Raw genomic sequence first — 288358 nt, 5'->3', positions numbered from 1 at the left:
CGGTCCTCGATGTGCATTTTAGGAATTGAGATGTCCTTCAAGATGGCGTGCTGAGATCGATTTCCGGGTCACACCCTTGAGGATCGAGAATCGAGGTGTCGAGGAGGCGGAAATTTGGGAAATGAGAAAGGCCCTCTGTTGTGAGATTAAGTTGCTGCTGGAAGAGGTGTTGGTGGGCCAGTAGGGGGCAGTCTCCCCTCTGGTCATGATGGGGACGCTGTGCTGTCGGAGCTGCCGTCCTTCGGATGAGACGTTAAACCGAGGTCCTGACTGACTGTGGTCATTAAAGATCCCATGGCACTTCTCGCAAAGAGTAGGGGGTTCCCCAGTGTCCTGGCAAAATTCCCAACCTGGCTTTCACCATCTGGCCATCTAATAATTGGCTCAATGTTTCCCTCCCTCTCTGCCTCTAGCTGACGTGTGGTGAGCATTCTGGTGCTAAATGGCTGCCGTGCATCACCCAGGTGGGTGCTACACATTGGTGGTGGTTGAGGTGGTTCACTTCACTGTGAAGCGCTTTGAGTTTCAATGATAAAGCGCTATATAAATGTAATGAATACATTTAGCGGACGCTTTTATCCAAAGCGACTTACAATTGCTATACATGTCAGAGGTCGCGCGCCTCTCGAGCAACTAGGGGTTAAGTGTCTTGCTCGGGGACACAATGGTGGATGGGTCACAGTGGGGGATTGAACCTGGGTTTCTCACACCAAACCCATGTGTCTAATCCATTGCACCATCACCACCTCTGCATGATGATGATGATGATGATGATGATGATGATGATGATGATTAAAAATAATAAATTAAGAAAAACATTACACGTATTTAAGTAAAGACCTATGTCTCCAACATACTTTAACCCAAACCACAATCTTTTCCTTAAACATTACAAGCCAAGAGGCCTTTGGGTTGGGAGTGGAAATTCTGAGTGGCTGCCAGTGTTAGTATCAAAAAAGGAATGGTGGCTCACAACAATACATGCTGTAGCCTAAACAAAGCAAATTTTAGATACAGTGCAGTTAAATATAAAGTCAATTGAAAGACATAATTGAATGGTAATAGATGTGAAATGGGACAAAGATCTGTCCATGCAAGTTGAAAATGACTCGGCTTAAGCGAAAAATGTGCACTTATCCAAAGGCTTTGAGTCCCTCAGCTTTTCAGCACCACCTTTGCGTTTTGTCACGTTTTTTATCAATGATTTATTAAGCACAAATAACCAGGCTTGGGGTTAAGTCTGCGTCTCAACTGTTTCATTATGTTATTACAAATGCTTGACACAGGAGCTGAGCAGATTCTGTTAAGATTTAATAATAAAAAGCGAGCACACTTACAGAGAGAGAAAGTTGCTGAGTCCAAATCCAAATGCTGTGACAAACAATAAAAAGTTCAAAAGAAACCAAAATCCAAAACACAAGCTAAAAGGCAACGGATATCCAGGCAAGGGACTTCTGTTTATGGCGGTGGAGTGATCGGTCACATGGCATTTGCTCCCGGATACTTTGTCGTTTTATAATTTCTACACTCAGAACTTTGTCATTGTTTCTTATTTTTTCAAACCATAAAAAGTCACACTGCAACTCTGTCGGAGATGAGAAAATCTCACAGCAGCTCTCACAGAAGCTAGCGCCCAGCCATTAACGTTTGCCATGCAAGTCGGTGAACTGGAGAAACTTCGCAAAGGAGTAACAGGTGAACTACACCGACTCCTTGAACACCGCCCTGGTCCCTATCCAAGCATCTCTGCAGAAGATCGCCGACACTGTAGCATCACACACTGCCACCATCTCTGGAATGGAAGGGACCCTTAATACCCACTCAGACAGAATCACCAGCTTGGAGTATGATGTAGAAAAGCTGAAATCTAGGTTGGAGACAGCTACCCAGATGAAGGAGAAACTGCAGCTTGCCATGGAAGACCTTGTTTCCAGCTCCAAACGACAGAACCTCTGTGTAGTCGGCATCCCAGAGGGGACGGAGGGGAATGACCCCCAACTCTTTATGACCACACTGTTAAAGGAGGTGGTTGGAGACACACTTCTGGATGCCTCAAGGATCCTGATCATTCATCGTCCGTTTCCACAAATATACTGAGAAGGAGTTTATTCTGCAGTGGGCCAAGAAAAACCGGGATATTTCATACAATGGGCAACCCATCAGGTTTTTTGAATACTTCAGTGCCACACTCGACAAGAAACAGGCCTCCCACAACAAAGTGAAGATTTTGCTCTACAAAGACAGTATACGTTTTGGCCTAATTTATCCGGCCCGCCTGCATATTACTATTAATGGACAGACTCACATATTTGAATGCGCAGAAGAGTGTTTCTACCAAAGTGTCAAAAGTAAGTGATTCATATGGACTCTGTATGATTGCGTCCTAATTTTGCTGAGGTTGTCTGTTGATAATGGAGTGGACGCTATAGACGGACTTGATTGCTTCTGCTAAGCATTGTCATACAACATTATCTGGTAAAATCATTGTAAGTATTTCCTGCTTGATCATCCAGGTTTTAAGATGAGTCTAGGACAAGTATGTCAGATCTGAAAATGTCAGTTCAGACATTGGTTTTAATTCAGACTTTTCTCATTTATTTATTGTTCTTTTCCTTTCTTCCTTTCTGCATGGGCAGACCCCTTTTCCCCCCCTGAGTTTCTGTACATTATTACTATGTTTACTCTGCAGTTACCTTGCTCTGTTACTCATTACACATGGTTGGCCATGGGTCATCATATACTTCCAGAAGCCGATATCTTGGATCTACACTAAATGGCTTATGTTGAACGGAGAAATAAGATAGGATCTGTTCGATTCGTGACCTGGAATGTGAGGGGACTTGGAGGGCCTATCAAAAGAACAAGAGTCTCACATCTGAAGAGTGCAGAAACGTCTATTTGCGGTGTTCCTGGAGATTTTAACAGCGTCACTCTTAGGGAGAGAAATATTATAGTTTCTCTTGTAACTCGTAGGCGCATTTTGCTTCATTGGAAGGATCGTAAACCTCCACCTTCTGACTCCTGGCTTAGTGACTTAATGTCCTTTGTATACCTTGAGAAAATAAAATACAGTATTAGGGGCTGCTCTGATAACTTTAATAAGATGTGGGGTCCTCTTCTTTCCTTTGTAAATTCTATTTCTTCTCTGGAAGAGAAGTAGGATTTATTTAGCCAGTCACTTCACAAAGCAGGCAGATATTCCCCTTCTTTAATTAATTAATTAATTAATTTTTTTGTTTGTTTGTTTTCTCATTCTATATTTCTTCTGAGATCTCCTGATTCACACGTTTTGTCTATATGCAAACCTGGTTCTTAAGCTGGGAAGTTGGGGATTGATTTGTTCACTGTGTTCCTGTATGTCTTACCAGTGTTAAAATGGGATAAAGGGATATCCAGGCAAGGTTTCAGGCAGTCATAACTGACACAGGAGACAGAGCACAACAAGCTACACACATACAGGCAAACAGGTGACACTAATCAGGGGGTGAACAGGTAGGCAATGACAAACTTCACAACAAGCTCACAAACAAAAACTAAAGAGAGATATGGACACAAATAAACCAATAAACAGACCCCAATCAAACAAGACACTGAAACAGGCTGAAACCAGGATCACCAAAACAGGAGGAGGTAACAAACTAATACAGGGCAGACAGGCAGAATTGCAACATTGTGTAAAAGTCCACCCTTGTTGTTGAGTATTTTTAACTAAAACTAACATCTATACAGTTGATTCATTGAGTATCTGGAGCAAATGAACACAGACTGTAAAAAGAAATTCTTGCAAGTAAGATGAAGGAAAACAATTTGCTTTGTTTCACTTCACTTTCTACCTCCACAAGGTAGGTAAAACTGAAAGCAAGAGTTTACAGTACACGCACCCACAACAGTGCTTTCTGTCATGATTGGCTATTCCATTCTCTCAGCTCCCAGTTCGTCTGTTTCCCCTTTTCTTGTGTTTCTCATCTGTCTCCTTTCTGTCGTGTGTGTGTGTGTGTGTGTGTGTGTTGTCTGCGCATGGTGCTTCAGTCTTTTCTCCTGGCTGGCCAATCACTTACTCAGCTGTGGCTCACCATAGATTCATCCAGCAATCGAAGACCAGCAGCATTTAAAGTCTAGCTCTTCACTTCAGAAACTTGTGCAATACAACTTAAATGTATGGCGCGGACTGTATGACACATGTGATTGTGAAGTCCATATGCGTTACTGTTTTCATTGCAGCCTGTGTGGCACTGATGCGCAAGACAAATTTCCCTTAGGGGACAATAAAGTTGATCTTGATATTAATCTATTCTTTGCCAGACTGTCTGTTCACTTTAGTGATACTCACACCATGACCAACTCAAGTATCTTGTCCAATGTTGTAGCCTGATGTTTTTGACTGACTTTTTTTCTTGCTCGTGCAAGTTCTCCACCTACACTGAAATGTCTTCCCTCTGTTTTTCCCGTACATTACAGCCATCATCCAGTTGCTGTGTAACGTTTCAGCAGGTTAAACCTCCATTTAGACACCTCCTGTTTTCTGAACCCACAATTGGGTTGTTATCATTGACACTAACTTGCAGTTTCAATTGTCAGGAAATTTAACAATTATAAAACAAGTGATCTGATTAAAATTCTTTAATATTTGAACAAATCCCTTCACTGTGGCACTAAGACCATTCATCACACCATTGTTTAAATCTAATGAAGTCTGACAACTGACAACATAATCTGACAACGTAAAAAATATTTGTCTACCTTCATTAAAAATGAATGATCACAGAGTTGAAGGTAACAAACAGTGCAAGTGTGCACTGTGTGAAAGATCACGGCCGCAGGGCGTAGAAAAAGGTTGAGTGTCAGGTAAAAGACATATCTTGAGCACAGTCGTCACTACCTATACAGTTCATTTGCCAGTTAAACATAGCTATTTTTCTGATGAAAAGTGAGACATAATTATTCATCTTACTTTAATGGTATTCCACTACAGCAGTACACCATTTGTGTAGAAAATGCACCTGAGCCGAGTGTATGCTATTATTGTTTTAGAGCTATTTGTTATTTGATCCTACTCTGCACAACAGCAATTACCACCAGTGAATCTTTAAAGAACTGAGCAAGTGTGATCCTGTAGTGGCCCGGAGGCTCTGCTGAATATATTTATAAGGGCACCAGGGTGCTTGATTTGTTGAAACGTAAATTTAAATACTTGCTTTTGTTTGTTTTCCCTTTCATCTCCTAAGAAAAGAGTCAGTGGAGATTGAAACCAGAGGTGGTCACCCATTTTAAATACGTGAATTATTTATTAACAATTAACTGAACTGAGTGCTGATGAAAGTTCCGTTACGCAGAGTGTGTGTTTGTGTGTGGGTGGGGGAGTCGCGCAGTGAGAGAGTAAACAGAGACAATAAATATGAAGAAATAAATGTGAGGGAGACAGAGTGGGTGTGAAGACAGAGAAAGAGCAACAGAAGTAAAGAGAGCTGAGATGGGGTTTCAATATTAAATTAAACAAATATGTGTATAGCTTTATTATGTTGCTTTTCCATTTGCACAGGGGAAAACAACTGAATATTTAATGAGAATCTAATGTGAGGGGGCTTTCAATTCATATTCTCTCTCATTTTTTAGATATTTCATCTGAAGTAAAAGGTGCGTGGCATTATTACAGAGCTAACTGAACATCAAACTGAATTTTCAAAGCAAAGTTCTACTTAGCTCACAAGAGACATGACAAAAACTCAATTAACAAAGTCAGTAGAAGAGGTGATATGTATGTGTCTATTGACGATTTACTTGCCAGCGTGTGTGTCTGGGGTTCAGTGTGTCACTGTAGAATTTCATTATTATGTGACTTCATTCACACAGACTGACAGGACTGGCTGGGAACCAGTGACACTGTATGTGAGAAATGATTGGTAATGGGCTATTACTGCATGAGAGCAGTCTGCCTCTGGGATCTTCACCACCACTGGAGGGAATACAAAACAGAGAGAGAGAAAGTGGCAGAAAGAGGTAAATATGTCAGGAGGAAATCAAAGGTGGTCAAAAAGCGAGTAAAAGAGTGATTAGATGATAGAGAGTCAGACAAACACTTCACCTTTATAAAAGGAAGACTGCAGAGGAAATAAATCTTTGGTCAGCAAATGTAATTTTTGTATGATATGTGTTTTAAAGGCACAATTCTCAATCCAAACATAAACAAAATTGTAGCCCAACAACCAAATTTCAAACCAGGAGATTAGAGTCTGCTGCCACTTCCAAATAATTCACAAGAGTAATTGTTTTGTGCCCTTAAACCTAACAATTCAGTCAATACGGGTAATTAAATCCAGTACACAATGTAATTCAATTGCTTACATCTGTGTTCTGTTTGCAAGGAAACAGAAGAAATGATAATATACTTACTGTCTACATAAGACAAGCTAAGGATATAACAGCCTGGGGTCAGAAAGATAGGTCTGGTTTAGCCTGCACAAAAGCTTATGTCCTTAGGGGGGGAAAAGCAGCTTATCTTGATGTAAATCAGTTAAGGGAATTCAGAAAACCTTTTCTTTCTTCATTCACCTTTCTTCTTTCTTCATTCAACGACAGCTGAATTGGAGCAGCAAGTTAAAGAATACGAAGCAGAAGTTGGCAACTCACTGAAGAGAGTGATTTACTAGATTTCTACCCTCTGCACTCTTCATGATGTCTTAACGACGACATAAACATCATAGACCTCATGGACCTCTGATCAGTGGCTATGAAAGACGGTTTGTTGGGCCAATAAGACTGTATTAGAGTTCAGTTTTTGATGATGTGTTTTTTTTAAAGTTACGTCGTAACTTTGCTCACACAGTAAATGTCTCAGTGGGGCCTTCTGCTGTGTGTATGTAACTGATTAATTCACTTTGCTGGAGAAGCCTGCTGAACCAACTATTCTCCCCTCAATTTTCCATAGCTCTCATGGGTGACCTTATAAGACCTATAAAGGACTGAATCAGTTAATTTTAGAAATGTAACCGTCCCTTATGTGTACAAATCACATTTTTGGCACTCAAGATTGCAAGACAATGGGAAAAGAGACTGTTATGGGGCATACTGTTAGAATCACAAAGACAAAACAATCTAGTCTTAACCTCAGGGCGTTACATCGGTGCATCCCAGACATTCTAACAATTGGCTAGTACCATTTTACTACACTACAAAAGATTAAATGACTGCTCACTTTCAGTCCTGATCCCCACCAGCTCTTGGCCTGAGCCATTATTGGGCTGATGTTGTTCAGTCTGAAGGGTAAACACTTTCCTTAAGTGGTTAACTGTCATTTGAATGAAGGTGGTTCACATTTCACAAGGTTCACAAAGATCAAACAGTGTATGAAAGCAAACGTTGCCTTTACTTTTTAGAAAATTTCAGTCAGTGCAGGTTACTGTGGAACCGCATTTGCTCTCAAGGGCAACATACTGTAATAAAAGGTTTATATAACAGCAGCACTTTGCCGGAGCACCTTAACTGCATGTGGAATTAGAAAGCTGTGAAATGGAACAGGCAGGGCAGGACATTGAGGCCGTCTGCTTATGTAAGTTAAATGAGGACCAAAGAATGAGCAAAAGAGAGCAATGCTTTGGTAGCATGTTTAAAAAATAAAGCACATTTTGAGTGTAAATATTTTACTGTGTAGCTGTTTTTCGAAGTAACGCCGACTTGTTTTGACGTATTTTATGTTTATGCAGTGTTTGAGTTTTATCTGGCATTCATGTCTTCCTCGGGATGAATTGCAATAATTTGGTGAACCCTTAACTTGTCCTCTAGTGCTGTTATCAGGTCAAAATTAAATCAAACCAGAGACCTTATATTTACATGGTGTGTGTTTTAGACCATCAGCCTAGCAGGGCAGTCAGAAACAAATTTGCTGTGTGAAAATGTGTAAACAAATAGTTTTCAATCAATTTTACTTCGACTTATTCTGAGCCACTGTGAAAGTCAATCCATTTTCAATTGGTTTAGAAAGTAATTCATTTTCTTAGAAAGCCAACTATTGTTGTATTGTATTGTACATGACAAGGGCAAGTAACCAGTGTGCCTGATAAAACAGTAACAGATGGGCCACTCCATCACCACCTCATTTTTCTTGTCATTTATTGGATGTAATACTTCCTTGATGGAGTGTCACTCTCATTTTCCAGCCTAGGCTAACCTGGGAGGTGCAAGCACACTTCTCTTTTCATTATCCATCTCATGTCAGTTTTATTGGAGCAATTGGTGGTCCTTTGTTGTGTTCAGTTTTTTGCACCATATTTGGGTTATTATTCCACAAGCAACTCAAGATGAAGAGACAGGGATGAAAAAGTTCTGTAAAATTAAGTTTTCCTGAAGGGCAAAATTACCATGGTGGTTTGCTTTTGGAACACTGTTTAAACAGACCAGTGATTAAATGTAGCTAAGTAACCCTAACCCTAATGCCTGCCCGAAATGACTGAATTATGCAGTGCATATTATGTGATAAAATAAGAAGACTAAGGACTTGTTAGATGCTAAGGCTACCATGCAACATACGCATAATGACAACAATCCTAACATGCAGATGTTTAGCAGGTATTATGTTGTAACCTTGTTCACCGTCTTATTTTAGTGTATCAGCAGGCTAACCTTTGCTAAATGGCACTAAACAGGAAGAATAGTAAGTATTGCAATGCCAATATTTGACATCATGGTGGCGCTAGATGAAAATGGGATCAGCAAAGTTGTTACACCTCATCCCGAGGAAGACATGCATGTCTATACCAAATTTTATGGTAATCCATCCAATAGTTGTTAAGATAGTCTCAGTCTCAGTCTGGATTGACAGACTGACATTCAGGTTACTACAGCCACACCAACGTGGCTAAACGCCAAATAATAGTTTCAATAATCTAAGACCTTGTGGTTTGAGCTAACCACTCTTTTAAAATATCATCTGCTTCAAAAACTGTAGAGCAGGAACAGAGTTTAAATGCAGTGTTCACACCTTATGCAATACCTTAAAGAACATAATGGAAAATATATTTGGAAAAATGCCATTACCACAATGATAAAAATTACTTGCTGTTTGACGCATGAATATTTCAGCCGTCGTGCTTTAAACATGGAGACAAGTTTCAGTTTTCTTAGGTGCTACTTGAAATGGATGTTCAGAAATTGACCCAGAAGAGGTTGCATCAGCGTGACAGATGCACTAGTCTGTATACGTGTCAAATAAAAATGTTAATGGTGTGAGGAAGGAGAAGGATCGAAAGTTACATCAACATAACATAGCAAGGCAGCATCCAGGGAAGTTATGATGCTGAAATGTGACAAATTTCTCCAACCTTAACACTTCAATATAGACACTTACTGCAAGATATAGCAAAGCCTCATCTTCAAAGCTCATAGAAAGCAGATATTAATTAAAATGAGGTATTGCTTTTTATCAAAAATGTACAGGAAAGCTCAAGTTTTGGTTGAGAGTAAACACTGAAACATTGATGTATGGAGCTGCCTGACATCAGTTGCTCATCTGACATTTCGAAAGACAGTCTCATAATGTCAGTGACAGACTATAACTTATAAACTTCATTGTAACTCTAACAAAGTACCTCATATCACATTAACTTTTTTTTCCTGAAATCGAACCGAAGGGGACAGAAATTGAGGTCCAGGCGAAGGGGTAGAGACTGATTTTTGAGGGTTAAGACTTACTAGGATTCGGGTAAGGGTTATGCATGTAGTTGTGATGGTTCAGGTTACAGCAAGGGGCTAGGGAATGCATTATGTCAATGAGATGTCCCCACAGGGATAGAGAAACAACTGTGTGTGTGTGTGTGTGTGTGTGTGTGTGTGTGGCAGTGGGAATAATTTAGGGGTGCTTATGGTACTGCAGAGTTATAACTGATGTTAATTTTGATGCATTATGTGCACTGGGTCTTTAAGCGTGCCCAGATCCTGACTCCCATGCTAACCAGGGTTCTAAATTTGCCTATAATTTACTTGGTTAGACAGCAGCAAAGACTCCAGGAGTCGCACAAGAGGAGGGGCTGTGGAAATCATCAAGGACACCTCCACAGGAAGAGGGAGGAGGATGCGATGAAGATGAAAGAGGAAAAGGAAGAGGCAGCCATGGAATATGAAGGAGGTGTCGATTTTACAAGTACACAGAACAAGGTCTACTGCAGTAAATAAACATCTTTTCAGACATGCAATAAGACTGAAAGACCTGTAAGGCAACCCCATAATATATAGGAAATGTCAGCGATTGAAGCCTCCTGAGAAATATTAATCCTCAGTGCTTCGCAAAGCTTTTCAGCACACACAAAAAGAGCAATAACGAAGACACAAGTCTGTTTACAGATTCCTGAAGAAGATAATTGACTAAATTTGCTTATCCATACTGTCAATATTTAAATATTTTAACAAGTTGATCCACATGCAATATTGGCTTCAACCATCCGTCATTGCTTGCAAGTCGAGTATCAAAAAAGTAGCACAGCAACAGGAGGTAGGAGGGAGGTTTATATTAGGGGGACTTTGAACTTTATTTTTAGTGTGAGTGAATTTTACAATGAATTGTCAAACGTCACAGCTATGCATTTCCGTATGAAGTGCACAGGAAGATCATAGCAATGAGTTTTCTCAGAGAAAGAGTTTTATTTTCTCCAGAAAGTCTAAGCCCTGTGCACCGCATCATATTGTAATCTTTGTTTTTGTCATAATAACAATCAGAACAACGATGACTTTATGTGAATATATTTAATAGTGCTTTACATGATTAGCTAATAAGTAATATATGTAATATAAGTTAAATGTAATCCCAGCTCCAAATCAATAACAGGTGTGTAATTTCAATTCCATAAGTGTGTTTTAAGAAGAGCTTTCTTAATTATTTATTGAGGGTAATCAGGAAGCTTCTGTCTGAGTTTAAAGCAAGCTTATGTAACTTTTATTTAATAATGACTACTGTGGCCACAAGAGGCAACTATAGGATAAAAATACCATTGTCGTAAAGTACAGATGAGTCATAAAGTCAGTAAAGTGACTCAGTGATGTAAGGTAAACAGTTAATATATCTATCCAACAGCAAAAACTATTGTAAGCAGTAGAAGCAAAATCCTCGGCTTGAGGGTACTGAATTGAGCTATTGCATATACTGTACATAAGCATTTTATTTCTTATGTATGTCATTTTGACCTTTACAAGTTTCATGGTGTCGCTTTCAATAACAAAAATAACTAAGAACCAGTTAATTAACAAAATTAAAATGGCTGTCCCAATTTGTAGCTGCCATTGGACAGTAGAATCCACCAAAAGCGTGGATGACCTTTTCTAGATGTGAGGAGGATAAATAAAAATGTCTTATTTTTAGCTGTATCCGCAAAGAGATACATCTAACCTTTAGGTAGCAAAGGATGAATAATTAAAAAAAACTTGATTTTAGATATTTACCAAAGACTCTTTACTCTCTCTACTTGTCAGTCGTCCTTGTAAATCACTGCTGGATTATAGCCTCTGTGTTGCGCTAAAAGACACACCTGATTGTTGGAGGAACATTTCATATCTGCTTTCAGCTCCAGCATAAAAAAAATGGATGTTTTAATGGACGTTATGCATGTTATTTATATCTTGTGGAAGGAAATGTATGAGCTGAAATGGGTTAAAATTCTGTATTTTATGGGTTTCCTGCATGGGCTTTGCGAAATGGCTCGCTAGCGCCTCCTAAAGAGCAGCCCCCGGACAAAGTTTCATCTACGTGCACAAAATATCTGTGGTACTTCATCATGTCCAGATGCACAAAAAAAGCCTCTTAGAGCGATGGCCGACACCCAACAGGAAATCGGCCATTTTGGATTAAATGGTCGTTTTTGGCAAGTTACACACTCCTCCACTTCCTCCTAGGGAATTAGTCCGATCGACTTCAAATTTCTGCTGGGCAGTCTAAACCCACTGACGATTAAAAGTTGTACGAAAGATTATCTGTCGACCAGCATGCCCGCGGCATGTCGTCAAATATCGATGATTCACTGTGAAACAGGAAGTTGTTAGAACTTCAGTTCTTACATGTAATATTACCACTGAGTAGTATAGGCTTAAAGCCTTTCTAAATAATCATACACTCATTTGATTGATTTTCCTTGAAGTGCGCTAAAAAACAACAAGAACCATGACTGAGGATAATAAAGACAAACCGAGATATCTGTTTCTGCAAAAGAACACCTCAAATATGTTGGACAGTTTAATCAGGAATCATATTAATTAATAGGCCTACTTGCATGGATTGCAATTTATTCTCATAAATAAGGTGAACAGGAGGACAAATTATATTTAAATTGATGCCGTTTTCGATGTGTCAGTTGAGCAAATACGAGAGCAGAATTTCATGTATTGTTATCACATGTTCATTTCCTTATCGAGCCAATGTGTGGATGTGATGCGCTGCTTGTAAAAACACATTATGGAAAAATAACACTATTTTATTGTCATTTACAACAAGTCACAGGCTATTTCTTTTAACTCATCGCCTCGTTAGTGAGTGGGCTGTAAATAAATGTTTAAACACAGGTGTAATGCGTTTGGTTTACTCTCTTTTCAAACGGGGGGATCCAAATTAGTACCTGGGTCATCCCGTCTTGCGTGTGTGTGTGTCCCTCCGGTCAGTGACGTCACTACTCAGGAGAGATGCCCATTCCTGCAGATCAGTTATAAAGGGGTGGAGCTCCGGTGCCCCCGTTCCTCTGGTGCACAATCCTTGCGTGAACGTGTATTTTTCACCCACCAAATAACATGCTTCAGCTTCACCAAAAGGAACGTCAGTATCACACTGAGTTAAATCTTGTTTTGTAGCTTCTCTGTTAGAATTTGCCTCTTTTTCTTCATGCAGTCAGGACGTATTAATATTAATGAGGGGCGTTTCACTGACCATTTATAGGCAACTATGGGGGTCGGACATGGCGCTCCTTCACATGCGCCACATTTGAAGTTGATTGTGATTTATAAAGGGAACTTGCTTACAAGTGTGCATACGCATGGTTTTATAAGTCTGAATATTTTTTGGCGTACGCCATTTTTGGCTTTTGAGCGCACGTACACTTTTAGTGTGAATTCTACGCACAGTTTATAAATGAGACCCCTGGTCTCTATGTGCAAGGACCAAACATTTAAACAATAGCTCTGGGGGATGACAATGATACTTTTCTGCAGTGATTTAATTTACAAAGACCACCGATATGGATCGTAAAATACCATGTAATTTAGTTTTATTATTGTATATAATCATTTTTGTTGGGTAAATGTACCCTTGCTTCATTACATAGGCATAAGTTTCTGCATTCTGACTGGAATCATGACTCACTTTATTCACGAAGTGTAAATATTTCAGAGCTGCCACTGAAACTAATTTAAGTACGTGCACTGAATTGGATGTTGCATTCTTACACTTCAGTGTATCATAATTTGCTGATAACTATTTTTTGCCACCAAATGCCAATCAAGTGTTATGGATAAAAACATCCGTACTCTTGCAACAAATTGTAAAATTAACGGCAAGTACCACACTCGCAGTGTTAGACCCAGAATGCAAATAAATCCACTTGTAATTCATATTCGGAGTTTTGCTGATGGCTCATACATTTTGCAGGTGAAGTCTAAAGATACTCTTGATGATTAGCCTGAAAATACAAAATGGATGATTGCGTTTAAAACAACTCATCAATGACAATGAGACTGGGGAACATGAAATAGCTCTGCTCATGCCTTATGCAAGGAAACAAATCTCAAAGTCAGATGACATTTGAATGTACAAAATCCAATGCATGCGTTTGCAAGAATGTCAATTTACAAAATTAGTATATGTCAGTATATGAAACAAGTTTGAAGTTTTAAAAAAAGATCTTTTAAATATATTAGATTGCCTAGTAATAACATATCATAATGGTATCCTCATCAAGACATTTTGATTTCCATTTGTGATGAAAGCAGAGAGAACAAGAGAGAAAAAAGTAATAGAAAGGGGATTATTGAAAGAAGCATTCTCTGGATGCTGTTTCGTGACTACTGAAAGGTAATGCTTATCAAATTGGCAACTCTGTATTTGGCCACACTTTTCATTTAAAAAAAACAAAAACAAGAGCCCTTGTGAATCTCTTAGCCATTGCATTATTTTCTATTTATTTACAGAAGAAATCCCACTACTGCTGCCAGCAGACTTTGGGGAACACCCTGCAGTCTGCTGCATTGTGGCGAGGGAGCTCCATGCATCCTGGCGCATCCTTGCTCTTCCTGGTTGTCCAAACGAATACATGGAAATTTTCAGTGTTGTGCACCTATATTGGGCTCTCATTGATAAAGAGGCTGGACAAGTTTAAAGACCATGTCAGGTGGTGAAGCTTGTAAGAACTGAATAAACAAAGAAATGGAAACTTGATCTGGTAAACAAGAAAATAAGTCAAGGTCGAAAACATTCTCTTGATCTCTGGAGTAAACAAATTCATCAAACCTATCTGGATGTATAACTCCCTCACTCAATTTCATCGAGCACTAGCATCGTCATCAACAACACTAAACCCCAGCTGATGTTATGGTGCAACAAGGCAGTAAAACGTTGCTGACTGTTCCTTTAAATACTATCCTTTAATGTACTGTATGTGTCAGATATAATTTTCTTAATATAACACAGTAGGAAGTCAGTAGAGGGAAGGCTTGCCTGCCTGTATATTTAAATATCTTAGTAAAAAAGCTAAATTTAAAGTCGCCCTTTTTTATCTAAAGAGTAAAGAGATAAAGGACTTATCTCTTTGTATTTCATGATAATAATATCTGATAATAATCACTAATGTATTCAGACAGCCTACAGGGCATAGCTCGGGAACTCTCTTAAATATGACAACCTGAAAAAAAAAACCTCGTCAAAATAAATATTCCATCACTGCTGCTGATTCTGAGATATCAGAATCATTTTTTATTTTGCATTAATTTTGCACACATTTTCTAAGGCAATGACATGCATATTCTTTGGAGAATGTGAAAATAAAAGAAAAAGATTTCAATCTATGTTGATCCACCATGATTTAGTGTGTGACCGATTAAAAAAAGACTCACAGCATTCTCCATAACCTGTTAGCGGGAAGACAACTGGCACCCAGAAAGAAAAGGTACTCTCTTTAATAAGCTTATTTCTCCACCAAGACACCTGGGAACAGTGTCAGCACACACTCTAGGGCAAGTCTCCATGGCAGTTGGGCGCAGAATCTGGACCCCTCTACCCCCCCCAAAAAGTTTCAGTGTCTAAAGGGAAAAGCTTTGAATTTACCCCCAAAAGAAAAAGAGACGGTAATCAGGATTTGGCAGGCTGCTGTCTGTTGGCTTGAAAGACACATTATCATCTCCTGTCATCTCTCCTATTCCTCCCATCCACTCAGTTTTCTAGCATGTTATTGATGATGATGTTGCCACCATGAATGATAAAATAGATGGATTTTTACCCCCCAGCAAGCTACAGTATAGTTATGAACTAAATTTAGGCCACACAGGACAAATGAAGACACGGCGACTCCTCTACCAATGATATGTGTGGACAGAGTTTGCCGTGTTGTTTTGTTTGTCTACAAATTCTAATTATATTCTGGCATTGGGACCACTTCCACTTGGAAAAAATGTGTCTTAATTAAAGCAATTTAATATTAATAAACATAATATTTAAAATGGCAACATACATACTTTATACTGTAGCTCCTTCAGACGCATCCTCACTTTCTCCACTCTCCATTAACTCCACTCTCCATTAACTCCATAAACTAAATGAATTAGTTTCAACCATAAGTCCTTCTGAATTTTTGCCAAACATGAGAAGACAAAAACTCTCAAAAGCTTAGCAATTACACGTACTATATATTTGAAATTAGAAACAAAGACCTAGCGTCTTAACCCAGTTTAATGGTGAGAGACAGGGATGCAGGAAGCAGCTCTGTTTTAGTTCTCTTTAGAACATCAACAAAAATGTATCACAGTTCTCACAGTACCGGACACAAACATGTAATCAAATGTATGACGATTATTGTTGATGAGTGTTATTGTCTACACATTTTCCATTCTATCTGTGTCAGGGTTTCACCACTAAATATCCACAGTGCTGACAGATGCAGATCTGCCAAGCGGTGTTCATTTTGCCACCACAGAGGCAACTGGACAACATTTCACTTCCCACAATATGTTGTTGCTTTGAAAAAGTGAAGAAAATATACCCTGAGTTTATCAATGTATTTTTCTACATAAGGAAAAACTTCTTTCCTACTTAATGTAGTGAGACGAATTAATTAGCAAGCTTAGCAGCATAATGAGTTAAAAGTTGTTACTCATATGGTAGAAACACTGAATGAATTACATTACACAACTGATCTCTTCTGGAGTGAATATAATTCATTTCCCCAGCTTTGGTAATGTATGTATCAGACCATTAACACATCCATTGAATTAAACTGAAAATGAGAGGGGAAGCAGTAGATCCAATGCAAACACAGTGCTTAAAAATACTCTAAATTACTTGATGGCAAACAGGATGCAAAAATCCCATTAATTTCCACTATGAGCATTCAAAATAGACCTGTATAGGCTTGAAAACTCCTGAGATTGTGCAATGGAAGGTGCAATATGCAACAGTACTTTTGAGAAAGGGAATCCTGACACCGACGAGTACATGACATCCTCTCAGACAAAACACACAGAAATTCTTTCTGCTCAAAAGCTACGCCATGATCTATTTTGAGGCCTTCATTCGCACTGATGTCATGTAGTGATGAATGAGCAGCCCAATTGAAAATCTGAAAAAAAAAGTTTTGCATCCTACAGTGTGTGATGACAACAGACATGGCAGGAGATGCAGTCATTATATAGTTATTCTAGTCTTAAACTGCTTCAGTGCCGCAAAATTAATATGTACAATACATTATCTGATTTAAAGGTGTTTTATTATTAATAATAATAATAATAATAATAATAATAATAATAATAATAATAATAATAATAATAATAATAATAATGATCATTATAATGATGATGATTATAATAATACAATATTTTATTTAATGGCACCTTTTATGGCACTCAAGGTCCCCTTACATGATATAAGATCAGTAATGAAAAAACATACAATCAACATAAAATAATCAACAAGCAAGTAAGAGTCTCACTAAACAAACAGATGAAAAATTATTATGCAGACAGCTTGAAAGCGCAATTTTGTGTCTCTTTCAGTGGTTCCATCCGAGGTGGAAAGAGCACCCAACTTTTTTACTCATGTCTAGACTCAATCAGAGTCTAGGTCTTTGGGTTAAATGTGGACTCAACTCGGAATGAGAACAGGTATCTTCAATATTAGTCAGAAATACAGTTAGTAAATTCAAGTGCTCAAAATCTTTCACTTTCATTATGATAGTCACATGGGCTGCTGCAAGATTTTTTTTTATCTGTAACCCTGTAACAGCACGGCAACCTGCCCACTTCTTTCTATTTTCCACCACACCACTGAAAATGTCCTGATAACTGGGCTGCCGGGAGGATATCAGCCATGCGATCCAGTGAATTCATGAGAGCGAGAGAGAGGACATAAAGTGAAAATAAAAGGAGCACAGGAATGTGGAGATGACAGACAAGAGTCTATGAAAGGGAGGTGCAGAGAGGTCTTTAGCACTGTTCATACAGAAACTGACATGACTGAGGCAGACTCTTCTAGTGTCGGATTTCAGTGCAACAGATCTTCTCTGATCCCATAGGAGTTATGTGAGGGGGAAATTTTACTCCCACAAGTCCTGTTCAGAAAGTTATAACATTTTATTTTGCTGATTTAAGAGGTCTTTGCCATGAGCAGAAACCAACCGGTTATTATTTTCCCATCTTCCTGTGGTAGTACATTTTTAGTAGAAAATGAAAGTCCATAAGTCTATATGTAAGAGTACAAATCCACATGAAACAAGAATGAATCCAAACAACTCTGGAAAACATAAGATCTGACAAGAGACACTGATAGAGACTATGAACTGGAAGGACCAAGCCACTGAAATACGCAAGTGAGGGGAAGACAATGAGGCACAGGTACAACCAGAAAAACAAGGACAGGAAGTAAAACAAGACAAAAACACTAGAGGCACACAAAACTACAAAGTAAAACAGGATAGACTGAAACACACAACCTCTACACCGTCACAAGTAGATAACTTTTCCCAGAGGTATTAGCAAGCAGCTGTTGCCCCAGGATTAAACCCCAGAGCTAATTTAAACACAGCAATATAAACCCTACATTGTTATTATAGTATGCTCTGTTCCTTTAAGGGGACGGTGTTTTCATAGTTTGTTTAGAATGTACATCGCTCAACACAAGGGGCTTTTACTATTTTTGCAATGACGCATGCTCCGTATTTTCCCCAGAAGAATGCACGTTGATAGTGTGAGGATATGAGGAGTTTAAAGACACATTAACGGTTCAATCTAACACCGTTGCGGCCGACAAAGGCAGGGAGGCTTGTTAGCATCGCATGGAGTAAATTTGTAATTATCTTCACAGTGTTCTTATTGTAGGCTAATTCTATATTAGCCTAGATTTTATGGACTCTTCATTTATATGTAATATGATTAAGATGTAAAGATACAACTGCACATTATGTCCATTGTAATAAAAAAAAATTGGAACCAGGGGAGAGGGGAAAAGAATTTTGAATATAGCTGTGGTAGATTTACGAGGAACTAATAATCACAAATCTACAAGTTAAAAACTTGAATATATTCTCTGACAATGTATTCATACATTTATGAGAGAAACTCTGCAAAATAGTGTTGTTTTTTCCGCCGTGTATTATGCATACAGTGGAAAATTATATTAGACTTCACAATCGGATTTAGCAGTGAGAAATAGGTGAGTTTAGCCCACAATCACTTCTATCATGCACCTTAGAGACTTTGACTTGGATTGGGTGTATTCAGAAGAAAACACAAAAAAAATTGATTTTTTGTGACTTTAATTTCAGGGAATTTCAGATTGTTGTTCTTGTAAATTAGATTAGGATAATTCAATTACAGCCTACAGATAGGCTACATCTAAGAAACTGCCTTGTCATTTAATTAAGATCTCCTCCCAAAAATCACAGAGTCTGCAGGGCTCGCTGTATGAACGTAATGCTGTTGTGTTAAGAATAACATAATTTCAGCTGCAACCGCAGTGGAACAAGTCAGGATGAAATCTAAACATATTTTATCAAGTAGTGTGTATTAATATCCTGCTTCTCATCATTAACACTGAGTACAGATGTGGTGTGTAATACACGTCTACAGGGTAACCTGATGTTAACCACGAACATAACCTGCTCAGAGAAGTTTAGAGATGCAGCGTAAATTGCCATGCAACAGACCTCAGGTAACACATATCCACCTTTCATAGTACAGGTTAATCGGGAAGTTACACCCGACGTCACAAAGTTACTCCTAAAGTTACCTGGATAAGCCAGTTACCTCGCTTCATAGTAAAGGCCACAGATAGCGCCCCATGTGACCAGAAAAACATGGGTGCACCCATCTTGGTGCACCTCTGGCTCTGAGGGAGACAAGCTGTCTTCTTCATCATCATCGTCATCACTGGGACTGAGTTAGGAGTTTTCTCATCTTCATCATCATTACTGGGACTGAGAGTAGACTGTTTGAACTGTTCACCATTGGTGAGTAACACACTAGTAAGCTGCATTCAGGCCTGCAAGGGGGGTTGTTTATTCTAACTTACATGCCGACTTTTACTTTTTTACTCTAACTGGGGCCCGTTAGAGTAACTGAGTAGATTGCTGTGGCTATTGATAAATGCTAACTGTGTTATCTGAAGTTATCTGAGGTACTTGCTGCTAAGTTTTCATTTGTAGTTTGAATGTGAAAAAATATTATTTGCTAAGTTACCCTCTGATTTTTGTGTTCATGCAGAGGAATTTTAAGGTTCCATCAGTAGTCTTAAAGGTACAGCCTGACATATCAGTTTTACAGTTTCTGTGGAAACAAGTGTAGTTTAAAGTTTAAAGTTTTGGTTTGTTAATGTAACTCATAAATTAGAACCCTAAAGGTGACTTCATTTCATTTTATAATTTTTTATCTGTATTTTAAAAACTTTGTTAAAAGGGGCATTATGGAGTTTCCAGCAGCCACTAGCGGTGCGGTTCTAAGATTGCAACCAGGTGTGTGCTCGTACGCGTGCTCGCTGGAACTCGAGCGAGCATAATCTGAAACACAACCACTTTCATACAGAAATACCACAATAAACAGGAACACTAGCATGCAGGCTCTGTCACTTTGATGTTCCCGTCTCAGAGGCAGATCAACACCGGCGCCATACCTTTAATTCAGCGCAGCAAGTCGCATATTGGCTCAATACTCCCGAAAAAATTTAGAGTGACAGCAGCTAAAAACTCAGGTAAACTCCCACTGCAACGTTACAGTAATAGTTTTATCAACAGTAGGTTGAACTAATCCATGCTCGTTACATGATAACATTACATTTACTGCATTTAGCCAATGTGCTAGCGTTAGCTCGCCTGCTGCTTTTCAGTAACGTTAACCATCTTTACTGTGTGAATCTAGCTACATATCAGCTACATACTGTATATTAGATCATAATGAAACGGTTAGTGAGCTAGAATGGATATTATAATGAGATTGTGTCATACTTTATAACAGTTATTATTACATTATAACAGTTTATATCAGGTAACCGCAGTGAGTATCTTTACTGTAACTAGTGATAGTGGATGGCTCTTCCTCTGTGTTGTTGTGACCGTTTTGTTGCAGTGTTTTATGTTATGGGGGTCACGTTAGTTATAGCGACGGAGAGGTGGAGAAGCTGTGTACCTGAGTATCGGTAAAACCACAATAAACACAAACTGAACGTTAGAAGCAAACAGAGGCAGGTCCGAGCTACTGTAGCGTTAGCTGGCTGCTCCTGGCTGCATCACTATAGGCTAATGTTAGTAAACAAATCGCTCCACATTTGCTTTTTGCCGTTACATCCCTTCTTGCAGGCTAAATCAACAGTGGTACACAGGACAGCAACATGGGTGGCGTTAGTTGGTGAATTAATGTGGAAAGCGATATAACTTTGCACCGGATAACATTAGCAACTGCTCGGCGTTAGCCGGCAAGCTAGTGTTACTTTCTCTGTGTTTCTCCAGCTTTACTAATGCTCACTTTGTTCTTACTCAGCATCATCTGAACCTGTTTGGTCTGATGGGTTTCAGCACATAAACCTTTATTGTTGTTTTGTATCCTTACCTGGAGCCTGTGTTTTGCTGTGAGACGGTTGTTTTATGGTGTTAGTGGACTGCATGTCGTTAGCTGCCGTGTTGGTGCTGTAGTCTGAGAGAGGCTCGGGAGCGCACAGGGCTGAATCCGACCCAGAGGCCTCACATTAAAAGCAGAATAGTGTCTGATACAAGCAACAGAGAAAACAGGTGTGTGCTTCATTTCTGAGTGAGTTTTGAGCCCATTGACAATAAGGCAATGAAAATTTGATTTATTAAAATCAAAAACTTACATATAGCCCCTTTAAATAAAATACTGCCATTTCACAAGATTGTCAGTGTTATAAATACACACAATTTGAAGCAGAGGATTTTAGGATGAGTGTTTTGATTAAGTGTTCCTAAAGTGTAAAACAGTTATAAGCAGCACAACCGATTAGAGTGCAGATTATTGGAAAGAACCTAGGGTGCTGTTTCTCATGCTAGCTGATACTGAGAAAGCGCTACACAGCCAACTTCAATAGCAAATCTAGTTATACATCTGTTTTTCACATGCACTACCGTGCTTTTCTTTTGATATTACCAGTGTTTGATTTGGACCTCTGTAATTTAGAACACAACTTGATGGGGAGATAGGGAGAGGGCATGTGTATGTGGTTGTGGTACACATCAGTCAGGGAAAAGCTACAGAGTGAAGTAGGCAACAGTACTGACCAAAGCCACTCTTTTGGTCTCTTTTGAGCTTATTCATCAATTAAAAGATCCGTCATTAAGTCTGACAAAGTTACTGCAGAGTTCGGTAACGAGCGAATTTTGAATCTACAGACGAATTTCCCCAGGGAGTTCTGACAGCGGACTGAAGATGGAAAAATTAGCACTAACAGAGTCACAACGACAAAGCAGATTTTTTTTTTTTTTTTTTTAAATCAAACAGTACTTGTGAAGCAGCATGCCACAAAATAGAATGAATGGACTGGCCATTGTATCTATTGAGAGCCTGGGGCGTAGATAGAAAGGAAATTGGTGGGGATTTTGTACAATGCTGAGCTCTGTGCCGACTGTTTTTGATAAGACCTGAGCAAAGCTGCTGCACAACAGCAACATTACTATGAGCATACAATACAATATTTACTGTGGTTCAAAATCGTGTACCTGTGTGCAGCTTTGCGTCTGAAGGCATATCTGTTAATAACACATTAGACTCACTCACTTCACATAAACATAGTTTTAATAGTTTGGATTTATTCAGTGATAAATAAGCCATCACCTTATCTGTAAAAATAATTTAAAATCTGGCCCATCACAGCTGCCACAACTAATTAGTAAAAAGTAAAAATCCTTTCAGAAAACTAAGCACAAAGTATTTAACACATAAGTACATACATGGATGTAAACATTTTTTTCTCTGCCAACCACCACTCATTACTACTTATATTTGAACATTTTTCTCTTTTCGCATTTCACTCTGTCCTTGGACACTAATTGGACAGGCGATAAACACCAACATTTTGAGCTAGTTTGGGCAGATAATTGGTCACAAGTTTACAGTCTGTGCCCAATACTGTATTTGACTATAAAAGGAAATATGAACGAAAGTTAAAGCAATGGCACAAAAATGAAAAATGAGAAACAGAGAGGACAGCATGAGATTCAGGGTGTGATGTTAGGAAGTATTTTGCAATAGAAATGGAGTGCAAAAGCTTTTTTCATGTTTCCTCTGCCTTTCTTGGGAGATTGCTTCAGGCCAGTGAATTATCTCTGGTCTGTTCTCTGATTGGGGTTTTCACAAACGTACACACAGAGATTTGGTTTGATCAGAGCCAAGTGATACATCCAGACCAAAGAGAGACAGCTTCTTCAGCCATCAATGGCGCCCATTCTTTCTATCACCATATGTGCTGCATTATTGCTCTCAGTCAAGGACGAGTCTGGCCACAGTCCTCTTGGCACAGCTAAGTCCTGTTGCTGCCTGCCAGGTACACAATTGGACAACAAGAGATGGCAAATGGCCACTGACAAATGATAGTCTCTGACACATGCTATGTGGGATGGGTGGTTTTCAGTCCCTGGAAATTCTATTTAAGTTATTCCACTACAAATCCTATTGATAAATCAACTGTATTTTAAAAGTAAACTTTTTAAAATAACACTATTTATACTTTAGTAATAAGTGACCTGAAAGCAGAAAGTGTCACACTCTGCCTGTCTGCCATGCGGTGTTTTGCACTTTTGTGTTTAGTTAGCGTTTTTTTGGTCTGTTGGGTTTTGGGGGTCTGTCTTGTCTTTCGTCTAGTATTCGGTAACCCTTGTCATGTCTGTTACCCCAGTGATCCCTCTGCATGTCTGTCTCTGTTTTCCCCTGCTCTCTCTCTCTCTCTCTCCCTACCTGTGCCTCGTTAGCCTCATGTCTTTCACCTGTGTTGCTCCTGCCCTGCTCGTTAGTCCCTGTGTATATATACCTGGTGTTTCTGTCTTGTCTTTGTTGGGTCATTGTTTATTGTCACCCAGTGTTGCAGTTTGTTCTTGTGTCGCCAGCCTTACTTACCGTGTCTCCCTGTTACCCTGCTCAGTTTTGGATTCTGGTTTTCACCCCTTTTGGATTTCTGTTGGACAGCCTTTGTTTTTGGACTCTGTCATCAGCCACCAAGTTTGTAAGTGTGCTGGCCTTTGTTTGTTAAAACCCCTTGAACTGTACCTCCTTTGCCTTGCGTCCTGCATTTGGGTCCTCCAACCTGCTCAACCCTACCTTCACCACCAAACCGTGACAGAAAGCCTTTTATTTGCGAGCCAACACAGTCCACGCTAATCAGACAGATGTGGGTGGATGTCCTGTCAGACCCATAGTTTGTCCTTAAGCTAATTACAGTCATGGACGACACGTCTTCGTCCATCTTCCTATTTTGTTAACTGTATGGCAATATGACTCATTTGTCCTATCATTTACTTTTCATTTAGCATTCAGTCTTTCTCTACTCTTAGTTGTGTCTTTTATTTTTCATTATATTGTGTATATGTACTCAAAGGTACCTTTTTTGGCAAATGGTTTTTGGTAGATTGTCCTTGTCCTCTCCTGAATAAATTAATTGAGCCCTCCCTAATGTAAATATCGAGTCCACATTTTTTAGATAGCAAAAGCAAGAAAACAAATTTAGTGCAATGTAAATAATTTAATAATCAGTGAGGATGACATCCAACCACTTAACAATGAGAGTGAATTTCAGAAGCTCCAAATGCTTTTTCTCAGCGGGGGCTGTGTCTGTGTAGTTGAACGAGACAGACATGTGAAGACCTAAAATGTCACTGCAAGGAAGGGAGAAAATGAGCCCATTAGAGACTACCTGCCTAAAGGACTATGACCTCCAATCAAATAGTAGTTTAAAGGTTATTAAAAGTTCAGAAGAACAAGGCCCTGGAGGTGAAAAAAAATGTCTGACTTGCTAGTGGTCTCTAGTGCCCCGTGCTTGTTAGCTATGGGGTGAAATAGCTTTTTGAGACTGATATGGGATCTGCTTTGCTGCTGTTTTTACCTATGAGTGTCGAATCTGTACAACAGACACCAGATCAGGCTCACCCAACTCTATGTTCATTATCCAGTCAGCACTACCTTTCAGACTGGGTCAAGTCACATGCATAAATATAGCCAGATTTAATGTGAGTTGGCAGAGATGCTTTAAAGTTTGTCAAGTAAAATTTGGCTCTGCGTCCTTACAGTGACTTTGAAAGAGTTTGACATTTATGTTACAAGTATTTGCATCATTTGATAATCTAAATTGTGGTGTTGTACAAAGTTAATCAGATCTGCTAATTGTCTGAATGTATTTATGGCAGTCTGTATGTGCAGCCTGAATAACACTAAATGGGATTAGAAATAAACAGCAACTGATTCTGAGATATTTAAGGCAGAAAACTGTGGTCCAAACTGATTCCCTTTTGTAAAATTTTGATTCACTAGCAGGTACTGCAATGCGTCTTACATGTGACACAGCATTTGGCTGTTGCACAGATTATTTACATTTAAATTACTCTTAAAAATACATTAAATGTATAGATGCCATGTAGGTTTAATATCTTATTTTATATTAATGTTTGACACTAAAATATTAAATATAATTACCCCATATGACTTATTCTCAGAGTGAAAGAAAAAAAATGAGAAATGAGAGAATAAAATGTATTTTGTTAATCAGACAACACTTGAGTTAGAGGTAAGTTGGATTTAAAATGGTAATGGCTGGTAATGCCCATCAGCATTAAAACTTTACCAGTTTAGTAAACACTGAAAATAATCAAAATACTAAAATGACCCAAAGTCTTATCTAATGTGACTAACACAAATGTGTAATGTTCATTACACCATAAATGGAATGAAAAAAAATGCAAGGTAACTGAGATCTAATCACTCTCACATAATTGAAAGTGTACATTCAGCCAAAGCCAACAAATTAAAAAGTGACTATTTAAACTACCATGTGAGGTCTGAGATGCTTTATGGCTGCAACGTTGCCAATTGTTTTTGTAAACGATATAAATCATTCTGAGCAAAGATGAGGAAAAACTCATTGTCAGGCTATAGGAAGAAACACCTACCGGTTGGGTATGAATGAGACTCTCAAGTGCAAATGACACCTGAAGTTCATTGTCAATGTGGACAGACAGTCCTGTCCAAGCCAAGCTAATACGCATACTGTGAATTAAAATGGAATTGAGCAAACTAATTCCTACCCAGCTTTTGAAGATTCGGGTTTAGTCATAATTGTCAATTTAGTATCTTGACACTTTGCCAAAAATTCCTTGTTTAGACACATTTAAAATGTACTGACGTCAGAGCATAAATGCATATAATTACATTTATTCTGTCAATTTATTTGAGTTCTGTTTGGAGGAGTTTTCTTGTTTCTTATAACCTTCAGTTATTTCACCGAAAATGAAATATTTTGTGCGTCAAGTCAGCCTTCTGCTGACTTTTAAAAAAGTTATGATGACTAAAGTTCTGCAATAACTTTCAGAATCATATCAAAATGTTCTTACATTTTTGGAGACTATATTGTTTGTCACTGTTCACTTCGGTCCAGTGAACAAACCAAGATTATTGGCTTATAGTTATTAAAAACACTGTGTGTAAATGGCAAAAGAGTTAAGCTACTGAATAACTGGAAACTGAAGGCTTTTTTCATTTAAGGTAATTGACTTGTTATTGATGTATCTGTAATTGATTTGACTTATTGTGTGTGATGTACTGTATATTGCAGTGTTATGTCCTGTATGAACACATTTATACAGAGCCTGGCCAGGTCTAGAATGAATGCAATAGGATAAACCATTCAGTTTGATTGCGATAAAAAAAGCAGGTTTTTGGGTTAGGTTTGAATTATGTTCTCTCATGCCCCCTTATACTCATTCTCAAAGAGTTTTTTATCAGTCATACACAGATGATTTGGGGTTGGACGTCTATCCTACAGTCTACTGTATGCTAATTTCATTCATCTTATACCCATACAGGGGGAAACGGAGCGAAGGGCGAAGGAAAAGTGGATCCAATGCATCAACCTCCTCACACTCAATTTTGTTCAACCACTTCCACCTCCGATCCTTCATTCCCTCTTCGAGCAAGCATTTCATTAGGAGGAGAACTCCAGTTTTTTTAGGTGACTCTCCGCTTAGGACTGATTTCTTATTCTTGACTGCTGATTGTCTGCTGCTCCACACTTAATAATTCATGAATTGCAGAAGTTAGAAACAAAGTGGAATTGTTTCTTTATCTCCATGTTGTTTGTACCACACAAGTGTTGAAAATGTGAAAGTAATGTATTTTGATAATGAGCTTCACTGTGATCAGGTGCAGTTACAGGTTTGTCTGTGACCTTAACTCAGACATATACACACAAACAAAAAAACTGTATGCAGCACAAATGACACCAATCTATCTTTGAGTAATTTCCCATCAGCATTCAGTAGTTGATAAATAAACAGTCACAGCGATCTTTGTTGCATAACGTATGGTTTCAGATGCATTCTGGATATTTTACATAAAACATGAATATGTTGCAGACACTCAGTAGAGATAGAAGTGTGCTTCACTGAATAAAAGTCTTTGATAAGTGCTAAAACAAAAATAAGAATCTTATAAGAGGAAGGCAGCAGACTTAAAAAAAAAAAACAAAATAGAAAAATAGTACTTACTTGACACTGGACAAAAGGAAATGCTTTAACCTTTATCAGAGTAAAAAATTCCTTACAAGGCCAGGTGAGGTGATCTCAGCAGGTGAATATAATGATGATAATTAATGGATGACTTGTCCTTGTAGACCTTTAACACAGCAGATATTGTGACTTGTCATAGCAGGAAGAGACAAATGCAACTAATGACATTAATGACAACTCATTCCCATATATGCCTGGCAGTAAGTCATGCCTGTGAGCCAGTATGCACAAAGCCCCTAACCAACCAGGGGTACTTTAGGGGTGCATCTGCAGCAGGGGGAACATGGTAAGTACAACTAATTAAAGGAATTTTAAACCTGGGCCTGTGTCAAAATTATTCTAGTTACAACTGTGTTCAAGTCCAAATATTGTCTGTGAGGAAGGTCTTTTCAGTAGGCAACATTGTATTTTCTCTAAGGTAAATCTCATTTGTCTTCTGTCCTCGCTTGACCCAGAAATCGATCACATCCCCCATCGTTAAGGAGGTAATTTATCTAATGCTGTTCAGTGGAATGATAAAAAGATGGAAGAGCAGGCTAATAAGAGAAATGGATGGACCTAAAGACTTTCTGAGTTTAAGGTGTGCAACCTAGGTTCAGTGAGGCAGTGATCATTATTCTTAATATATACATTTTGTTTTACTACCCTTCTCAAGGAATACACATTAAGAAATATTACAATTTGCATTTGATGTGTGATAAGGCGGAAAAAATACTATGATTTTGCAGGATATAAGCCATGGCAATTTCCTCATACTGAAAAAAAGTAATACCATATTCTACTTGTGGAAAAAAGCTCATTTTTAATGTCAAGCAGCGAGGGAAAAATACTTTCCAGAGATATGAAAGGAGCTGCTTAGCATGCGTTAGCGATTCTTATAATGGTTTGAGGTTTATTGACAGCCCTGTGGCAGCAGGACAAATCAAGATGGAAGCTTGTGTAATACTGCACCTAAGTCATGCTTTTCCCACTGGACTAGTCTTTTCAGACTAGCCAGCCTGATTACCACTACTTCTGTTTTTGTCGCTCTCATCTATCCATCTGTCTTGTCTTACAGTTTGCCCTTGGACCTGTTTCCTTTAAAGTTGTTTTGTAATGAGCTGTGGAGGAGATGGTAAAGCAAAACATGATGCATTATTGATTCCCGCCATGCAGCTCTGAAGTTGTTAATGGCTAGGATGCTCCACGAGACATTTAAGTTTTAGATTATAGTCTAAGAGGCAGTGAAGGAGCGTTTAGGGCCTTGTCAAAAGTAAAACTGGCAGATGGGAGTTTATGATTCAACATTATTGCAAAGCATCATCACCACATAAAAGCATTATCTGTAAGCTTGGCAGACATTTACATCTGGATTGAATTCAACAAACTTTGATGTTAACAATACAGTATGTTGTTTCCAGAGTGGGCTAAAACCTCGAAAATCATCTGCTAATCTTGTTTATAATGTTGACACTGTTTACATGATTTGTTTTGGCCTGAATATCTCTTTGTGGTGTACAGTAACCTTACTGCTTCAATGTGACATAAAAGACTATGTTTCTTAAAATGATGGGATGATGTGATTAAACATTTATTCATCTGCTGCCATTGCCAAGTGTGTTATTTCTTCCACTTCATAGAGTAATACAACTTCTCCTGCGTTTTCCAAAACTGCCACTACTGCCCTTAGAGAAAAAATATTCATTCTTATTTGGTGAGGGGCTTTGCACACTAATCAAGTGATGTACGTTGCTAAACTTCCGACCATTCATAGAAATGGCTAGTTACCCTGAAATCACAACATCATTATGTTTCTGCAACTGTTCTGGTCAGTTAGTTTAAAAATTATTTTGCACCCAAATTTCTTATTTATCATTCAGATAATAAGTAGTGCTTTAGCTCAGCAAAGGACAAGATCAGTGGTTTTTGGTCACTTTTTTCAGGGGCAGCTCTGGCCTAGAGAGTCCTTCAGCAAGATACTGAAGCCCAAATTGCTTCTAAAAGGCTGTGCCTTCAGTGTGTGAGTCTGTGTGAAAGATTATTCTTTATGTGTGTGTGAATGATTAGTTCAAGTGATGAGCAGTTGGCACCTTGCATGTTAGCCTCTGCGATCAGTGTATAGATGTGTGTAAATGTGGTGAATGTGACATGTAGTGAAGCGCTTTGAGTGGTAGAAAGGTGCTGTGCAAGTACAGTCCTTTTAAGTCAAAGTTATAATCATATATATTAGTTTGAAGCAAGTGGGAAATCATTAGCACACTTATTCTAAGTCACTGGCTGGCAATAGTAAGTTGTTTAGCATAAGTAGTGTATATAAACATTTAATACATGGGTTACACACCATAATGTATTTGTAAGCAGATGTAAGTTTTTTAATCTATTTGTCAAATCCTCCAGTGGGCAAGTATAGGCTGGCATGTAAACAGATGATGAATGGCAAATATAGTAAAACACAGTTTTAATTTAAAATGTCTTCACAGGAGAAGTGTTGACACATAGTTTACATTAATAAGTACTTAATGTCCTAATATGAGTTTATAATAAGTGTGTATAAACCATTTATTAAATGCTTGTGTACTACTTACACATACTAAATACGGGAACTTAAATTAAAGTATTGCCACATATTGTAAGGAAAGACTCATTTGTTGCAATGTCGCACAGGATTTGACAAAATCATTTACTGTTATTTGGTATTTATTTAATAGCACCAAGTACAGAGCTACAGTACAGCTACCCTACAGTACATCGCTATTCCATTGTTTTCTTTGACTGTGAATGTTATTGATATCCAATAGTCTGAGCAGTGAGCAGCCACCATCAATAGCTCAACAAATTAAAATTCTCTCAACCTCACCAAGCTAGGAAGGAGAAAGGTAAACAAACAAACTTCTTGGAGAAATTGCCACAGGTCAAATGCCAGTCTGAATTTATGAGTCCTACTGATGAAAGATGTGGGTGTTTGGGTGAGTAATCGACCTAGACACAGAATATATGTTGTCAGCATGCAACAGAAAACTGTACATTCAGTAGTTATGCAGTAGCATGTAGTTAAATATTTTCCCTGTTATTGAAGTGATAATTTATTCAGTTTTGTCAAGATGTTTTTTCTTTTACCTTTAAAAAAAAACAGATCAGTAATCTCATATTTTTTGTTTTGCTAAAGTCTTTTAGCTGTGAAGGATATTTTTAAATTTATTTTTACTTTTTTTATTCATCAGAGCGAATTGCTGATTGCTTCCAATTTGGTATGTTTTGATGAAAGCTAATAACAGTGATAACTACTTAATGTTAATAATTAGTGAACTAGTAGAGAGAAGAGAAAGAGCAACATATTATGGTTTTCTTTTTTTTTTGGTTTATTATGCAAATGCCCCCCATTTTAGGTTGTTTTTTCAAACATGAAGTGAGATTTTCTATTGGATGAAAGATGAAAAAGTTTGGCCAATACATTGCTAACACATTGTACAACCAAAAACAGCTTTCAACACCAGAAGTTAAAAGTGTCTTCAAAGAGCGATTCAGACAAGCAGTGAGCAACACTTCAAAAAACATGAAAGGCATTCACTGCAATCCACATCTATTCAGTTGTGCGTATTAGTGTGAATATGTACACTGTTGAATGAACATGTATAAACCTCTGACAATACATTTGGTAGAACGTAAAGTAGACCAACAGCAGTGCTGGAGAACCGAAAAACCCTCTCTGAGGTGCTGGTGTTGCTGAAACCAATCCAGTGGGAGTCAGAAATTATAGATACTTACCTGGTTACATCTGGGGATTGTTAGGGCCTTTGCCTCTGCCTCTGCTCACTCTATTGATTTATGTCCCTGTCATAATGCCATGTATTCATAGTGAATGGATCAAAAATCCAGAAAATGTAACTTTAGACCTGCAGGTGCATTATTATTTTGCCGAATTACTTGCCAAAAACCCCAACTCCTTTGGCGTTGTATATATGGACAGAACACAGCACAGCAATTCAAACTTTAAACGACTGCAAATGGCCTCAGCAGGGACTGAGCCCAATGACCAGTAAGGTCATCCTACTACTGAAATCAATACGATCAGCACTCAGGTGTAATGGATGTTCTGTGGGTCCTTAAATAACTCAGCAACTGATTTACTATACTATATTCACATGTGCAAAATGGTAACAAAGCCAAGGCAAGAATTTGTGTTGTTAAATAAATGGGAAAGTTTACGACTTTTCTGTAAGTAGGAAATGCCACCAGTTGCATTTTTTTGACTAGAGGTTTGGGTTGCGGAATAGCTGATCAGATTTTATGGGATACATGAAACTGCCTGAGTTTTGATGAAGACAAAACCGAAATACCATGAACAATCTGGATGGCTCAAAGTTCAGCCTGTGTGTTGCCAGTGACTCACACTAGCTAGTCCTGTTGTAGCATGTTGATGAATCGTTTGGTGGCTTGATATTGATTTTTGGAAAGAGCATGATACTGCTCTTGGAAGTTGAGGATATTAAGATTTAAACTTTGCTGCCTGCAACCTTTCCATGAACGTGATCCAACGTCTGTATGGCAGTTGGAATTCTTTCCTCTGCAAGATAGATCACACAGTGGGAAAGATGTATGAAGCTTGGCACTAAACATATGGATCTACAAACCTTTGTCAGAATCCAAACCAAAAAACAAATACAGCAATGTTTCAACACCTCTAACATGGCTGAAATGTAAAAGATAACTAAAGTATAATTCTTAATGATTAAATGTGCCAAAAAGTGAAGCGGCAATGTTGAATTTAGTAATTTCTCTGTCAAAACTGTCTCCACATAGATAAAACAGTCTACCTTAACTTATATACCATTTCAGTACCATCAAAGTAAAGTACACATTGAATGATTAAAAGTGTGTAAACTTCAATGAGCTATGACATTTTTGTTTGCTGGGGAAAATTGTTTCCTCTTACAATTTTTTGTACATGTTCTTTTGTTATTATTATTAGTAGTAGTATTATTGTTAATGTTGTGTGTAGTATGTGTGTGTGTGTGTGTGTATATATATATATATATATATATATATATATATACATGTATATATATACATGTATATATATATATATATATATATATATATATACATGTATATATATACATGTATATATGTATACACACAGTAGCTAACATCACAACAACAGCATATCTTGGCAAACTGGAAAGTAAGCTAAATGTCCATGGTCAAGTAGTCACTTTGTTTGTTTCCTATTTACAGAGCCAAGGCTGTGTACAAACACTGGATTTTTTCAGCACATACACAGAATAGACAGCTAGCTGACTGTAATATTCGCTGACAAGATATTCGTTGAATTTAACAAAAAGACGTGTATTAGATTAGAATCACATACCCCACCTTTAACACCAAGTGAATTACCTTTGTGTGAGGCAAGTGAAATGCACATATTAAGGAATCATATTTCAGTGTTTGGCTTTTAATCAGTGGTTGGCATTTTTAAACTCAGAGTTCAGACATTCTTAAAAAAGCACATGTAATTAAAAAAAAGGGCCAAGTGTTTGAAAGGGTGGCACTGTATTTCGATGAAGAGCACTCTAAGACAGTAAATGTGAGGATGTTGATTGTGCAGCAAAGCTTTTAGGTGTTGATGGCCACATATGATGGACTGAACTGACAACCTTCAGATTGACCTCCAATACATGCACCCAGCTTTCATCTCATACGAGTGATTGGAAAGAGAAGCTGCTGTTGTATCTTAAAGACTTCCAATATTTGTGTTATTGAAAGGGGCACAACTGATAGGGATCTTTACCTCTATTGCCCATTTCCAGGCCCTGGGAAACAACTGGTATCTGACTGGACAGACGGGAAGTAAACACAGAGCACAGAGCAACAACCATGTGCTTGGTCAGTCTCCCCTGTTTACCAACCATCGGAACAACCTTGACTCCAAAATCAATCAAAGTGGCAGAAAGGTAGTGCATCTCTTTTGGGCCATATATCTGTATAATGAATGCTAGGTTATGAGTAGACTCTTTAGGAAAATTCACATACACCTCAGCACATGGTTCTAATGTAATACACTATGCAATCACTGACATGGACCCCTCTGTGCATTCACTGTCAGACAGCAATCCCCCTTTCAAGCCACAACCACATAAATGTGATCTTTAAACTTTCACTTCAATTGAATAACACAAAAGAGGCAAGGGAACCCAGTACAGTAATATTTTTATCAGCTTGACGTTGAACTAATCCATGCTTGTTGCATGATAACGCTACATTGACTGCATTTAGCCGACAGCTTTTCAATAACTATTTGTGTATCTGTCATTGGAAAAGCTCAGCAGTGTTAGCATAGCAACATTTCTTGTATGATAACAAAAATGGGTTGTCAACTACACTAAACATTATAAATGAGATTGTTTTCATACTTTATTAACAGTTAGGCCATAGTACGTAACATTACTGTACTGAATGGGTCTTCCACTGTGGTGCACCTTTATGTTGCATAATTGTATATTATGTGGGGCACATAAGTTACCATCCCATTCTCACTCCCAACTCATCACATATGGACGCATGGTCAAGGCCCATCGGAGTGAGTTTGTAACGCACTGGGGATCCTGTAGCGTCAACGCACTGGGGGAAGCCCTGTAGTGTAGTGGATCAGCCTAATTGCTGTTTTGGGCAGTTCGATCGTAACACTTGCCACCTTTAGTGCAGCCGAGATAAGACTCGGTGACAAAGGCTAACACTAACCAGAAAATAACTTTCCCCTGAACAGCCTATCAGAACTCTTTTAGGAGGGAGGGCAGGAAACCCTAGACTACCCCTCCACACACGTAACCATAGCAACTGACCTTCCTCTTTGTTTAATTACCTCACATCAAAGGATATTCTCCTCTTCACACCCAGATGTGAATTGGTAAGAAACTCCGGAGAGAGTTGGCGGAGAAAGGACACAGTCCACACTCCTTTATGTGGACAAAGGAATACTGTCTCCTCAAAAACTTGCATTACCTTGTTTAATTAAACAATTTTTGTTAAGTTACTAAACAGGTATCTCCACTCCATTAGAGTAGTTATATTACTGTGTTGTTGCTATTGAAAAGAATAATCTAATTTCACAGTGTTTTAATTTTCAGCAATGATTCCTGACATTCGTTTAAGTGATGTTTTTAACTAATGCTTTATTTCCAGCTCCTTCTGACTTCTTATACTTAGAAATGATATATAACTGAAATGTTATCCTGTGTTAAATAATTAATTTCCCCAGCTCCTGAGCAAATGATTGTTTAAATAAATAATCATTTGCTATCTTCAGTCTCCTCATGGAACCAGAGTTCCCCCAAGAGGACAAAATAAGTATTACATGCCATCGTTCTGAAATGCCGTTTATGACGTATAATTGTCACTCTGTATTTATCCGTTCGTAATCTGATGCCATGTTCGTGTAACTTGCTTATATTCTACAAGTAAGAATGTGTAAAAGCCAATATTATCCAGGAAGCTAGTTGAGTTCCTTTCATCTGATGTGATTCCTATGAAATGCAAACCATTTTAATGTTTAACTACTGACAATAACTTAAAAGTTTCCTTCTTATCAAATGCTTAAAACCAAGAACGGTATAACCGTTTGACATTAAAGGTTTGATTGTGGGAAGATACTTGATTAAAATACGCACAAATAGACTTTTAAAATAGACATACATTTATACAGTTAAAGGAAACAAGCCCTCAGGGGAACAAAGCCAAGCCCCCTGGGGACACGCCCCAAGGGGCCAGACAAACAAAACAGCGGAGCAATTTGTTGCTCTCTCTCTTTGCTCTTCTCATCACTTCCGTTAGACTTCGTCTCCCAGCAACGCCCTAAGAAGTCCGGCCGCGAAGATTCCTTTGTTCTTTTCAAGCCACACACGTGAAGCGCCGCGACCTTGGCTTTTCCCTCGTTTCCAGCAACTTACTTGCTTTTTTTTATTTTCTTTTGTTTTGTTTGTTAAAAGTTATCAGAGTGTTAAGTCACGCAATTTTAAATCAAGAATGACCAAGTTCTTTTAAGCTTTATTCTGTCGAGTTATCTTAAACAGCTCCCACCGAAGGTTACTGTCTTGCAAGCAGTAACCCTAGCAGAAAGCCAGGAATCGGGCAGCTAGCGTAGGGACCCGTGCAACCGGCTTAAGGCAGGCCAACAAGTAAGCCGAAACCAAGGCATTCTGTGACCAGTGATGTCCATTAGTCTGTAAATCCATTATCTTTAATCCTTAAAACTCATAGCCAAATTTATTAGTTATTATCATAGCTTGCGTTTATTAGTTGCCCTTATGAATCAAATTCTCCCCACAAGAGAACCCAATTTACACTGAACTCATTACACTCATTGTTTGCCTCATGTGTGTTTAGCCATTGTTTATTCCTTTGATGAATATTTAACCGCATTTATATCCACCTTTAGTTAGTTAATAAATTTCACCTAAATTACGGGAACTTTGTTTGTGTATTGTTTAACTCCAAGTCCCTGTCACGAAGGATTTACGCCCTTTCGATATGAGATTGATTATTTAAGTTACGCAAATAACATTGCCTAACTTACGTGTTAACTATGGGTTTGACGAGACACTTAACGCACGAGATTCGAGATTGGGTTCACGAGATCGAGACGAGATTTTCACACTATTTTTAGGAATTTTTTTGCAGTAATCTCTGCAGTATCTAGGTTCATTTAAAAATGCTCTTATTATTCACCTTACAACAGACTGCTCCTGTTAATTATCCTTAATTATTGTTACTTAATGTTATACTGTACTGTTTTACTATTATTGTTGGAGTCTAGATTTTGTGGCATGTGCATGGTACGTGAGTGAGTGTGTTTTATTTTGTATTCTTAAAATGTTTACTATTTTAAGTGTGTTTGTTGTTTGCTGTATACTGTGTGGTCATATTATTGTATGTTTTTGGTCAGGACCCCTTCGAAAACAAGATGGTACATCTCAAGGGGTTTTTATCCTGGAAATAAATTTGACCATTACGTTAATGATGCGCTGGAAGTAATGCTATCCCTTTCAGACCGTTTGATCGACACAGTTTGGGACTGCGTGTGAAACCGAAAATAAATGAAACACTTTTGATCAGGCAGAAATCTCACCACAAATCCACACACGTTAACTTCGGCAGCTCAGATAAAGTGAAGCTCACAGTTCCAAATAGAGCAAGGTTGCGCTTCAGTTTTTAGATGTTTATTTTGCAAAACTCTACCATCACAGCTGTCTGGACCATAACGCGAGCTGATGTTGCATCAGTTATACTACATTTGTATTTCACTGAAAATTAATGTGTGGCTTGACAGCGTGTGAAAAATGTAATTTGCATGAGTCTCGCGAGACAGCTTTTTACCTGACGAGAAATATCGTCAACAATTCAATCTTTATCTCGTGGCACGAGATCTCGTTACACCCCTAGTGTTAACTGATGTACGTAGTTATTTGAACCCAAACCATGATGTTTTCCTAACCCTAACCAAGTAGGTTTGTTGTCTAAACCTAACCAAATTGCAACATTTCACAACTTTTAACAACGTTCTGTTTCAAAATGGCGATGTTTCGCAACGCTAGTTTTAGTTTGAAAGTGTAACCGGACGTTGCATATTTTTTGTTGCTAAGCATTGCTAACTTGACCGCAGAGCCCTAAATGTCTAAAAATGATGCTAAAGGGGTACCCAGGGCGTTCAAAAGCGATGCCAAAGGGATTTGAACAGGCATCAATATGTGACAAGTCGGGAGTGAGAATGTGTTGAAGTTACAGCAAGCAAGACAGACGAAGAAGCTGTTTACCCGAGTACTGGTAATTGGTAAACCATGGTAATCTAGCTGACTGCCCCTGCCTTGCATCACTATTGGTTTTAGAAATAAATCATTTGACATATGCTTTGTACCGTAACATCATATCTTGCAGGCTAAATTCAATATAGTACCAGTGTTACTTGGTGAATTAATGTTGCACACCTTACAACTATAGTATTTTGCAACGGATAACGCAACTAGTTGGCGAAAGCCGGCAAGCTAGCGTTTTATAACTTGAGCCAACTAAAACACAAAATCACACGATATTTCACATGCTTTGCAGTAATGTTAGTTTACCTGTTCAATACAGTCAAAGCCAACTGTGTTTTTTATATCCAAAACAAATGCCTTTCTGATGTTTTCGCTCAATGTCGATCTGCTTCTTCAATTGGTTAGCTGCAGTATTGGCAAGAGGCTCCAACCAATTTCTTTTCATAGGAAGCAGCATAGTGGCTGTTCCAGGTGACAGAGAAAAAGCAGGCGTAGCCTATTGTTCATTTTAATGTGAGATTACAACCCGTTCACAAATGAAATGAAAATGCTCTATTACAGATTCCTACACTGTGGTTTATGGGGGAAAATCTATTATCTGGTTAAATCATTGTATTTGGAAAATAGGGTGTGCTGGTAAATTTGTAGACAAACAAACTGATGCAATTTAAGTTTGACTAATGTATATATAAATAAACTCGCTGTTCAGTTGGATGTGCTGCCCTCGGCCTCTCCCTCCTAGACAGAGAGGTGAACTCTCTGTTTTATGCTGATAACCTTGTTCTGCTGACTCCTACTAAACAAGGACTACAGCAACAGCTGGACATAGAAATGTCAGAGAAATGTCAGAACTAGAACATGCCCCAGCAGTGAATATGTAGAAATTTAATGCCATGATTTCAGGAGAACAAATACCAGCTTGCCATAAATAATTATATCATTGAACATAGTTGGTATAACCATAACCATATATGGGAGTTTCAACAACTAGAAAAACCTGAAATAAAGCGTCTAAATGCAATTTATATTAGAATTTCCAAATAAAATCAGGGTTAAAATATTTGATAGCATCATCCAGCCCATTGAACTATATGGTAGTGAAGTATGGACTCCACTCAGCTATACACTTTGGGTCAAACAAAAAAACATCGACAAGTGCGTGTAGAGCAGGTCGAGACAGATCTCCACTGATATTTAACATTCAGAGGAGAACACTCACAAAGCCTTCTAAGCCCAAGAGCTGAGTCTAACTGACCAGTCTCAGAGCAACATGGCTTTCCTAACACTAATGAGAGTAATCAAAATAATAAGACAATGTAAAGAAACCTATTTGGAACATTGGACAGAAGAACCTAAAAGCTAAAGTAGATTGGAATTTTATCTGGCCCTAAAAATAGATTATGAATTGGCAGAATATCTCTCTACCTAACCAAGTACACACTCAGTGACATACATTTGATGATTTAAGGAACATTTACTTTAACAAGTTCAAGTTATCTCAGTTTTCAAAAAGCTAAAAGTACTCCTGGGAGAAGGAGACAGAGTATATCAGAGTATCAGAGTAACACACATCACACAGATTTACAGGTATTACCAGTCAACCAGTTTGCCCGTGGCGTGTCATCGAAAATCGATCATTTGCCATGAAACAGGAAGTTGTTATAACTTCATTATACATGCTCCCATCTGCGCCAATTTTGAAATGTATAATAAGAATCCCGCCAATAGTCACTCAAAGTCGTAGCACCACAAGCTGGCAACAGGAAATGAAATTGTTTTCCGCTGTAATTTACTACTCCTAGCAGGTTAGACATATGAACTTCAAAACTGTCCCAGAAAACCCATAATACATTGATGAAGTCATGTTGTAAAACTTGCGAGTTTGCAGTTAATGGTGTGGCGGTGGCGTGGCAGCAAAGTTCCACACTTCGCCATGAATCAGGAAGTTGTGACTCTACACGCTCATATCTGTACGAAATTTTACACATTAGCCCATAGTAATAGCACCATCTGCTGGCAACAGGAAGTGACCTTCAATGAAGCAGCCCCTGCGGCACGTTACCTACATGTATGAAGTTTCTGTGGCATGTCCAGACGTACCAAAAAGCCTCTTGGAGCAATGCCCTAAACCACAGAAACAGAAAGTCTGACATTTTGAATTTTATGGTCATTTTTGGATGATTTACACACTACATACTTTAACGAACTCATCCTAGAGAATTAGTTTTGACCGACTTCAGATTTTCGCTGTCTGATCCCACTGATGATTAAAAAATGTGCAAACGAGGCATCCAATACCGATGATTCGCCATGAAAGAGGAAGTTGTTGTAACTTCAGTGTACATGCTCACATCTGCACCAAACTTTACAGTCACGCCCCAAACACACCTACACGCCACTATTCAGTTATAGTCGTAGCGCCAAGTGCTATGTAGCGACACAAAGGGGACACAGGAAGTGATGATTGAAACCTTTGTGCAGCGTCCGAATTGCATGGCAAATTCACAGCCACACTGGCAGAGCTCCAGAATCTCCAACATAGAGACCTCACACCTCGACGTGCTACACATGCGAGGGCCGCCCAACGCTGCTTGCGGCTTTAATTAATTCTTATTCTTCTTGGGCGTTTTATAGGGGTTGTCATTACAGCCACCTACTGGATTAAAAAGTGCAAAATATTCCACAGTAATCCAACCAAAGTGATACCATTCACAACTATATTCCATCTAGTTATTTCAAAGTTATTTTTCTATTTTTGTGTCTATAATAGCATTCTCGCGACCCCCATGGGACCAAATCATGACCCCCAGGTTACGAACCACTGATGTAACTTAAGACCATTTTCAATGTCAGTCTTCAACCTTGTTTTTTTTTTGTTTGATTAAAAAAAAGCTACATGTCAAGTTTGTCACTTGGCACAGCAAGTATCCTTGGCAGTACCTTGAACTTTTCCAAGTTATTCAGAAAGGAAAGGAGACAGAATTATCAGAATTCATCATTATCTACCATTTGCATACATACTATGACCACAGTTACTAAACTGTTTGTGCTGGTCAATAAAGTGTACCCCACTCATACACAGTCAGGCACAGTACGTCTGACTGATGCATTCCTCCATTATGTGCATTCCTCAGGATGTACTAACCTTCACACAGTATAGAAGAGCCAGTTTTTCATGGACATTTCCCTCTAGCTAATGAGAAGGTAAAAATAGCATAGGTGTAGTAAAAGGAAGTCTGTAGTGAAGAAGGAAAGTTATATTAACTTGTATTTTGCAGACTCTCAATGACAGCAGTCTGACTGCAATGTGCTCGACATATTAAGTCAGACAGGACAAAGAAAGACACTTTGAGAAAGAATAATAGAAAAAAAATAGAGAGCAATGGAGAACCATGGATTGCATAAGCTATAGAGAGCACAAAAGTTCTAGATGCACAGCTATATTGCTGTCCACAGTTTTAAGGGTTCCGCACTTTAACTTGTTTCCCCAATATTTTTGCAAGGGAAATAATTAGGCAGCTAGAATGAGAATAATTAGGGTGGGATTTGGGATCGAGCTTGGAGTGTAATGCAGTTGGAATAATTTACATGATTTCCACAAAGTCCTTTCATTGTGTAGCATAAAAGTGTAGAATAACTGATTGCTGAAGTGCCAGGCACAGTCATTACACTAAATAAGGGATGCCTGCATTGCAATTAAAAGGGCAGAGTTGTATACAGGATTTCCATAATAATTCATGCTTTTCTCCATTTACTGCGATCACGATGCCACGTCAGTAGAACTTAACATAAAGAATGTAAACCTGGTCATTTCAAAGCAAAAAGTGTCTTTTTCAAATAAAATAAATCCATTTATCTAATTAAGATCCAGAAGTATGCATATACAAATACATTTACAGAGACAGGGGCCATGTCCTTGCCGGCCTCCATCACAAATATAACGTTCCTTTTAACCAAACTTTAAAGTCTGAAGTTGAAAATCTGTAATCAGCACCTCCTGCCTTAAACTGGGCACTTTCTGATTTGCTACCCTCCAGTTTGTTGTTATTATTATGGTTGATGTAGTGCAGCTTCACTCAATTCCATCCCCATCCTTGTAGAAACTACTTGTGGATCTTTATGACATTCAAAACCTCTTTGACAAAACAATCAACAATTTGGCTAATTAGGATAGAAAGAGACTCTGAAAGATGGTGTCAGCTTGCTTTCTACTGCTTTCTGGTTGCCAAAATCTTAGATCCTAACTGCCACTCATGTTGCATTGGCCTGACACGGGGTGGCTGCCAAATTAGCAAACGAGGTGTGTGACCAGACCAGACTGCGCCTGGCAATTCTGGCACTGAAATCAAGTTTGAACTTTTTTCCTCTGATCACAGTACTCTCAGAAAGGCAGCATTCCCCTTTAATGAAAAGTTACACAATACAGACCCAAAGCTTATTGGACAGAAAGAATAAGGAGAGAAGAACATATTCACATGTAGTTTGTGATGAGAGCATACTGTTCAATGTAAACAAATAAAGAAAGGAATACAAATAAATGAATGCAGCTGTATCCCAGTCTGCATTGCCCACATTAAGCTGGTGAAAAGTCATCGGCCATATATAGATAGAACTCCATCTCCTATGTTATTGCTTTTCTTGTTTTCCTTCAGGCGAAAGATAAACTTTTAGATTTACAGTTCACTGACTTACAATATCTCACTCCTCTTTCTTCTGACATTCAAGGTATTTAAATACGAAGGTAGTCATCAGAACGCTTTACAATTGCAAAGGAGAGTTGCACAATATCATATGTCCTTGTGGAAGGTGTAGTGATAATGAGGTACACATTACTTGATAGGAATGTCAGTCATCACGGTCAGAGATATTAAAAAGGCACTCACTATATTCTGTTTAACATGCTGTGTCTAGAAGTGGCTATCATGAAATTACTCAATTATAATGAACATGACATATTTCTGTTATACAGAGCTTATACCTGCTAAAAACACACAGACACACACACACACACACACACATTTCTATGCATATGTTTACCACCATAATCCTAACCTTAACACTGAAACTGAAGGTGCCAGTCCTCAAACAGTCCTTGAAAATTTTTTACTGATAGAAAACTTACCACTTTAAAAAACTCTGAAGGTTTAAAACACAAATTGGTTTTCATTTTTCACAAAGAGAGGTAGAGGCGGACAGAAACACACATTCACACTGGGATTGCCTTAATTGCTGAATTAAATAATGTACTCTAATTATCTGCTATTAGTATCAAGCAATATTTTTCAAGTGCTGTTTACACAAAGAACATTTATTAGTGGCTCTGTAAGGACAGGAATCTGGGATATGTCAATGGTGGCGGAGTACTACGAATAATCAATATCTTTTTACTGTATAAGTGTGTGTACTACATGTATAGCTGTATCATGACAGAGTAAGGATTGTGTCATTTTTATTGTTTTTAAAGCTTAACAAAGACAACAGTTTTAAAGTCAGGACTGCTATCTATTGGTGTGAATCAAGCTGGTCAGCCAGTGAGCCTGCACATCCTGTAGGGATTGAAGCCAACACCATGATTTTGTTGATCAGAAACTGTCATTTCCTCAGTCTCAAACTCCCAATTTCATTTTGTTTTTTGAATATTGAAGCGTTCCCCTGCAACACTTGAAAAACGGTGACTAAAAAATGCAATATTTTTCCTTAACAAACAGGCCTCCAGCTAAGAACTTCATCACTAGTTTCCCAAACAGATCTGACTGGCTGTCAGCAGTTAGATTGCATAATCATAAAGGTATAATTATAAAGGTTAACCAGGACAAAAATAGCAAAGAATTTATGTAATTTGAATAGTGCATTTCAGGACATTTACTAACATTACTGTATGTGAAAGAGAGAGTGGCAAGCTCAGCAACACTTCGCTGGTCAGACAAAGATTAAATAGGATTACATACACATGAAAGTGAACAACAGGGAATGTGGCATGCACAAATCTGAAAGCTTTCCATGGTCATTCCTGCTTTTAGCTGATTGACTGGAACTGAGAAAAGCAAGCTCTCTCTAAATCATTGTTCCATCACAGATGTGGCTCAGTGTAAAGGCTCTTAAAATGCAACGGACATCTCATCATGCCCCCTTTCCTCACTTGCCGGGAATCATTTCAATAATTGCTATAGCCTATACTCCTCTTTTTAATTTCTTCAAGTGCATCCACTGGACTCCCACTTGCTCATGGCACATCTCCCACGGATCATTCCACCTAGCCCCAAGCTTGAAAACCATCTTAATCAAGCATCCTATATCAATATGGTTGTGTAAATCTGAGCAAGCCAGCACTCTCATCAGTCACAGGCATTACCCTTACAGGGCCAGTGCAACCCTGAAGATTAGAAAGCCAATATCTTAAGCAAGGCATTTTACCGGTCTCAAACGATTTTGGGTAGTTACATTATTGAGTGGATGTTTTCACTTAGCAGTCTGTCCTTCAGGGGAATTTGATGGATTTTCTTGTTCTTTGTTGTTCAATACGAAATAATTTATTTTGTGATTATCTAAGACCATAACTGATGTTTTGGGCATTTTTGTTTTACTTTGTTTTGTTTTTTTCCCGTTGTGCTGAAAGACATCCTTGCATGATGCCAGAGAGAATTTGTTGCAAGTATTGATAGGTTTGTTAGAGGGGCATTAAAATCATATTTGTCTCCACCATCTTGAGTGTTTAGCTCAGGGTTGTTGTACACAAAGAAACCAACATTCCCTCATCTCTGCAGATGATGAACTTGTTGTTCTGAAAAACAATCCTGGTTCATTATCTCTAAATGTATAAACTCCTCATCCTGTTTTGCTGTGTTGAAAACATTTTCCATTAATCAAGGATGTCCTTGCCATTCAGTGAATTTTTGGTGAAGGTGCCAACAAGGAGTGCAGTGCCATCTCTATCTAGCTTTACTGAAACAATTGATTGAATTGTTCTAATCTCATAAAAAAACACGTTGTATAGTCTCAGTGATTAAATTCACTCCAATGATACACCAGCTACTGTGTGTGGGAAGATTTCCAGCAGCCTAAAGAACAAAATAAATAAAGTCATAACGTTGATACAGATCAACTGTTCTTTTATGTGTTGTTATTGTCAGTACCTTCTCATTTGTTTACCTTCCATTTATTTTTCATTAAAGAAGCATCAGGCCTGTGATTGGAGCTCCATTTAGGAGAACACAACTCCTCTCTGGGGGAAAGAAATGACATTAAGAAGAAAGAGTGCAAAATGCCTTTTAATGGTTTGTAATAAGGCTGGGAAGCCAGAAGCTATGCAATATCTATTTCTGCCTAAACCTGTCTGCCCCCTGATCCATGACCAATCTGATCAGTGCAGCTTTCAAAATGCAAAATGTAATAATCTGTTAAAGCGGCTCTTTGGCTCTCACACTGGAAACAGAGCAGCGCCTTAAAAAATGGCGGGGAAGAAGCTGAGAGATAGAGCTTCAGATCTATTTAACAGAGCCTCTAGCCCAGAGGGACTTTTTATCTTGTATGAGTCATAAAAATATGTAAAAAAGAAAAAAAAAAAAACGCTACTTGCCCTCTTGGCTCTTGGTTTTTCTATCCTTACTGGGCATTTGTGTTCTGTCAAACTCATTCTGCTGCATCTAACATCAGTTCATGCTCACTGGTTACCCCCTCTGTCTGTGGCCCAGTTTCTTAGTTTTTCCCACTCTCTCTGTCTCTTTCTGTTGCACACACACAGGCGGAGAAAGAAAGAGAGAAAAAATAGATGTTTTTGTATGCATACATATTTTCAGGTAGAAATAATTTAATAAATGAGGATGAAAGTGAAGACAGTGAGATTTTACTGAAATTATAAAACGCAATGCATCATAGTTTGATTCATCATTTAGTACAAGTTGAGCAGTTAAGTTACATGCTGTGTGTTCATTTCACACAGTCAAATCATTGGCTTACCTCAAATAATATCATACATACATTGCAACAAACAAAGTAGTTCTGAATATGCTGTCATATAGATATCTGAGAAGAATCAAGCATTGGAAGTACACTAATTATTTTTCTGTTGATGCTTAAAAAATGCTTTTTGTATCTTTAAAGGCTTTGGTTGACTGGGTCTGTGTTCTGCTAGTAATTTTCGTCTAACAAGCAACTGAATTGCGGGACTGCCAGAGCTAAGGTCAGTGCATCAATATCCCTACTGGCAAATGGCTCACACATCTCTTCAATTGAACCTAAGAGAAAACTAAGTACCAGCACTTGTTTTGTGACTTCTGTTGTAAAAGCTACCTGATACTGTCAGACCTCCCTTTGCTAGGGTTTTTGCACTTCTTTTGTTACATTTTTTGCTGTTTGTTGTTGGGGCTTAGTTAAAGGAATAGTTCTACGTTTTGGAAAATATGCTTATTATCAGTCTTGTTCGATAATAAGATCATCATCCGATATGGACATATTTCTTAGGGATACTGGGGTGTTTTATCACTGTAAGTTGGCCTACTTCAGTTCAAATTAACACGTGTCTCCACCATGACAAATTGTTTCAGACTTTATACAAAGTGTGTCATGTTCTGAAACTAATGTGTATTATTTGTAAGTAGTACATTAGCCACCTTCTACACTACTTACTGAAGAATGCTGAATCTAGCCATGGCAAATTGAACAATGGCCATTACACAGACCTTATTTTGGTCTCTTTTTAACTGTGCTCGAAAAAACTGATCCAGCACTGCTCCACTGAATCCTCCCATGTTATGGATTAACTTTGCTCTGCGTCCAGGGTTCATATTGAAAATCATTAGTTTTCTCATTGTATTGTTGTTGATGGTAAAGTGTACATGAGACACTATAAGCAAAATTAAGAGGTCATCTATAATTAAAGGCAGAGCGAACATTTATGATTGTCTGTCTCATTTCTTAAAACACATTTTAATTTTATCTTTAAATTTCAACATGTATCAATGAGATATCTTTGTTTCTGATTTAGAACATATACAGCATATATAATTACTTTCTGTAAAGTGAAACCTTTAGTACTACACTGCTGTACCTGTAGGACGTTGTTTGTAAAATTGAAATTTCCATCAGATATCATAGTGTGGAAGCTGTCAACAAGGGCTATTACTCCAGTAAGAGCTTTCAGTACCTTTACCGTGCTGTCTGCAGAGGGACAGTAGGCATTTGGCAGGTTAAGACATTGAAGTCAAGCGTGAGAAAGGGGGGTGGGAGAGGCTGAGGAGAAAAAGACAAGGAAACAAAGAGCCAAGTGAAGCAATGTGAAGTGAGAATTAGGATCAGGCTGAAAGGGAGGGCAGAACAAAATGAGGGAGTAAAGGAGATGATGACAATCCATCACCGTAGATACTCCCAGTGCATTACGGGGTGACATGAGTAATTATGGAGCGTGTCTGAACGCTGTAGACTAGACCCTCATATCCCCTCTGACTGCTCCAGTCATGAATGATGGTTGTTGCCTGGCTACTCTGGGATCTACACAGGCCTCAGAGATGGCGATGGATAAGCCTGACCTGCCTCTAGGTGTTAAGTTCTACATCACCAATCCATCAGCTCAAGTGAGATGAGGCATCTAGGTACTCCATGCCTGAGAGATAAAGACATGTGTTCCTCATGAGTAACTCCAATTAATATATTCATCATCTGGTTTTTATAATGACCAGTATCCAGACAGTGTGTAATTATGCTCACTTTATAAGCCTGAAGAGAGGGCGGTGGGAGGAATGGGGAGAAAAGTTTTCCAGAAATAGTCAGTTTCTTTGGCACTGAGCGCTGGACAGGCCATGTTTGTTTGATTTATTTATTTTTTCCTCAGAAAACATGTAAGTAGATTTATTAAATGTAATTTATAATAAGAATGTGAGAACCAAAGTGTTTATTTGACCCTCAATAACCTGCTGTTTTTCGTAATGAAATGTTTGAAAATGTCATTTGTGTTTGTGAGACATAAAATAAGATGAAATCTGTGTTTAAATCAATGCAACGCAATGATTTTCTTTTTCATTTGTTGTTAATCTGCTAAATTCAATAGACCTCATTTCAGCACCAGGCACTGTCCATATTATGACCTATTAGATGGACCATCCAAGTAATTTAATGGGCTTTACATTTATATTGTTAGATCTACATTAGATTTCTGAACATGCTTTAAAGTTTTATGTTATCCACTAAAGGGCAATTTCAGATTTAAAATAATTGGGTAGGGGGATCAGCAGTAGAGGATAATCAAGAATTTTGCAGCATATGCAAAGTGGACTACTCAATCACACATATGGTGTTATCCAACTGATGTCAATTTTTTCAGCATACTGAAACATGTTGATCTCACAAGGAAGTTGCTCTTTATCCTACAAGTGTTGCTGAAGTTTTGATCTCTGCACATTAAGATATCCCTATTGCACACATGAAATGTGCATGCAGATTATGTGTGTCACAAAGGGCTACAGAAAATACATTCATTATTAGAGTTTCCTATGTAATGATGGAGATCCCTATTTATGTTGTTGTTTTACTTCTGAGCTCCCTGGGTAATTCATAATGTAGCCTGTGGAACTGCCATGGATAAATGCTGGGGTCTCCAAGCTGGGGTGATTAGTACCCATTTATTGAAACAGAGCTGAGGAAGAGTGGTGAGATGTATCAAACTGGAACAATGCAGCCAGATGAGAGGAAACATCTCACCTAGGGGTAAATATGGCAAGAGTTTGGAATGAATTTATAATCAGAGTTTAGACCCTGGTACTAGTGTGTGCAAATGGTGTCTATTCAAATGCAATGTGATATTCACTCCACACTGCCACACCAGAATGCAGGAGCAAATTAGGTGCCTGTCATGTTCATGTGCCAACACTCTTCTCACATACTGCTGCTGTGAGCCCTGCAGTGGCAGTCACAGAAGTGCTAGATAAGGAATGATGAAGAAGAGATACAGTATGGAGTCGGGTGGTACCTTGGATATCGGCTTTTCCAATGTAAGACCAAATTTAGTAGCCAAATGCCATTTGATTACGTCTCTGTGTCCAAGGAGAAAATCAGGCAGAAACATTTTGGAGTATTGCTTCGCCTTCCTTTCTTGCCCTCCTGCCTGCTATGCTCAGCGCAACACAAACACACATTATCGCTTTTTGACGCTTGAGCACTTGCAGCATGAATGTTCTCTTCAGGTCCCTCCACAGGGCAAAAAAAGAAATGGATTGCAAACAAGCAGTGCTGGAAGTGGCCAGAATCTCCTGGCTTAAAATGTTTTCGCCTGCCCTGTGTGCTGCCGCTCATTTTTGTCTTGTCATGTCCTGACAAGCCTCAGGCTCAGTGGACACCAGAAGTGCTGCACAAAAAAAATGCCCCAGCCGAATATCGGCCTTTGGTCTGCGGGAGGTAGCTATTTCTTTGTGCCTGGTCTCTCCCCGGATTACCACTTTACTGTAGCACTGTGGTGTGCTTGTCCACTCAGCTCTGTTTGCCAATGTGTACCTACTGACACATGGCCATCAAACTTACAACCACCGGACACCACTGAGGTTGGCACCCAATAACAAACTTTCCATGCCCAGGAGAGAGGAGGACCATCTAAACTCATGTTGTGCTGCCAATCGTTTGGAGCTGACCATGCAAAAAGCTGTGGAGTTGACTTCCAGAGAGGCCTTTTGGATTCCTGTGGAGTCCACAATTTCCAGCAACTTTAAATGAGGCAAGACCATCTGTTCAAACACAAAAGCCAAACAATGCATGTTCTTCACACAACAAAGCAAGAACCTATTTTAACACGACATTCACTGCTGAGTAGAGTGATGAGGCATTCTCATGGAAAGCTGGACTGAGCACTGAAAACATTTTTTTGTTGTTGTAAACAGAAGGTTGCTGGTTGCTGGTTTTTACGAGAAGTCCAGTGCATTGTCTGCACCACTGAGTGTATAACCTACTGTCAGCGGCCTCCTGAAATTAAATGCTTTTAGACTAAAGGAAAGAAGACAGCTAAGGGGACTTGGATTTATCCTGCCAACCCGTTCTCCTCCCAGGACGTCACATATGGACGCTTTGTCAAGACCCCATGGCGTCGCTTTTTACCACCCCGGGTAACTTTTAGTGTCGTGTTTGTATGTGCAGGTCTCCGTGGTCAAGTTATCAGGAATCTATGCAACGTCCGGCCAAGTTAGCAGGAATAAAAATGCAACGTCTGGTTAGACTTTCGTAGTAATCAATGTTGACTTTTTGTTTAACACAGGAAACAAACTCCTGTTTTTGTTTCATTCTTCCACCCCAGCCATCTCCTTACTCAGACTTTTCTTTTATTTATGGTAATAATTTTAGTGTTGAACAATGGCGCTAAATGGCTCCCCCCAGTGCGTTGAATTGTGACGCGAAAGAGTGCCATGTGCGTTGGTACCATACACTGAAATACCTGACAAAGTATAGCTATTTGATAATCTGGAATCACACAGAAGACCAGCTTCTTGCAAATGTGCAATTATGCTATTTAACCAGAACTGCCGGATGTCTACGATCTGACTGTCCCTTGTTTGCCCCATTTTCCTCTTTCTATGTTTGAACCTTGTAATGCAATCCTACAGAACCCTGTAGGTGTCAAGAGCAATTTATGTGTTTACGTCATGCACATGAACCTTTAGAACTGGAGGGTCTAAATTAGTGTCAGGTTACTGTGAAAGCAGTAAAGTTTGCTCTCTGGTCATTTAGAGAGAAAGACCAGAGTGTTACATTTTGCCATCAAGGTGCTTATCAGTACTGAAATTCAATGCTAATGCAATGCTAAATATGTGGAGTACTCCTTTGGCTCTAGCTTCATATCATTTAATTCTTGGCATGAAAGCAAATAAGTGTATTGGCCCAAAATGTAAATAATATGTTAAATGTGCTGTAGAATACTGATTTTCAGGCTCTTACTTGTATTTAGAATTTCTTCTAGAAAATGTTTAAATGTTTTAATGTTCAAAAAAACACAGTATTTTCCTCACATTGCTTCAGCACCTCTTTTCACCCTCTTTCTGAACACTATGTTTTAGCTCTTGCCTCTTTAAGACCCCATCGCTGGCGTCACTGATTACTTTACAAAAACACAACTTATAACTGCTTTGCCTCCACTTCTGGTGATTTACAGAGTTTACATGTAACCAGTTACTGTAGCCGCCAATTACTGCTATCAGCAGCTGCTGCTAGCTAACAGCCTATTGCTGATTCTGCCTGGGCTTGAAGCTTGCTGTTCCTGGGAGGTGTTGGTGTTTACACCTTCAACATTCAGGGTTGGGGAGTAACGGATTACATGTAACGGCATTACGTAATCAGGATACAAAAAAAATGTAACTGTATTCCGTTACAGTGCAGAAAAAATAGACGTAATCAGATTACTCATAGGGATTACTTTAAGCAGAAAGTTTCCATGAAACAGAAAACGCAGTGTTATTTGCCTCCATATATGTTTTTATATACAGTCTTTGGTAAAAACCCAAAGCTATGGAGGGACATGTCGCAGGTATTGATTGGCGTTTACAGTCGGCAGTAGCGGCAAATGTGTGTTTACACCCCCATGCAGACTCTGTGCGGACTGGTTCCAGCTCCCAGTGAGTGAACATGGCAGCTGGACCAGTACGAGCACAGCCTCCAAGACCGACAGAGGCCAGTTTGACCACTGGGGATACATTATGAATGTGGTTTACTTGCAACGTTTGGCTCTTGGCAACCCGGGGCTGAGTGAGTATATAGGACCGCTAGCAGCATATTTCTCTAAAAATACACTGAGCAGAAAACACATCATTGATACTTCTCTTGTCTTCATTTGCCTATTTGGCATTGAAGTAATCCAAAACTAAGGGTTTACATTACTTTTATTTTGTGGTACTTGGACTGTTACTGATTACATTTTTAAACAAGTAATTAGTAACTGAACCGGATTACATTTTTAAAGTAACCCTCCCAACTCTGTCAACATTAGCACAGAAGCTTCGGGCCACTGGTTCAGAACCAGCTGATAACAACAGCTACTGTATAAGCAGCTACTGTTAGCAGCTGCTAGCAGTTACTGTAGTGTTAGCAACAAGTAAAGCAATGTGTTCATCAGGAAACTTCATAAATCAGAGAGTTAAGGCAGAGCAGCCAGAGAATATCAGAGGGAAAACTTGAAAATATTTACTGTTCCTTCATATCTGTAAAATAATTTTTTGTGTGACAGCCTCTAGCTCCATGGTATATGTAAAATTTGGGGGCGTGAACATATTATATGTTATGTCACTAGTGCTTGTTGGCATTTGGCCATTTTTCCAGGGTCTTTTTCGTGCGCAAGATTTACAGATGAAGGAGGAAACAATGGTGATTGAGGCTCATGGTATGTCAGTTCCATGTACTGAACTCTTTTTATTTAACTGTGCCAAGGTAAACAGTTTTCCTTTCTACAGCACCTTTAACGTAGCACACAAGTTAATGTGAAAGCATAAATCACTTGTTTGTGCATTAGCTGTGCACACTTGTGAAACCAGGGGGTAATTATTGACACTATGTTAGAGAAGTCAATAGTTTCTGGTCTTGTATAGATTGCATACAGTGTATTGTAAGATGGATATTTTTGCTACACTATATAGAGGATGTAAATTATGTGGACAAGACTTGAAACATTTAACACAGTCCAATACAACACAAACTACAAGGGACAGACTACAATGCCCTATGGCAAAGTATTGAGTCAAGTCAAACTTGAAACTAGTTTCAAGAAAAGCTAGTAATTTAGTTTATTGCAGGTTATTGCATTGCATTACGTCACACAGGTGTTTCTGTTGTCCTGGTCATTCTTGAAATTCTTTTAATGAAGTTGGAGCAACATAGGCTGCTTTATGTAACTCACAGGCTCTTGATATGATAGTGTGAAGAAAGAGATTCTGTTCTCCATTTTCTTTCTATATTTTACCAAAAAACACCAGCACCAGCACACACTGCCATATGCTCTCATGATTCATTGCCATTGGATTATATTTTTATTTTTATTCAAAACAAACCACTTATATTGACTTTATTATTTCTTAATTTGGTTTTAGTTTTTTCATATCATCCACTGAACAGGCTTTAAGCTCAACAACACACGACGTAGAGAGACCGGCAGTGATCCGATACGAATTAGTTCTAACCAGCCTGAACCTTATTAAAATGTCAACATTTAAATGACACAAAATGTATAAATTCATAGGTATTAAAGGAAATTTAAGAGCAAACATTGCATTTAATTTTTCTTAAACGTTTGTATGTAGTTTGGCTAGACATCAACTTGCCCTGGATCTTAAATGTAGAAAAAATTATGAATGGACATTGTTTAGAAATGTTGTTATTAAGTTTACTATGTATTCTTTCAAATATGTAACTTGTTTTTTTAATTGAACACGAGACAACACGGAGGTGAGATTTCTTTGGAGTTAGCAACAATCCTCCCTCTATTCAGTCTGCATTCCAGTGTGATTTTCATCCCTTCTATTCCTTCTTTTTCTCCTCCTTTATATCCCCATCAAGTAGGCCAGTTGATGTGGGACAGCAAAACAACTCCCTCCCCTTTTTACACGCCTCTCTGTGGAATGGGTAGTGAGCTCAGAACAGAGTGCCAGGAGTTCAGGAATCATCTTATCCAAGTCTTAAACTTAAACAGTTTGTGCAGTGCCATTTGCCTTGGGGAACATAATTTGAATATGTTTAACAATGCACCAGTTTTGCAGCATCAGTATAATGTTGAAAGGATGGGTTTTAAAGTGAGTAGACTTATCATTAGAATTTCATCTTAATTGCACTATGGCTACTGGAATGGCCTTAAACTACATTAAAGTGATACAGTTGCGATTTAACAAGGCTGGAGATGAAGCACAGATATTCAAATTGTTAAGTCTTTTTGGATTATTTGAAAGACATATTAAAGCTAATACGTTACGCAATGGAATTACTTGATGAATATGTGATTTTGTAATAGCTTCATCTGTGACATTAAAGTGCTTTAATCTGATTTGCAACACCGGCAGGGGGACAGAAAAACAATAGAATTTGTTTCCCTCCGGTGTACAGTTTTTTATGTGTGTCACAGACTTAGGGAACAAGCCTGTCTCCTACAAAATACGTTGTTTTAAGAGAAACATATTACCACCAGAGTTACGTTTTCTATCAACTTATGTGAGAGCACTTTTAAAGAATGAGGCATGTTGATGTCCTTATCTTGAAAATGTTCACTGACTATATATTTAATTTGTTTTCCCTACAAATATTCGCTTATAGTAACTAAAACATGATTAAATGTTTTTATGGTTGCATGCTGCTTGTTCATTAATTAAACGGCCACATCAAGAAATGAAGTGCTACATGATGTCTCATACTCTGAAATACTATATTTTACAACTTGGGAGGGTTGGCTCATCTGGACTAACATACCAAAGTAAATGATGAACATCTCAATAACTATCACATCTAGTGCTTCAAGTATGACCACTGACAGATAACAGGACAATGTAATCTCACTGTTTCGGCACCACAGTCCATTATAAACCACATAATACATGAAGTTTACAAAAGCATTGTCAGGTGAGGATCGAGGCTCTTCTCACTTTGCTTAATTAGATAAGAATGCAAATATTACCAAAATGTCTTTTTAAATTTTTTTTAAATACAACAGAAACACAAAGTACTGACAGCAATAATTTCAGCTTGTCGTAAAACGTAAAACGTGCAACATTTTTAACGTGCATTTAGCATGTGAAAGTACAAATTACACATTTGTGTGCACAGTGGGGAAGCAATATCCAAAAAAACAAGTTTTTTTCTTTTTATTTATTATTGGTCACTTGATAGGCACACGGTCACGTAAAAACGTAAAAAGAAATACATGTTTACCACCAGGGCAGTAAAATGTGATGTTTAGCTGCTGATCTGAGCTTCCCTGTTGTTACCGTTTTATTGCCAATAATATTCATCATCTGTTTGTCTCAGGAAGGTAAGGGCACATTTCTGTTCATGTAACAAAGCCTTAACAGAGCACTGGAGAATAACTACGTACATGGAATTACAATCCAACTGCATATTTTTTCTACCAGCACAGTAAAGGTTTAGCTGGCTGATCTGAGCTTTGATGCTGGAAGCTGCCATTTTATTGCCAATTACTGATCAGCTGATTGTCTCAGGAAGGTAACAAAACCACAACAGAGCGCTGGAGAGAGAGATAAACCACATAAAACTAATCCAACAACATATTTTTTCTACCAGCGCAGTAAAGGTTTAGCTGTCTGATTTGAGGCTGCCGTTTTATTGCCAATTAGTGATCAGCTGATTGAGGAACATAACCGAACACGCCAAAACAGAGTGCTGGAGAGAGTGTAACTACATGAAATTAATCCAACTACCCTACATATTTTACACCACAAGCCAAAGCCTGCGCTGGAGAATAAACCAGTGCAACTAACCGTACATGATTTTTCTACCAGGGCAGTAAAAGTTTGGCTGGCTGATGCTTCCATGCTTTAAGCTAATGTTACAGTTTTATTGCCAAATAACGTTACTGATCAACTGATTGTCTCACTAACGTAACCGGCAAAGCCAACCCACAGGCTGGAGAATAAGTAGGCGACATGAAATTGATGCAACTGAATACACACAGGGGAAACACCTCACATCTCTCTGTGATTATGGGCAGCTTCTAGCTAAAGCTATCAAACAACAGCTTTCATTTGCATCGCCAAAGTCTGACAAACTTAATTACCTGTCCAGCAGAAAACAGACAACTTCAGCACCCCTTTGAAAACATCTGTCCCACATTAGAGCCTTCCATCTGGGAAAATCCACAACATCTGTGATTTCTGTTGTCAGCTGTTTGTATCTGTCCGGACTCCTCTGGCTTCATGATATAAAGATCCACAGGCTCTCGTGCTAAATAACGTGTGTGCTTGTTAATTTGTCCAAATGTCACTTCTCTTCTTACTTCTAATAAACCAGAAGACTATTCAGAGACTGTATATTATTATTATTATTATTATTCCCTCTTCTTCTATATACGTATTTAATGTAGTGACAGGCGTCTACACTGCCTGAATTAAAGAAGAAGAACGCCGTGATGACGAAACGCGCTCTAAAGCGTTGTCGGCTGGTAGAAATATGACAACAAAATATAGCGACCTCCATAGGAGGGGGTGCCCGCACTTATGTAGATAAAATGGCTCATTCTAAGGTAATAAAAACATAATGGTTCATTATGTAAGGTCAAGGTTATACACCACTGAAAACATTGTTATGGATCTTATATTGCATTTATGTCTATAGATACTCAGAAATATTACACACTGAACCTTTAAAGCGCTTGGTTAAAGCAACGTTATGTAAGATGTGTAAGACGATTCGGTGCCCCTAATGTTTGTAATCCGCTGCTGTTTGTTATAATTACATTACTTATGATCACAAACTAGCAAGTCGACAACTTTGCTAACACAGCTAAACATTCAGCAAGCGCGACAACACAAGACATAGCACTATTACTTACTTGTCCAACAGAAAGAATGCCAGCTTGTCATCTGTCTTGTAGCCTTTTATTTCATGAACCTTTCACAAATATCCAGGAGCCTCTTGCTTTGTCAGTCTGTTTTCTCTTCTTAGCATGAAACTTGGGCAACAGTAAGAAGGCCAGCTTGGTGTCTGTCTTGCATCCTTTCAGCTCTTTTAACTCACTGGCAACAAAAGCCAGTCCAAAATTTGGTCTCTTGCTCATCACACTCTCTCCTCGCTTCCTCCGACAACCTCTCTTAGCGGCCTCTGCCACGATGACATTACTAAGAACTCCAAGCTAGCTTCTTTCAAAGAACTTACATTGTATGTTATATACTTACGTAATTCTACGCCCCCCCGGGCTGAAGTGGCAATGACAGAAATGCCATTCTCCCTATTACAGTTCAGTATACCATTCAGATGATTTTGAGACTGTTATTTTGAGATATAAATATTACAGTTGAAGGAAAAACTATGTGAACCCTTTGAAATTACCTGGATTTGTGCATTAATTGGTCATAAAATGTGATCTGATCTTCATTTAAGTCACAACATTAGACAAACACAATGTGCTTAAACTAATAGCACACAAACAATTAATGTTTTTATATGTAAGCTCATATAAATATGTAAACGGAAAAAGTATTTAAACTCGAACAATGGTCAGGAGGAATTTTGGACTATTCCTCTTTACAAAACTGTTTCAGTTCAGCAATTTTCTTGGGATGTCTGATGTGAGGTCAGGACTGGGCTGATGCTATTCTGTTGTTCATTTTCTTCTGTACTTTGGGTCATTGTCCTGTTGCATCACCCATCTTCTGTTGAGCTTCAATAGGTGGACAGATGGCCATTTCCTGCATTTTCCTGCAAAATTTCTTGATCATTTTTAGAATTAATTTTTCCATTGATGACAACAACCCTTCCAGGCCACAAACCATGATTCCCCCTCCACCATACTTCACAGTTGGGATGAGGTTTTGATGTTGGTGTGCTGCAACTCAACTGTTTAATCTGTCCACAAAATATTTTGCTTTTCCTTGAACATCAAGGCTTTTAGTAATACTTTTGTAACCCTTTCCAGCTTCATGCAAGTCAACAATTCTTAATCTTCAGGCAATGCTTCATGAGAATAGCAAAATTTGTTTTTTATAGGGCCGGGCAGCTCTAACACCTCCGATCTCATCTCATTGACTGGACTCCAGGTCAGCTAACTCCTTACTCCCATTAGCTTTGGTAGAAGTCATTCGCCCAGGAGTTCACATTTCCACACTGCACTATGAATGTTTACCTGGTGTGTTTATTAAAAACATGAAAACATGTAATTGTTTGCGTGGTATTAGTTTAGGCAGACTGTGTTTGCCAATTATTGTGATTTAGATGAAGATAAGATCACATTTTATGTCCAATTTATGCAGAAATCTAGTTAATTCCAAAGGCTTCAAATACTTTTTCCGGCGACTGTACATACTGTTGCTTTAAGGTTAAGGAAAGATTATCATTTCATGGTTAGGGGTGGGGTTCATGTTAGGCTTTTAATATTTAACTGAAACCATAGTCTTGTGTTACTACACTACTAGTTAGTGGTACTGCGATGCACACCCCATCTTCCAGTGTCAGTTCTGCATTTTGTATGCCCACTATCCACCCAGACAACTTGTGTGTAGTTTTGAAAAGAAGTAAGATTTATTTCTCTACCAGTACTCCAAGGGAGTTAGTAGAGAGCAGCTTTGCTGTATAATAGATACATTTAATTTTTTCTCCTATGAGCACATTTTATTGCATACCACCACTTCTTATTTCCTCCTGGTACTCATAATATTTGTGCTCCCTTGAGCTCTTTGTTCTCACTTATACAAACACAGTGGTAGAGTGTGGTAGTGGTCTTGCTTTTAACCCTACTCTTTAGCCCCACGTTCCTCATTTCTCCTTCTCAAGTCATGGCTGGATCTTCCATTGGGGTGTCCTGTTGTGCACTCAGTATGCCTTTGGGCTGAAAGTCCAGTTACTAAGTGAGCAAACCTCCAATATGTGCCCTCAGTAATATACACAACTCAGCCCACTAACAAACGAAATTTATACACAACATTAATTAGGACAGAAGTGGTAAATTTGCAGAAAATAACGCTGATGCACCTCCACATCAACTTCCAGTGAGCTCAGCTGTACTTCTCAACCACAGCATCCCGAAAAGAGATTACTACTCTCCTTCTCTTATTCATGCATGACTGGTATGTCTGGTAAAATAGACGAAAAAAGGGAAATAAATATCAGGTAATAACCATGAAAGAACAGAACATAATATTGAATCAAACTGTTACCCAAATGAATCATGTCTTCTCAAAACCTCCACATGAACTGAATTTATTTCTTTGTAAATTTCTACGTGATCTTCAAATTATAAAACAAATGACTGATTTAGTAACTATTTTGATTTACTTTTGTCCTTCAGTAAGCCTTTGGGACATTTAATTTATGTTACATCATTCCCTGGTAATTAACAATGATTCGGCATCCTTCTTACAGCATCACTTGGGAGACAAGTTCACAATCTCCATGCACTTCGACTCAAGCAAGCCTTGATAAAGCAGTTATAATTATAAAATTTGTTTGTGTAGTTTCTTCTTAAGCCCATTGACATTTTCATCATATTAGGAACATGTTATTTATTTATTAATACGGTTTTAATGTTATTCATAGGGACACAAACCATTGCAGGAAAAAGTACAAAACAAAAACACCTTACCCATGTCATGTTTCTGCTTCAAGACTACAATTACAATCTGTGGTATTTCCATTTGATTTTGTTTCATTGCTGGAAGAATAGATTTGCCAGCTTTAAATCTGTAATGTTTTTACAAAAGGGGTGGCTGTAGCTCCGGAGGTAGAGCAGGTTCCCCGTTAATCAGAAGTTCAATCCCCAGCTCCTCCAGGTTGCATGTCAAAATATCCTTGGGCAAGAATACTGAATACTGAATTGCCTCTGGTGGCTGTTCCGCCAGTGTATGAATGTGTGTGAATGTTAGTTTCTGTTTGAGCACTTAGGCTCAGTGAATGAATGTGTGTGAATGGTTAATGCAGATGTAGTGTAAAAGCGATTTGAGTGGTTGAAGAGACTAGAAAGGTAAGGGGCTATACAAATACAGAGCATTTACATTTACAAAGGACCACTGGACATGGTGACTGATTTTATCCTTTAGAGAGAAGATTATATGGGTACAACCTTTCAATTTACATATTTAACAATGACAATGCCAACAAACTCTATTAAAAAAGAGATAGCAAGTATAGTACATATTATATGTACTACATGTACATATAGTACATGTAGTACATGTTACACTATGGGGGTTTAGTACCATCAGTGTGGTACTAAACCCCATAGTGTATGTACATCAAGAGTTCAGTAAACTGTTCTGTAATGCAGTGTCTGATTGATGATAACCATGAATAATTTTATTTGTCTCCCCAGTGATAACTGACAAGACTATGGGGCATACACATAGATTTTTTTTTATTTATTTTTTTTCCCATTACAGATTGAGATAACATAGGTGCGGATGATAATCAGAGGCATGCTGACTAAAAAAACTGAGCCATGGTTTCAGCAAACACATCCAGCAAATTTAGTCAGATTTTAGTAATATCTGATGAAATCAAAGTTATTACTTATCAACTTATCAACAGACATAATAGCATAATAGCTGATGAAAATGTTCAGTAACGGGTTAACTGTATATGACAAAAATAGTTGAAAGACATTTCCTTTTTTCAGAAAGTGAGTGAATCCAGTATTTTCTTTCATTAGATAGGTGGAATATAGATGACAATTGTGACTACGTAACAAGATGCAACATTGGTTGGTTTAAATTCAAGTGAAAGCACACACTGGCATTTTCGGCCCACCAAAATCAGTCAGACACCCCTCACCAATATACCATCCATCCATTGTCAACCGCTTATCCTGCGTACAGGGTTGCGGGGAGCCAATCCCAGCTGACATCGGGCACAAGGCGGGGTACACCCAGGACAGGTTGCCAGTCCATCGCAGGGCCACACATAGATGAACAACCACTCACGCTCACACCTAAGGACAATTTAGGGTCACCAATCAACCTAGCCTGCATGTTTTTGGACGGTGGAAGCCGGAACACCCGGAGAGAACCCACGCGGGGGAGAACATGCAAACTCCACACAGAAAGGCCAGGGTTTGAACCCACGACCTTCTTGCTGTGAGGCGCCAGTGCTAACCACAGCACCACCGTGCCGCCAATATACCATGCTTCCATATCTAACATGTGTACCTACTGTAATATTCCTCCAAACCAGCTGAGTGGTATGTGCCACGGATAAGTGTACCAGTGCAAGTGAATCAGTGTACTCATTCGCACTCATTTACTGAGTCCATGGTGATCAGAGGTGGCCATGGAGTACACAACTTATACTCAAGTACAAGTAGCCTACAAGTCATGTTCACAGCAGTGTGGGATTAGCCAACGTGATGCTGAAAAGACAAGAAGATATTTTAATACTATTTAGAAAAAATCTAGGATTGGGGATATGGGGGTTTCTGCCCCAGAAGATTTTGAGCATTAAACACTTAATTTCCTGCATTCTGCACCAATTTATGGTGGAAATGACTATCATATCATATCATATAGCTGCCTTTACCGTCATAAACTGACTGCGTTGACCTATGACGTTATCGAGATCCCCAGTGCGTTACAAACCTACACTGATGGGCCAATGCGTCCGTATGTGACGAGTTAGGGAGTGAGAACTGGTTGTAGGGATACAACACCCGTCAAAGAGAACAAAATGCAGCTCCTTTGTTTTCAGTTATGGGTTTAAAACAGACAAACAAAACAGATGTCTGTTTTTTTGTTTACCATTTTTCCATTTTTCCGATTTGGTTTTGAAACGAAGTAATGAAAGAACTGGTGGTCACACCAGATACTGACTGGTTTCCGGACCCCCCAGACCCCAACAATACAGTGAAACTGCACATTTTCGAGTGGCCTTTTATTGTGGCAAGCCTAAGGCACATGTCAATATTTGACAGAAACAGGTATTTTGTGTACATAGAGAAAGTCTTAGATATGTGAGTTCAGCTCATGATGAATGGAGGCAAAAACCAAAAGTGTTGTGTTTGTAATTTTGTTAAATTTATAAACTTTATAGTATTGTATTGTGTACCAAGTTGCTTTTTAACCTTGTGTTTAAGGAAGACATTAACAATGGTCAAGTCACAAGACAATAGGAGTCCTATTACAGAGTCATACATTATAAAAGGAACAGGCAATGGGTCCTCCAGGATAATTGTTGTAAACTGCTGTTTTATGAATATACAAAGCCATCAAAATGAATACATACTTGCCTGGGTCATGTCGAACTGCACCTGTGCTGATTTTTATATTTAACAACCATTGGTGCATTAAAATGTTTGTGTTTGAAATCCGCATTACATTTTTTCCAGTAGATGACAGCTTTTTTGTTTGAGCTTTTTCTTTTCATTACATCTTATTAATTAGACTCTAGTTTACTGTTCTCTGTACTACAGCAACTTCAGCATCAGTACCCTTTTACACCTTCACAATTACTCTTATACAGTACATATGGACACAAAAAGAGGACATGGGCAGTGCTGGTAATAACTATTTTTGAGGTAAAATTAGAATGTGTACGGGCTGAAGCACAGGTGTTCATAATTAAATTAATGATGGCTGAAGTCCATTTAGCTGCTTCCGTCTCAGTGTCATATGCGCAATCGTTAATTTTATTAGTAACACCTGTGCTTTGCCTGTTATGACAAGTAACAATGTTTGCTGTGAAAAAAGCCAATTAGAAATGCCAAAGCACACTACCTATACACAGATGGTAATGAAATCTTGCACGTTTTTGCTTTACATTACCGCCACCTTGAGTCTGGAAATTTTGCCACAGACATTATCACCCGCTGAATGGCGAGCCAATCAAAGTGGAATAAAAGCCAGGGTCACATTTCTCCCAAATTATGACAGGTGTTCACAACTTTCTGTTCTTTTCATTACGGTTTCTGGCACTGTACAACACAACTGCCTCTCTCTCTCTCTCTCTCCCTCTTCCCACTGTTTCCACTTGGATCAGCTGCATGCATGTTACTCAGAAGAGAGCTCGCGATCTGGTGGATTTCAGGTGTAAGAAAGGGAATCTGGGAGCAGACAGTAGCAATGGCTTTTTGTGGAGCTTTTTCGTTCACCACAGCTCCGTCTACCGCAGAACAGTGTCAACAGCTGCTCTGGAGTGACGTCAAAGTCGCATCAATTCTGACCTGAGTGTCCAGACTCAGGTTGCATTTAAAAAGATCTGATCCGTATCGGATTTCGACCACATATGGAAGTGGCCCAAATCAGAACTGGAAAAGATCAGATTCCATGACACTTTGCCTGTTCACACTGGTATAAATAGATCAGATCTGAGTCACATATGAGCAAAAAAATCGGATTTGGGTCACATTGGCCTGCAGTCTGAACGTAGCCAAAATCATGTGTAAAATCAATTACAGGGAACCCGCATTAATGTTACTAGCTTCAGCTATGTATTTTCTACTATGACAAATCCAAATGTCTGCTGCATCAAGTGTTTGCCCTCAGATTACTGTCCAGGAGCTTTACAGTTTGTTCAGGCAAACATGAAACTTTACTGCTCTGAATTAATATGTTAAGTTGCAATGAAGGTTTATAATATCAGTATCTTGTTTGGCTAGGATGTGGACATTCGACATAGCTCATTATTTTTAATTAGCCTTACCTTCTTAGTCTGTTACAGCTGGCTTTAGATAATGATGCTTTGTGTGAACAACCAATAACCAATAACATTTAGCACTACCTCCAAAAAAACAACAGTAGATCAAAGGGAGACAAGAAAACTGTCCATATAGATATATTGTGACACGGTCACCAAACCTCCCCAGCCTGCCACAGCTGGACAGCAGAGAAAACACACCTGCAACATGATTAAGGAGAACCAAGTCTGTAGTATACAGCATGCAGACAGATAAACACACCTCATTAATCCTCAGTCACAAACTAGTGTGATGCTGAGAAGCAATGCCCTCACAAACGGGTATGCAACCACGCTCACAGACACACGCGCAAGGCTGTATGTTCTCCCATACAGTCATGGTATCTTTCTCCCACATTAATTTGGACGTAAACATATTTACACCCACATGGTGAGAATGAGAGGCAGTTAGATTCTGAGATTGCCTATTAAACCCCGCTAGAAAGACAACTGCAGAACAGGTTGTGCAGACTGACGTTCTGTTAGGTGAGGAATCCGCCCGCACACTCAGTGAAAATTACCATACAACCCCACTTAAAAGAAAACGTGACCAGCATTTGTAACATCAGCAAAGAATTATATCCATCACAGAGTAAATGACGGAAGCACATTATACAGTCTTCACTTTCAGAACAATGCCTGTGGTGGAGCTGCTTAAGAACACTCATCCATAATGATGATATATCTTCAAACAGAGACTGTTTACAGTAAAGTTAGATCTAGATGTTAGCATTTGGTGATAGATCTCACAAGCTACAACTTAATTAAGGCAGTGGCCCAAAATAATGAGGGAGGTTGTTTAATATAGACTGGGGCTAATAGGTGGTAAGGAAAGCTACCTGCCCCAAAGAAAAACGAACCACATTTGCATGCTTCCCCCAGCTCCTTCTCAGTACTTTTCATTTTTAGAAAGTCAACTTGGATTTTCTTTCTACTTTAGGCTCGGAGGCATTTGTTTTCCCTTTTTAACACGCTCACCTTCCTGTTAGCAATTAATCTAAACATTTTTTTGTCAGCATTGCTGATGTCGTTTTAGTGTTTGCTGATTCAACTATTGAAAATGTATAACACTTTTATTCTTGTGTTTCTTTCAGGAAATATGCATCTGCTCTGAACTTTTGGGGATACAGATTGCAAAAGATTTGAACAAGAACCTATGTGACCAATCCTTTCCCGTGTTTTGCATGTATGTAAAGACGAATGTCACCACCCATCTATCTCACTTCCTGGCTGATTGCCTGAAGAACCTGATCGGAGAGGCATTCAGTCCAGCGCTCCAATCCAGAGGATATAATTTCGTCAGATAGGCTACTGTATATATTCTCAACCAAGTTATTAGTTGCTGTGGCTGTGATTTGATGTGAGCAGCACGCCACTGGGTCTCTAGATCTGTCTATATTCGATATTAAACACTTGCATAATTTAGTCTGTTTAGTTTTTCAGTGAAAATAAGTAGAACCACTATATTTACGTACGGTACGCTGGAGCAACTAGGGGTAAAGTGTCTTGCTCAGGGACACATTGGTGGAAGTGTCACAGTGGAAATTGAACCTGGGTCTCCCACACCAAAGGCATTATTAACTGCCCCATTGGCACCACAAAAAGCTGCTTCAAATGTTTTGGCTATGTAAGATTAGGGCAGGTCAGGTGATTGAGGTTTTATTTTATTTTTTTGTTTCATATATTTAGAGTCAGGTAGACCATGTTAAAACTCTGAGTTAGGAGTCCTCTTTAGGTTGTATTTATTTATTTGATTTAAGTAGCACCCTCAGGCCCTTTTTCCTTTGAAGTTTGCCTTTTATTTTTGTAAATCTAAGTTACCTACGACCAAACCATGTAATAAATAACTTTACTTTGCCAAATCCATTTGGTTTTATGTTTCTTCCCTTCCCCTTAGAGAGCTGGATTGTAACACATGATAGAGCACATAATTGCAAGGGCGGTGGTGTGTGGGCTACTGTCTTTTGCATGCGGGTGAGAGATATGAAAGCCTGAATATATGAATAATTTTGTGCATGTGTTAACTTTCGATAAGAAGAGAATATTTTGTGAGAAAAAGAGCTAGTTTGTATGTTGGAATTTGCATGAAAAATAAACTGCTTACAGTTAGTGACTCAACAGTGTTTCAAAACATTCAGCAGACTCATGCAGCTTCAGTCCCAAATGATTCAACTTTGTGCAGTGGGTATCAACTAATTTTGGAAAAAATAAAGTTCAATCTCATATGCCATTGTTTTATTTTTAAAGTTAAAAAAAATGTAGAATCCCTGATACAGTGATATTATTATTTCATTTTGAGGTCATTTACTAGGCAAGGGTGGTTAGATTGGATAATGGACAAGTGATTCTTTTCTCTACATGATTTGCTATGCATGGTTTCATTAATACGCAATTTAAGGGGTAAAAGGCCCATACTGGTTGGATTTTCTAATTATAAACTTTGGGATTGTATTTATTTTCATGTTCTTTTTTTCCATTAAAAAAGCTGAATATAAGTTTTTCAGGAGCTTTTGGTTCCATTTGTTTTTTTTGTCCAAAGTGGATTGTCGACCCAGCATGAAGAGAAAACAGCATGCGTGTTCCATTAGGAGCCCAATGACGAAGTTGCTGGAAATCCCAGAGGTATGTACGAACAACCACCCTGTTTGAAGGCACATACAAAAAAAATATATCATCCAAATCATACACTCAGCATTATCTGTGAATATGATGTTGTTGCTTGTCAGTGGGCACACAGTGACACAAATTTCCCCACAACCCCAACTGCACACTACAGGCTACCTCTCGTTGTCTCTCTCTCTCACTCTCTTCCTTCCTCTGCCTCTGCTCATACCCACACAACAGAGAAAAGATGGTGTAGCAAGACAGAGCGATACAGGGAATAGCATATTTATTCTCACCCTGCTTCCTCCCTCTCTTCCCTGTTTAAACACTCAGCTGGAACCCAGCTTCTATTTCTCTGTATTTTTTCACTTTTGCTCTCTCCCATAGCTGCCAAGGAAAGATTATCTTTGTTGTTTATCCTCCCACCTCCTGCTACCAACTGTGGGTATTATTTGCCTCTTCAAACTGTTTCCCATTCTCTCTGGACTCTCACTTTCATGCCCTTCAACTGTCTGTTTCCAGCCCCGTCTTTTATTCTTTGATGCTTCTCTCTAAACCACTTTCTCAGCGCTCATTTTCTGATCGATACATAACATAATGGTCTCTTAACCAATCATTTAATCCCTCAATGGGCAGAATTAGAGTTGTATATTTTATACGCAAAGAAGAGAATGAAAATGAGTTTCAGGTTCATTCTGATGCATTCATGCAAATGCAGCTTTGTTCATGCATATGGGACCATATGGGAGCAAACATCCCGAATTCAAAAAGGAAAATAATCCCCATTTTTGGTATAAATTCTACACATCAAACCTGAGTTATTCAGGCTACAAGGAGGAGCAGGTTAGAACTGCAGCTAGAGAGAGTGTTGACTGACTTCAGAGCAGGACAGATGAACTCTGTGTTACAGTTTGCCTGTGGTCTCCCTTGTCTTTGGAAAGTTAAAGCAATAAAAGCAGAGCAGGCCAGCTGTGCATCCATAGGCACTGTGAATAATTCAGTGTGTGGGACGCTTGGACAAATGGTATGTTGAATACAGAAGTAATAGCGGCAACACAACGGGAATGTTGCTGTGGATGCACCATAGAAAATAAAGCATGCTGGGACAGGAAGAACACATATACAAAACACATACCACATCCAGCTCACAGAACAGATTTGATTGTTTACTGGATATTTTTATTAATTTCTGAAAATAAATAGTTAAGAGTACTGCTAAAATAGTAGTTAAGGAAAACCCTGAATAAATTAAGACAAATAAGCAGATGCCTCCATACAGGGGCACAGGGGTTCACTGATTTGATCAGTATAAAAAAGATGTCAATCATATGCTCTGACATTTGCATTCAGCAGATCTGGTCCCTGTAAGGTTTGTTCAGTTTTCCCCTGCAGCCAATGGGAGTCAGATCCTCGACTGCTGCTTTGGCTGGGGAAGCTGCCAACTCCTGCTGTCTTCTTGCTAACAGCAAAAACATTTTGAAAAGTGGACAAAGGAATACTTGGTTGTCCGTGTGTTTTACTTTGCATTGCAACTTTTTCAGAGATGAAGAATAAACAGATCAAGATGATGGTAAATGATTATGCTTCTGCTGTGACATGTAGTAATGTAATTTCTATGCAACTTTGGTTTACGTACTTCTACATGTTTGCAGAACCAGCATTTCCCCCAGTGGCACATCTGCATTGATTCATGCAAGCAGTAGGGCTGCATTTTTTTTTAAACCAAGGATTTGTCAGTATCCCTTTCAGATGTTAAAACTAGACGAAGAGGCTGTGGCACAGCATGCTAACACGCTCCCAATTACAATGCTAACAAAGGCTACTGATGCTAAGTAGGTATAATGTTAACATTTACTAATTAGCCCTAAACACAAAGTACAGCTGAGGCAGAGGTATAACTCAGATTTAATCAAATAAATCTATTTAAAAAATAGTAATTGGGGCTCGGTTTAGCTCACCTGGTAGAGTACAAGGTTAATGTTACCTGCACCCAATGTACAAGGCTGAGTCCTTACTGCAGCGATACAGGTTTGAATCTGACCTGCAGGTCTTTGCTGTATGTCTCCTCCAATCTCTCTCTAAATAGCTTGAAAAAATAGCAATAGATACAATAAATAAAAGTTAAATACTATTTAAAGTGTAAACACTGAGCTTCAACCATTTATGGTCTTTAATTATTATTACTTTGAAAGACAGAAACCGATAGATAGGTCAGGAGGGGAATGAGTAAGTCAAGGTCAGTGATAGATGGGCGACATCATATTCTTACACGCTTCACTGCTCAGTAATTGAGCATGATTAAATGCTGTGGTCCGGCAGGGACTTAAGCTGAGTGGACCTGATTTGAGTTGGAAATGAAAAGTGTGATTTAATTTGACGTGAATATGTGTGATCTGCAGGTGTAAGAAACTCTAAGCAGTTTCCATTTTAGCAGTCAGATAGGTATTAAATCCTGTGCAGTACTTGAGTCAAGCCACATCAATAATACATTGGCTGTGTAATAGCGCTGAAAGATTAATATCAGTGATAAGAGTGGATTTAATTGATATGACATCACTTCCTTCACCTGTCACAGCTGGGGAGGCTACTCCGTGCTACAGTGGGTTGATTATTTAACGCGATATTTGAAGTTGTAAGATCACTGAGGTTTATTTTTCAGCAAGTGGCACAGCTCTAGGGATGGTAATGTCAGTCTGTCTGTCAGTCTACCACTTTAATCCAGACTGAAATATCGAAAACAACTATTAGCTGAACTTTTGTACAGACATTCGTATTTGTGTTGTACTATGTAGTTTTGTCTGACCCTAGTGTATCCTTGTGTTTCTGGGTTGATTTCTTGCACCTGCCCTAATGTGTATCACTCGTGCCTTGTTGTCTTCACCTCACTTGTGTGTATTAAAGACGATGTCTGTTGTCTCTCATTGTGGTTTCATTGTTCATGTATGTCTCACTAGTGTTCTATGGAGGTCTTGTTTGCCAAGCCTCATCTCTTGTGTTTCTAGTGTTTAGAGGACACTTTATTTTGTAGATTGATTGTCTGTTTTGCAGATTTATATACTTAACACGTGATTCGTTACGTGATACAATGTGAAATGAAAAATGATTGCATATTGTGTTTAAATCAAGTGAAAATATTTTTAATGTTTAAAATATACATTATTACAAATACACTATTTTGAAAGGTTAATCTCTGGACATGTACTTCTTGATCAGCTTATTTAATAGCTCATTTATTTAATAAGACTAGTGTAAGGGCAAAAACACAACAAGGTCCAGTTCAAGGTGAGAGTTTTATGCCAAGGTTGGTGTAGGAGCCAATTTCATAGTTTATAATTATTTCTGTTTGTAAATGTGTATATTTAGATATTTTTGCGTGATTTGTTCATGTTCATGTCCTTGCTCAGGTCCAAAAGGCATAAAGGACTGTGCTGCAGCCTAGTGGCACGGCTGACTGAAGGAGCACACAGTTTTTAGACCTTGCGTGGCTTGTATCGTTGCCTGTAATACCTCAATTAATGTTTAGTTAATGTTTCTTGGCAGATGGCACCCTGACACTCATTGCTTCCCCCTAACTTCTGAAACCTACAAACTTGGTTTATACTGTGGACTCTATAGAGGAGCTTTCTTGAATGTTCTAATATACCAGTGTCTTGAAATTCATAACATTATAGTATTTGTCTTGTTAATGTTTTTTCAGAGTACCTGTAATATTGTGACAAGAATCAGTCAACCCATCAAGCCACTAATAGAGTGACCAGTTTTCTAATCACTTGATTAACGAGGCTCAGGGAGTAGATGGAAGCAAACTCAGAGCCCCATCCTCACACAGCACCATACCATTTTTTATTTTACTTTACCTGTTTCTTTTATTTCTCTACTTCAAATGTGTCTTCATGTCTTTTTAGATTCTTGTGATTTCACATTAATTTTATCTGTTTCTCCCATTTAAAAAAACAACAACTCTCCAATACCTGGTGTTTATCTTCAAATTTGTGTTCACATGAGTTATGTTTGTGTGTGCTTTCAAAAATGTATGTGAGTGTGTATTACGGTGTGTACATGAAAGAGTGCATGTCTTTGCAAGTGAGATTATGTTAACTGTCTCTGTTGTGACACCTAACCTAGGGTTTGTTGTGCACAGAAACTGAGAGATGGGAGGTGAGTGTTTGTTAGTGATTTAAGCCTTCTGATGTCAGATCCGCATGCACACAATTTGCCAAGTGAAGGATTTACACATCTCATTTTCAGAGGTCTCTGACTTGGTTAAAAGTTCTGCTGTGGGATGGAGCTGGACATATCTTTGCCACGATGCTGGAGTTGCTATGCTGTATGAGCTGGCTGTACTGAATTTTTCCATCCTGTATATACCACACCAATGTCATAAGCATGTTGCACTTTCCCATTAATATTAGCAAATTAGCAGCCATTTGGGATTAAACTCAGCAAACAAACTGGCAACTCTGGAAAGAATGTGCAGTAAAATTGCAAGTTGTAACTTGTTGTAACTTGACCCATTAATTTGATTTTCCAACGCTTTGCCCTAATGAGGCTTTATCCATGATCGAACTAGATGTTAAACAATTGAAAATAAAGGGATGGATAAGACAAAACTTTCCTTCATTTGCTAAAAAACTATTGTTCCACAGTATATTCATCATTGAAAACACACAGCTGGAACACCTCAGTGTAGCAAATGTACACAAGCAGAGCTAAGGAAAGTTGCGTTAACCACTAAAACCTGCAAAAAGAAAAAGAAATTACAATTGTGTAACATCTTTCAGCTGTTGCTGCAACACCCAAACTGTTTTTATTTTCTATTTTTATTCATGTTTTTTTTTTTTGTCAAAATAACGTCATTAATTTCACATGTTTTGGCAAAGGCAATTCATCTTCAAAAACGAGTTTTAAATTATCATTATTACAAGGATTTTAAAAATAGTTTAGTTTAGTGCAAGAAAAAGTTAATCTCTAAAATACCTTCAAGAAATCAGTGAATCTATGATGGAACTGAGCTAAAATAAAATGAGTTACCTGAACATATGGGAACATAGAAAACTTTATATCTATGGGTATTTTGCTAATGTATCTAATTAATATTGCTTTATCAAATCACTGCAACCTAAATGAATTACTTGTGGTTATATTTATGTACACTGAAACTATTTAACAACGCTCTCACTAATTCTAAGTATTGTGGAGGCCTTAATTGAATTATGGCAACACATCAGCTACCACCCTATTCTCTTCATCACAAAGTTTTGTTTGATGACACATGATTATTTCCCTCTTCAAATTGCAGCCTATTTTTAAAAATGCATTATCACAATCCCCAGCGACTACTCTCTTTTCATCCTTTCAGCCCAGCATTTTAAAGATTTATCAAGCAGTGACTAAGGCATTGTCCACTCTATACATTTGAAAGTGGCTTTTATGTGTCAAAAGCTTTCAGTCCACACTTATGAGGACTGAAAGTCCACATATAACACATACTGTATGTATAACACAGTAGTTTGATTGAGGATTGTAATTGCTACCTGTCAACTAAGACCAGTCATCTCTGGCCTATTAGTGTTGAAACCCTTAATCATAAAACTTTTCTTTGCAAATGTATTGTGTGAAGTAGCTATGGTGACATACATAAAACAATAACTTTAACCTGTTTTTGCTGTGTACCTCTCTTGGAAAACCATGCATTCAAATGTGGTGGTTACAGGTGGTATGAGTGGGTGGGAGTATAAAATAAAAAGCATGGAGCTCAAAACTGAACCTGTTGGAAAAAACTACATGCCAAGAAAACAGTATAATTAAAAGTAGCACTAGAATGCTAAATAGCTCCTAAAATTAAATCATCACTTTTTTCTTTTTGTGCCATCTTTGTAGTACTTTGCCATCAATCCAGACTGAAACTGCTCAAAATGTTGTGCATTGTTGATGAAAATGTTATCTCCATCACATACATAAAGGTAACTGAATTCATAGACGTATTAGCAGTTCTTTATATGAAACAGTCCATGTTTACCCAACTGGTGACCGATTTCTCTAAAGCAATTACACTGGCAATGTCCTGCATTTGGAATTCACTGAAATCTCATTTATCCATTCTTGTTCTGAGCAGGGTTGCGGGGGTTGGAGTCCCTCCCAATACACCCTAGTCCGGCTGCCAGTCTAACACAGGGACACACACATAATCCCACTCCTTCAGGCAAGTTAGTGGATAGTTTCCACTTCACCTTACCTGCACTGTACTATATGATGAAACAAGAGTGCCCGGAGGAAACTGACACCAGCACAGGGGAAAACATGCAAATTGCAAATCTGATCAAGACTCACACGGCCAACGGGTTTGAAAATTATATACTAACCACAGAGCCACACCACAACCGGCAGTTTGTACCATCTTGACACTGCAGTCTGCATCATCATTAAGAACAGCCTTAACTGGTATCCTGCTGGCGCTGGCTGCTTTACTATACATTAGACTCAAAGGACGAGCTCCTCAGGAAGCCTACTTTCAAGTCAAGTTGTGAAGGTAGGTACTCTGTCTTAGATTTTCAGTTCAGTCAAGTTTGCTCCAGTTAATGAAGCAACTGCCATTAAAACCAATGAACCCTTAATGACAGGATTAAAACACTGCAGAGTCAAGAAAACAAGAATGGACAGGTACAAATTGGTCTGGAGTCTTAAATGCCATTAAAAACCAGAGCTTTTGGGTCACACACATCTCTATTGTCAACAGTGCTTAAAAGAGACAGAATTCAGGCTGCATTTCTTGAGATATGTAGGCGCACATCATTTATATGTCACAGAAGAGAATTCTAGTCTGACTTCGTTCCACCTGTGTATAATTACATCAAGCATCAAATTGTTTCCTTTGATTTTTTGTTTTCTATGCAATATGCTGCTCTATTGTTGCTTTTGCTGGCAACAGCACAGCCGCATATAAACACATCAAATATCTTTGTCTGAGACACATTATGTTGTTTTTGGGAGTGGAGGTGAGATATTGCATTTGAGCTTGCATCTGTCCTGGGACATAAACAATGATGGATCCACCCCCAGGACAGATGACAGATGGACATAAATGTGCTCATACACACTCAAGCACACAATCACGCACGCACACACATACACACACCTGTATCCCTGTTTACCCACTGAGCATTTTAACAAACAGAGAGGGCGCTATCTACGCTAAAAAAAAACAGCAAAAAAGGCATTCGGAACATTTGAACATAAATTCCCCTCTTCTCTGCACAGAACTAGACAAAACGCCAGTAACTGAAAGAGATCTAGGTAAGTAGCTTGCTCATTAACAGATATCTGTCTCAATGACTGTTTTTGTTTTTGCTGGCATCAACCACGGCACCAAAGGCTGTAGTAAACACAAATAACAAGTGGGCAGTGGTGCAATCTAATTTAAGAGAAAGCAAAGGATAGCTTTACCCGCTGCAGGGCAAAGCTCTCTTTAAACTTTTCTGGATATCACAAAGTCAGCTTTAATAAGCGTCCCTGAAAGTTAAGTAAAGCTGTAAATTATCTGAATCTGCAGATGGTCACATTTCTTTAATGATAGGCCCTGGGTAACAGCTGTATTTAATGTAGCTATTGCAGTAAAAGCAAGAGGATTGCTGTTATGATTTAACATGGATTTCTACTTCTGTGTCAGGGCGTTGCAGAGGCTCCATTGCTCCACAGGAGGCACCTTTTGTTTTCTCCTACATCATTCCAGTGCTAAATTTTGTTGACAGGGAAAACAATATGGCAAAAGTTAAAGAAAGGATTGGTTTTTCTATTATGCCAGTAACAAAAACAATACATTGTCAGTATATTTTGTGATCAAGCAAACAAGATTACTTTGAGCATATAATCATTCCACTGTTTATCAGTCATTTCCTTTGCATTTGCTAGGGGAAATAGGTATTTTGTCACACACATTTTAAGTGCAAACATCCTGTGCATTGACAACTAAGTGAATGACAGAAAGTAAACACAATTACATCTGGTGTATAATAAATAAATGCATGACATGGCCTGACAACATGTGAGACATTTAGTGATGATGGTATTAAGAGGCTAAATCTAAAAAATAGTAGAAGAAATTAACCTTTTATCATCAGGTTTTTGCTACTATGGGTTTTGCATCATGGCAGCATGGCATGCAGAGTAGCTTCAAACTTTTAATTCCCTTTCATTGTTGCTCAAAGAAGAAATCTCATTCTGTGGTTACCATAGGTGAAGGACTGATGAAAGAATAAAATCAAAACTTTTGCTTTGTGACCAAAATGGCCTAATTTAACGCTGGATTCACAGTAATACAACATTTGCACCTAAATAGCAGTTTATCTCAGGATACATTTAATCCACACATGTGAGTAAGACCATAGGTACTTACACGCTTCCACTTGTGGACGTGTCACATAACATTTGCAGAACCACTCAAGATTTCAAGGTGCTCATCTTCTCCCAAATGTATCACACTATCAAGGTCACGGTTCAATCAGGCTAGAAGTGCAGCATCATAATTTGCAAAAAGGCAAAATGCCACCCTCGTATCATTGAGCTATACACTCTCCAGATATTGGAGATCATTTTTGGAATCCAGCACTCACTTTGAATTTCACTCTGTGCCAGAATGTGAACTGTACTCATTATGAGTCTAAAGCGGCCATATGGCTCGCAGCAGTAGCAATGGAACCCTTGTACCTCCCAAACAATACCGTCGAGGTTTGCAGTCATTGTCATGGAGATCTGATTAATTATCTTAATGATGTCTGATGATGAATTATGGTACCTCAGAGTTGGAAAACAGCAAGTTGTTCAAACACATGAAAAAAAATAGTTCCTCCTGATTCTGAACTTCAATTCATTTGACTGGAAGTGATTTCACACATACATTTTCATGCATGTATTAAATAAATGCATGTGCAAGTTTGTTGACAGTTACACCACTCACCAATCAGCCCCCCAGCAGCTAAACTACTTTCATTAATCAACTCAGAATATACCCTGAAAGACTTACAACCCCTCCCAGTGATACATTCAATTTTTCCTGGAGCATAAGTAATTGATCTCTTGCAATGAAGACATAACTCTCCCTTATGGATGTTCTGTCTAAAATTTACTTCATCTTCAGTGTTCACAGGGTGCCTTTTAAGTACACACCGAGAAGCAAATCATCACAGTAGTACCTTTCATATTGCTAATGCCTTAGCACAGCAGTGAGAGAACTCAAAGCGAAATGTGAATTTATCATGTCTTCAGACTGCAGAGCACAAAAAAGAATGTGAACCTGAGGAAATCTCTTCCACCATATTACCGTTTTGTCAACCACTCACTTATAATAAGTGGCATGCATAGCATTTGTGGCACTATATCAAAAGATAAATATGAGCTACTGGACCAGGTTTAAGTGGTTGAACTAAATAAAATAGACCATAGACTAGAGCCTTTAAATGAACAAGCCAGTGGCTTACTGACAATTAAAAAAACATACACTTACAGTACACATACCAAATATTCACAGCAGGTGTAAAGTAGGTTCATTAACTTAAACCGCTTTTTAAAATTCCTTGGTTATAAGTTATTTTAGTTTGTTTAAATAATCATTTCAATGTATTTTCTAGATATTGTCTTTAAAGTTATGACCAATGTATGTTCTTTGGTTAAAGGCTTTTTTTTTTTTTTTTTTTACATTGTTGCCCCTTTTGAACCTTTTACAGGACAAACACAATCAAGATTTATTATTCAACTCAAACATCAGTACAGTACAACATTAGCAATTGCTAAATGCAAAGTCATACTCAAGCATGATATTTCCTTAAATCTACAATCCTAACGCAACAGCAGTGGAGCAGTATTTCAATAGGTCAACTATATGCAGGTGATCGAGTAGCTGGGACGTCTTTTCAGTCATTGTAGGTACGAATCCCTTGGGTGAGGCTCGCCATCTGGTGTCCTGTCTATGTGTGATGTCTTGGAGAATTGGGGTGTGTGAGGGAAAAAACCTGGCCATAAAGAAAGCAGTCATTATAAAACTTCAGAATTAACAAAGGAAATATACTGTTTCACTCTGTTTTACTCCTGGAAAGTTCACTTAAAATGGTGGTGAGGGATCTTTTTTCTTTCTTTTTTAAATAGAAAAATATAACCACACACCTTCTGAATTGAAGTTTCTCTCTTTTACTGAGCTGTGACGAGCTTAATTACCTTGTTAGCACATTGGCAAAACACAGTTCAGTCAAATTCAAAAATATCCTGGCTCTGCACAGTATAAAAGGGATATCAAACCTTTTAATTATCTCACTTAAAACTAGCATGAAACCAACAGAATGTGTTTTTAAGAAATATTATTTATTGCCATAAATTATTTTTTTCAATCTATCTGTTTGTTGTTATTTCAATCATTATTAATGACTTATGACTTAGTGATCTGTTTGTAACCTGTGTTACACAAGCTAAAATATATTTTGTTCATTCATTACTTTTTAGATGAACAGGTGACACTTGACCATAATTTCTACAGGTCTTGCTTTTCAAGAAAACCATCAACCACGTCAGAAGAGAAACACTTTGTACTCTATTGAAGGTTTCTCCCATAGGGAGTAGAGTTGAACTGGAGCCACTAACTGTCATTGCAGTAATAATTGCACTCATGTTCCCATGAAGAAGAAGAAAGGCCACAGTTTCTCTTCTATTTATTCATGTTCATCGGGGGCCTCATTATTCATAGGTAGTCAGACAGAAGTAGCAAAACAGCAAGTTTCTTGATGCTTTTGCGGAAAGTGACTTGATTTGATGATAAATAAATACATCAATTTAAGAATTTCTTCCTGGCAAAGTTCTGTTCCCACAATTTTTAATTATCTCACTAATCACTAAGCATCTATTAGGATCTGGCACAAACAACACATTATTCACCAACATTAAAGTCATCTATCAAAGCCTAGGTCAGGGAAACAGTAGGAGATTACTTCTTAATCTTAATTAATTAATCTTTTATTAACCTATATAGGAGAGATATAAACACCTACAACATTATCCAGTACAATTTTTTGATTGTGTTTAAATGACAATTTACTGTTCAGTTCTATTTTTTGTTTATTTAAAAAATACAAAAATATTGTGTTTAGTGGTAATTAGCTAAGGTTAGCATGATAACATGCTAAACATTACACCAGCTAAACATCAGCATGTTATCATTGTCATTGTGACAGTCCATCCTCACCAGAAACACAGCTGTTTAGGTAGATTGTGCAGCTGCTCATTATGGATGGATGGATGGATGGATGGATGGATGGATGGATGGATGGATGGATGGATGGATGGATGGATGGATGGATGGATGGATGGATGGATGGATGGATGGATGGGTCAAACAAATATAGGACTTTGGGCGACTGAGGTTTGAGTCCCGTGTGAAACAAAGAAAATGTTGACTTATTTGAAGTTTGACATTATTACTAATAATGTTACGTAGGTAACAAGTATTGTACTTATACTTATTTTGCTTTTGTTACATCACTTACGTAAGGTACTTATTTTAACCCAAACCAGTCTTTTCCTAAACCTAACCAAGTAGTTTAGTTGCCTAAACCTAATTAAGTAGTTTTATCGCCTAAACCTAACCAAACTGCGACTGTTAACCAAGTGTCACCAACTATTCCAACTGTCAAATATGACTGTGGTCATATGTATTATTATATGTAGTATTATTAAGATTTTGTATAAGATGTTGATTTCATAAATGTATATACACGAGAAAAAATTTATAGAAAAAACGGAATGTACTGGTCATATGACCTACACAGTGTCTATTTAGCACACCTGTGAGTGTCTTTGTAATTTCACTGTGTGAGCCTGAAGACATGATGGGCAAAATGCGTTGCTCACAATAAATGCAGTAAATTCAGATCAGTGTGCGGTAGTTTGTTTTTTGACTTTTCATAGCCTCATCCTGCTATCTACCAGCACCTGGTTGTTGTTGCTGTGCTCAGGGAATTTCTTGTTTTATAGTCATATATGTAGTTTGGGACAGTCTACCTATTTTGTCACTTAGGTATGAGGACGTGTTGGACAGGCAGTCAGTTGGACCACCACTTTGAGCTAGACTGAAATATAATTGTTGGATTGAATATCAAGAATGAACTTTGACACTGTATCACAGTATTCTCCCAGCGCTGAATGTCTCCCTGTTCTTGTTCCATGCCTGAAGATATAGATTATTTTCTTCATGTATGTTAGACTGTGGTCTTAATTTGTGAACTTTGATATATGTTTTATTGTATTTCTTGCCATCTGTTCTGTTTCCTGTCCGTTTCTTATGTAAATAGGTCTGTGCTATTACATCAGTGTGATTGGTAGATTATGTCTCTTGTCGGTGGGGGATTGGTGGCAGAACTGTGGCAGAACTGTGGTGGCAGCCAATCATCTGCTGGTGGCAGATGATTGGCTGTTCCCCGAAGGCTTGCTATTTAAGCGGAGAAGATTTCAGCTGCAGGTGTGCAGGAGCATCTTGGCATCTTCCTCTTCTTGCAACAGGCCACAGCTTGATTTTTTTAATTAGGGGTGGGCCGCCACTTTTGTTTCACTTGTTTTTCTCCTGTTTACTTTAGTAAGGGAGGTCAGTTGTTTGTGGTTGGTTTTCATTTGTTTGTTTGACAAGTTAGCGCAGATTTCTAGTTAGAGCTGTTTTGTTTGTTATGTTGGCCTTGGCTCACCCTGAAGTGCAATTTAGCTTATCACTATTTGTTTCACTCTGTTATGAATAAATTCTCTATTCATTATTTTACAATAGTCTAAATTGTGTTGATGTGGCTCTCATGTGTCCTTTGCAAGACTGGTGTTGGCCCACCTGAAGGACCCCCTGCAGTTTGCCTACAGGGCTAACAGGTCAGTGGATGATGCAGTCAAATTGGGACTGCATTACATCCTGCAACACCTCGACTCTTCAGGGATTTATGCAAGGATCCTGTCTGTGGACTTCAGCTCAGCATTCAACACCATCATCCCGGACATCCTCAGCACCAAACTCACCCAGCTGACTGTGCCAGTGTTGTGAACAAGCCAGTGTGGATTTGTTCATTTTATATCAAATATATTTGGAGACTCCAAACTCCTTCTCTCTCCCTGAGAGAAAGAAAAGGAGGAGGTTTGAGATATCAACCCTCAACAGACAGCTGAAGCACAAAAAGGAGGAGGTGAAAGGTTTGCTTTCCCTAAGTGCTGTTTGTGGGCAGTTCGATAGTAAAACTTGCCGCCTCTGGTGAAGCTGGAGATGAGATTCGGTGCCTGACTGTTAAAATGACAAAAAAAAACACATGTTGTTGTTGAAAAGAAGAATCTAAATAAGTTAATATTGCAGTGCTTTAATTTTCAGCAAGGATCCCTGACATTTCTTCATTTTATGTTGTAACCAATGCTTTGTTCCCAACACTTTCTGACACTTCCTTTAGAAATGATATGATAAAGAAATGTTATCCTATACTACTTGATTAATTTTCCAGCTCGAATTTAATGTTAAATAACTAAATTCCCCAGCTCCTGAGCAAAGGATTGTTTAAAGAATAATCAAAGCTATCGTCATGGAACCAGAGCTCCCCCAAGTGGACAAAATAAGTATTACATGCCATCGTTCTGAAATGCTGTTTAATGTATAAATGTCACTCTGTATTTACCTTTTCATAATCTGATGCCATTCGTGTATCATGCTTATATTCTCTAAGTAAGAATGTGTAACAACCAATATTATCCAGGAAGCTAGTTAAGTTCCTCTCATCTGATTGATTGATTGTGGGAAGATATTTGATTACAACACGCGCAAATAGGTTTTAGAATATACATATTAAAAGTTAAAAAGACAGTCTCTCAGGAAACTGGAACAAGCCCTCAGGGGGAACAAAGCCAAGCCCCTCTGGGGAACCACGCCCCAACAAACAAAAGCAGCGAGACGCACTCGCTCGCTCTCTTGGCTCCTCTTCGCTCTTCCTCTGCACTTCGGCAGGCGCTCAGCGTGCTCCGTCTCCCAGAAACGCCCTAAGAAGTTCGAAGAAGTTTGTTCTTTTCAAGCCACACACGCAAAGCACCACGACCTTGGCTTTTCCCTCGTTTCCAGCAACTTACTTGCTTTTTATTTTCTTTTGGTTTTGTTTGTTTAAAGTTATCAGACCATTAAGTTACACAATTTTAATTCAAGAAGGACCAAGTTCTTTAAGCTTTATTCGTCGAGCTAACTTGCTAACACTGCTCCCACCGAAGCCCGGACCTGGCCACGTGGGCCTGCCAGCAGTAACAAAGGACAATCAAACCTTTAACCCGAGCCAGGGTTGGAAAGGCCTCCCACTGCAAGTTTTCTTCAATAAGCTGACCAAGACGGACCTCCGGAGCAATTCCCTGGCAGAGAACGCATCCGGCCAACAGCTTTAAGCGTCCTAACCGAGAACGCACGGAACTCCGCCAGCGTGAGGCCACCAACCAGCAACCCGGCTGGGAGAAACAACAAGCAGTAAGACTAAAACCCTGCATTCTGTGATCAGTGATGTCCAATAGTTTGTTAATCAATTATCTTTAACCCTTAAAACTCATAGCCAAATTTAACTGACTTATTATCATAGCTTGCGTTTATTAGCTGCCCGTATGAATCAAATTCTCCCCACATGAGAACCCAGTTTACAATAGAACTCAACATTCTTGCTGTTTACATCATGTTTGTTCAGCCACTGCTTATTTCTTTGATGTGTATTTAACTGTATTTATTTCACCTTAGTTAACTAATAAATTTCACCGTAATCACAGGAACTGTGTGTGTGTGTGTGTGTGTTGTCTAACTCCAAGTCCCTGTCACGGAGGACTTACTCCTTCGATATGAGATTCACTGATTGATTTAAGATAATTGAGCGATTATTAACTAACTGATCACTAGTGAATAATTGTATAATTATTAAAAATTTACCCAGAGGTCCAGAGACTCTGGGCGAATTGAATCTCCGGTGGTGCCCTTTTTTTCAAGGTATGAGTTAATATTTCTGAAATATTAATTTTCATAAGTTTATTAAAAATCATACGTAGACCTGCTACACCAGCCTCCGCCTGTCAGTGGAATACAAACTTCCAGACTGACAGGAGTCAGCAGGTAAGCCTGGGGAAAATCACATCCAGCACCCGGACTACTAGCTCTGGCGCCCCCCAGGGGTGTGTGCTCTCCCCTCCTGCTCTTCTCCTTCTACACCAACGACTGCACCTCAGGAGACCCATCTGTTAAACTCCCGAAGTTCGCTGACACAGTCATCGGCCTCATCTGTGGCGGTGATGAGTCGGCCAACAGACGGGAGGTTGATCAGCTGGCTCTCTGGTGTGGCCAGAACAACCTGGAGCTTAACACACTCAAAACTGTGGAGATGATCGTGGACTTCAGGAGGAGCCACACTACTCTGCCCCCCATCATCATACTCAACAGTCCTGTGTCTGCTGTGGAATCCTTCAGGTTTCTGGGTTCCAGTATATCCCTGCACCTAAAGTGGGAGCCCAACACGGACACCATCATCAAGAAGGCCCAGCAGAGGATGTACTTCCTGCGCCAGCTCAGGAACCTCAACCTGCCTGCTGATCCACAGCCATCATCCAGTCTGTCTTCTGCACATCCATCACTGTCTGGTTTGGATCTGCCACCAAAAAGGACAGGAGCAGACTACAATAGACAGTCAAGACAGCAGAAAAAAATCATCGGTGCCAACCTGCCCTCCATTCCGGAGTCAGGAAACGGGCAGGAAACATCACTGCAGATCCATCTCACCCCAGACACAACCTGTTCCAGCTTCTCCCCTCTGGTAGGAGGCACTGTACGCCAAAACCAACAGACAGTTTCTTCCTACAAGCCATCACTCTGATGAACAGCTGATTTCGCGTAAAAGTGTATCACCAGCTCACTGCGTGAAAAGAGCTGTAATTGGGCATGTAAAACTCCTGAGTACTCCTGTGTACTACACAGATAAACGTGTGTGTATGGGAGTTTGCTGTCCCGTCACACAATCCCGAATACTCCTGGATATGTACCGGTGGGGGTCCACGCAAGGGAATATTAGCATCACATCTTTGGGCCACAAGGCAGTGGCCTCCATCAATTGGTCAGAGGTCTTACATAGGATTGGTTACTCAATTCCTTTTCCCTCCTCTAAACCCCCACACTATTGGTCCAGTTTATGGCCTCATTTGGGTTTATTATTACTCATTATTAATATTTATTATCATTGGTGTTCATGGTTATAATGTAAAAACAATCAGATAGACAAAGTTGAGTTTGTTATTTTTATTATTTGTAAATGACACTGGGCACATGACATATATATATATATATATACATACATACATACATACATACATACATACATAGTCAAAATTCTATAAATCAAAATATATTAGCACAGAATACACTATACTATTAGTCATACAATATATAACCCCATATAATATATAAGGCCTGTGTATAATATATAGAAAACAATATAATATACAAATACTATAGAATAAATAATACAATATATAGATAATATGGAATGATATAGAATATATAAATACAGTATATATAGATAATATAGAATATATAAATAAAACAATATATAGAAAACTATATAGAATTATAGATAATACAATATATAAATAATACTATGTATAAAAAAAAACGAATAAGCTCTCCCAGACTGTGTCTTTTATTGAGATTTATATTTATTTATACTTACTCTTCTTTTTCTTTATCTCATGTGCGCAGTGATCCTGCTGTCCTCCATCTTGTCTTTGTTTTCATCTTGGGCCATCCTGTAACCCCTTCTAACAGTTTCAAAATACGTCTTGCAGGATGCTAGAGAGAGGGGGAGATAGTGAGGGGGGAGAATGTGTTTATTTATAACTAACTAATCTATACAGTTAAATAGTAGCCTTGGGACATTCTCTTGAGACTTACCTTTAACAACAGCAGGATCTACATCCGGTACAGCCATGGAGACGCCATTAAAAAGAGGTTGTGACCTTGAGGTTGTGGGGGGAGGATAGACTGTGGAGCAGTAATTAAAGAAGGTTGATTAACAATATAATTTAGAAGAAAGGACTGTTATGATACAATAGTTTTAAAGATATACCTTATCTGTGGGTCATATTTGTGTATGTTGTTTTCCCCATTGTGCAATCTACGTACGGCTTCCTGTAAAAATCCAACACAGTATGAGGGCTCAATTCAAATACATTAATAAATAAAGCACACAAAGTTATGCGGACACAACCGAATGTTTGTGATGGTCAGAAAATAACTTACTGCAACAGAATTGTTCCCAGCTATCTTTAATTCTCCTCCTTCGCCTCTTTGAGCTCATTGATGTCAGCCTCCATCTTATCCAACCTCTAGTCTATCTATCTTGTCTCCAGCTTTTCAAATATCCTCTTCAAACTTGCATTTACCATATACACCAGTCTGTTTTCGTTCGGACTCGGAGTTTGAATAGCCACATTGTCCCGACGTAAAGGCGTAACGTCTCTACTCTGCTCTCCATAAAACTGCAGCGATCTTTTGCAAGCCATCTTCTCATTGTAAGCAGGTTACGACGTACCTTTACTAACCTGTATATTTTAGTTATCCTTTAACGTCCTTTTGTTTTATATACACAGGTAACACCCATCCACAAACACAATGTTGCGCCGCTACAGTTACAGCTAATGCTATTGGTTACTTTCACTCGACACAAATTCCATTGGTTGGAACTGGATGACGTCATTGTAGTTATCATCCAATTGCAAGCTTGGAAAGCAGAAATACGAAAATAAAGCGCTGTAGCGAAATAAATACAGGTTAAATTCAGTCACTCCTCAGTTTATCAGAAAAATCGTAAACTAAAAGATCGATAAACGCTTAACAGTGTCTGCACTGATGGAAATTTAAAAGAAGAAGAAGAAGAACGGACCGGAACGCTAACCCCTACTTATTACAGAAGCAAATCGGAAAAAATATTTGCTTTCAAGCTATGGAGGGAACAAGGAAACAGAAGACACAGTTTTGTGGTCATTGAAACGATTTTGTTTCACACTTTTTTATTCGCACAAGAAAACATATTTTTGAAATGGAGTTTGGATAAAAGATGCTACCGATATGCCTACTCTGCGAATTTCAGAAAATTTGTTTAGCACGCAACCAGAGGACAACGAACATGGACAACAACCAGAAAATTATGTGGACGACACTCTGCAATGTATGACTGTCTATTTAGTAACTGTAATTACGCCCTGTTCATTTCAGGCCAGGCTGCACCGTGCACAATATTTTCATCTGTAGCTGCTAATGTTAGTGCTGTTTGAAAGCTATACTACCATGCTGTAGTTTCAGTCATTATTTTGCTCTGAACAAACTCAAAAGGGGGGCGTGGAGGCGTAAATGCGTAAGGTAACCAAGCAACGTTAGCAGACTTGGGACCAGCTGACCACCTACCTCTTAACAAATCATGAATGCATAAATGAGTAACATTACAAGTAATTATTTTTCACTAAAAATCTACTCAAGTAAAAATACAAATATGATGCATTCAAACTTACTAAGTTACTTGTGGGATACCACAAATGTTTGACTAAAGTCTGACTGGAGAGCATTTTTTTATTTGTTACATTTTGTGGGAAATACTGTGTGAGTAAAATGGCTCTTGTTTTTCTGTTATAAATAACTCAATCTCAAGCTTCCCCTGGGTGCCAGTGACTCTTCAGATACTGCCAATGCTCCACAGTTGCCATCAACAGTGTTTTGTATGCAACAAGGGGACAAACAGACTCATATACAAGACCAAGAACTGTATGAGGACTGTACTTTGCAAGGTAAGATTGTGCGCCTAATAATGTCAAAAGCCTGTAGCTTACAAACTACGAAAATTCTTTGGAGACTGTCACTGTGCTAAAGCACCCAGAGAAATCTGTGCTACTTCTTTTGTATTTACAGTAGTTTGAATGTATAATTACTCTGCATTGTCCTGACCTGTCCTCCTTGGTGATGGTTGTGTGTCTGTGGTTTTAAAATGGGTGTTGTGTTTGGGTTACAGATGACAATGATGATCAAGACTTCGAGCTTTTCCTGAGTGCCAGTGACACAGAGTCTCCAGATGAAGATGGCTACTATGATCAAGTGGAGAGTTTCATGGAAGAGGATCAGCTTGAAGATACTGACATTTTTGGAGAGGAATATACGGATGTAGATGGGGTCAGGGTCACAGAGGACAGCCCTGAACATTTGATGTTGAAAGTGCTTGCATTTATGCTTTTGGCATGGCAAGCTGTTCTATTTCGTATAGGCTTCGCCCTCTAAGAGCTGTCGCTATTGGGTTCATCCCCGCGCGCATGCGCAGTCCTGAAGATTTCTTTCGCGCCCATGTGCCGTGCACGGGCCTCTCTCAGGTCCGCAATTTAGGTATATAATACCGGCGAGACCAGAGATCTGCTCCCCTTTTTTCTTCAGCGCTGCATAGCAGTCATTTCGGAGAGCAGAGTAGCATCTAAAGAGCAATTTTCCTGACTAAAGAGCTTTTCCTATGGCTACTCACCGCTCTACCGTTGAGGTCCGCCGCTCGGAAGGAGTCCGCCTCTGCCCGTCCTGCCACGCCGGCTACATCATGGGGTTTGATCTCCACGCCCGCTGCGAGACCTGCCTCGGTCCCCAGCACGCTGGCCTGGCTCTGACTCCCCGGGCCTCGTGCCCCTACTGCGCACAGCTGCCCGTGGAGGAGAAGCGACGGCGGGTCGACGCCTTCGCGGCCCTGCAGGAGGAGGAGGACGACGAAGCTAGCTGGGCTAAGCCAGTTAGCTTCACGGCGGACCTCGCCGGCGGGACTGCTGGCGATGCAGGGCTCGAGTCCTCTGACTCTGCTCCCTCCATTGCTGGCTCCCCGCCAGGCTCTCCCCTCTTCCCGCTGGAAGATCTGGAGTTTGACTTGGATAAGAAGGCGGCGTCGCTGGCTCCTGCTCCACTTCCGCCTTCCAGCTTGCCGTCCTGCGGGGCTCTCCTCCGGGATCTCCCCGACATAATCAAGACGGCTGCTGAGCGCAAGGGCGTGCCGATGCCGGCTGAGCCTCCTGCACCTGCCCTAGCGCCATGCTCGGCGACATCTACCAGCCAGAGCAAGCCTCCAAACAGGTTCCTGTGTGGCCCCTTTTTCCACCGCTTCAGCCTTTTCTCTCCGAAGCGGGGGCCGAGCCTGGGAAGCTGAAGGCGCCGGTGGCGAGGTACGTCAACTTCACGAAGGTCGAGGGCCTCACTGACCGTGGTTTTCCCTCTGTCCCACCTCTGGAGCCCAGCCTGGCAGCCATCCTGCTGCCTAAAGCCACCTTTTTCGGCAGGAGGAAGCCGACTCCGCCCTCCGCCCGCGACCAGGTGACGGCTCGAGTCACCGACCGCTCCCACCAGTGTGCCGCCCAGGTAACAGCCGCCATCAACAACATATCGCTGCTGGCCTCGTCCATGTCATCTGTCGCTGCTCAGCCCGACGTCCTTTCCCCCGAGCTCGCCAGCGAGTTTGGGAAAGCCGCGGCCGCCATTTTGACGCTCGCCACAGCGGCGGCGGTCGGCCAGTCCCGGATTATGGCGTGGATGACAGTGCTGCAACGCAACATGTGGCTGCACATGTCCGATCTGCCGGAGCAGATCAGGAAGGAGTTGCTGGACGGCCCCATCAGCCCCGATGGGCTGTTTGGGCCGCTCCTCCAGGATGCAATCACACACATGCAGCAAGCTTCGGACGAGGCGGACAAGGTGAAGCGGCACACAGCGTGGAGCAGAGCGCCACCTCAACACCCACGGCGCTCACAGGGCTCCCGGCGTGATCGCCGCGACTCCCGCCCCAGGCCGAGGCGCCCCGCGGCCACTGCTGCGGCTGCGCCTCCGCCGGCTCCAGCCGAGGCCCCCCGGGCTCCTCCGGCGGCCGCTGCTCCCTCTTCACAGCGCCGCCCTGCAGTCAAGAACAGGCGAGCGGCTTGCTCCTGGTCCAACCCCCCCGCCGAGCCTCCCCGCAAACAGCGGAGGTATTGACGGGACGCGGGGGACGTGTGTTTTCTTCCCGGAACAGCCGGACACAACGGCTCTTTTCAGAGCCAACCAAATGTCCATAAAGAGCATGTTCCTAACAGTCAGCCTGCCCCTCTCTCCCCTGAGCTTCCTGCAGATGATGAAACACACGTCTCCCACACACAAGCAAGCTCCGCTGCGCACGCACACGCTGCGTCAGTTGTTGAGCCGCTGTTGTCCCTCTCTCATATTATCATGAGTGAAAAACATTCACATCAGATAAACACAACAGCCCACCCGCACTCCCTGCCTCTCTGCGGCCTCCCCACCTCTCACCCTTCAGTGTGTGTTAGTGGAGGTTTTTCACCGTGGCACGAGTCTGACACTGAGAATGAGCGGCCCGAGTGTTTCACACTATCGCCGCCGCAGCCCTTTCACCTCAGCCCTCCCATGGGCCGTGTCGAGCGGCTCTGCAGCTCACACGGCGGCGGAGAGGGCTCTTCTCTGGCTGTCAGAAATGTCCACAGAGGCCCCCCAGATTTTTGCTCGCCCGCTTTCAGAGCGTTGCTGCGCGTGGCAAAATCTGCCCATGAACGAGTGGATGGCGAGATTAATAAAGAAGGTTACACTCTCCAATTCGCCAGCCCCCCTCCTCCTTTCAGCGGGGTGCTGGAGACCGTCATGTCATCGCAGTCAGAGACATCTGCTCTGATGGCAGAAATAACAGAGCTCCTGAGCAAAGGAGCGATTTCAAAAGTCCCGCGGGGCGAGGAGAACGAGGGCTTTTACTCCCGTTACTTCCTGGTGCCCAAGAAAACGGGCGGAATGAGGCCGATCCTGGATCTCTCCTCCTTCAACAAATGCATAATGAGGAGGCCGTTCCACATGCTCTCAGTCAGGCACGTATTGGAATGTGTACGTTCCGGGGATTGGTTCGCGTCCATCGACCTAAAGGACGCTTATTTCCATGTCCCCATCATCCCCAGACACAGGAAATTCCTGCGTTTCTCTTTCAGAGGAGCCCAGTTTCAATACAACTGCCTGCCTTTCGGCTATTCTCTGGCCCCGCGCACGTTCTCCAAATGTGTGGAGACAGCGCTGGAGCCGCTGCGCAGGTCGGGCGTCAGAGTGTTGTTTTACCTGGACGACTTGATTGTCATGGCATCGTCCAGGGAGAGCTGTGCGCTACACACGATGAAGCTCGTGAAACACCTGTCCCGCCTGGGTTTTGCCATAAACTGGCAGAAGAGCTCTCCTCTCCCCTCCCAGTCAATAATCTATCTGGGAGTGCATCTGGACTCAGCCCGCATGAGAGCCAAATTATCTCCAGCCAGGCTGGAAGCTCTCCGCTCTCTGCTTTCACGCATCGCTCCGCACAAAGTGGTAACGGCTTTGTCTGTGATGCGTCTACTGGGCATGATGTCGGCCAGTCACGTGGTGGTCCCTCTGGGTCTCCTCCACATGAGGAAAATCCAGAGATGGTTCGGCCGTCTCCGCCTCGATCCCATAAAGCACAAAAGACGCCTGCTGTCCGTTCCCCCCTCAGTACAGTCAGACCTGACGTACTGGAAATCCCCTCACGTGCTTTCAGCGGGGTCCCCCTCGGGAAAGTGACGTCACATGTCACAGTGTACACGGACGCGTCTCTCATTGGCTGGGGCGGGATGTGCCATTCTCACGTGGTGGGAGGGAAATGGCCACAGCCTCCATCTCTCCACATAAACTGCCTGGAGCTGTCCACAGTGCTGAAAGTGCTGAAACACTTTGCTCCACTCCTGAGAGACAAACATGTGCTGGTGAGAACAGACAACATGACAGCCGCGGCTTACATAAACCGTCAGGGCGGCGTCCGCTCGGCTCGGCTACTAGAGATAGCCAGGAGCCTGCTGCTGTGGGCCCACGCGAACCTGCGCTCTATCAGAGCCCTCCACATTCCCGGTGTTCAGAACCGAGCCGCGGACCTCATGTCACGCGGCGGTCCGTCTCAGAACGAGTGGAGACTGAATTCCACTCTTACTCAGGAACTGTGGGACAGATTCGGGGAGTCAGAGATAGATCTGTTCGCCTCACGAGAAAACGCACAGTGCGCACTGTGGTTCTCACTGAACGCACGGGACGAGCCGCCACTGGGCGTGGACGCCTTCTCACACAGCCCGTGGCCCAGAACGCTCCTTTATGCTTTCCCCCCGGTTCCTCTGATTCCCCGCCTCCTGGCGCGCATTCAGGAGGAGCTCCTAACAGTGATTCTGGTGGCACCAGAACGCACGAGCGCATCATGGTTTCCAGTGATGATTCAGCTGCTGTCGGGGAAACCGTGGCAGCTGCCGTGGCGCAGAGACGCGCTCTCACAGCTGGACGGAGCCATCCTACACTTCCCAGTGATAGGTCAGCGTTTGTGGGCTTGGCCCCTGAACGGGAGCGCCTTGAAAGATTAGGATTGCCCCCTAATGTGGTGCGCACCATCCAAGGCGCTAGGGCTCCCTCCACTACTGCTTCTTATAGAGCAAAGTGGTCCGCTTTTCAGCACTGGTGTGTGGAAAGAGACACGGACCCCGTCTCGTGTCCCTTATCTCTTGTTCTGTCCTTCCTCCAGCTGCTGGTGGACAGAAATCTGGCTTTATCCACAGTCAAATCGTACGTGGCGGCCATCTCTTCCTGCCACGAGGGCTTTGGAGAGAGATCGGTTTTTGCGCATCCGCTGGTTAAGCGTTTTTTAAGAGGAGTGAGAAGGCAGCGGCCTGTCACGCGCCCCTTGGCGCCACAGTGGGATTTACCGCTTGTGCTGCGCGCTCTGAGCAATCCCCCCTTTGAGCCACTGCCGCAAACTTCTCTCAGACTGCTGTCTCTGAAGACAGCCCTCCTTTTGGCACTGACCTCTGCTAAGAGGGTGAGCGATCTGTGCGCTCTCTCAGTCGCTCCATCCTGCCTCGCTATCAGAGCTGACGGGAGCTCCGCCACCTTGAGGCCGAACCCAGCGTTCATGCCCAAGGTTATAACTAGCTCCTTCAGGTCACGGATTATTTCCCTGGAAGGTTTTTTCCCTCCTCCTCATCGAAACGAGGCGGAGGAAGCATCTCATCGTCTCTGCCCGGTGCGCGCGTTGTCTCATTATGTAGAGCGCACGGCTGCCCTCAGAAAAACTCAACAGCTGTTTGTTCACTACAGAGAGCATTCACGAGGCAAGTCTCTGTCAAAACAACGGTTGGCTCATTGGCTGTGTGAGGCCATCACACAGGCGTACGTTACGGCTGGGGAGGACCCCCCACCCGGCATCCGTGCGCACTCGACAAGAGCCGTGTCCTCCTCCACAGCGCTGTTCAGCGGGATGGCTGTGGAGGATATTTGCACAGCGGCATCATGGGCTTCACCCTGCCCCTTTATCCGCTTCTATTTACGCGATGCATCGGGGTTTTCTCTAACGCACTCGGTACTGAATGTTCTGGAGACCAGGCGCGACGCTGCTGGCTCGGGACACGTTACGCACACATAGGCTTCCCTGTAAGGAGCCGGTAAGGCTCCTCTTGCCACGGGCTGTTGGGGCTCCTTCTGTCTTAGTTGCGCTCCAGTTGGACTGCCACAATGCGTAACAACCGTCCTTACTGTTCCCTCAACATAAGCCGCAGTGTGCGTCTGTGTGTGCCTGTACTCTGGGCGTTCTCGTGCGCACACACACCCCCGTTGCCGGGATGCGTGTGTGTTGTCCCATCCTCCCGCCTGCTCTGCTCGTTGTTGGGACTGGTTACAATGCGTAACTGTCGTTCCAATTTCCTCACAGCAGCAGGTGGGAGGCAGGGAGTGATGCGTTCAGCCATCCTGTTATCTGGTCTAATGCGGATGGCCGCGTATCTCAGTTTCCGTGGCGTAATGGATCAGACGCTCGCCTTCTATGCCGAAGGTACCTGGTTCGAGACCAGACGGAAACACTGACCTACATTTTGGTCTCTATCATGCATTGTGTGATTAGGGTACTGTGAGCTGGTGTGTTAATGCTTATGACCGCTGGGGGTCCAGTGGGCATTGACTACATCTGGCTTCGCCCTTATCCCAATAGCGACAGCTCTTAGAGGGCGAAGCCTATACGAAATAGAACGTTGGTTACGTATTGTAACCCCAGATTCTATGAGTATAGGCGTAGCCCTCTAAGCTGCGGGCCCGACTGGTCCCACCAGCGTCGGCTGAAGAAAAAAAGCTGACCTCTTGGGAGCAGATCTCTGGTCTCGCCGGTATTATATACCTAAATTGCGGACCTGAGAGAGGCCCGTGCACGGCACATGGGCGCGAAAGAAATCTTCAGGACTGCGCATGCGCGCGGGGATGAACCCAATAGCGACAGCTCTTAGAGGGCTACGCCTATACTCATAGAATCTGGGGTTACAATACGTAACCAACGTTTTCAAAATATCAGACCGTGCAATTTTTGCAGTGCATAAGACGATTCATTTGGCTCATGGGACATATTCTGTGTGTGAACACACACTGTGGGCTGGCTGGAAAGATCCCTAAGACTTTATATTCACTCAGGAAATGGACTAACATCTGCAGAGAGCTTTAGCCAGTTTGTGGTATGCCCAAAGTGTATGGCAACATACACAATTGAGGAATCATACACCACTACTAGATCGGGTGCAAAAATCATCAACACTTGTGCTTATAGACCTTTCCACAAACACCCACAAAATAAATTAAGAAGCAAATGTGGGACTCCTTTGATGAGGAAGCGTATTAGCTTAAGTGGTAAAGAATACCTGTATCCCATTCGTGTCTACTGTTACAAAAAGGTCAGTCAGTCTTTGGAGACTTTGGTGAGAAGGTCTGGATTTTTGGAGAAATGTGAGCAATGGAGACACCGCAGCATGCCTGACTCTGTCATGGGGGGTGTATATGATGAGAAAATCTGGCAGGACTTTCAATATGTAAATGGTCAACCATTTCTATCAGAACCTAATCATTTTGCACTGATGATGAATGTTGACTGGAATCTTGACAGCCCTTGGTTGATGACCTCCGAGAATTGTGGGAAGGACTTGTTCTAATGGACTCTTCACCCTTGGGATGCCAGGTTTACAGAGCAGCTTTACTCTGCCTCTCATCTGATATATATATATATATAAGTGTGGTGGTTTTGTTGGCCATGGAGCACTAAGAGGTAAATTCTTATTTATTAATATCACTATTGTTCAGTTTTTTCCTATTGTGTGCAATATATCCAATATTAAAACAATTATTGTCTTTTCAGGATGTAACAAGTGTCTGAAGAAATTCACGAAAACATATTTTGGCGGGGGGAAACGGACTTCTCCGGATTTGACAGATCAACTTGGACTCTCAGAATTGCATCAGGTGTCACGGTTTTGTGGTGAAGGCAGGGTTGAGCAGGTTGGAGGACCCAAACGCAGGACACGAAGGCTAGCAGGTGCAGTTCAGTGAAGGGTTTTAATATAACAAAAGGCGAGCACACTTACAAACAGAGTGGCTGAATGACTGAGTCCAAAAACAAAGGCTGTCCAACAGAAATCCAAAAGGGTGAAAACCAGAATCCAAAACTGAGCAGGGTAAAAGGGAGACACAAGAACAAACTGCAACACTGGGTGACAATAAACAATGACCCAACAAAGACAAGACAGAAACACCAGGTATATATACACAGGGACTAACGAGCAGGGTGGGAGAAACACAGGTGAAAGACATGAGGCTAACGAGGCACAGGTAGGGAGAGAGAGAGAGAGCAGGGGAAAACAGAGACAGACATGCAGAGGGATCACTGGGGTAACAGACATGACAAGGGTTACCGAACACTAGACGAAAGACAAGACAGACCCCCAAAACCCAACAGACCAAAATAACGCTAACTAAACACAAAAGTGCAAAACACCGCATGGCAGACAGGCAGAGTGTGACATCAGGGTTTAGTGGGTTTACACCAGTGGAAAAACTGGACAACCATCTATTCATTATAGTTTTGTTTAAAAGGCTTGATTGAGGATCCAGATTATGATATGTGGTTTGATTTTGTGCAAGCCCGCATTATTATGTGTTCAAGGATCATCTCACATGATAGGCTTGAAGTAGCTGTTACTTGCAAATATTTTTGTCGAAGTTTGTTGAACTGTATGGATCTCTTCATTGCACACCTAACATGCACTTACATTTACATTTAAAAGATTGCCTGTTAGATTATGGCCCCATCTATGCCTTTTGGTGTTTCTCATTTGAGTGGTTAAATGGTATGTTGGGACAGTATCATAACAACAACAGAAATATTGAGGTTCAGGTCATGAGGAATTTCCCACGTCAACAGCTCCAGATGCCTATGCAACTGAATTCATCAACATCCTGTCTAGAAAAGATGTGGGTTCCTTGTCAATCCATGACACCACTGATGTAATGTACATAAACAGTATTCATGTATGTCATATGCAACTGTTGTTTTTCCAGATGTGGAGATGGTTAAAGCATTACCCTCATTTAAGAATGTAGTATTAACAGATTGTTTGAGTTCATTTTAAACTAAATAAATGTGCATAATCCTAATGAGTATTTCTCCTTTGTTATGAAGACACCAGAGGACACACTAATGAGGGGGGCAGGGGTATAGGGGCAATCTTGAGCTGCCAGTTCCAAAAAAGATTAGCATCTACAAAGCCAAGCCATCAACTAACAGCATGTGGTCAGACAAGTTCCTGTTTTCGGGACATTGCGGGCATTTACAGCATAACAAAGTTCCAAAGATCCCTACCAAACAGCACATTTAGTGGGCGTATTCATTGTCTGAATTCTCCTGTATACACCCCTTTTCACAAAGTGGCTGTTGTTGAGAATCGCGAGTGTTTCTATTGCCGTGAGCCAGGTCATCTGATGGCTGTCTGTCCAGTTCTCAAGAGAAGTGGACAGCTTAAAACTTCGAAGGGTCCTTTTGGTGTGGGGTTAAAAACTGCTAAAACTCTCTAAACCTGTGTGTGTGTGTGTGTGTGTGTGTGTATATATATATATATATATATATATATATATATATATATACCGTTTGTTTTTTGGGATGAGGAAAAGGATAAGGTGCCGGTAACAATCTTAAGAGATCCAGCTGCCTACCTGTTTTCGAACGAGACCTCCTGTAATTCTGATGTGTTAGTGTGGGGGATTAAAATGATTGCACTTAAAGCCCCGCTACACAAGGAGGAAATGTGTTTCCTCCACCAGAAACTGTCGATGTGCCCATTGTTGCCGCGCCCCTGTCTGTGCTCCCCCGCCTTGTCTGTCCCAAATGTGTTTCCTGCGTGCGCAATTACCCGCGCCCAGGTTTGTAAACTCGGGGAGGTGGTAGATTTGTCTGAATCGTTTATGGGTATGTTAGATGAGAAAGAGCCCTCCTCACCAGTTTTACCCATCGGGAGGAGAGTAAGAACATGAACAAGAAGAACATGTATGTAATTGTTCATTACTGCCACACTTACAACAACCTTGCTCACTTTCACCGTCACTTTCAGCTGTTCACTCTCTCACATTTGGTCATACGCACACAACACTGCCATTAAAAGACCTAACTTCGCTGCTCTTATAACAGCACCTGTCATGCAGATGTCCTTGAATGAATGAGAAGAGGAAGCGAGCAAAGTGTTGAGTGTTACACAAGATTAATGCACATTGATATTAATTGATCATATGAAATATTAGTAGCGGCACACATTCAGTGAGCAGTGGCGATATGCCAAATTTAGGGGGAATACATCTGTTGTGTGTACGTCAACATTATCTTATCAATTAACATTTAGATAATCGGTTTTTGACATCTGTGAGTCTAAAAAAACACCCCACCTAATAGTTGAGTCAGTGGACTAGGAGGGCAAAAAAACGTGGTAATCACAATCGTGGTAAAATGTTCACTTAATCGGGATTTTGATTTTAGGTCAAATCTTCCAGCCCTAGTCCCCTTTAAAATTACTAATCTTTCCGATTTTATGTAATTTGTGATTCCCATTATCAGCTGAGTAATCACCCATTCATTATTGTAGGGGATTTTAATATTCACGTGGACGTTGAGAATGACAGCTTCAGTACTGCGTTTTTCTCTCTGTTAGATTCCATTGGCTTCTCTCAGAGTGTTCATGAACCGACTCACTGTTTTAACCACACCCTCGACCTTGTTTTGGTGTATGGTATTGAAATTGAAAATTTAGTGGTGTTCCCACAGAATCCCTCTTTGTCCGACCACTGTTTGATAACTTTTGAGTTTGTATTGCTGAACTACACGCCATCGGGCAAAAATTTCTATACAAGATGTCTGTGCTGTAGCTAAATTTAAGGATGCGATTCCATTAGCTCTAAATTCATTATCAAGTCACAAAGTAACAGAGGACTCCTATGCTAGTTTCAGTCCCTCCCAAATCGATCATCTTGTTGATAGTGCTGCAGGCTCGCTTCGAATGACACTCGACTCTGTAGCCCCTCTAAAAAAGAAAATAATAAAACAAAGACGGTTAGATCCATGGTATAATACTAAAACTCGCAAATTAAAGCAAATATCGCAGAAACTTGAGAGGAATTGGCGTTCCACCAAACTGGAAAATTCTCGTTTAATTTGGCAAGATAGTCTTAAAACTTTGGAGGAAGGTCCTCCGTAATGCCAGAGCAGAGTACTAGTCGTCATTAATAGAGGAAAATAGGAACAACCCCAGGTTTCTTTTCAGCACTGTAGCCAGGCTGACAGAGAGTCACAGCTCTATTGAGCCAAGTATTCCCATAGCTCTCAGTAGTTACGACTTCCTGAGCTTCTTTAATGATAAAATTCTAGCTATTAGAGACAAAATTCACCAAGACCTGCCCTCAACTGGCACCAACTTATCTCTAAACTCAGGAACCTTAGAAACAGCTGTAGAACCAGATATATGTTTAGACTGTTTTGCTTCCCTCAATCTTTACCAACTAACTTCAATAATTTCTTCATCTAAACCATCAACCTGCCTCTTAGACACCATCCCGACTAGGTTGCTTAAAGATGTTTTACCCTTAGTCAGCACTTCTATGCTAGTTATAATCAATCTATCTTTATCAACAGGCTATGTACCACAGTACTTTAAAGTAGCTGTAATTAAACCTCTTCTGAAAAAGCCCAAACTTGATCCGGATGTTTTAGCCAACTATAGACCTATATCTAACCTTCCCTTTCTCTCTAAGGTTCTGGAGAAAGCAGTTGCTAAACAGCTGTGTGACTTTCTACAGAGCAATAGTTTATTTGAGGATTTTCAGTTAGGATTTAGAGCTCATCATAGCACAGAGACAGCACTGGTGAAAATTACTAACGACCTCCTTATTGCATCAGACAAAGGACTTGTCTCTGTACTGGTTTTATTAGATCTTAGTGCTGCATTTGATACCATTGACCATCAGATCCTATTGCAGAGACTGGAACATTTCATTGGCATTAAAGGAACCGCTCTAAGCTGGTTTAAGTCCTATTTATCAGATCGATTTCAGTTTGTACATGTTAACGATGAGTCCTCCATGCATGCCAAAGTTAGTCATTGAGTTCCACAAGGATCTGTCCTCGGACCAATCCTCTTCACTTTATATATGCTTCCTCTAGGCAATATTATCAGGAAATATTCCATAAACATTCATTGTTATGCAGATGATACTCAGTTATATCTATCGAGCAAACCAGATGAAACTCATCAGTTAGCTAAACTTCATATGTGCCTTCAGGATGTTAAAATCTGGATGACCTGTAATTTTCTGATGTTAAACTCAGATAAAACTGAAGTTATTGTTCTGGGGCCTAAGCACCTCCGTGACGCATTATCTAAAAATATAGTTTCCCTTGATGGCATCGGCTATCAAGCTCCTCTCCTGTGGAACCAGGTTCCAGTTTGGGTCCAGGAGGCAGACACCATCTCCACATTTAAGAGTAGGCTTAAGACTTTCCTCTTTGATAAAGCTTATAGTTAGGGCTGGCTCAGGTTAGTCCTGAACCATCCCTTAGTTATGCTACTATAGGCCTAGACTGCTGGGGGATTTCCTATGATGCACTGAGCTCCTCTCTCCTCTAATTTCTCTCCCTCTGTATGCAACCTCATCCCATTATTGCATGTTACTAACACAACTTCTCCCCTTTCCGGTAGTCTTGTGCTTTCTCGTCCCTCTCCTCTCTCCTCTTATCACTTCCTGCAGGTTTTTCTGGCTCTGGAGCTGTGGAGTCTGGATCTGTGGCTGCGGGTCACCTGCTGCCCCCGCGTTCCTGCTCGGCACCCTCTACTGCAACAACTATTGTTACTAGTCCTATTGTTATTATTGTTATTATAATCATTAACATTACGATTGTTATTATTAACACTACTATAAATATCTGTACCATTTTTCATTTAGTCTATAGCAACATCACCTTTGCTGTCTGTACCTCTGTGTGTGTATATTGTGTAGGCTGCCTCCCTCCCCTCTCTCTACTTCCATCCCTCTCTTTTTCTCTCTGTTCCTCTCCTGCCCTCTCTCTCTCTCGCTCTCTCTCTCCCTCTCTCTCATTCACCCCAACCGGTCGAGGCAGATGGCCGCTCACCCTGAGCCATGGTTCTGCTCGAGGTTTCTGCCTCTTAAAAGAAAGTTTTTCCTTGCCTCTGTCGCCTAGTGCTTGCTCTTGGTGGGAACTGTTGGGCTTCTGTAAATATCATCATAGAGTACGGTCTAGACCTGCTCTTTTATGAAAAGCGCTGTGAGATTACTGTTGTTGTGATTTGGCCCTATATAAATAAAATTGAATTGAATTGAATTCTTTTATCCTTTGCAGAAATGAAAGCATCGGCCATGTTTCACATGATTCACATGATAGTTGATGATAGTTGGAGTTGGATATTGTATTTTGGCTATAAAATCTTTGTTATTTATACCATGGTCATGGAAACTGGTTAAAATCTAAATATCTGGCAGTAATCATCTATCAAGACAAACTTACCGCACTTCTGGTCGCTAATTAAAATGTTACCATTAAAAATGTTACCACAAGACCAGTCAGTTATTAGAAACAAAAATCAACAGATTAATTGAGAATGAAAGTAACTGTTAGTTGCAGACTTCCATCCTAAAATTTAACAGTTCATGGGCATTAGCTCCTGCCATAAGTTCTGTGGTATCCCAGTAACCCTTTGGCTTCTCAGACAGAAATGTTATACCTTCACTGATATCTAATAGTAGGACCCATACCACTTGCTGAAACATGCACAACATCTGATGGCAAAAATTTTAACTATCCCTTAAACTGAAAAGAAAATCCATATTTATTTTGTTTTGTGGGTATACACTCACCTAAAGGATTATTAGGAACACCTGTTCAATTTCTCATTAATGCAATTATCTAATCAACCATTCACATGGCAGTTGCTTCAATGCATTTAGGGGTGTGGTCCTGGTCAAGACAATCTCCTGAACTCCAAACTGAATGTCAGAATGGGAAAGAAAGGTGATTTAAGCAATTTTGAGCGTGGCATGGTTGTTGGTGCCAGACGGGCCAGTCTGAGTATTCCACAATCTGCTCAGTTACTGGGATTTTCACGCACAAACATTTCTAGGGTTTACAAAGAATGGTGTGAAAAGGGAAAAACATCCAGTATGCGGCAGTCCTGTGGGCGAAAATGCCTTGTTGATGCTAGAGGTCAGAGTAGAATGGGCCTACTGATTCAAGCTGATAGAAGAGCAACTTTGACTGAAATAACCACTCGTTACAACAGAGGTATGCAGCAAAGCATTTGTGAAGCCACAACACGCACAACCTTGAGGAGGATGGGCTACAACAGCAGAAGACCCCACCGGGTACCACTCATCTCCACTACAAATAGGAAAAAGAGGCTACAATTTGCAAGAGCTCACCAAAATTGGACAGTTGATCTGGTCTGATGAGTCTCGATTTCTGTTGAGACATTCAGATGGTAGAGTCAGAATTTGGCGTAAACAGAATGAGAACATGGATCCATCATGCCTTGTTACCACTGTGCAGGGTGGTGGTGGTGGTGTAATGGTGTGGGGGATGTTTTCTTGGCACACTTTAGGCCCCTTAGTGACAATTGGGCATCGTTTAAATGCCACGGCCTACCTGAGCATTGTTTCTGACCATGTCCATCCATTTATGGCCACCATGTACCCATCCTCTGATGGCTACTTCCAGCATGATAATGCACCATGTGACAATGCTCGAATCATTTCAAATTGGTTTCTTGAACATGACAATGAGTTCACTGTACTAAAATGGCCCCCACAGTCACCAGATCTCAACCCAATAGAGCATCTTTGGGATATGGTGGAACGGGAGCTTCGTGCCCTGGATGTGCATCCCACAAATCTCCATCAACTGCAAGATGCTATCCTATCAATATGGGCCAACATTTCTAAAGAATGCTTTCAGCACCTTGTTGAATCAATGCCACGTAGAATTAAGGCAGTTCTGAAGGCGAAAGGGGGTCAAACACAGTATTAGTATGGTGTTCCTAATAATCCTTTAGGTGAGTGTAGATCAAGGTTATGACAGAGGCCAGAGGTGGTGTGAATCCAGGCCAGAACTAATAAATGGAGCTGGCCCAGTGCCAGTCCAGATGTGAAAACCGGATTCTCAACAGTATCTTGGAGACTCGGGGCCAGATCCAGTATGGACCTGGTCCAGATCTGGCCCACCTTTGGGCCCAATGACTACAAAATAATTCTCATCCATTCTGGAGCTGGACCAGTGCCGGTCCAAATGTGAAAACCGGACCCGCACCGGCATTGGCCCATTGTGCTAAAGGACACCGGCCCGGGTCAGTTTTACAGATCCAGAACTTATGAAGGATCTGGGCCAGATCTGGGCCGCATTGTTATTTGCTATCTGGGTATTGTTAGACTGTGTGTTTATTAAAACATAGTAGTCATGCAACAGCTGCTACACGGTACCCAGAGGCCATCCTGTTACGTACCTTAAGCCTATTGTTCATTAAGTTCTTTTACATCTTTGGCTTACCTAAAACAGTGCAAACTGACCAAGGCACAAATTTTATGCCCAAAATATTTGCTCAGGTTATGACGATGACGATGATGAGTTAAAGATCAAACACCTAAAGTCAAGTCCTTACCATCCCAGGGTGCGCTGTAATGGTTTACCCAGACTCTTAATCCATGTTGTGAAAGTTCTGCTGAGTCCAACAGAGAATGGGATGAGGGTCTTCCTTTGTTTTTTATTTGCAATGAGAGAAACTCCTCGGGAATCTTTAGGTTTCAGTCCCTGTGACCTTGCATTTGGTCACACAGTGAGCGGTCCTCCCGGCTCCTCAAAGAAAAGTGGTTGGCAGAGTCACCAAAAGTTGAGTTTAATGTTTTGGATTATGTCTGCTCTTTTCCGTGAGGGTCTTCATTGTGCATGCCAACTGGCACATGAAAATCTAGCAAATTGTAAAACTAAAATGAAACGGTGCTATGACAAAGGATCGGTGTTCAGAGTTTTTCACCCAATTGAAAAGGTTCTGGTGTTACTCACATTACCAGGATCCAGTCTACAGTCCCAGTTTTCAGGTCCATATCTAGTGGAAAGAAAACTTAGTGATACCGACTATATGATTCAAACCCCCAATAGGAAAAGAAAATCTACATTATGTCATGTTAACATGCTTAAGAGTTATACTTCCAGGAAGAGTGTTCCTCCGCCACCTCTTGCTGTACCTGCTGTTTCCGTGGGTCTGGCTCTTTCACGTTACGATCCTGGTGATGACGGGTTCGGAGAAAAAAGTGGTGCAATCCCCATTGCACGGTTGGGAAATTCAGAGGTACTGAGTGATCTGGAGTCTTTTTTGGCTTATCTGTCTGACTCAGCTCGTGCTGACATTATAACTTCAAGATAATATTTTGCTTTTCTCTGATCATCCCACTCAAACCTCTGTTTTGTGTCATGAAATAAATGTAGAAGGTCATTAAGCTATTAAACAGCATGCTTGTGTAGTGTGAACTAGGCTTAAGCTTGCCCTGTTGCTTGCCTTGCAGTACTTTGAGGTACATCAGGTGTACTTCACATGTATTCATATTAGGTATTCGTTAGTGTTTCTTTCCCAGATGCACAACTCCAACCAATGACTTATGTGCTGGTATCTTCATCTGCAGGATTTTAACCTGCAGATTTGTCACAAAAAGGCATAATGTAATTGTTGACTCACTGTCCAGAAGTTCTTAAACTTCACATGAATTAAACATTGTAGGGGAATGTTTGATTCTTGGGAAGGGGGGTGTTACGACTGTGGTTGTAATTTGTAAACCTTGATATATATTCAGTGTTTCTTGCCATCTGTTCCGTTTCCTGTCGTGTTTCTTATGTAAATAGGTCTGTGCCATAACATCAGTGTAATTGGTGGATTATGTCTCTGCTCAGCGGGGGATTGGTGGCTGCGGTTCCAGCTGGTGGCAGATGACTGGCTGCTCCCTGAAGGCTTGCTATTTAAGTAGAGAAGACTGTGGAGATGGGCACTAGGAGCATCTTGGCATCTTCCTCCTCTCCCAACAGGCCACAGCTTGATTTTGTTTAAGTAGGGGTGGGCCGCCAGTTTTGTTTCTCTTCTTTTTCTCCTGTTTACTTTAGTAAGGGAGGTCAGTTGTTTGTGGTTGGTTTTCATTTGTTTGTTTGATAGGTTAGCGCTGATTTCTAGTTAGAGGTGTTTTGTTTGTTATGTTGGCCTTGGCTCACCCTGAAGTGCAATTTAGCTTATCACTATTTGTTTCACTCTGTTATAAATAAATTCATTATTTTACAATAGTCTAAGTTGTGTTCATGTGGCTCCTTGGGACTTGGGGAAGATGGGGTAGTTCCATGTTATGTCTGGGCCCCTAGACAGGGCGTAACAGTGTATGTCATATTGAGAGGCCAATGAACCAAAACAAATTCTTAGTTCTTTATTGTAACTGATTTATTGAAATTCTGCTCTGAGTGTAAATATTATTTTTGAATAATACTTTTTGAAAACTCTGTGAGCACATACAATCGAAAGGAACAATACAAGAAACAATTTAATTACACAAAGGAGCATTCACAGGTCAATAAAACTTCACAGCAAAAAATGCTGCACATTACACCTCCATGGCAACAACATCAGTAAATCAAAAGTCTACTAGGGACTGAGGGGGTGGCGAATAACCTGAAACAAGAAAAGGCAATTATAACCTTACCAGACACAGTGTCCTTATACACCGTTACTACAAGTAGAGGCTGCAAGCAGACAGCTAAGATCCCCAGGAAAAATAAGACGAGAAAAAGAAAACAGGAGAGGACCAGAATAACAACATGGCATGATCTTAAGTAATGGATTTCATTACCCACACTACACTGGGGGACACGTCATTGTTTGAATGTGTTAATTGAGATCTCTGTGTGTTCAGGGGAGCTGTGTGATGAGGTGGGCGGGATGTGAGGAGGGGTCATGATCTGGGGTGACTGATTTGGATCTCTAGAGACAACCTCAACGTAAAACAGACCAGTGACAGTGATGAAGCGATTGTTAAAGCTGCATATGGAAGTAGATTCAAATTTATTTGCATCTTAGTGGCTTGATAAAAGGGTCTTGTGGATGGATAGCCGTCACCCCACCCATGTGTACTGTTGTATCTTTTAGCTTATAGCACAGGTTTCTCTCTTGATTACATGTCTCACTCTTGTGGACATGCATCCTCAATATACACAATTGTATTTATTTTAATCAGGTGGATTTTAGGCTGTGTCCTAAATTACTCCCTTGTTCACTCATACCCTACTGTCTATATAATGGACAATCAGTATTTTTGGATAAAAGCATCAGCTAAATGAATAAATGTAATGTAATCTCAACCCAGTTGAACACCCATGATCCACCATCATCACCATAAGACCAAATAATAAACTTTCATCTTCAAATCTATTTGGCGATGTCTATGGCAGAGATGCTCTCAAGTCTTTGAGCCAGAGTCCAAGTCAAGTCTCAAATCTTTGAGCTAGACTCCAAGTCAAGTCTCTCGTGGTTATAATGAATGTTGCTGCGTTCAATCCAGGCTGCTTATAACACTGCATAGCTATAAGGAATTCTGTAACTGTAACCTGTTTTTCACTTACAGAGCACAACCACGTAATGTGCAATGCAATTAATGACAGCTTATTAACTACTGTAAGTCACCACACTCTGCAGACTCTCAAACCAGTGTAAAGTTAACTAAATAAAACTGTAATGTTACATGATCAACAATAAACCTGTAACCTGTTTTTCACAGAGCACAACCATGTAGCCCAATGTACAATGCATCTACAACTAGCTTATAACTGTAAGTCAACACACACCCCAGACTGTCAAACCAGTGTAACATTATAATAAAATAAAACTGTAACGTTGCGTGATTAACAATAAACCTGTAACCAGTTTGAAGCCAACGGTAATAATTAACGTGATGGCAGCCAGCAGGATGTAAATGATTACGTTAATCGACCACCACAAGTCTGGCAAGTAAATGAACGCTCATTCATCTTTTCATAACGAACGACAGTTGGAGTTAACCTCCAGTAGGTTGTAGCTAAAGCAAGAAGCAAGCTAACGTTAAGATAGACAATGCTGAGCTAAACATGTTCACTAACCTCAGATTACTAACCTTTCTTGCGTTCAGCACTTCTTTGTTTGGGCCTTGATGTATGAAGTTTTAAAGCCAAAGTTTATGATGAACAGCGCAGCAGCTGCTGGTGTTTGTTGTCCTCTCTCACGTGTGGCCGCGTGCAGCTGATACTAGGTAGGTAACGTTTAGTTATAGGTAACGGAGGGAGGGGAATAACAGCAAGCTCATCAGACGTTTCCTAAACATAAACATTGTTTCACGAGTCCCGCACCTCGAGTCCGAGTCAAGTCTAAAGTCTTTTGATGTTGAGTCTCAAACTCGAGTCCTTAATCATATGTCGAAAGGTAGGCTATACTCCCTTTAGCAATGAAAACATGATTAGATGTATTATAATAGATTATAAACAACTTAATAAATTTGGGCAACCTAACACTGACATTTCTGACCTCTTTTTCCATGTGTATTTCTCATCACTTTTTGCTGTCTGCAAAAGTTCTGGCCGTCCCTCAATGAATGCTTTCTAAGCACGATAATTTAAAGTTCTGCTTTGACCACAGACATCCTGGTCCTTTTGCTGGACCGGACATCCTCCATATGGCTAAATACACACTCAGCGTAAGCATTACTGATGGGGACAGAAAAAACAAAGAATACCACTTTGAGCTATTCAGTAGCAGCTTTCTCCTTCTTGAAAAAAATGCCTATTTCTTTTCTGTTGCCAGCTCTTCTGGGATGCTTTCAAATACATCGTTCAGTACAGTATAGTCCTGATACAGTTTGTCTTTGTCAATGCCCAGAGCTAATTTGTCGACCAGTCGCTTGAGTGCATCCCATTCCATTGAACCGCTCAGTCGCAGACAGCTAGTGTTAGACATAACTGGATCATCAAAGTCAAAGTTAGCCTCTAGATATAAAACAGGCTTTTCAAAGAAGGTGTCAGCCAGTGTTGCAAACTCTGTTTGTAGTCGTGCACTTAGTTTTTGAAATGCTTGCTTCGTTTTACTTCCATAAAATCTGTCTGCACAACACGAGATTAATTAGCTGCGCAATCAGCTAATTACTCAGTGAACAACCAGATTCTTGCATTACCTTATGCATGAGTAACAAGAAACATTCAGACACTGTCGCATCATCTCCATCACTGCTGTCGGCAGTGTTAGCACCACATCTGTATATAACTTTCTAGATAATGTCAGGACAATCCTTCTTTCCCAGTGACAAACAATAACACTTCAGGGCAGGCCAGCAATCCAAGATCTGCTGAATTGCAAGCATTAGAGATAACCAATGGGTTGGTAGATACCCCAGTATCTCTTTGTACTGTACTGAAGTAAACTTGCAAAACTTCTTTTATGGCTGAGTATGAGAATCACTGTAGATTTTTAGGACACGGGATTCGGCACATAAGCAGAGGTAGTGTGGGTGCATGGCTGCGGCCAACCCAGGACCCACACTGGCAGGGGACCCACTATGTGGCTGTGAAGTTTAGCTTAGCTGATTATAGTGGACACAAACAAACAACGGTATATGACGATACACATTGCTGGGAGAATTCAGCAGCTCTTATGAAAGGAAACAGACCCTTTACTCATGGTTTCAATGGTAAACCACCACAACAACGACAATTGCCAACAAACACACTAGATTCTAAGGAGACACGTTTTAGTAAACATAAATCATGATGTAACATTTGTATTTCAAACAAATGGCAAACTTATTAGCGCATTTTAACAAAACTCCCTTCACCCTCGTGCATCATGGGGATTCTGAGGGAGGGCTGTAGGCTGCGTGCGCAGCGGTTTATTTACGGTGTCAACTTCCACTGGAAGCCTCTCAGAAGCATTTCTGCAGCGAAGCATGTAGCCTGTCCCAGGTTAATGACTTGTTTTTAATTGTTATTTTTGTGCTTCTACTACATTCTTCAAAGCTCTCGTTTCTCGTCTTGACGGGTGCATCTAGCAACTACCACAGGGAGCATTTCAGAATAAGAGCGTTTTACCTGCTGGACTTTGCCGACATGTTTAGATTTTGTTCATTTGGTGATTAGTGCTTGCTTTTTGTGCTTCTACAATGATTAAGTAGGCTATGTAGTAAAAATATTTCCTTATTGTCTGATTTAACTGTGTTTATTGTTGATATATACGATCGGAAGTCTGTAACAGTATTTTATTTTGGAAATTGACCGTCTGACTTCCTGCCTGGTTCATCTGCGCTGTGCTGCTTGGTGCTGGGACGCTTCCGCACTCAGTATATGGACACACTGCAGTGCTTCTGGTGTAAGCACAAACATTTAGTAGAAAGGCTGCTCCGGCAGCAGCAAAGCAGACAGACTCTGTGGACTTTTGGAGTGAGTCCGGGGCGTCATGTAAACTTGGTTAATATGTCTTTGTAGCAGATGGGCCACAATGAAGCTCCGCCCCCACTGAGGTGACAGTCTAGCTCCGCTCTCGATTCAACATCATAACCTGCAGCAATGAGAATTCTATTCTCATTTTTCAGTGGGTTTTTCAAGTGACATTAGCAGTTGCCCTTTACAATGTATGGACTGTCTTTTTTTATGTTTCTGAAAAACATAATTATGCTTGCCAAAATTTACAGATGCATTGTCAGAACCATATGTACTGATCTGGCTAACACACAGGCCAGTTGTTTCTGTGATATCCACAATTATCCAACTCTGCTGGTTTCATGGGGCTCTTCCCCATGAAACCAATAGCCCATATTTAACACCCTCATCTGCATGGAAATATTGGAGTGTGTAGGGATATAGTTTGGTGTTGCCAGAGTTTGATGCATCACAGCGGACAGAAAAATATAGTTTATGTTTCAGTTCTGCAGCTAAACGCTCCTGGCTGTAAGGTGCTCGGGCGTTTTGAACTAAAGCTTCACCTTTTGTTCTTCCACATGACATTTTTGTGGCAATATGATGAAAGATTTTTGCACTTTATTGCCACAATCAAGGTTGGGGAGTAACGGATTACTGATTTGTTGTATCAGGATACAAAAAAAGGGTAACTGTATATCGTTACAGTACAGGAAAAAAAAGATGTAATCATCAAAAGATGTATGTAATCATTACAGGTAAATTTTTTAAAAACAGGGATTACACATAGGGATTACTTTAAGCACAAAGTTTCCATGAAACGGAAAGCAGAGTGCTATTTGCTCTTTGGTTAAAACCTAAACCTAGGGAGGGATCTGTCGCAGATATTGACTGGCGTGTAGCCAGTGGTTGAATGTGGTTACGCCCCTACCCCGTCATGCAGACTCTGTGCAGACTAATTTCAGCTCCCAGTGAGTGAACACGGTTGCCGGACATGGGACAGAGCACAGCCTCCAAGACCAACGATCACTTTGACCACTGGGAATATAGTACCAGGGTGGTTTTCTTGCCGGTTTGGCTCCCTGGGACTGAGTCAGCTATGAGGCTGTGTTCGGTCACGTTCACTGGAATGCTGCTGAGCACTGTTTCGTTGCCACTCGCCCAGCGCTGCTCCTCGCCATCATTCCCCACCAGGTCCCCTTGCCCTGGCCTGAAAAACTATAGCACTTAAACACGCACTCCGGTGCTTTGAGATCCCAGTACGGGCAGAGTGAGCTAATTTGACCAGTAGTTGCAGGCTAACTGAGCTAATTAGATAATGGCCACTAGTTAGCAGCAATAAGTAAAGCTATGTGTCCATCAGGGAACTCGTAAATCACAGAGTTGTAGCAGAGCAGCCAGGAATACCAGAGAGAAAACCTGAAAATATTTTCTCCATCAAATATGATCATGAATAAAGTTGTGCTTTTGTACAGTAATCAGTAGTGCCCGGTCCGTCTCTCCTTCCATTTTACAAAACTGACTAAATAAATATGCAGTTTTAAAAAAGTTAGCTAGCAACTGATTCACATGGTAAGATCCTGGATGTGTGGATGAGGGCGGCAGACCAGCAGGCCAGACAGTTGCTAGGCAATAAGGTAAGCTTTCGTATTTCTGCTACCAATCAAATAAAAGTATATACGTGGCATTGGCCAATCCACCATTTTATCCCTTTTTACCAATTTACGGACACAAAATTGGATTAAATAACCAGGACAAAAACACAATAGCAGTAGAATGAAATTTTTTAATTTGAAACCAGGAAATTCTTACTTAGAAGTTCATTTTTACAAAAAAAACAACAACACGGGACTGTTTGGATCCTGGGACAGTCGCTCAAAAAAGAGAACCTTTCTGGAAAACTGGGAGAGCTGGCAATTCTACTTCCAGGACACTTCATGTCGGTTTTCCTTTTAATTTGTCACAGTCAAAAATGTAAAAAAAAATTTTCTCTAGTACTTACTCTTCTTTTTTCAAAATATTTTTTGGATCCTACTGTCTCTCTGCTCTTCCTCTTTCTTGTGTTTTCTACTTTCTTTTCTGCTCCCAAAAAGCTTCTACTTTTTGCCTGGAAAAATTGTAGGGTTACGTGTCTGACATACTATCATAACTCACGTGTCTGCTGCTGTACAAATTATTAACAGAAACCAGTTAATATGATAATGTTAGCATCAGATTAAAAATGTTCAGCAGTTAGCTGACATGAAACTTTCATGTTAATGTTATTAATATGAATTTTGCTTCATTGCAGTCATCTAAGAAAAAGTCACAATCATGTCAACATTAGTGCTTGCTAACAAACACTAGTATGACGACGTAAGTTTTTAAATTAGATAGCAGTGACGTGACATGGTAAAGAGGCAGAACCTCATCGGTCATTTTGTGTACATTCAGGGTACTGATTGGTGCTTTAAAGAACCAAGTTAGAGATTGATGTCCTTGTTTCAAATTTAGGGGCTATTAATGCTCCAATGTCAGAATAAACATACATAAAATGTTAATTAAAGAAAAAACTGTGTGAAAAAATCATTTTTGACAAAAAAGTCAGCTAAAACTTTATAAATCTAATATGATGTCCACAACCAGAAATGATGCTGATTAAATCCTAGGATTGGGGCACCCAAAGATCAGTAGAGTGATATACCATGTTACTATATTAGTTTGAATTTGCTAGTAATTTATGGAAATTAAAAAAAGTTTTAGATGGGGCCTAAAAGTGTCCAGGACCAATCCTTTTTAGCATAGAAATACCCAACGGTGATTTGGTAATTAAAACTTTAATTAATTCAATGTGATTGTAGGGGTCTTGTATAGAACACATTGAGCTCATTATGCAGTAATTGCGTGCAATTTGAAGTCTATTTCACAGTTGAGCAGGCTACTGAACTTTGTCTCTCTGCTTGCAGCTTGCTGTTTACCAGCACAGTGAGGAGCAATGGACTCTGGGTAAATTCTGAGTCAAACTGGGGGGAATGTTCATTATCAGGTCCAGTTCTGGTTTAGCCGGAGAGATTAAATGGCTTAAAGTCTAAATATACTCTGCTTTGTTTATTACACACTAGCTGCCTGTTGCAGTGATTACCCGAGCAGCGGATTAATTCTGCTCTGTATTAGACAGTGTTTTTTATACTAAGTAAAATTATAACGGGGAGGAAAAATAACAAGATATTTTTCAGGTGAGGGTGACAGATCAAGTTCTAGTAATTATACATGGTTTGAAATGGCATCTGCAATAACCTTCTACAGGTGCGTGTATATTTGTGTTTTCCTTGTATTTGTACTGTGCAGATGACTGTATATGTGTGATGAATTGATGAAAGGCGGTGTTGTCATTTTAGATTAAGTAGAGTGGCAAGCCTCAGTGTTTCATCTTACAGGAGATCCCATTAGATCAAAACTCCCACATACCTGCCAATTTTATACATCAGTACTTCTGCCTCCTCTCAAACATAGCGGGGAGAAAATGCCTTTTTCCAGCTGGTTTTGCAGCAGATTCAAAACTTACATTTAATTCGTACAAAATACTCCATTTATACAAGCCGATAACATGGTTTTGGAAATCAAATCAGTCAAATAATATATTAACATCAGGAGATCAGACAGCAGGTTCCAATTGAATGCATCACTGTATGCTATATTTCTAAGATGTTTCAAATAATGAGGTAAACGTATTTGAAAGAAATCTCTGTGGGATAAAATACTTAAGTTTTGCTAGTCTGCATTTAAAGACCTTCGACAAGATGATCAGTGGTTTGGTAAATGACAATGGCTAGCCATTGTTGCCAGAGGTGATATGGAGGGAGTAATAGGATATTGGTAGTACATGGTATTCGATTTTCCTTGAAAGTAGAACTGAGTGTCATCAGTATAGCAGTGTTTTGAGATGCCCTGCTTTTAAATTATGGAAGCCATGAGAAGTATACAAGGAGGTGACAAATTCTCAAACCAGCTGATGGAAACGCACTTATTTCGCATAAATTTTTTTGCGACTTTTCAAAAGTCTGCTTAAAAACATGGCTTATGTTTCTGTTTGTGTTGTTAATAGAGTGGTGTGCACATTAAATGATGGATACACACTGGGGGTGGCCCATTAAAAACATTATTCACCTGGATTTAGCTGTATGAGATCTCAACATGGACAATCTCAAAAAAACAAATTCAAAAGCATGACTTGAGAAGAGCTTGAGAAGGAAGAGCAGCATTCAGAACTAAGGATGCAACGATAATAGATTTTGATGGTACGATTATAGTCAGAGGAATAATCACAGTTTCACAATTATCACGATTATTATGCATTTATTAATTTAACAACACTAGTAATCACTTAAGTTGATTTTTAATATTTGATTACATTAAAAATTATTCATCTATAATATTTAAGTAGTATTATTAGTATAAGACTAATATTAACTTTTTTATCCCCCAGGGAAAATTGTTATTAAGGAGGGGTATAAACTGAACTGTTATTGTCATCAACTCTCATCCATACATATAAGTTTTAGTGAAAATGATCTCTCAATCAGTGTAATTAATAACTGAAATTCAGGTAATTGGTAGTCCTGGAAGTTATGTTACGTTAGTGTTTTACACCTGGCAACATTTTCTCAACACAGACAGGAGGAGGCAACAGGATGTAACATTAAATGTTCAGTGACTGAAGGTCTGAGAGGACTACGTCCTGTCTTCCATAAAGGTCCTTTTAGAAAAGAAATGATATGCGCTGCATGGAAGCTGGGTTCAGCGCTAAAGTTCAACTACTTTGACAGCAGCGTGCGCGATAGCTCGGCAAGCGATGCGGTGCGTGTTGCTCAATGCAGCAACAAATTGCCATAGCGTGGCACAAGCCATTGGGTTTCATAGCACAGTAGTACTGTTGTTGCGGTGGGTCTGAAAGGTTACATGCTGCTTTGTTTGTTTACTTTTCACTGAAAGCTTGAGTCTCATCGCTATGCAATCAATTGTAAGTGACACCTTTATATTTAATTCCCTAACAACTTGACACGTTATTTAACTCAGTTATTATGTCTTACCTTTACTTGGGCGTGCGAAGCTGGGTGGTGATGTAATGGTGCCGCCAGGGGGCCACTGGGTTGGCCATCCGTTTTCTTAGGGTGGCCGTGGCCCCCCCTGGCAAGGAGCATATGCATAAAATACTATATACTGTTTATATTATGTAACCCCTTGGTTTGAGTTAAAAGGTGAATAGCAGCATACAAGTGTTCTCATATATACAAAAACAAGTTACAAAGTGCTTTAACAAGTGTAAAGACAATAATACCCAAAAAACAATAATAAAGAAACAATACAAGATAAAAGCAAGAAAACATTGAAAAGACTAAAATACACGTTTAAGATAAATATAAAATAAGTAAAATAGAATAACATAAAAGGGATAAAATAAAGTCAAATAAGATCGGGAAAGGCTCTCCTATAAAAGTATGTTTTAAGAAGGGACTTAAAAGAGTTCACTGACTCAGCCAACCTGATTTCCTCGGGCAGGCTGTTCCAGAGCCTCGGGGCCCTGACAGCAAACGCTCTGTCCCCTTTAGTTTTCAGTCGAGACTCTGGAACAGACAGCAGACCTCTGCCCGAGGATCTCAAGGTATGTGCTGGTGCGTATGGGACTAAAAGGTCAGAAATATAACAAGGCGAGAGGCCATGAAGAGCTTTAAAAGTGATCAATAAAATTTTAAAGTCAATTCTAAAACATACTGGGAGCCAGTGTAATGAAGCTAAATTAGGGGTAATGTGGTCATATTTCTTTGTTCTGGTTAAAGCCTGGCAGCTGAGTTCTGGACAGTCTGGAGTCAATCAGTAGATTTTTGGGTTAAACAGGTGAAAAGGCTGTTGCAATAATCCAGGCGTGATGAGATGAAGGCGTGTAAAATGGTCTCGGTGTCCTTAAAAGTTAACTATAAGTTAGTTATAGATCGAATTTTGCTATATTTCTAAGTTGATAAAAACATGATTGAACAAGCTTTGTGGTGTGCTGCTCGAAATTTAAATTACTATCAAACCAGACACCAAGGTTCTTTGCAACAGGCTTAATGTGATTTACTAGGGAACCAGCAGATGGCAGTATTTGTTTTGCCAAATGCTGGGACCCGATGACCAGGATTTCTGTTTTGTCAGTGAGTTCAGCTGGAGGAAATTATTTGACATCTATTTTTTAACTTCACAAACGCAGTCGGTAAGTGAACTCAGCATTCCAGGGTCTGAGGATCTGACGGGCAAGTACATTTGTGTGTCATCAGCTTTAATCTGAAAAAAAAAACTTGTTTATGGATAATATGTCCAAGGGGAAGCAGATACAAGGAAAACAAAATGGGTCCTAAGACTGACCCCTGAGGCACACCATATTTAACTGGACAGAACGAAGAGACATAGTTGTTTACAGATACGCAAAACTTCCTATTTGACAGGTAGGATGAAAACCATTCTAGGGCAGTACCAGAGATCCCCACCCAGTGCCTCAGTCTGTCTAACATGATGTTGTGATCAATGTTGTCAAAAGCAGCGCTAAGGTCCAGGAGTACCAGGACTGAGCACATGCCTTCATCAGCAGACATTAAAAGGTCACTGGTGACTTTAAGCAGGGCAGTCTCAGTGCTGTGGTACTTCCTGAAACCAGACTGAAACTTTTCAAATAATTTGTTATTTTCCAGTACAGCGAGCAGCTGTTTGGACACAATCTTTGCAATAAAAGGCAGTTTTGAAATTGGTCTAAAATTTTGATGGAGGGAGGGATCTAAACCAGGTTTCTTTAAAAGTGGGTTCACGCAGGCCGTTTTAAAATAATCAGGGACACAACCAGTAGATAGGGAGCTGTTAAAAACAGAGATCAAATGGGGCCCAACAGAATCTATTACTTTCAGAAAAAACTTTGTAGGTATTACATCAAGGGGGCTGGAGAACACTCTCATTTGTGATACTGTTTTTAAATGCTCAGACAAGTCGATGGGATAAAACTGGTTAAAACTCTCTTGTTGCTGGTGAGGAACCTCTGAGTAAGAGGCCGCGGGGGTAATAGAGGCTCTGATTGACACCACCTTATTGGTAAAATAAGATAAAAACAATTCACAATCATCATTACTTCCAGCTGAGGCACAAGGAGGGCTTGGGTATACCAGCTGATCCACAGTCTTAAACAGAAACCTGGGATTGTGTTTATGTGTAGTAATGAGTTCAGAAAAATAATGTGTTCTCGCATCCTTAACCATGTTATTGTAGTTAATTAATAAATCCTTCAGACTGAGGTAATGGACTTAGAGACTGGATTTTTTCCATCTGCGCTCTGCTTTCCTGCATTCCCTTTTGAGGCTGTGAATGCTGTCATTTATCCAGGGTTGCGTACTAGCTTTAGACGTAGGCCTAACCTTTAGAGGAGCAGGAATATTTAGTGACGACAAGCAGATATGATTGAAGTGATCGACCAGATTGTTGGTGTTGGAATCAGCCAGGTGTTGGCTTTGGCTCTGAAAGAATGTGCAAAACTTTGAAACACTTTGTTCATTAAAGAAGCGAGAACACACGGAGCTTGGTGAGGCGGCATGAATAACAGGTGAATCGCAGCTAAAAACAATACATCTGTGGTCAGATATGGTCATGTCCACTAATTCCACCGAGGAAATGCTGACACCCAGGGTAAAAACCAAGTCCAGTGTATGACCACAGTTATGTGTTTGCCCTTTGACATGTTGTTTGAAGTTAAAAGAAGACGCCATATTTAAAAAGTCAGTTGCATTAACATTGGTGGGGTCATCAACATGAATATTAAAATTGCCACAAAGAACAATTCTGTCATAATTTAAAACCAGAGTAGATAAAAATTCAGGAAGTTCTGATAAAAATCCTCCAGGCGGTTTTGGGGGGCGATAAATTATAACAAATATGATAGGTTGCAGCCCTCCAAGTTTAAGAGTGAGAACTTCAAAGGAGTTAAATTCATCACAGCGTACTTGATGACATTTAAAATTTTTCCTATACATGCTCACTAGCCCACCACCACGACCACTGACCCTCGGTTGACTAAAACAATCATTTTGAGGCGGACACAGTTCAGCTAGCTGGGTATAGTCATTTATTTGCAACCATGTTTCAGTTAAAAACATAAAATCTAGATTTGCAGACAAGATAAAATCATTTAAGATAAAACTTACTTGACAGTGATCTCTCATTGAAGAGAGCCATTTTAAATGAGTTTGTTCTGGGTGCTGGAGTTGGTGCAGTTGTCCTAATCCTTAAGAGATTACTATTATTTCTGTGTGGGATGTGCACATTTCGGTTTACTGGTCTAAGCGTGATTATGACAGGAACAGGAGTCTTTGGAACAGCGCTGGGAGCAGACGGCTTTACATGCCAGCAGGTGGAGACAGTTGTTTGTGGCAGTGAGGCAGAGATCTGTTCAGTGACCGGTGGTGTGTCCAGGTGGCTCTATTAGGCTCTGTCACTTAAAGAGAATGACCTCTGATCCTGAGCTGTGATAGACTGTGATGTTTATTTTAGGAGAGGCCTCCGATTCATCCATGTAGATGGCAATCACGTTTCTAAAATTGTAACTGGTTAAGGGGCGGGACTAAGAGGCAGAGCAGAGCGGAGTACACCAGTGTTTTGCCGAAAGTGTGTGTTTTCTGTGGAGGCAGCAACAAGCTGCAGAAGAAAGAAAAGTGTAATTTAATCACACTGCTACACAGTTTTGTGTATTGTACTATGTGTGAGAGCTGATAGTCTGCAGATAGCAACAGGTTAGCACCATTGCTAACAGCAAGCTAACATCGTACGAACTCTGGAGCCCCTGACAGCGCCGTGTGACCGGCTGTTAACGTTATGCTTTAAGGGAGACCGTCCTGTCCCTGTTTTCATCTTCATCTTTCTGAAAGGATTGCAAAACATGAGAAGAGCAGAGTCATCTGGACGATGCTGTGAAACTGGGCTCAACGTTACTTGCGCCCAACAGACGCTCCACTGAGCAGCACAACAAACACTGCGGGGCCACGACGAGTCGGCGGGCTGTCTGAAAAACTTCAGTCACCCAGAAGTTTGCTCAGAGGAACAACTGCCGGGCCGCCTTTCTGTGGTGAGTGAAAGCATCTTTTACCTGACTGTGCTGCTGGTCCCTGCATGGGCAAATTGTTGTGCTGGATCGGTTGAGACTAGGCTACGGATTACGGTTGTTGTCGTAATGTTGTTGTCATATAGCCACTTTCATACTGCATTATTATTCGGAATTATTAGGCCAGTTTGCCGGCTCGCTGCGCTGTAAGGTACGGAGCTGGGAATGGAATATATATTGGTGGACATTCTTTCCATTATGTTCGCAGGATGTCTGGATCCCTAAAACGTTGTCTGTGTGCATCGTTTACTTAATTGGTGTTGAGCTCAATGCTCTTTGCTTATGGTCCTGTAGGCTCATTTGTTCTGAGCTTGGTTGTGTCTGCTTAAATATTGCATTCTTAATCTAGGTTTGTGACAGTGGTACTGTAATTTGTGTCGATGCACTCCTCTCGCTCTCTCTCTCTCTCTCTCTCTCGTGTTTTGTGGAGCCGTGCTGTTTGTTGACATGTTAAAAAACACAGAAGCAAGAGAGACTATTGTAGTTTTACTGGTATCTATGTTTTAAAATGGTTGGTGCCCCCCCACCATTTTTGCATATAAATATGACACTGGTCAAATCGGTTGTTAAAAAGTGGGATATTTCAAGAATAACTGTCCTAGTTGTTTGTAACAAGAATAACACCAAACTTAGTATGTTATCAAATAATTACACAACTCTATACAGACAAATATCGTATATTTCAAATTGAATTTAAAGACAAATATTTATGCTCCATCATGTGTGTAATCTTGAGTAGGCTTTCGTTCCTCCCCATCAATGCACTCCTACAAATAAAAGCTGTATTTGTCTTTTTAAGGAAAAGGTTAACTTGCATATGTGGCAGGTTGAGGGTTTTTCTCCCTCCCGCCACTAGGCACTGCACTGGTGCCCTGACAACCGGATGCTGCTGCCGTGGCCTATAGGTACAGGTGATGATGCACCTGTGTCGATCTCTTTCTTACCTGGGTTGGGCGTTTCGACTGTTGGCGACGGTGATCCGGCATTGTGGTGTGCTGATGCGAGTGCTGTCACGGCTGTCATGGCCTGTTGTGCAACAGTTTAGCTGGTGGTTAATATCTCTAAACCTGCGGAGCCAGTCGGCGTTCTGTATGCACGCGACATTGCTCTCGGTTCGTGTGGTAAGTGTGCTGTCTGCTTGCATGCCGATGGAACTGTCTGCTGTGTGCAGTTAGTGCATCGCGGTTAAACACAATGCTCCCTTGATTGTTTTAGAGCGAATCGTTTGCTGTGCGGGCTGTCGCGCTCTGGCCTGTGGCTGATTATGTGTGTGTGCTGTGGAACCGTGGGGGTATGTATGCATGTCTCTTGTATTGTATCCCATTTGAATATATACCATGCGAAATATAATATAATGGTGCTAAATCTTCCCCTCCCTCCAGTGATCTGCTGCACTGCTGCCTCGGCGGGGGTTTGAATGGCGGCTCGGTCTGTCTTTCTCGTGCCTCGGCTTTGGGTTTGGACGGCGGCTTGGGTGTCACTCTCTCTCCCCCTGTGGGATTGCTCTCTGCCTGGTCGGCCCAGTTTCGGCTCTGTCTTGGCTCTAAGTGGGTTTGCCGGTTTTAGCATTTCTTTGTTGGTTGGGTCTAGTTATTGTATATTTAGTTTATACAACTGGCATTTTGTGGTGTGTGTGTATTTTATATTGTTTTTTTCATTTTGGTTCGTTTGAATTAATTGATGTGCACGTTTTGATTAATTTTTGGTGTGTTTTGCTTTATTTTTTTTTGCCACTGTGTATTTTAAATAGTATATTGTATTTTAAATTATTTGGCCCATATTTCTATTTTGCCTTTCTATATGCCTTCTTAAGTGGTATACCAAAGTATATCAGTTTGTGATTCCTTAACTCATATTTTTATGTAGTATTCAACTAGTCTGTATACTGCATTCCTGAAATTCAGTTATGGCTTTTGGTTTAGTGTGCCACCCCAGGATTTTCAGTGGCCCCATCTGGCCACCCCTGGGAAAATTTCCGGTGGGCTCCCCTGTGGTGATGCCGCAGGTGCTGCATCAAATTTGATATAGTTATTCCCTCCTTTAGCAGCAACCAGCAAGTTTTTGAACATGTGATCTGTCATCTTCAATGACGCCCTGGTCAGTCTTGGTGTATCCGAAATTCTCCCACACTGCCAACTTCTGCCATTTCTTTGGTGGAAATAAAGCATCACAGTTTGGTCCCGCTGCCATAGTTCAGCCAGTGTACAGTAGTGGCCTCTGTGTCTCTGATAAGCACGGTACTTTAAGATGGTGCATCGCTTGTGTAACGTTTTGTTTTTATTGTGTGCAAGTTGCAACAGTTCCCTCTCCCTGCAACAGAAACACTCGGTGTAGCAGAGCCTTTTATAATTAATTAACTGTGATGTTTTAAAGCGCGGTTAATAGTGAAATCTGGTAATTGCTGCATCCCTATTCAGAACTCGTGTGAGTAGAACAAAAAGTACAATTTCAGAGAGATTGGTTGGGGAGATGAAAGCAGTATGAATTGTCTGTGCTGGAGGTAAATTATTAAGCCATGATGATGGTTTTATAACATTTTTATTATTCTTGGGTTCATCACAAGCTCTCATTGGTTGGCATTGGCCACTGTTCCAAAATATCTATGTGACTGCTGCAGATTTTGTAAAATATATTCAAACCCTCTGGGTGTCTAACAGGATGATGACGATGAAAATGAGCCCCCAGGAGACAGAGTCCTCTTCAATCTTCTAGTTGATAGGTTTATGGAGTAGAAAGTCATGGGATGATTCAGTATATAACCGCTTTTTATTTATCTAAATCCTGTATCACTTACTTGCTGTGTCTGTGTGTATTGCTAAGCAGTGGGGGTACGAGCAGCCAATCACAAACAGATCTCAATGTGTTTATATGTAGCACTGCGAGAGTTGGGGAGACAGTGGTGACGGGGCAATGATAGGCGACACTAAACACTCACCGCACACAAACTGTCACATGCCATGAACCAGGGATGACAACCACTCCATTATTAGTGAGACGAGTGACAGAATGACAGAGAGAACAAATAAAGAGAAAAGTGTGAGATGAAGAGAGAAAAAGAGTGAAGAGATAGAGGTTAGAAGGGGTTGTAAACACTTACCTACAATGAAATGGAAGGCATAGAGCACCTCCAACAGTTGCATTAGTGAGCCCATGAGAGAGTAACTGTTGGCATCAGAGACATACACAGGCAACAGTAAACACATATTTCAGCAAACAGATACTCTAAATTCTTCTAGAACACCTATCCACTCAGCATTTAGCTTTTGCATTTTGTTATTTTTAGTAAAGATAAAATCTTTAAACCTAAAGTTACTCTGTTTTGCTGCATGAGTTTCATACAAAAAACATGTCTTTATATACTGTATGTTAGAGCAGTAGTGGCATTTTGTTTTTGCATGTGCATATGTTTAAGCATGTGTATTTTGTTGCTTGGAGTCATTAGTGTCAAATGTGGCATGGCAATTAGCGCATTCCTCAGTCGGGCAAGAGCCTAAGTTTGCAGTGTGCAAAGAACAAACAAATTACTTTCTCATCAGTCAGACAGAGGCAGATGAAGAAGAGAATACTTACAACCAACTACAACCAAAACGAATGTAAGAAGAAAGAAGAGACAGTTATGAAATAAAGCCAAATATGGTGGGCAAAAGATGTGTAAAAATAAAGACGAGAGATAAACAACAAGTACAGGAAATACACCAAGTGAGGCAGCAGGGCAGAGGGAGAGATAAAGAAGACAAAAAGAAAGAGAAGAAAGTATAGCAGAATAACTCAACTGTCTCTCAGAGGAGAGATTATAGAACAGCACATACATTTAAAAGGGGTTTTCTTTCTGTCTCTGCCACTTATCATTTTAGAATGCAAAAAACTGTCTTCTATCCCACATTCAGAACATTAATTATGAACAATGAATGTGCATTAAAGTCACAATCTTAACTATAATTACTTTAAATGCATAGCACTGTTATAAGGACTGGGAGACAGGACTCAACAGCAGACTCAGGACACGTTCAATTCCAGGGATTAAGAGTTTATTGAAAGGTGTGTTGTGGTGGCAGCCCGGCTGACGGTGAGTGTCCTGGTTTTTTCTACTTTTTATCAGTTCTTCTGCTTTTTTCCTTGGTTTCCTGTTCTCTGCCCGCCTCTCTGTGTTTTCTCCCCCGTGTGCTCTCTCTCCCTCTGCTCCTGAGCCCAGCCAACTCCCTGCACCTGCAACCCATCATCCACCTCGTCAGCCTGCCACACCTGCCAGTAATCAACCTCATCCCAGCCTGTATTTCAACCCCGGTTCTCCACACCATCCTCGCTTGATCGTCGTTGCTCCATACCTGGTGCCACTTCTGTGTTCAGGCTTCCACGTTTCTTGTTTTTTCAAACTTACCCTGTGCCTTGTCATTGTCTCCCCCTAACCTTGTCTCTCTGTCTGTTTCCCCCCCAGGTACACTCACCCTCGTCCTCCGTTCGGCTGGGCTCATCCACTGGCCCACTCCCCTTCGGACTTCCCTCTTGGCGTCCTCCCTGTTCCCCTGCCTCTCCTCGCTTCCTTGGCCCCTGTGTTCCCCGGCTCCCTGGCCCCCTGTCTCCTTGGTTCCCCGTGCGAGTACTTCCCCGACGTCCTCCTCTCCCTCCACTCCAGTCCCTCACCCTTTTTTCCCCCAATAAACCTCCTTCCCTCTGAATGCTGCATTTGGGTCCTCTCCGTCCACACACCACACACCGTAACAAGGTGTCTGCTATGAATACGGATTAGTGAAACGCGGATAAGGGGTGGAGGTGGAGAGCCAGGGCCAGAGTGAGAAGCCACACCCAGACAGGCACACATGCTGTGTTTCAATTTGCACACTTCTGAGAAGTTTTAAGGCGAGAAATCAACTGTGTATATGTCAATATTGACAGTTTTACGAATAGTGATGGCGAAACAAAAAATGTGCTTGTGTAATGGGTGTGGTTAGGGGTGTGTGAAGGACGACTCGAGATGGCTTCTTTTTCACAATTTATTGGCTCCTGTAGAACACAATGCACATATTAATTGCCTTCTGGCTTCCTCTTACTGTACCTCTGCTTCCTAAACATACAAAAATACAGCGTTTACTCTAGGAAAGAGACGCTGAAATCTCCGAGCTAGAAATGGCGGCTAGAAACTTAAAATGAAAACATTGCTAAAACTTATTTTAATTGTCGAACTAGCACAAAACTGCGATGTAACATAACTGTATTGACATCAGACAATATGTGTTGAAAATTATAAATGGTTAAATTTCCAAGGGAAACAATACTAACAGCAGCACTTTTCCACACAATGGAGAACTACGCAAGCTTAGGAGGTACAGAAGGGATAGTGTGCAGCTAGGATAATTTCCACAGGGTGCATAAACAAAAATAAAGATAAATAAAATAACTCAATGAGATAAAATTCACAATTATTCAATAAAATCATTAAATGATAAATAAAATCCACAGATGCAAATTTGAAAATATATTTCTTAGTGCATTTTTAACTCCATTACACTTGTATTTTTCGGAGTTGAGAAGCTCCGCAAGTGGCGGCGGGGGAAGTTTGCACCAACCCACTGGAGGAGCTAGTCTGGCCTAGGCCAGATGACTGCAGCCAGCTCAGCAGAGACTCCAGCAACAACAGCCGTAAGATTGTTCAAATGTTCGTACTGCTGTTATTCTGTCATTACATTTTCAGTAATTTAAATCAAATGAAGAGACATCTGTCTCGTGATGGACAGAAAATTCTTGGTTTGTGAAACTTAAATAAACAACAGAAATAGTATGAAAAGGGGACTGTCGTTAATTTATTTGTATTATTAATTATTGTTGTTATTATTATTATTATTATTGTTCTTATTTATGCACCAATATAACAAAGATAATTACTTGTAAGTTTGAACTTGGCATTAAACCAAGCATTTATTTTGGGTGATAAAGCCTGGCTGTTAATGTGGAGCTCTGCAGGCGGCCTCTGTGCTGGGGGGATTGCGCAATCTTGTGATAGTCATTTCCAGTTAGTGCACAACAGCAGTGTTTGATTTGAGACAACACTACCCTGCCAAAATTAACGCACTAATCAAGTAAGTACATAGTGTACGCAGTGTACTGCATGTAAGTATACTAAAGTAAGTACCCGAATTGAGACACAGCAACAGACAACACAGAGAGACAGGGTGACTAGCACGAGACACTGGTAGGGAGAAGAACATAGACACAAGGGATAGGAGGAGAACTGCAGAATCCTAACAAGCACAGAAATATATTGGAATTTGTAGTGGCAGACAGTCCAATGACTTGTGTGGTTTGATGTTGTGAATTGATGGTTATTTTTATAACCCGTTCCTTGGTAACAACTTCTTTGGTCTAATTTCAGCAGCAGAAGAGAAGTGCTTGATTTTTTTATTTTTATTAATTACTTATAAGACAATTTACAATTGACACAAAATGTCCTCTAGAACTGTTGTGACATTTTAGCAGTGCAGCGACTCATGAATCTCCTCCTCATCTACTCATATGTCAAGCAGATTGAGGGGACAGCAATGAAGCATGTCCGTCAAAAGTCAGTGAATTCTGTTTGTGTTTGGGAGAGAGCAGGAAAACAAAAACAATTCTTGGGCCTTGTCAATTCACCTAATGATGATGAACACAAAACACAAAATGACAGCGTGTCTTCCATCAGTGTAGCTGAATCAGACAGCCATCTGTGAGTAGTGATGCAGTCTGCCTGGTCTCTGCTCCCTGCTAGTTACTCCACTGCTCAGTTATTTATGTTTTTCAAAGTGAAGAGGAAAGTGCATAGTCATCCAGCATCTGCTCCTTTGGAAATTATATCAGTAGAAATATAAGCTTGTTGGAATGTTCCTCACCAATCATAACTCAAAAGTAATTAGATTTGCAGCAGTGCCTGTTAGCATGCTAACATGCGCTAATTTGCACTAAACAAAATTTGCAAAAACAAAAAGTACAGCTGAGGCTAATGAGAGTGTTATTACTCTTGCAAGAATTTGATCATAAACCAAAGTATCTAACAAACGGAAATTTTCACCTGATGATGACACTCGATAGCCTGACATGACCAGACTAATTTGTAAATGTGAAGTAGTCTGGTATCTCTATGTTAATTTGGAATTTCCAAGGGCCGTTATATAAAACCAAAGCTATTTGCCACTACCAGGGCATTACCTTTTACCTAGCTTGTTTAAACAAGTTACCATCAGAGTCCAGAGCCACGATCATAACATCATAACAGGCACCTTCTGAACAACAGGTTAACATATATAAATCTGTTTTCTTGTTTTGTTTTTTTCTGAACAGGTAGTACTACTACTTACTACTATCCATAGAGCGCCTGCCGTTTACTCACGGAGCTCATCTCTTACTTCTCCCACACATGCATCCAAGTTGTCTGCTGAAGCCTCCCTCTACTGCTTGTTTAGGTGCATGATTTGCTGGCTGATCAACATCCCACCCCTCCTGTGACCCGTGGTTTGACTGTATGTGTATTGAGAGCAAATGAGCAATGGAATTTCAAAATAATTATATTAATAATAAAAAATTTCGTTAACATGAGATAAAATAATTGTTGGCATTAATTAATTAATGCGTTAACGCAATAATAACGCATTAACTTGCCCTTAATTTTGGTATATTTAGACTTTTAGAATAACATGGGCTCGAATGCCAACTGTCTTATTAGCATCCATTAGGCTACCAGGAAAGTTAAGTTGGTCATGAAAATGGCTCAACGGCGCTCCTCTGTACAGTCAATGTATCAAACACAGCCCTTATTAGATAACACTGCCATCTGCCAGAGAAAATCAAAAATGAGCTTGCAGATTCATCTGGTTCCAAGGCTAGGCGCTAGCTGAAGTCAGGGGATCACAAAAGTTATTACAATTGATCCTGAGGGGGACCATGAATGTGTGCACCAAATTTGATGGGAATCCATTAGGGGTCGACCAATAATCGGTCTGGCCGATTATCGTGGCCGATATTCAGCATTTTTCCAATAATCTACATCTGTCATTTTAAAAACAGATAGCCAATACAATAAAATAATGGCGGTCCTTTTGCTCTGATGCAGCCACCTCTCTCTGTCTGCTCGAGCCCACAGAGTGGTGAGTAAATGTCCCACCCACAGTACTAGCTGATTGGTTACGAGTAAAGGCCTATCAACACTGACTATTGTGCAGAAGTAGCCAGTAGAACGAGTGAGCCATCACGCTGCAGCCCCTCCCCTCCTGTCTCACCAGAGCTCTGCATACACACACAAGGAGTGAAGTGAGCAGAGATCCGTGTACATTACACCAGTTAACCATAACTACGGCTGTAACTTTAAGTACACCCAGCAAAACCAGCAGCACTAGTAAAAGGCTGATACTGCATCAATACAACAAGCAGGAACACATACAGAACAATATTTTAATCTGCTCTGTCTCATCCACAGCAGCTGTGTGTTGGTTTTACACAAGCACATGTGCTAGCTTGGCTAATAGCTAGTTTGTCATAAACAAGCTAAAACGAAATCTCTCTGTCTGTAGCCTGTTTAGCCGAGATGCTACGTACCTTAAAATTTAGTAACTCCTTGCAAAGTCAGCTGCTTGTTGAGAGAAACCAGCTCCTCTCTACAGCAGCAGCAGAGGGAGGAGGAGGGGTCCGTGTACTTTGCGGCCAACGGACTTTCGTTTTTGAAATGAAAAAAATTTAAAACGGTTCGTTTCCCAATTACCATTAGTAAATAGGGAAATTTTTGATTTGATATTAAAAAACGGAAAACGAAACACAATCTCGTTATCCAATTTTCTTTGATGTGTTTACAGATGGAAAACAGAAATTCAAATACGAGTGTATAAATCTTGTTCCTCAATTCTGCATTGTTTTTTTGTGACCCGGAAGCTATCGTAAGCAGCCAAGTAAGCGGTTGTCCCCGAAGTCAGGAGTTTGGAGTTGCATATCTAATGTTACAAAGATGGACTACAAAAAGCGCATCTTTGACCTGCATTCTTACCGTGTTGTTTTAATTCAGGCCATCGCAAGGTGGAAACATATCCTATTACTTAATTACAAGCGGGAAAGGGGGTGCAGAGGGTGCTGCAGCACCCCTTATTGACAGGGAGGAACACTGTGCAAATGACATGTAGGCTACGGAATGCATAATGGGCACTATTGTTACTAAACGACTACATGAAATACCGCAGGTTAGTGCTGAATGCTCTGGTCGATATTGCAGTCTACTAATTTGACGTCAGCAGCTGTTTGCACTGTTTTGTCATGACTATAGAAGCTACATTTGTGTGGTGCGTGGATTGGCTTTGACAATATCTGAATAATCATGTACGCATAAATCATCCACCCACACTCAACCCAACAAATGATTTTCTCAGATTTATCCCACCTCTACCGGCCCTTATAACTTTCCAGGTGATTTCATTATTGTGTTGATGTGTTAGTGTTTTGTCAACAGTTTACTTTCATGATTAGAGAGGCTGCTGTCAGTCATTTTAAACGTTTCCATGGGCGCAATAATGTCACAGCAAAAACCCTTGGACATTTATGCAGCATAACTGTAGTTATGAACTTAACAGGACAGACAGAGGAAACAGACAGAGGAAAAAGAATTCTACATCCAAAACAATTTAGAGGCACTAATGGAGAAATTATGGTAGAGGCTTAATAGTCAGCTGTGCCCTCATGCCGTTCATTTAAGTGGATCGTGTATCAATGTTTTTTATTCAAATGATTTTATTTAGCCTATGCAGGGGCGGATTGACCACCTGGCAATTCTGGCATATGCCAGAGGTGCCGGACTATTTGTTTCGGGGTGAGCCGGTCAGATTGATATTAATATCAGTGTTTCCCACACATCAGCTTTACTTTGGCGGCCGTTGAGGTACGTTAAGGGCCGCCCAAAATATTTGGCAACCCATTTAAGCATTTTGCAGAGAAACACTGAGAGAAATGATCATCCATTAAGACTCAGAAGGTGGATATTTCACAAGCATGGACCAGGTAAAGCAACAGTGAACACTTTGGTGCAGGTGCAACTGGGTACAATGTTGTTTTCGGTTTCGATTGGCTTCCTCATTAACAAGCCACCTCCGCGCACCCACGGGTGAAAACGGTATCGCGGGTGAAAATCGCAAGTGCTGTGTCATTTCGGCCACTTCATAAAACAGCCCACTGCTGATGGAGAAAGTCAAGAGGGCCGACAAATACAGGGAAAGAGAAAAAGAAAGAGGTATGGCAAGCTGCTGTGTTTGCAGCAGAGGTGTATGTTCCGTGCTTGTGTGGAAATATTAGAAGCGAAGGCAAGGAGAGCAGAATTAAGTAGGCTAGTGAGTAATATTTTTATTCATGTGTATTCCAATGTTGAGAGCAGTGTGTGAGAACATTTTTCTGGAATGTTCTATAGGCTACTGTGTTCATGGATGTTGCTGGAATCGGTACAGACAGAGAGCCCTGGTCTTCTTGTAGGCTAGTGCTGGGAGGAAGGATGCTACTGTAGGCCTAGCAGAGACAGGGAGTGTGGTAGAGGTAGGAAGAAAACAGTCACACAAAAATATTCGGGTTGTACCGTTAAAATATGTTCTATAAAATAGCTTGGAACAAGAAATGTTGATGATGATGAAAATGCTTTGTTTATTTGCACAATAAGAAAACATGCAATGCAATTTAATATAGAAGTTGTTGTGCATTGTCCAAGAAAATTACTTAAGCAAAAAAAAAGCTACAGATTTTACTGTATTTTATTCCATTTTATTGTTATTATTTTGAATTGTCACCTGCTGAATTTTGTGCTGCCATTCATATAGATAAAGACATTTACGCCTTAAATTGGTGCAGAAAATGTCTCCAGAATGCGGGAAATTAAGTGTTTAATGCTCAAAATCTTGTGACATATATGTCACCAGCATTTTTCAACACAAAGTGACACCTTTGCTGTTACATACAGTAGGCCTACTGCTTAGATTATTTCACCATCTGTAAACAAATGTAGCCTAAGTAGTGAATGTGTGTTCATTTATACACCATCCATCCATCCATCTTCATCCGCTTATCCGGGTCGGGTCGCGGGGGCAGCAGCTCCAGCAGGGGACCCCAAACTTCTCTTTCCCGAGCCACATTAACCAGCTCTGACCGGGGGATCCTGAGGCGTTCCCAGGCCAGTGTGGAGATATAATCTCTCCACCTAGTCCTGGGTCTTCCCTGAGGCCTCCTTCCCAGCTGGATGTGCCTGGAACACCTCCCTAGGGAGGCGTCCAGGAGGCATCTTTACCAGATGCCCAAACCACTTCAACTGGCTCCTTTCAACGCAAAGGAGCAGCGGCTCTACTCTGAGCTCCTCACCCTATCTCTAAGGGAGACACCAGCCAGCCGCCTGAGGAAACCCATTTCGGACGCTTGTACCCGCGATCTCGTTCTTTCGGTCATGACCCAGCCTTCATGACCATAGGTGCGAATAGGAAAGAAAATTGACCGATAGATCGAGAGCTTTGCCTTACGGCTCATCTCTCTTTTCGTCACAATGGTGCGGTAAAGCAAATGCAATACCGCCCCCGCTGCTCCGATTCTCTGACCAATCTCATGCTCCAGTCTCCCCTCACTCGTGAACAAGACCCCGAGGTACTTGAACTCCTTCACTTGGGGTAAGGACTCATTCCCTACCCAGAGTTGGCTCTCCACCAGTTTCCTGCTGAGAACCATGGCCACAGATTTAGAGGTGCTAATCCTCATCCCAACCGCTTCGCACTCTGCTGCGAACCGATCCAGTGAGAGCTGAAGGTCACGGACTGATGATGCCATCAGGACCACATCATCTGCAAAAAGCAGTGACGAGATCCCAAGCCCACCAAACCGCAGCCCCTCCTCGCTACAACTACGCCTCGATATCCTGTCCATGAATATCACAAACAGGACTGGTGACAAAGCGCAGCCCTGACGAAGGCCACCCCTCACCTGGAAAGAACGAAAGCCGCATTGTTCCTCTTCGATCTGAGGTTCGACTATCGGCCAAACCCTCCGTTCCAGCACCCTGGAGTAGATTTTACTGGGGAGGCTGAGAAGTGTGATACCCCTGTAATTGGCACACACGGGAACCACCACCCTAGTCTGCCACTCCTTGGGCACTGTACCTGACTTCCATGCAATGTTAAAGAGACGTGTCATCCAAGACAGCCCCTCCACACCCAAAGCTTTTAGCATTTCTGGGCGAATCTTATCAATCCCTGGGGCTTTGCCACTGTGGAGTTGTTTGACTACCTCAGTGACTTCCTCCAGGGAAATTGACGCATCAGCCTCCAGCTCTGCCTCTACTAGAGTGGTCGTGTCAGTCGGATTTAGGAGTTCCTCAAAGTGTTCCTTCCACCGCCCAATTACCTCCCCAGTTGAGGTCAACAGGTTCCCATCCTTACTGTATACAGCTTGGACGGTTCCCTGCTTCCCCCTCCTGAGACAGTTCTCCAGAAACACTTTGGTGCCGACCGAAAGTCCTTCTCCGTGTCTTCTCCGATCTTCTCCCACACCTGCTGCTCTGCATCTGCCACAGCAGAGGCTGCAGCCCTTTGGGCCCGTCGGTACCTTGCAACCGCCTCCAGAGTCCTCCGAGACAACAAATCCCGGAAGGCCTCCTTCTTCAGTCGGATGGCTTCCCTGACCAAGTGTCCGAGGCTTACCGCCCCTTGAGGCACCTAAGACCTTGAGACCACAGCCTTCCACTGGAGCTTCAGCAATAGAGGCTTTGAACATTAGTTACTCGTGTTCAATGTCCCCAACCTCCACAGTGATGCCAGAAAAGCTCCGCCGGACGTTTGAGTTGAAGATCTCACGGACAGGGGCCTCCTCCAGACGTTCCCAGTTCACCCGCACTACCAGTTTGGGCTTACCAGGTCTGTCCAGAGTCTTCCCCCACCCTCTGACCCAACTCACAACCAGATGGTGATCAGCTGACAGCTCCACCCCTCTCTTCACCCGAGTGTCCAAAACATGTGGCCTCAAATCAGATGAAACGATTACAAAATCGATCATCGATCTTCAGCCTAGGGTGCTCTGGTACCATGTACACTTATGAGCATCCTTATGCTCAAACATGGTGTTCATTATTGACAATCCATGACTAGCACAGAAGTCTAACAACAAACACCCACTCGGGTTCAGATCAGGGAGGCCGTTCCTCCCGATCACACCTTTCCAGGTATCTCCATCATTGCCCACATGCGCGTTGAAGCGGTTCAGGTTCTCCATGAAGGCCGAGTACTCTAATCTGCTGTTTGGTGCATATGCACAAACAACAGTCCCCCAGTTTCCCCCCCCCCCCACTACCCGAAGGCGTAAGGAGGTGACCCTCTCGTTCACCGGAATAAACTCCAACATAGCGGCGCTCAGCCGGGGACTTGTGAGGTACCCCACACCCGCCTGGCGCCTCACACCTTGAGCAACTCCAGAGAAGAATAGTGTCCATCCCCTATCAAGGAGTATGGTTCCAGAACCGAGACTGTGCGTGGATGTCAGCCCCGACAGAGAGGTGACGTTCCACGTCCCCAGAGCCAGCCTCTGCTGCCCACGTCTGGTCCGTCGAGAAAAATGAAAAATGAAAAAGGGTTTGTTTCCCGTTTTTCGTTTCCCTATTTTCTAATTGGTAATTTTGTTTTTTTGTTTCAAAATGAAAATCCGTTGGCAGCAAAGTACACGGACCGGGAGGAATGACTGACTGATGTCTTCTTTCTTAACTTCACTCAGTATTTTGATGTCAGGAATATAGTTTATTTTACATGTTCCATTTGTTTGAGATAACATTACTGATTTTATATAGTGACCTTGCTGCTGTAAACTGCCGTTATAAAAAAATATTAAATTTGATTACTGTTCTGAATTTATTCTTTTTGAAATAACATGTTTTTAAAAGGCAATTATTTAGTAATTAAAAACCAATAAGAGTATAAATAAAGAACAGAACAAATAAATAGTATTAATAAATGTATCAATAAAATCCTAACACTATAAAATAAATACAATATAAATGGCAGCAGGTAGAGACAAGTTTATGATGAATTTATCACTCATAGTTAACACGTCCATCTCTGGGATGTATCTCTAATTAATTTAATTTCAGATTAAACATGACAATTAACTGTAATCTTGTTATTTTTAATAACGTTTTGTGTTGGAGTTTGTTTTATTGACACCAAGATTTGAAATTTTACAGCAAATGTATATCAGTTCCAAACATCGGTCATTGGTCAAATTGGTTGCTAATAATCGGCATCGGGAATGGCCTGGAAAATAACATATCTGCTGATCCCTACAATCCATTCAATATTTACAGAGACATTTCACTTACAACCACATATGTCAACCTCAAGTCATTATGATTCATCGTCTGGGAACCTGGAATGTCTAAATTAGGTAGATTATGAGAATTTTCATAGGATACATGACATCTTTACCCTGCTGATGTCACTCGAGGAATCTCTGTACCAAATAGCATGGCAATCGATCCAACAGTTGTTGAGATAGTTCAGTCTAGATCAAAGTGGTGGCCCCACCAACCAAGAGGCCAACACTGCCATCAAAGCCTGTAGCATGGCTTCAAAAGTATAAACATTTCAAGAAGCACTAAGTGATTTTTTCTGGGGGAAAAAATGACATTATTAAATATGACACTACTGACACCTGTGTGCATGAACGGATACAGGCAGATTTGCAGTTGGTTCATATGAGTTTTTCTACATCTTTCACTTGTTTTGAGGAGCCCGTCTGTTTGTTTAATGAGAACTTGGGTGGATAACCTTCATAGCCTCCATAACATGTTTTCAGTAAGGGGTGCAGGGGTGCTGTGCTTTTGCCTCTTGACCCTCAAAAAAAAGGAAAATTTGGGGGAATTCTGTCTGCTATTTGTGTTTTATGTCCCATATTTGCTTTTTAGTAGTTGTGCAGGATAAAAACCTATAATATACAGTATTTAAAAATGTAGCCTACTGCAAGTATAAATGATTGAATGATGATTGATTTTTAAACCATCAAATATGAATTTATTAATACATCTATTCTTTTTGCCCTCAGGAAATGCTTAATTATCCTTTCAAGCAATACTGAAATTAAATTGTAACGTAATACAGCTGCGCACACCTCATATCTTAGCAGTCAGCCTGATCTGATGAACTTTAAATGCTCCCTGACTCATACACAACTTCATTATATTGTACAGAAGGAGATAGTGAGACGAAACCGTGTTCCTTCCTTCTGCGCATCTTCCTCCCACATACTGCCTCAACCTTCCTTATTATTCAGACATTCAGTTTTATTGGATTTCACAGCCGTTCCATACCTTCTCCTGACCTGCATGGAGCCAACAGCACAGGTACTGATGGAGAGACAGGAGGCAACAAACATGTTTATGTGTGTATGAGACAGAGAAAGAGAGAATGGAGTCAGTGAGAAAGCAACTTTCACACTCTGTGATTTTGTTCTCCTTGAATAACAGCAGTGTGCATTTGATCGCTGTTGCCTTTGCTTATAGCCTATTGTTTCCTGCAGAGCTGATGAGGGTGGGTAGTCGGCACCAAGCGGAGAGCCAGCCAAGAATATCAAAGAAAATACAAAAGCCTGTTTAACTTGCTCTCAGTCTGTCAAATATGTAAATGAGTTTGAGACCACCTTGGTTGCGACTGCACATGCAGTGTGATTAGGAATTTGCGGAAGCTATTATACAGTGTCAGTCAACATCAGTTACCACAGAGGTCACAATGGGAAACAATTAATCAGGTCTTCAAAAGCTTTAAAACCTGTTACCTTCTGTTTGCTTTATGAAATTACTAACCTCCACTGTTATGTAGTGTTATTGTAATACGGGCAGAAGTTGTATCACAAGGCTCTCTATATTCACTTTCAGCAGATATTTTACCTCCCCACAGACAAAGAAAGTTTTACCTATTTTACTTGCAAATAGTATCTGCCAAGACATCTCTGCAAATTATCTGTGCTCTACTACTTCAGTTTTAGCCCCAATGGAACCAGCTGTAAATTGGATAATAAAAATTTTAAAGAGACATAGGGCTCTTAAAAAGACAAGCTGGGTGGATTCACTTCCCCTGTACTATTGTACTTGTCAGAAGTGAAGTAGCCTATTATCACAGCAGTCAACACCAACAAAACTGCATTTTTGCAGTGAAATTTTGTTTCCTATTCCTCTGACTTTATTTTAGTTTCAAAATAAGGAAACATGTAATTTCCCTGTCTGTCACCAAGGAACACCTCTCATATTGTGTCTTCCTGCCTTACTCATTCACTACTCAAAAAATTAATAAATATATTACGTGTAGAAACTCTTCCTCTTTTATCATTATAGTTTTCTAAGGGTCTCAGCTTTGGCCACTGATTTTGAAGTCAGTCGAAAAAGGGGAGGCGCACATCCCAAACCTCATGTAAGTATGTACGTGCACAGGAACATGGAGACAAAAAGCAAGACTGAATATGCGGGGAGTGGGGAGACATAAGCACAGAGACAAAACACTTCCAGAGGGAGCACGATGATGACGCCACAGTCAAAGCATGACATTGAACAAGGCCCAGATCTCTAGCCAGTCTCATCGCCATGGTGACAGGAATAGTGATGCAAAAAATGGACTGCAAGCCTTTACTAGAGGAGCCAATCATCTTTTCATCTGTTCACTTCATATTCTGTATCTACACATCTGCCAAAGCATACAGTATATACCTATTATACATAACATGTTCAATAAAACAAGTACAGGCAGCTACAACATAAAGGAAGTTTTGCCTTAATAGCTGGAATAAAAAAGCAACTCTAATCAATAGTTTTACATTAACAATAGATCAATTGACTACTTGTATGGGTAGGGTGTCACTCACAATGACAGACTTTATTGTTTTGGTTTACTTTCAGTGAACCAGATATTTCCATCATAAGATATGGGAGACCAAAATCAGAGCTGAAATAAGACTGAAAAATGTACCTGAATTCATCAGGTGTCCAGAAACATAACTCCAAATTAATGGTATTGCTGCTCATTTAACTGTGTGTTAATTATCATCTGAAAACTTCCTCTGTTGGGGTCTTCTTTCTTCTCACCAAAAGCACTTCAACACAATATTGTTTAAAAGTAGTGTATCTTACAAGGAGGTCTTGAAGGCAGCAATATATACAAAAACATACATAGGCTACACATATGTATGTGAACCACCTGTCTGCTTAGTAATTCTCCTTGGATGTTACAGTTACAATGAAGAGCGAGTTGGGCCTGAGTTAGATGGTTCCTTTGTTAGCTCTCTGTTGCAGTTGTCTGCACACACCACTTCTGCAATAATAACGTTTCATGCCATTAAGTCTGAAAGAATCCCTGGGCGCAACAGGTGGAACGGTGACTCTCTGCAGATCAATTAAACTTGTTAAATCATAACAATTGCATAACATTGCATAAGCCACATTATTTTGTCATTTCCTGCCACTGTTAGATGCTCTATAGGTTTGTGGTTTGCACGGCATTGTTTGGAGTCTCTCTTCTAGACAATCCTCTGCAGACTTTGTTTCATAATAAATGAATTTCACGCCATTCAGAATGAGAGACTCCAGAGCGAAATAAAAACCAAAGCACAGTATCTATTCATAGCTCATTACAGCTAATACAATAGTTACATAAACAGAGCTTGGCCTGACAGAGCTTGACAACATCATTTTGAATGTTCATTAGAAGAATGTAATCAAGACAGTCACCTAATTGGCTTGACTACTGCATTAGCTTGCTACTGCGAATCAAATGTGGCTTTGGCCACTAATGTCACTCATTACAAAAAATACAATGCGCAAGGTGTTAGTGTGTGTGTGTGTGTGTGTGTGTGTGTGTGTACTTATTTTACTCTATCCGTGGGGTTCAAAAACCGAGATTCCACTATACTTGTGGGAATCGACAGCTATGTGGGGACCAAAAGTTTAAAGGGCTTTTTGAAGGTAAAGACCCTGGTCAGGTTAGAATTAGGGTTAGGATAAGGGGCTAGAAGAATACATTATGTCAGTGAAGGGTCCCAACCAAGATAGTTCCACAAGGCTGTATGTGTGTCTGTGCTATGATCCCTATAAATACAGTGGGCACAATAGTGCATATGTATGTGGGCTTGCATTCATACCAGCTCATTTAAATGTCTGAGTTGAGTACTTGGATCCAGACACGGTATTGAAAGGCAAGAGCCTCAGCCAGCTTGCTTTGAAGTGTGATTTCCTGTTGCACTGATGTTTAAGCCTCGCCTTTAGGCGCCTGTTCAATACAGAAAGCACAAGACAGCACATCTAGAAACATACAATAAATAAAGAATTACATAAATCAGAGTAAACATAAATACTACATAATACTTCTTTTCCTCTGTATACTAAAGTTAATATGATGGTGAAATTATTGTTGATTATTAGGTGGTCACCAGTTAAGAAATTTGCATTCAAATTGTGTTTACTTTTCCGATTTAGTCTTGGAAGTGGTACAAGATGCTTTATTAATTTTAATTTGCTCTTCATTCTGTAAACAGCTCCAGGTCGTTAAATGAGACGGTAATGGCAGTTTGTTTTATGTTGCTTTCAACTGTTGTTTCTTCTAATGACTTTTAATATAAGTTCTGTCTATCATCAAAGCAAAACCCTGTGATGTCCTCTGTGTTTTCCAATGATGAGCACCTTAGGCGTTTGGCATATATTCTTTTGGAAATAAAGTCTTTGCAGTCTTGCTAAATGTTTAATATTTTTGTGAATTCAAAAACAAATTGAATGGGTATAACCAGATGTTAAAAATACATTCAAGGAGGAGTACTCTAAATCCTTACCAATAGACTTCGGATGTGTATGACTCATTTTATTATTGCTTCTACCATACTTGTCTACCCAATATAATTTACGCTTTGTCCCAGTTCTCCTTGATGTGGGGTGGCTTATGACTTGTACACATCATCAAATCTGATTATAGACAGAGCCTATAATCATAATTTATTATTAATTAACATTAATGAGGAAAAGTTGTTAAGTAACAAAACTGGCAAGTGTAAAAAAAATGTTGATCTCATTTGTTTTTCATCAAAATAGGCACATTTGCAATACATCGTCCACTCGTAATGACCACAGCACTATATAACCTTTTTATGGTTGTGTTTAGGCACTGAAACAGTGAAAATCACAATCTTCCCCTAACCAAGTGCAAAGTTGTGTTGCCTGAACCTAACCCAAACAGGAGTCTGGACGCGATACGTAGATTCTGGTGTCACACTTCCGTGCATATTAGCAAATGTTGGCCTGCTAACAAGCTAGAAGAAAATAGTAAACAAGGTAAACATAGTTTAATAAACATAGAGATGTTTGTGAGCATGTTGATATGCTGATGTTAGCATTTAGCTCAAAGCACTGCTGTGTCAACGCACAGCCTCCATAAGCCACTAACATGGCTGTAGACTCTTAGTCTTGTTCTTCTCCAGCTTGTGGTGGTTAAAGCTGATTTGCTGCTATTTATCAGGTGTTAAAGGTTGCTGTTGATGATAAAATATTGATATTGATATAAAAAGTGTCTATCTGGTAGGAAAAAGGAGACAGTCACTTCTTGGAGTAAAGCTTTGAATTGGGACAGCACAATGAATCATGGGGCAGGCAATCAGAACAGAGATAATTGAGAGTAAATATTAAAGAAAGAAATAAAAGCACAATTAGTGTGTTTATTTAAAAAAAAAAAAGTTGTAATTGATAGATGTTCATGAAGTGAATAATTGTAACATGCTGACTCCAAACTGATAATGGTAATGAATAAAACTCTGACTCCCCCCATAGTTACCCTTCCTCGTGCATTATAGCTTATAATTTACAAAAAAGCAGCATGAAGTTACTTTGTACAGCTCAGTCACAGCTTATACACAACACAATCAGTCCATCAACATCAATTGGCGTATAGAAGCAGAAAGTAAAGCCTGCAGAAAGAGAAAGGCAAACTCATGTGATGTGATGGTTTTAGAGCTCTTCTCCGCACACACACCTGGATGGAGCTGACCAGACAGCACAGAACTTTAAAAGACAATGTGGTCATATCAGTGTTGCTATACTCGCTGCCGACCCACAGTGTGACTGGCACACTAAAAAACTAGAAAACTCCCATCAGTCCAGAGGGTCTCTCCACCACACAGTGTGAAAAATGAAGTCGTTTATATTAACAATGTGTAGCGTGTGTGCATGGGGAGGGACTGAAAGGTACAAGCAAATTTGGTGGGAATGTTATGACACTGCCTTGAATATATTGTAGCATGAATACATTTGATCTAATAAATTTATGAGAATTAATACAAAATTATGAATTTTAATATTCAGAGAACATTCATTCATAAATCTCTCGTTTTGCGGGGCACCACCGGAGATTTAATTCACCCAGAGTCTCCGGACCTCTGGGTAGCGTTTTAATAATTATGCAATTATTCACTAGTGATCAGTTAGTTTAATAATCACTCAATTATCTTAAATCAATTAGTCAGTCTCATATCAAAGGGGTAAATTCTCCTTCGATATGCAGTCCTTTGTTCCCCTGAAGGAGGGCTTATATTCGGTTTCAGTCTTTTCTTTAATTTTTAATACGTCTAATCAAACAAATCTATTTGCGTGTATTGTAATCAAATATCTTCCCACAATCAAACCTTCTTAGTTTTAAGCACTTGATAAAAAGGAAAACAATTGTCAATAGTTAGACCTTAAAAGGTTAGCATTTCATAGGAATCACACCAGATGAGAGGAACTAGCTTTCTGGATATATTGGCTGTTACACGTTCTTAGAGAATATAAGCAAGATACACGAATGGCATTAGATTATGGACAGGTAAATATAGAGTGACATTTATACATTAAATGGAATTTCAGATGATGGCATGTAATACTTATTTTGTCCACTTGGGGGAACTCGGGTTACATGAGGATAGCTTTGATTAACCCTAAACAATCTTTGCTCAGGAGCTGGGGAAGTTAGTTATTTAACCTTAAATTCAAGCTGGATAGTATAGGATGACTTTTCTTTATCATCATTTCTAAAGGAAGTGTCAGAAAATATTGTGAACAAAGCATTGATTACTACAAAAAAAAATACAGGTCAGGGAGCCTTGCTGAAAATTAAAACACTGCGAAATTAACTTATTTAGATTCTTTTCAACAACAAATCTGGCTGTGAGAGGAGAATATCCTTTGAAGTGAGGTAATTAAACAAAGAGTAAGGCCAGTTGCCATGGTTATGTGTGTGGGGGGCAGTTTGTGGTGAGTGTTTCTTTGTCATTTTAACAGTCAGCCACCAAGCGTTATCTGGCTGCGGCATCAGAGGTGGCAAGTTTTATGATCGAACTGCCCAGAAACAGCATTTAGGGAAAGCAAAGTTTCACCTCTTCCTTTGGGTCGCTTCAGCTGTCTGTTGAGGGTTGATATCTCAAAACCCCCTCCTTTTCTTTCTCCCAGGGAGAGAGAAAGAATTTGGAGTAGTCCAAATTTATTTGATATAAAATGCACAAATCCACACTGTTTGTACACTACAATATGAAGACATAATAATAATGACTACAGGTGAAATGTGCTGTAGATGAATTACATACAAATAAATCTTCTAATTTATTATGATTTGATTAACCAAACTTACATTAGATATTTTTTATTAACATTACAGTGACGCATTGATTTGGGGAATTGTGGATTCACCACTATGAAACACAAGGCCCCCATTTGGCCTTGGGCTGCACTGTTGTCCTCATCATTTATCAGAGGGGAGGAATGTGTGGTAAGGGTTCCCTGAAGTACAACTCCTCACAGGTTTGTAAGCATCAACACTGCCACCAACAGGTCTTAATACAGAAACCTGTCCTGCCCTCTTAATCCCCTTCCTCAATCCTCCATACCTGCAAATGATCCATTTTTTCATTTGCTTTTTCTCCTCTATGTTTTGTTTTTGCTCTCTCTCTCTCTCTCTCTCTCTCTCAGAGTGTCTCTTTTTCCCTTTACTAAGAAAACAAAAGAACAAAATTTAGAGAGAATGAAGATGTGTTGGTCTTGATGTGCACACTGAGCATGACAGCAGGAAACAGCTGAGAGCAAAATGAATGCAAGATGAGAAACCAGAGGTGAAAATAAGAGGCAATCAGAGTAAGGGGTGATAATAGTTGCAGAATTGAGATATGACAGCATACAATGAACATTATAAGTAGATTATGGTCTGTCTGAGACCTGAAGAACAGATGACTGCATGGACGGTAGAGAGATAAGCCAGTCAAGGAGTGTTAAATCCAATGTATTTTGTTTTCCCGCTTGTTACTCCTACCATATCAAATATTAGGCGAGCTCTCAGCCTTAAAGCATTGTTGAGATTCTCTTATGGGCATCAGAATGATTATTTCTCTGCAGGCATCTTACGTGCTTCAATTTATTTTTTCTTTAAAAAAGAAGAGGCTGCCTTAGACTTTTCTAAAACAAAGAAGGCTGCTGGAGTAAAGTTAAGGATCAAAGGTATGAGCAAGAGTTACAAAACACCTACCCAGCATCCCTTTTTTCAAGGAATTGCATTGAAATATCTGCATGACTTTAGAAGTAATGCCAAGGACAAGGAGAGGACAGAGAAGAATCAGTTAACAAAACAAAATTGGACAAAAATAAAAAGAGCACTGATGCTATATGCACAAGATGGTGAGCCAATTAAAAAGAATGGAACAGAAAAGAAAGTACGAACAGTCTGTATCAGACTGTTTAAAGCATTCTTCAGTGATGAGAATTAGAGTCGCAGACATAATATTCTGTAATATTCTGTGTGGGAAGGTTAAAGTCTGCATTTTCTGCATTTTAATGGTATTTCTCACAAATAATCTATTAATCATTTGCTTCTGTGCTGATTTTGATTTCGGACAAATGAAAACTCATTTCTGGACTTGTTGACTGGAACAAGGACAAATTCTTTGTGAGCTCTGTCATTTCTCAGAAGGCCTAAAACTGATAATATTTTGAATTATAAGCAATTTCCCATCTAATGAAATACATCCACATGAGTGCTGATATAGAAAGGCAAATCAGTTCTTTGTTATGTTCTTCAGGCACCTCCGTCCCTCCAGGGTTTCCTTTCTGATGTGCCATTACAATTTCCATTATCAAACCTCTCAGAATTTACAATGAGGGCATACTAACAGTTATGCTGTTCTCAAAGTATTTTTAATTTTCAGGTTCCAACTCAGCCCAACTACCTTGAACAGCAGCTTGTTATTATTTTGACGAGTCCGTTGGATAATTAGGGTTAGTTGACGAACTGGTGCTGGTTACAAACAAAAAGCATGCGAATACTGTGAGAGATTGTCATTTTGTCTTCCAGTTAAAAAGAAATCACAGGTTTGTTCCCCTTTGTACTAAATGTGTTTGTGAACCACATTGTGTCCTATGAAAGCATCCCTGAAAATGTGTCTGCCAAGGCTGGATTACCTCTTAGACAAAGTGGGCAACTGCTTCAAGGTCCTCTCGGTCATTTAGTTTGTGGTTTTCTGACTAACTGCAATTTTGTTCGGAAATGTGTTCCACTTAAGTGCAACATCAACTGAGGTAACTCTGTATTTTAGCCAGTTTTACCTAGTCTGGTGTTCCTGTGTTTTCCAAATCTAGTTTTAAGATTTTTTATAGCTTATATTGTGCTCACAAAAAATGTCTGAGAAAGGCTAGGTAGGCATTGGACCAGTGGTTTGTTTCTGGGGATGTAAGAATAATATAATGAAGCTGACACTTTTAGTCTGCTGAGTGCACTGGATTAAATTAAAACTTTGAGGCAACCGGGCATATACACAATGCACAGAGGGCAGGAGGGGGCAAGCCCACAAGTACATTTTTATAGTCGTCCCTGCTAACTGCTCTCGTATATGAGATTGGAATGGAGCATCAGATCAATACCAAATTAGTCCAAAATAGTTGCTATCTTTCGAATCAACAGCTAATAAATACCAGGTGTGTCAGCTGAGAGCTCACTTGTCAGATAGGCTGATGATGTGACAGGATTATGTCATCAGCCTGATTGATACAACTGAATAATCAGCTGGCAAATCTGGTATTTATTAGCTGTTGTTACCTCTACCTTCTCCTAATCACGGTTTAAAGTAAACACACAACGTGTGCTACACTAACACTGTATGTGGACTGGATATCTGCAGTACAAGAGCCCAATTGTGAGTGAAAAATAATAAAGGAAGTGCATTGCTGACTGATTTCCTTTGATATGAAATCTACTTTATCACAAACTTTGGAATTATAAAACAAACATCTGTCCTGGTGCCCAAATTTCCGCTTACACACACACACACACACACACACACACACACACACACACAGAACTAAGTTTAATATTCCAGACACTTGGAAATCAAATGAGGCTCAAGACAATTGAAACCTGATAAGAATCTAGAGGGAGGTAAACACGGCTTCAATCAGCATCACCAAACAACAGCAATTACAGCGATTGTTACTAAATGAATTTCAGCTTTGCTACGGTGTTTGCTGAAAACAATACTTCTCTGTGTCAAACTGCCATCTAGTGTTCAGAGATTTCTGCTGGTACTCAGTCTCCAAAGCTGTCTTGGAGATGGTTTTTTTGTTTTCTTTTAAGGTGTTGTCAAAAATCAAAAGGCCTTCTTTTCTCTGCCATGGATCCCTGTAGGCTCATATGTAGTCTTCCAGGTTATCATTCATTCTGTACAGAGGTAGCCATACCTGTTTCTTAGGCACTGTAAGTATCAGCCCTGGCATGCACCTCCATATCTCCCAGTGTCAGTCTTCTTCCTCCCTCTCCAGTGCTGTCACGGCTGTGATCAGTGATGCTTCCAGGAGTCGATGAGGTTCATCTGCTCCAGCTTTGCCTTGTCAGCGTCAGTTATCTGAACCTCACTCATGAATACCAGAGGAGCCTTGAGCTGTAGCACAAGGCTCAATCATTTGCCTCACCCTGGAGGCAATATCAGCTCTAATCAAGGATGTGGTTAAGCCTAAGTGGATATGCAGCAAATGATTAAGTGATAAAAAACGATTACTTATGATTGATTGGCTCTTTTTTGAGGCTATAAGCTGACATGAGATGAATATTTCATTGTTAATGGTTGCTTTTTTAATGCAATTTCCAGGTCAGAACAACCTCAGAGGTTTATTTCAAGTGAATACAAAATGACTACTACTACTAATTTTTGATGATCTCATTGCTACTGCTAATAACATTAACCTTATAACAAAAGCAGAAAAAGTGTAATTTATCTGTAGCTGCCAGAAAAATATCCCTTTTTGTATAAATATATTTTATATCAGGCTATAATTGTTGCTACATCTTCATAGTAAATCATAGTTTTCATAGTTTCCTGCAGCCTTGGCATGTAAATCAGTCCACCATAGGTCACATCTCTCTGTTTCACTATTTGTGATGACTCCTCAGGGTTTGTTTTGGCTGCTATCTGCCATTTGGGACTTTAAAATTGCCATGCTGCATTTTGATTAAAATGGATGAAAACATGAACACAAGTGGACAAAAGAACTTTGAGTGTGACCCTTTCCTGTCCTTCTGAAACCAAGGTAAGATTGCAGAAAAACTATTTTCTTTTGTGCTGAATGAATGCATGACACAACAATGCGAGATGCATTCATGAGGTGCTTACGTCGAGCTGTACAGGCATCTTATTAAGCCAGGTTACAAATCCGCAGCGGTTGCTTTGATGAAAGCCCAGACACTCACTTCAAAAGAGAAGCTTTTAGTGGAAATTAGTGTGAATAACTGGGACTGGAGAGTGGCTGAAAGACAAGAGTGTCAACACAAAAACATGAATTTTTCAATCACAAAAGGTAATAGGAAACTCTTCAGTGTTATTGTAATCTTTTGGGAGCTGAAACACACTTCAGAATTACAAATAACTGTATGCATGCATCCATGAAAAGCAGCAACTTTTCCTTTCGTGGAGAATGTCTGCCAAAGTAATGTTACACAGAAAGGCCAAGGAGAGAGATAGAGGCAGAAAATAAAGGAAAAGAGTCAATAGCAAGCTTCATTTTAATTGTTGTCTCAACTGGCCAGTGTCTGACAGGCAAGGGAATACTGAGACTATTAATTTGCCCTTGAGCACTCTTTTGGAGCCTTAAGCCAAAATAACATTTTGCTGAGGTGTTTTTGTCTACGCAGTATTAGTATTTGTAATTGACCATGATGACAAAATTTAGCTTATTTTTACATCCAAAAGATTAAATGTAGAAATTATGTTAACATACCAGAAGTTATCCTTACAAGTTCACCCCGCAATACCCCACACAAAAGACTGATTTATAGACTAACTTTAATTCAGTAACAAATGCATGCCTTCACATACCTGCAATAGCTTTGTGAATTAATCCTGTACTATGAGGGCTTTCAGGAGGAACCCCTATATTTGTGGGTGTTTTGGGGACAGGGTGATATTTCACAGTTTGATTTCAAAGAGTTTTTTGCTGCTTTTTCACAGCCTCTGACTTGGAATTGATCTTGGCAGGGTGAGGAGCCGATCCAATGTGCTTTATATTCAATAATGTTATCTCCAGTTTCTCGGAAAGAACCCGAGGTGAGGAGACAGAGAACTTGGAGAGACTTCACACTAGCATTTGAGAGGTAGAGAGAATGGTTAGGAATTTCAGAGGGGCTGGTAGCGCTGCCATCCGTCTTTCAAAAAGGTGATGGATTTAGCCTAAAGGAAGGAGCTGAAATGTCTCGAGAAAGGCTATACCGAAGAGGTTTTAATACTTGTGCAACTGGCAGTATTCTCTGCCATGCTGTGCCTCCTACTCCGCAATTTAAGTCACAAAACACGCAGTTAACTGGAGTGACAGACAATTTAATGAACAGTGTTGTGTTCAGCTGACAGACTTCAAAGGGTAAACTCAGAAAACAAGACAAGGCCCTTTGTTTAATGTATCCCATCAAATCATAATACAAATGTAGCATCCTAAAGTGTGACTGGAGTTCGAAATAATGCACTTTATCTAAATGATTATTCTCATGTTTTACTTAATTCTAAGATATGGTGGGGTGGGTGTTGACCAAAACTATCCTCTGTGTAGTGTTCAACAGAAAAGAACGATTTTCCAATCAATACATTTAAATTCATTTGCAAATATTTTCCACATATATGTCAAATGAAAGTTTTCTCTTAAATTACATACTGTACATATAAAGTGGTAGTCCCATTAAAAGTGCAGGTTTGTTAGTCTTATCAGCTGAGACACTATTAAGATGAGCAAGGCCTCATACCCTGCCCGTGCTGCAAAGAAGGGCTGTAAATATCCACTGGGTTAATGTGACGCTCCATGTGTGGGCGTCTACATTTACTCTCCAATAAAGTCCTGCCAGAGATAACATCACTCCCCATTTCTCATAATGGCATTTTAATAGATACTCATTTAAAAACACCGCTGCAGCATCAGTGTAAGGGACGGTGGCAGGTGCAAAGGACAGGAAAGGGAGAGGGGCATGTGTTTGTTTGCATGGGTGTTCCTGTGTGTGTACAGCTCGTGGTGGGAGCAACAAAGAGGGGAAATGACAGGAAGAGCGAGGGCACAGGAGACAGATATATTGACATTTTTAAATCAGAACATAAGAGTGTTTTCTGATATGGTTATAATACCCAAAGCTATAGTTTTACTCCCCTGCTGCATTTACTCTGAAAGTCATAGAAGTACGTTGGTAAAGCCAGTCACTTTAGATGTCAGGTACAAATCCCAATCTTCAGTCCTGTGCTAACAGGCTAACAGGCATTTTGCAGGTTTCAAAAAAGGTCAGAAATTCGTACGTGGTGGCTGAAAGTGAGTTTCAGTCCATACTTGTATGGTTTATTTTCCAGCCATGCATGGAAGACAAATGAATATTATATTTCAACACTCAAGTGAGTGACTTTTGGGCAAAAAAATTCTAAAGATTGCACATTGTGCTAACTTTTCTCCTCCTCATCAATTCCACTCAGGGCCACACAGAAGGCACTGTGCAGAATATAAAGATTGGGGGTGGGTACTCTACAGGAGACATGTCACTATGGTTCGGTCCTGATGAAAACAGCATCCCTTTGTTCTAGGCCTATCTGCTAAAGGCCTCTATTTATAAAAAGAAGCTACAGTCATTTCCTTGACTGAATACTAGAAATTATGTTACCTAACATAAAATGTATTCAATTGCCTCTTAAAAGAAAATGTGAACATTTTGTGATTCTTGTGGAGAAATCCACTGCAAATAGATGTGAAAATAGATATGTAAGACAAGTACTTAAGAAAAGCCACATGAATATAAAACCCACCTTTATCTACTCTGCTGTATACTATTCAAAGCTATATTGATGGCTTTTCTGCCAAGCTAACGCAATTTAGTGAGAATACAGCAGCACTACTATACAACAAGGCCCCCGGATTAGGTGACAACATTTGTTGTAGTATATATCATGTCTAACCTGTTCGAGTACTATGTTACAATCAGCCTCTAACGTTTCTAAAACTATGAAGGTATTACATCTCCCTAATAGAAGTCGCTTTTGTTTTTAACCTATAATAAAAACGGATAAACTCAAACGCCATCCAAATGTCTTTCTTTTCAGTGTGTTGTTTTTGTTGTACCTCAAAGCATGTTGGACATTTTGCCTGATCACAGCGTGAAAAGCACAGGTGTAACTAATTACAGAAATGACAGCTTTGCTCCATTCAGGTGCTCCAGTTCCAGGACCCTGGTTTTGTGCATGATGACATGTGAAATACATGTAATTACCTGTTACAATATAAATAATCTGTTTATAATTGATAAGGAGTATAGAGTAGCTTCTACCGTGTGTTTTCATTCATTGACAAAATGACAAAAACTGAACAAAATGATAAATTCCATTCCATTTTGGGTTTGATGCAACCAATGAAGATATCATTTTACTGCATCCTATCAAATCCTGTATCCAACAAAATGATGCAGAAGTACTTAGTGCAATTTAGGGCCATGAACATCATGCATAATATATTAAATGTATAATGCATGTTAATACATTCCTCCACAGATGCAGGGGCCACAGATTTATCTCCGGTGTTTCTAGCTTTGTAGACCTCTTAAGGCTGAAGTTCTTCATCTTGGAAGTAGAGGTTGATTTTCCTTTTCCCACCAGGCATAAATACACCTACTAGTTGCTGGGTACCCATACCTATTAACTAGAGGCTAACCTGTTAAGCTATGTTTGTTTTCTTTACCATTAAGGACAAGGATTTGTATGGACTGAAATAGGTCTACAGTATGTGGGACTAGGATCTTTGTTTTTAATAAGATTAATAATTAAAATTTTGGTAATAAATGTGTTATTTGCAGACTGCTCATTTTGTCTATATGAACAACATGGTACATTTGGATGTCTAAGATAGCTGTAACAGGTTGCTAATTAACTCTAGCGTGGCTGAAATAAATACCTCTATATGATGGTATGTAATCTTTAAAAAAATCTGGAGAATAAGAAAATATATAGCTTTCTTAAAGACTGTTGGAAAGATTTTCAAGTTTTAATTGTTTCAGCAATCACTATCTCATTCCCAACTCTTGAGCACTAACACACAAAAATGTCCAAGTGAAGAAAATGGTAGGCAGTTACAAACAAGCAAGTGCCTGCTGAGTTTTTATATTATATATATTTATATATATTATATTTTAAAAAAGGGTCAGCATTGTCTCTGCTGTTTTATGATTCAGGTCTCTATATAAGATGTTGTACAGCTGGTGTTTCAAACTAACTGTTAACTCCACAAACTAAGATTTTAAAAGAGTTCAGCAGAGCAGTCTGTCTGTTTGAACAGCAGCCAGTTTGGGAACAAAGCCGAACCCAGTTGCTGACATTGACTGACAGATCCATCCCCTCAACACAACATGTTGGATGTTTTTCCAAGCTGTGAAAAACAATAATCTCTCTTTTGTCTATTGCTCCAAGGAGTTTTGACCTCTAGGTCTTCACTTTTCAGTCTGTTTTGTTGTTGTTGTTTTTGCTAGATAATAGCCTAGATTTTACTGAATTTTTAAATTTGTTTACTTGTTAAGTAGTGGTGGAATGTAAAATATATTTACTCTTACTATATTTCCATTTAATGCATCTATACTTCTACTCAACTGCATCTCAATGGAAATATTGTACTTTTTACTCCTTAATATTTGTTTGACTGCTATAGTTGGTGATATAGGTGATTTTAAATTTTTCAGATTTTTTGAGCTCATGAAATGTTGACAGCGATGCTCTAAACATGAAATTATATTTTATGATGCATTGCTGCTGATTAAACTACCCAAAGGTATATAAAGTAGTTAAACTACAGAAGTAAAATGCAACATTTTACATTAATGCAGCAGTAAAACACTGACACTGACCCTGTAGAATGAGTACAGTAATTTAGCCGATAATGCTTAAGTTAGGTTTAGAATATTATTATTGTTACTATTATTATTATTGTTATTTTTTATGCAATACCCACCTTTTTTTCCTTTTGTTATTGTAACATTTGCTGTAAAACAAATGTTACAATAAAAATAAACAAGAAATCAATCCATCATCAACTGCTTATCCTCATCATACAGGGTCACGGGGGACTGGAGCCAATCCCAGCTGGCGAAAGGTGGGGTACAACCTAGGCTGCATGTCTTTGGATGGTGGGAGGAAGCCAGAGCACCTGGAGAGAACCCACGCAGACACGGGGAGAACATGCAAACTCCACACAGAAAGGCCAGGGCGGCCAGGGTTGGAACCCACTACCTTCTTGCTATGAGGCAACAGTGCTAACCACTGAACCACCGTGCCCCCAAATAAAGAAGAAATACACCACAAAGTTAACAACATAATGGGAACTAAAATTAACAAATGAAAGATAACTCTGGAAATAGTATAAACTAAAGCACTTTTAAAAAAAGCTTTGTGTTAGTTTGTTAGCATTTAATTTAATAATGCTAACAGGATAATAAAGTATATATGTTAAAGAACAATGCTAACAGAATAATACTTTTACATATTGGACTCTTAATACTTAATTCTGATCACCTGCAGTTTTCATGTAGTTAAAAAATGCCTTAATAGAGTATTTTCTCTCTTCCTCCATCTCTCCTCTCTCAACTGGTCATGATGTAATCCTCTGAGCTGTGGCTGTGGTCCAGGAACTGTGAAATCTGTTGCCCAGAAGCTCCGCAGCTGTCAAAAGCTGCACACAAGCTCAGACATGAGACCTGCCTGATGGGCTGAATCATGAGGCTATCACCTGCTAGCTGGCTCAGGATGTGGAGGCGTTATCTGCTGAGAGGACTGATGTAGCCCATCAACTGAAACACAGTACCTCACCTCACCGCCAGAGGGCAGTATTGCTCACATTTTTTTCAAGGCACTGATCTTAAACCTTGAACCACTGAAAATTTTCTGATTTATTTGACATAACATTATCATTGGTACAATTTGCAGTTTTGTTTCATAACGTGGAATAAAATATAGATCTTCATAATTATACAGATACTCTCCATTTCCATCAATACATTTTTTACTTAGCATGTTTTCTCTTGTATTTTCTCATTGGTACTAAGGCTGTTTACAGACTGTATCCTTTAATCTCAGCCCAGCAGAAAAGCATTTATATTTAAGGTAGTCATTGTGTTACTTTCAGTATATTTCTATTGTGCCTATATTGGGATGCACATATTTGAATACCACTCATCTGTGAAAAATTTGCATATCTTCAGTGTTACTGGATTTACAGTCTAATTTAGTTACAAACTGATGCTCAAAAGTGTCTGGATTTTTTTATTAATTCAAATTTTATTCGGAAGAGGAAGAATGTGTTATTTCTTATTTTACTATTGCATCTCAGAATGATGGCTGCCAGTGTTAGCAAAGGTTGGCCAAATCTGCTTGCACCTGATCCTGTCACAGTTTGGTGCAAAAGGTAGGAAAAGATGTATTATAATACATAGGAATAAAATCTACTAATAACTGTATTCTAAAACATCAGTGACTGAGCACTTTATGGGAAACTCCACTCCTTGTAGTCATCATGACCTTTTAGCTTCAGCCTTCTCCCTCCCAGTGACTGTGTTCACCCTGAGCACACATTCTTGAAGCTGAATCTGAGAACTTCCGAGGAGGGGTAACTTTTAGTTTAAGAGTTAGAGTATATTGACAGTGAAAATGGATATCAACCAAATCCACTCAGCACCAGTTCTATTGGACACCATTAAGATTTAGGCTGTGTGTGTGTGTGTGTGTGTGTATGTGTGTGTGTGTGTGTGTGTGTGTGTGTGTGTGTACTTCCTTCTATCAATAACACGCGTCTGAAAAATCGTTCCCCTGAATGGAATCCATTGACCCAGGCTGTAACTGAGTGACACCCTGTGGTGTAGCGCCGCCAGACAAATGGTTCATTTGTTTATAACCTGACAATCATAGGCAGACTCACCCTGACAGACACTGAGTGACATAAACAATGTCTTGCTCTAAAATTCCTACTGAAATGGAAATGTGATTTTAAGTGTACAAGAATTACACAGCTGCTTTCATCATTCCTTTGAGCATGGAGAAGAGACCTGTCTCAGCTGTTGCTTAAAACTTATTTGTTGTTATTATGATTAGGTGTGATTACAATGAATTCTCTTCTGTGGGAACAGACCCCAAAATATAAATGTCTTGCTCAGTTTGATGATGGATTTGGTTACTCTTTACTCTTTCTTTAACATTCCACCAACACAAAAACAATGTTTAAAGACTCAATATATGATATGTATTTAGACACTGACTTTACTAGGCTTTTTCTAATCTTTGTCACCAAAGTAGAAAAAATGCTAATAATTAATGAATATTGCAGGTGTTTGGGGACATTTTTAATTTTCAAGTACCCAACCATTTTATCGGCTAAATATTTACAGAGGGCTCCATGGAGCTTTACTTCCTTGTAGCAATTGGTCTTTTTCACAGCAGACATTTTGACTTGTCATAGTAACAACAGCACAGGTGTTACTAATAACATTAAATATGGCTTTGTTCTATTCAAATGTTCCAAAAAGCCATTACTGTGTGACAATGTGCCAGCGAGAACAATAGGTATCTAAAACTGAATCCCACTAAATGGAATTCAGCCATCATTCATTTAATTATCTACACCTGTGCTTTCCCTCTTGTGATATGTCAAAATGTCTGCTGTGAAAAAGACCTAATAATTATTAGGTAATTAGCTGAGAAACAAAAATATGATAAGAAAAAACAAAAGGACAGTATTTTCAATGCATGTTGAAGTGGGTAGTGATGGCGCAATGGATAAGACTATACCTTTGGTTTGAGAGACCCTGGTTCAATCCAAAGACATGCGGACTAAGTCAATTGGTGACTCTAAATTGTCCTTAGGTGTGAGTGTGAGTGGTTGTTTGTCTATATGTGGCCCTGCGATGAACTGGCGACCTGTCTAGGGTGTACTCCGCCTTTCAACCGATGTCAGCTGGGATTGGCTCCAGCCACCCGTGACCCTGTACACAGGATAAGCGGTTGACGAAGGATGGATATATATACATATATATACAGGTGAAACTTGAAGAATTAGCATATCGTGCAAAAGTTCATTTATTTCAGTAATTCAACTTAAAGGGTGAAACTAATATATTATATAGACTCATTACATGCAAAGTGAGATATTTCAAGCCTTTGATATAATTTCGATGATTATTGCATACAGCTTATGAAAACCCCAAATTCAAAATCTCAGAAAATTTGAATATTGTGAAAAGGTTCGGTATTGTAGGCTCAAAGTGTTGCACTCTAATCAGCTAATTAATCCAAAACACTTGCAAAGGGTTCCTGAGCCTTTAATTGGTCTCTCAGTCTCTGGTTCAGTGGAATTCACAATCATGGGGAAGACTGCTGACCTGACAGTTGTGCAGAAAACCATCACTGACACCCTCCACAAGGAGGGAAAGCCTCAAAAGGTAATTGCAAAAGAAGTTGGATGTTCTCAAAGTGCTGTATCAAGGCACATTAACAGAAAGTTGAGTGGAAGGGAAAAGTGTGGAAGAAAAAGGCACACAAGCAGCAGGGATGACAGGATTGTCAGGAAAAGGCCATTCAAATGTGTGGGGGAGCTTCACAAGGAGTGGACTGAGGCTGGAGTTACTGCATAAAGAGCCACCGCACACAGACGGGTCCTGGACATGGGCTTCAAATGTCGTATTCCTCTTGTCAAGCCACTCCTGAACAACAAACAATGTCAGAAGCGTCATACCTGGGCTAAAGAAAAAAAGAACTGGTCTGTTTCTCAGTGGTCCAAAGTCCTCTTTTCTGATGAGAGCAAATTTTGCATCTCATTTGGAAACCAAGGTCCCAGAGTCTGGAGGAAGAATGGAGAGGCACACAATCCAAGATGCTTGAAGTCCAGTGTGAAGTTTCCATAGTCTGTGTTGGTTTGGGGAGCCATGTCATCTGCTGGTGTTGGTCCACTGTGCTTGATTAAGTCCAGAGTCAGCGCAGCCGTCTACCAGGACATTTTAGAGCACTTTATGCTTCCTTCAGCAGACGAGCTTTATGGAGATGCTGACTTCAGTCTCCAGCAAGACGTGGCACCTGCCCACACTGCCAAAAGTACCAAAACCTGGTTCAGTGACCATGGGATTACTGCACTTGATTGGCCAGCAAACTCGCCTGACCTGAACCCCATAGAGAATCTATGGGGTTCAGGTCAGGCGAGTTTGCTCACATTGCATTGCCAAGAGAAAGATGAAAGACATGAGACAACAATGCAGAAGAGCTGAAGGCCGCTATTGAAGCATCCTGGTCTTCCATAACACCTCAGCAGTGCCACAGGCTGATAGCATTGAGGCAGTAATTCATGCAAAAGGGGCCCAAACCAAGTACTGAGTACATATGCATGATTATACTTTTCAGAGGGCTGACATTTCTGTATTTAAAATGCTTTTTTTTATTTTTTATTGATTTCATGTAAAAGAATTTGGGGTTTTCATAAGCTATATGCAATAATCATCGAAATTATATCAAATAAAGACTTGAAATATCTCACTTTGCATGTAATGAGTCTATATAATATATTAGTTTCACCTTTTAAGTTGAATTACTGAAATAAATGAACTTTTGCACGATATGCTATTTTTTCGAGTTTCACGTGTGTGTGTGTGTGTGTGTATGTGTGTGTGTATGTGTGTGTGTGTGTATATGTATATATATGCACTGATCAGCCAACCAATTATGACCACCTGTCTAATATTGTGTAGGTCCCCCTTTTGCCGCCAAAAACAGCCCTGAACCATCAAGGCATGGAACCCACTAGACCTCTGAAGGTGTGCTGTGGTATCTGGCACCAAGACATAAGCAGCCTGTCCTGTAAGTTGCGAGGAGTAGCCTCCTTAGATCACACCTATTTGTCCAGCACGTTGTGTTCCTCAAATCATTCCTGGATCACTTTTGTTTTGTGGCAGGCACATTATTGTGCTGATAGAGGCAACTGCTGTCAGGGAGTACCGTTTCCATGAAAGGGTGTACAAGGTCTGCAACAATTCTTAGGTAGGTGGTATGTATCAAAGTAACATCCACATGAATGGCAGGACTTAATGTCCAGCTGAACATTACCTAAAGCATCTCACTGCCTCTGCGGGGTTGTCTTCTTCCCATAGTGCAGGGGGTCAGCATGGGCATGCTGACTGGTCTGCAGTTGCGCAGCTCCATACGCAACAAACTGCGATGCACTGTGTGTTATGACACCTTTCTATCAGAACCAGCATGAACTTTTTCAGCAAATTGACCTACAGTAGCTCAGCTCAGCTGTGTGGATAGGACAACACAGGCCAGCTTTCGCTCCCCACGTGCAGCAGAGAACATGACCGTGTTGCCGGTTCACTACTTTTCATTCCTTGGACCACTTTTAATAGGTATAGACCACTGCAGACTGGGAACACCCCACAGAGGCTGCAGTTTTGCAGATGCTTTGACCCAGTCATCTAGCTATCACAATTTAGGCATTTGTCAAAGTCGCTTAAATCCTTAAGCTTGCCCAAATTTCCTGCTAACACATCAATTTTGAGGACAAAATGTTCACTTGCTGCTAAATATATCCTACCCACTGGCAGGTGCCATGGTAACAAGATAATCAGTGTTATTCACTTCACCTGTCAGTGGTCATAATGTTATGGCTCATCGGTCAACACTACTATGTTGGAGGATGTCCATGGCCCTCTGCAGTAAGCCCTTTGTATTTGAAAATCCTAAATAAGTACTTATCATACAGAAAAAAAATGTAATGGAAAATGCAGAGCACAGAGGAGGTTAACAGAGGAGAAACAGATGCACAGATCTCTGCAATTAACATGAGCAAAGCCCTGAATATTTCCAATAAATGCATCTTCCATTGTCCTTACAACTGCTTTGAATTCACTGACACTAATAGGTTCCTTAAGTTTTCAGTTTTTCTGTGGGCAGTTTCAAAAAGAGGAGTAACTTTTCAGTCCACCTTCGGGAAACGTGGAGGAATCTTGGGAACTCAGCTTGCAGCACACATGGTGTGATGTGGCATTCATGTTTAAAGATAATGAATAGTGTCTAGAACTAAAGTCCTCATTTGGCCACTGTCCTGTGGGGTTTTGGCGTTGGCATGCGTGGCTATATATACATAATATATAAAACTTATTAAAATTAAACCTGTTTCAATGTATTAAATGCCTATACATTTGGATTACTCTTTAACCATACACTGTATTTGTAGTATACATTATAGTATACATTATATTGGCCTAAGCGCAATAATATGTATTGCAGTTAGTCAATAAAAAGATTTGTTGATTGAGAAAAACAACAATTTTCATAATCAATTAATTATTCAAGCCATTCATCAAGCAAAAATGCAAAACATTGGCAGGTCAGCATTTTGAGGATTTGCTGCTTTTCTCTGTTTTGTCCAATAATGTTGCATCTTCAGTTGGTCGGCCAAAACCAATGCAGTTCTATTGTTGATTGATTAATCGTAAAATTTCATTGCTAATTTATATAAGGAAAATTATCAGCTTTGGCAGCTGTCTATTGTCTATTAAGATATATGAGAATTGTCTTCAGTGAGACTAAAGAATGAAGAAAGTATAACCAGGAAGGCTTTGGAAAGGCTGGCAGAGACTGAACCAAAGACTAAAAGATGGCATAGACAGGGTAAGGAAGCAATAAAGAAAGAATGAGCAGTGATAAAACATACATAATTTATCCTTTTGTTTTTCCCTCATGTTACAATGTTGATAGAATGTCCTAGAAATGAGCGATCTCCAACGCAGAGTACATTATGACTTCCAATTGGTCAAAGTTGGAACCTGCACTGATAACATATTATATATAACCCCAAGGAGATTTACTATATAAATACACAGAGGATTCAGTCAACAGAGCACTTATTAACATGGCTCTCAGTTAATGCACTGCTATGACTCTTGTATTGATGCAGTAATAATAGCCACAGTGAGACCTACTCTACACACTGGCTTATTTATGCAAGACTGTGAGGGATTGTCCAGTGCTATATCAGATAAACAATAACATGCTGGGCTTGTTTTAACAATGGAAAAGTGATTTGACCTTGCGGCTCAAAATGCACAGAGGGACTGGCTGTATTGGTGGTAATAATTTGAAGACAGTGGTATCCATGTAATCACAATTATAAGGTTTGAATTACTGATTCATCTGGATTGGATCAATGGCAGGAAGAAGTAAGTTAGTGAACAGATTCATAGAATGTATTTCTAGTCTTAAAAAAAAAACGTTCCATACTTTTAGATTACATTCAACTTTATTGTCATTGTGGAGAGTACGGGTACAGAACTAATGAAGTCTAGTTATGTGCGCTATGACGTAAACACTTATTTTTATTATAGTTTAGTTTGTTATAAAGAAAACAAAGTCATTCATTCTACAGTCCACCAGTTCTGTCTTTCACTAAATGCAGTTAGGTATCACACAGTGTGATTTTCCGACTTTTAAGAAGGGACCTGATATTTTAATAAGGACTTTAGCTATACTGGCAAGGGCCAATAAATACTGGATGATTCCATTTTTTCCAGATGTATTAAGAGGACATAAACTACATAAGGTTTTCAATGCCATGCCTTTATTTTTACCTTGTTTCGTGCTCCATAGGAAACAGACGTCTGCATGGACATCTGCTTTCAATTCGTACAGGTTTACTTTGTCCAATCTGGCAAACCCCACCTCCAGTCTAGTGTGGTGTGTTTTTATAAGACCCATTTTCTTACTTGATTGTGTTTTAAGGACTAGATGTCTGTCAAGAGCATATTTATTTCATGTTGTGTTGAACGAGGCAACAAAGAGAGAAGAATCCCACAAGCTAGTGTAGTGACAGACCCCAGATAAAGCTCTATGTTATGGGATGGAACAGATTTGAATGTCGAGAGATTCACCTTTTCATGTAGATAATGCTTTATTTTTGTGAGCATGTTTTCATGCGCAAGTAATGGACAGGTGATGTTGATCCAAGAGATTCTGGTTGAAATATTATTCTACAGCCAAGTCATGTCTATCATGTTCACTGAACTCCTGGGCTTGAGTCTGGAATTAGACTCACATGTTATCAACATACAGACTTTACAAGCTTAAATTACACATGGACCACAGTTGGGCAGGGAGGTAAAAGAGCACCCCCCCTCCTGCCAAAACCAAACATCACTCAAATTGGAGTTAGAGTAATTGTCTACTGATCAGGGTTTAACCATATGTCCTGATCCTGGGTCCTGATCTTGGTCTCATGTCTCTTTTCTGCAGTTAGCTCTCTCAGTTTGACTTATGGTATTCACACCATTCTTTATGCAGTGTTTCTGATAGTAAATGAGCTGTAACATCTGTCAGTAAAAGTACTCAACAGGAGGCAATTAGAGGAGTGACCTGCACCTTTGTTTGTTTATTCTTTTACAGAATGACTGAGTGACTTACAAGGCATGTTGTTTTCAAAGTTTTGTGTTACATGGAGAAGAGGAAAGCTCTCGTTTAAAGTCACATACTGCTTTTAACATGAAGTGAGTTTAATGTTTTTGCGCAGTTTGTATTGGCTGCAGTTATGACTCTAGTAATGAAGTCTGCTTTTTCTCTGCACATTTTCTTTCTAGCACACAATCACACAATGAAAGTCACAGATGTGCCACGTGTTCCGTTGTGCATTTACATGTAGGTTCCAGGGGGGGTCAGGGGTATAATTTGTTAGCGAGACAGATTGCAAATGCTACCTGACCAATCAAAATATCAGAGACACAGCCCTAAATCATGCGTGGAGGGAAAATCCAGACGCTGTTGGTGTTGAACAGGATCAGTATACTATGCCCTTTGCATTCCAGAAGTTATTTAGAGATCTAATTAAGTAATTTACCAGTGTGCCACATTAACTTTTCCTTCCAGGAATTGCCTGGAATCTGCATGCATCTCTTAGTGGAGAGAAAAATATAGAAAAAGAGATATGTTTTTAAAATAAGCAAACACTAAATACATTCAGGATTTAAAGGTACACGATCAGCGTGGTTCCTCTCAAGCCTCACACCTCATATATACCGGTAAGTCTTGTGTGCTTCCTGTCTTAAAATTGCTCTTGCACATCAGTTATACGCAGACCTCTATGACCTCCTTTAGCGCACGCACTCAAAGCACAAACTAGCAAGTCAATTAGCTTTCTTTTCCTGTTGATATAACAAATCAATTAACTCTCATTTCCTGTACATCTAAAGAATACCTTAGCTCTGGTTTCCTGTTTGTTTCCTGCAGGGTCGACATACGCTGGCATGGAAGTTGCCTTGTTTGTGGTGGACCACATGCACACATCAAACAGCTTCTAATAGCAGCCTTATCACAGCACATTAACATCACATAAACACACCAAGAACCCTGGGTCAGGGCAGGAGGGCAGTGTGTTTTTACCCACCCACACATTTGTTCAGTACAGCCAGAACACTCAATTAGTAGGTTCTACTACCAGACTACTTACTTGTGTCAGTGTTTAGTTATGTGTCTTAAAATGTCTTGACATAATGTCTTCACATACAGATGTCATATGTGTCAAGACATTTTGAGATAAACCTGATGCTTATTGTACAGATGTACTAGATTAATTCAAAGGTGCAAGGTCAGTAACACAGCCTGCCAATGAATTAATACGGAATCTTTTAATGTTTTATATGTGCCATCCTGGTGAGCATGGTAGCAGATGCTTGTTTAAGCATCCACCAGACACAGAGCAACATTAGTGTCCACCTGATGAATGCACTGTAAGCCAAATTTTCGCTCACCTTTTGGCTCTGTTTTTGAGAAAAGGTGCTCAGTATGTGTAGATTTGTCATGACCCCTCATCAACCCCTTTCACATTGCACATCGCGATTTGATCCATTGTTAATATGAAAATATTGATTTACAGCAGCTTGTTGTGGGTCATTGTGTAATATTTAGGAGGATCTATTGACAGAAATGCAATATAATATACAGAGCTATGTTTTCAGTGGTGTATAAAGACCTTACATAATGAACCGTTGTGTTTTTGTGTTTTTTTTCCCTTAGAATGAGCCATTTCTATTTATATACACTGTGGGTCTCCTTACACGGAAGTCGCCATGTTGCGGCGCCATGTTTCTACAGTAGACCAAAACTGACAAACTGCCTTACAGGGTGCGTTTTGTCCCTATATTGAATATGTAAGAAGAAAAAGAAAGTAGTATTCATCTGATTTATTAGAAGTAAGAAGTAAAATATGGACAAATGGAGGACCACACGCGGATCTTCGTTGTCAAAGAAGTGAAATTAAAATGAAGCCAGATGAAGTCGAGAAAGACGACGGCAGAAATCAAGGATAAACATCTGTGTGGCTTTTCCCAGTGGAAGGTGCTGATGCGGGACAACTGTTTAAACCGTTTAACTGTTAACTGTTTAAAGCGGCGCCAAAGTTGCCTGTTTTCTGCTGGACAGGTAATTAAGTTCAACTTTGGCAACACAAATGAAAACTTGGTGGCTTTTGTCAAAAGATGGGCATAATCACCAAGAGAAGTAATGTTTTTCCCATGTCAATGTGAAAAAATATATAATTGGATTGTAATTGCATGTAATGTTATTCTGTAACACTGTATTTTGGCTTTGCTAAGTGGACAGAAATGCGGAACAGCTGATGAATATTATTGGCAATAGAACTATACAGCATGGAAGCTCAGATCAGCCAGCTAAACTTCACATTTTACTCCCCTAGTGGGAAATATTTATTTTTACTGTTAACTATGTTACGATAACAAGAGTGTGTCAAGTGACCAATAATGCTTACTAATGTTTAGTAATTTGCATAAATGAAGAGTAAGTTAAGGTGTAATTTGATCATTTACAGAGTAAATGCCCATTGCAATCATTTTACCACAAGCTCAAATTATGGCAGTACTACTTTGTGTTTCTATTGTATTAATAAAAAATTAAAAAGCCAATTTGGTAAGATTTGATCCGATTGAGAGGACCCTTGACCCTCAAATAACTATGCCTTTGTAAACTTAATTTATTATGTTGTTTATAATGGACTGCGGTACAGAAACTGTGACAATGGTACACACTCTTGGGTTACACTTTCCATGTTATCTGTTAGTGGCCAAGGAGTATGCAACATCACATAGCACTTACCATAATATTTTCAATAACATATGGTTTTACTGAATAATTAATTAAGAAACCTCATTGCTTGACTGGCTAATCTCTACGTTCTCAGACGACGGCATCTTTTGTCCTGTGCCAGCCACCGTAGCCTCTCCGATGAGCTTGGAAAGGGAGGGTGGAGCGGTGGACTGATCTGTTGGTTGCAATTCGCAACCTAACCTCTAGATAGCACAAAAATTTACACATTGGACCTTTAAAGCCCTTATATGTTTAGAATTTGAAAAAGTCTCACTTTGGCGACTCACAGTGGTAGTATCAAAAAATGATGCCATGGTAAACAGCAATACATGCTAATAGACATTTTTCTACAAACCAAAACAACAACTGAATGAATTTGAAAGGTAGGTTCCACTGATTAGCACTGCAGTCAGTCATGAGGGGCAGAATCAGATTTTGGTCTAGATAAATATTTTATTATTGTCATGGTAATACTATTACAATCATCTCATGCCATAAGTGAAATGTGAAGAGCCTAAAGGACTATGCTGTATGTGGTCTTTCTGTGTAGACGGCTTCATTTATTTAAAACTGAATTATTATCACCATCATATGCATTTGGAATCATACTTGAAAACATTTAATAGAACACATTTGGACATCATAGAGACTGCATAAAATACATATAAAACCATTGGGAATGTTTCATATGGCCTACAGCAAAACTATAGTAGTTAAATAAATTAAACAAAACATCTCTATTTGACAAAAAACACATAACATGACTCATTTCAGCAGATACATCCAGCAAAGCAGGTGATAACACTAATACTGAAAGTACAAACATATGTCCCTTTCAAAAATGCCATTTCAGTGAGACACATGACACGGGCTATGGTGGTTAGTTCCTGATTTTCTTTTCAAAAATATACTGCATATCTATTTATATATTTATATAAACAACAACAAAATGTCTGATAATTTTCATTTTTGTAATAATTCTAAAATACATCTATAATATTTAGAAACAATATGTACAATTTCCCCCACAGTAGATTTTTATGCAACATTAAACACATTCTTCTAAAATAGAAGAATAAATTATGCTCTGAAAAGGAACGCCTCTGTTTGCAAGGCTGGGGGGGTTTAAGAGCTGATAGACTTTGTGTGTCTCACACGCAACCAAACACACACACACACACACACACACACACACACACACACACACACACACACACACACACACACAGGACATATGGTTCCAGTTCTACTTATTGAAGGTATTTGATATTCAACAATAGTTTGGATGATGACGTGTGATGGTGTTCATTCACTGAACAGTCACTTCAGTGAGATCTTATATTCTCAGAGGTCTGAATGTTGAATGACAAGTGTCACACTCAACACTGTAATCCATAATGCAGCTGACATGCTGTGTAAAGTCAGTGAGATGTCCGATAATGCTTTCTGGTTTCTTTCCTGCTGCGTTGTGTGTCCTCGCTCCAGCTGTGCGTGTCTAAATTAATGGAAACCTTATGAAACCTGTTCCAAGAAACCTAGCGTTATATGAACTTACATGCTCATAACCGCCTCCATTTGTAAGAGACATGCCCTATTGACATGATTTACCATTCAGTCCCAACAACACAAACTTTATCTAACATAACATCCATGGAGTGTACTGTTACCTGACAGCTTGTGCTGATTTCACATCATTTCTCCACGTTTTTTCTTGTCTCTGAGAGTCACCACCCTCATTTGCAGAATTATGATGCATGATCAGACCTCACTGCACATGAGCTGATACATGAAACCACCACACTTGAGTTTATACTCAAGAGGGCCAATTAATGCTCTACTAGAGGAACACAGTACACGTCTGCACTGTAAGCAATGTGCAGAGGAAGACGAGTAAAGATGGTGAGGACGAGGAGTTGGTAGATGCCGAAGATATGTGATGGTAGTTGTAGTGGTTGTGCACTCTGTCAGGTGGCTGCACTGTGATGTAACCATTGATGATGCGAACAAGTGGGGGAGGCGGAGACTGGACCATAGTACTGTGGAGAGAAGGCAAAAGAGTATAAAATACAAATTAGATTAAAAATTAAGAAGAAATGTGCAGTCACATTTGTCCGTGAAACTAATCAGGATTTAGCAACATTTGTGGGGTTGTTTGCTCACGTTGCCTTGCTGCTGTCAATTTGCAATCAAATCACACCCAAAATCCTTTCAATAAATAATAGCAAAGGATGTTTGTTTCCTAGCATAACATTTGATTGTTGCTTATTTACCAGCTGTAAAAAATAACACTCAAAAACTTTTTTCTGGGGGTATCGATGGCGCAGTGGGTAAGACATATATAGCAATTGTAAGTCGCTTTGGATAAAAGCGTCAGCTAAATGACTAAGTGTTAGAGCAGTTTGGGCAGGACCTTATTATTTCCAAACTAATTTTCATAATTAAAAAACATGCAGCATTCTGTTCTATCTTTACTGTATTTTGGGATTGAAAGGAAATTCATGGAAGAACAGGACTCTCTGCAGCCCCATATCATACCATATTGCCAGAGAAAATATGCAGACTGCAGGAAGAAAACAATGGAAATATTAATGAGGGCGAAGGCTGGAAAGGGAACATTTCTTGACAAAGGAATCCGCTGCTACAGCACTGACCAATCAGCAGAGATTAGCAAACACAAAACTCCTGGGCGTGCAAAGCTCATGGCTATAAACCAACTGCCAATCTGCCCACCCGTCTCTACTCTGTTTTTTTCCCTACACATTCCTAATATCATATTCTGTCTCTATTTCTCTCTTTATCTGCACTTTTTTGAACAAGTCTGGCCATTAAATCATTTCTGCTCTCCTGTTTGATGCAGAGGCAGCAGTGCTTGTGTGGTTTGGACTGGGACAAGGCCAGGCAAAACAAACACACAAGTTCCTGAAGTCAGGATCTCCTGATACCAGTGGACTGCAACAGCAATAGCAAAATAGTACTTTACTGTACCATTTTTACTGGATATATGTTTTGCTGGGAAAGATTTGCCAAGCACCAACATAAGACAATAAAACATCTAACATCATTTCAAAAAAGTAATTAAATCATGCCCTAAATTTCTAAGAGTATGCTTGGAGGGATTATTGTGGACAGTTGAGCTTCAGTTTGGATGGCGGACTGCAATCTTCTTGGCTGAAGAAGGTGCACAGATGGAAAGGTTTGGAGAGTCAAGCGCCACTCAAAATAAGATACGTCGCAAAACATGCTGTGTTAGAGTCAGTGACAAATGTGAGAATGACATACAAATAGGCAACAGTACATACATCCCAGTGACAAGCTCTACCTAGAAGTTTCCTAATAGATTAGAAGACTGTTAAGAGACCATATTATTTTGGAAACAATAACAGTACTCTCCAACTACTGGTCAGTTTGAAATGCTGATCACACAACTGTTCAACTATTTCCCTCACAATGTCACCATGGTGTTTGGATTGGTCCTGGCTTAAGGCTATACTGCCTGTAGCTCTAGGCTTTAGTTATTATATCTTTTTTTTGTTAATTGCAGATCATTTCAGAACAAGCAGGGAGCAGGTAATTTACTTAATTAAATATTAAATAAAATTAAATATACTTCTATAACATTTCTGTAAACTACGAAAGCAGATATTTAAATACTGGAAAACAGGGAAAACATTTTTATGAAGCGAGGTTTATTTAGTTTTGAGAGCCAGGAGAGGTGTAAGGAAACCAGTTGTGACACACTGCACTGTGGCCCTGCATCAAACACAACAGAGAACTGTGGCGCTGTAGCTGTTTTTTTGGACTCCCTCTCCCTTTCTCACGCAGCCACCTTTTCAGACATTAAAATATACAAAGACGTGCACCGTGTACACTTTGTAACGCGTGTACACAAACAGTCTGTTTCCTTTGGGTTCAAAATAGAAGGTCTCTCAGAAAGAGAAAAAATATTTCTGTAGACATAATATACACAAACGTTGACAAACCCCCTCTGTTCAAGTGAAGAACAAACGCTACATGGTTGGATTTTTCTTTCCGTCAGTAATTTGGAAGCGTTGTATACTGTACATGGAAAAATAGATGTTCATACATAAAATCACTATACTTAAGAGTCCAGCACTCGTCCAATTTTGCAAGTCTTTACCCACCGTTTAGCCACAATTATCTCTAACCATTTCTGAAACCTACCAGTTACTGTAAAACCTTAACCATTTTTAGGTGATCATCAGGATTTAGAAATCACTGGTATGATTGTAGACTAACTAGGTTAAAAAGAAAAGCAATGCAACACCAGGGTTTCTTTTTTTTTCTAATTTGTCCTGTTTTTGTATTGTATTGTGCTGAAATGAAATGTGTAACAACTCAACGACGGGCCCAGTGTTCACTTTCCTGGGTAAACAAGGTCAAGAGCTTGCTCAGAAAATATTGCCCAAGGAATTCTTTGAGAGTTAAGATTGTCACCCTGACCTTTAGGCTGTTGATTGTGCAGTTAATTCAGTTTCCCTAATGAGGCAATGAGATATGAATTTAATTGGGCTGAAGCTGTTTAAACACATAGCTGTAAATAAAGTTTTCATGTTCCCAGGGTGTTTGCGTGGCCTGCCTTCAGGTGCTCAGATTTCCTCCCACAGTCCAAAGACGTGCAAGTCAGATGAAGAGGAAACACTAACTTGCCTGCAGGTGTGAATGGATGGATAGAGGGTCAAATTAACCATTTTGCTTCCTGCCTACATGCACAATCAAACATAAAACTGAGAGAAATGTCAACACAGACCACACCTGCAGAGGTCTCATTTTTTTCTGAAAGGTGAGCTTGTTTTGTTCTAATGTTAGTCTCTGCCTGGAGCTACTGTGTGACCAAAACCGGATACTTAGTAGGAATTCCCAGGCTGCTATTTTCACATTCAAGACACTTATACCAGCTAGGAACTAGTCTAGACTCATACCACACTGCAGGGTGTGTGTGTTTATGTGCTTCACAGACTGCATGGAGGTTATGGCGATGTGATACGGTGGATGTTGGAGCCTGCGGCGCCACACCAGGAAGTGTCAGTTTTATTCTATAGATAAGTGGAAAGTGCATTACACATTTCCAGTTTCCCCTCTCTCCTCTAACACATTTTTTTCTCTGAGTTTTTACCATCATTCTTTTCTTTTGTCCCCACCTGTGACCTTTTGTCCCACCTTTTCTACATTGTTCCTAATCCCTTTTTTTTTTTTCAAAAAAAAGCAGACAAGATATTAATGACAGATGTTTATAAGAAACAAGATGCCCCCCCTCCTCCCTCCTCCCTCCTCCCCACCTCTTACCTCTCCTCGATGCGAACCCAGAGGTCGTTAAAATGCCGGTGTCGCTGTTTCTTCTGCTTGTTCCTTCTCTTTTTTTTTAGCATCCTCCTCTCTGCTTTCTCCAGCAGCTCCAGGCTATCTGGTGGCAGGAGCATGTGAGGTAACAGATCCTCCTCTAGGGGACGCCCCCTGATCATCCTCTTTGTCGGGGAGCTCATGAAGGAAAGGCTCCAAGAGAGGTGGCTCATCATGGTGGTCTTCTGACTCTGGCGAGGCAGGTCTGGATAACCTCCTAAACAATGCACATCACAGGAACATAAGATACTTTTGAAAGAGATTTTTCTCACAGCATATGCCACTTGCACTCAACAGTTAAATGTGACTTTTGATGTCAGGATATATGTATGATGTAACCTATCTTTCCCATGTAATATTATCAATAATTCTGGGGTAAAATGGTATGAGGTCTAGATATTATTTATTGTTTCTTCTATAGAATGAGGACCTGCCTTATAAGTTCAGCAAACAGTGTGGACTTACGAGTTTAGGTTTGCATGCAAATGATGGCAGATACATGTGAGTCTCAGCAATACTTGTTTTGTACTGCATTGTCAGAGACCAAATGATAATAATGATAAGTCAAAGTTTGCAAAATCCAAATATGGGCCAAATTTATGCCAATGCATAATTGAGCTTGGTTTAGCGAGACAAGCCTCCTCAGGATACATATTATAGGAGTGTGTCCCACTTTAGAATCCTCTATCAAGGGATAAGCTCCAACATTTTCAGAGCTGAAGTATCTTGAAAGTCTATGGTCAGTGAGTATAGATTTTCTGTGCAGTACTCCTTTAACGTGACCTGGCGAAAGCGGATGTACCCCATCAAGCCTTGAAAGGACAGGCGAAATCATGACCAAATAAAATTAAAGCAAAGAAAAGGACAGAAGGGGAGGGCAGAGGAGAGGAGGAATTCTTGCTATTTAAGAACAGGATGCTGTGAACCATCCAAGAACCAATATTCAGTCTAACAGACAACATATCCAACATTATCTGGAAAAACTAATTAAAGTACCGGAATGGGAAGTATGAGAGCAAAACCAAAACTCATCTTTTTGATTAAAAACACTCACCCTTTTGATGAGCTGCTGGCCATCTCTAATGAGGTCAGCAACTATTTTTAAGAATCACCATGCATGCAGACACACCCACATACACGCACACTCACTTACACCCCCAACACAATGACCTGCAATAAACTCATATTGACCATAAAGACAGCAAACTTATCTCGACACCTGGACAAATTAGAATTCAAATATATTTAAACAAAGTCCGATATAATTCTACCGTTTTGCAGAGCTATGTGTGGCCATACGGTTGCAGACATAGGTTCATGTCAGGCTCATAATCCTGCATCAAACACAGAGATTGTTTAAGAAAGTAGATTCACTCATTCATTCACTCTCACACACAAGCACACAGATCTGCACTGAGATAGCCTCCCGCACAGTGTGCCATGGTAGACTGCACTACATGCTTCACAGCAGGAGGTATGAGCTCTGCTTAAGTTGGCTTTTTCAACAACACTTCATTGGTGGCCGGTGGGAATTTTGTCAGATCTATCTGCAGGGCGATCTACATGGTGAAAACAGCAGGGAAAAAATGAAAGGCCCCAATGAATAGACATTGCTGAGCGTTTTTTTTTTTTTTTTCTAAAGCTAAAATATCCAAACATGAGATCCCTACAACTATCATACCACCACACTGCTGTCCTTGACTCCGCACAGTCAGTTACATTTACAGGACTGTACTTACAAAAAGCTCAAGCTTGGTTCATGATAAATGTTTGAGTTCTGCATGATCATAGTCACTAATTATTCATTTTAATCTTCATCAAACAGTTACATAGTCCAACATTTCCAACAACACAAAAGATCCTTTCTTTACTTATTACTGCATGCAGAAAATGTATCAGTCATTTTACTGTAATAGATCATTTATTTGCTTTGAACCTCATTTACAGTATGCCTTTGGGTGAATTGGATTTTATACTGTGATACTGCCTCTTTGGCTGCACACACATTTTGAAGCTACTCACTTAGAATCAATTTTGTTGCTTTTAAAGTTGTAATCAGACAGCAATTATTGTCTGTATTGTTTTGGCGACACCTGTGGTTACTGTGGTAAGAGCGCTTTGATAGACCAAACTTCCATGACATGAAACCGGTATATGTGTTTACAGTGCAGCCAAATAAACTTAAATGGTGTGAGTAGTTTTCCACTCAACATCAGGGTACAGTTAAGTCGGTTACTTTGCTGAGAAGTTAGGTGTGCGTCTTATTAGCCACAGCTTTATTAGTTTCATTGTTTCTTGTGGATTCCTTGTGCACTCGAGAGCACTTTGAATCAAGTAAGGGAAAGGTGGACTCTAAACAAATATATAGAGATAAATAAATTGAATGTTTATTGCTAAAAAAACAGCAATTCTAAATATTATCAAAACAGGGTTTGATTTACTGAAGTATTATAACTTAGCTCATCGCTAATGGATAAAGCTAACAGCTTCACTGTTTCAGACTAACATTGATTCAGTCAAATAGTTCAAACCAATGGTAGCAACACTTGGAATAAATTAAAGCTAACTGTTTGTGAAATCTATTCAAACTTCACACTTTTAGAAAAGATGACTAAGAACAGTTAATAAGTTAATAATTCTAGTGCTGAAAGTTTTAAGCCAATGCAATTCCTTTTATCGCTCTGAAACTGGCAATTTATTTTATTTTCTGTGATTAGTAGATTAGTGGTTCATTGCCATTAGGTAAACAAACACTCTCCAGTATCAATAGTGCCGGTACATTAATAAAACTATGACAAACTTCAAAATTAGGCGATGAAACATTAACATACTCATGTTAAGGAAGTACTCAAAAGAATCACTCAATGGATAACTACTGAATGCAGTTTTTGATTATTGGCAGACAACACATTTCTCAAAAGGGCTGAAGCAGAACTTGAACATCTGTTTTGGGTCTGCAAATGAACACACACCAACTATGGAGTTGTGCTTACTCGGAAAATGATTTCCCATTTGAAATACAGTCAGTGAAAAAGTTGAGAGAAATATATATTCTGTTAGGGCCATGAGGTAGTGGTTGCCCTGTATAATGTGAGTGGGATATGAAACCTTAAACCCATTTAAGTGATAAAATATGGGACTTCGAGTTTTACAGACTTGTGTTTTCGGAAGAAATCATAATGTGCAACATCTATAGAGAAACATAATATTTTCTTCCCAGTTCTCTAGCCATCATCTCTGTATTTCTCACTTTTACAGCTAGTCTCTTCTGTCTTCTCTGGTCTCTCAGATATTTCTTCTGCTTTTTATGAAAAGTTATTCCATAAAAATTAAATTGCCCAAAACCAATCTCTTACACTGAAAACATCAGTTCACAATACAGAGAAGGTCCTGACCAAATCACTCCTTTATCATTGTCTCCCTGAATTACTTTACTATACCCACCATGTCTTTCATTATACATCAGAAAAATGTTAAGTTGATTTTCAGATTTTGAATGTTTGTATGTAAAAGTGAAGGTGGGTCTCATGTCTGGATTCGTACCAGCAAATGATCATTTCCTGTCATTAATGCAACTAAAGTTGTTTCCTTTTTGTCGCAGACACTACTCTGCAATTTGAGGAATTTAGAGGATTTTAGGCAGTTGAACTCACAAACAGAAAAAAAAGTTCAGCGTTGCATGAAACCAAAATTATAAGAAAAATATAATTTGGATTTCAGGAGGATAAATTGCAGTAATTTAGTCAAATTAGGTCCTCATATAATATTAGGGGATAAGGGGATAAGTTAAATTTGCACAGTGTATTGCCATAATAAATCACAAAATCTAGTCTGTTAAATGTGTCACTAGGTGAGTGTGTCTGTGTTTGTGTGTGTGCACACAAAATTTACCTGTTTATGGTCTGCCCAGCAGGGGTGTGCTCCACCTCGTATCCCTGGCGACGAAGCACGTCAATGACTGTATTGTTGCCAAGAAAGTGACCTGTGACCAAAAAAAAAGGAAATGAAAAAAAAGAAAAGTGATGACCTCCACTTCTGAATGCTAATGATGACCCACTGTGGGCAAATTGAAACAAGACATTTACAATCCTTCTAACTGCACTGTTTCAGAAGATCATAGGAAAAGTATAATCAAGTCTGATGCATCATTTTAACACAGAAATAAAGCTGATGGAGACTACAGAACAGAGGAGAGGTTATTATGTGCTGCAACAATGACACACACACACACACACACACACACACACACACACACACGAGGTCCTGTAGTGGTTTAAATACATTTTTACTGGTTAAGACTTTTCTTACAGTTCAGTTTATTTCAGTGTGTTTTATTGGCATGACTGTTTCATTTAAACAATGTTACTAAAGGAGTTTGCAACAAAATCAAAAAAGATAAACTCTAAATACAAGTGAACAAGATGTAACCTGCCACGCAGCGAACATTAAGTGCACAGTCGGCCGTGTCACTCGCTGTCCCTCAGGTTGTGACACAGGGACACATACATGGTTTGCCATATGTCCTTCCATCTTCAGAAGTTTTCTGATAACTCTGCTGTGGTTGGATGTATCAGTAAGGGTGACGAGGCTGAGTACAGAGCTGTGGTGGGGGACTTTGTCACGTTGAGCTGCAGATGGTTCTGCTCGCACCATGTGACAAAGATTAAGGAGCTGGTTGTGGATCTAAGGAGAGCAAAGGCACCAGCGACCCCTGTATCTATCCAGGGGGTCAGTGTGTACATTGTGGAGGATTACAAATACTTGGGAGTGCACATGGACAACAAACAGGACTGGACCAAGAACACTCAAGCCCTCTACAGGAAGGGCCAAAGCGTCTCTATTTTCTGAGGAGGCTGAGGTCCTTTAACATCTGCAGGATGATGCTGAGGATGTTTTATGAGTCTGTGGTGGCCAGTGCCATCCTGTTTGCTGTTGCATGCTGGGGCAGCAGGTTGAGGGTAGCGGACACTGACAGACTCAACAAACTGATCCGCAAGGCCAGTGATGTTGTGGGGGTGGAGCTGGATTCTCTGTTGGTGGTGTCAGAGAAGGATGCTGTCCAACCTACATGTCATCTTGGACAATGTCTCCTTCCCACTCCATGACTTGCTGCTCAAACACAGGAGCACTTTCAGTGCAAGACTCATCCCCCCCAAAATGCACAACAGAGCGCCACAGGAAGTCATTTCTGACTGTGGCCATCAAACTTTATAACTCCTCCCTCTAAGTGTCTGACAAATGGGCACTTAGTTATTCAACTGGACATTATTATCTATTTTTGTTATGTTTGTTATTATCTTTCAATAACTCACAGTACTATGCTGCAATTCTGCTGTTATTTATTCACCATTACAGTTCTCGATTACATTTCTTTAATAATGTAAATATTTTACATATCCATACATTATATTTTTCTTTATATTTTTTATTTTTATTTTTATATTTATACCGTTATATTTATATATCTCTTTATCTACTTTCTTTCTATTATTATTTCTATTCCTATGCTTTGATGTGATATGTGTGCAACTGTAACGCAGGAATTTACCCTCGGGGATCAATAAAGTATTTCTAATTCTGATTCCTAGGATTATTCCTTATATATTGTTATCTTCAAGTTCTTTGAAATAAATAGATGGAATATCTATCTATTAGAACCGGATTTCAGATTTTAGTACAAGAGTCAGACTTGCTTTTCCCCCTGCTTTCAATCTTTGCGCAAAGCTACGCTAATAGCAAAGGGCTTCTGCTATATATTTAATACACAGACATGAAAGTAGTATCGATCTTCTCATCTAAGTCTTGGCAATAAAGTAAAAAAAAGGCCTTTCATTACAAGTGAGTTGAAGATCAAAAATGAATCAACAGTATCAGATAATTTAGGCTTATTGGAGGTTACGACCACCGTGAATTGAAGGAGATAATGTGCTTCCATTCTTGCCATCAGATGCTCTTTACCTTACAACCTTTCATACTTCTGCTGCCTCCTAAAAGCTGTAGATCTCAATTCTTCTCTGCATCCCATTTCCTACTTATACTACTGTTTTCCATTCAGTATTACCTCTTCTCATCTTGTTCCTCTATCCACCCCCCCACCCCCCACCCCCCATATCTGCCTCCTTTCCTCATCTTCCATTTCCAGTTCTCCATTCCCCTTCTTCCTTATCTCTAACTTCCCTTCTTTTCCCTTTTCCCCTCTTGCACACTCTGACCCTCTCAGCTACGTGAAGTAGGGGCATTGAGGCTTCAGGTTGCCATGTCAAGAGGTCTCCATTCTTCCCCACACTCTTACAAGGGGGAGCAGGGGCCCATTGTTTGGGCCTGCTCAGCCGTGGTACCACAGAGCTGTGTCAACAATGAGCCCCGGCACTTTAATCTGGCCCAGAGCCATCGATAGAGAGAAGTTGGCCTAGATGTATTTTGGGTGATGCTGCCACATCTCTAGAACTAATAAGTACTGGCAAAAACTATGTCCCAGTATGTAAAAGTCATGGAAAAGCACTGAGGAATATTACTGACAAGTGCAATGCCATCATTTGTAGGGATGCACCGAATGTTTGGCCACCGAAATTAATCAGCAACATATAGCAAAAAAAGCACTTTCGGTGTTCATCCTAATAAGTCAAAAGACTGAAGATTTTTTTTTTCAAATAAGGTGTCTATACAGGATGGCTATATGATTAATTGGATTATATTCACAGAAAGTATAAAACGTTAAATAAATTACATGTGTCCATTGAAAGTAAATGGACACGTAATTTACTTTTCCAGACCCTCTCGGGCCTCAGAACCACCTCCAATAGTCTCTCCAAATCCTGTGGGAAAAACTGAGTAAAAAGCACATTTTGACATTTTGATTTGATTTAATTTATGCAATGGTAAAAATAAAAGGCAAAATACATGGAAAAAATATGCATGTACTTGTTCAGTATTCAGCAAATATTTTCATTATTCGGCTTCGCCTTCAGCCAAGAATTTTCATTTCGGTACATCCCTAATCATTTGATCTGGTCTATTGTAGTGACACAGAATTCAAGTATTATTAATTAAATGTTTTTAACTAGTCTTCTTTGTAAATGCAATTGCAAATGAATCTGCTTAGGCCACTCTTAGAGACACAATGTCTCACAAGAATCAAGCTTGATGGCCCATTTAAAAAACTGTACAAGATTTTTTTCTGTTTCTGGTGTGTTTAAAAATAAAAATATTAGCTTGTTTTACTGTTTATTAAAGTGGGTGTGCATTTACCAAATGTAGGCTCTTCACTACTTCTGTGGGAGGAAAACCAACGGTTACCAATCAAAGGAGACATGCATTTATTTTTACTTTGAGCTGATATCATTATCAATACAGGTGGTCAGTTAAATGAATACCCAGCAGCTAACAAACTCTCCATGTGAGTTGGAAACCAGAGCGAGACATAGAGACAGAGACAGAGTTTTCCAGCCTGCCCACGTTTAGAAACAACTCAGTGTGATTTATGTGAGTTTACGTCAGGGGATTAAGGTGGGACAAATGGAGCTGTTCAGCACAATGTAGGGCCACAGAAGGGTGGGTGGACTTCAAAACTTCAAAGGGACACACACACATACAAATACGTACACACACGCAAATTCTAATAGGAGGTAAACCATCAATTCTCACATGTCCCCAAAGGCTTCACTGTGTTTTGGGGGACCGAGTGAGGATTTGAAGGGTTAGAGAAAAAAACAGTGCTATTATATGCTTGAGACTAAAGAGGATATTTAAAAAAAAAAAAACAAAAAAAAAAGCCTGTGGCACAACACAAAAAAACCCTCATGTGTCAAGTGACATTTCTGTGCACTGTTGGATAATTTGACGTAACAAGTCCAAACCCCAAATCTAAAAACGAGAAGAAGCTTTTTTTAATGGGATCAAGCTATCATATATACACACACATTATTTATAGGGGATGTTTTCCAAATAGGCTTTCCATTTTGGAGCAGCTCCAGTGTCCTTAGCAAGCAATATCAAAGAAAATCATAGCTGGAACCTACTACACTAGTCCCAAAGTATGACTGTACAATGTCAGACACTTTTTTGAGAGGACCTATTCATGGAACATTGTTTATTGTAATTTGATGGTAAAAACAAATTCCATGCTGCAAGAAATTCATATGACCATTTTTTCTTTTTTTACAAAAGCAGTTCACCTTAACAAGAACATGTTTCATACTTTGAAAAAAAGGCCAAACCTGCAGTCTGCCTGTGTGCCAAAGTCATGGAATTACAAATAAAAAGGAAATTCTGACATCTTTGATTAAAAATGATTGATGCCCTGGCAAGAGGCCGAAAGTAGGAAAAGAAAATTATGTTTTAGAAGGTCTGCATTTTCCCGAAATTAGGCCTCACGTATGTTGTAGCCTTTGGCAGCTGACATGAACTTTGAGGTCTAAATGTGCCAGGTGATTTGTGACAACTGCCGCTCTCTGTTTCTCTTTCATACTGTTAATAACCGGTAGCAAGTAAAGCATTATTATGTAGTTTCTGTCAGAAAGAAAGAAAGAAAGAAAGAAAAAATGGGACCATCGGACAGACTGACAGGATGCCTCACATTGATAAAGTGTCCTGATCATCTATAATGCAGCTAAAGTCCATAATACAACATGATTTTTCAAATTTCAAATCATTTGTATTCTAAATCCATTTCTGGATTTGATAATTAACATATAAAAGCGCATGTTTTTCCATGTTTTCCCCCCTTTTTCTCCCAGTTTGGATTTACCTCATGGATTCTGGCTCTCTCTGCTCATGGAGGTGAATTAACTTTCTCTGCAGAATACTTTTACAGTCTAAACAGCAATCTTGGTTTTATGAGACATTTGAATTTAAACAGATGCATCCTGCATGTCTCAGTCCCTTGTGTCCAAACATTGGGAAAGAACTGGCGCTGTCAAATTCCAAAATGGGGATCCTAAAACATTAAAAAGACTTGGTGGGGAAGAAAACACCTTTGCATCCATTACCAAAAAAAATACTATTGTCTACTACTACTCTGGCACTTGGGTCAGAAAGGACCTTAGATCTATGGGACTTTCAACGTGAGTCACTGCACACAGCAAACCTATTTACATGTTTAGTTTTCTACTTTAATACTTCCATATTTGCTTTAAAACAAAACACACATGAGCATTGTGAAAATGCTGATGCTGTGGAGCTAACACATAAACATGATGGCCTTCTTCTGCGCTGTATTAAGTTTGATTCTGCCATGTTGCTTTCACAGATGTTTTCATTGCATGGCTTTATTATACATGTTGATTCACAGAATCACAATCAGTTTTTCTGGTTTTTGCTTGTCTCACGGCAAATCAAAAACTCTTTGTGCCCCAGCTCTAAACAGTTGTTTCTTTTGTTCATTGACGTTCCTTCTGAGTCCAATATGTCACTTCAACAAATACATTTTAATTGTTTTGATATGGAGATTATTACAGTTTTCCAAATGTAGACTAGGGCTGTCGTGGTGAATTTCCACCGCGGCAATATGTTAGGACTCAACAGTAGATGCGGTATTATTGCATCTTTCATCAATGAAGTAATTTGGTGCCATATAGCATAGTAAGAGAGTGTGTCACCTCACTGCACAGCGAGCCGCTAACAGCAGCTTTATGGTTGGAGCAAGCTAGCTGCTGCGTGCAAGTCGACAACATTGCCAAGCAAACTCCTTTTTGTAGTTTGACCGTGTCCTTTTCACACGTAGCTATATCCTTACCTTCAGGGCATGTACAGGTACATCAAGTCAATTTACATACTGCAGCAACGCACACACGCGCCACGGTGCAAAGCCGAATGGCTGTCTGCAACTAACCACTGCGCTGTGGTAACATTCTAACTAAATTTCAACAGAAAGCAACATGAAAATCAGCTGCAGGCATCCGACACACTACGCTTGTTAGTTAGTGAGCTTCAAATGAGGCTTACCGTTCAGTTTCTCTTGACTGTCCCTCAGGATTACAACATTAGTCCAACATCCTCTGTCTCTAATCAGCACCTGTTTACTGGTTTCCACTTATTATTTATTTATTCACCATTCTCTATTTCAGGGCTGTTCATACTATGTTCATACTATGTCATATTGTATATACTGTATACCAATACACCTACCTCAGATCATAAGGTCATAGGTCTTATTTATTTTTTCCAGCATTCTTTGCACTATGCTCCATCACACTGTGTACATGTGTACATGTATACATGTATGTGTATGTGTACCTGTATATCATATCCACCTTCAATATGTACATAATGAGAATAGTTTAATCTTGTATCCTTTGCACTATGATTACTGCACTATTTGTCAATATGTCTATATTGTTTTGTTCATAGTGTGTATATTAGTGTTGTCTACTCTGTAGTTTGTGTCTGATTTTATTTTATTATTATTATATTATTATTTTATTATTGTATAAGTAAGCACATCGTGAGCAATGTACAATCCTGAGTCAAATTCCTCGTATGTGTACACATACCTGGTAATAAAACTGATTCTGATTCTGATTCTGATTCTGATCCCTGAGCCTGCTAGCCACAATCCCCGAGCAATATGCTAATGCCAAGTTAGCTAACCTTTAAAATAAACAGTAAAACAACAGGAAACACGGCAACACTTACAGCTTCTAAGTTTGAAGTCGGGTCTTGTACAGCCCAGGGCGATCCATCCTTGAACCGTTACAGAGCTCGTTACGGTTGTGGAACTTTTGAAGCTCTCATTTATTAATTTAACATGCCCTGAAGTGTTCACTATGAACATTGCGTTTGTTGCGGTGATTGCCATCCTCCGCGGTAGGCTTGACCAATTTTGCGGTTATCGCAACAGCCCTACTTAAGACCCAGAATGTGTCTCTTCAGTGTTGCTTTAGGTTCCCTACATAAGAAATAGTAGTCGACATTTTCATTTAGACTCCTACTAGAAACAGGCTGGCAGCCCTTGTTAGGGCCCAGCCAATAGTTAAAGGCACACTTCTGGAGTGACATCTGTGACATCTGACATTTATTTCCACAGATTATTTATTTAGGCCAATTTCATACATTTTAAATCTATGAAATGGGCCAAAAATATGTAAATCAATGCACAATATGTTGACTGTATGTCTTTCCAGCAGCACTGAGAGAGGGGAGATGGCGGAGATAAAGACCAGGGACGGACCTGAAAGCTCTCATTCACAGCTAACTCCCCACATGCAGCGACATTCATACACAGGACCATGGAGTTAGAGGGTCACAGATTAGCTCATGTCATGGATATAGAAACTTACAGAGTTTGTCTATGTTTACTGAACCTTTCTATGAGGAGACAGCTTTTATAATGATCTACAACAGTGTCTAACAAGCAGGTTGCATAGTTTGGTTCTCTATGCTCTGTATTTGTATAGCGCCTTTCTAGTCTTTTCAACCACTCAAAGCGCCTTTACACTACATCTGCATTTACCATTCACTCACATTCACACACTGAGCCTAAGTGCTCAAACGGAAACTAACATTCACAGCCACCAGGGGCAATTTGGGTTTCAGTACCTTGCCCAAGGACACTTCGACATGCAGCCTGGAGAATTGAACCGCCGCCCTTCTCATTAACGGGCAACCCGCTCTACCTCCTGAGCCACCTATGCGAAATAAGTTTGAGTGGGGGTGGCTAACTATATTGTGCAATACCACTAATTTGTTTGGCTGAATGTATTTTGGAGGAAACACACTTGCTGCCTAGATGGAGGAAGTTAAACTGCACAGAATTAGTAGGAGCAGCAGGAAAGGCTGTATAGTTGGGGGTAGAAACTGTGGTTCACGTATCACAAGTTGTTAGGTTAGGGCTCCTAAAATATTTGGTTAAAGTTAGCAAAAGTCTTGTCAAAACTTTGAGCTTGAAGTCAACATTGAATTACTTACATCTGAAGGACAGAGGACACTCGTTTGAGGACCACCAGGTGCACATTTTAGACAGAGAAGATGGATGGTTTGAAAGAGGTGTCAAGGAAGCCATCTACACCCGGGGTGGGAAGCCGTCGCTGAAGCCCAAAGATGCTAAATCTAAATCCCACCATATAATTGATGATGCTTGTTTTGTTTTTTATAGATGTCCTTTTTTATAGTGAAATTCTTTATTCTTTATTTTGATCACCCATTAGATTCCACAAAGTGTCCGCGAGTCTTCCTGGGGTCCACACACCTGGCTGCCACTCATTCCAAATGTATTAAAGTCTTGCCTGAAATCAAGATTCTATTATTGTTTCCATTTGACAGCATAAGCGCTAAATGTAAATTAAATGAAATAAATTAAGTTGTCGGTTGGAAAAAGGAAAACCACATCTATCTTTCCAAAAACAAATTTGTATTTAAATTTGAATGAAAGCTTACTGCACACCTGTACATAGTCAGAGGAACACCAGATGAGAACCACCGCGGCATTCATCCTTAAAAGACATCCAGTCTCCACAATCAACGGCTCAAATTATTAGAACATATGGTAAGCCTTAAATAGCGTCCCTTTTCCATACACATTAATATTTACATTACAACTTGTAACCACGGCCCATGCAGCAGTTCTCATAACATTACAGCATGTTGGATAAACAAACGCTACAGGCAGCACTGAGGCCATTCTGCTCCATATGGCCTTTGCTAGTTGTTTACGTACACATGTTCCCTGGTAGTCAGCTGGGTCCAGCAGCACACACAATCACTACTACTACTGTAAGAACTGAATGAGCCTTATATTGAAGAAGATCACAATGAGGTCTCCGGTACTTTCTTAAGTCTGTAGAATGCAGTGTGTTACTTCCTAGAAGTATGACTTTTATTGCAATTGACATAAAGCCAAGTAACAGACTGAATTTTAGGATTTGACATTTCTAGAACATCGGAAGTACTAACCAGCCAAAGATTTTACTGGAAAATCATTGTTTTGGCTCACCACACTGCTTACAGTCAAGTAAAACCTCAGTGGCTTCAAAAGTCAAGGAGACGCAGCCATCCATAAAAGTGACAGTCATGTCAAAGACAAATAACAGGAAAATTATTGGTTATCCACTGGCCTACACAGTCATGATGGCTTTTTTGCAAACAATGCCAGCTCTATTTTAACACACATATCAAGTGTCTGGAAAAACAGTGTCTGCTTACATTGCACTTCTTCTTATCCTTGGTTAAATCATACTGTTTTATGTCTTTGATGGACAGTCAGTTCCTCCACATATTAAATTTAAACCTCATCTATTATCAGTCAAGTGCAATTTTTTTTAAAAGAACAGGACACTGTTGGCAACAATCTCACAAGAGAGACAATATGATCAAATACTCGAGCTAGTTGAGAATAATTAAATGTGGTCAGCCTTCAGCATTCTTTAATCATTTGTGGTAAAATACACAAATTTTAAGAAAAGCAGGTGGTCAGTAGTTTTTCTTTTATCGAGACAAACAAGACTACAGACACATCAGCTGCTAAGAGAAGCTATGTTTATGCACAGGAGTGCTTCGAGCTAAAGGCTAAACTTTGACCTGCTGGTCAAAGTATCTATATAGTCATTAGGATTCACCCTTTGGGCCCTATCCATGTCAAGCTAATGGTACCACTTGCAGAAAAGCTAAGGGTAGGGATGGGGATCGATACCCGGTTCTAAAAGGACCAAACTTCCAAACTTTCTCAAAATCCGAAAATCAATAAGGTCCGAGCTTATCAATACTGCTATTAGACTAGCGAGGTCCTACAATGTAACGTTATGTCTCGGGCGTCAAATCTGATTTAACTTAAAACGCGATGGATAAGAAAACTAATGTTTATTTATTGATGGCACCGAAACGCAGTAGTAAACGGGCCCGGGACTCTTTATAATCATGCTGCAGCCACTGCTTCTCTCTGTTGGCTCCTACACACACACACACACACACAGCGGCTAGCAGTGACAGTGAAATTAAACTTAGCTCATCCTACTTGAGTTGCAGACAGCTACGCTCTTTACTGTAAGTACGTAAAAATACATTACTATATCAATACCTGTGTGTAGGGTAAGCATGTAGAAAGGGTTTATTTAAACTGCTCTGTCCTCAGTCTCCCATCCTGTATGTTTATACAAGTACAGTTAACGTTAGCTTGGCATTAGCCAAATGTTACAAACAAACTAAATAGAAAGCTGATTGTCTGTATCGTAGACTGGTCTGTAGACTTAAAATTTGGCACATTGTTAAAGACTCAGCTGCTGGCTGAGACAAACCAGCCGCTCCTCCTTCCACCAGGTAACGTGACCTGCAGGCAGTGAATAACAGCAGAAAGGAGGAAGAGGTAGTACTGATATGATACTGATTTTTATTCTTTCTAAACGTCACTCAATATTATAATGTCAGATATTGAGTTTTTGCTGCAACATTTAGCTTTATTTAAAATATTAAATTCTAATTTAAATTAATTTAAATACAACCAGGCAGCTAATATGCACACTTCAATATGTGTTTATTTATCCTAAGTGATATGTCACCTCAATATATAACAATATTATTGCATATTAAATATATTCCTCATACTGTTCAGGCCCACCTCATGCCCGTTGGGTCAGGTCTTACCAAATAACCAAATAATAGTAAAGATTCAATAGTGGTATCGATAAAGACTAGGATCGTTAAGCAGTCTCAATAATGGTATCAATATCAATAAAAATGATCGATCCCCATCCCTAGCTAAGGGGATCACCAGGGTCAGTAGGATTCATCCTCTTGGGACCATGAATGTCTGTACAAAGTTTTGGCAATCCATCAAAATGTTATTGACATATTTCAGTCTTGATCAAAGTAGTGGACTGACCGACCGGCCGACACTGTCATCACTGGATTTACCGTGAGACAAAAAAAACAGAAATACTGATTCTGTGAGTCAACATGTTTAAAAAAGCCATGCAATGAAAACATCTGTGAAACTAACGGGGCAGAATCAAACTTAATACAACGCAGAAGAATGCTATCATGTTTACGTGTTAGCTCCACAGCATCAGCATTTTTACAATGCTCATGTGTGTTTTGTTTGGAAACAAATATGGAAGTATTAAAGTAGAAAAGTAAACAAGTAAATAGTTTTGCTGTGTGCAGTGACTCACTGTGAAAGCCCCAAAGATCTAAGGTCCTTTCTGACCCAGGCGCTGATGCTTGCTGTGTCAAAGTAGACAAAGTAGTTTCTTTGGCAAAGGACACACGTGTTGTCTCCCTACCAAGTCTCATAGAGCCACAATACTAGCACGGCTAAAAAGGCGACAAGACGGAAATGCAGCAAAGAGACACTGAGTGTTTTATGTAACAAAAAATAAATTAAATAAATTAACCACAATTCAGTTGCTCGTCAGTAGCAGTTAATGTTGTTTTTTTAAGCAAAACTTTCATAATTTATGTAACATAGCCAGCTTGTGGTGTTGGGACCTATAAGAGTCTCTTAATGTTAATATAATATTCATCCAAGCAGGCACCAAGATTCTTTACCACTGGATGGGCCATGGAAAAACAGTTTCAAAAATGAATGTTGTCGCCTGGAAGCAATTTAGAATTATGTTACTTGCAACTATATGTTGTCATTTTGATCCAAACTCCCTGCTGGATAATGTTACTCTAATATAACAGCATAGGATAGACAGTCAGTTGCCAAAACCATGATATGTTTGGTTAAATGTGTCTGCATACAAGATCACAAAATCTTGCAGTCATCCTTCCTTGGTTCAAACCAGTCCAAAACCTATAGAAAATTAAATTTTAGCTCCAATCTGTGGTATCTTTTAATTTTCCCTCCTCTGTGCTCTATCTCAAAAAAATAAATGGTGCACTTTTAAATCAAAACTACATTATGCTTTAGTCCACTTACGTGTACAAGAATATGAAAAAACACATAGATTGACGTAGAACCAGAGAAGTCCAGTTTAAGAGTGAAACCACTGACTGAGCCAAACTAAACCTCCACATGTTGTTTTAGTACTTCTGCTGCTCAGTCATTAATGACCTACTGTATAGGCCTTATTTCTGAGGATGATGTCATAATGTCCTTCAAAACTATGTCAAAGTCAATAAACCTTACAAATCTACATTTTTGAGACAATATACTAGATCCTAGATGGTTTACTGTATAACAATACAAGAAAAATGACAGATGGCTGTAATAATGGACACATTTTTAGTGATAATCGCTCAGTTCAAAGTTATAAAAGACATTGATTCACTATTTATACAAGTACAGCAGGTATATTTAGAATTTATTGTCAATTCATTGTCAATCACTTAAAATATTAGTAATTTGCTGTTTTAAATGTTTCATTCATAAATGTTTTATGGTTTACATACATAAATAAGGTAGCATGTGAAAGTTCCAAATCAGCACTTTCAAATACTTTTCTCAACTTGTCTTTATAATGTCTTGTAATTATAATTATGTATTTTATGCAATTTAATCAAATTTGCTCAGGCATATCTGTCTTTATTTGACACTGTGAGTTTTATTGATCCAATGGTCAAGAAATTGTGATTCAGTATAAATGATAGTTTGTATTTTGTCTTCTATATATTATAATATAAAATTGTATCAAATGCTGCAGGATTTCTCGTATATTGCCAAAAGAAACGCTACTGAATTGTTTTTGAAATCCATGTCACTGACGAATAATCAAGTATGATGTGATTTCAAACAATAAAATGGATTTCACCCGGTTATGACTTCCCCAAGGCCACAAAGTTTTAAAATCACTGTTATAGTTATTGGCACCTCTTGAAAGGCGTAATCAATAGTGAAGATATTCTTGATAACTTATCTTATGAATCGTACAGCTTTTCAATTCAAATTTCTCCAGGATGTGGTTTTTAATGAAAGATACCAGTCGTATGGGAAAGCGGTGATAAAAGACAGCTGTGATATGGCTGTGTGAATTTGAAAGACACAAAACAAGCAAGGCACAAATAAGACTCTGTTCCACAAAGTCTTCCAGTCTTTCTTATGTCAAGCCAAAGAATGCTAACACCTCAACTACCACCAAAACATTTCTTCTTCTGTTTCTCTCAGCCGTAGTGAGACGCACAGCTCAGAAACAGGTTGATTTCAATAGGTCATTCATTTATTGTAAGACTGATACCAATCACCTCTTTCATAAGCAGACACAGGCCAAGGGACGAATAGAGAAGCAGAGACAAGCAGATGCAAAAACAATAGACAGGACGTAGACGCAGACGAAGGAGCAGAATGAGCACTGATGTCAATTGTTGAATTTAACATTGAAAAAAAAACAGGAATAGAGACAAAAGAAAAAGGCATGCAAAACAACACAGGAATGTTAAGTCGTTAGATGCCAGACTGTGATAGCTGAGGATAAGAGCATCCTGTAAGGCCTTGAGTTTAGGACTAAAACACTCATCTATTGAGACTATGTAGACTGTACCTTGACTTGGAGCCCATTTAAAGTCTGCTATACAAAACAGGAGTGGAGCCGCGGCTGTCTGAAGTGGTATCTCAGTTTGGCATGCAGGTTCTCCAACCCTTTTTATATCCAAAGCCAAACCTCGGCAACTGGGTGTTAAAAATGTTTAATCTTTGAATAAATTTAAGCAAAATGTGGTGAGCAAGTTGTGAACTCCAGAAAACAGAAAACATACAGTAGTTACTACTGTAGCAACAGAAAAGTGAGTTGTGGATTTCTTCACTTTCACCTCATCTGTGACTTTCACATATCAGGACACCTTGTTGTTTATTTCAGCTAATTTATTATCACACAGTAGATATATCAAAGGCTTCTAGGATTAATGTCACTTCCCCAGACAAATGTTTGAGACTGAAGTTCTGTTAAAAGGCATCTAAGTGAAATTTATTATAGATAGTATTTGGGGGAATGTGACAGGAATAGTGGGAGAGGTGGTGTGTTTACCTTAGAAAGAATGCTTGATAAGTAAAAATTTACTGCAGTTTTATCTTCACCTGAGAAAATTAAAGAGATGGATCATTAAACACACCCATGTTTAAATCACTTTGTCTTGCTTTTGGCCTTTTCTTTTATATGACTTATGTTTTGCGGCGTTAAACAGCTAAATTGTCTGCACAAGTTTTCTTGAGATCACGCTGAGCAACTTTAGCTTTGAATTTATGCTGAGAAGTAATGGGAAACAGAGCACATAAGAGGCCTGTGGTGTGAGGTTGTTTTTTAAATAAACCCTCGCTCAAAATTTGTGGTGGCACACAGCACTTTGGAGCTGTGTTAGGGATTACATCTGTCAGGCTGCAATAGTCTCTACACTCTCTCTCAGGGCAGTCCTCTGTTTTGCTCTTTCTGCCAAGAAATGATGGCGCTTGAGCACACACACCAGCTCATTCACTGCGGTCATATGAAAGAGTGATCAAAGTTAGAAATTTTGACGAAGTAAACCAAAGCACTGCCAGCTCCGAATGTCCCTGCCACTGACTGTCTAGTTTTACATACAACAAATAAGAGAATCAGAGAATATTCTATTATATTCTATAAAACATACTATAAAAGCAAGTCAAATTAGATTTTATAAGCAGTTTAATACGGATGGGGGGATACCTGCCCACCTGACATAGTTTTGCATGTTGACCATAAAAGTATCATATCGTTTGTGTGTAAGTGTTAATTTTCATAAGTGTAGCTGTCAAATTAAAGTAGTAGAACCCGACTGATTTATCGGCCGGCTGATATTATCGGCCAATATGAGCTAGTTGCATTTATATCGGCATTGGTGTTTATAACAACAGATATATGATTATTATTGAAAAAGAAACAGAGAGTCAGATCCGTCACTCATGTCATGAGTGCTGCATAATTTCCCCACTCTGCAGCTCCCCTGTTCAAAATACTGCCACACCACTAGAACCACAGAAGAAAACAATCAGCCGACCGGAGTTTACCGGAGCTTGTAGAAACCAAACATGTAGAGTGTCTGTGTTACCAGTGAGTCGGTCATTTGTCACGTTAATTACATGACTTAAATCACTTCTCCTCTCCTGAAAACTTTCATGACTTGCTAACCCTTCCAATTTTCACTGTACTCTCCAGGCTTCTTCCTGGATCACGACAGTAACATTATGTTTAATGTTGGGTGTTGGAGATTACGCTGCTGAAAGACGTGATTGTAGGTTTATTTCTGAAAGAGTGAGGCATACCATTTCTCTAGTTCATCGCTTCTAAATATTCTCCAACATCACTTACAGTAGCTAATGCTGCCCATTGCTAAATTAGCCACAGAGCTAATTACGTGTTCATCAGTGGAGGAGCACTATAGTCATAATCAGAAATACTTTATTGATCCCCGAGAGGAAATTCCTTTGTCACCGAGCAGTTAAACTATGGGGTTGAACCTATTCTAAAATATATCTGCAAGCCATTTGTTTGCAGCTACAGTCGCGTGTTGGAAATGATTAAACCAGAGTGGACATGAGCTGAACAAGAATCCAACATGCCTTCCTGCCAGACAAAGTTATCTAGGCTAACGTTAGCTCCTCTTTTAAATGTGAAACATTTATAGTTGCAAGTCTTCATTGCAACAGCAGGTCTGTAGATGGCATGTTTAAGAGCCAGATGGTTGAGAAATGGCTTCTCGTAGCTTTGGATATTATTAAAGAGTGCTGGTACAGGGATAAACAGTTGTGAATATGCTACATTGAAAGTAGTTATTACGGCAGATTATGTGTAAGGTAAAATACACATGCTTATTCTGTCTCACTCTCTCTGTTTGTAGATGGCTGACAAAGATGCACCTTCTAGCAGCAAATATTTATGATGTGCAATTGTTTACTTGTGAAGTTGTTGAGACTGTAATCTATTTTATTAATATAATCCATTTAGGAAAAGATATTTTAGCCCACATACAGAACAGCTTTCAATACTGGCCTGTTCTAAGTGCAGTTTATACAGGAAAGGGGTCTACTATCCAAATCATTTTCAAAATCAAAATATCGTCTCATAAATCAGCTCTTTTTCACTTTAATATCGGCATCGGCCTCCAAAAACCCATATCGGTCGGCCTCTATAATGTAGTGGAGTTAAAAGTACAATATTACACTGAAATTTAGTGGAGTAGAAGTAAAAAGTAGTATAAAAGTAAAGCTCATCAAAATTCTGCTTAAGCACAGTACTTGAGTAAATGTACTTGGTTACTTTCCACTGCAAGAGCCATTTACTAATTGTTTGAATGCCAATGGTCAAGATGCTGTTATCAACGTATCTTTACATTTCTGGTCAAGTTTTTCAGCTTGTGCTAGTAAAGCATGAAATAGACTTATGCACAATGATGAAAATATACAAACATGCAAAATAGCACAGTTTTTCTCCTGCAGTTTGCTTTTACCACATAGAAATCGACTATTGGAATATAAGAGGTACTTCATTGTGACCTCAGTTGTGAGGACAACTAGCAGACAACAGCAAAATGGTTCAAAATGACTAGACCACCAATAGGCTTTCAACAACAAATTCATCCAAAGTGAACTGGAGTAGGAAACTGAGATTGGTTTCTACCAAGCAACACTACCAGCTATGTTAAACTTTAGATCAATTGCAGACTGTCGTGCACTGGGGGTTTGATCACAGTCATTCAGCTCATTCAACCAGCAGGCATTCTGAAGCTATAACAGGGTTTCTTTTAGGTTTTCTTTTCTACAAACATGTGCTTTTGCTCGTCCGAACCTGCCAAGATGTATTCCTGCAGTTTGCATACTACGGCCTCAGGACTGCTTCCTCTGAAAACACACGTACCCTTGCCAGCCTTGCATCCTGCTGCGAGTCTCTGTTCAGCCTTTCAACTGTGTCAGTCCTCAAAACGGATACCGAAGGGAGTCGGATGCCCGCTCACTTTTTAAAAAGCATTCCATGTCGTAGCTTTTCTCAGATGTTTTCTCACAGAGCTTCCATCTAAAACATGTGGCTTAGAGTACAATTTTGAGCCTATTTAGTTTAAGTAATCTGCAAGAGATCTTGTAGATGTCAAATGAGGCCTGCATATCATCTGTGATTTAGGTCTAGGTTATAACTTAGACCAGATCCAAAGGATAGAGGCCTGTAAATTCACACAGGCTCTGTCTTATCTCAGCCATATTTCACTGTCAAAGTCTTTCTTTTTATTACCCTTTTTGCCAGATTTTGTTCCTATAACACCATGTTTGTCTATCTCTCTGTCAATTACAAAGGAACTGTTCACCCCATTTAATCTCTAATCATTCTTTCCTCTATCCCTCACTAACTAGTTAACCAGAGTGTTTTGTGGATAGAACAGTGGGCTTTCTTTTCCAGAAAGTCTCCTGCCTCCCTCACAATGAAACATGGCCAACTTTTACATCTGCACCTAGTAAAGCATCTGAAACAGCCTCAATAAAAACAGAAAATTGTGTTTTTATGATTACAATCTCCCATTTGCTCCAGACCTTTAGTGACGTAAAACAGAAGTTACAAATCCTGCTACAGTAAATTCATGAGTTAATTGAAATTCAGCCTGTTTATGTTGAATCCAGAAGTTTATTTTTGTTGTTGCTGCATCAGTAGTAAGAACGTGGCATTAGACAATTTCACTAAGCTTTCTTTTTCTTTCATTTGCTTAATTAGGACTGTTGAAACTCACACTGGGAAAGATATAAATACATTGAGTGCCAGATTCTTACATTTAAATAATTGATTTTAGGTTATTTAAGATAAGAAACAATCATATCAATAAATAAGAACAAGGATGGCATCACAAAGGGCATTTTCTTTGTGATCTCTAATTTAAAGTTTGGATGTATAAAGATAAAAGAAATAATAATAATAATTGGAGTATAAAAACTCAAACTGGTGCTCTGTGGCATCCCAGAATCCTGCAATCCTGCTTGTACATACGCTGTGTAATGCCAACAACACAGTGAACCGGAAAACTCCCCACTCCAGCGAAACAAAAACGTATTCAATAACTCCACAGAGTGGTGGGAGGGTGGGGCACAAATCACACTAGTCATGTTTTCCTCTGTCTCTTCATATCTTCATCCCGTCTGGGGCAGTGGGTTGCTCTCCTTTCTGTTTTAGCCCCAAAATGAAAAGGGACAGTTTCGTCATAATTATTCCCACTCCAAATCATCAATAGATGCACTGCTGCTCGCTCACTACATATATAATTTTCCTTTTCCTTTCCCTTTCATATAGGAGTGAGGTATTTGTGGTCCAAATGAAATTTTAGCCCCTGGGCAGGCATGTTGAGAGCCAGTTCCAGGTGCATAAGGAAACACTGGGTTTGAATGGGGTCAGGGGTGAGGAGTTCAACTCTTTCAATAAATCACAGCAAGCTGTTTTGACAAGCGTTCACTGCTATGACTGGGAGAGAAGTGTGGGCCATATGAAATATGACTTTCAAGTACAGAGACTGAGGCCTTTGACCCGATGAGTGCAACAAAATGTATATGTTTAGTTTCTTTTCACTCAGCATCTTAATAGCCAGTTAGTTATTCCGAGTGGCTGACAGGTTTATCCTCCCATTTAAGAAGAGGCAGAGATGTACTAGATAATACATTACAGACGCTCCGGACATGTTAACATCCCTCCGGTTAAATGTTTTTCATGTTTATCTGGGTTGTATTTAGGATTGATAAATATGTAAACTAACATTACACTTCTGAGGAGGAAGACGATCAAGTTGAAGCTCAACACAGACATACTGGCAAACAGTGACAGGTGGTCAGTAAGTCAATGTGTCACATCCCATAAAAGACCAACACCGTCATGACGACTTTCCATCATTTGTAATTTGGTATATTTTAAAGCAAAGATAAAGAATTGTACTGTCACTGATATGATACCAATACAGGTAAATTAACTGGTCAGTAATTTAAATAAAGACAATATATTTTGTATATATATATGGCAAATCACTAATAATCAAACTCACGTTCAATACAATGAACTGTGTTATGCAAGTCTGTCATTTGTTAGCTAAGTTACAATTTGTCCGAAAACACTAATTTACACAAGATCATTTTGTTAAAGGATTACATCACAAAAAAACAACTCCATGGAAAGTTGAGAAGATATAAACCTTATGATTCATGAAATCAAACCATGTTTTTTTAATACATTTTGGTCTTATAGCTATTCAATGTTTACCTTTCTATATTGCAGTTTTCAGAGTTAGTGGCTGAGTCCGCCAATCCCTCTAGATTTAAATGCACGAGGGATTCATAGGAAATGATGCATGCATGTAATTCAGCGTGACTGTGATTTTAGCACACTGATATTACTGTTTACTTACACTTACTTACAGCCGTATCAAGTTCAGTTACTGCTAATGCAAACCAAACATTTTCTACTACTGCTAGTTCACATTGAAAGCATTCAGCTGACAGAACATGGGCCTTTTATTGTTAAGCAGTCCCAGGAAATTCAGTGTATCTGAGTTTGTATTAATGTATTTGATCAATTATTGACTGACTTCTTGACTAAAACAATGCGGGTTTGTTTGGCTGCACTGTAAACAGTTGCACCAGTTGCTCCTCTATTTCTGGCAAAGTAGCTGCTCAAGGAGAGGTGAAAGAAAACCAGCAAGCGCTCCAAACTAATAATAAAATCCAGTATGTTGTTTGACATTGCCTTACAAATCCCCCCATTTGAGCATTTTGTTAGGTTCGGTTTAGGCACCAATTAATGTCAGGGAAAGATCTATGTCATGGTTAAAAGAAAACAATGTCGACTGTTGCAAGAGCGCTGTTTCCACCCTAGCTTCTGACAGACAAGAATCATAATTCACATAGCCACTAGAGGTCCTTATCAGGAACAAAAATAATGTGATATTGGCCATTTCAACAAATGCTGTCTGTTTTTTTTCTTGTGTGTTTTTTGTGAGCCCAATCTCAAAAGAGCATGCATCGCAACATTTTGAACATGATTGCTGATGTTTTCTTTGGTTTATTTTTTAATCAGTAAAATATCTGAATGGCAATTTGATCTCAAATTTGTGGAGAAGCTCTAGTAAAAGTAAAAAAGAACAGAACATAATATGAATAGCATGAAAACACATGTAAATTAATACTGCAAGATGTAACTTTAAAAAACTAAACCCTTTAAAAAAGTTGTAGCATAAAAGTGTCATTTAAATTTAAATACAGAACTTAATCCAGCTTTGGCAGACGTTTCGTTCGTGCCTGCCCGCTTCCCTACCAAGTGTGTGGTAGGTCTGGTCTGGATTTTAATGGTGCTATATGACATGTGTGTACTCATGTCAGCGACTGCCCCAAACAGTTGTAAACTGGCTGTTTATGAGAGTGAGGTGCTGTGAAAAAGCCCCACGTTTTTGACTTTCACACCATCTGGGGAAGTAAAATAGTCAAGAGGGGGTAGCGGCCACAGTGATGTAGCGCCCAGTGTGAAAACACACCGGAGGGATTTGGGCCAGGCATGTGTATGGTTTGGCCAGTGGATTTAGAACTGAATTTGAATAGGAATATCCAGCCAGTGAACTATAACTCTCTGTAATTATCTTAAGACTGCTTGCTAAATAAGATTAAAATGATCTTATTCCAGACTGACAGTATAATATACGGTACTGTATATTCTGCATCAGTTTTTTCCAACTCTGTATTGACCTTATATAATGTTTAAACTGAGAGATATAGTCCGTGTTTTTTAATGGTTGCATGATTCAGTCCTATGGAAATAGTCTAGATGCATCATTTAAACAGATCACCACTAGAATTCAAAATAAATTTCTGTGGGTTTGATCAAAGTTTGGCTGCACACGATGAGTTTGTAATGATGATACAGTATATAGTACATTTGCACAGTTTACCATGGTCCCTAATAAAATCTCATTCATTGCATTTGATTTTATTTCTTTTACTAGTTAGTTTGTCTGGGTCAATACATCTATTGCACCACATGGCTCCAAGCTAATTTTTACCTGTTGTTGCTGGGCATGGCTCACCAGTGAAGCAGTGTGATGCAATAAATTAAAACATAAAGCTGTTTTAGTCTCCTTGTTACTGCAAAAATGCAGCCTAGCTGGTAACCATTGCCTACATGTGTCCACCCAATGTAGTGTTTGTTATTATTCCCATTTATATATTCTTACGTGCAGATAACATATTGGACCAGATGCTAAAAGTGATTCTGTGATTCTCCGTCAGCACACGGTGGTGACTCTTAAGCTGCAGTGGACTCAGTAAGAACGGTATATTAAGTGACTATTTCCCCACTCCAGTACCAAGAGCTACCCACATACTGACAAGTCAAGGTGCTCTGTATGAGTTACGAGTCCATGTCAAGCTCTGTCATGAGCCGCAGCTCAGGGGCCAAGTCAGCCATTTATTATAGCCTACCCACCGCACTAAGCAGCTCACTTACCAAGGGGTATTCACTTTAGCGTGGCCCTACCAACCTAAATAGCAAAAGATCCGAAGGCAAACCTTAATTGTCTGTGAAAAGAGTCAAACATTTCAAAGTACAGTAACCATTAGAGCCTGTCAACCACACTGGCAATTACACCACCACAAATATTTAAATTTGTGGTTTTGGAGCGGAGTTTGTGTGGAATCATGATGTGCTAAGCAGCTTGGGGCTGAGACTGAAACATGGATGCATTCAAGTTCAGCTTGGGAAAAAAACCCGTCAAGAATTAGTGAAAGCCAGCAGAAACGGAGCCTTCACTGATATGTAAACACATCATTTTATGAAAGTCAAGAATGCCAGGCTATATGGCAGAGATTGTAAAGGGAACACGGGTTAAGATTGTATACATGGATTGGGTTACTGTACCTATGGAGCAGAGCAATAACCGCTTCCATATGCCTGTCTGAACATATGGCACTTTTTCAACATCATCATTTACGTTGAGTGATGGCCGTGGTATTTCAGACAAACAGATGGGGGGGGGGACAAATTTCTAGGAGGTATTTACTTACAATACAGTAAAGTATAGTGAGGCATGACAATACCATCAATTCAAAGCAGGGTGAGAGGGGGCAGCGGTTTAGTTTTACATAAAATAAAACTTGAAAAACCTTCATATTTGTACCCTCATGGATACAACAAGAGCGCTTTATGTTACGTTCTATCTAAGTTACTCTTCTGAAAATAGTGCAGGGCTGCTTCTTAGATTCAAATGCTTCTTGACAGAGTGTAAGAACTGGCAAATTTTATCTGTCAAAAATACTACACCAGCCAGCAAGCAAGTTTTGGAGTAATGTTGCTTAACAAAAATAAGCAGATCACTGAAAGCTTGCCAAATTTCGAAAACTGCCACCATAACCTATTTGGATGTAGCAATGGTTCTGTTACCCTACTCACCCATCTTTTTTTTTTAGCACAGAGATGCTGAAAGCTAGTCAGCAAAATCGTAGAAAAAAAGATATGACAAGGAACTTTGTGTTACATGTCAAGTTTTTTTCTTATCCTATAAATCCTCATTACATAAAGCAAACTACTGGGTGGTCATCGTGGGTGTGCGCTACATAAATGTGACATTGTTGTAAGCAGCTCTTATCTATTCCCAGCCTCTCTCTCTCTTACTGATGTTCTGATCTGCTCTTTGTAACAAAAACTAAAAATGCAGTCTGCCAAAAGTCTCTGGACAAGACCACTTGCGAGAAGAAGACGGATCAGACACACCAGAATGAAATCACTGTATGGTGGGAGAGAGGGTCAAAGAAAGAGAGCAAGGGTGCAGAGAGAGAGAGCATGAAATAGAGATGTGTGTGTTCCTCTGGGCTGACCAGTGACCATGTCTGTTTGTTTGACTGTTGCCTTCCTGACCGCTACTCTGACCAGACCGCTGGAAAAACAGTGTTTCTCCCACAGCAAAAACATGGATGCAAAATTTGGTCACAGGCCTCATTCTGCTGAGTGCGGACACAAACAAAAAATCAACATCTTAGAATTGGTCTGGAAGTAGTTATCTATAGGAGGTCTTCTCTTAAGAGAAGTACTAATTGAATGTTTAATTTCATTGAAAAATCCCTCAAACAGTATGCATCTTGTAATGTGCAACTCCACTTCCAGTGTGTTTACTGATGGTTTGGTTTTAGACAAAAAGAATCTTACAGAGGGCGCTCTGTCTGAGCAGAAGCAGCCTGAACTTTCTTGGTAAGAAATACCTTAAAAGCCCTGATTGATAGATGTTTGTAAAGATTCTCATCCTGGTCACGGGATATATAGATGTACTAATTTTGTAAAACTAATTTCTTGTTTTTATATAATATTTTTATAACATTTTAGATACATTGAAAAAATTATGGATGTAAAAAGCTTCTTATCTTTGTTTTTACATCTCTCTATGATTGCTCGAGACTTGGTCAACAAAGTGCAGACTCTCATAGAAAACAAGACAAGAATAAGCGCATGGCTCTGTGTGTGTGTGTGTGTGTGTGTGTGTGTATATGCTGTAAGCACATGGGAAATCATTTAGGGTAAGAAAACATTAGCTCTGGTTTGGCAGTGTGTGACTGTCAACCATTAATGCTTTCTCCATAAACAATTTCCAACACCCCCCCCCCCAAAAAAATCACTAAATATTTCTTCCCCATAGACAATTAAAAGCAGCACATTTGTCCATTTATCTTCACTACTGTTTCGCTTTTAATACTTAATACTTATTGTTGCAGTTCAGCTTCTTTCAATTATGATTTCATAACATTTCTGCTTTATGTGACATTAAGAAGTTATTCAACTACATATCAAGATTGATGATCTTGGAGCAGTTTGTTTTACTGCAGCAGCAAGGAATAACAAATGACATTTCATAAAAAAATATATTAATGGAGCAGGAGCTTCACCATGTTTATATGGTGGTTTTGCAAAGTTAGGTTAAGATTAAGTTGTTGCAATTACTTTTTCAGATATTGTCATCAGTCCTGACAAACAAACATGAAGGAGTCTTCCAATAAACTCTAAAACAGCAGGAGACCCGAACACTTTCCTGCTTAACTCTTGTGACATCTTAAGTTTCCTTTGGCAAAGCACAATCTGCATCCAACCAGACAATTTGACAGGGAATAAATGACCATGTATAAACTGTTTTGTTAACTTGTTGTGGCAATAAAGCTTATTATAGGGAAAAATGAAAACCCTCAACAATTTTCCACATAGGTCAGTCCGGAATCTGCAGGCCAACCCCTGCAGGCTAATGGGATCATTACTCGGGAAGAGAAATATGCTTACTATGTGGTTGCGCTTTAAAAAAAAATATATATAAAGCTAATTCCTCTGAATCCAATTCAGTTTGAAGTCATGTCTGGAAGAATTTCAGGTAATCATCATTTACCTAAAGCTTGCAGCATTACTATTGAAGTGTCCACTTCTTTCCTAGTTTCTGATCACTGCAACACATCACTGTTCACTACAGTTATTACAAAGATACGCAAACACACAATGGCAGACAATAATCACATCCTGGACCTGTCGAGACGTTCTTTTTACAGATTCAGAGAGACATGAGATGGTCACTGATGAGACTGTTCTTACACCTGATAGTAACAGGGAAGTTGAGTGCGCCGACATAATGGGCTCCATTGTAGTGTGTATGTACGTGTGTCTATGTGTGTGTGTCCTCTGACCCCTCCAGGGATAATTAAGGACACATTTTACCCAAGTCTGTCTTGGGTATTGCTTGGGGTTAGGGGAGTTTAGAGGTGTGTGCGTGTGTGTGTGTGCGCACACATGTGCATGCACCTTAATGTGCCCTATCCCGTTCCTTGTACACGCCGACCCAACCTGCCCTCCGTATGTCTAAGACTAGTGCTTCTGGGCTGATTGCCCGTATCACTTTCACTCACCAGCATACACATACACACACACACGTAACTACACACAGAGGCGCACACCTTTTTAGACCAAGCCCTTGTAAAGGCACCTCCTTAGGGACATGCTGTGAAATGTACTCCTTGTTAGGGCTGTATGTGTGTGTGTGTGTGTGTGTGTGTGTGTGTGTGTGTGTGTGTGTGTGTGTGTGTGTGTGTGTGTGTGTGTGTGTCTGCTTTTCCTCAGCTGTTTCCTGCCAGCTCAGAGACCAACAGACTGTGAAGGCCTCTCTCTCTCTCTCTGCTCAGTGTTCGGTGCTTTTCTGCTTCTAACTGACCAAAGAAGCTCTGGATGAGGAAGTTTCTGACGATGTCATCACAAGGAAAATCTGACTTGGAAATTGATGGCACCAAACTTTGATCCTCTCTCCTTCATACATATCCCATAATGAAGGAAATCAAATTTGGGGGCAAACAGATTTTTTCCAAAGAGTATGTGGGCTTCATTGTAAAAATATCACAAACTTGTGAGTGTGATGAACTAGAAATTTATGATATGCAAAACAAACGCTTCAATTCAAGCATTTAGCTGTACTACATAGCCATTCAATGGTAATGTTGACACTATTTTTTTTTCTTTACATCTGATGATCTATTTATGACTAATGGTGACATTTGCTCTTCCATCCTCTTCTGTTCTTTAGTTTATTGTTTAATGTGAAAAATTGTGTATTTAAATTTTGCATCAAAAGTGTGATTTAAAAAAACAAGTTGGATTTAAATTGATATATGAACACTTGATTTTTGGTAATTATTTGATAATTTCATTAATAACCTTCATATTTAAAAACTAAACATCTTTGGGTTTTGGACTTCTGGTCAAATGAAACAAGCAATTTTAATCACCACATTGGGCTCTGATGATGGGCATTTATCACAATTTCCGGACATTTTCTAGACAAAATGATTCATCTATCAATTGAGAAAATAAAGAAATAAGATTATAAAAATTATAAAATGTTTCCTGTCCATGTTCCTCCGTGGACAAAACAAAACACCTATTTACTGTACAGGTACCCTGCTAGACACAAAATAAAATAACGTTCACAGATGTATGGCCATCATAACTAAAAAGTCATTTACGCTTGCATATATATTTAGCCTAATAGGAGTTTTATTCTTTCTCTGCTATTCGGTGCATAATTTATTTGAAATTTTGCATATAAACACATTTTACTTGAAAGTAGGTAAATATAGTGTCATGCTTGATGTTTTTCTTCTGGTTTTGTATGCATGTTATTGATGAGTTGTGTGTTTTAGTGTAATTTTTTTATGCTAAACATGTAGGGCTGTCCTGCGTGGGAAGGGTAAAATGTCTGGCATGACATAAAAAGAACCAACTAACTTTATCTGGACTGAAAGCCCATCTGAGTAAAAGGTTACAAAATTGCCTCATTTTCTTTATTGGGTGCAAACAATGCTCCGATTAAACAACCAGGGGCAAGACAAACTGTCTGCCTTAGATATACATCGTCCTATTAAGAAACATAAACACACACACACAGAGGTATCCACAGTTAAGCAGACAACTTTGTGGATTCTTCTTTGCTGTTATCTGGTCCCTTTATCCTCCCTGTTTTAAGTCAAGTCTCTTATCAGATGGGTGTTACTTATGAGGTTGCAGCATAGTTATAAAGGAATTCAAAGAATTTAACTGACACATCTAAAACTATGTGATAGGACTCCAACGGGCCACATGTCTGTTTCTGGTCAGTCCTGAACTGATAACAAGGACGTTTTATTGAGCCTCTGCTTTAGAAAAAGACCCGACACCAACAATTTATTTGGAGCCTATACTGATAACGTTAGATCATGGGTTTAGTCTAATCTAGTTTAGCTAAGTCAGCTAAGCCACTGATAGATTGCTGGGCTGCTTATCAACACCAGATTCCCAAACAGAATAAACAACAAGAGGGAATAAAAAGTAAGTAAGAGAGACATGTAGTGACATCCAATACAGGAAAGGATTGTGGAAATGTATTTTTTACATGTATTATATACTATATGTCTATATCTAAAATGAGCTGTATTCCCTTGCAGATTAGAAACAGAAAGTTAATCAGCGAGTTACACCTCTCTGATCAGCTGGGATTTCTGTCCCCACTTGTTTTTGTTTTCTCTTACTCTCCATGAGTTTGTTAAGCTGCTCAGACTAAGACACCTTCTATTTCATTTGCAGAAGGGCTCTCTGAACAAAAAGAGGAATTTAAGTCATTTTGTTAGAGGGATAAAAGTAATCGTATTGAGTACTCTGATGTACGGGCACAATAAAGAGACTTATAAAGGCCTAAGCCTTTTTGTCTGACGTTTTAGCCTGAAACCCTGGCATCTGGAGAGCTAATGCTTTAATATCACAGAAATGTACTTTATAATGTGTATTTAACACCAACCTGCTCCAAAGGCGAAGAAGAAGCTCTTGTCTGGGTGTTCCTCCAGCAGTGCCTTGACCCTCTTTCCCATCCTCTCATTCCTCTTGTAGATGAGCTCCTGTCGAAAGTAGCTGTCTATTTCCTGGGCGGTCACCTGCTCGCTGGGTGGCAGCGTCACGTTATTGAAGTTAGGGACCTAGGGTTGCAATGGTGATGATTTAGTTAAGCCATGACAGTGTAAAGGAGAAGAGGGAGAGGAGATTTCTTTTGTCTTTTCCAGAATGTTTCATTCAGATTACAGTAAGAAAAAGCAGAAATTCCAAAAACACATTACACAAACCTTGCTCCACTGGCACAGAAAATAGTTAAACATATTTGGAATGACCAGGGTGCAAAGGGATTGCTGAGAGGATGAATGACTATTAATAGCAAGAAAGACATGGCAAGGATGATGGAGGGCCAACGAAGAGCAGAGCAAAGAACAAAAAAATTAAATTGGCAATAGTATAGAGAAGCTGGTAGGAAGGAGTGTGTTTAAGTGGGTGTGGGGGATGAAAGGTCGCTCAGAGGGTTAGGGGTGAAGGTAGAAGGTCAAGGGTCGTGACACTGGGATACTCCAAAAGGTCAAGGGGTCAAAATAACTCCTCGCTTATTAACTAGAGTGAAAGTAAGTCTATTGCTAGATAAGATAAGACTGACCTGTGAGGTGTCATGATTGAAGATGATGGAGTTGAGATCTCCACAGTTGTAGTGCCTGATGAGGTCTTCAGTGGTGTACGGGACCTGTAGGCTTCCCGCCCTTAAAGACTCCTGCTGTAATAACGTCTGGTTCAGAGCAAAGATCACCTAGAATGAGACAAAGACAACTAGTTATTTATCGATTTAGTTCAGCCCTGATGCAACATCATAGTTGTACTGATTTAGCAACTAAATGTGGAAACATCTGACTTGATAGTGTTGATGCAATGAATGCATAATACAATATGATGATATATGATTTGAGATACAGGATTGATAATACATGACTTTGCCCATGATTACCTGATCTGCATTTGTCGCCTCTTACAAGTACAAAATACAAATATGTTCACTCAAGTTAAAGAACTCCCTTGAGACGTTGAAAATTACTCAAGCACTACTAAAGGAAGACATGTTACTCATGTTTCCAGCTCTGAAGTAGGATTATAGATGGAAGCTGTAACTTTAAGTGACAGCAAACAAAAAGGACAAAAAAGTCAAAAGTGGTGAACCGATTAACTGACCCATCAATAGACCAACACATATTCACACATGTCACAAGGGAAACACACACCTGGATATATTAGAATGAGGCAAGAAAATCAGAAGTACATTTGTCTTTGGTCATTTTGATTTAATTATATATTTTTATTACACCGTCTTGAGTGACAGAATCACAGATGTGATCTAAAGCACAAAAATCCTTGGATTTACTGAACTATTATAGCAAAGGAGACAGTCTGAGTTTGTCCTGCCAAAATAACTCTCTGCTGTGCTGCAGAGATTCAGCTATTGTGCAAGCGTGAAATCAGCCAGTGTTGGGTGAGAGGGCCCTGGTGAGCCTGCCGCCTATGATCTGTACCGCAAGGACTGCATACATGCACACAAATACACTTAAACACACACACACACTGATACAGCAAGACTGAGACAGACACACACCACCGCCACTCACCTCAGCAAATGGTCTCCCTCTGATTTTTCCACCACATACACACACACACACACACACACACACACACACACACACACACACACACACACACACACACACACACACACACTTTTACCCTGCAAGCCATTGATGTTGATTCCCATAAAGGAGGAAAGTTTGCATGGTTTATTTGTTTCTCAATGGGAACTATCAGTCAAAGTGAAGATGTGTTTTGTCAGCTGTGGACGTATGTAAATGTGTCTACAGTATGTCTGCATGTTTTTACAACTCAGTGTACACAACCGTACACATTCATGCGAGTGTGTGTGTGTGTGTGTGTGCACTCTCAGATCTTTGTCAAATGAATTCTGTATTGATATGCATACCCATAGGCCAACCAGGCCAACCCAAGTGGCTGGGTTTTTTTTTTTCGTGTTCTGTTTTCTAAGGTGCTCTGATGACATTTTTCTCTCTGGGCTGGCCCATTGTGGGAGCCCCGGTATAGCAGAGGAGAGGAGGGCAGCATGGAGCAGATGCCTTCTTGTCAGGGGACAAAGAACCTCTCCGTCACCCTCTCTTCTCCTCTCGTCTGTGCTCCCTCCAGCTTTCATCGGCCGCGCATCAAAGTGGCGCTCTGCATATGAAAAGGGCTCCGTCTTTATGCCACGCAAATTAGCCTATTGCCGCCCCTCCCTGACTCATTTCACAAAAACACCCTCACATCTGTGCCACGTCCGTGAAGGAAGGCCCTCATCTGCAGGGTCTCCTCTTTTTCTCAGCTCTCTCTTCTCGTCTTTCTCCACTCGCCGTGCCTTTCAGCCCCTTAAATTATGGCTGTCAAGGGAGGAGGAGGAGGTGGAGGATGGGGGGGGGGGGGTCATAGCCAGAAGTAAAAAAAGGTTTAGGGAAGGAAAGAGAAAGACAGGGAGAAAATACAAGCACGAAAGTGAGGAAGGATACAGAAAACAAGAGGAGAAAGAAGAAGGAAAGAAAGAAAGCCTTAATGAATGATTTCTTTCTTTCCGCTGTGATCCTCCTCTTCTGTTAGTGCACTGTGGGTCAGTGGGTGCATTTTCCCACTCGGCCCCTTTCATCAGGTCCCCCTGTTTCTTCTTCTACTCCACTGCTGCCCCCTATCCCGCCCCCTCCAGCACGCACACACAGACACACAGACACACCCCTTGCTGATATCAAAGCAAGCGGAGCCAATGAAAGTCAATAATTGGTCTTTGTCATGGAAATGTCCCCTCTTGTTGCGATGGAGTGGGGTGGGTGTGTGCATCCAGAGCAAACATCATCACAGTCAGATTCCCACATGTGGAGATCTGGAGTGTTTGGCAGCTCGGGCTGAAAAAACTCTCACTGCTCTCGCTCTGGAGTGTGTTGGATTTGCAAGAAAAGTGGGAAGCATGGTTAGTAGAATCTCTTTGGGGAGAGGTTACATTACTTGCATTTATGTAATGGCTGATTACTTTCCGACAGTCATAAAACACGTTGTCCGTTTAGAGAACTGCATTAACAAAGAAAGATGGCAGCAATTATGTTTTAAATTGAGTAGAAAACACTGTAGGCACAAGAAGCAAATAGCAATTTGCAAGCATCATTAGAAGTTCCACAAAAAGCAGATGACACGCTAAACCCAAGCACCTACACCATACAATTACAGCAGTGATGAAGCATAGTGAGCAGGGCTGTCGCTATCATTTCAACATAAAAAGTAGAAAAGAATATTGATTCTGTAATCATCTATTCAAATTCAAAATTCACAGTCTTTTACTCCACTGAAGTTACACCCAGACCTACTGCACAGCAAAAAAGGGAATTGTTTTCTTCAAAAACGTAAAACGGAAGCAACTAAGTAAATGTTCTGAATGGATAATCACAACCCCAAAGGATCTGAGAAACAATATGAAATGTGAAACTCTAATGCTGGGATCAGACTACACAATATTAAAGTCTTTAGAGTTGGATTAGGTAATGATTGAGTCATAAATTCTTGCCATGACTTAACTAACAGACATGGAAATGTTGAACCCTAAACAATCATAGCTTGCAAGAGGTACTATAGGTTGATCGGGAAGGAGGAGCCAGAGACCGGCATCATTCTTCTTTTGCTTCACCGTGTAGACAGTTGTCTGCAATAGAGCGCTCTGTGCTCTTACATATCAGTTATGTAGTTTTTGTCATGATGCATCAATTGTCTTTCATTATCACTCACATGCCAGTCACTTATTTCGGGCCATTATTGAGTTGATAGCATGTAGTCTGAACCCGGAATAATATTTTCATTGACACGACAACAAACCTGAAAGGTCACCTGCTATCATAGTCTGATTTCAAATCCTTCACCACAAAGCTTGTCACCGCTCAGTGATATTCATCTGCTTTCTCCTTGCTCATCTTCCCGTTCATGGCTAAAATGAAAGGAGTTTCTGTATCTCCTATCTAAGAAACATATATATTGGAATAATTTGTAGACATCATTCGTTTACCTTCAATACAAAAAGGTGAATGTCAGCATATCTGTGTTTTGTACCTGAGCGTGAGACGTTGCTGTTGTTAGCGTTAGTTGTGTCTGGGGCGTCGTTGCAGCTGGGAGGCCGCAGCACTTTGAACACGGTGCATTCCTTCAGATTCACGCCATGTTGAAGAAAATGCTTCGTCATAATGGAGCTTCTTCCTCCCTCGCACGAAATATCCTTACTGCAGGTGTTGCATTTTGCTGCGTCGTTATCTTTTTTAGTGAAGCTAAGGCAAACTTTTGAGCATGTTGCAGGAGTGTAAACAGAAGTACTCTCTTCTCGCATGCTTTGTTGAGGTATTGCAAACATATGATTTCCATTTTTACGGTCTATGTGGAAGGTCCTGGCAAATAAGTGCAACCTTTATGGACTGTAAAATGCTCACTGCAGTTCAGTCGGGAGTGCGACTCAAATATGCAAAAAGTTAGGAACCGATAAGCAGAATTGAAATGCAAGCGTCTTACTGAATCCACAGTTCTTGAAACTTTGGTAACAATTCCAACATTGAACCAGTTCTTTATAACCAACCCTAATCTGCTGCAATGGGAGCAGCTTGCAAACACCAAGATTAATTCCTTGTATGGTAAGGACTCTGGCTAATTGATGTTATTCTGATTGTAAATGCTGGCACTGGACTTGGGGAGTGTTTCAGTAACTTCATTTCCAATTGAATTTTGATAAGAAACTAAGGAGGAGCATGTGTGTGTCTGCACAGAACTATCTTTCTCTTGGTGTGTGTTTTTTCTTGTTTATCTGGCTGATTGTGTGCGTGTGTGAGCTGATAAGTATGTCTCTATGTTGAAACAAGCATTTTTAAAAAGTAGCCTGTCCACACCAGCCATGCGCTCAAACAGCCACACACACACACACACACACAGCACTTGCAGCCAATTCATTGAGCCTTGGCCATCTCCCAAGTACAAATGAAGACTTCCAACAGCTCCTCTGTTTCCTCCTGACTCCCTGATGTTATCAGAGTAACACAACTCTCCCTCTCTCTCTCTGCCATACACACACAGGATAGCAGAGAGACAGAGGGGGGGAGCAGTTTATGATTTCTACTAGAAATCAGCAGATCAAGACGCACAAAAGCCGAACCAATAAGAGACAGAAAGAAAGAGAAAGAATGGACTCTCAGTAATGATGTAGACAGTGAAAGATCAGAGGAGGAGGAGGGCACAGATAGAGATAAAGGTAAACAGAAATATACAGAGATAGAGATTCTGAGTTACTTATGAGTGATATTGTCAGTGAAACATTAGTTAGTAGTTAGTGGTTGAAGAAAGCAGTGACTCTTTGACTGTATATGGAGTACAGTCTTCCATTTACACACCAACAAATTTTATCTTCCAGACAAGTTTTGACAGAAGTAAGAGACACAGATACACAACTGATTTTCAGGGCTGACTAACAAACTACACGGGACACAGTAAATGATGACCTGTTAAAGGTGTTCTGTTTTTTAAAGTTTGCAAATGTCTCACATGGATTATGTTGTCTAAACACAAATTTAAAATTGGCAAAATTCAGATTTAAATCAGCAACGATCTGACAAAAGTTTACAAATCTGGCAGCCGATGCCAACTTTCAGTATTTGACAGTTTTCATCACTCTGTGCTACAGACAGAAAATTGCACAAATATGTATAAAATATTACTAAAAATGATACATACCAAGGCAAGGCCAATGGAAGTTCCTAGTTTTCTGCATTGAGACCCTGTTGTACTATTTCTGAAATAAATATTCCACTGAATATTGGAAGACAGCAGCTGTAGTCAGTTTGGATTTACAGCAGGAAGCAGTGTATTTAGCTTGAACCACCATACTGAACACGCAGATAAACAGCATAGAAGTTGATTATGCTGCACAAGTGGTTTGAGAGGTTTACACTGACATCTTCATACATTTTGACAGATTTTTTGCTACGACATTGGGTCAGCATTGGAAAAGTGTACCTGCTGTGAATCTAAGCTACCAACAAATAGCAATCCACTGAAAGAAATGAGCCTCAACATCTTTCACTTTTGAAGCCTACAAGTGGTGCCTATTTGAAATTCAAAAGAAATCTCTAGAGTATTTCTCTAACATAACTGAAGCAGAAGAAAATGTGACTTTTTGTAGTTTTTTTATTTGTTATTTGTTATTTTTATTTGTTCCCCCCACTATAATATCAGCAATATCAGCAGTATTTTCAAAATCTTTTGGTGTTGGAAAATGCTGCTGGGGGGAAAGATTTATTCTGAAATGTATCAACATTCATAAATTAATGACTGCTGAAACTGCCTAATGGGTACTGCAGCTGCAAAAAAGGGCTACAGCTTCATTCGGCAGGTATTCACTGACACTCCACGTTCACACACACACACACACACACATCTGCACATATATAAATCTTTCACCACTGCACAAGTGAGCTTTCACTTTCTGGCTGGAACCCCACCATTTAAACAAAGACACACACACACACACACACACACACACACACTTGTCAGTTTGAGTTATCTATATTGTTTTTACACTTTGTCCCTCTACCCTAACTCTACCTCCTCTTTTTTCTTCCTCTGTCTCCCCCCTTTTCTCTCCTCCAGTCCCTCCTTCCAACTCCCCATGACCACATTTCCTCTTACTTTTCTCCCTCCTTGCCTATACCTCCACTCTCACTCCTCCATTCATCCCCCCATCATTTCATTCCTCCCTTCCTCTCCCCTTTGATCCAATACCTTCCCTCCCTCCCTCCCTCCCTCCCTCCCTCCCTCCCTCCCTCTCCTCCCTCCCTCCCTCCCTCTCCTCCCTCCCTCCCTCTCCTCCTTCCATCCATCTCTCCGTCCCTTTCTCTCTCTCTCCCCTTTGATCCCATACATCCCCTCTATCAGCCAGGTCTTTAAAGATCTGACCCCTGCATTCCTCAGGTCACTCCTCGCTGTGTGTGTGCGTTTTTGTGCATGTAAGTGTGTATACACCTGTGCAAGATTAGATCTTTTCTCGGTGTGTTTGTATGTACACGTATGCATGAGCGTGGGTGTGTGTGTGTGTGTGTGTGTGTTTAAATGCTTCATCATCGTGGATTACTGCAGCCTCTGCGGAGCTCAAAGCAGACCTTTGAAGATAGCTTTATTAATTTTCCAATATGAGACAAAAGAAAGGAAGTATGGGGCAAAGATTTCCTACACAGAAGAGAAAGAGAGGAGAGCATTAAAAAGAAAATAAGGAAAGATGATGATTTCTCTGCCAAGCCACACGGAGAAAAATCCCCAGACCTGAATCACTGACAATAATGATGACCAAAAATTGTTTCTCCCCCTCTTTTTTAAAGGAAAATCCATCCTCTGGTAAAATTGATACATCCTATTCCTTTTGATCATGAACAGTTCAATCAATGAATGTTGACAATTCTCTCACAGAGTCATACAGCTGAGGTCTGTGTGCATACAGAAAGTTTCTTCCTTTTCAAAATGTGCATGAAAGAAAAAACGTTTTCGCTGGACAGGGTACATTTAAGCAGTGTTCGCAGATAATGTGTTTTCAGCTCTCAATGGCACTGACATAGAGCTCCAAATAATTATTCTTTTCATTGACTGCTAAATAATTTTTCTCATAATTAAATTAATCTTTCAAAAATCTATAAAATGTTATGTGCCAACATATCACGTAGCCCACGGTGACGTCTTCATATTGCTTGTGTCTCAACAGGCCAAAACCCAAAGAGAAGTCATTTGCAATGATAAAAGAAAATTTATTTGAGAAGCGTGAAAGGAGAAATTGTGGGAATTACAACCTAGTACAATACTTCCACTGTTCACATACTTCTCTGCCTCTGTCTTTCACTCTTCCTTTCCCTCACTCTCTCTCTCTCCCTCTCTCTCTCTGTTAAACGTTTTATTGATTTTCAGATGTATTGTTGATTCATTTTCTGTCAGTCTACCACCACCAACACTTTTCTTTACATTTTCTTTAGTATTTATAAGCACAAACATTTTAGAGTTATTATTCATTATATACATGACAAAATACATAAATAAATGCTAATTAAATGTGCTTACAATTATTATAGTGTATACTGCCTGTATACGTTACAAAGTCTCTTACAATGAACATTTGATCCACGTAGGTCACACTAATGGCCAGCACACAAACCGCATCTATATGAAGCCGTGGATCCAGTTCTCCTCTTTCTTTCTTTTTGTGTTCTCTGTTTCTCTTCACCTCTCTCTCTCTCTTTCTCTCTCTCTCTGCCTCTCTCGCCTTGTAAAAACATTCTTGTGGGGTGCATTTACCTTGGTGCCCGGACGCTGCCAAATATTTAGGCTGTCACAGGGAATCAACCTCAAACCAAATGGCTGGAGGTTTGTGTGTGTGTGTGTGTGTGTGTGTGTGTGTGTGTGTGTGTGTGTGTGTGTGTGTGTGTGTGTCGGGGATTGGGGATTGTGGTGATTGAAATGTCAACTTCTCAACTCCCCCTGCTCCATCCTGCTTCACTACACCCTAAGCAAGCTGTACATGAGTCCCAACCAACACACCCTTAGATGTATGCCAGCACTACATTTGTACACATCTGTCCAGATAAAACGTTGGATGACAAATTAATGAAACATGAAAGAAATAAAGGCTCATCCATACTCACCGATTAGCCAATCAATCAACTGACAGAAAATGAATAGCCAACAATTCTGATAATTAATTAATTGTTCAGCAAAAAGGCATTTGGTGCTTCCAGCTTCTCAAATGTGAGTACTTGCAGTTTTACATTATTGTGAATTGAATGTCTTGGACACAACAGGCATTTTTAAGATATCACCTTGAGCTCTATGAACAGTTTTCTGACATTTTATAGACTTTGATCAAAGAAAAGTAGTAACTTTTATTTGATCATCCATCCATCCATCGTCAACCGCTTATCCTGCGTACAGGGTCGTGGGGGTCTGGAGCCAATCCCAGCTGACATCGGGCGAAAAGCGGGGTACACCCTGGACAGGTTGCCAGTCCATCGCAGGGCTTTTATTTGATCAAAGTAATCAAAAACATTGATGGTTGTAGCCATGTCATGTAGTCATGACATGGTCTCCTCATATAAGGTCATCATCAAATTCTGTATAAGAGGTATAGTTTGTTGTGGTGTATTTAATTGACAATCAAATACTATTTAAGTCTTCCCCTTTTTCCTACACTGCTGTCAGTCGAAAGAATCGTCTGATTTTCAAATGAAAAAAGAAAACCATTAAAAAATAACTCTTCTAAATCTTCAGAAGAATTGAATTCCCTAATTACTAAGTATGCAAATAATTGTAATTCACTCACACACACACACATTATGGTGCCACCTATGATCACACCACTCAACAAATACCAAACAGAGGAGAAATTGGTGGAATTAGCAACCTAATACATCCACCGTTTACATACTTCTCTGCCTCAGTCTTTCTGTCTGTCACTCCGCCTTTCTCTCTCTCTCTTACACACACACACACACACACACACACACACACACACACACACACACACACACGCACATACAAAACCCCACAGAGCAGCCACTCAGTCCATCAGTCCACTAAGAAACAACACGAGGGGCTTGAAAACACAGTGAGCCACAAGGAAAACAGCCATCAATCTCTACGACTTGTCTGTCGACTGAAGGAACACTGTTAATCTTCAGGACAGCGCGAGTCAAGAACAACACTGCGAGCTGTGATTCAAACCGATACAGCTGCGAGCACTTAGACCATCTGAGTATTCACATTATGCATGAGTGTTATCATGCAAACAGGGAAGAGTAAATAAGATCAAGATTTTCCGCATTCACGCAGTAGCCAAGGTCCAACCACTGACAGATTCATCAACACCTGCAAATTGGTTTGCAACCTCACTATATTAGTAATGTGCACTGCATGTATCTTCAGAGCACCATATAAACATCTGTCCTAATATTATCTTACTGTATGTTAACCTATTATTTGTTGACACATCCAGCATATTTTGTTTTAAGGGGTTTTTTTGTATCACACATACTTCCAAAAAATACTGACTATAAAATACTGAGTCTCTATTTCTCTCTATTTCTTTTGGGTATGTTTCATATTTCAGGACAGGACAAAGCACAAATACACACACATATACACACAGCTTCTGGTGAGGTCAGACAGTTTGACCTCTCCACCTCCTCAAGACTCTAAAGGGCACTAATGGATTTCCTACACTGACCGCTCCATTTCTAAGATCACACATTGCTAAAACCTCATTATTTTAGATTTAGTTTGGAAAGACTTCAGTATGCTGTGTCCAAAATGGAGGAAAATGCCAGCACCATTGGGTTAACTTAGTATTGTAAATTTTATAAAGTTATTATTTTTGTATAGTTTAAGAGCCACTGTTAGAAAAAAGTTGAGAATAAAGTCTTTATAGTTCAGGAAAAACGGTTGTATTTTGTTTTAGAAAATAAGTAAGTAATATTATCATTAAAAATATGTAATATTTCAATAAAGTTTATATCAAGGTTGCTTTAAGAGCTAAATGTTGTGTTTTTACTTACATTGGTTTCATTGTCCCAAGTTCAAATTAAAGCCCTGCATAGAGTATATGTTCCGTCAAGGTTACAGCATATTGTCTAACTTTAGAACGGCCCCATCAAACCATGGAAAAAACTTTTTTACAATATGTGTCCTTTATGCATGCAATCTTATTGTCTTTGGTTGATGGGTATCTTCACAGTATGAGTTTAAGCCAAGTAACAAAGTGAAGGGACTGGCTACTGTGAATCCTTTTCCCAAAACTTGCAACCAGGTAAAACATATATTTTGTTCAAATTTGAAGGTTTTCTGAATTACTTATAATGATGCAAATGATAAAATTATGAAAGGGAAATGAAAGTCCCATAAAAAGCAACACATTGCATCACTCCCACATATTTTCAACATTGGCAATTTAGTTTTTTCACATAATATGAAGGATGAAGTGTCCTTTCTGGGTTGAGAAAAATGTTCCTCTTCAGTTAATTAAAACATTCAAAACCCCATTGGACTAGCTGATAGATGCAATGCCAAAAAGCTGAAAACAGGGCTGTTTTTCTTAGCTTGTAAAAAGTTGACATTTTACAGATACAGTAGATGGTATTCACAGGACAAGTTGGAAAAAAAATTATGAATTAAAACATTGATTGAATTCATTTGCATTGGTGGCTTGTTACTAATATAAAAACATATACAGGATTACAACTTAACTGAAGACCTGTTTTTTAAAACTGATACAGCTCCTTTACATAACATTGCATTTGGGCTTGAAGACACCAAATCTCCTACTGCACAGAATGGTGGGTACAATTTTGTTAAGAGAACATGTTCTCAGCACAACAAAAACAGTAGACAGCAGCGCCAGAAATACATTTCCAACTTTTGACTGCAGAAGTGAGATAGAAAGAGACAGCATGAATCAAGAAGCCACACAGAGCTATTTAGGAGTATCTGCAATTCCCTTAAACCACTGGCCCAGACTAACCATTGCACTGCTGGCAAACCAAACTGAACAGGCCACACACACACACACACCACCACACAGCCAGGCACGTTCACATTAATATGCATGTAAACACTTTCCATCAGCTTGCATCAATTCCCAAGTTAAAAATAAAAACACCGACCAACATGTTCAGCCTCAAACCTTTACCACTATCACCAGTACAAACCCTGAACCTCACACACACACACACACACACACACAGAATGAGTCTATGTCATGGAAAAGAGGACCTTATATCCAAAAATCTGTTTATTGTGGTGAAATACTTATCAATAAGGGAGACAAAAGGGATGGAGAGAGAGAGAACAGAAGGCTAAATCAATATTGAGAGACAGACAGTGGGGGGAAATGGACTAGAGAACTATGCCTGTAGGGAAGAAAAAAATGACAAAGTGATGAAGAGACATACATGGAAAGATGGAAAGACAGAGAGAGAACGAGACTGAAGGAAGACAAGCATGGTTGTTGTTGCCACGACCCACAGCCTCACAACCACAGACTTATAAACAGGCAACAAAATATGAAAAACATCCAAACATCTTAAATGTGTTCAGTTCAGTTTTCATAAAAGTGTCCCTTTGCATTCACTGGGGATGGTACACACATAAACATGCTCCTATCATGTGAGGTTATGACCAAAATAACCACTGTCAAAGCTACATCAACGATACAAAATACACATACAAAAAAAGAAAAAGATTTCCACTAATTTTAGATCAGGGGAAGAAGTGCTATGGGGAAGAGACACAGCGAGTGAAGGACACACACTGAGAGATACGGGGACAGAGAGCCATTTGCATCTGATTTTAGATCACGATTCAGCTGCAAAGTATTCTTAAGAATCAAACCAGGTTTCATATCTGTAGTGGCATGGTGAGATATGCTCGGTAATTTATAACTGGCAAATCATTTAAAATGTGATGTCTTGCTTGTTTTATCCAGCAGTTCAATTTACAATGATACAAAATAAACACTTAATGTCAACTAAATTTCTTTCAATCAACTTAAATAATCAAGGCTATCGTTCAACACAACATTGCACTGAACTTTAAAGGTGCGAAGTCCTTTGTTTTATAAAGAGATGATTCTGCTTCTTTAGAGCTTTGTTAGTTGTCCAAAGTTGCACTGAAAACTCACATATCAAAATGTTGATTGCCCTGGGCTCTTCAAAAGCTGAAAATTCCTGTTGATTAGCATTAGTCAACCTTTGGTGCAGTAAATTTTATTGTTTTTACAGGAAAAGGGTGACCCTCCGTCCATCCATCCATCGTCAACCGCTTATGCTGTGTACAGGGTCGCAGGGGGCTGGAGCCAATCCCAGCTTACATTGGGTGAAAGGGGGGGTACACCCTGGACAGGTCGCCAGTAAGTGTGACCCTGTGATTGTTAAATAACAAGATTATGAGTCTATAGTCAAGCTGGCTCTGCAAGGCTGTTCTTAGGTACAGCAGTGCTTTGAGCTAAATGCTAATGTTTGCTTACAATGATGACATGCTGATGTTAAGGATCTTTACCATGTTGACAATGTTAGTTCATATTGTTAGCATGTTAAAATGTGCTGAGTAGCACTAAACATAAAGTATAGCTGAGGCTGATGGAAATGTTCTTAGTTTTGCAGGTATTTAGTCTTAAGTGTTGATGCGATAATGACTGTAGAGGCATCACCAAAGTTAATATAATTTAGCTAAACATATGAATATCTGAACCAATTTTCATGAAATGTCAAGGGATCACCAATGTTATCAGGATTCTTCCTCGGGAGACTATGAATGTCTGTACCAAATTTTGTGCCCATCCGACATTTAAAAATTGAGATGTTTTGGAACATTTCAGCTGCTGGTAGAGCTAGATGAAGTCATTAGGTTTCATCCTCTGGGGATGAATATCTGTAGCCAATTTTAATGGAAATCCATCTATAAATTGTTGAAATATTTTAGTCCGGATCAAATGTGAAGGACCAACTGACCAACATTGCCATCCCTAGAGAAAGAAGTGTCATATCCAGAATTGTGTCCAAAGCTATCAAAGTAACACCAAGGTTGTAAAAACCGTGTTAAAGGATCGAAACATAGAGAAGACACACACACACACACACACACACACAGTGAAAAAGAGTGGTGAAATGAGGCCAATATTGCTGTTAACCTCTCAAGGTTTTATGATCTCTACTGCAAGAAGACAAAATCCCTAAAACAGTGCATGGGTAGAAACAACCCTGAAAATCATCATCCATAGTATGGAACTGACTCTGAGTGGTGGGGGAAATTTGATACACATGTTTATGTATGTGTTGTATAATAGCTTGCATGCACCTTTGTGTGCTCTTGATTATGTATCTGTGTGTTTGTGTGCATGTTTGCATGTGTGTGTGTTTGTGTGTACTTGCACCATCATCAGTTTTATCTCTACTGATTCAAGCACCCTTGCTTTAGTTTCATGTTGCACATAGCGTTTTATAGCAAATTATCAGGTGCAAACACTGTGTGTCTCTATTAGAAGTAAAAAATATAATTTGCTTCTTGCTTCGCAGATAAAAATATACAAACACACATAGTGCCAGAGAGACATACAGACAGAAATGCAACACACACAAAAACACAACCACACACCACAGGTTTATAAAACATTTCTCCCTTTCTCTCCTTTACGGATGTAAAACAAGTCAGAGCAGCAGACCATCACATTTCCAGTTGTGTTCAGACCAATATCTGTCAGTCATCCAAGTAGCAACAACTATTAATCAAAATGAAATATGTTCCGTTGAAAAGATCTTATCTAGAAATTACAACTACAGGCTGTTGGAGCTGGAAACACTGTTTTCACCCAGTTTTTTTTTTAATGCTGGTGGTGGGAAACAGTGTGTAGCCCATGTGATACTGATATCCCCAATTAAATCAACTGCTGTTTTTTTTTGAAAGGTAGAAATATTGATTTACGCTGACTAGGAATCATATCTGTTCTCAGTCACAAACTACAACAGAAATTTACTTTCACCTCATTTCAGCTCTACTTTCCATTTGAGAAACAAAGGGAAAAAGGCAACAACTGGTAAAAGATGTTAAATGAATGTATGCTATTTAATGCTGTGTTACCGTTTCATTTATTTGATTGTGAGTAGCTAAAGTCATTTAAGAAATAACAGCTAATCACTAAACATTGTATTTCTTTTCCAGGAAGAGATAACACATAAGTTCTAAAGTGGACTGACCTGAGACACACCGGGTACCCCCTTAGCATCATTTCTGGACACACAGGGCTCATTGGTTAAGTTAACAACAATAAATATGCCATATATGGTCAAGTTAGCAATAATATATATGCAACATCCAGTTCAGACTTTCAAAATAAAACATGGTTAACGTTGTGAAACACTCGCAGTTTGTTGGTGAGGTTTAAGAAAAGATCATGGTTTGGGTCAAAACAATTGGGTAAGTAAGTTAAAGTACATAAATGCCATACTTTACGCGGCTGATCATAAGTGAAAAAGAAACCACAGTTGACTATTGGTTTACGTGGGTAACAAATATAGGTCTCCCGGGTGAAAGTCGGTCTTTACACTACGTCACCTAACATTAACCTGACATATTATGCTTGTAGCGTTGAAAAATAATGATAAAGGGGTACACAGTGCGTTAAAAAGTGACTCCAAGGGGTCTTTCCCAAGTGTCAGAACAGGTTGTGGTTAAAAAGACTTCTCACAGGGCTAGTAGTGAACTGCTGTAACTGGTAACCGTTATTTCCCTAGTTGGCTGGCTAAAGCAAGTCAGTCACAATAGCTCCTTGAGCTTCTCTCTATTTTCTCTCTCCATGTCTTCCCCCTAGTATTTTGTCAAAGACGGAAAATACAGCTCTCCTTGCTTGCTAACAAGCTAACAAACCCATTAGCTTGTACTTTGAGAGAGAAGGTTAAAAAAAGTGAATGGTGCAACAAAGCTAAGCTACAATAGTTTCTTTGGACTCTCCAGGTCTCCGTCCCCTCAAAGGTTTAGCTATTTCAATACGGCTTACTATTGGTCAACAGCATGACTTCATGTGTCAAAGTTTAGCAGAGTTGAACTCAAACCATTTGCATTAATCCCACTGGAATTGTTGTCCTGGTGTCTGCCACTGCAGTACTTTAAATTTAACTTTTTAGCCAATTTGTAGAAACTGCTATCCAGTGAAACCTAATACAAGCACTTGACTGTCTGAGTATTAGTCTGGTCTGAACATCTGTGGAGAACAGCAAAGTCTTAGAAAAACTCTCCTGTTTGGTGCTCACCTGTGAAATTCCACAAAAGCCACCAAAAATGTGGACTGGAGCCAGAAAGACACAAGTGGATCTATGGTGAGGTTAGCTCAAAAACTATGTGGTCCTTCTATTTGTAGTTCAACTCTTTAGAGGCTTAAATATGTGTATTCTACACTTCATCTGTATATTCATGTGAAATCCCCCTCATTTTAATGTGGATACCACCTTTGTCAATTGTATGCAATTCTACATTACTATGATATATTTTATACCACTTGCTTTTAGCTTCTTCATTGATTGGTTAGTAACAGCATGCTTGGATAAAATGTATATTCCTACTGATTAATCAACTAGTCAGAAAGTCTCTGGTTTTGAAAAGAAAATAAATGCAAACTAACTGCAAAATTACCTCAAAGCAAAAAAATAAATCCTTTGAAATTAATGTAATCCCAATTACAATGTGGCTGCTGCACAAACCCTTTCCACAAATTCCCGGTGACACTCTGTGATGAAGCAGAAACTATTAATTCTCCGTCGGAGCTTGTGGACAGCTTTGGCCTTGTATTGCTCGGCTGAAGTCCAGCAACGTTTGGCTCATTTCTACAGGCTGTGGGGAAGCTTGATTTAATTCAGACCACAAACCTATAGCCAGTACAGCGAAAGCATACGCATACCAGGAGCACTTAATGTGAAACTGTGACAGGTAAATGCTCATTTACAAACAAAACCCCTACCTTAAAAAGCACCTTTATTTTTTAAAGAGTGCAAATATAGATTTCCTTTTTGAAATTTGACTTCAGTTTGATACTATTTAGAATATGAAAGTTAATCTATAAACTACCACTAAAAACTTTCTCAGAGGTCACTGTACATCAGCGGAGATGATAACATCACAGTCGTCTGATTTATTCATTTTAACATTACAATTTGAACAGAGGCATTAGGTTTTTCACAACTGATGTGTATCTGCATGCAAAGAAGATCACTATTCCCACCTTATCTGATAGCTATCATATCCATGACCACTTTTTTTCTGGTAGCATTTAGCCACTAGTTTCTTTTCCCACATAGGCAACACCTTTATATTGTAACCAAACGCAAAGCACCAACATTTAAGTCATATCCATTGTTACAGAAAAATGGAAGTGTTAAGTTAAAGTGTCCTGATGTGTGAATATCTTTAACACTTAATTCACACACAATGAAATGGAAATGTAGTGATATTGCTTCTACACATTGAGAAGTCAAATACCTGCAACTGATATAGTATTCCTACCATTCAATATCCATTCTCTTTTAGACATGTTAAAACAAAGGAAGCCTCACACAAAAAGTTTCATATGTTTTAAATACAAGTTTAACTGAAATCTGCAGAGTGTTGATGTAACAGGAGACATCTGCTAACCTATAACAGAAACAGTGAGTTGAAGCTAAACTAATCTAGTTTTTAACTACTGTATCTTGATACTGTAGCTTACAAAACATGAGCATTTCTGGAAATTCATGTTGTCGTTTTTATAATACACAGGAATTAATGCAATTGGTTCCCCCCTCCAAAAGAGAATGTATGGCATTTGTTAATTTTTACCAGTCACATGCTAATTGAGCGCTGATTGGTCATAGCTTAGTAACAACAGTGACCCTGGGGTCTCAGCCACATTCAGCCTGCAAAAATCTTAGCTTACATAACAACAGAGGGAATGACGGGCACCAAACAAATTGACGTTAGCATCATAATGACTCTAATGGCTCTTACATATAACTTACACTTGCTTTAAATGTGGGAAGGCCGCTGTTAGTGTTAAGTACATTTATAGATGCTGAGCTTTTCTTACTTAAATTAAGGAGGAGGCACACTGCGAGATAGCAGAACCACAAATGTGTTCCAATGTTTCTACATGGGCTGTTTGCCCTCTACAAGGTTTCACAATCACGTTGGAACAGTAAATGGAAAACTGCTTGCTAAAACAAAGAAGTGGCAGAGATATCTGTTATTTCATGTGTAATTACATTTAGAGTTATTTTTACTTGTTTCATGTGAGTTATTATACATTAATCTTTGGAGTAGATCGAGTCATTGATTATTTAATTGTAATGACTTGAATGTTACATTGGACCCATTTGGCCAACTAAAACATTACTGCAAGTTGTTTTTGTGTAATAAGAAGCTATTTTAACATACTGAGCATTTACAGTAATATACATAAAAAACAACTTAAATATTGATTGAATATGGCATGATGGAGGTGTATTGTAGTATTTTTTTCAAATCTGCACTGATCAAGAATGCTAAAGGTCTTTGACAAGTGGGATCAAAATTATGTTCTGGTCTATTTTAAAATAATGATCAAATAACACAAGTTAACAGGATCATGTAGCTATGCAAGCTTGTATAGTAGGCTTCCATAGCCACAAGGCTATACAAGCCTGGATAGCCTTGTGGATACCTTACTGAACAATGAAGATGCCAAAGCCAGCAAGGTATATTTACTGCCAAGTTGCTGTAAAGGTCTCAATAAGCAGGTTTTTATGTCCTTTCAAAGGTGCAGATATATCATGGTAATAAGCATTAAGTAATAGGCACTACCAATTACTTTGAGGAATCAAACATTGGCCGGGATGCAGAGCAATAATTGTGCTATGAGGCTCCTTAGCCCGGACAAGTTTTCATGACCCAGTGTTAAGTCAGAGAGACAAGCTATGAAATCCCTATTTAAGCCGCAGAAGCCTTTTTCAACCAAGAAAAGCCTGCAGCAGTCTCCATAAGTCAGACTCTCCTCCATTGGAGTGTATTACTGTATACCTTCAAGGATCTAAGCTCTTTTTCTTGGCACATAGTTGGCACCATCCAGGTGCATCTGATCTCTTTTCAATCAAATGCACTTGCAAAACAAAATGTTGCAAATGGATGGACTTACACAGGAATGGAAAATTTAATGTGTGAAAGTATTCTACCTTAATATGACAGCAGCAAAAAGGGGGATTTGCTCATTATCATACAGAAAGTCTTTACTGGTTCAAAACAGTACCATCATTTTCATCAAAGTTTGTAACTCATTGGCATTTACCCCATATAGCAGAAAAAACATGCTGATGACTTCAGGCGCTTCTTTATTCAGTAGCTTTTCTACATGATGACTTGTTGACAGACTGTATGCTTCAATTTCTGTGTATAACGCTTCTGAAAAAATGTGTGAGGAACTCCGCATCTTTGTCTCCGGTGTCATGTTTCCGGATAGATGGACAGATAATGTCTGAGGGGATGTCAGATATCTAATATGGAACTGTTTGGTCAACAGTGGGGAGGAAATCAAGCACCTCAATGCCACATAAAACCAGGAATAAAAAGGAAGCCGTGAGGACATGATGGAAATTCAAGCATAGAACTGTACACACATACCAACGCTCATTCATACACAAATATGAAGTGTTGCAAACATGCACATAAATGTACATGTGCACACACAGTCATGCACACACAGACACAAACAATAATAAACAGTTACAAGCAGTTATATCAAATACATACCACACTGCAGCTAATATGCAAAATATGCAAAGTCCCAGTGATCAAAGTTGAGCAAGTAAAATTTATGAAACAATAATACCTTTTGTTATGTATCATTATACAGTATTGTGCATGTACAATATAAAACACTCCCTACAATATGACTGAGAATTAATGTGCAGCTTTTATATATAAAAGAGAGCAGCTTAGCAGGTGTATTTATCATATGAGAGATGAAATTTAAGTATATGTTAACATATTTCACTTTAATCTATATTACTGCTCAAATATTTACTTTTTCTGGTTTTAAGAAATTACATTGCCTGTTTCCTGTTAATATCTCATATGATGACATTTACTTGGAATAACTGTTTCATCAGTTATTTAAAAATGTTCCCACGATTCATAATTTGTCTAAATAACAAATGAATATTCTGTAAGCCACGACAATAGTCTGGCAGAGCATTAAAGTCCCACTTGAAATACCATAATGATCTGAATAAATTCAAAGTAGAGGTTAAGATTAATTCCTGCCTTTGTCATTTTTTTGGCTGTGCCAACCCATGTGAGTGTATGTATACATTTCACCACTGCAGGCCATTCTGCTGATGAACACTGAATCAATTGACCGGATAGCTGTTCCAGTGGGACAAATGAGATTTAATCAGATTTGCTGCTGGTGTATTGCTATGTAATACTGTCATCATGCCAGCATATGTCCTCTCTCTCCTTTACACACACACACACTATACTATACTACTATACACACTCATATCCACCCAGTATGTGCTGCAACCAAAACTATTTAGTCATTCAAAAAGTTACATTTTAGGAATGCTGTTATTTGCTTTCTTGGCAAGAATTAAATAAGAAGATTGATACCACTCTTACTGTATTTCTGTACAGTAAATAGAAGCTACATGGTGACGTTAGCTTAGCTTCCATCTAGCTGCACCTCTAAAGCTTGCTAATTTACGCGGCCCATCTAATCCGTACACAAACCAAACTGTTAAAAGGTCAATACGTGGTTTTACAGGGGGTTTTGTGCAGGCCTATTTCTTGACCGGGTGCAGTCATTATAGGAAGACTTAGTTAGAGTGGAGCACTGAACTCTAGCACTAACTGACCAACTCACACTGCAGCACTTTACAAAACTCTGTTAACTCTTGTTGACAGCAAGAATCAGAATAAAATCATAGGATTCCCCAAGGAGTCCCACCCTTACTCATCATCAATATCATCATCATTCTCATTTTGCCATCTAGACTCATTACCGAGGGGATTGAGAGAGATTTTCCTCTATGGGCAAACTCTGGAAATCAGTGGCAGTTTGCCCAAAGCTCTGCCCATGCCGGGCTGGAAAATAAGTACAGCCATTGTTCTGTCCAGGATGTCAAGCTTCACTTTTCATAGAATCTACATAACCAACACTTAGCAGTCATTTTAAGATGGTCACACTTTCTGACAGCACCCGTCCCATCCAATGAGTTTTGGTACAGAGTGAGCATCTGTTTACATATGACCTCTTAGATTGGATTTATTGTACTAGACATTTTCCCACATTTCTGCTGATTCAAGAACTGTACTTTGATTTATTCAATGTTTAAAGTTTAAATCCACTAACCAAGAGAGCTTTGCCTTTTTGCTGTAATTGAGAACAGACTTCGCTCCCTGTGTGCAGAGAAATTTTCTTGACTAATGGGTCAAGAAAATCTGTTCAAAAATTGTAACTAAACCTTTTAATTCCAAATCTGGAGTTGTGTAAGGAGATAAATTAGGTAAATTAAAGCAGGACAAAGGCGATATCAGATGTAAAAGTCTGATATGGACCAATGTTCTCGTTACAGCCACATTTAGAGATGAAATTGGGTACGGACCTGTCTAAATTACAGACAGGCAGAATTTTTCTAATTGATAATTGGGTTAAAATATCCAGTGCTATTAAGACTGGTTCATGCTCAGTTACACATCGGGCAGAAGTTATGTTTGGTTTTGGTTAGTGAAATATCTTTCCCATATCTTATGTTTCCCCTCAGGCAAAGAAAGACATGAAGAGAGATAAGAATAATGAAAATGTCAATGTAACAAGAACTCAAATTTCAGGCTAAAAACCTAAACCTAAAAAATTCTCTGTAGTTATAAAAGTGGATTTTGTTTGGATGTCACCAGACCTTGCCTTGTGAAACACAGCAGATCCAGGGACCCTGTAGCCTGTAAGTTCAAGTGAAAAGAAAGCAACTGAAGTTACAAGGTTGTCAAACAGAGGTAACGTCATGATACCTTTAATGGAGACGGAGTCACGCCTTCCTTCCTTAATGGCTCCTCTACTGATCTCAGTCTGCATCTCAGCTCTCCTTGTTCCAGTCCCTCCTCGTCATGAATGAACCAAATGGGCTTCAAACATTCCTTCCCTGTTCTCATAGACGTACACTGAGACCTGCATTCATCACCTCTCCATGCACCATTACTCCCAGTGATGGGAGGAAAGAAACAACACTTTCATTAGCAGGTCTGCTCCACTGAGGTGTGGAATGTCCCGCGGGTTTCCAACAACAGTGACAGAGAAAGCCAGCCTTCATACAGCTATTGTTGTCCTCAACAAGCTCACTTAGTGTAATGGGCAAGGCTGAGCCCACTCTTCAAAAGACGAGGGGCACCGTGCAAGAATAAGAGCAGTCATGCTTAGCCAGATTAGAGCTCTAAGTAAAGAAAGTATAATTCATTGTGCTTTGAAAATAATGAGCTCAATGGGCTTCATTTATATTGGCAGGCAAACTCAAAAATGGACACGTCACTTATAAGAGGAGGCAAAAAAAATGTTTTTTAAATGCATCAAGCTAAACTAAAGCCTAAGTCTTACAGATGTTGCACAAAGCCAGAACCAACATGTAACAAGAATCAGTTCTGCTAATAAAAATAAATATGGGCTACATCACACAGGAAAGGCCAGGTATTGAATGAGTGGGGGCGATTGTTTTAACCATCAAACCGCCGTGTTAAAAAAATGTGATGCATCAGAAACTGCCTGAATTCCTAATCAATGTCTTCAGTGCCTTAGTGAGATTAAAAACATCTAATGCCTAACCCTGGCCAACCCTAACTCTTGAAAGCCCCCAGACCTCACAAACAACTATTTAAACTGTGGTGTATTGGTAAAATGAAGCATGATTACAAGGCCTATCCTCTCGTCAAATTCCAGAGGAGCTACCATAATTTTCTAGTGAATTTAATATTGAAAGTAAACAAGCAGGCATGATGTACTTCTGTTTCTCCCTTTAACAAAGGCACAAGGAGATCACTAGTTCAATAAATGAAATATTTTCCATTTGCCTTTCCTTTTCCTTTAAGGTCTGTTTCATGCCAGATGTAAATGGCCAGTGAAAACATTACAGAGACTATTACAGAAAATATGGTTCTCTAGCTGTAGCCCAATTAAACAGTACGTTCAGTCAAGAATGGCGTCTGAGGCGGCAGCATTGTTTCACCACCGTGTATCTCACTCATCACACGCTATCTGGACATCTTACAGTTGAGTTGAGCTAAATGGCTTCAAATGGAATTGCCCTTTTCAACTACACTGCGAAACTGTGAAAAAAAATGTTTACTGAAATATTAAGCGGGCTGCTTCTAGCCAGCAGGGTTAAGGCGTCCATCAAGCTGCAGTTGATTCGATTGAAACTGAGTGTGGAAATTATGGAGCCAAGCTGTGTGCTGTGCTGGTGCAGTGTCAGAGTAGGGGTTGTTTCTGGGACACTAGAATTCATTGTTGAGCCTTCTGGGGGCTTTGTGGACCTTATTCAATGAAAGCTGTGATGATGGGTGGTTTTCTCTCTTTATAACACTGCTGACAAACCCAATTTTTGCAACCCACTTTCTTTCTCTAATATACATAACAAGAAGTCCCTCATGTCTAAACGACAAAATAAGTCCTTTTTCAATGCCTCCCAAAAGAGACCAACAGTATGAAAATAATCTTCCGGTCCCACCATACCTATGGTGGAAAAGTACATAGGCTCTGAAAGTAAGCTGTAGCTGACGCACGTCCTCAAAAATGTTACTTCAGAGCAGCCCAGCAGCTCACCTGGTAAGAGCGTACCATGTATCATGTATCTGATCCCTTACAGCAGCAGCCCGGGTTCGATTCCTTTGCTGCATGACATCCCCTCTCTTTCTCTTGTGCCTTTCCTGTCTCTCTCAGCAGAAATGCCAAAGACTTCACTACAACATTGGGTCTACAAGATTGCCCCACGGTATTGGCTGCTTGTGTTTTCCCCTACAAGATTCTGATGTTAGAGTAGATTGTTGATAGTGAAGACAACAATCATGAAGTGAAAGTGAAAGACAGACTTCAGTTTTCTCCTTTTCAGGAACAGACATCTCACAAAGACATCTCAACTGTAAACCTTCTACTTAATGTGATCCTCTTTGTATCACAGTGAATGACAGAACAAAAGCACTGCACACTATTCAGTAATCCGACATGACTAAATATAAGTTACCAGGATGGAACTGCTGTTATTTAAGTACGTGTGTAGCCCACTGTCACTCTGTATCACAACGTGAAGTGAAATAATAACATGTGGGATATAAATGGGTGGAAACTGACACTAAAGTACAAATTATGACCTATGTCATAGGCACCTATGTCGGGACTCCCTGTGTTGCCTTTGTGTCAAGAATAAATCCAGCTTTAAAGAAACCAAAGAAGGAAATGTCATGCAAACCCCGATCTCAAATGTCAATGTCAGATACTTCGTACATCCAATCATCGCCCGGACATCCCCCAAAAGTGGTTTTGGAGCATTATAACAACATCACTTGCCTTTGCTTATGATAGGGAACAGTCATTATTTGCACGACAAGTGGACGATTGTCAGAAAAGGATTTCTGGTGACCACAGTGTTGTCCAAAAGTCTTATGTTTATCCAAAGTAACTTAAGAAATGATCAAATCTGATCTTAAGGGTTAGTAAGTGTAAGAGGTTTTGAGAAATAAAGACTTCCCTGTTCATCATGTGAAAATGCTTTGTCACCAGAGGTGTTAACACAAGCGAAATGTAATCATTTCATCTCGTAGTGATTGTTAACTCTTACTCATACTCATTACTCATGTGTTTATGAAGACTAAAACATTGCCATGGCAAACAAATTTCTATTGAACTTCCTATGCAAACAAGTGACAAAAACCATCTATAATTTTACGTTTGAATGATTATATATGCTGTATGATTTAACATCCCCCATTCTTTCTCTACGACTCAAGAGAATGCTAATAAAAGTGCTGCTGGGTGGTTTGGGCAGAGACTTCTAGTCTGAGGGGCCAACAAGGCCTGCTTTAAAATAACAACACTTTAAGCTTCTAGGTGTTAAGGTAAATGGTCAAGTGTAATCCCCTTAGCTCCTAACCAGCATTAGTAGAAATTCCTCAATAATACGCAACATGATTTCATAGTGACTGCTGCCTTTGAGGGATGTTTGTAATGCTGAAAGGGTCACTGAGGGGCATAGACAGACAGACAGACAGGCAGACAAGGAGACTTAAGTGCGCCGGTTTGAGGAAAAAGGTTCCTTTTTTTCTGGTGATTTCAGACTTGAGTCATTAGGATCCGTTTTTCTTTAATAACAAAGAAGGTGGTGGAGCACGGCCAAATGTTTGTACAGCTGATTATTAACACCCACCTTTCTCCACTCGACTAAGCTATGGGAAAAAGTGGAAAAGACAAAAATACAGGCCAAAAATACACAAAAATAATGAATCTGGATCTCTACATCTGGTCTTTGTCATTTGTATTCCAAATTTCAGTCTCTTGAACTGGTGTAGGTTTGAGGCATCATCAGCAGAGCAAATTTGACTTTGAGTTTATTGAAACAAACCTGTCAGTCTGAAGGGTAAACCCACCAGCTGCGTAACATATCATTTGACACCCTAGAACACATTGGATGTACCGTTCAGACAGAGGAAATAGTTGTGGTATAGTAACCAGGATGTGCTGATCTGTGGAATGAATTAGGGAAGCACCAGTCCATCTTTTTCTCCCCCGTTACTAATTCTGCTTACCAAACTCCAATGCTTTAAAAAAAAAAAATCCCAAATGTAAAATCTGTTAACCTCTCCACATGGAAGTGATTCAGATGAGTAAGCTAACATAAAGTTGTTGTAACTGTGGAGAGATTCATACTTCAAGATCCTTTTCAGGCTTGTGTATATTTTAGAATAGGTTTGGAAATTGCGTCGTTCAACCTCATAATGACAAACTCACTCTCATGTTCAACTTGTCTAATACATGTATAACATACAGTTCCTTCTGTAGGATTACTGGATACAGACCTTACAAACAGTGCTTAGCTGCTGTGACAAACAATGAGCCAATGACATAGGCCCAATCCACACTACTGCGTTTTCGAATTAAAACGGAGACCTTTTGCTACATTTGCACCTCCTGTCCAGGCTACAATGATGAAAACGAAGACCTAACACGGAGAAGTTTGGAAACGCTGCCGACCCCGTTTTGCATTTCAAAACTCCGGAGGCCGTTTTAGTGAAGACGGGCCAAAACGGAGGACTTTAGAAACGATGACGCAGCCGCTCACGCTCGGCTCTCTGATTGGGTCTTGCAAAGCAGAAACACAATGCTACTGACCGGGTTTTTGACATCATATTTTTATTAAAATATTCTGTACCATGCAAATAACACTCATCTGCCTACACTTGTACTGTGCATGTCGCCGTTTACTTTGCAACAACTCCCAGTCTGTTTTCTGACGCCACACTCCCGTGTTACATTCAGTAACAGTTACATTACTCAACAGTTATTCTTTCGCCAAATCTTCTGTAACTAGTGTTGTGTTGTTCAATGAATGTTTTGTTCATAAGACCTAATCGTGTGTATGACTCGGGAGGAACATTTTCACGTTAATTTTCACGCATGTGTGAAGGATCTTTGACTCTTACGTTCACTCGTCACATCACTCGGCAGCTGCATCGGCTCCGTCAGCACAGGAAATAGAATTGATTAGTTCACGACTCTCAACTGTGGGTCTCTAGGTCTGAGGCGTTCATTTGTCACGTGACAGCTACTACTGTGGAGCAGGAATGAACCACTCGCTCAGTCTTTCGTTCACTCTGCAGGCTGAGCGACTGCCAGCACCGGAGAATGAGAGGCAGGTCGGCTGTCAGGTAACAGTCACTGGACTGACATTATATAGCTATTTTGTTAATTATGTGAAATTTTAATAAAGCATAACATTATTACAGCGCAGTGATGTTGTGCTAAGTTATAGTTTTAATACAGCCGTACCGTAACTTTAGTCCAGCTAGTGTTTAACATTACAGCTAACAGCTAATGAGAGTTGTTGTGGGTTTGCTCCACTTCAGAGCCCTGACACGGTTCTACCAGGAGCCGAATTACCTTAGAGGTCGTCTCCTCTCCAAAACAAAAAGACCCAGACATTTAAACATTAAAACACAGCCACGTAGCAACGTTAGCGTTAGCCCTGTAAACAGCTAACAGCTGATCCAGGTCCGCCAGAGAACGCAAAGTAACTTTTCCTTTTTATTTACCAACGGAGCCCTGCTGTTGTTTCACAGCTCTTGGCTGGTGAACAACCTGCAGTGCGTTTCTCTGTCTGCAGAATCAGAACCTGATGTGGCCCATTCTGCGTCCAGAACTGCCAAACTGCTGCATTTATATGTGTTTATTTCTTTGTTCCTCTCTCTGTGCTGTAGTTCTTGAAGAACTTGGTGGCTTGATCCAGATTATTATTAAATTGGTTGAATTTTAATAAGAGTGTGTTAATTCATATAGTGTATCAAGCTTATTACTTCTATATATTTACTGCAAATCTGATATTAATATTTTACTCATGGATACGGTATGGTACGGTTAGGTTACTGTATGAATGAGCACTTTAGAGATAATGATAGTAATTATATACATAAGCCTTTATATAGCTGGTCTGGTTGTATACTCAGGAAAGATTGTGAAAATGGAAGGATTTAGGCGGAGTAGTGGATTGCATATAGACAACATATTTCTGTGGTTTTTACATGGTTGGAATTTGGTTGTGGGCCCAGGGGGGTTTATATAATAATGATATACAGTAATCAAGAGGTGAATTTGTGCATTATACTTTATCAAATAAAGCAAACCAGGCAGCCTTCCGTGTTTGAGAACGGTGCTGTTTTTTAATCGCCCACTAGAGGGCTGCAGCACCGCAATAACAGCCTAGTTCAAATGAACGAAATGACTCAAGAAAAGATTAGTTCATTTTAATGAACGAGATTTGAATGAACGAGTCTGTCAAAAGACTCGAACTTGCCATCACTATCTGTAACTACGGAATAGACCATCTGCTTCATGTTTACACTGGCACGCGCATGCCCAGTGCACCTGAACGGGTCCTAGCTGTGCGTTTTCAGTCATTTTAATGGAGATCAACTCCAAAACGCAGCGGAAACGCAACGGTACTGAATGTGGCACCTTGGACTAGCAACAGACTGAACGTCCTACTGAACTGAAGCTGAACAATAAGCAGCAGTATGAACTGTGACGCTTCCACTATTGAACATACTAAAGTGCCTTGTAACGCTGATGCATTCACTTTCTGATGCACATATTTAAGCACATTTGAACAGTGATGCAACCACTTAGCATAGGAAAAAACGTAAATGAACTACATTGTCAGAGACTATGAATCTTTGAACGGAATGAACTGAACTGAACATTATGATTTAATGGTATGAACGTGATTTCCACCTCAAAGCTCCACTCATAAACACAGCAACTGTATGCAATATAATTGTTTCTGGACTGTTAAAGTTCAAGTATGCTCATCATGACAATGTCTGTGTGTGGGCTTACATTGAAAACAATAGTTTTGAGTTTTTTAAAGGGTATTTATGAGTGGCTCCTTTTAGAGCATGTGAACCACAAACATCCACAACCATGCAATACATAGAAAGACTGACAGAATCACAAGTTCCTGACAGGGCATTTCTGGATTTTTATGTCATTGATATCTTGACTAAAAGTCACACATAAACACAAGGACAATTCCAAACACTGCTGAGAGGGTACAACGGACAAACAGGCAAACCTGAGGCCTGAGTGCCAATCAGTACAGTTTTAAACTCACCTGGGAGAAGTTGAGCCCATTGAGCGGATGGCACTGTTCCTCCACCTTCTCCACAGCCCCCGTCCTCTTCCTCATCCTCTCTGCCTCCTGGGCCAGGTACAAGTCCAGCACCGGCACCCCTCGTGTCTTAATATCTGCCTCGGTTAACGAATTCACCATCAGCATCACCCAAACTGGCCGCTTCCTCTCCCAATTCCCAGCGATGGCGTTGAAGAGGTAGTCTGCGTAGAGTCCCTTCCCTCTCTGGTCCGGGGTCATCCATGAAGGCATCATGAGCTTTACATACTCAAGGTGTCTTTTAAGTCTCCGATAGATGTCTCTGGGCAGGACATCCTGTAGGTTCTCGCCCTGAGGAAGCAGCTGGCAGCTGGTCAGGGCTGAGATGGTGTAAGGGTCTGTCAAGTCCAGCTCAAAGTAGACAATGTTGCTCTCCTGGAAGGCCTGCTTGGAGTTTTCGGGGATGAAGTCCCAAACACGCGTGTAGGGAACATGGATTGTGCCATAGAAATATGAAGGAGGGTCCCGTTTGATCATCCACAGGAAGGAGTTTAGGTCAGTTTGCTGGGGAGAAAGATAAAAGGTTTAGGTTTAGAATATTTTCAGTATTTACTTATCAGTTGATGCTTTTCTGGTGGCTTCACAGATGTCAGGAAATGGTTAAAAATACCAATAGCAAGTTCACAAAGCCCAAGCCGTTGTGCTTGTCATGACCAACAGTTTTAGACCCAACATCTGAAAAGCAGTGTGATTAGCAAAACTGTTGCTGCTTAATTTTCTGTTGACTGACTCAATATTTCAGCAGTGAATATTTGCATGTCAGAACCAAATGATGAGCATATAGGGTAAAGAGAAATCAAGAATCAGACAGAAATGAGAGCGAGCTTATGTATTATTCACTTAAAAGTTGTGCCGTTTACCTTACATGAACCAACACTTGCCCTGTCTGACACTAATCAGCACTTTGTCTGTGAGAGGCTGTTTATTAGATATAGGTTCCTAACAGACTGATAATGGCTTATTAACAGGCCACTTAGCACCCAAGTGCCAAACAAACAATACACATGTCAGTGATTGTCGGACTGTGAACTGAACATTATGCTGTCCTGTTTCTGCTGCATCTCACCGGATATGGTCTGTGTGAACATGTCTGACAAAGAGAGATTGAAAGTTAATCAACACAGGGGAGGCTAAGCAATCTTATTCATTTGTAAAAGACAATACAAAAGGACAGAATGAGTCTTGAATTGACGGCATTACACAAAACACAAAACTAGTGCTGAAACGATTAGTTTATTCATCGCTCAGTCAATTGCCACAAAATGAATCATCAATAAATGTGATTATAGATTAATTTTATGCTATTCCAGCAAAACAAAAAGCTCTGGCACCTGCTTTTTATTCCAGTATTATCATATTACTATAATAAGATTAGGCCTATTAATTGAATTTCTTTGGGCTTTGGACTTTGCAGACAACACCTCAGACTGTGGGGACTTGTGCATTTTAATCTGTTTCTCCACATTTTATGGACTAAAGAGTTATTGAAGTCATAGATAAATCAATAATGAAATAATGAAAATAGTCATTAGTAAATTGGTTCAAAGGCTTAAAGGTTCAAAGATTAGACAAGTAGCCCACAGAGAGATGCAACTGAACATTGGGAAGTTGGTCCAAATATGTAAACCCATGTAGAAAAGGTGAACTGTATGTCAAAGAGGGGAAATGGTAAGCTACTTTGGGGGTCCTTTAGCCTGATGACAGTTTATACAACAAAATAAAATCATTTAGGAATAATGTGACAGTTGTAAAACGCACGGGGAAGAAATTATAGTTACTATAAACAATACTTTAAGCAGTGTAAGCAGTGTAATTCATCATTTATTTTCGCTGAAGAATGACTTACTTTCCTGTTGAGCTCGCAGTTGGCGGAGTCCTTCAACCTCCACGGGTCAGCTCGGACCAGGAGTAGCAGACATGACTGAATGAATGCGCCCAAAGTACCCCGCATCGTAGCTCTCTCCGAAGTGTGCACGGTAGCGTGTGTTTGCTTCACAACGTGTTGCAACAACTATTCCCCAGAATACATGGATGAAGTCTTATTTCCACAGCTCCGGCTCCATGCGGTCGCGTAAAATGAGCTGACAAGTATCCGACAAACCGCCGGACAGAGTCATGCTGGCTGCAGCCTGGACATGGACGCGCTGCTGCTGATTCACGTGTGTTTGAGAAAGAGAAATTGGTAGTCAGTTATGGTTTACATCATCCTCTCACTGCTGGGCAGGCTGCTCCCTCCGCATCTCACGTCCCTACATTGACTTCTCCGCGGTGTTTTGCAGAGTTTGCGTGAGTTTGAAAGTTTGAAGGTTTCAAACCAAAGTGAACCAACAGGTCCGCGCTGCGTCAACTCACCTGAAGCCAAAAGGCAGTAGAAGTCAGGATGATTTTCCTAGATATTTTAGTAGAATAGCTATGAGTCTGGCGTGAATGAGCAAACTGCCGACGAGTCGCTCTTTCTAGAGAAAGGTCTTAAAACCAAAATTTCTCTGCACACCGCTGTGTCTGTCTGCCAGGTCTGCACTGTTTGTTTCTGCAACTCTCTCTCTCCCTCACTCCGACGTGTGTGAGCATCTCTGTTGGGCAAATCCACTCGACCTACCCCGTAGGTTGCCTAAATACTCCCCCCTTCTCTCTCTCTCTCTAACACACACACACACACACACACACACACACACACACACAGCAGTAACCTGATTAAACAGACACGTAAGACACGTAAAGTCTCCCTTCACACCATTCATGTCAATAAACAAGGTGTGGAAGCTTGCAGACCATAAAGTTTAAGTGGAAGAATTAAATCCATAACTAATGCCAAAATTTCATCACTGTTATAAATAAATAGCTTGGTCCTGATTCACAGTATCTTTACCTGTTTTCAGTTTCAGTGTCAGACTGATGAGGTCTCTTGTTGTTCCCCTACAGGAGGCCTACAGGCAATCAAGGATATATAGATCCCGTGGATAGATTATCATGCCCTGGTAGTTAATGCCTTACAAACTGGATGCATTAACATGAGAAAACCCGCAATAACAGCGCTTTACAAGAGCAGCAGACCTTATGGGGCAGCCCAGACAAGCTCACTCACCATATATAAACCAAAGGTTGCCCATAACATGATGATAATGTTGTAATTGATCCCCATACATTTATAAGGCAGCATTCTGGTGACCCTCATGGAGCCTAATCACACAGCCATGATGAACAAGCATTGCTCATTCTTTTGAAGCCTAAAATAGACGTTTTAATGAAAAGAACTATAATTTGACTGGGTGTTTTGTTTGAAAGGGGGTGTTACACATGGGGAGCAACATTTTTCGATTCACGATATTTGAATCAATCAAAAATACACATAAGTACAAAATGTAGATCTTGTGAACTTTTTGAAAGGTCCAAAATATATGATACTGATGATCTTTATTTTGTCATAAAGATTCTTAAAAATAACATTTAAAAAAAAAAAGGTTTCTTACATGGAAAAACATGGTCAAAATCTGGATTGGACATGTACCAGATTAACAGCTACTCAGTACACAATGAGTACAGAGTCAATAGTCTGATGTAGAGTTGCAAATTGTGTATTGTACACATAAAGTAGCCTACAAGTACAATATTTTGGCTTGTGTAGCTGGAGGTTGATCTGTGCGCTGTGACTCCGTGCTCTGAAACCTTCAGATGGGGGCAGTGAACACATGTTGATATTGTTTGACTGAAAGACTTTGGGGCTTTATTTTTGTTGGTCGCTGTTTGCAGTCAAAGAAGAGTAGCAGCAGTTCAAGAGGATCTCACAGCTGTGAAAATCCACAATTTAAATTATTAGTGAATTTGCTTATAACACCATTTACCCAGTTTAAAACTGAAATTACAATAGGAAAGATTATATATAGCCTACATATTCAAACAGTGTGTATTAAAATAAATGCAGCCCACATTATGGACTATTTCTAGTGTTTCTGTCCGTAGGTTTGGAACTGGGACCCATGATTGTAATGTGACTCTGTTAAAGCGCCTCCTAGTGGAGACATTTATTGTTACCAGCTGTGCTATTCTCTACTGTCTGTGCTGTGACAACAACGCACCGTTCAGTCAAGCCATTCAAAGCTATTGAGGAATTTTCTAACACTGGAGTAGAGTACTCTGAGAGAAAGAGGCAGGGAGATGAAAGTGGGGGTTGAGGGAGGGATGGGATGGGATGGAAGGACAAAACACAGACAGGAAGAGAAAAGACAGAAAAGAAGCAGCTGAGATTCACGCAGTTAAAGATAGAGACTTTGTGAAGACTGAGTGGTGTATCTCCAACACACTGCGGGGAAATTGCATTTGTCCAATTGTGTTGTTGTCTGAGTAATGATGACAATGTCAGTCATCCATCTACAGCCTTCTTTAAATGACATCTGTCTCGTGCTAATTTATCCAAGCCAAAATGAAAGGATGAAGGAGGACTTGGTGGTGTGTGTCATCTTTGTGTGTGTTCTGCATCTGTATGAAGGTAAAAACACCTGTGGCTGCTTCCTCTTTAATGTCTGAAAAGGTTGAGAAGCGTGTGGTTTGTAGGGAGCCATCTGTGTGCAGCCACACACACACACACACACACACACACACGCACACACACACCTGTTTGTTGTTTCCATTATCTCCCTACTTAGCTCACAGAGGCAGAACAATCTAAATAAAATAAATATACACATCCAACATATGTACATGATCCTCTCTGACGCTGTGCAGCATCACATACGTCAGAGGTAAGGCCCGTTAATTGCTGCTTGTTTTTTTTATCATTTATCTTGATTGCAGCAAAATGAAGAAACACATTTTACTTTAACTAGATGTGGGCTCAGGAAAAAGTCTGAGGGTCATTGCACCTCCGGTTGTCAGGAATCCACTAACCAGCCCTTCACGCTGTCACATGGCAGAGCAAAATGTTTCCATAACTTAAAACCATATGACACGCCAGCATGAAGGGTTAATGAGTTGATGTTTTTGAAGTTATAACCATCTAAATCTCATCAGGTAACCAGACACCTGTGCAATACCCTTTTAGCAAATTATAGTTGAAGGTTATGACAAGATTATTTTGATTAATAGTTATTTAGTTTAAATTTCGTGCAAATGATGGACATCCTTTTTCAAATAGATTTAAAAAAAGGCTATTATAAAAGTCCACTTCTTGCTTTTAATGTTTTACTATCCCTTTCCCTATTTGTCTGTGTTTTATTTTGACTATATTATGTATTTAAATGACCCTTCACATACCTGTAAAACTCATTCAAGTCACATAAATCGTCTTTAAAAAATGGACACAGTTGCAGTTCTATTATTTTATGAAAGGGAATCTATTTGAAGCCAGGAATGGACTTCAGTGACCCCTGTTAATACTGATACTACAGCACATCTGTACATTTCCACTTTAAAGTGGCTCTGTTTGTGAAGATCAAACAGAACTGGGGTCTTCTGAGGGTTCCCGAGCAAACATCTGATTCTGCCTCTTTAGAGAAATCTTCAAAAGGATTTCACAATATGGAAATGACCACATATGTTTCATTTTACAAAGACTGGGAGGTGGATGTATTTGGTCCCGTCAGGTGACCCATACAAGTCTGTCTGTCTCTTTGAAATAGGAAAAAAAACCTACAGAAAATAGAATATAGTGAAAAATATGTCTTTATTATATAGCACACCCAGATCATCTTTTTAATGAACACAACCCTGTTTCTGATTGATTAAGCCTGAAGCAAAGTTGGAAAAACATAAATAGCAATTAACAAAAAGAGCCTTCATGTGTGTATGCAAGCCTGCAAGTGCTTCCAGATAGCTATCTATAGTTTACAGTATTTTTATGTCTGCATGCACACTCGGTTTACACATTCCTGATGTTTTTATAATCATGAAAACAGACCACAGAAGACATGACTTTCTGTAAGCAGACTGCTGGACAGATGTATCCATTCATTTTACACAACGTCAGAGAAGAACTGTGTTCATCCTTCCAGTAATAGCTTGATTTTATATGACTCAGTCCATTTACAGATGGTCAGTCATGTTGACCATGGTCCGCTTCCTTAAAGCTCATTAAACTATCATTGAAAATACCTGGCACTAGTATCTGAAGTTCTGCAGCATTTTGTGTGTGTGTTCGTGTGCATGTAGTCTACTGTATGCCTCACTGTATATGCATGTAGCAGTATTGTTTGCTTGTGTGCATTGCCTTTTTGAGTGGGTTGGTGGAGGACGTTGCATCAAGATTGGTCAGAGGTGAGATATCCCCTTCATGTGAGGCCAAGCCAAGAAAACTGAAATTGTAAAATATAGAGATCTGTCAAATGTACAATTTATCTTTATTATTTTGTTGTTCATGTTATGGCTAAAGTTATTGTTACTCTTATGTTATTGTTAATTGTGTAGTAGTATATCATTAGTAGTTATTACTCTTAGTAGTAGCTATCTTAGCAGACAGATGGCTTAGCTCTGCTTAGTTTAATGACTGGTATTAGGCTAACATGGCTCCATCTAGCCTGTCTGTTTTTGGTACAGACATAACAAACAAGAGTTAACATGTTAATTAGTGAGCTATAGGTGCTGCAGGATGTTTAAAAAAACAGGCTAGCTGCCTCCATAATTGTTCCAGGTAGTGTTTCCCGCTGCTCCCAGTCTTTATGCTAATTAAGCTAACCGTATGCTGCCTGGAGCTTCATGTTTAACGTATAACTTGTAGCAAATGACAGCGGTATTAATGTTCTCATCTAGACTAATTGTGTATTGCATTCAGCCATCTATAAAGACTGTTTTGTTTTTTACTTTATACATAGTGGCTTTAATATAAAAAGTGTTATTTGGGAATTTCAAAAACATATTTTATCTTTATCTGTTAATATTATAACTAATATTAGCTGCTATTTGTGATCTCTCGCGACAGTGACTGCATGACGGTTTCTGTGGACTTCATCGTCATATTGACTGCTTCATTGATACACATTAGAATTTCTTTTTTTTTAACTGCTGGACTTTGACTTTTACATACAAACAAACAGAATGATGAAAGTCCATTATTCGGTAGCTTCCTGCTGAAGGAAGTTTTGGTTACTTCTCACCACCAAAACAGTGACTCATACATTTTATTGTTACGTGCTACCTTGTCTGGAATGTGTTATAGACAAATCTTAATCTATGTAATCACAGTAAACAGTGACTCCCTTAAATTTCCTGTTTCCTGAAGAGACAGAGACATTGTGGTGGTTATAAAATGCTGATCGGGATTCCAGATCAGCATTTTGTAGTTATTTTAATCGTATCACTACTACAGCCATTTCAAACAGACTTATCTTTGTTGAAAGGAGATATGACCTTTGCAATGATGTCTTTTCTGGATTTTAGAAAAAAAATATATACAATGTATAATTATGTAAACTACATTGATTTTCTTTGTGTGAAATGATAATCTGACCTGAACATGTGAATGATCTAAATGGTGTTTTTGTGCCGCTTACAGTAAAGCCATCTATTATGATCTGTGACTTCCCAACACAAGCAAGCAAACCTTCCAGATAACTCAACGTCAGTATGTTTTACACACTGTCCTTCTAGTTTTAGCACGGATACAAACCACATGATTGCAGTTTTTGATATTCACAACACACTTAATTATCTGGTTCTTGTAAACATATATAGTTTCAGATTTCAAAAACAAACATGACATTAACACTGAATGACATAGAGCAGACTGCACGGTTAGTTGCAATGGAAGTGGTTGTGTGACTGAGCTGTTAGTCACGGCATCAAAGCAAAAATGGTGTTCATGGTAAAAAGCATTTACTGGAATCAAGGGTGTCCCGGCGGCTCTGTGGGCTGACACACATACCACGAATACTAGATCCAAAGGTCTGCTCCCTGCTCATGTCCTTAATTACTAGCCCCCCACCACCAATGTCCTGTTTCTTCTCTCTATTAGGAAACATATTTTGCAGATTTCATTGATTTGTAGCCAAGGACATTCCAAATAATAATAATAAGAAAATGTATATTTGGTATAATTTGTCAGAGATTGTGTTGTGATCTTGCAATTTCAGACTCAGCACAAATAATGACAAAGGCAGCTGGTCATTTGGTTGTTTTCAGTGAATAGGTCAAATAAAATTTTTGAAAAGTCATTTAGTCAAAGTTTTAAATGACAAAATATAATTGGGATGAATAATGTCTTTGTATACTGCCCATGCAGTGGGGATATGTACTGATCAAATGCTTGGCAGTTTAAGTCATTGTACTTCGGTGTAGTTGTTTTAAGTTTTTGTCTTTTTGTCATTTTTTTGGCAGTGTGTATTATTGTAACTACCGCCTCGGTGACTCAAATGATTCTCCCCATAGAGATCTGAGGATTGTTAATTTGCCTTATTTAGAAGAAAAACTGCATTCATTCAGCCTTATATTTTCAACATGAAGCCATAAAATAAAATCATCCCTTTTCTTCTTTTCATGGAAATTTCATCCCTATGTGGAGCAGATGGTCTCAATAAGAGGACAATGCCAAAAGCTTAATGCATAATGATTACAGCTCAATAAATCTGTGTACGTCGTTCAACATTGCAGATATATCAGTATCAGCATATATGCATATAATATAAGTAGGGAAATGTCACAGATATGTCTGAGGTAATTAGAAACAGCGTCTCCATAGTTTGAAGACCAGAGCATACTGAGCAGGATATTTTTACACAATAAAATATCCTGCTCAGTAGACAACTTTGGTCACAACTCTTCAATAACAACATTTAAAAACCTACATCTGCAAGCATATCATTATCAGACTTTTTGAACTAAAAATGAACTAAAATAATGATAATAGTATAATAATAATAACCATGATGCAAAAAAGTGGGATGCAGTGGGTAAATACAAGTGTTAAATGCAATAGGTATCTGTGTGTGTCCAAGAAAAAAAAGGTGTTTTGGAATGATCTTAATGATTATTGACCAAAAAAAAAAACAATGGCATTAAAAAGTTAAACGACTGACTTTTTTTTTTTTTTGTCGTTCGATAAATTCTATCCTGGTGCAAAATTGTAGAGGGGAAAGATGAACGATGTATGTTTTTTTAAATCAAATAGATTTATACCAAACTTTCATTGTTTGGGGTCTAAGGAGGTTAATCATCAATCAAACTGTCATCTCAGTTACTTTGCGTCTCACGACATTGTGTCGAGTATAAAAAGATTGCTTAGTATATTGTCATGTTTGGCATCAAATTACAAACAGACCAAAACAATGTTAAGTTTTGTTAATTTGATTTGCTGAAAACAAAAAACAGTTCATCTATCCCGTTGCTGTTGTCTCCATTTGAGGTCAAAAGCTGATTGTGAACTGTTTATTGCTCCCAGCCAGTGTTAGGTAAAGAGAAATAATAATTATCCTTCCTACTATTATCATTCCAACTCCACCCGCAACTTCCAGGACCTTCCGAGGAGACTCTCTCTCTCTCTCTCTGATGTGCAGTGTGCATGTGTATTCAGATCATTAGTTTTCATGGTGACATGCTTAAATTGCTGCGTCAGTTATCTGTCACTGTCAGAAGCTTCAAAGCGCTCAAAATCAACATTTCTTTCCACTTGACCATGACTCTGACCATTACTGCTGCATGCGTGTTTCCAAGCTTGTCCTGCTTTATTTTATTGATAATTTAACCAATAAACAATGTTAATTCTTCTTCTTCTTCTTCTCATTATTATTATTGGTCCACTGTACTAATACAGTGATTACAGAAGTGAACCAAATCAAGGGTGGTAGCTACAGGACCTGAACCATCATGCATGTATCATCTGTTCTGCATTAGTCATTAGACACTACAGATTGTTTGTTCAGGCTCAAAGCTGATTTTTCAAAATGAGCAGATACAGAGCTATATTTGAAATATATAAAACCTAGCTCATAGTAGCAGATATTGAGAAATTCATTAATGATTTAATTAAGGGATATTAAATTGTATTGGCTCTTTTACCTGCTTTGCTGTATGACCATGGAAACACCATAATTTATTTAAAGCTTACCTTTTTTTAAACACGAAATTAAACTCATCTGCCACTTTCTCAGTCTCTCAGTTCACAGTGACAGGAGTTATTAATCTCAAAATAAACAATTAGCTAAAAGATCAGTTTTTAATGGAGACACAAGTGTGCCTGTGGATTTGATGCGAAGTCTGTACTTTTAAAAATGGCGTTTTGGCTATATTGTCATAATTATCTTATGGGCAGAATTATGAAGGCATCACAAATTCCCACCTCTATGCATAAATCGTTCCCGAAATGAGTATTCCTTTAAGTTGTTGACCAAAACTTCACTAAGACACACAGTTTTCTAAATAGTAAACACTATAGAATGAACTTGCTAGTAGTTCAGTCAGCAGCCTCACACTTTGTGTGGGTGAAGAGACTTGGAAGCAACATAATGACTCACTCAGGCTGTCATTGGTCCATAAATCAGCTGCTGTTGAAGCTGTGAAGCCTCACAGAGTTTCTCTGTCTCATCTTCACACCCAACCTCTAATAGACATCCACAGTGAAAGGATGACATACCTCACTTCTGCACTCTTTTTCCATTAGGCTTGATCTCAGTCACACCAGAACATCACCGGAGGCAAAACCAGAATAAGTAGAAAGAGAGAGAGAGAGAGAGAGAGAGAGAGAGAGAGAGAGAGAGGATGAAGGGGTGTGAAGGAATGCAGCTGTTCAAACAGCTCTTTGATTTAGTGGTCACGGCACCCAGTGTGACTCACTCCGGCTCATACAGCGTGGAGATCACTCAGAAGTTCATCCCTCTGGTCCAGTGGTTTTCAGCTGTCTGCCAGCTTCTTCCTGCGTATACGTGTGTATGTGTGTGGTTGAAAGAGAGAGAGAGAGTTTAAATTTATCTGCTTCACCTGAACTTGATTATTTGTGCATTTGGTCAGCCAAATGCCCACATGCACTCTATTTATGAAGCTTGTTAAATACAGATTAACCACCTGGAAATATAGGTATGAAAAGGCAAATGTCAGCAAAAGAGATAATTGAATGATAGAAAACCTGGATGCCCAGAGAGACAGTGGGAAATGAATATTGAAGGATATGGCCGTTATTTCTGTTTTTGCTGTAGCCTTCAGCTTATAGTGTCACACATGCACACACAAACCCTAAAACCAAGTCAAAACTAATGGAATTTGTTTCTAATGGTAAAAAAGTGCATGGGCTTCAGTCAATGATAAAACACTTGCAATTAATGCCCCACACCTTTGGAACAACTTACACAAAATAAAATGAGCAAATACTGTATTGTTACTCATTATAAATTTGGTTTGAAGGCGCCCTGTGGGTTTTCTTGTAAACAAACCAAAACAAATGTTCTGTTTACATTCAGTGTTTCTCACTAAAATGCATTGTGTGTATCCTTGAGGCCTGACATAGAAGGTGAATGCTTTTAGATTCTTATAAAACATTTGCAAAGATGATCATTTTGAGAAATGCATTGTTAACTTCCACATTAAGCTACTAATTGTGCTCTTTTTCCTTGCACTTGCTGGATCATTGTAATTGTTCCTTGGTGCACTACCACCACCTGTAGGTCAGTGGAGAATTGTGAAACAACTGAATGTCTATCCTGTCTATGATTCCTCCATAGCATTGCAAGTGTTCATAACATCCAGAGGGTACCTTTTTTATTAAACTAATAAGTTATTGTTGTAAAGTCCTTTACAGTAAAGTCCATTGCAGTCCGTTGGTGTTTTGGTTTCAATTGGATGGTGTCAAGTACCTGTCGACTGTTGAATTTACCACCATATTTTATCACAGGGTGTGCATAAATCTTATTGCTAGATTTCATTGTTGCGTCTGCTCATGAGCAAGCAGTAGGCCTACATATGTTTTGACAAAAATGTGTGCTATTTTACAATATGATTGGCATGTTGCTGTTTTGTACTGTATTTTAATAGCTGTGTATTAATGTCAGTTTTACTATCTAGGTGCTTTAAAACTGTCGAAACTGGGAAAAATGTCTGCAGTCACTACATGCTGTTACTCTACCCCTTATGTTTCAATCTTTTTCTGTCTTCTGATAGGCAAGACATTTGACTGTGCTTCATGAACCCATTCAGAAGTCACTTGCCTTTTAATGAGCCATCACACCAATGAACTTGTAGTCCAATAAAACTGTAAATATTCATAACTTCCATGCTACATGGCCAGCCTTTCCAAACAGACTGATACAAATCCATTCATAACTTGAGATAAAAACTTTCTCATGTATGTTGGCTGAGGGTTATATGTTAATTGTAGCTATCAAACCACCTTGGTACATAATAGCCTGTTGGACCTAAAATAAGTAGTCTAAATGAATCTGTGGGTTTTCTTCTGGGTACTCCAACTTCCTCCCACAGTCCAAACACATGCATCTTGGGTTAATTGATGACTCTAAAATTGCCCATAGGTGTGACTATGAGGGGGAATGGTTGTTTGAGTCAGACCTGTGATTGACTGGCCTGTCCATGGCGTGTACCTTGCCTCTCACCCTGTGTCAGCCGGGATCTGCTCCGGGCCCCTGTGACCCTCTAAGGATAAGCAGTAGGCCCATAGATAATGGATGCAAGTTAAAAGTCAAAATAAAAGACAAAATGAAAAAAAAGTGGTTTATGATGAACTATGGTCTCTGTCTAGAGGACAGTTGGGTCAAAAGGGAAAAAGATTGATTTGATGTGAGGCTAAACAATTAAGCAAAACAATGAACCCAGAACTTGTGGAAAAAGAAAACACTCCTGTTTAATGTTATCATCTTAGGTCAATCATTCTGATGGGAATGTATCAGTATATCAGAGTGGATTTAACATAACATGAGCCTAAGAATCTGACTGAGAATGTCTGGCTTGATGAAGGAAAGAAAATCAGATCTGTTCTTCTAGTGACCTCGGTAACCTATTGCTCAATGAGAGGCGTTTTAACAGCCAAACAACCCTGAGAGGGCAGGCTGGCAGGAATAAATACGTTTTTATGCAAAATGAAAGAGATTTGTGTCTCAAAAAAACATCACATCCTTGCTTGGCCTGCAGGCTGGTCTTTTATAAACCACGGTCTCCCGTACACAGCGGCTGTCAGTCAAACTGCTCGCCTCAAACTCTGCTCGGATCTGCACAGGGGTCAATACAATCTAAAGAGCCACTCTGCCTTCCTTTTACTCTCTGACTGTGTCAACAGGCTGAGCATGAGGTTTCAGTTTCCCCAGTGCACTTCTCACCTGTGTCTCATTGAAGTCATGCCAAAAACGATCATGTAAAAGTGGGAGAGGTCGCCGTGTTGGCTGACGGTGAAAGTGCTCTGTGTGTGTGTGTGTGTCCATGCTTTTTGTGTGCACGTGTGTGTTAAAATCTCAGGTCAGGTATCCGCCCAGGCTCCGATCCAAAGCGCTCAAACACCACCTGATCTGTGTGTGTCTGATTGTGTGTGCGTTGGAGTGTGTGGATCAATGAGAGCCTTGTATTATCAGGCCTCCACCCCACCCCCCACCCCCCCCACCAGTCTGATTGAAATGTAAATTTAAAGTGTCATAAAGCCCATATTGTCAGCCAAACGCTAAGTTATGAAGAAATAATAACAGGCTCTTTCATTAGGGAAATGACAACTCTCGTTTGCTCTGATTTTCCTCCCAATGGAATGATTCCATAATTACTTCAATATTGAGAAACAGAGAGTTGAAAAAAGAAAAGAAAACATATGGGATCAATGACAATATTTTCTTTGGATATTAAAACCAATGTTCTTACTCTGACAGCATTTGCTGGTAAGTGAGAAATAATGTCCTGTAAAATGGTTGTACTGTACAATATTTGCACCTACAGTATTGCCATTTAGCTGACATAGTCTCCAAGCATTAAAGGTGTCAAACTTTTCTTATATTTTCAAATGAAAGTAAACTTGCTCATGCAATTCTTACAGTGTATCCCAAAGATAAATTACATTTTAATTTAATTTATTTGGTTATTTGACAAGGACAGTACTTTAATTAACAGCGATGCAACTGTAAATGAGCCAGAGTTAGCTCAACAGGCTAATTTTCATCTGTTGACCCTGCCCAGTTATTTAAAAAGGCAACCTAAAATAAAGATTTAAAATTAAATAAAATGACTTACTACAGTCACGTCAAAGTGATTTTTACAGAATAATAGTCAGATGGGTACAATGCAAACAATAAGTAACAAACACAACGTGCTAGATAAAGCCACAGCAAGAAGTTTCAAAGCTGAGTGATTGTCTAACAAATCTAAAGTAACTTAAAGTAAATCGAACTCTTCTGCATATACTTTTTACATTATTTGTATCAATCCGGACACCCAGAAACTTGTATTCAGACACAACTTGCAATTTTGCCCTGATATCATTATGTCTGGGTCTGGAGTGTTACATGGTCTCTTTGAAAAAAATGTGCCAACAGTTTTACATACATTTAACATAAGACATGATTTGTCAAGCCATTTTATGATATGCTTCATTGCACTGGTATGTTTTGAAGCAAGTTGCTGCTTTGTGTAGCTGTGTACATAAATCACTACATCATCAGCATATGACTATAATAACATGAAAATAAGAGAGAATGTCTAACCATAATGGAATGATAATGAATCAGACATCATGTTGTTTCAAACAACAGTAGAATTAGGGCTTTTGTCTGGACCACACCAGTGGAACTGTGTCAGTGCTTCATCCTATTCATAATGTTCCTGACTCACTGTCTGCCTTTTACTTTCTCTCTGACTATTCCTGACCTTATTCCTGAAATCCTGATGATGAATGGAGCAACTGGAACTAGAACATATAGTAAATTACCAGTGAAGATGTGAGGTGGGAGTTTGTAATTTCGAGGTTATATGGACACTTAACAATCTGTAGATGTTCTTTGTAACTATAATACACATTCACTTCGAGTCTATATTCATACTCATATACTCACTTTCATATCATGCCAATGACCTGAACTATTTATCACCTGAAAAATGTCAAGACTTTTTCTGCATTATGGACAAGATCGTTTGAAGGATATTTTCAAGACACAGAAAAACAACCTGAATCACCTCTCCCATCATCTGCCTTCCATGCTTCCTGTGTGCATTCTACTTTTGGGGATGATATTTAGGGTATATATGCTTTTACTTCTTATTATTTAAAATCTAAATTTCAATTTAAACTGCTCAGTTGGGTGAAAGTTAACTGGGGAGTCTCTTGCTGTAAGTAAAATTAAATTACTCAAGTGACCCCTTTTTTTTTTGGTGTTTGCGTATAGCCATTGACTTTGTAAATCAAAAACAAACAAAGTGGCCCACACCCTGCCACACAAAACTTTCAGCCGTTCCAGCTATTATTTGTGTATCAGGTATAGTGGTTAAGTGACCTGCCCACGGACACAAAAACCATGGGCGACTGTGCTTTTTCAGAAGTAGCCCCTGTGGATTGAGATACCTCCACAGGTCAAAATGCTCCCCACCCTCAAAACTTTTAAAACTTGTCTGAAAACTCACTTTATTCCCTAAATTTTAAACAAGTACTAGAACTGAGTGGTCTTCTGTTGTGTTTGAATCGGTTTGAATTGACCCTTCGCTAAGCCACGCCCCGAATACGCAGCTGGCCAATCACAGCGCAGTATAGGACTCGCTCTAACCAGAGAGTCGCGTCAGCGGGGGTCCAAAACGCTACATCGTCACGTGGTTCATGGAGACCGCAGATAGTTCCCGGAAGTCCTGGGCGGGCAATTCAAAATGAGCGAGAGAAACGACAAAATGGCGTTTTTTTAAAAAGCTATTTCTGGTCATTTATACAATAAATGCGTATTATATTTGTACAGCATACTGACACGTGTATGTAGTTACATTACTATTTTTTAAAAAGGAGGGCATATTTTTGACAATAACAACTACAATCACCTACCTTGTGGATATTTTTTGGCCAACCTTACATTGGAAAGTGTGTTCCTCTTGAAAACACGTTTAAAATTCACTTTTTCAGATTTACTTTTCTAACATACCTTTTAGTAATCCCATGGTACCAGAGTTAATTGATCTTAATGACTAATGTAATCTTTATGACTGAATTGGATGCTGTGTTGTTGTTCGTTCTATATCATGGTATTCATCATTGTGTTGGATTTCTCCAGAATTGCTTACTCCACCTTTAATGTATGGATGGATCGTCACAGCTGCATTTTCACTGACAATAACTTCTTGCTGCCCCCTGAAAATGCTGTGAGAGAAGTGAAAGTAGATCAAAACAAACTGTTTCCTATCCATGTTGCCAGCAGGCTGCCATCTTTGTTTTAGTTCAGAAAGTGGCGCAACTATGAAATCAGACACAAGAAGCAACTCAAGATGTGTACGGTATCTGATAGCATGAGAATATTTTTATTGGTCATGTTATGTAAAAATTTAAAAACAGAGAAGCAGCCTGTTTTATACAAGCTTTATTTACAATGTCATGTCCAAGTTTTGCAGTGTAGGAAGCACATCTTAATCAATAGGTCCTCACTGGATAGATGCTATATGAAATCCATCTAAGTAGACATGAGTTTTATTTTCTCATTCTCAAATGGCCAGAAAACTCCACTACCATGGTCACATGAAGTATGTACATAGTGTGTTTGCATATAAGCAATATAAAACTTGGCAAATGGAAGGTTATTTGCTACTTCAACATGTAAAGAAATGCCAATGAGTAAAAAAATACAGCAAACACTGCACACGTAGTGACCAGTTAACAGCCTCATGTTGTTTGTTTCATCTCGGTTACACTTTTGACTGACCCACAGTGCAATTAGCAGTCAAGTAACACTAGGGAACACGGGGTACTCAGTTTAGCTTAGGCATGTAAGTAATACTTTACATTATGTTTTGTAAAGATTTCTGCAATCACCATACAGTATTTTGTTCTCAAACACAAATATTAAGGAAACATTTTGGGTTATAGCTTGAACAGTACATCAAGAAGTCACCTTTCCGTCTTTATTGAGACGAAATTAGCATTAATAAAAGGTCAATGTGGTTGAAAATGGCCCAAACAAGCTGGCTTCTGACATGAGTCTCTCTGGTTCTATTACTGTAACTCCCTTGGGATAATATTTCCCCCAGTGTCTCATTATATGCCCATAATAATAAGTATATACACAAACACATATAAACAACAAAATACAGTGGCTGTCTTGATGGGGGGTAAAAGGGGATAACATAATCTTGCTTTCTCTTAGGGTGATACCAAATAACAAAGAAATGTTTCACCAACATCCCTGATATAACTTTAAACAGGTCAACCACAATGTGGATGTGTTCAATTATATACAGATTTATTACCAAACCAAATGGGGATGGACGGTTAAAAGAGTTGTGTGTAATATAACTTACAGCTCAAACTGTGGATATTCACGGCATGTGGTTTACAAAACACGGATTTGGTCGGAGACAAGTAGAGAACTGGAGAAAACATGTCACCTCTTTTCTTTGCGAAGGAATTTATACTGTAAATGTAATTTCACTGCTCACTTCTAGATGCCCAATGTATGATCTGATTGGTCCTTGTTTAGTCAAGATACGTTAACCAAACATCTGAGCTAACTTAATTTTAATGCAATTACACATGCATACAGCTAATGAGCCTTTTCCACAAACATGGCCCTGGTCTTTGTTGCCGTAGCTAAAACACTGGAAAATATGATCATCTGTAGGGTCACAGTAAATTCACCAACAACTCAGTGAATTAAAAGTGTAAAATGTGCTTTTTGTTAATGAGAAAACATTCAGTTTCAAACATGACAAGTTTCCTAGCACATTTCAGAGAAAGTCCTCTTCCTGAAAAGACTGGAGGTAAATGCAGCCTTGCACTATTTTCTCCGTTTTACACTGATCAGTGTCGACACAGTTAATATAATAACCTCTGTCATTTTCATTAGATAAACACTGTATCAAACCATCTCCTCCTTTTGTTGCATAAGACGAGTATGTAACAGTATGTTGATGTCATATGGAAATTTCACATCCATTGTAACAGTATAAGTGGTGATATGATAATACTACTAATATTTAAAAAATTTAACAGCTGTACAAGCGGCAAAAGAATAAATAAGCCATTAAGATAAAAATGCACTGCATGAATTAACATGAAGCTTACACAATATAACAATCATGGGTAAAATAGGTTAAAAGCAGAAGAAAAGCCCTCATTAAGCCAACTTAAACTAAACAGTTGTTTTGTCAAGAAATTTATCACGTGGATGAGATTAAAGTTCATCTCAGACTTTTTTTCCTCTCTTTTCAAATAACACAATAAAACTGGTCTTAAAAGGCGGCATTGCCTTGCTGCCTTACATCCTAAAAAGACCAGCCAGTCTTGTTTTTGTTTTTAAATCTCACATTTTAAACAAAGGCACTAAACTGGAGGATTCAACCATCTCTCGTTTAAAATAATACATGCACTTATGCCTATAATATGCATTTATCCTTAGGTCCTTAACTTCCAGTCTTCTTCACACTTTGACATCATTTTAATAAGCACTGGAAATAAAACTTTAGGACATTAATTAAAAAAAGGCTACCTTTTATTTTAACCAAATGAATGTACTGTACATTAGCCTACAAGAGCTAATGCACAGTTTCATATCACTATTAATATTTTTTCAGGCAATTAATCAAATTAGCCTTCACATTTGCTGGTGAAATGTATTAAATGTGTGAAAAAAATGCACTATGAGTGGAGCTTCTTGCTTTGGGCTCAATTAGACCGGGTTATTCTTACTTAGATAAATAACAAAGTGGTCAACTACAATTTAGCCAAAATCAGAAACGCTATATACAATAAATGTGAACTGAATGTGCATTTTATCGAGACGCTCGATAAAGTAAAATTGCATGTAGGCTTAATGAGGCTTTTATCCTGTATAAAAGTATATCAGAAACAATGTTATTCATTTTAAAACAGTTATTTTGCATCCTATGCTGCTACTGCAAACTGTCCAAAAGCCTACAGGGCAACACGGTAATGTCCCATAAGCTCTCCTTCAGTTCAAAACTTGTTGTACTCACTAATACTTGAGGTAAAGCCACTTCTAAAATGCCATCTAGTAACATGTCGAGAAGAGGCTGGGCAGAACCGGTACACACTCAGAAGTTTAAAGCGGGAGCGGACTCCTATATCTTGTTATGCAGACTGATTTGCACCTCTCAAATATTTCTCTCACATGACTTGATTTCAACTTTCCTCAAACCAAGCAAATAAAAAAAACAGATATGTGAAAATATGTCATTGAGGTATCCTGAAGCAGCCAGCCAATGTCAAGTTACACACAAGCACTACAGAAAAGGCCTATTAATGGATCAACTATTTGATTGACAGACTATGCTGCGATATTCTGCCCCTGTCCGAGGTGTTTGTGACATAGGTTGAATTGTAATAGACTTGATGCGGTGGTGGAAAGCACAAGCAGGTATGTCCAGGGAGAGTGAGGGCTGGGGGGAGTAGAGATGGAGAGAAGGGCAGGAGAATGGAGAGGAGAACAAAGAGCAGGAGAACACGAGGAATAAGGAGGTGAGAGGGTGGAAAGGGTTTTAATTGGGGGAATGAAGGTGAGGGTTTCTGACCCCATCCCTCATCAGGCTTGTCTGGAGGTAACAATGCATGACACTGCAGAAGGTTGTTAGTGCTCATGCTGGTGCTGGTGCTGGTGCTGTGCTGGGTTATTTGCAGGCTTGAGTCAATGTAAAGTCATGCAAACAGTAGGCAGGCAGGTAGTTCATGCATCGCGTGCCCCAGCCTAGCCCAGGGGAGCCAGCTTAGGCCAAAGACAGGCCAGTTCATTGGCGAGCCAGTCATGCAGTGACATTGCTGTTGAGGGAGGAGAAAGAGAGATAACGGTCAGACGGCGGGGTCTGTAAGCCTGACAGTCTTGCCTCATTCTAAACACACACACACAGGAAATGAACGGGGTTCATTTCAAGGCTTCTAAAAAGGTCCATCATGTTAATAAGAGATCATTCACGATGTACCTTAAAAACAATGACAATGTAAACAAAATGGAAGAAAAGATGGGTTAAAGACAGGATAGGAACAACTGCAACAAGCATATCTATTCAAGATTCCTATATAAAGTGACGTAGGCAATATTGTGTAGTGCTTTTTTACACACCTTGAAAAACCTTTTTACTAGGAGAGCAATTAATAGATTCTTAAATGATACGAAAAGTAAGTCGCCTTATTGGTTTTAAGGGTGAGCTACAAACCAAATCCCTTTTCAACGAAACTAAAACTCAGCAACAGTCTCACGACTAGATTTTCCTTAAACCCATTTCTTTCTGTGTCGTGTGAGGAGGATAATATTGACCAAATACTGTGGTACATACATTTAAATTCAATACTATGGCACATCAGGCGTTGTCTGACACTACCTGGAAAATGCTGGTAGGGCTAACACCATGTGAACTGATGCCTTTCCCTGTTTCCTTAAGAAAGATAATGAAAACCAGTCTACACAATTATGTTGCACATTGATCTCTGCCACAATCTATCTTGCCATGGACTGCAACGTCTGAAACAACTTCCACAGCTGAAGCAGTTACTTTGTCTTTTTTCCCCTCAGGGGAAGTTGCCATTCACAATAATTGCTGCACTGTTACCAGGTAACAGTTACCTGTTTTTTTATCTCAAATCATGAAGTCCTATGACAGATTATTCAGACCATTTAAGCAAGCAAATGGAACATTTACATGTGATGACTATACATCTTACTATGACTCACTGTATTTGTTGCTCAACATAATACAAGACAGAAGAGCAACTTATCTCCATTTAAAAAATACAAACACTGGCACATGTAAATGAAAACTGTTGTTACCTGCTTAAAGCTACATCATAAGAGTTAAAACGGACAACTCCAGTCAAAAACCAGGAGGAACCTCAAATGCTATCACAGGTAGAGATGTGCATAAATACTGCATGAACAGGCAGAGCGGTTCTTCTAAACATAAATTATAGTAACGTGTCAAGAGGATGTGGTTCTTCTCTGCCTTGGCGTCCAGATTACCTGGCCTGGCAAAAGTTAGTCAGACCCTATCAAATATGCTGGGGTGTGAAAAGGGTAGAAGCCTGGCATCCCAGGAGTCAGGAAAAAATATGCTTAGTCATGGGGGGGGGGGGGGGGGGGGGGGATTTGGGCAGCCTTGTCTGGCATCTCTACCTCATGGATCTGATCAAGAAGAAAAAAAAGAAAATCAATAGGCAGAATGCACGGAAACAAGAATGTCCATTAGAAATGAATGGAAATAGTGTGCCTCAAAAAAGGCACATCTACTGTATGTAAGTTCAGGAGATTTGTAAGGTAGTTTGTCGCAGTATTTATTTTTTTTCTGCCTTGTTGCCATCTACCTTGCGGTAGCTGGCTGGACGTGGCCTGGATAGGAGCGGCGTGTGCTGGTGGCTTGTCTCTGCCGGGCCAGGAAGGACTGACCCGAGCCGGTGTTGGCAAGTCTGTCTTCAGCCGCCCTCTTCTGCATAGACATACCCTGGGGAAAAAATACAGAGGAAGTCTTATTTAAGTTCTTAATGGTCACTATCAGTCTAACAAGACAGTAAGTAGATGGAGACACAGTATTAGCCAGAGCTTAATCAGAAACACTAAACTGTTGTAACACAAAGAATATGAGAGTCACTGGAGAATAAGCTACTAATCAGCCCACTAATGTTGATGCATGAGAAAGCAAATGAGCTCAAACACAATATTAGTACCAATTTAACAACTCATGAGCATCAACTTTAGCTACTGATCAAATGTGTTCAAGAGCAAAAGTTATTTATATTGTAGAAAAGTATATGCTGCCCTCTAGTGGTTAAAATGCATTCATGCGCGACTTGTGAATGATTACATCTTGTGAAATACTGGGACCTAAAAGACGTGTTGAAACTTAATGTCAATTTTAAAAAAGTGTAAAGATTTAGACATAAAAACATGTGGCATACCATGTTTAACAAAAAGTATAATGTTCAGTCTATTAAAGAAAGAACTGAACAGTATCAGGTCAATTGTTTTAAATAATTTTTGGGTAAATCTGTTTTTCAGTGCTTTAAAAGGTTCAATGTTTTACTGCTGGTGACTTAAATGTCTTGTTTTATCCAACAACACCCCAAAAATATCCAATTCTCTATAATGCAAGTCTGAAATTCTCACATTTGAGAAGCAGGAACCATTAAATGTTTGACATTTGTTGCGAACAAAAAATAGTTGACAATTTTCTTTTAATGGACTTTTTGTTGCAGTTCCATATTACTTGTGACTTGTGGATCATTACTCGTCATACCCCAGCTGTACAACATTAGTGTGTGCCACATTTAAATAAGAACAACTGGGGGCTGAGTGGTGTCACAGTTTCAGGATGTGTAGGTCCTTCTTACCATATTGTACCAGGCTGACACAATCAGTTTCTCCTCGTAATCTCTCTGTCCTTTTGTCTTGTCCATCTCTTTCTGTTTTGGGGAAACATAAAGCCACAAAAAAAAAATTAAGCAACACAAGTACCTCTGAAGCTACAATACATTGCTGTCTATTGCCATTTTAACACCCTTTAACAGGCTTCCTTCTCCAGTCAGTGGTTATCTATAAAGGTCACTTGTAAAGCCATTGATCTACTTCTCTTGCCAGAACATCTAACTCTTCGAACGCTTGATTACCTCTAATGAGTGCAACATCCTCTCCTTCTCCTGCAGCTGGTTCTTCAGGGCCTGGACCTCTGGACCTGAACCCTGGTTCTGCTTGGGGTCCAGCGTCCGGATTACCTGGAGAGGACACATTCAGTAACATCACACACATTTTCTTGTAGATCCACACCTACAGCGAATGTTCACCTGTTGTTAAAAATATACTCACACTCTTGGCCTTTTCCAGGTATTTCTTATATCTCTCCTCCATCTGTTTCATTTCTTCGTCTTTCTTCTTCAAGGCCTCTTCCAGCTCGTCCACACGTTGGGCTGAGAGGGAATAACTTAAATGTTAGAGGGTTTTTTTAAGCTTAGTTTAGTTTTTCTTTGCTATGAGAATGCATTGAGCAGCACAATTCAGTGTTTTGGTGTCATAATGTGGTACCACATCACCGGTTAAATAATTTAAAATGTAATTTAATGTAAGAGTGGGTGGGGGTCAACAGGCTTCAACAGGCCCAAACTCACAGCTGGCGTTGTATTTAGGCTCCATTTCGTCAATAAAGGAGTTCTTCTTCAGTAACTCGTTGTTCAACTCTCGTAGTTTCTCCCTGATGAAGAGTACAAAGCGCCAACATCACAAATGTTTTTTGGGGGGGATGGTTGAGGTTAATATGTCATGCTGAGCATTCATGTACTGAATGAAGACATTTTGAATCCTTTCAAATGAAGTTTTATGTTGTCCTGACACAGCAGAACATATATCTGTGTCTGTAAGACGATAACTTACATGTGCTCCTCATATTTCTTCTTCAGAATGGAAGACTGAAATAAGACAAATAAAGGATAGGTTTTATAACATTATAACCTGTACAGCCTACAGATACAAGTTCTATCTTCAAAAAAACTACAGACATTCAAAGAGACACTGCAAATGGACAAATGCAGAAGTTCACACAAGTCTTCTTAATCTTTCTACCTGAAGCCACATTTGTGTGCCATGCTAGCTCTCAAAATTCTCCACACATTACAAAAAAACAAAATATGGCTTTCGGCACAGTGCCACAATATAACAAATCCCGCACATTTCCCTTCTGATCCAAGAGTAGGGATTGTAGAACAGATAAGGATATATAATGGTATTATACTATATTAAAATACCTGGAATGATTGTTAATGACTCGGCCAACAGAGACGCAATGCATTCATCAAAGCAAATCTTTGTGTGGGTGATAACGGATTTTTCAGATATATTTACAATGAGAGGAGAATTTGTATGTTTTTGGATCCTGCATCAATTGGCAGTCCCACTATCCCATGTGGTGTCTGAGGTGGTGTGTAGCCAAAATCATGTGAAAGCAGAAATCTACAGAGTATCTCTCTAAACTAGAAATCAAACAGCATCAAGGACCAAGGGAAGTAGGATTTCTACAGGGAGGAAACAGCTACATGTAGAAGATGCCTAAGATGCTACTAGAAGAGACAAGAAGAATTTGGACAGCTAGCTAGGAAGAAAGTAACTCGAACTGTGTGTAGCAACTCAGGGTAACAAATGCATGAAAGTCTCAATAAAAGGTTAAAATACAGTGATTACTGAGGCAATTCTGGCCAAGTTGTAATTCTATTTGCAAAGAAGCCATGTTTATATTATATAAACACAACATTAGCGTAACATTATGCAAAGTGAGTTAGTGATTTATTACATTCTGAGTTGTTACAGGTTTGTTTCAGGAAGTCAGAAAACTAAGCAAACACCTTGAAAGTATAAAGTCTAAAAGAGAGAATTTGTCATGATTCACGTTTTATACTTACTATAGTCTGACAGTGGGAGCATTATTTGAAAAGAAAATGTACAAGTATTTTACTGACTGGAAAGAATCCCGCACCTGCCAAATATGCACTGTTATGTACATCTGTCGAGGTGCTTTTCTCATCTTTGCACCTGACGTTTGACACACCAGCTCCGTGACTCCATGACTGAAATCGTACTGATCATTTTGCTTAATTAAAATGTACAATCTCTGCTTATTGTGTACTTGACAGTGTTAAACACGCACGCAAGCTCTCTCTCACACATAAACATTATTGGGAGATGCTCCAAACCTCATCTTCCTAAATACCTGTTGTCCCCTACTAGGAACTATTTTTCCAAGGAACAGAAAAGAAAGCGATGAAAATGTCCCCTTTTGTGTTTAAGTTAAATATGCTAATACAAACAAGGAGTAATTTTTGTTGCTGATTTTATGATGGTCTGAAATCCCATTTAATTCCATGCTAGCAGGGCTAACTATGGCTACAACATACAAACAATACAAAAGTGCACACACAAACAGAAAAACAAGATTATGGATACAATAGAGTTTTAGAAATGGTTCTTGTTAAGGATAGGTTAGTTACAACAAACTGTTTCCTATGCACGGGGTCAATCATGCACACACACATAAACAAACGTGATGGCATGTAGAGCTGTTAACTCATTTTGCCTTTTCACGTTCGCTACTTTTTTAAAAGAAAGTATCAAAACCTTACACCAGCACAGTACTGCAGTCTTGTAGAGCCTCTTTATTCGCTGACTGTGGTATGATGGGAATTTGCCAACATTTCAACTGGTAGAGTAGTTAGTTACACACACACACACACACACACAGAGAACATTTCATTACTTACATCATCTGCTTTGGAACCCTGTTCTTGAAGAGACTTCTGCAGCTCCTCTACCTGACTCTGTTCCTCCATCAGGCGCTGATTGATTAACCTAGAATAAAAAATAAAAAAAAAAGATCTGTTTGACAGCATAGTTTGAAACACCAATGAGCAAACTGCAAGTTATACAGTGGTAGATAAAACAAAGAGACTGGTCACTGACAGAAATTCCACTACAGACAAAGAAATTCTTTATGGGGAAACAATCGATCCACGTTCCAACACGGGGAAGTACAGTCTGCCCAGGCTCTCAAAACGACATGAACAGACCAAATGAGAGTCCAGGGAGTATAATATTCTCTTTGTTCTATTTTCATTACATTTCAATAAGATACTGAGCACAAATAAGAAAATGTAATAGTTTTTCTGAGGGAAATGCAATAAACAATTCAGCCTCAAGTTTGTTTGCCTTATCTGCTAATGCTGCATGTTTCTGTGTTCTTTGCTGACCTGTTCTCTGTCTCCAGTTCATTCTTTCTTCTGTTAGCATCCTCCAGTAGACTCTGCAACAGTGCGATCTTCTCATTGTCCGACCCCTCCTGGGCCAGCTTCAGCATCTTGTTCTCGTGCTGAAGACGAATCAGGTGCTCTCTGTAAAAGCACAGACAGAAGCAAGCGTTAATTTCAAATAACACTGATCACATATAGGTACCAATATTGGTTGCTATATACCTGAATGCACCAACCCCTTAAAATATTTACCTCAAAATCTAATTCTAAAATGACCTGTGACAGTGTTGTTTTCTCCTCCATGTTCAATCAGTTGAATTAGTGTGGAAACATATGCACCCACTTTTACCCATTTATTAATCTTCATTGCATCATAAAATAAGAAAAATACACACAAAACAGAGCACTGTGCACATGTCAGTTTTTACCATTTGATACTCAGGCAGCCTGGGAGTTAATCAGTCTTTGTCCCGTGGATTAGATAACTTGTCTATTTGAGATACATCTCCCCTTTCAATCCATCTGCTGAACAGATAAGATTGGATCTGTTGTCTCAGTGTTGAGCACTGTCTGTCTTTCTTGGGTCCTGTTATTTTCAGGGTATGGCTGCTGACTCCTTTCCAACCAGAGAACTGACAAGGCTAAATGTTTCCAGTTGAACTCACAACTGCTGGCTGGCAAAGGTTAGAAGAGGGAAGGCAAAGGAAGACTTGAGAAGAGGTTTCAATATAGCTTAGAGGGTAAAATATATATATAAAAAAAATATATTAATTATTAATCAACATTAAAGGATTTCTTCTGGAGTTTTGATTCCTGCTCTGCAGCAGACTGAGAGAATAACTATATTTCCAGCTGTTGTTCTGGCATTTTGACAATTTAGAGGATATCAATTCAACATGCAGCAAAGGCACTTTTTCACTCACATGAATGAGCATGAATCACCAAGACAACTTTCTATCAATTTTGCAATTCACACACACTATTTAAATATCTCTCATCAAACATTGCTATTGCAACATCTTACTTCCATCTTCAAAAGCTTTCACAATATGACATCAGCTCAGGGCACAATAGCTTTTGATTACTCTACCTCTAGAGGTTTAGTGAATAGCCTGGACTGGGTTTAGGATTTTTAAGGCAAATCTACTTATTTCTTGTTTTACAAGTGTTAAAAAAAACCCAGGCACAGTATGCTGCCTGCAGAAAACCCCAGCCCTCTTGAAAAGCAGCAGTCAGCTGATGTAACTCGCACACAACTATTATATAACTCACTAAAGAGACTGCTCTTTTTTTTAAGGCTAAACTTGTCTATCAGCAGAGAGAGCAAGTAGAACAGGCTACAAACACCATCTGGCTACAAAGTGAACACAAACACCAGAGACAAACTGTACACACACACACACACACACACGCAAAAACGAACCTTTCTCTCGACTGACGTGTGTTTAAGCTTGCAAGTAGCAACAAAAGAGGCCATAAATGTTTGAAATAAATGTCTTTTTTATGACAATATCCAGTATTTCTTAAACGGAAAATACACATGTGACATGTGACCCTCTCTAAAGCATGATAATTACATTAAATTACCTTATTATCCTACTGATTATAAATATGTGACATGATCTTATATATAAACATGGGGTTCAAAAGTCATACCGAATCTCTGGGGTGGTGATCTCAGCAGCCAGTGAATCGGAACCGTCATTGCTAGCCATTGGGAACAAACCTGATACAAATTGATAGTACCGTTAATACAGAGGAAGCACAACTATTCAGGCTCAACCAAGCAGATTTCATTAATTAATTAATTTTACCCGATGTAAGCTGTCCCTCCTGGGCTTGGACACAATGTAGTTCCTCAATAGTCTCTTTCAGAGAGTCTCTCTCTGTCCGCATACGCTACAGAGGGAGAGGAAAACTTGTGAGAAACAGTATGACAGAGAGAAATAATGCAAGGTCTGGAGTGAAAATCCCCAATGTCCCAACAAATTCACCTGTCAATCAAGTATCCACTAACTTTTAAAACTGCTGCACTTCAAAGAAACTTGCAGGCTTTGGTCTTGTGTTTTTCTTACTTGTTGAAAAAAATTCTAAATTACAAAGTTAGGCATTCTTTTAATACATGTATGGTGGGATATTTCTCTTTCTGCAGAGTAGAAAGAATACTGTTATTATATTTAGCACCAGTCCTTATTTTAACAAAATGAACTGTACACATACGTCCTTCTCTTTTTGTAGTGAGTCTACTTTTTCTTTGACGCGTTTGTACTCAAACTCCATCTTGTCGGCCTTCTTAGACTCTTCTGACAGTCTGTTCTGAAGTTCAACGACCTGTGCAGAGAAAGGGCAGTTAATGAGAAGACAACCTGTGTGTGTGTGTGTATTGTAAAAGAGTCACAAGTTGGCATGTCACCCGGCCAGCGCCCACTTCAGTAATGATTATCGCGTGTGAAAGTTGACATGGCTGCTGACAGGGTACCTGTCTCTTGTATGTCTCCAGCTGGCCCTTGGCAGCATTCGCCTTTCGTAGCTCTTCTTCCAAACCGACGTTGGTCTGCATTAACACTGTGTTCTTCTCCTCCATAAGCTTATTCTGGAAAAAAAAAAAAAAAAACGATAGAAATTAATTTGTGCTGCCTAACTTGGACAAGTATTTCCAGTTGTTTCCACTAACTAGTTATGTGACAGTGTACCTGTCTCCTGAGAAGTCCCATGTCCTCCAGTTTCTTCTTGTAGTGTTCCACTGTGCCCTCGAGCTTTGACACTTTGTCTGATGAATGCCTGGGAGGGAAACAACAGGCACTTTCATTATGTGATGTTACATTTAGAAAGGACAGGAGGGGCTGTACCAAGGCACTGTTTGTGTAGAACCACACCTGTAACAACTGAAGTCTGAAATAACAGGATAGTGGTTCAACAATACATTATTTATCTTGTGTCATAAGGTGCAAGACGTATTACTTCTCAAATCATTTATATCTTTAATTATGGTGTCATGTTCATGATTCTCCCAGGCTTAACCAGATTGCTCAAAACAAGAATTAACTAGAATCTCTTCCATTGTTTTGATTTTAGTTTGCTAAAGTATGTTGAGAGCCAAGATTCTGCAGCCACATCTTACCGGAGGACATCCATCTCATCCTTGAGAGACTGGGCTTCATCAGCCAGTGACGTGAGCTCTTCATTCTGTGACTTTACATCCAAGAGTTCTTTTTCAAGCTCTTCACAACGGATCCGGTAGTCATCTTTTGCTGCCTCCAACCTACAAAGAATTAGCAACAACAGTAATCTTTCAAATCTGAAGATTATTGACATGAGCATTAATCGCGTTTTATATGACAAACTCTCCCTTCTTCTAGCAGCTCCACACCTGAAAGTTTCTTCCTGTAGTTGTTCCAGCTGTGTCTGCAGCTGGAGGTGTCTGCGTCCGGCGGGGCTGTTTATATCCTCTATGGAGTCAGACTGGTTAAGTCTCTCCATCAGGACCTGGTTTTCTGCAAGCAAACTGCTCTTCTCCTCTTGCAGCGCTGCCACCTGTGGGAGGGAAGATAGCGAAAAAGGGAGACAGAGAATGGAAATGCAAAAAGGCGCAGAAAGGGCAGAAAGAAATGATATATGGAATCAGATGAGGCAGGGAGAAGATAGAGGAAAGCTCAAAAAAGTGAGGATAGAAGGATAAAAGGGAGAATGAGAGGTGTAGAGAGGGATAGATGGAAAGGATGTTAAGATAGAGAGGAGAGGCAGAGAAGGGAAATAAATTAGCAGGGAAGGACTTTCAAATTTTATCTTTCAAGCTACTTAAAAGGGACATTTCCTTTTACAGCATTCAATCCAATATGTTATTGGTTAAGCACACACCAAACACACTCCAACAATGCAAACCAACAAGCTCCGACATAGCAATGAGGGCTACATGTGGTTTGATGTTGCCTTCTCTGTGTGATAGACAGGGTATCAAACTCCACACAAAGCAAAGCAGAAGCTATTTTTTTATGTGCCACGATACTTATTATTAGTGTAAGGTGCCTCAAAAAATATAAGAACCGGCCTCAATATTTTTAGATTTGTGTTTATAGATTAATAAGCAGGTACTTGTGAAAATGACCTGGCATGTAAAAGCATTAAATAATACCAACATTTCTCAACCCTGAGTTTGCCAGGATGAATAACCCGTCTTCAAAATATTGGAACTTTAAAATAAATAATTAGGCTTATTTTGTTTTTCAGGAAAGATTTTATCTAATGTCTTCTGACTCACAGAGCAGGAGTTATGATTTTAGGTAGATTATGGCGGAGAATGTTGTTGTTGCCAAAAGAAAGACAACTGCAATAGTGTGGCAGTACTTTGGGTTTAATGTTCTCCTGCATTTCTGAGTGGACTTTTGTTTGGTTAGTTCACTGTTCAAGGGAATTTTCTTTTTTGAGTTGTATTTTATTCTTGGTAGACTCAGACACTGAGCTCCTATTACATCTGTAGATTCTATCTTCTAAGTGCGGCTGAACAATTAATTGTGATTTTATTGAAATCGCAACATGTCCTGCTGCATTTTTCTAATAACAGGAGGTGCAATATTTGTTAAAGGTGATATGTGTGTCAAAATACCATTTTAAAATTAAATACTGTGGTTCTGCAGAGCTCTCCTGGCCTACACATCATATTCTACAGATGGAAGAAAACATCTATAAGTCACACCATAATCATTTAAATCTGGTTTTCAATGAAAAAGAGAATAATTGCAAATAATATTGCAATATCAGTCAAAATAATAGCAATTAGATATTTGTTCAAAATTGTTTAGTCCTACTTATCAGATGCATTTTGTTTTTGCCTGTACATTGTTTCTGTGTGTTTTTAACACTCTTACGTGTAATATGTATGACATTTAAATGTCCAAAGGCTTATTGCAGTGAAAATGATCTCCCTACAACAAGCTATTTCACATCAAAGATGTGATCGGGGCAGCTCAAAAAGAAATAGCGGGACACATACTTTATTCCTTTGGGTACTGAGTCACAGTACGGGCAATGGTGCTGCTGATTGCTTGCTGACCAGGGTACTATTTTTTGGTTCTGAATGTCCTTTGTTTTTTCATCCAAAAAAGGGAAAAAATTACAATTAACGTTCAACATTCCTGGTCCAAAAGCCAGCTTTTCCCCTTATGTCTACTGTTGCTGTGGGGAAGCATGAAACACACAAAGGTAAAAAGGCAGAGGGTTATTAGTGAAGGGTTGACAACTGACACACCCACATAAAACTGCAGTTGTGGCTGGTGTGCCCCGAGAGGACCATGTGTATACGTGTGCACAAACACTTGTGCACAAACGTGTACACACACATGCGCACATAACTAGGAGAAGGGGAATCTGGATTTGAAAGGGGATGCTGGTGCAAGCAGACTGGAAAAAAAAAAAAATTCCAGGACTTTCAGACACCACACACCATGGATGGAAGAAAATAGAAAGAAAAGAAAGTTTGGATTTACCCTCTCTTCTAGCTCATTAAACTCTAACCTCAGTCTATCACGCTCCTCTTGGACATGGAGGGCCTTTAAAGCAAGGCACACAGTATTGAAGTAATCAGGAGATAAGAGGACACACAACAGGAGAGCAGGTAACCCTTTAAATTACAGCTCCATTTTCCTGCAACAACTGTGTCATTTGCAGAAAATAAATGTAAAATATATAAAATATAATGAAGACAGATATAGATGTGCGTTACTCTCTTTTTGCAACAGTTTACCACAGTTAAAATTAAACAATCTGACAAGGAAATCATTATGTAGGAATAGGAAAGGTCCATCAGTAGTGGAATTACGCAAAAAAGGGAGCTGCTTTTAAAGTGAAACCAAAAATAGCTGTAAAAGTATGATAGAAACAGTTAGATAGTAAAAAAGTTACAAAATATAGCAAGAAGGGTAAAACCTTTGGGTGGATGTAGGAATACTACATTTATACCATGTTATTTGTCTGTATACTTTGAATACACTGAACACATACTTAATCAACTATAACGTTACTACAAACTATACAGTTACTCTACATAAGACAAGTGCTCATTTATCTACAGCATGTTTCACATATTTACTCTTTTAGATTATCATTAAATTCCATTTAGATTTTCTGATTAATTTCAGCTTCAAATTGCATAGTCTTAACACAATTATTATTGACCAAAGGTAACTTGTAATGCCTGACACTCAACAGTTCAAATTCTACACATCCCAAACAATATTGTTATTTGATTAACATAAGCAGTTTGGAAATGATATGATTGAATTCCTTTAATTTTTACTTCAGCACCATGAATGCATAGACTATAATAAATAAAAATACCAATGTTATCCCACCTTCTAATATTGTGCAACTGTATTAACTAACTGACCTCTATCACCTCGCCTGACCAGCTGGTAATATTGTCTTTAAGGTTAGGCCAAATGCTTAAATAGCCTTAAACAGACAACTGCGTGAAACCAACCTGCATGTCAAGCTCACGACACCTCTGGGAGATCTCTTCCTTGGTAGCCAAAGCATCATTCAGCTCCTCTGCTGTCTTCTTAAGCTGAGAACAGGAACAAACAACAACAAAAAATCCTGCGGATTTTATTTCATTTCCACACAACTTATTGGATCCACTTGGATGACACTAAAGAAATATTTACACCTCAAGGACATGCTGGACCAAGAGCTATACTACTACTACTACTATTACCCGAAAAATAGTGAGAGATGTTTTTGAGGCAGTGTGTGCACAGTAATGATGGATAATGATCACTTATGCTGAAGCCAGCTTTTCCACACATCCAGCTGTTTCACTGGTCTGTGGTCAAAAAGGAGGAGGGTGAGACATGAGGAGTCCTGGGTCATGTTTTATAATGAGTGCACTGTGTGTAATGACGTTGGTGTTGTGGTAACAGTGGAAAATTCAGATACTCGAGGGTGTCTATGCATGATTTCAAAGAGTATGGGATGTAAATGTTCATTTTTGTGCCTTATAAGTCAAGTTTAGAGCAGGTTACATACATAAAATTAGGTCCTTTTTCAACGCTTACATATAGTAAGAAAAAAATGGAAAGACAGTAGTTTTGTGCATTAAAAAAAAATGTACAAATTAGCAATCAGTAAAATTCGCAGAAGTATGGTGTTTCTTCTGAAATTTGAGAAACCACGGACAGCACTGTTAAAAAAAAGAAATGCATAAAAAAGGCACCCCAGTGAGGTTCTATTAAAGTTTCCATACCTGTCTGTCTAGATCCACATACGAGTCATTTCCTCCTGCCACTGGAGTCTCTTTACTCATCAGCTGCAGAAACATACAAAAATGGGTTAATGGTTGGAAGAAGTACACAGCACTAAAACGTGCTACACCTTGGTTCAGTAATGATCACAATCAAGCTAGTGATGCACCGAATGTTCAGCCACTGAAATTAATTGGCCGAAAATAGCAAAAAAAGCATTTTTGGTGTTCAGCCTAATACATCAAGACCAAATAAATTTTACAGAACAATTACGCTGACATGTCGCAGTGTGGAAGCATTTTAAAGTGTCCGAGAAAGAAGCAAAAATCATCGAATGCAGACACACTGCTGAATTGTCTTCTAGCACATCCACACCATCTGTGGCTTAGAAAAGGCAAAAAAAACAGTCTGATCTGCTTTGAGTGTTTCTGTCACTCATTTGTGAGAAGGCGATTAAGCTAGCTGCACCTAAATTTGGAGTGCACACATATTCAAGTCATTATGGTAAATCCACTGAAACAGACCTTTGCGAGCTGACAGGCAGGTTAGTGACTTTATCCTGACAGTTTCTATCTTTACAAAGACAAGTGTTGCAGTATGAGAGTCCTACCTGAAGAGAGGCTATGAAGTCTTCATGTTACGCGATACGAGAACCACATACAACATTATTTATCAAATTGGGTCGGACATGATCAATTTAAAGACACACATGTGACAACGCCCCATTTTCAAAATAAGGTGTCTATTCAGGATGGAAATAAGATTAATTGGATTATATTCACAGAAAATATAAAACATCTTACATGTGTACATTAAAAGTAAATGGACACATGTAATTTACTTTACTGGACCCTCTTGGGCCTAGGACCCACCCACCATAGTCTGCAATAGTCTGTTATGCAATGGTAAAAAAATAAATGGAAATGTGAATGTACTTGTTCTGTGTTCGGCAAAGTTTTAGCTTCGGCCAAGAATTTTCACTTCAGTGCATCCCTAATTATTATCTGCATTTCATCTGAAAAAGGTCTAAATTGCATGATAGGTCACCTCTTGGATCGCTGTCATGACAACATGCTGCACCGACTCCTCCATCATCATTATGGTCTGGATGTATTCTAGAGAACACAGAGAAACAGGCGAAGATGATGGGGTCAGTTTGAGCTTTTTGAGTCAGTTGTTAATGCAATGTGATATCACAGAACATTATTTTTCCAATATCAAATTACATATCGCACACATGCACACACTGAAAAGAGGATGGTATATGAAACCTTGTTTCTGTTCACAGTTGACCGCACAGCCCAGTATAAGCTGTAGCATCCTCCCAAGTTCAGCTGCGTCAGAGTGTTCTCCAATAAGGTTAACATCTGGTAGTGTGAAGTCATTGATGTGCTGACCTAGGATCTATTTATGGACAAAAGCATTTTAATGTTTTTTAATTTTAAATATTTCCCTATATGAAAACTATTTAATCATAGTCGTGTGTTCTAAAGGGATTAAGGGTGGAATATACAGTCACAACGTCTCTGTACCAGCAACACAAATGTAATTTAGACTCTTCTTACCTCTTGGTTATAGTCCAGGATGCCTTTCAGAATTTTCTTTAGATTGCTGACCTGAAATAAGAGAGAATGTATGTAGAGGTACAGTATCCCTAGAATATTATAAATACCAATACAACTAACACAGGCTATGTTGAGCCAGTGTTAAAGATCTATGCTTAGCTAATATCAATCATGGATCTTTTAAAAAGGTAACAAAGCAGCAGTGTGCTCACCTAAGTCATTAGAAACATATATTATCAACATATAGTTGATATATATACACACACTAACAACAGATAATAGCTGATACTTACTTTTAACCTCCAGTTGTCCCCAACCTCTGGCTTGATTCTGCTAATCCAAGCGTCATTGAAATACACTACATCTCTGGAAGACAAGAGTATTTGAAGTTTTGAAGATGTTTTTGTGAATTAGCACGGTATACACAAAGTGCTGGGTGGAGTTGTCTGCAGGTTTAGGGAATCGAATGAAAAAACAACAAAGAAAGATGACAAATATTGCATTTTCTAACACACCAACATTAAAGATAAAAACTTACATTTTCTGCAGAGCTTGGGCCATGACGATACCACTCGTCAAGTCTTCTACAGTCTTGCACGGAGCCTCTACTCCAAATGTCTGGACCTAGAGGACACACACACACACACACACACACACACACACACACACACACACACACGTTGAGCGCTGGGTGCAGGATAAAAGTATGCAATTACACCCTCTTCCCCAAGCTTGCAGCAGTTCAAAGTGGGAGTGGAACTTGATGTTCTGTATGGGTCTTGGGCAATCAGCTGGACACCATGTTAACTGTGAAATACAGTGATATATTGAAATTGTCCTGATGCTTCCCTTTCAGTTTTAAATCGGTTTTGGATTAATCTCTAATCTTAATTTAGTTTGCTTTTCATAATATTGTTTATATACAAGGCTTCAAAGGTCTTTGTGAAATTGCATTTTGACGGTTTCTTTTTAGAATAGAGTATATACAGTCACAAGTATGTAGCTCACACTTAACTTCTCCTGCAAACTTTCTCTCAACTTTGCTTGTCATCACTTCTCAGTTTCTCTTATGGTGCTTTCAGACCAAAAGCGACACGAGCGTTTAGGGCAGTGAGTTTACATACAAAGTCAATGCAAAGACGCGTAGAGCCGCGATTTCCTGTCGGGCGGCGCAAAGTGACGTGAATGGGGCGGGGCCGGCGACGCAAAAGAATTTGCGTGAGTTGAATATTTTCAACTCAAGTGAGAAAGTCGCATGATGTGGAGTCGCGAAAGCCTATCAGTGCTGAGATCGTCCGCCGTTTACTCGTGGGAGGAGCTCGGAGTTAACTGCTTTTATTAAATTAGCTTTTTACTTAAGTTTTTGGGATTTCAATGTTGACACTGGAGCTTCTCAGCAGCTAGCTTCCATGCACATCCGGTTCCAGTGTTGTTAGCGCCGTTAGCTCTGTCGGACTACGACTTCATATTTATATAAAAAACGGACAAAACTGGACATTACTTGGAGAAAAGAAAGCGAGGAGGGTCGAACTACCTGTTGAGTTCAGAAAACTTGTGTCTGTAACTTTATTCCAGCTATCATTGTACTTTACTGTGACCAAGTTAGCATAGCATAGACCTGATCGATCCAAACTCCATTCAGAAAACAAACATTTTAGAAGTTTCTGTCCTTTCCAGACCTGAAAAAGCATGAATTCATGTTTAACAAATCTGCATCATGTTTAGTTATTTCAGCATCAGTTTGATCCATTTATTGCTATTTAATCACAGCAAAATGTTTGGGTTCATACAGCTGTAGGAATGGAAAGTTGTGTTTATTAACGTTATCGTGTTAAAATCGCCTTCTCGTCTTATGTGTGAACACTTGCAGCGAATGTACTCACGCGAGGAAAGCTTGGCGAGGAGAAAATTTGCGTTGTCTGAATGCCACATTACATCACCTCTAACACTTTTTTCAGATCTTCTGATCTCTCTTGGCATGTCTCTGTTCTCTCTCTCTATTCTTCTTCTCCACAGCATTTCCTCCAGACTGAAAGTCTGCTGCCCAGACAGAAGTGAATGCATTTCAGTCTACATGCCAAAGGAAGAGGGGAAATAGAGAGCAGGAATGTTGGAATCCTGACAAGAAGAAAATGACGAAGTTGAAACTCCGTCCTGCACATACTTCCGTCTGTCTCGCTTTTCATTACGTGGCTCAACATGCAGCTCTCAGGCCTTTAGTCACAGATTTGCAAAGAGCAGAAGAACACAAATAAAAGATTCAACAGAGTGGCAGAGACACTGCCTATCAACCAGGAACACAGGTTAAATCCCTGATCAAGTGTTTATCCTGAAACCACATGAAGTAACTGGGTTGAAATTAACAGAGCAGAGTGCTTTAAAGCAGACTCAAGCTGGACTATATTCACAAGTTTTTTCAGTTTGTCACCGTTTCCAACATAAAACCCATTCAAAGTTCTTAATACTAGAAAGATTTTACTGCTCTGAAACTAGTGGCTTTAGAACTGTTTACACAATTTTCTTAAAATAAACATGATGTAACAACACCATCTATGACTACTGAATCACCATAACGTGAGTATCTGTTTTGAACAAGTTATGGATAATGGATATCCAATGGATAAAATTAATTCACTGATTTTTAAATTCTTTAGAACCAACTCCATGGCTCTGGTAAATGGAGCCGCATTTAGACACAAAAAATTATCTAACAACTCTGTATTATAATTTCTTAGCAGAAACAGTGATCAGTAAACAAGACGACATTCGACACTGTACATAGTAAAGGATACACTTTAGATAGCATGAGGACAACATGGCTCTAAAAATAACATCCACATCATCACTTGATAATGTAAGATAGCCTTAATGTTTTTTTTATGTCCCTAAAAAGTTTTGCTTCACTTTCCACAGTTGGACATGAAGTATAACTGCTTAAATGTCAACCTTAAATCATTTTTGCATGCTGTAATGGCAAGGCCATTTATGGTCTATCCGTGAAATTCTGTCAAGACTTCCCTTAAGCACATCTTTACACAACAAACAACAACAAAATTTATAAATGGTGGTTTTGTTCAACTTCTAACAAGGATCTTTCACTCAGAGCTCCTGACATCGTTGCTGAATGACTGTGTGCATGACAGCTTTTAAATGACTTGTCAACAAGATGACGCAAACCCACATCTGATCTCAAAATTTTTGCATTATCACTCCTGTCCCTGCTAACTCGCTTTCAGGGTATTTCGGGTAGATGAACACAAATAAGATAGCGTCACTGTGTATCAGTCAGGCAGCTGGTAGCTCAAGCCAACCAATGGACGAGAGCCAACACAGAACCAAAACAATACCCCTTATTACATAACATCAACTACCAGTGAAAGAAACCCTCACCACTTCAGTTACTCACACAGCCTTCACTCTATTATCTACCAGTTCAGCTAAACAGTGCTGCCAAATTTATACTATAAATTTATACCTTTTCCTGTGATGTTGCGTTATTGCATACAGTGGGTTACATGCTGTCTTCCTGTGCTTAGATACTATTTGAACACAATGCTTAAAAGTAAGTGAGACAACGAATACAATGTTGCATTAAATTGGCGTTGTATAAAACATGTTATGTTTTATACAGCGTCTCTGGAACCCATGATTATATATTACACTGGGTGGGAGTTCTCCTGGAGAGGCACAGCGCTACAGTTCATTGAAATACAAGATATGTCTCATCGTGGTAGAAATGGCTGCATACACACATATTGTTCCAAGCTTGGCAATAGCTCTCCACTACAGCAACATTTGGTCTGAATCATTTCCCTTTGCAGGAAAGAGGTGCAAGGAAAGAAAACATAGCCCCTCACAAACACACAGACCAACCACAAAAGCCTTGATGGTAGGGCTGAACGATTTGGGGGAAAAAATCTAATTGCAACTTTTCTGCCAAATATTGCTATTACAATTCGATTTGCCTTTTGAATTATCAGTGCCAGTCTATTTTTGATGGAAGCCAGGTGATACAGCACGGAGCAGATTAACCAGGCCCTGCGGCTGAAACACTTCAGCGTTGCGTTGACACCAGACAAGACCGTGGCATAGCCACTGCCTATGTCGGTTCGGCTTGGTCCATTATCCCACATTCAAGTTTCATTTGTTGCTGTAAAATGTACACACCCTGTGCCCGCTCCGATTGGTGAGTAGGACCATAACAGGAGGCGCATGGCGCTTGTGACTGTCGAGCAGATCTGTCACACAAGGATGACACGGAATGAATCTGTAACTGCATGACTGTTTAAAACGGTTCAGATGCGCTGTACAATTAACCTACATTTTAAATCGCCATCTTCACAATTAGCTAATCGCGTTCTTTTAAATCACAATTTCAATTTGAAAACGATTAATCGTTCAGCCCTTCTTGACGGGCACATTTCAACACACATGACAGTGTGACAACCAGTCTACAGCTATCTAGACACAGTTGTTAAGCCTGAGAAAGAAATTAATCAATGGCCCTTGGCAGGCCTGGTGTTGACGGCAGGTTGGAATATCAACCATCACCTATTTTGGACACTGCTGAAGAGTTGAGGAATTAGATCAGTCAGCTTAAATGTACAAGCTACTTGAGGCCCAACACATCCAAATCTGATGCATTCTGTAGACTGACTAATGAACAGCATTTTATCCCTTTTTTGCAGGATCCTGTAGCTTTCCTGTAGGTTCTCATGGCCACATGAGCTGCACATGCTTGACTGCATGTTAGGTCTACAAAGCAAAATACATACCACTGGATTACAAAGCCTTCAAACTGAACATATGCCCATGTGACATCTCTTGAAAAGCCAGCGTGGCGCAGTGCAGGCGGGTCACATTATGCTGTGTGGGACAATGTGTAGGCAACAACTATCAGTAAATGAAGCCCCATTTTGCCAGCTGTATCTCAATTACTGATGGCACTTCATGGATAGTTACTGGAATTAAATCTATTAACAATTTGCTAGCTGAATGAAGCTGCCTATTAATGAAGATTTGGTAAATACAGTGCTAGGATTGAAATCAGCGTATCTTTGTGGAAACAATGCAAAGGTTAATTCTGGTGCCACAGGTCTTGACCGTTAGAATGTGTTAAATGATTAATAGGCGCTATCAACACTCTGTTGATTTCAGTTGTAACATCAGAACTCTTCTCAGATAGCTCAGGGATAAACTACATCCATTACGTAATCAGATTCAACTCCAAATGTGTGTATTATGATCATATAAATCACTAAACATTGAGGCAACTGACTGCAGAGTAAAATGGAGGTCAACAACCATTTCTGCATCTATTAGAATAATAATTCTCTATTCCCTTCATTATTGCAGGAAACAGCTGTTCAGCTGCAAATCAGTGGCACCCTGCTGTGCTGCTCATAACTACTAGGCTTGAAATATTCCTTTAAAGTTGAACAGCAATATCCATCTAAACCAGAAACTGTACTTTATGGTTCTTAGAACAATGTAAAAGAGTTTTCTATCTAAGGTATTGGCACAATAGCTACTTTAGTACTTCAGACCTTTGTTATATTTCTGCCTTGGTAATGCAGCTTCTTGTTGCTTTTAGTGAATTGCTTTCATATAATTTTTAAGTTGAGTACATGTTTAACCTTTTACTGTATCACTTCTGCACAATGGTTAAGCAGCATATGCTTTCTCATATGATTACTGGCTGTCCACCCATAAACATCTTGATCTATTTTGCTGCACATTATTTTTTAGTTAGTGCGCAATGCGTGTGTGAGAGCTGCAAAGTGATGATGGAAAATCAATTAATCTTAATGGTTTTACATTAGATCATTTAGGATGAGCCTTGTGAGTACAGATATCAGCAGATGCCGATTATCTCAAAATGCCAGATATCGACCTGATTAGTCTATCACTACCTGACACCTACACTGAAAAGTGAGAATGACAGTGTATGAAACCTAAAAAGTTTTACAATAGACCCTACAGACAAAAAAAGCTTTCCCACGATACCCACATGCACAATAACTGATATAATGACAACATTTTTGTGGCTGCACAGAAAGGGCAACAAAATAGAAAATAAATCTGTAACATTAGAGATGAGTATGTGTTCATTTTTGAAAAAACACAGAAAACATGCAATAAAAAAAAATAAAAAATCATTCTCCAACAATGATTTTCTTGAAAATACTGGTGCCAAGTAAGCATGGACACACACGCTCGGGCAGGGCGGACTGAGGTCGAAAAAGGAAATCCACACCTACGAGTTTGGGGGAGGAGGCAGTTGAGCTGTGGAAAAAGCATGTGTCACATGACTAGGACTTTAAAAATGGGGCTGCAAGAGAATTCGCATAAAATCACAATGAAAGTGATCAGTGTGAAGAGGAGACATGTCCCTCGTTCAGTAAGTCAGTCAGCTATTTGGTTTGTTTATGTGTTTCTACAAAAGGAAATATATGCAATGCCACACCTTGTACAACTTTGACAGCTACAGTGAATGTGCATGTGGTGCCTGATGAAGCGGTTTCTACTTAAAAAAAAAAAAAAAACATGTCACAAAAATAACCAAGACACAATGCAGCCAATGCACTCAGTTGTTTTGGCGATGTGCAGTTGGCCCAGTGTATCATTTCCATGAGAGCGCCATAAATGTCAGACACAATTCTTTTTAAATAGCACTGCTATAAACTAGAGTTGGGCGATGTCTACAATGCAACACTGGATGGATGATGACTGCGGAAGCGCGCACACGCGTGGGGGGCTACCAGTTGTCTTATGGAGATATACAGAAATAAGATGAGCTCTCAGTGACACTTGAGACTTTTAGGCGACTTTAGAAAACACTGCTGATGGTGAAAATGGAGCAGACAGAGGAGAGAGAGACAGAGCGAGGCGGGGCAAGCCGGGGCGTTTACACGAGTTGTAGGTGTGTGTGAGTGTGTATTCCGAGGCAGGTGCAAAACAATTATAAGAATGTTCGTGGTCATTAAAACCTGCTTTCACAGGGTTGTATAATGAGAACATTTGAGATTTTTTTGGCTGGGGGGGGGCGGGGTTTTACAATCACGATGCCGGCTCAACGTCGTGATGTCTGTCATCGCCGATGGATGATGGCATCGTCTATCTGCCCAACCCTACTATAATTGTATATAGATGTTAAGCAGTCATTTCCCCTCCATACAATAGAGCTAAATAGTCACAGGAAAGGCTAAAGTACATGTATGGTGAAATGTGATAAATATCTCACCATGTGTATTGATTTTATAAGATAGCTCTTGCAGCTAAGGCTATATCAAGATTCTCTGCTCCATTAAAATCAACAGCTCTCCTGTAAACCAAATACAAATATACTGTCCCAAAGAAAAACATGTTGTTGCTCAATATTTTTGACCACTGATTGCATTTACTCTTTTGGCAGACGCTTTTATCCAAAGGGACTTACATTTGAGGAACAACATACAATCATTAACAGAGCATAAAATACAGCACGAGATCTACAACTGACAATACATATTAATTACATTGACATGAGATTGTTTTATCGCTTGCATCCTGATATCTTATTAGACAAACTGCTTTATACAACAGGAAACAAGTATCAAATGAAAAACAAATGTCTGTCAACATAAACTCTAATGGCATTTGGCTGACATTTGGTTACATTATCCACACCAAAGCCATAAAATACTTCATGCTATATAGGTATGCTGCCTGGACTGCAATCCCTAAAAAAAATCCTAAATACCTTTATTTATTTGTTCATCCTAACAGATAATTCTAGGATAATGAACAGAGCATTCAAAAGTAGCAGCTTGGCAGTATATTATTTGAACACTGTATTATTAGGAGGAGTTTCAAATTATGTACAGTATATGGATGATGCAACACTGTTCGTGACAAACAGCCATTACTGACCCAACAGACTACAATCATACACGTTTGAATAGCACAGTAGCTTCTTTTAATTCTGTTATTAATTATTTAATATGATACAATAACTAATAAATACTCCATTAATTAGTAAGCACTTGGTGTTTCTCAGTATCCCTTCCTATCATCTAAAGCACAAACAGCTGCCTAGATAGCTCCACTGCTATTTTTTAAGAGGAAGAGTCTTGCATGTTTTAGAGTTAGGGTTCACCAGTCACACTCAGTGTTGTGACTTCAAAGTTAACAGGTATGTGAGGGATGTTTGCCTGCCACATCATTACTAGGAACATGAAGGAAGGCAATTCTGAGGTGTCACACATAAGCCAAGATGTGACAACAACAGGAGGAGGCGACAGCGATACACAGCCAGATACAGGATACAGATGGGCTGTAACCTGTCATGGACTGAATTTACTAAGTGAACCAAGTGAACGTGCTGAACATGTTCTGAACCAAACAATCATGTTGAATGATGCTGTAAATGAAACATTTTAACATTAAGCACACAAGCTCTGAAAGGCATACTTCTCAGTTTCAGAAAAATTGATTTCAAGCATGATTTCATGACAAGTAAGGAAGCACATGACCATGCAGAAGCAGCCACGTAGCTTGCTTGTACTAAGCTCAAGTATAACCAGCACCATAGGCACGTTTTCACTTCTGACATTTATAACAGTCTGTGTTACTGTCTTGTGAAAACATGCACGGTTTCCATCACATGCTAGCTCAGCCAATTTAGTCACAATTATCTTACACAGCTGAGTAAGGCTTTGTGATGCAAGCTGGAGCATCATACATACAGTTACCTTTATTGTTTCATTTTCCTTGTCTGAAAATCAACATTACAGTACAGAGAGTCTGGACTTTTTCGCGATATATTTCACTCAAGATGTGTGGCACAAACAGTGAGTGTCCATATTACTTGGATCTCATATTCACATCAGCTATTTCTTCCCCTCAGACACCGATCTCTGCTTTAGTTTAAACGTTGTATCAGCGCACCAAAAGCCATAACGTTACCCAAAATATTCTACAACAAGCTAAAAATGCCATCCCAGCCTTAGCCACATATCGATAGCATGTGATCCTACAATCTGATGCCTTATTCCACTCGGTCGTTTAAGATATCTGTTTTCAGTCTGTGGCTAAAAAGATCATCGATGTAACGTTATAAATCCAAGCCCGGGGAAGCTTTACTCTATGTGACAGTGCTGATGAGAAGGAGCAATGGGGAAGGGAAAGCGGATCTTATGATACATTGGACAACAATGACAGGAATTCGGACTCAAAGCAGACACCGAGCTGTAACGTTAACGGTAGATGCTCAATCCAGAGGAAAAAGCCTTCGCAATAAAATTGTTGAACCATAACAAGGCCAGCGTCTCTGCCGTTTGATCCCCTTACATACAACATACGACAGCGCATTAGTGAAGTTGAGCTAGCTAAACACCCGACTGAACACATCTACAACCAAAATTATAGTCTTCATTAGGTAGTTTGGTTTGCTGGCGGCTAGCAAGCAACACATCGGCAGCTAAAGCAGCGAACAGCTGGCCTGTACACGTAACTAACGTGAGCCCGTGTCATTTTCCCCTAGCCTGCTAACGTTACCGCCGCTAGCTCATCGAGCTGGTATTAGCCTTGTATGCTAGCTAGCATCGCCGGGTGCCGGAGAACTGTCTGTCAGTGAAAATGAGCCCAGAAACTTCACATTTGATCACCTACCCATGTCAAGAGGCTTTCACACAGTTCCATTCGATCCAAGCACTCTGATGTACTCATCGTTAACTAACGTGGACCGACTTTGTGTGGTGAACAGAGCCTGAAGTTAACAGTCGGCTTCATGTAACGTTACTCCCGAGTCTCTCGCTCTCTGGGTGCCTCCCGGTCGGCCAATAGTCGGGCTCGCTTCTTCGCTGGTCCGGCGTCTGCCAACTGAGGGCTGGGTGGGCGGAGTCAAAAGTGACGATTATGAGAAACTCCCACGATTACATTAAAATAAAAACCCAACCGGAGAAATTTTCCGGTGGAACATGAATGTCATATAAAATGAGCAGGCCTGCCCACAGAAATCACTGGGCCCCTGAAAAGGTCCAGTAAATGGGCCCTCTGCAAATCTGCTTTACTCATGTCAAGGCATGCTGTGCTCTCTTTCTCTCTCCTACATAAACACATACATGGCCTCCGCATGTGGTGCACTTCTGATGTTTTGAGGTTGCATACAACAGCATGTTTTCATTATGAAACAGGCTATATTTTACTAAAGCAAAATTACATTAATTTTAATAAGTAATGGTGAGTTTTTTGGTTCAAAATAAAATGTGGTTATCTTTGCTTATATTTAGAATGAACATCATTAGTGCTGGACTACATGGGCCCCCCTAGCAGCTGGGCCCCAGAATGCTCCCCCCCCCCTTGTGGGCTGCCCTGAAAATGAGTAGACTACATTTTGAAGCTAGGTAAAAACAAACATGAAGCTGTGCGTTGAACTGACATATACAGTCACTTTGAAGGGAAGAATAAAGAACATTTGCTTGCAGGGGCTGGGCTGACCTGTAGCAAACATGAGCTGTTCAACCCCTCTTTACCCAAAGTTTGTTTGAAATGCAAAATTGACCTTAGGCCCCATTTCAGTTTAATTATTCTCGACTGGTGCATATTAAAAAATAAATCTGTAATTTATCAAAAAACCACAACGTTATTGCCAACTTGGGAATTTCATGGCCCCAGGCCCTCAGTGACCTCTTTGCTCTGTAGGTGATCCAGCCAAAGGGGAAGATAAACAAAATTCATTAGCATGAGCTATGTGGGTACAAATAGAATATATAGGATATGTTCAGAAATTATAGTATTTTAGTAAATGCTCCGTACTTGTATAGCGCCTTTCTAGTCTTTTCGACCACTCAAAGCGCTTTTACACTACATCTGCATTCACCAATCACAGTGCTCAAACTAAATTAGAGGGGTCATGAGACTATTGCCAGCAAAGGAAAACAGAAAATGTATGCTACACAAAATGGCATTCCTCTAATCTCTGCATTTTTCTTGTTAATTACTGGATCATTTTACCTCTTTGGGCCTCTTAAATGTATTAAACTAAAACGAGGTGAAAACACTGCCTTGGTTGAAGTGGAGTTACAAACAAAAAGGTTTGGAACAATTGATTTAGCGGATTCCTCCTTCAGCTAGATTATAGACACTGGTATATTGATTTACCATTTTGAAAAGGCAATTTGCTCCCGAAACTTGACAAACACAGTGAGAAGGCACAAAACATATACCAGCAAAACTTAGCTTAGATGATGTAGTATGTAGGGGTAAAAAAACCCGCTGCCTCATATTTATATTTTGGAAATTCTGATGCAGATTGCGCCACAGCACTGACTCTTCAATCAGCTACAGTATTTTCACACCAGACTCTCACCTAACCAGTTCTGGAGAGCAGCAGAGGCATTTACAACACACACTGCTTCCATTGGCTTCAGTTCAGCTCACAAAAGGGTGGAGGTTGCTGAAACACCCCAGACGACAAAGTGGAGAAGACGCCAATCAGTTTAGACAGTGAAAAGGTATGACACAGATTTGCATGTGCCACATCTTCAAGTGAGACATTTCAAGAGGGACTGATGGGTCTTTTTTTAGGTGATCTTAGCTGTCAGACAAACTGAATTAATTTTACAGTTGACTGTAGTCACACGCACCTCACCCCATGAACATTAAGCCCAATGCTAGCTTAGCAAATTAAGCCCCAAGAAAGCAAATGGCCTGGATACTGTTTCAGTTACTGCTCTGAAGCAGCCATTTTCAGCTCCCCCCCAGGACACCTCACTGAGAGTACCTTTAGGGTGTCAAGAAAAGCTTAACAGGAAGAGAGGGGGGAAAGTATTTCTACACATTTAAGATATCATCTACTCCTGATGATTGTTTTATTTGTATTAATAAATCAATCACTTTTAGCCTCCCCTCCAATAAACAAATAAACCAGAAAATGGAATATCTGTCTTTGGCTGGACTGGTCGACACAAGCTATGACTGTTAAGGTCTCACAAGTCAAAAAGGTTGTGAATGACAACTGTATCTTCACAGTGCACCAGCAGCATAAGTTCTTAACAGAGCTCTCAAACCTCTCCAAATTAGCATATAAATATTTACAAAATATTTGCTAGAAATGAACTGAATCAAACACTGTTACATATGTTGACATCATTGTCATTTTTATTTACTTACAGATTTTTTATAACTAGGACACTGATGTTCCAAGAATGAATTAAGAATCTGAAAATCTTGATGGTGTGCATGGAGTTTTAGGATTAGGACTGTAAATATCTGGTTGCGAGACATCCAAACTCGAAATTATCTTGGAGAGGCTTAGGTAAACTTTGAGATGAAAAGTTAACATTCATAACACTGGAAGAGTTTACATTCAACATGACCTACAATTACTATTTGACACCTTTGGTTTGGGATTAATAAAAAAAAAAAAAAATAAAAATAATAATAATTATAATATATATATATATATATATATATATATATATTATATATATATATATATATATATATATATTCTTGAGTAGAAATCTGCCAGTTGAGGAGTTATAATCCTGTGCATCCTCAATTCATGAGGATTGCACGCAGAAAAGGTGTAGGTTTCATCAGATCTAATTAATAAATGTAAACTGCTGGTGGTGAAAATGATGATGATTTTACACAAGCAAGAAAAGCTGTGATTTTCCAGTCATTATGATTATGCATAGTCACAGGTTACTTACATAGTGCCTCATCAGTTTAATATGGTTCCAATAACACACATTTTAACAAACAGTTGACAATCAGGATGCAGACAGTCAACTTTAAATGCATGTTATCAAGACACTGCTATCAATACATTTACATACAGTTGTCTCATTATGATGATATGCACATTATATAAATGACTGCTGCTTTTGGCAATGCTGTCATATAATTGGCAGTAATGCTAGTCAGTCAGTTAGGGATGTCCCTCAAGTAGCTGAATAGACAAAAAAGATTCATAGCTCAATCTGTTACTAACACTTCTCCAGCATTATTGATCAACTGTCCTTTAAGCGTTTGTTCAGTCTTCACATGTCCACATCAGATGCTGCGTTCCCCTCTTCCCCCTGAGCCTGACACGTGCGAGCTTGAGGCCACTTTTGGTGAGCGAGCACCTAGCCGTTCAGTCTCTGTGTAACCACCTCTCTGTACATGATAGAGATGTACACAAAGAGAAGCAAGATTACAAAGAAATCGTCCATGAATCCCAGGAGACCGAAGAGGGCCTCGGGGAGGATATCGAGCGGCGAGGCCAGGTACGTGAGAGCGCCGATCAGGCAGAGAAGAATCCGAATTCTGAACATCCAGAAGAGGCCACCCACGGAAAACATTTCTCTGAAGGCATGACGAAGCAGGGTGGGCACGTCTCGCAGCCTGTCCATATACTGAAGAAGACAGAGGAGAGGAAATGTCATGAGAAAGTCTGTTCTAAATATACTCCCCTGAATTACAATGCACTCCAGTCAGTATCTCATTTGCATACTTGTATCTTTTACCAGCAGTGCTACAAATTATACACAGTTTGGATGCGCATTAATGTTGTTAGAATACTCAAAAGCACTGTCACTGATTTTAACATATTTTAAGAACACACAAAACAGGACAATGACAATGTCTCCAGTGGCATCTTTAACCCGTACATATGTACATGTTATTTAAATTTGAATAACGTTAAAGTAATCCAAGCTAACCTGTAACTACAGCCCCCTATGAATGTAGCTGGCTATAGCATACTCACAGATCTTGGTTGGCCTGAGAACCTGCGGTTGTAATCGTTAATGTCTCTTAATATCAGCTGAGGTTCAGCCTCGCCATCCTGGACCCTCTGAGGTGTGGCATGCTCATGAAATAGTGGGAAGAGCAATGTTACCTGGGCAAGGCAGGGGAAAGAATACATATCTGATGGCGCACACCTACATTAGTAAAAACAATAGAATGAGGAAAGAGTAACACTGCGAACCCAGGGATGAAAACGGAAGTTACTGATTTTGACAATAATGAACAGAAAACAATTAGAAGCTTAAAGGAGCTTCACACGTAACGATAACCATTAGTACAAGTCTTAATAGATGAGTATTTAGCATTTATCTCTAAGGGTAAATTTGTAGGCAAGCAATACTAAAAGCTGCCTTTAGGTCTGGCCTGGAAACAAATGGTAATAATAAAAGCTCATTTTACATCCAACATTTATTACAAGTCTCACCATTTGTCTGCAGATGGGGCAGTTAATAGCACCCAGCCACGTGCCATACCTCCAGTAGGCTATAATGCAGGAGCCTATGCAGGACAAGACAGCACTTTACAACATGAACACAGCATTATGTACAAATAAAATAACTAATAAGTCTTTTGATCCATGTATGCTTTGATTAATTAGATTTTTTTCAACTGAATTCTATATTCATTCTGATTTCTGTGTATTATCTAGCTAAGCCAACACATGCTAACAGCATACAGTTAAGAAAACATGCTCAACAAGTGACAATCACCAATTAGCTGACTAAAAGGAGAAAAATGTCTCCAGAAGAATCTTCACTTTTTCTTTCAGTTTCATGGAACTGTTTGGTTTTGCTTAGTGCACATTAGCAAAATCTGTACTACAGTCTTACCACAGAAAAGGTGTCCACAATTGGTTTCCACAGGCAGAACAGCCTGCTGTAAACATACAGGACAAGACATGTCTGTGTAATACTGCTGCCTGGCCTCTGCCTGAGAATTTTCATCCTGACAGAAAGAAATCAAATACATAAAATTTAATATACGAGTCATCATACACCAGAAAATTTGGAAATGTATGTCCTTGCTGAAAAATAAAATATAAATGTATGAAAGATAAAGCCAGTCATCAATCCAGCAAAACTATACAGGGAGTTACCTTATTTCGTACCATCAAAATATGTTAACTGAGAACAACTTTCTTTGAAACTTCTAGAATATGTTCATGGTTAATTTATAAAACTTTATATTTAAACATAGCCCTTTTACAACTCCCTATGGTTGTTTGGCAACATACACTTTCCAGCTTACTCCCCCAGCTTTCTACTAATTTCTAGCCTAAATACTTAAAAGGCTTTCCCAAACTAAATGCATTTTTAAACAAGTATACAGATACTATTATATATTCTTATATAGTATTTATACTTATTATAAGATACAGATAAGATACTAGCTTAGTATTACTTTTGGTTCAGATGAAGTGTAAAAAGTAACAACATGATTCTCAAATTGACTCAATTGCTTTCGATACTTTTGCAGGTATTTGAAAACAATTACCTTCTATAGTTTGAAATAAACCAGATTCTATGTCCACCAGTTAGACAAAACACAAAAAGTGCTAAAGTTGCAACGCTTACTACAATTCTATGTGTAACTGTGAAAAAAAAAAAATAACAAAAAAAATTTAACAATTCAAACAGATTTGATATCGTGTTGTTGTTTGTATGTTCTCAATCATATTTGGGAGTTGTATTTGCCCGTGTACCTGCTCTGTTTGGAGCTGTTGTCGGACAGCTCGAACGTGCTCCTGATTCTCAGGATGAATGTTCTGCTCCTCTTGTCTGTGAGGTCGAAAAGGTAGACATTTGGCATCATAATTTTACTGAGCTGAAACTCATGAGTGTAAGCAGCACATAAAGCTATGCAAATTGAATTTTTTTTCATTTAGCATATGATTTGGAAAAGCTAATGCACAAACACGCAGAACAGAAAGCAAGGTTTTGATAAGACAATAGCTATATGAATGGTTTGCCAAGCAGTGCCTACAAGCAAACAAATTGTGGAGACAAGTTTTCCTATGCAAGATTTAACTATAGTAAAGCTTTGCTGTTTAGTGAAATATATTTACTGGGGGTAAAAATATTTATTTAAAAAAAATACTACTACTTTATATAAATATCCTGAACTTACGGCTTACCTGCAGAGCAGAGTGAGAAGGCCTGCAAGGAAGGTGACACTGAGCACCACAACAAATAAGACCTGGTTGCTGACACCCTCAATCAAAGTGTCCTCATCTTGGATCATGTAGTCCAAGTCCCCACATTGACTGTCCTCCATCACTGACACTCATAGCCTTCAACACTAGGAAAAAAGAAAACAAAAGGTTAATCATTTCACTGGAAACTGTTCTGTTTCTTTTCTTTTTAATAGAAATAATAAAATAAAACTTTGTACATTAGTAAAATATTAAATTACTATGCTTATTATTGTTCTTATTAATAATATTAATTGTTCTATAAATAGCAACATCTTTATAGTCTGTAAAGCATCTAAATAATGGCAAATGTCCTTTAAAAAAAAAAAAAAGTTACCACATACCAGATTGATAGCTTTTTAAAACAACCTGAATGCTTCTGCTACAGCCGTATAATATAAGACAATCAAATACTAAATAATACTTTACATTTTCACATTTAGATCTTTCAATGAACAAAGTTACAGCCACAAGTTTGCTGGAACCCCCCGAAACAATGAAGCCACACACAAGGTTCACCACTTGGATTCAATGCATAGTCCACAGTGCTACCAGTTTTCAAAGTCACTTCAAAATGAGAGAATCAAAAACATACAATTTCAAACAACAGAATAACTTGCTTGCATAAAGGAACAGAAACTAGTTTGACTGAACCTTTTATATTAATTTACTCTAGATATTCGTCTTACAATGTCTCTGCAGGTTTTAAAGGTTTGAAAACAAGTGGTATTTTCATCTTTAAGCTACAAACTTTGAATTATTGCAGACTTGTTTTTCATTACCCAGCTACTGAATCGGAAGCTAACGTCAGCTTCGTCCAGCTACAACAGTAACGTTAGATGCAGAAGGCTTCGTATCGTTAGCACATCAAACAGACTAGCTAACAGTGCTGGACAGTTATCAGTCAGATTTCCAATAATCAAAAGATATACCAAGATCACAGAACATATAGAAACGCATTGTTTTCTTTCATTAACGTTACTAATCAGCTAGCACTGTCTGCCATAAATTTACAATTAATCTGTTACCCACGCTGCTAGCTAAGTTTAGAGTTAGCGTAGAGTTGGGTACCGGGCTGGTTGGTAAAGTGAATGTGTTGTTCAGGTAATTCATTTATGAATACGTTGAGTCACCCTCCCCCGACGTTGGGCAGTAGCTAAATTACAGTACAGCACACAGATTAAACACAAACAGATGGTAATCCGAGCTCAAGCGGGCCGTTATCGCGTAGCTATATCATAAACATAGCTACCATTTTGCTTGGTTAAACAAGGACGCCTAGGGTCTGGCTGTCACAACACAAAAGCAGAATGACAGCTGATAAACTCTGACTTATGTAACCTCCCAACTACATCGCAAAGCACTGCAGTAACGTTACAAGACAGGGCATGACGAATTACCCCACCTACCAATGAGAAGTCCACCTTTCTCTAAACTCCAGGCTCCAGACTTGAGTCTCGAGGCATTTTTCTTTCCAGAAATGACAGATTTTAGAGTCAGATCACCACGTCGGGGCGAGTAGCCGCAGCAGCATCCTTGATTAAATCAAGAACTGGTTTTAAATCTGTTTTGCATGAAGCTAGTAACGTTGCTGCAGTTTCAAGTTGTTGCTTCAGCTTTTGCTTTTTCTTCCTCTGAGATTGTCAATTTAAACGCTTCAAGGCGCACTGTCGCCCTCCACAGGATGGCTGGTGGTTTTCATAGATCTCTCAAATAGTCCATTGCTCCTGATATAATAGCTTAGCCTATCTATCTATCTATCTATTGCTTAATTGCATTTCACACTCTGACCAGTGTGGCAGTAGTTGGCTTTACGGGTTTTACAACAGGTGTGAACGTCCCTGAAAACAAGACGTATTTCCCATTTGCAACAACTCTACCTCTGATTGGCTAGTACGTGTTCGTTAGGTTAGTAGTAGCCAATCAGAGGCAGAACAGGGGGCGGGACTTAACGCAACGCTGGTGTGCATCAAGTGAGATTAGTGGGAAACAATATAACGCGTCCATAAAATAAAGCTAGCTATCTTAACTTTTCCACGCCACCTTTTTATTGAGGCAGAATGCCTCGTTACGCCCAGCTCGTGATGGGCCCGGCGGGTAGCGGTAAGGTAAGTTATCAGTCATTCAGTTATACGACTGGGAATGACTTGTTATGCTATTCGGCTAAAGCGCTATGCTAAGGCATGAGGTTGCAACATAGACTAAGTTCAAGTTACATCTGCTTTTCATTTGTTTATTGTTTTGGGTTTTATTTTCCTTTTCAGAGTACATACTGCTCCACCATGGTCCAGCATTCAGAGTCCATAAACCGCTCAGTTCAGGTGGTCAATCTGGACCCAGCAGCTGAGCACTTTGACTACCCTGTCATGGCAGGTGAATACAGCATGTTCATAGTTCACAAACGGATGGGTACATGATCTAACTACAAATAGTAAATCTTAGCCGTACTTAACCCAGAACAGAGGGTTTACAAAAATAAAAACACAATTAGGTTAAGGTAAGAAGAGAATAATTTGTGTTATTACGTACTTATATTGGGTTTAGATAGTGTTTTAGTCCACGTTTAAAACCCCGAAGCACTGAGACAGCTGAGGTAATCCAGCTGAGCTAATAATAGATAGATAGTTGAGCTGGTTCATATCATGTATAATAAACTAGTAATTTCAACAATACAAAACAGTACAAAACCAATACACCATAAAATATATATCTTAGAAAAACACAAATACTAGTGGTTGACTAGTTATTTTCTTCAAGACAACCCCATTGTTTCTGTGTCCTCAGACATCCGTGAGCTGATCCAGGTGGATGACGTGATGGAGGACCATTCTCTCAGATTTGGACCCAATGGAGGCCTGGTGTTTTGCATGGAGTACTTCGCCAACAACTTTGATTGGCTGGAGGAAACCCTGGGTCATGTAGAGGATGACTATGTACTGTTTGACTGCCCAGGTAAACATCGTGGCAGACGCACTGAAGCCAGTGCAAGATTGACTTACCCCCTTCTGTTTGCATACGGCACAGTATGTTAAGAGTGGAATGGAAGTGATTTGATGAGGACATTAATTCATTTAAGAAAGAAAACAAGTGAACAAGAGATTCTGCAATGATATGTGCCATGGTTTTCGTTACAGCAGTGTGGTCATAAATGACTGTGTCCGTTCTATTTACATCAGCACTGTATATACAGCACTGTCCCAGTTTTAGGGCTATGTTTTCACACAGTTTTGACTGGTGGCTTTATTTGCAGGTCAGATTGAACTTTACACACACCTCCCTGTAATGAGGCAGCTGGTGGAGCAGCTCCAGCAGTGGGAGTTTCGGGTGTGTGGGGTCTTTCTGGTGGACTCCCAGTTCATGGTGGAGTCTTTTAAGGTAACAGACGATCTCGTTCATTTGCTTCCGCTTTGTGTCTGAACACACCTCATTTCTGCACTGAAGCACAGTAATGAGAGCAGGCGCGGAGTCTCACATCTTCCCTCTTTTCTGACTTGCAGTTCATCTCAGGTGTTATGGCTGCCCTGAGTGCCATGGTGTCATTAGAGATCCCCCAAGTAAACATCATGACAAAAATGGACTTGCTTAGTCCGAAAGCGAAGAAGGAAATAGAAAAGTAAGTTCCATATTAATACAGTACAACAGTGTGATGTGTGTTCAGCCCACATGCAACTTTCAGCAATGATTCCCCTCAATGTTGGTGCTAAGACTCAAGTACAGGAAGCGTTACAGTGACTATTCACTATAGTGACAAGTGAATTGCATAGCATCCGAAGTTCTCTTGTTAAAGAGAGTTCTTTACAAGCTTGAACCTCAGTTTAGGGTGTTTTTCAAAACCAATAACCTAGTAAACGAGGAAAGGCCGCTACTTTCTGAATTCTCAAAAATCTTGTAAATTAAACAGGTTGTTCATCTGAAAGCAATGCTGATTGTGTTTTGCTTTATTTTTCACTAGGTACCTGGACCCAGACATGTACTCAATGATGGATGATAACTCAGATACCATCAGAAGCACAAAGTTCAGGAAGCTGACTAAAGCCATATGCGGTCTGGTAAGTGAGGCCCTTAATTTGATACTGAATTTCATTTTGGATCAGAATTTTTGGTATTTTCTTAATGCTTAACTGTCTGTGTGTCCAGATTGATGACTACAGCATGGTGAGATTCCTGCCTTTTGATCGCACAGATGAGGAAGGTATTAACATAGTACTGCAACACATTGACTTCTCTATACAGTATGGAGAGGACCTGGAGTTCAAGGAGCCAAAGGTGAAGAAACAAACAAAAGCAAAACACGATCAAATAGCATTTAACAATATGTTAAATATTATAATATTTGTTTATTTGTTATTCCCATCCTTTCCTACAGGAGGTTGATGAAGAGCCTGCTAACCTAAATTATGATGAGATTTTTCAAGACAAATCCGACAGCTGAGGAGTAACAGGAATACAGGAAAAGAAACTTGGCAAGAGTTAAAACACATTTGAGACTGATGAAGAACCAATATACACTCAATGAAGTTCAGGCGGAGAATGGCATGTGACTGCAAGGACACTGAGAAAGGGCAAAAGACTGACTGAAGATCATGAACATCTTGTGTCGTGTGTTTTTGTTTTTTGTGTGCTGCTTTGATGACACAAACAAAATGTGTGATTTCAACCCATGTGTCATGTTTTATTATTTCAGGACAATGTTAAAGTTTAAAGAGGTGTTACTAAATGAATGCTATATTTTTAAATAAAATGTTAGAGAAAAAAATGAAGGTGTGTAAAGAAAAGTGGTGTGTTAGCACCCCCATGTGGCCGCCATGCCACATGACATCTAGCCACTTCCTGCATAGCTGAAGGGTGGGACAGGCGGAAGCACGGTCCTACGGTGCTACAATTTTTCTATCGCTGAGCAGTTGGACTGATATTAATCGCGCAACATGCCGGTGAGTAAATCGTACCCAATTATTGATCAGCAGAAGCCTCTACAGTGCGGTGTAGAGCATACAGCCTGCATAAAAACCAAGACAGGGCCTCCGAGTTAACGTTAGCTATGACGAGTCTCGTTAGCATAGTTTGCTAGCATGTTTAGCTTTTGGTCCCAGTTTCGTGATGTTGGACGTGTCAGAAAACATAAATTCGCCCGTGTAACGTTTCTGCAAATTCTTCTTAGTTTAGTGTGCGTAACATTTATTGTTTGGTATCGTGATAGCATAGCCGTTACAACAGATGTGGCGGTAGCACAGATGTCACAGATGCTATCTGACAGAAATGTACGTTATCTAGTTAAATACAGTATGTGACAGCAACTTTTTCTCGCTTTTGAAAGGCGTATCACTCGAGCCTGATGGTCCCCGAAGTCAGGCTGGTGGGGAATATGGCTTTGCTTCCCCTCAAAACCCAATTCAAGGGACCAGCAAGAGGAGACGGTAAGTTACGGCTGTATGGTCGTTTTAATGAAGCAGAGTAAATTTCTCTTGATCACATAAACACATGGTGTAAGTTAGACAGTTAGCCTGTGTTTAGTTTTAAGTCTTATTCACTCTCTTGAGTCGGTTTTATTTTTCTTTAATACAGTCTATGGTTATGACACGTTGCTCAGTTCCTGATGCTTGTTTCACCTCCACTTCCTTATATGGCCTGAAGAATGCAACTTCTTCATTAATGTGGCTTCACACTCAGTTTCCAGATTGTCAGTGTTTGTAAAGCTTGGAAGCCTGTATATGACAAAACAAAAATAGGGCTAAAGAAATGGTGAACAGGAAATGACACTGCATTGATAAACATAGCAGCATTTGGCAGCTCTTATAAATGTAAACTTCATCAGATGTGCTGAACTGAGCCTTTTATTTATAGATACCTTCTTTTCTTTTCAGGGGTAGAGTCAGACATCATTGATGAGGCTATTTACTACTTCAAGGCCAATGTTTTTTTTAAGAACTACGAAATCAAGGTAAGAACTTGACTGTCTCATGTATTGGCAGCTTGCATGTGTCCCTCATTGAAGCTGACCAACTGGTTTAAAGAAAATGAATATTTATGTGTGCATGGCATTTAAAAAAAAATAATAATTAAGAGCTTCAATGCCTGCAGCTGCCCGAGTTAAATCTAACAGAAATAAGAAATGCCAAAAGAGTGTAGAATTTGTTTTTGACCTTTTAAAGATTAAGTATGGTAGTGTGCTTGTTCTTGTTTGTGTTTTCTCCTCCCCATCTCTCTCTCTCTGCTTTGAAGCAGCTGTGCATTTTGTACTTCCACATGCCCCAACTTGCTTCATCCCGTTCCCCTCAGCTATGCATAGTTACTCAGGGTTTAAACTACACAACCTTTTACTGTTCAGACCTGGCTGGAACTGTATTAATTACAATAACATTTATACTTGACAAAATACACTTTTTTTGTGTGTAATTGTAGGTATTTCAGCCAGTAAAGTAATGTTGTGTTGTGTTTCTTTCAGAATGAGGCCGACAGGACGCTGATCTATGTCACACTGTACATTTCTGAATGCCTAAAGAGGCTACAGAAGGTAAACTGCATATTTGTTAACTATTATAGTGTTTGATGTCTGCTCTTTACACTGGCTTCATGCAAAGATTAATATGTGTTGCAACAATTAAAAGGCTTATGCCAAAGCAGGGGTTTCCCAACCAATGGCTGATGACTCGCAAGGGATGATGGTTTTTAGGGAGTTATTAAATGAGAAGTGGAATGTGAATTGTTTGAATGCCTATTGATATGGGTGCCGGTAAAATAGGTGATGGTAACCCTTTGCATCTGTGTATGGGTTTCGCTTTACAGTGCAGCTCCAGGAGCCAGGGAGAGAAGGAGATGTACACTCTCGGCATCACTAACTTTCCCATTCCTGGAGAGCCTGGCTTCCCTCTCAATGCTATGTATCTTAAACCTACAAACAAGCAGGAGGAAGGTAAGAACCAGCGCCATAAACTAGGTCTTGCTCTTGCGCAGTTAGACAGTTCGCCATATTTCTGCTAAAGTAAATCATTGAGGCTCATTAAGGGTGTTTCACAAGCCTGTTCTCTGAATTAGCGCCAGTTTCCTTGTACATTTTTAATCTAATTCCCAGTCTGAAGCAATATCTAGCCAAAAATAGCAATGCTGACCAGTGCTCCATCAGCTTTAGGGTTTGAGGTTCGAAATGCATGGAAAGGCCGGGATATTTAATCATCCCTTGAGATATGGAATGGTTGAGATGTTAATTAGACTAAAATTACGCCACGTCCATGTTGGCGTTTCGGTCAGTCCTATTTTGACTTTGCTTCTGACTGTTACCGCTGACTTCTTTTTTTTTTTTTTGTAAAGATAATAAAATATTAAAGTTGGGTGGTCAACAATGTAAGCTGTGCCTCAGACTGTGATTTATGCAGGTGTTTTATTTAAAGATGAATGAACAAGTTCAAAGACTGGCAGAACAGGTCCATCTTTACAATCATGTATGTTCAGTGTGAGACCACAGGGGCAATCAAATGGGAGAGACCAGCTCTTCTTGTTTTGCTGTTTATTAGCCGTGAACACAACAGTCCTCCCTCAGCCCTTGATGCTTTCTGTAAGTCCGCATCTCTGAAGACTTTGCCTGAGGGTTTGCCTACAGTTCATAGCGTTATGTCATTAAATATGGGGTAACCAGGGGAGGCCTGAGTTAAAAAAAAAATAATAAAAAAAAAAAAGGTAAAAAAACATGGGAGGAGCAAGGAAAAAAAGTTAACATGTAAGTGTATGATGCTGTTTTGATAAAGACGAGTAAAATTATTATTTTGAAGTTAGGTTTTTGTCCACAGGTAATTTCCAGATAATCAATTTACTTGGAAAGAGCTTGGAATACATTCAAATCAGACAGTGTCTGCCTCGGCCGTGAAGAAAGTAAAAAATGTAAAACAAAAAGTCCCAAACCCACAATTGTTATGCCACTGAGTTCTTGCTGCTTTCCCAAAATATTTTATATATATTTGCACGCCCCCTGGTGTTTCGGAGAATAAAGCAACACCTTCTGAGCATAAAGGCCTCTGTGCGTGCTAGTAGCTCGCATGCCGTCTGCGGAGGCCTGCGCCACAGTGTCTTGCACAAGCATAAACTAAGCTGAAGGTCCCCATTCCCAGTTTTGATCATAATGAATGAAACGTTATGTTTTGGTGTGACTTTTGTCATAGTGTCTTTGGCGATGATTATAATACTGGTTCTGAAACCTTTTCCAGAGAATATGAGGGCGTACCTCCAGCAGATCCGCCAGGAGACCGGCTTGAGACTATGTGACCGCGTGTTTGACCCCCAGACTGACAAACCCAGCAAGGTGAGTCCAAAATTTCCAAAATGACAGCACTACAGCTTTATATGCATCGGGGGCCTGTACCACGAAGCAAGTTCAACATACCCAGGATATCTTTTTGTCATCTGGCTTCACTAACCCTAACAATTGCGATTAGGATAAATGGTCACACAATACTAGTTGTCAACTCAGCAAGTCCACTCATGGTTTCCCAATCCAGCCATGAGCGCGTTGTCTCTATAATAGGCTACAAGATAGCATACCTATTAACCTAAAATAAAAAGATTCATATTAAACTGAATTCTAACAGGCCTACCAAACGGCTGATAATATTCAGCCTAATAAGAAAAATGAAACCTATTTATTTTAACGGCTGTGAGAAACAGACTACGGAGCAAATAAAAACACATTTCAAAGCCATAAGTAGGCTTTAGCTATACTATCACATCTTAAAAACCTACAAGTAGTAGCCTACCTCAATCAGTCTCTGTAGGATGGTATCGCTCTACAAAAGTTTTGCTGCATCACCACAGCAAATATAAAGGCAGGCTATGAAGATGGTGAGGTTCTTTTCCAAGAGAGCTGATTGGTCAGTATGCAGTGCTATTATAGAGTTGATATCTTATCTGGAACATAACCTGCTCTGGAGCAGGTAAGCTGTTCAGCGTTAGTTACTGAAAACCCAGGGTTAACCCCGAATTTATTTGAATAAGCTCAAATCCTGCTTTGTGGTACAGGCCCCTGGTTATTGGCAATTCTGCCCTGGTTTCAAACATGACAAGGTGCATCGGTCATACCAGCTCTCACCCACATTTCCTGTGTTTAAATGAAATTCTGAGGGATAATGTAACCATTTATTCAGAATATAATCACTGAGGTATCAGCACCCAATCCAGTTAAAATTGTAATGTGGACCAAGGCTTTGTTACTCAAGAAGAGGACATCATAGATGATTTAGCTGTTTCACAGGCTCCCCATCAGGAACGTTAACATAGCGTACCCTCCATATCAATATATTGTATATCAACATATTGAAGACAGGTTCCATGTTGGAGTTGTGAATGTATTTCAACACTGAAACACTCCTGTTGTCTTATGACCAGTGGATTGTTTCCTGTCCAGGTGTTTTTTGTTTGTTTGCCACAGGTAGTTTCAGTGCAGAAGCTTCAGACACTTTTCTTAACAGAGGTTTGTTTCTTTCAGTGGTGGGTGTGCTTTGTCAAGCGGCAGTTCATGAACAAAAGTCTGTCAGCTCCTGGACAGTGAACAACTCAGGACCCAGTTTCTATTCTACACCTGCAGGATGGCTGGTTGGATTTTTTCTTTGGGTGGGGAGGGGTCTGCTTTTGTGTTGCTAAAATGATTTTATACTCTTTCAGTTTAAAGGATATGTCTTCTCTTGTCTGGATGTTGATCATATTGAGCTGGTGCTTAATTCAATAAAGCAATTGTGAAGATTGGAAAACATGTGTTACTGTGTTTTGTTATTGCACTGAAAATAAGGCACATATTAACCTAGTCTTGATTAACAGTAGCTTGGAAAGAAGATAAACCGGGAAAGTTAGATTTGAGTGAGCTGTAGACATTATTCATTTAAGATGAAGACTAAATTGTAGAGTGGAGGGGTAGAAACAAACACAGTCAATGTCCACAAAGTTTATTACTGCTTTTCAACGTATCATTCATTTAAAAAGTGGGTGTAATGGCATACCTATCATTAATCAAACGTCCTTACTAAGCATAAAATTGCTATAATTGAGCTCTATCAAATCACGTAATCATATCATTTTGTGGGAGGTACAGGGTTTTCTCACAGCAGACATTTTGACTTATAGTAGGAAAAATACGTTATTAATTCAGCCAACCTTCATTTTATTATTTACACCTTGTGCTTTTCCTACTGTGACATGTCAAAATGTCTTTGAAGCAGATCTATTTGAAGCGCTACAGTACAATATCAACACACTTCCTCCCCCATAGGTAAGGTAAATGCATTTCATCTGCACATGTGCAACATGTGGGTTTTCCCAAGCAAGGACACATAATTTATATTTACACAGGTTAAAAAAAATGTAGGATGTTCATTAAAAATAGATTTATCTGTGTGTTGTCTTTGGTTTGTCCACAAGTTTTTTTTTTTTTCGTGTCAAAACAAGCCCTCAGATGCAGACAGTCCTTATTTTAAAAAAGTTTCCCTCGGCTGGCAGTTAGAGTTAAGGCAGCACTGGGTGATGAAGTTTCCCCCCTTAGGGAAAGAAGGAACACTTTCTCTGCAGAACACTTGCAGTGTGCAGGGAAAGAAACACCAGTGTCTGTATTTCTATCTCTTTATTGACTAAATACTCCAAAATTGCATAATTGATGAAATAACTGTAGACTGGATGGCTCAGTGATGCAGGTTGAAAAGAAAAAGAAAAACCTCCATAACAGATGATATGCAATAATAATCTCACTCTAAATAAATAGCTAAAAATAATGTAAACTAACTTTAGAAAATGGGGTATTTATTGTATGGATTAATTTCTCCTAAAATCTGAAGAGTATGTACATAACAGAAAGAAGTAGGCTCTGTAATTAATCTTCCCGTGAGTGAAATACTGATGCTTCACCAGAAATGGTGTCAACTATTTAAAGTAAAGTAAAATAGAAGTTTTGGCAGCACGAATGCTACAGCCATTCAACAATATTCATAAATATAAACATCTCTCAAACTGCAAGATACAAATAAGTAGAGCAATATGGGTTTATAATTGTTTTCTTCTTTGGGTGGCTGGTTGATGTTGATAAAGGTAGTGCCCCATGTTCATCTAGCCAACTTAAGTGTAAGTTGTCAAGTTGCCTGTGCAGTGCCAACCTGAAACAAAATGAACATCTCAATTTGGTTATCATCATAATATTGTGTAAACCTACAGCACTGTACTTACACAGATTAACAAGGAAATGTGTCACCTAATGAGCAGCAACAGTAGCTTCACAGGTCCAAAATACCGTGTAAAGGTTTTAAGCTGGTGTGAAAACGATGTTGTAAAGTAAGAATGCTCTCAAGAATAGACATCTTAATAGATTGTATTTTAATTGATAAAAACTATTAAAATGCAAAGTGAGTGAACAAAAGAAAAATCTAAATCAAATCAATATTTGGTGTGACCATCCTTCGCCTTCAAAAGAGCATCAATTCTTCTAGGTACACTTGCACAAAGTCAGGGATTTTGTAGGCATATCGTCAGGTGTATGATTAAACAATTGTACCCAACAGTTGCTAATGATCACCAATTCAATATGTAGGTCGAAACACGATCATTAACTGAAACAGAAACAGCTGTGTAGCAGGAATACAACTGGGTGAGAAACAGCCAAGTTCAGTTAACAAGGTGAGGTTGCTGAAGACAGTTTACTGTCAAAAGTCATACACCATGGGAAGACTGAGCCAAGACATAGGTAGTTATACTGCACCAGGGAGGTCTGTTCAAGGCAGACCAGTTTCTAGATGTGCTGTCCAAGCTCTTTGGAAGAAGTGCAAAAAAATGGGCAACGTTGAGGACCGTAGACACAGTGGTCAGCCAAAGAAAGTTCTGTAGTGCTATAACACCGAATTCCTTTTATAAATTTATAAAAAAGTTGGCACAGGTGAGCGAGGATCTTGTTCCCCCATTTTAACGCCCATCATCAGTGAAATGCCCTTGATTAATAACTTAATTAAAACGCATCACATCCACACACTGCGTTTGACTCAAATGCCTGGGGATAAGGCAACAAACGTGATTACAATATGTAAAACTATGCACTCTTATTTGCTTGACTGGGGCATCAAAAACAACATCAGTTTAACATGAGTTGTTCTTATGACCTTATTTCTGAGAATAGGTTTCATAGCATGCTTTATTTACAGATCAAAGTAAATGATTCCTGATTAAACTGTACAACATATGAGGTGTTCTTTTGCAAAAACAGACATCTTTGTGTTTATTATCTTAAAATCACAGTTCTTTTTGTGTGCACTCCAGGGAGTATCAAACAGGATAAGATCTCATTTTCAATAAATTATCTTAAATCATGTTTTCTTTTATTATTGCGCACCTCAGAGGATATCAATCAAATGGGTGTTTGTTTAGGAATGGCTGTTACCCATTTAAGCAAATTAACTCATAATATTAAATTATCTTAAGTTTTATTTAACACTCAAATGTTATATTTCAATTTATTTAACACAGTGGTATTTCAAACCGTTTCTTCCTCCTGCCATTGAGTCACAGTTTAACATTTCTCCAGTTTATGTGCATATGCATGGGTTAGAGTTCGCATGGAGGACTGCATATTCTCCTGTTTTTTTAAATTTATAAATTCAACAGTTGTGTGTACGCAACATTTATAAATGAGGCTCCAAAACAGTGGGACCCTGGTGCACCAATCTACTGTCGGGAGAAGTCTTGTCATAAGTGGTCGTCATGGAAGACGGCCGCAAGTCTTCCATGACGACGAGCAGGTACTCTGGACTGATGAGACAAAATTTTAAATATTTGGCTGCAGCAGAAGGCATCTCTCCAATATTCATTCAAGCAGAATGAGTGTCTGCAGGCAACAGTGAAGCTTTGTGAATTCCTTACAAGTTTTGGGCTGCATTTCTGCAAAGCTGGGGATCTGATCCGAATTAATGCTCTCCATCATGCAGTGCCATCAGGGAGGCATCTGATTGGTTCCAAATTTATTCTGCAGCATAACAATGACCCCAAGCATACAGCAAGTGTCATTAAGAACTATCTTCGGGGTAAAGAAGAACAAGGAGTCCTAGAAGTGATGGTATGGCCCCCACAGAGCCCTGATCTTAACATAAGTGAGTATATCTGGGATTAAATTAAGAGAGAGAAGCAAGAGAGGCTGCCTAAATCCACACTACAGAAGAACTGTGTGAAATTCTCCAAGATGGTTTGGCCAACCTACTGGCAGAGTTCCTTCAAAAAAATATGTGCAAGTGTACCTAGAAAAATTTATGCTGTTTTAAAAGGCAACACTCACTTTACATTTTGTTAATTGATAAAACTGATCTTATTAATATGTCTATTTTAGAAAGAATTCTTACAGTATTTTCCAAACCTGCCTAAAGCCTCTGCACAGTACCATCTCTGCGATTACACTACGATGAATCCTGACATGTGGTTGTACTTACTGTGTTGATGACTGGAGGGAAGCCTTAGTCAAAAGCCATTTCTTGACTCCTCCGCACACAGCGTGCCACCTTTTTCTTAAAAACTCCAGCAGGATCCTCTCGCCACTCTTTCTGCAGGACATTGCATATTACAAAACTCTGTCAACAACCTCATTAGTGCAGCCTGTACTTTCTTTGTGCCGTTTCTAACTACTTCTTCACTACGCATTTTGCACAAAGAGTTCCCCGCATATCTGACAGATATTTGCTTTTATTTGCTAACAAACTTGAGCTTAAACTATTGCCTTTTCCTCTCTCCAGGCAGGGTACTTACAGCTGCATCCACGTTGGCAGGAGAGTCTCCATTGGGGTCTGCCAACATGGAGATAACACTGATCATGATGGTCTCTACTGTATGGATGGGCAGCCAGCGCTCCTCAGGCTTCTCATAGCCATACTTGTCCTCACCAGGTTCATGTAGAATGGAGATGCAGACATCGCCATTTTTTGCCACTGGCAGAAAACAGTAATTCAGTGACACATTCATACTAAAGCAGAAGATATATATATATACACACACACACACACACACACACACACACACACCTACATATTTTTAGCACTTGACAGCATTATTTACAGAATTTCAAATACTTTCTTTGATATGGATTAAGTACAAGTACAGTGACCTGTGAAGTTGGTTCTTACCATTTGGATGCCAGATTTCTGTGATGAACTTCAACTTGGGAGGCCTCAAAGGATAGTCACGTGGGAAGGATAAGGTGGCTTTGAAGAAACCTCCTTCACTACAGATGACAAAGAGGATGGTGTGTGAAAGATCTACACGAGGGATTATGAGTGAACACACAGCTCAGCCCCAAGATAATGCAAGGTCCCTGGTGAATAATTTCACTCACAATAATGTGTCTTGAGGCCCGATGACGACCACTTCCCACTGATAGATGTCATCATCGTCTACAAGACCCGCAGAAAAGCCTTCCACTGGGTTTTTGTTGAGCTCTGAAATTTAATTTGAAATTAGTCTGGCGTGGCTTTAAAAACAGGTTTAAATCAGGTTTTGTCAAACAGAAAGAATGCAAACATAGGGAGTTAAAGTACATCAAATTAGCTTATGCTGGTGCATGTGTGGTGATTTTGCAATGGCATCAGTAGTTATTGAGCAACTGCAGCTAACGTTAGCCTTAGTCATATCCTCTCTAACAGCTGTCTGGCACGCTATCTATAACTTACACGTCGTTTCAACTTTGTTGTCACTAGCTCTATCTGTATGTAAAACGTAAGCTAACCAAATAAAACAACAGCCACATGAAACGTAGTTGTTGCTCTCGTGTGATCATTTAATACAACGTTAACGTTACAGCAAAAACAGCTCTAGTAGTAGCAACAGTAGCCAACTTACCTGCTAACTGTTTACGTAGTAGCAACGAGGACTGTTCTGTCATTTTGAAGCTATATGTATATATATATGTTTAACTGTGCTATTTGTATTAATTAACGCCAACTAACTGTCATCACAATAAAATTAAACATCGGGCAAAGATTGTAAAGCACACCGTCCACGTTTTGTCGTTTGTCTGACAACACTAATAACATGAGTCAAAAAAAGGTGGAGGTCGATGGAGTATTTCTTGCCCTCTGGAAAACCTCTCAGGTAAATATTGCTTGCAGGCTGTGTACTGGTACACCAATTAAATAAAAGTTGAGGTCAGAGTAAGTGGCATGGCTAAGATGTATAACTGTTAGTTTTAGCAAAAGAGGTGGGATTTCTCGCTCACACAGCCATAGACGATATAATAACCAATGAAGTGGTGCCTGTCAGGCTTTGCGCAGGGCAGACGTTTCCCCGTAAGGTTAAGTTTTCTTCTTCATGGCTTTGCAGCAGGCTATCACCTCCAATCGGTGCGTTACTGCCACAAACAGTTTGTAATGGAAACTACACGTTCTCTATTTGTATGCCAGACTCCGCATCCTTTATATATACAGTCTATGATCCTGACCTAAAAGGTACAGCCCATAAGATCAGGAGTAGAGTCCACATACTTTTGTGTACTTTGGGTCTGGGGCTATTTTTAATGTTTTAGCTTTAGGGAAATGTTATTGTTACTGCATATAATGGTATTTTAAACAATACTCTGTCCTCCCAACTCAAAAACAAGTGGGGAAGGCCAACATGACACTGTCCACACTCACAAAAAAGGTCCATAAAGAACTGGTTTCCCCAGTTTGGTGCAGATGAACTTGACTGCTACCATTGTGAACACTGAGGGGATGTCTTCTGTATTTTTAATGTGGATTTTAGAGTTTTGGCAACTGTGAGGGAGTTTTCCTGCCATACCAAAAAACTATACCAAAAACCTTTCATTAGTATTTTCACAGGCTAATTCCAGTATTGTTAGTCTCTATATATATTCAAATTTGACTACTTTAAGGTCAGTTCATGTAAAACTACAATGCACACATTCAGTATTTCCCCACCACAATTCTTGGTAGTATGAATAAGGCTTTAACAGCATTAAGACTATCATGTCGGGAAATTACATACAGAAAATGCATTGAACAGACAAAATGAGTAAATCAAATATGAAAAATCCTATATGTTAGAGAATTGCGGCTATGGGCTTGCCTGCACAGAGCTCTGAACTCAGCTGCATCAAACACCTTTGGTATGAGTTGGAACCATACGGTTTGTGGTTGGAACTTCAACCTGGGCCTTATTGCCCAACATCAGTACCCGATCTCACTAATGCTCTTGTTGCTAAATAGGGATGAATAACTGCAGCCACTACTTAGTCCTAAAGATCAGAGCATGTTTCATAATACAGCTACTTTAATACACCTGTACTGGACAATGTACACAAAATTGGTCTCTGTTCTTCCTTAACATATACCCTTGCCCTAACCTAAGAATGATGATGAATCATCTCTCCAATACAGTCATTCATGCATTTCAGTCTCAGCTCAACTCCACTTCTTGTTGCTTTACCGCTTTGAGATCCCTCTAGGCAGTTTTCAAATCCACCTCATCTCACTCTCTTCTTTCTTGCTACATCCAGAACCTCATAGCTTTCCATACCTACTTGTGCTTAAATCTATAAATACCAAAGTGCAACCACTCAATACAGCTCTAAAACGATTTTAGGCTCAACCAAAGATCATCTCCCTAGCAGTGCTCTCAGTGCAACGGCTGAAGAAAGTGCCTGCTGTGGTGTTACTTGTTGTACTCTGGTGAAAGCAGGTAATCTCCTCTGGCAGCAGCCTTTTCTAAATAATAATGTACGACAAATCTATCTGTGAAAAACTCCAGTCGCAATACTCAGTTCTCCAGTAGGCTTTTTATAACCTCATTCT

General features: G+C 39.6%; 6 protein-coding genes and 3 long non-coding RNA genes across 15 annotated transcripts; 4 read left to right on the top strand and 5 right to left on the bottom strand.

Annotated features, from left to right (window-relative positions):
• Window positions 1-23852: 23852 nt before the first annotated feature.
• LOC119915095 lies at window positions 23853-29016 on the top strand. The gene is made up of 2 exons (XR_005446892.1): window positions 23853-23884; window positions 26733-29016. It is a non-coding gene; the product is annotated as an uncharacterized LOC119915095 (long non-coding RNA).
• Window positions 29017-81784: 52768 nt separating this feature from the next.
• On the bottom strand, window positions 81785-82332 carry LOC119914094. Its single transcript, XR_005446728.1, has 3 exons — window positions 82279-82332; window positions 82104-82193; window positions 81785-82001 (listed from the first exon to the last, which is right to left on the bottom strand). It is a non-coding gene; the product is annotated as an uncharacterized LOC119914094 (long non-coding RNA).
• A 32774-nt stretch (window positions 82333-115106) lies between these two features.
• Window positions 115107-116391, top strand: LOC119914004. The gene is made up of 3 exons (XR_005446698.1): window positions 115107-115320; window positions 115415-115490; window positions 115582-116391. It is a non-coding gene; the product is annotated as an uncharacterized LOC119914004 (long non-coding RNA).
• A 39899-nt stretch (window positions 116392-156290) lies between these two features.
• trabd2a (TraB domain containing 2A) lies at window positions 156291-223596 on the bottom strand. The gene is given in 8 exon segments (XM_038734259.1): window positions 156291-157893; window positions 161162-161319; window positions 161321-161432; window positions 165107-165197; window positions 192386-192560; window positions 193064-193210; window positions 220941-221501; window positions 222844-223596. Coding segments are annotated over 8 exon segments (1548 nt in total). The 5' UTR covers window positions 222949-223596; the 3' UTR covers window positions 156291-157694.
• A 13765-nt stretch (window positions 223597-237361) lies between these two features.
• Window positions 237362-265448, bottom strand: hook3 (hook microtubule-tethering protein 3). Of its 3 annotated transcripts, XM_038733384.1 has the most exons (25): window positions 265262-265448; window positions 256149-256234; window positions 255904-255976; window positions 255611-255661; window positions 255317-255449; window positions 255093-255160; window positions 254048-254110; window positions 253286-253369; window positions 250181-250344; window positions 249932-250072; window positions 249504-249591; window positions 249290-249403; window positions 249031-249141; window positions 248625-248709; window positions 248467-248536; window positions 246811-246951; window positions 246325-246412; window positions 244448-244482; window positions 244186-244268; window positions 243887-243987; window positions 243691-243795; window positions 243415-243486; window positions 242392-242528; window positions 242204-242212; window positions 237362-240855 (listed from the first exon to the last, which is right to left on the bottom strand). In XM_038733384.1, the coding sequence occupies exons 1-25, from the start codon at window positions 265316-265318 to the stop codon at window positions 240840-240842; spliced, it is 2175 nt and encodes a 724-aa protein (XP_038589312.1). In that variant the 5' UTR covers window positions 265319-265448; the 3' UTR covers window positions 237362-240839. The 3 variants fall into 3 exon arrangements, with proteins under 3 accessions (XP_038589312.1, XP_038589313.1, XP_038589314.1); XM_038733385.1 differs by lacking the exon at window positions 242204-242212; XM_038733386.1 differs by lacking the exons at window positions 237362-240855; window positions 242204-242212 and having other exon boundaries at window positions 242365-242528.
• A 2852-nt stretch (window positions 265449-268300) lies between these two features.
• rnf170 (ring finger protein 170) lies at window positions 268301-273347 on the bottom strand. Of its 5 annotated transcripts, none has more exons than XM_038733310.1 (7): window positions 272990-273347; window positions 271524-271687; window positions 271092-271167; window positions 270220-270334; window positions 269814-269887; window positions 269349-269480; window positions 268301-268995 (listed from the first exon to the last, which is right to left on the bottom strand). In XM_038733310.1, exons 2-7 carry the CDS (start codon window positions 271661-271663, stop codon window positions 268726-268728), a joined length of 807 nt encoding a protein of 268 aa, XP_038589238.1. In that variant the 5' UTR covers window positions 271664-271687; window positions 272990-273347; the 3' UTR covers window positions 268301-268725. The 5 variants fall into 5 exon arrangements, with proteins under 5 accessions (XP_038589238.1, XP_038589242.1, XP_038589239.1 ...); XM_038733314.1 differs by lacking the exon at window positions 272990-273347 and adding an exon at window positions 272833-272857; XM_038733311.1 differs by lacking the exon at window positions 272990-273347 and adding an exon at window positions 272652-272799.
• Window positions 273348-273508: 161 nt separating this feature from the next.
• On the top strand, window positions 273509-276316 carry gpn3 (GPN-loop GTPase 3). Its single transcript, XM_038733309.1, has 8 exons — window positions 273509-273688; window positions 273845-273953; window positions 274365-274532; window positions 274831-274955; window positions 275078-275193; window positions 275533-275629; window positions 275718-275846; window positions 275947-276316. Exons 1-8 carry the CDS (start codon window positions 273641-273643, stop codon window positions 276010-276012), a joined length of 858 nt encoding a protein of 285 aa, XP_038589237.1. The 5' UTR covers window positions 273509-273640; the 3' UTR covers window positions 276013-276316.
• A 56-nt stretch (window positions 276317-276372) lies between these two features.
• Window positions 276373-281311, top strand: arpc3 (actin related protein 2/3 complex, subunit 3). Its single transcript, XM_038733315.1, has 7 exons — window positions 276373-276511; window positions 276895-276994; window positions 277442-277518; window positions 278023-278091; window positions 278364-278490; window positions 279776-279870; window positions 281050-281311. Exons 1-7 carry the CDS (start codon window positions 276506-276508, stop codon window positions 281110-281112), a joined length of 537 nt encoding a protein of 178 aa, XP_038589243.1. The 5' UTR covers window positions 276373-276505; the 3' UTR covers window positions 281113-281311.
• A 176-nt stretch (window positions 281312-281487) lies between these two features.
• Window positions 281488-286746, bottom strand: LOC119914203 (ubiquitin-conjugating enzyme E2 G1-like). Its single transcript, XM_038733316.1, has 6 exons — window positions 286410-286746; window positions 285907-286009; window positions 285698-285795; window positions 285324-285502; window positions 285011-285121; window positions 281488-282700 (listed from the first exon to the last, which is right to left on the bottom strand). The coding sequence occupies exons 1-5, from the start codon at window positions 286450-286452 to the stop codon at window positions 285035-285037; spliced, it is 510 nt and encodes a 169-aa protein (XP_038589244.1). The 5' UTR covers window positions 286453-286746; the 3' UTR covers window positions 281488-282700; window positions 285011-285034.
• Between the last annotated feature and the right edge of the window lie 1612 nt (window positions 286747-288358).

Source organism: Micropterus salmoides, unplaced genomic scaffold, assembly GCF_014851395.1.
Source record: "Micropterus salmoides isolate LMB-PRFRI ecotype aquatic unplaced genomic scaffold, ASM1485139v1 Ms_hic_scaffold_20, whole genome shotgun sequence".
Lineage (NCBI taxonomy): Eukaryota > Metazoa > Chordata > Actinopteri > Centrarchiformes > Centrarchidae > Micropterus > Micropterus salmoides.
Note: the sequence above shows the minus strand (reverse complement) of the source record. Positions and strands in the feature narration are given on the sequence as shown.

Bases quoted from the DNA above. Each gene is read 5' to 3' on its own strand.
- rnf170 (XM_038733310.1), bottom strand. From the start codon at position 271,663: ATGGAGGACAGTCAATGTGGGGACTTGGACTACATGATCCAAGATGAG. The intron at 270,335-271,091 runs GTACACGGGCAA...TCTTTCTGTCAG, and splicing joins AACAGCTCCAAACAGAGCAG to GATGAAAATTCTCAGGCAGA. The intron at 269,888-270,219 runs GTAAGACTGTAG...TGTCCTGCATAG, and splicing joins TTGTGGACACCTTTTCTGTG to GCTCCTGCATTATAGCCTAC.
- LOC119914203 (XM_038733316.1), bottom strand. From the start codon at position 286,452: ATGACAGAACAGTCCTCGTTGCTACTACGTAAACAGTTAGCAG. The intron at 286,010-286,409 runs GTAAGTTGGCTA...ATTAAATTTCAG, and splicing joins ACTACGTAAACAGTTAGCAG to AGCTCAACAAAAACCCAGTG. The intron at 285,503-285,697 runs GTAAGAACCAAC...GTTTTCTGCCAG, and splicing joins AGAAATCTGGCATCCAAATG to TGGCAAAAAATGGCGATGTC.
- arpc3 (XM_038733315.1), top strand. The intron at 276,995-277,441 runs GTAAGTTACGGC...TTTTCTTTTCAG, and splicing joins GGGACCAGCAAGAGGAGACG to GGGTAGAGTCAGACATCATT. The intron at 279,871-281,049 runs GTGAGTCCAAAA...TGTTTCTTTCAG, and splicing joins AGACTGACAAACCCAGCAAG to TGGTGGGTGTGCTTTGTCAA.
- gpn3 (XM_038733309.1), top strand. From the start codon at position 273,641: ATGCCTCGTTACGCCCAGCTCGTGATGGGCCCGGCGGGTAGCGGTAAG. The intron at 273,954-274,364 runs GTGAATACAGCA...CTGTGTCCTCAG, and splicing joins TGACTACCCTGTCATGGCAG to ACATCCGTGAGCTGATCCAG. The intron at 274,956-275,077 runs GTAACAGACGAT...TCTGACTTGCAG, and splicing joins TCATGGTGGAGTCTTTTAAG to TTCATCTCAGGTGTTATGGC.
- hook3 (XM_038733384.1), bottom strand. From the start codon at position 265,318: ATGAGTACATCAGAGTGCTTGGATCGAATGGAACTGTGTGAAAGCCTC. The intron at 255,161-255,316 runs GTTTCATATACC...TGTGTTCTCTAG, and splicing joins CAACTGTGAACAGAAACAAG to AATACATCCAGACCATAATG. The intron at 243,796-243,886 runs GTGAGTATATTT...TGTCCTCTCCAG, and splicing joins ACCTGGAAAAGGCCAAGAGT to GTAATCCGGACGCTGGACCC.